The sequence below is a fragment of the Drosophila kikkawai genome, chromosome 2R (assembly GCF_030179895.1).
Source record: "Drosophila kikkawai strain 14028-0561.14 chromosome 2R, DkikHiC1v2, whole genome shotgun sequence".
NCBI lineage: Eukaryota > Metazoa > Arthropoda > Insecta > Diptera > Drosophilidae > Drosophila > Drosophila kikkawai.
This window is the reverse complement of record NC_091729.1, coordinates 10,622,002-10,846,167: the sequence shown is the minus strand read 5'-3', so window position 1 is coordinate 10,846,167 and position 224,166 is coordinate 10,622,002. Positions and strand designations below refer to the sequence as shown.

Here is a 224,166-nt window from a genome sequence, read left to right as displayed (position 1 = left end):
ATCAAACAATAATTGATTTTTTGTTATTGGGTTTACAGTTGTCATTCTAATAGAGAAGATCATAAGCATCTTCTCTACTTTTAATAGTTTAATGAAACTTACAAAAATAATATATACAACTAAATTAAGCATAAAGAACTAATTCATACAAATATCTTCCTTTCTTTAAGAAAAAAAAACCTCTTTTATTTGTATTTAATATTTTTAACATATTGGTGTCATTTTGTAAATAAAAAATCCTATCATAACCTTTTTAAACCAACCGCAATGCTTTGTATTTATTTTTATTCCAGTGCATCCACGATTTTCTCAGTGCACTCAAACGAAGGAGTGCGCAAAGCAAACTGCAAAAGTCCGTTGAGTGCATTATGTAAACGCTCTTTTAATAAAGGCGACTATCGCCGTCTCGCTCTCAAGTATTTGCATTGTGCATTTACTTGATAATGTCCAGTGACCCAGTGTAATTTAGATAAGCGGATAAGACCCGCCGTGTGTAAACTAATTAGGAATTACGTGTCGGCCATATGCGATTATGGTTTTTGCCTTGTTATTTCGCAGCCCCCTGGCCGTCAATCAATCAATCAATCAATGTAGATCAATTAAGTGCCATTAAAGTGGCATTAATCATGGAACATTTCTAGTTTTATTTGTTTGTTAATTACATTTTACTAACATAGGATGAAAATAAGGGTCAGAAGAGGGCCATGGCTTTTGTGGATAAATATTTTAGTACATGGTACATGCTCATTTTAAAGTGCATTTCGTTTACTCGGTCTCAGTTTGCAAAATACACTGAGAAGAAATTGTCATAGGATTCCCATTAAAAAAATTTATAATAATTTGGTGTAAAGTTATCCACTGATCGATAAATTTCTTAAAGCCTGCAAGTTAACGGTTATTTCTGAGTGCCCAAATCAAACTGTTTCTCTTGGACCTTGCCTCCCACCTCTGTCCTCTCCTCTTGTCTGGTCTGGCCTTTTGCATAAGCAAATACGCGCAATTCGCAAACACGTGACGCTTGCCTTTCGCCCACCGCCCCCTTTAGCGACTCTTTATCCCCCCAAAGTGATTGGGTGTGAGTGACGGGGAGAGTGAGTGACTGCGGAGAGTGAGTGAGTGACTGGGGGAAGAGCGAGTGGCTGAGAGACTGAGTGAATGATGGCGCTGGTGACCAGTTCATGGTTCAATGACAAGCAACTTTCAGTTTGCGTGTGGCTCGTCCTTCCCGCTCCGCTTCGCTCTTCTCGCTTTCGTTTTGTGTTCTATCGCCTCGTTTTGTTTTGTTTTGTTTTGTTTTGTTTCGTGTGTGTGTGCCAACTGAGTGAGCTGCCCCCGCTGCATCCCCCTGGCCAGCGGCTATTTGTCTGCGGTTTGGCACTCCCCAACTCAAACGTCCAAACCGCCTCCCAACACACAAACACACACACACACAGTCGTACACGCTCACGCTCACCTGACTGTCTTTTTTCGCCATTTTTCTGCTTTCTGTCGGGACAATCGTTTAATTATGTACAACATTCGGACGGGGGATTAGGTACTGGGTTTCGGATTGGGCCACAGGAACAATTACAGGATTTGCCACACAATTTGGTACGAGATTTGATTCGGATAAAACATAAAGTGTCATATCATATTTCTTTGTCTTTCCCCTTTTTAAAAAATAAATGGGGAGCACTTCAATTGGAATGAAATAACCATTTCATTTTGTTAAAATCTTTAAATTAATAATTGAGACAAAGCAACACGAATTATTACCAGGCTTTCAGATTGATTAATATATTTCTTATAAGCTTTTCCTCTTATTTTTGAAATGTATTTTAATTTGGGGACCCGTCCTCCTCTAATTTGAATTGAGGTTTATGATGACTTTGTTTAATTAGTACTTGTTATATATAAATGTTTGCAGCACCACAGACATTATTTGAAAATTGAAAAGATTGATTTTCAGACATTACCTCGTCCCAGGTTTTTGTCATGAAACCTTATTTACTAAAGAAATTTGTATACCCTTGCAGGGTATTATAATTTCAGTCAGAAGTTTGCAACGCAGTGAAGGAGACCTTTCCGACCCTATAAATTATATATATTCTTGATCAGCATCAACAGGGGAATCTTTCTAGATATGCCAGGAAGAAATCGATTTTTTGGCCATTTTTGCGAAATTTGATAAGGGGTTACATCATTAAAATTAGCAAAAATGGCCAAAAATTTTGATTTCTTGAAATTTTAAATTTGGTATGCAGTTTTTTTAAATTAATAAAAACTAACACAAAACTGCTTTCCGAATCGAGATTAATGCATTTTTGGCTTAGTTATGATATATTTTAATTGTTACCTGCAAGGGTATACAAACTTTGGCTGGCCAAAGTTAGCTTTCTTTCTTGTTAAAAATAAAATTTGGAAACTATATACAATAATTCGTGATTTTTTCTTACATTGAGCTAAGGAAAAACTTACAGGAATTTGGGTAGAAATTAACTTAAAAGAAGTTGAAAGAATAATACGAAAAGAATATTTAAATAAAATATTCATGAACTTAAAAACTTAAAAACTCTCACAGTTTCCTTTCCAAGAATATTTTACATTATTTATTAATCGATACAAATTTCACCTTTTCAATATTTTTAAGTGTCAAGCTTAGTTTAACTTTATGTGTAGTAAAAAATGAACCTATAAGGGTGGGGGACTTTTGCGATACTTTCATTATTATTGACCAACCCCTCAAATGACCAACATGAGTACCTACTTCAGATCGACTTTCTGCACTTGTCGAACAATGTCAGCAATTACACAACTCTCGACCACTCTTAAAGCTTCCATTCAATCTAATCTGAAGAGTATTTACAGCCAATATTGACCCACAAAAGGGTCGCATTAAGCCCTGTTCTCCTTGCCCTGGGCCAGGCATTACTAATTGCTGGGATAATGTGGGTTGAACACGCCAAGCTCGACGGAATAACACTGATTTGCAGCTAGGAAAACAAGAGGAGAGCTATTTCACCGGATGATTGCTAATCAACGGAAAAGATATTATTCGAATTGGATCATATAAACATAACACTACCGATTTACGGTATTTGCTTGGAGCTGCAATGTATCGTATAACGGGCATTTGCATAATGAGTTGGCCATTTTATGAGCCATATAACCTTTGCACTTGCCACGTGACGTAAAAGCCATAAAGGTCGATGGATTGGGAGTACGGGGAGTCGAGGCTTGCGGCCCGGAGAATGGGGAATGGGGGAAATGAAAAGCGGAGGCGAGTTTCCCTTGCAGGCAAAGTTAATTGAAAATGGCTGTGGAAAAGCAAACGAATTCCTCCAGGATACGCCCGGCACCTTTGGCATTTTATTTGCCAGGCATATTTGATTACGGGCTCCTTTTCATATCAGGTGTCAAAGGAAGCCATCTCCTTCAGCGCAGAACTTTTTAGCATTTCCATGTCAAAGCATTGAAGCGAGTTGCGTTGCGTTGAGTTGAGTTGAGAGAAGGAAAAGCCATTGAGACGCCTTTCCCCAGATGCAGACCTCTTGCATCAGTTTCCCCCCAGATGCATCTTCGAGAGCCTTACGCCACACGCCGCATGCTACATGCCAGATGCGGGTAAGGATCTGCAGGCTGCGCATCCTGGCAGCGGACACGTGAAACCATCATCAATCTGGGAGCACTGCCAACGACAGTTTTAACGACTTCTTGCGGATTACTTCAAACAAAATAACCACTTTGTAGTAGGAATTTTATGTCGGCCCCGTTGGTGTTGATGGCTTTGGCTTTCGCTTCGGCTACGGCTACGGCTCTAGCTTCAGCCTGCGGGCCCACATCCTACCGGATTCCGCTGCATTTGGCCAAAGTTTTGCTGCGTGCCACAAAGTTTACCCCTTCTCCGGTATCCGGAATACGGAATATGGGATACAAAGTCCTCCGCCACCGCTGCCGCAGTGCAAATTGCCGGACTCCCAAAAGAGCAACAGCCCCAGGGGGGCCGGGAGAATAAATATTTATTGATACTGCAGCCACGTGGCATAATTTGCCTACATAACCAGATGCAGTAATTCCAGCAGGACAACCGCTCTCACACCGACTTTGGGTCCTTTCCCCCATAGAGTGGTATAGTCCAATGGCTAGGGGAATATTTCAGGAGTATTTTGTGCTCTGCCAAAATAATCTTCAGCTCAATAATTCAATTTCTCAGTAAGAGCCAAGGCAGCACAAGCATTAATATTTATGGAAAAGAGCTGACAATTTATGTGCAACATGGTTTTGAGAACGTTTAGCTAAGAATTAAGTCCGAAAATTGAACTATTAAGAGAAACTACTCTAGTCTGCTTTAAATAATAATAAATTAATATGATATGCGAGTAAAAAAGAAGAGGAAAACATTTAATAATCTTTATTAAAAATGAAAACACCTTCAACTATAAATGCAGTTTTATCCCAACTTCTGATCTTTTAACTTCCTTTAAGCCTAAAAATTTATTAAAATTTGTTTAGCTAATACTTTATGTTTAAATACGTATTTGTTAGTACCCAAACAAGATATATTTAAAATAACTTTATTATTTCTTTTTATTATTTTTTTGACACAATAAATTCTACATCAGTGGCGCCAAAAAGTAAAATTTTGCGTGTAATTTTGGTAACAACAAAAATCGTTACATTTTGAAAACAAAAGGCTTTTTTTCTATCCAATTTGGAATGTTCGAATGAATAAATATAAAGTATATTTATTAATCACAGCACCTGCTTACAGAGCTTAATCGAAAATGCCCTCTTCCTGGGCCTTGTTGACCAGGGCCTTCAGTCCAGCGGTAACCTCGATGCCCACCTCGGTGATCTGATTGGAGGGCAGGAAGAAGCCAAAGGTGCCCTTGTCCCTCAGCTCCACGGTGCAGGTAAAGGGGATGTTCTTCACGCCGTAAGCCCAGTCCTTGGCAGCACCAGAAACGACATCTATGGGGGATATACATACATATTAGAAAGGTTTCCTTTTATCTTGTAAATGAGCTGCTCAGCGCTTATTTGGCAAAAGATCGACCCTCTCGTCAAAATTCCAATATAATACTTACAGTTAAGTAGACCGCTAGCTCCGTAGGTAAAGGTCGAACCATAGACCTCGGCAGCTGCATCCGAAAAAGCAGCGGCTATGCGTTGCATCTGCTCGTAGTTGGGCGGGAATTCGGTGTTCGAGTGTCCATAGGGCAGCAGAACATACTGTCCGTAGGCATGGAAGGCCATATACGACCGGATATACCCGTCGTCAAACGAGCTGACAAAGTCCTGCAGGGACAGGATCTCGACCTCCGTGTTGGGCTCCTCCCCGCCGAACCAGTGATCGCAGGGCTCATCGATATTCCAGCCAGCACCGCCCCAGTGGTAATCGAAGTTCCGGTTCATGTCGATCCCATAGCACGCTCCCGTGGTATTCATATGACCATTGGGACGACGGTTCTTACGCCACAGCCGCTCCACTTCATGGGTGTAGACAAACCCATCCGGATTCACCATCGGCACCACAATCCAGTCGTACTCCTCGCTCAGGCGCTGCATTTCCGGATCCTCGGAGTTGATCAGTTGGTTTAGCAGGAAGGTGACGGTGGCCGAGGAGATCCACTCCATGGCATGGATATTGCCCTCCAGAAGGATGGCCTTGTTGCCCGATCGCTTCGACAGGCGGACGCCCTTGATGTCGCGACCTTCGTGCGACTTACCAATCACCTTACACTCCAGGTAATCGTGGGCAGCGCACTCCTGGTCCACCCAATCGTAGATGGTGTCCAGGGTGTGGTATGTCTCCCACTCCATGTGTGAATCATCTCCGACAGAGGCTTCATCCAGCAGTCTGTGTCGAAATAGGAAGGGTTATAAATACTTGAAAACTAAAACTGGAACAAATTGAACTTACTTTTGCAGATCCTCAACAATAACTTTATAGACAATCTCTAGGAAATTGAGGGTCTTTTCTAGGGATCTCTGGAACAGAGGGCCTACTATGAGGTTGTAAGTACGTCCGGGGCCAGCGAGCTCGTTTAGGAAGTGCACCTTAAATGGATTTCATTGTCAAATCGTACGTTATATCCTCTCATATTCACTTACAGTGATGTGCTCGTGAATCTTCCTAAGCTCCTCCATCTGAAGATCGGTTTCTATGGTCACTTGGTATACCTTAAAGTTGTCATATCGCACGGCCATGCGTCCTGGAGCAGACTTTGCCGCCACCAGGCCCACAGTCAAAAGGCCAATCAAAAGGATAAGCAGTCTCATTTTGAATAGAGTTTCGAACGTAACAGCGTTCACTGTGAGGCGGCGAGTTTCGAGCAGACTTCTTATAAGCTCCAGGAGTGGCCACTTCAGGAGGCGCCCTACCTATTGCCGATAGAATAGATAGGAGAGAGCTCCGATCAGTCATCTGTCGTGTGTCATCTTCGATCTTATCATCGCAAAACTAACGACAAAGTAACCAAATGGACTGTCATTTCATGGTTAATTGGGAACCACGTTTTTGACACACGTTTTTTTCCCTAAATAAAAAATAGCCACTTGGAAATTACAATACATTTAGTCTTTTTTGGAAAAGTGTTTTGTGAAAAATATTTTACTTACTCTTTTTTCAATTTTTATATTTTTTTCTAAGTGCACTTGTTCCAATTAAAAAGTCAGTCCGGTCGAAATTTAGAAATGAAACAATTCTTCAACAAGTGGGTGTCTTATCTTTGATTTCTATTATTGAATGAAGGCGTCTGCGCGTGAAGAAGCACTTCCAGAACAGTTCATAAGAATGCATTCTAAATCTGAAGACGTCCTGAAGTGATTGTCTGTGGTGTCGAGTTTGTTTAGTCAAACATTCTGTTGCGAAATGAAAGCATTCAATTTATTAAGCAGGAAACCCGATTTATCAATAAAACAGTCATTGCACTTTGGAACATTTAGAAGAATCCAAAGTGCAGCCCAGACCCACTCTAGAAAGCACTCTTTTCTTACAAGGCGAAATAGCCTGTTTATATCCGTAACTTAATTTAAATATATACGGTTCCTTTAACTTTACTATAACTATCGTAACCATTATAAGTAAGAAAGTCCAGTTTCCCCACCAAAAAATATCTACTCCTCAAAAAAATTAAATTAAGTATATCACAAAAAATGTTTAACCATAAATTATAATTTATCTGATAATTATCAGATTTGTGTTCACGCATAAATGAATGCGGAAACCTGTAAAATTATGTTTTTAACCTATAAAACTACAATTTTTTTAATTATTACCAAAAAAAAAAGTATTTAAATGTATTTTTACAGCGCAAGAACCTTGCCAATGAAATAATATTATTTTTCCAAATTTTCTAATATTTTTTAAGTTCAGAAACCAGCAAAATTAAATAAAAACAAGAAAGGAAGCTAACTTCGGCACGCCGAAGTTTGTATTCCCTTGCAGATTGGTTTTGATATTTATATTATAAATTATAATGCCGAAAACAGACACTAAACAGAGTTTCATAACATTTTTTCTATATTTATTGTGTTTACAGTTTGACAGTTACAGTTTTACATTCCCAGCCTTACATTTTCTCTACATCTACGGATCGCTTCTATGGCAGCTATATGATATAGTTGTCCGATTTTCAAATTATTGTTACCAAAATTCTGAAATAATACCAAAAGCTCATGTCTCAAAGTAGATGAAAATACGTTGAAAAACAACGAAGTTATAATTATTTCTATTACTTTCCCTATCGTTCCTATAGCAGCTATAAGATATAGTCGTCCGATTTTTTTGAAATTTATACCAAAATTCTAGAATAATAAAATAAGCTTATATCCCGGAGTAGATGAAAATACGTTGAAAAACAACGAATCTATAATATTTTTTCTATTAATTTCCCGATCGTTCCTATGGCAGCTATATGATATAGTCGTCTGATTTTCATAAAATTTTTACCAAAATTCAGAAATAATATAAAATGGTCATATCTAAAAAATGGTGCAAAAATGTTGAAAAACAGCAAAGTTATAATTTTTTTTCTAAAAATATATCGAACATTTGTATGGCAGCTATATGATATAGTCGTCCGATCCGGCCCGTTCAGACATATAGCAGTGAGAGTATATAGAAGACTATATGCAAAGTTTCATTCAGATAGCTTTAAAACTGAGGGACTAGTTTGCGTAGAAACGGACAGACGGACGGACAGACGGACGGACAGACGGACAGACGGACAGACGGACATGGCTAGATCGACTCGGCTGTTGATGCTGATCAAGAATATATATACTTTATGGGGTCGGAAACGTCTCCTTCACTGCGTTGCAAACTTCTGACTGAAATTATAATACCCTGCAAGGGTATAATAAAATTCTCATTGCGAGACCACTTTAAGTTTCGCGCTTTAATGAATTATGAGATTAAATTAAAAAAAAGCTTCTCCTATAAAATTTAATTTTTCGACATACGATACATTCGCGGAAATTCGTCGATATATACTACAAAATTAAAAAAATTTAACACATAAGCTCTAAAATATAATTAATGCGCCAATGTCATAGCCGCATTAGAGTGTCATACGGCCATTAGTGGGGATGGAATTTCATTTGTCATTTGGTATTTTGACACACCACGCATACGGTCACACTGCTGCAAGATTTCCTCCAAATCCGCGAAAGTTCCCACAAGTTTGTTTTCGTTTTTTCATCAAGCTTACAGCAGCATTTTTGTCCGCCAGCTATTATTACTCAATTTCCAGTGCGGCACACGTGCACTACTCGCAGTGCGCTAATCAGAAAATCGCTGGCAGCTAGGCAGGTCCGCAACTATTATTCAGCACAAAATACAAAGGCTACACACAAAATTCGGAATTACATAAGAAACGTCGAATGGCTAAGCAGAAATAATATCAATCGGAGAGCGATTAGAAACACGTCTGTCTAGGAAATTTCGTCAGCATTCTGGAAGCAGCAAGAGCGCTAAATTAAACAAAAAACAACTCCGACTGGTCTCTCCACTGGCAGAAAACGAGTGAAAATATGTGCTGGGCAACAACAAAGCAAAGGCAGAAATGTTTCAACTGTAGCAGCAGCAGCGGCAAAAACGACGAAAGCAACAAAAACCAGAGGAGCAGCAGCAACAACAACAACTGTGCGCCTAGCAACAAGACAAATTCGGCGAGCGATTTCCTTTGATTTGCAATTAGCGAATCCACCAAAAAGCCAAAGAGTGTAAATAGCACGTAGTTTTAGTACAATTTCCAAGCATCGCATCGCATCGCAGCGCACAAGTGATAGCAGCAACAATAATACAGAAACGAGAGCACATCGCAAATCCGCACAATGAACGCCATGAAAACCAGCGCCTCCTCGGGCAGCCCCAAGAAGTTCAACGTCTTCGCCCACGTCAAATATGAGCATTTGGTGGCCGGAGTTTCCGGTGGAGTGGCCTCCACGCTGATTCTCCACCCTCTGGATTTGATCAAGATCCGATTCGCAGGTGAGTCATCATTGATTTTAATGGGGCTTTCCGCGCTGCACTGGGCAAAACATAGACTTATAAGTGGTATATACAATTTAGGATCAATCCTATTCAGTTTTTCATTGTGAAATTCGATTGTATTGTTGTATTTTGGTTTAATAGGGACTTAATTTTCTTGTGCGTTTAAAGAAGAATGTTTTAACTATTAGGAAAAGCTAAAATACTTTCAAATAACGAGGAATACTTCATTTTTGTTGGATTTTCTGCTGGATTAAAAATTATAGAACAAATCTGAATTAATGATCCTATTATATTAAGTACAAAATGATCTTAAACTAAACCTGCTATTCTTAGTTTGAGTTTGTTGTTTATAGATATTAATTGTATATAATCATTTCTGTTTAGTCTGTGAGTAAACCAGAACATTATCCCCTAAAAACCTATATTTAACTACACCTAGTAGTTAATCAAAAATCTTCAAAAATTCGTACAAAAAATCAGATTTAAAGTATTTCTTTTCCCATTTTAAACTCAAAAACTATCTCAATTTGTTTCTGTGCAGCAGAAAAGAAACACCCGGCACGTGTCGGAGTATCGGGGGGAAATCGTCGCCAGCCTGGCTGCAGATTATTGTGTTGCACTGGCACACACACTCGCATCTTGTATGCGCAATGCATTAAGGAAATTTTCCATGGAAAATTTGAGACGCTTGCGCGTGTATCCCAGCAGTGACGCGCTCGACAGTTTTTCGCGCATTGTATATGTAAACAAAACTTTAATGCGGCCAGGGGCACGTGAACTTAGTTGTATTCTTATTTGAGAAAATAATTTATGAGTTTGTTGACAATTGTCGCAAGCACAAGCACTCGAAATTGTCTCTAATCTAGAAATTCCTGCCGACTAATGGCAATTGTCGCTATTGTTTACTCGCTTTTACTTTTTATAGTCGCATTGGCCAAAGATCGATATTAACTATCATTTATGTTTATTGATGTTATGCAGACACTCGTCAGCTGACTGAGGCATTTTCTTTATGCGTCGTTTGCTAAAAACTATACTGAATCGGAAACTGAATCATATCTGTGTCCTCGATTGCGCTTCATGTGCGAAATTCGTGAACAATATTTCCGTATAGTCTGGTTCAAAATACCAAAACAACAATAATTATATCAACAACAACAACAACATCAGCAGCGGGAGCGGGTTTTTTGTTTATTAAATATTGTTGCTTCGGCTTTTTGCTTGAACGGAATCAGCTAAAAGCAAAGAGCCCAGTGCCGTAAAGTGAATATGTAAATTCACCAGAAAAAGTGATCAGTAAACAATAACAACCACACGCGTTGTTTATGCGAATAAAAATCACACCATGCGAAAATATTGTAAGCTGATAAGCGAACTCCCTCCGAGTTAGAGGAAAGGTTGGGAAACCCGGAGCTCGGGAAGCTGTTTACTTTTCAATTCTTGAATCTTCTGGGAAGATCATCTGGAGTAACAATTATTCCAAATTTCCTTGAAGAATAAGGCTATTTCCCTTGATAAATCTTCTTGAATCTCCTTCTTGGTGTGGGATTTGGCAACAGCTGTTTTCTATTGACTTGCGCAAGGCCTTTTTAGCGATGACGCATTTGTGGCCCAAGCACACGAAACCCGTTTATCTTGCTTTTGCTTTTTGCTTTTCGTGTGCTTTTTTTCTGCTCTTGCTCTTTTCCAATCACGTGACCACTTGACTTGACTGTACATTGCGTTGGCTTTGTTAACGGCAACTTTCAGCGGCAACTGTTGTCCGGTTTATGTGGCACAAGCTACAGCAAAAGCATCCAGCACAGTGGCGAAAAACAAGTTCCCACTGTTGCCAAGCGGGAAGTGTGCTGAATCACCACTCGGCGGCGAGCAAGCGACCTTATCGCGCCGACCAATATCGAGTGCATGTCGAAAAACTCATTACTCTGCGTCCAAAGCCAATGCGCTTCATCATAATCCCCCAGCCAAGTCCCTGTCCCGTTTGGATCAGGCAACAGGCAGAGCCTAGTTGGTGAATCCAGTCCCGTTTCAAGGTCACACCTGAGGGGGGCAGCTAAAAATAGCCCAGAAATGGAGGCAACCAAGACGACGACGAGCCCCTTTCTTGCCGGGGCTTGCGTCTGTTGTCAGGCCAGATCTTATGATTGCCATACATATATACGAATATATAGCCTAATATAAATAGCAGCCACAAGCAGCCGCTGCTAATGGACGCGTAAACATGTAGAGAACTCGCTTTCGACTCTACCCGCTTATCGCATCCGCTGGCAATTAACGCTATCTATCTGATGATTTTTTGGCGAAAACAACTTGGGCCACGGGCTGAAGTCAACAACTGATTTCGCCAACGTACAGTTGCCTAGTATATACCATTGTCACTCCCAGAAAATATATACCCAGAATGACGTTGACCCAAGCCCTTTAGTACCAGTATCCATAATCCATAATCTTGCGTGCTCGCTCCAAGGTTGCCCTGCTGTCTAGACGTGTGTTTATCATCATCATTAACGAACGCCTTTCGATTGTCTACTTGCAGTAAACGATGGCCGGACGGCTACGGTGCCGCAATACCGGGGCTTGGGCAGTGCCTTCACAACCATTTTCCGGCAGGAGGGTTTCCGTGGACTCTACAAGGGCGTCACCCCCAATATCTGGGGATCGGGTTCCTCCTGGGGCCTGTACTTTATGTTGTGAGTACTCTCTACTTGTTTCCCCAAGAATATCACAAACTAAAGTGTGTTTTATCGACCAGCTACAACACAATTAAGACGTTCATTCAGGGCGGCAATACTACCATGCCCCTGGGTCCCACCATGCACATGTTGGCTGCCGCCGAGTCCGGAGCACTCACTCTGATGCTGACCAATCCCATCTGGGTGGTAAAGACACGCCTCTGCCTGCAGTGCGATGCCGCCAGCAGTGCCGAATATAAGGGCATGGTCCATGCTCTGGCCGAGATCTACAAGGCAGAGGGTGTTCGTGGCCTGTACCGGGGCTTTGTGCCCGGCATGCTGGGTGTCTCCCATGGCGCCATTCAGTTCATGACCTACGAGGAGTTGAAGAACGCGTACAACGAGTACCGCAAGCTGCCCATTGACACGAAGCTGGTGAGTATGCGAGCGTCACACAGAGGGCGACCAGATATATATGATGCCCAGTCATGTGATGATCTGCGCGTGGCGTTGACACAACGGATATATGTACTGAATTTCTGCAGAACAGATGTGGTCAGAATTATAGCATAAATTATGAAATCAAGTTAAGTCTGAGAGAATTAATAGAAAAACAAATTCGGCCTGAGAATTATAAACAAACAATTCTGAGAAACTAGAAGCTCACTCTGCGCTCTTATATTGATGACCAGGTCTGTGTAGGAATCCGAATATATCCGGTGTGATGACGTCTCTGCGATTTGGCAGCCATTCAATAAATACGAAACGCCCCCACTAATATATGTATTCTCGTTCTCTCCATCCCACAGGCCACCACCGAGTACCTGGCGTTTGCGGCCATCTCCAAGCTGATCGCAGCGGCTGCCACCTATCCCTATCAGGTGGTAAGAGCCCGACTGCAGGACCATCACCATCGCTACAACGGCACCTGGGACTGCATCAAACAGACTTGGAGGTACGAGCGCATGCGCGGTTTCTATAAGGGTCTGGTGCCCTACCTGGTCCACGTTACGCCCAACATTTGCATGGTCATGCTGATCTGGGAGAAACTGACCAGCTAGATGGAGTATTACCCACGCACACAGATAGCAACTAGAGCCTAGAATCTAGAATCTGAACAAGAATTTAAGCTAAGCTAAGCGCCTAGAATACACGAATCTGTCTAGCCTCCTCCGATGATGTGCAGCTATAACTAAATCAGCAGAAAATGACAAGAACTTGTTCTGTATTATTGTTGTAATTAGCACCCTATAACTTAGTCCTAAGCGTAATTCCATAGTTAGTCTACTGTACATCCCTCGCCCATTATGAAACTTTGAAAGCAACCTTGTTGTGATGGCGCCTCTGCCCACGAAATGTAATTTCAGAGTCGCATTTCTCGCACACAAACACATTTTAGTTGATAGTTTAGTTAAATTATTTATTTTGTAATGGCTTGGCAGTGTTGAAGCACAAGTCTACTGTTTAGTTGATACACAAAATTTCGTTTTGGCAAAAAGATTCTTCATAATTTTGCAAATGGTTTATAATTTTAAGCATAAACCTTGACACTTATGTAAATAAGCATATGAACGCATTGTGAACATCCCCAACTAAGCCAAGCTGTGTGGAACAAATCCCAAACCAATCAAATCAAATCAAGAAAAATATGCGAAATTACTAAAATCTATATTTAAAGCCACGACGCTGGCCATATCTCCGAAAGGAAAAGAATGAAAGAAAGAAAGAAACTAAAGCAAACAAAACACTGACAGCGCGTCCAACCAGCGTCTTTTCATTTTGAATTTGGCCAAGGGCTAAGGGCAGCTTCAGTAAGTAGTCCGTGCTCCTTCCGCTCCTTTACTCTTTCACTCCTAATTGTGCAGAATCTCTTTGCTAATCTGAAACAACAACTGCCAACGCCCCTCCACGTACTGTAAGTAGTTTGTAGCCGCTGGTTCACATCCACTAACCCGCATCCCTGTGTTTCGTTCTCGTTGCAGATTCGAGGGCTTTGGCGGCTTCTACAAGGGGCTCAAGCCCAGCCTGACGCGAGTGGTGCCCGCCTGCATGGTCACGTTCCTGGTGTACGAGAATGTGTCGCATTTCCTGTTGGCAAAGAGGAAGGAGGCTGACAAAGGGAACGTTTGATTTCCTTCTTCCAGGATTCCTCTTAGTTCCATAAGATAAATATAAGAAATACCTCAGTGTGGCATCAGTAGTCATCGGAAGAGCAGTTGCTATCGTGTTGAACATGTGCAGCTGCTCTAAAAGTTATAAGCATAATTCGTTAGTTGTTGAACGATTTTCTGGATTTTTGAGGGCAGCTTCTTCTAGTATACAAACCGTTTTTCTGGGGTATTTTAGCCTGGAGTTGTTGACGATAAGCAAAGCCATATGTATGCTAAAATTGTAATGTGATTGATTTATGGCACGTAGCTATAATACTTTAGTTCGGAAAATATACCAAATTGTAAAGTGATCAATTGAGTTTTCTTTGGGGGCTAATTTATAAACTAATATTTTTTACAGTTATATAAATGTATACACCTGGCCCTCGCTTAACACGGGGGTTACGTTCCTAGAAAACCTCGTGTTAAGCGAAATCGTGTTAAGCGAAACATGGATTCAGTACAAAATAAGGGGTTACGTTCTAAAAATTCAAAATTGGCAACAAAAAATATTTTTTATTGTTCAAATTTGGTATGTTTTTATTAAAGTTTCATACAGTTGTTTAAAATTAACCAAAAGTTATTATGTATAAAAAAAGTTAAAAGTTGGTATTTAATTAAAAAAGTTGCTTCTTATAATTAATTAATACGTTAAACTTTATAGAAACTAAAAAATGTTAAAAAGTAAGGAGATCATATGTTTTATTCATATCATAATTCATAATTTAAATTCATAGTTCATAATTTTAATTCATATTTCATAATTTTAAATTATAATTCATAATTTTAATTCATAATTCATAATTTTAATTCATAATTTCAATTCATAATTTTAATTCATAGTTGATAACTAAAAATTCATAATTCATAATATGAAATGCATTTGGTGGCATTTATAGTTAAAGCCAGTTTGTTTTAACATGGTTTCTTTTTTGGTGGCTCCTTGTAAAAATCAGTAATTTTTTATTGTTTCGATATTTTGCAATCGTTTAAGAACGAGGTTTTTAGCGTGTTAAAAGGGGGATGGGAGCAAATTTGAAACCGTGTAAGACCGAGTTCGTGCTAAAAGAGTTCGTGTTAAGCGAGGGCCAAGTGTATTGTGTTTCTTGTTTTTACATATTTACACTATTGATGAATATCAATATATATATATACATATATATATATATATAGAAAAGTCTAATATACTATATCATATCAAAAATATCAAAGACTTTGATATGGCGAAATTTAAAATAATTAGTTTTGAATATCGATTTATAATCGATGTTCTCCAAGTTAATATATCGTTTACATACATATTTATCTACTTTCTTTAATTAAATAATTCAACCAACATATAATTTATTTTTTATATTACTTTAAAATCTAAAACTGTGTGTACCTCGAAGTAATATTACAATTTCTCAAAATGGTTGTCAACAAAATAAAGACCTCTCTAAGCTTTAAAAAGCAGCAACAGTGGGATTTTAATAGGAAACGAAGTTAATATATTTAGAAATTTGAATTAATGCCGCCCAAAATCGGAAACCGTTTAACGGCATTTCGCCCCCTAAGCTTTTCCAAAAGCTGTCTCGCTTTCAGTTTCATCCAGATGCCGAACAGTGTTGCCCATTTTGTTTTTTCCCACGACAGAACTGGCTATATTTTTTAAAGCTATAAAAAAATATATATAATTTCTGCAAATCGAAAATATATTTAAAGGCTCAATAGAATAAGATATATTCGTATTTAAATTATTTTCTCTATGAAAAATATTTTAGCTATTTCCTTTGAAAATCAGCGTTTTTCCATCTGAAAAGCTGACAGCACTGGCTTTCGGTTTCATTCGGCGCCTGCCAAGCTTAGCCGAAGTACTTGCCCGAATCAGTTTCTTATTGGAATTACTGCAGCTCGGACGTGGACGACGATACCAGTAATTAATTGTTGTTTTTGTGCACCGTCTCCGCTGTATTTGTTGTTGTTTGCGTATTTTTGCGTGTCCGCCAATCGAACGTGTGTGAATTTAATTTACGGGTCGTAGAATTAGCGCCCAAATTGCTGGAAATAACAACAAAACCACAACAAAAGACCGTTTAAGTCTTGAGCAAGAAGCCACACACAAGTAAGTGAAGTGGCGGCTGGCTCCATTTGCATTGGATTGGACATTGGAAAACCAGTTCCAAAACGATTCGAGTGCACAATTTGTCCAAAAAAGTGCAACGGTCGAGTTCAACAAACCGCTCCCGAGTGCAGCTACACCGCGATAGCGCCCGAAATAGCAGTGAAATTCGCCAATTAATAATTAAATACATAAATAAATTCCAATTCTCTGATAAGTTCAAGTGCAGAGCTTTGTTTACCGTTAGTCGGGAGTGCGAGAAGGAGAACGCTAGAGACCACATGTTGCCCAGCGGCAACTAAAGAGTGAGAGAGCGAGAGCGGGACACACAGAGTGAGAAGGAGTTGTAGGCAGCTTAGATAACGCGCGTGTGTGAATGACCTTGACTGGGGCGGAGTGTGATAAACCCGCGACGAGAGGTTAAAGAACAGATCGCCCACGCACTTCGCTGCATGGCAACCAGCGTCATCCGGAGCAGCGTTGTCTCGACCTCCGCCGGACGCCGCAACCTCTGCGACTGCTCTTTGGAACTAACTCCACCCAAAACCAAGTCAAAGTCCGCCGATCAACTAACGGAGCTGCTGATTGGTTGCGCTTGCCTGCGCTGCCAATATCTGGCCAAGGATCTTGACAAATCCAGTGAGGAGGATCACCTGCCCGTGGAGCACAAGCATCGCCCGCTAAGCACCGGCTCTCTGGGCGCCCTCAGCGCCAAGGAGTCGCCCATCTTTCAGCGCCGACAGCTTTGGTTTCCGGATCCTGTGCCGGTTACAGTACCACTCAGCTCCTCGCAGTTCTCGCTGCGCAGTGCCGCTCCGGCGTACACCGAAAGCCAGCCAGATTTGGACCTCGGCGCCGTTGAGGCGCTGCAACTGGAGGCGAAGATGCCTGCCGGGAATCGGGGCAACATGGATATTAACCGGAACAACGGCTACCTGCACAACGGAGTGAGTATCGCGATTATATGGAAGTGCTACTGGGTTTGGGCACAGAATTTTAAAATGGGGGTACACTTTAAAAAATCTATAATCAATTGTTTTTATACAAATTTTTAGTCAGGTTCTCAAGTTAAAATCTATTCAATTTTTGTTTAGTTGAGATTAAAATGTTTGTTATTTTAAAAAGGCGTCTCAAATGAATTTTAAATAATTTGTTGTTGGGTTTCCAAAATCTCAAAAAGGTCAAATGATTTCAGTAAAACTTTTTGAATCAAACGTTATTCCACAAATATTTCATGTAGTTTCCATAGATTTAAACTAAATGTTAATAAATTTTAATCAACGAAATGATATCAAATATTTTTTATGCCACAAAAATTTAGTCACATCGTAAATTGATTCTAGGAATATATTTTTTTTATTTTCCCTACAATATACTTTTTATATTTCAACGAAGAAAGCATTAAGTTCTCTAGATTTTGAGTCTAACATTATATATTTTTACTGTATTTAAATTTTTGTCAGCTTTGAAACGATGACTTATTAAACTGAATTCAATGCCATTTAATGCAATGAAGCTAATTTATCCATTATTTTTCGCAAGTGTGGGGGGGAATGCCCAATAATATGTTGGCCAAGTGTAGCAACGCTTTTCGCTTTTTTTCGCCTTGTCAGGCCGTTAACACAGCCAAGCACGCTGTACTCATTAGCCACAAAAGTCGCTCTCGGAGAACTTGGAGTTAACTCATGGCCCGCCAGCTGGGATTTCTGAGCGAAACAGATGCCCGGAATGTTGAATAGTTAGTTATTGTTTTCAGGGCTCTCGGTGCGCAGTTTAATACCTTTTCCCGCCCAGGCGCCCCTTTTATAGAATCAGAATCAGTCTGTAATCTCCAGCAAACTGAACCCCATTTTCCCTGGCATTAAACAGCCAATTAAATGGAAATGAAATTGAAATCGTTGCCACATTTGAGAGACTCAGCAGTAAACAAACCGATAAAATCAAAAACAATGCGAAGCCACGAAATTTCACTCTCTTCGTGGCTTTGACACAGACTTGGATACGGATACGGATAGATATAGTAAGCGGCTGGGCACGGGGGCGGGCGATATGTGGGTGTGTTCGTTGGGCTACTTAAGTGATTGCCGGTTGGCTAGATATAGATATCCGTCGTCGTTGGGAAACTATAATGGGAATTGAAGAAGGGCTGCTACCGTTTTGCTTTACGTCACGTTTTAAGGTCAATTACGGGTGGCATAAGCGAAAGTCCCCCGACTTTAATTAATGCCTGAAATTTAAATTGTTGTCGCTTTGCAATTACACATCGCACATGTCTGTATGTCTGATGAATCACGATGTATTATTGCATTTTTTGGCCACAATCTAATCAAAGTTGCCTTCTTTTTCTTCCTTCCCTTCACCCTTTTTTTTCGCTGGTGACTCTATCAAGTGATAAGATATGAGCTGGCACTCCACTCCGCTCCATGCTTCTGATAGTACGTCCAAAGCTGCGTGTGCAGAGTCCATTGAGGAATCGGGATCGCTGTCTCCGGAGCGGATAGCATAGCATCCTCCTCCTTATGCAATCCAATCGCAAAACGAAACCCACTCTGCGCATCGTTGGCTAAGGCAATGCACTCCGTATTATTGTTGATTTTACTTTTTTATTTCGCCAGTTGAGATTACATTTACATGACAATTGTCCGCGCTCCGAACTGATAAGCATATGTATAAAGCTTTATAACTGGAGGAGAGTCACATGGTAGCGTTGCTGCTGCCCTGAAATCACGCAAACCCCGAGGTGTGGACCTGGAAATTCCATTATCAAATATTTCTATATAGGGTTCATGTCAACAAAAAGGCAAGGGGAGGAAGTTGCACCATATTAACCTTTGTTTAAGTTAATTATTTAGGTTTTTAAACAAGGGAAAGAAGTTTTTACCATTAAAAATTACTATTTTGAGTTAATGTTTTGGCCTTATTTTATTTATTTTCATTATTATCTATATTTCTGATACATCTCAAAATTACAGATGTAAAAATCTATAATAAACTCAGCTTCTCCTTTAGTCCCTTGTATTACAACACATTTTCTTTATTTTTTTAAATATTAATATTAGTTTCTTAAACATAAACATTGCTTTTGAGATTTACATTCCTCGACATTGTAAATTAACTTTCTACATTTTGTAAAACAATTTTAATAGCATACTTTTTGGAGCCTACAAATAAAGAACGATTTACTTCGAACGATTTTCTCAGATTACACATTTGAAAAATAAATTGTTTGGCAATAAATACTGCTCCACAAACAAATTAAAAAACAAAAGTGTTGTGTTCCACATTGCTCAGTTCGACACTTGGCGTGAGGCATGCAATCGCTGTAGGTTCTAGCCATTCCATTCCAGGAACTCAGCCGCATGTTTAGACCTCTTTTACCCTGTGTGGAAATGAAACCATTTGATGGCTAGCACGTGAAGATGGAGCAGGCTCTTGTGATTTCCATTTCGTTCTCCGATTTACGGCACAGGCACAGGACTCCGGCGGGCATCTGGCATCCGTGTGGCTTTTGTTCGGAATGGGGTCGTCGGGGAGCTTGCTTTATTGCGTGTAAACATTTGCTGGCACAAAAGGAATTCCTACACGTTCGACATTTATGCGAAAGTGAATTTCTAATGCTTACGGTTTCTCAACCCACAGAAAATATGCAGTTTAAAAGAGGAGCAGGTTCTTCCTACTGGAGTTCTTGGGTTGGCGGAAAAGTGTTTGCTTTAATCTCCCATAAATTATGTAAGCTGTTGTCTGAGCTGATTCAAGTGTTGACTTGTCCTCGATTTATGGATGGCTGTGAGCTGTAAACAACACTCTTGATTATATATCACATTTAGCTGAAAAGTCTAGCCTTAAATATGGAGTGTAAACTATGTTTAAAGTTATAGCCTGCGTTAATTAGAACCAGGAACGGTGAGCAGGTTATCCGATCTCCTTTCTCAATGAAACCACAAAACGGTCGTCTATTTTGGGATATCTAGAATCTAGTTGAATCAACATGCGACAAACTTCCGTATATCTGGGCTTAGTGGGATATATCTTGCCAAGTGTGGACATAGTATGTGTCTTCGTTTTGGGTTATTACTCGGTGTAATCGTATACGGACGCTGTATGTAGAGCTCTCTTTCCCTGTCGCCGCTTTGCTCTCTGCCCTGCGGCTAACCACGTTTTGTAATAAGCGTAATTCTATATAGTCACGTCGCAGCAGTAAGTCGACAATCGGCCAAGACATCACCCATCTATCCAAGCCAACCCACCGATCCACCGAAGCAGCCAGCCAACCCAACAACCCAGGCCAACCCGACGCCAGATTGATGTGTCGCCCACTTAATGCCGAGCGACTCTTTTGGGACAAGTTGATGCGGCAAATCCTCAGCTTAAAGGAAGCCCGCCAAGTGCAATGGAGCGTGGGTCTAAGGCGTGTACTAAGTACTAAGTAGTGGCTGCTGCTAGGTCAGGTCCAGAAATGGACACTGCGCCCTGCTCCACTGACTGTGCCGGATGATTGATTGAGTGGCAGTCATCGGGCATCACGCATCACCTCATCATCACCCTGAGCCCAATGACAGAGCCCAGTGATTCGGGATCAGGGCTAGCCAGCCGGACAAGTGGCTGCCATTATTGCTGGCCGACCATACTGGACATACTGGTCAATCTTTGTCCGGAGATTGCTTGATAAGCGGCTGCCCGGCGTTCAATCGGCGCATTCAAAGGCCCGCCGGCTCTTCTCACGCTCATTTCGCAAGCGGGACCAGACCCGACCACCACCAGACAACCAGACCAGTGTTGGTAAGTGCACCTGGCCAGTTTTAGCTGATTTTTTCGTAACTGTAATGCTAAACCGTTCACCACAAACAAAAAGACGGGGCAGGGGCTAACGGGGCGGATTAAAATTTATAAAAGCCTACACGGCGGCATTGGAGATTTCAGTTCGCGTTCGTTTTGCCAGCGCTGCGGTCACCGGATAACTGCAGGATCCTTACCTCCGGACGCCAAGGATCGCGATCAGGATTCGGAATTTTGGAGCGGATGGGAACCCTTGAAGAGTCGCCAGAGACCCACCCCAGGTGAAAATATGCCCCACGTGGAGGAGCAGCAGGGAAAAGCCATAAAGCGACGGGAATCGGAAACACTGGAGAAGGAATTAAGTGACAAGGGTGCTGACCCCAAGGAGGAGGTGGAAGCCAGCGGCAAGATCAAGAGCCGTTCGAGATTCTCTGCGGCTTTACGAAGCCTCTCCAAGCCGAAAGGCAAGAGGGAAAAGGAGACCGATCGAAGCGTCGACAGGGCAGGGACCAGAAGCGCCGAGGAGGAAGAGCAGGAGCAGGAGCAGGAGGAGGCGGAGGAAACCCCCGGTGATCTGGCGGATGTGGCCAGCTCCATCTCCACGGACAGCGGTGCTTTAGCCAAGACCAAAAAGAAGAGCCTGACACGCCGCCTGCTCTTGGGTGGCCTCCGGAAGACTGGGAAGACCACCAAGGTGCGACCCCACAGCCTGGCCACCAGTGACGACCTCAGCGTGGAGCAGCTGGAGGTCTCATCCACACCATCGTTGGCAGCCACAGCCACCGCCACCTCCTCACCGGGCAGCAGCACTCTCCAGATCACCATCAGTGGCAAGAAAGTGGAGCCAGCACCAGAGGCGGCTAGGAAGAGCGGCAAGAGTCGACCCAGGAGCGACACGGATTACCTGACACCCACCGCGGGTGAAAAGAAAAAGAAAACCACTACCACAACAGTGACAACAAGAGACTCCAGCAGCACCCGCACCACCAAGCTAGTGGTGGCCAAGAAGAAGCAGTCACAGCCACAGCAGCAGCAAGAGAAGCAGCCGCAGGGGAAGCCCCATAGCCATAGCTCCGAGAGACAGTCGCCTGTTATCACCGAGAGCACGCGCGATACGCCGCCCAGAGAGCGAGCACCAGCGAAGCCCAGTCGCGTCCAGCCGGCAGTTCAGGTGGTTAAGTCTCAGTCTCAGTCTGCCAGTGGCACCGGAGCTGTTCGCAAGTCCCAATCCTCGAGCGGATCCAGCAAGAAGCTGGAATTATTGCAGCAGCAGCAGCAGCGCGGCCACCGCCACAACACCAGACCGCTGGCTGATCCAGTGAACGCGGAGCCCCAGTCTATAGGGGAAAACCTCCAGCTCCAAATCCCCAGCCCATCCATATCCACATCCCTGCCAGCTGCCGACGACGGTATATCCTCGGCGGAGAGTGCCCAAACACTTGGCAATCCCTCGTCCCCTGTAGTCCGTTTCGCCGTGGGCAGCGCCGTGCGCAGTCCCCTAAGTGCCTACGAAGCCGCATTGGCCGCCGCCGCCAATCAGCAGCCCAGCTCCAACGAGGAGCTCAGCGATTCCAGTCTCCGGCGGCTCAGCTTTGCCCAGCAACAGCTCATACTCGGCGACCACGACAGCATCGAGGGCAGGCGGGAGACGCTGCACTACCAGTCGGTGGCTAGTGAATACCAGGACTCTGGTTCCGAGGAGGACAGCGAGGAGCGTGGTGCGGAAGCCAGCGGTCCCGAGAGTGGCAAGCCCATGCCGGCCTTCGGTGACCTGACCATGGATCAGGAAATGGAACCGGTAAGGTGTCGTCGCTACCAGTTTAATAGTTTGCCAGCGAAGAAGCCCCACAAGTGTCGTGTCGTGTCGCGCATCGGTGTGCTCGGTTCCCTTGGCTTGGATGTGTGTCTATGTTGGCGAGAGTGTCATTCAACTGCGCGGGTGGTGCAAGGGGTAGCTCGTCGCTAACTAACCAACAAATCTCAGTCTGAATTGGCAAGCGGCTAGAGGAGCGAGCGACTGAAGCCCAGAGAGGTGTAAATAATAGCCAGCTTAAAGAGGTGTTCCTTAAGAGTCTGGCTATTCCAAAACTTCGCTTATGGCGCCTTAAAGTCGGCAGTAAATTGCACGATTGATTGTTGAATTGAGGGGTTGAGTTGATTGCAAAAAGACAGATTAAGAAGGATATTATTTCTTAAATAGAGACTTGGTAATTTACTTTAAATATCTTAGAAATAATTAATTTTTCGCCAAACAATATTTTTCTAAAAAAAACCTCTTATAACTATTCCAATCCATTCCTCTCTTCCAGGCCATTATGACGTCCACCAGCGAAAAGCGTGAACATCTTTACAAGATTCTAGTCATTGGCGAACTGGGCACCGGCAAGACATCCTTCATCAAGCGCTATGTACACCAGTTCTTCAGCCAGAACTATAGGGCTACCATCGGTGTGGACTTTGCCCTAAAGGTGCTCCAGTGGGACGCCAATACGATAGTTCGCCTGCAGCTTTGGGACATTGCCGGCCAGGAACGGTTTGGCAACATGACGCGGGTATACTACAAGGAGGCAGTGGGTGCCTTCATAGTGTTCGATGTGACGCGCAGCGGAACCTTTGACTGCGTGAGCAAGTGGAAGGAGGACCTCGACTCCAAGGTGCAGCTGCCGGATGGCAGTCCCATACCATGCATCCTGCTGGCCAATAAGGTGAGTTAAGAACCCAAATTCTGACGATTAAAAATAGCTACCGAGATGTGCTTATTCTTTTTGTATTTCACCCCAGTGCGATCAGGAGAAGCAGGGCATCATAACGCAGCCGGAGAAGATGGATGAGTATGTGAGGGAGAATGGATTTGCCGGCTGGTTTGAGACTTCCGCCAAGGAGAACATCAACATCGACGAGGCAGCCCGCGCTCTCGTGAATAAGGTGATAATCCGTGCTAATCCGTGGCCAAAGCCCAGCTAATCCTTTGCCTTTTGTCTCCACGTCAACTCCAGATACTCATCAACGATAAGCTGATAACTGCTGATCTGGCCGACGGCGACAAGTTCAATCTGAACAGCACGGGCGACGGGGCCGGATCGGATGCCAAGAACAAGTGTTCCTGCTGACCTGGGACCGAGGTGCGGCGATCTAATTACCCATTCCCAGTCTGAGCGCGTCCAAGAGCGATTTTCTGAGAGAGAAACGCCATGTGCCTATATTGTCGTCCCCTCCACGTTCATGTTGTTAGAAGATAGCGATAACTATGCTTAGGGTTTCAGCGTAACATTTGTCTAAGACTTAGCCTCATCGTTCGAGCCGCTCCAGGCATCTCATCCCAGCCCCTCGCATCTCAGCAACCCGGCCCATATATCACATCCGTCATATCTTTAACACCCCACCCAACCTCGTGCTGAGGGATAAAGACTCCTCGTCTCTACATTGTTGCATCGAGATCGGGGCCAGTGCGTGAATTTATATCGTCGTGGCACATGGCAGATACATAGCTTACCTACGCGTACACACTATTAATATTATCATTATTATCGCGGGGATTAGCCGGAGAGATAGTGGGAGGGCAGCATCCTCCGTATCCATAGCATTCTACATTTGTGTAAAATATGAATTCGTGCCGTGTTCTTGTTTTTGTTTGTTTTATTTGCCGCCTTTGCTGGCGAGATTGTTTTATCTTGGAATTATACACACACAACCAACACCACACACATGGAAACACACTCTGCCATCTTTATTTGCATTTAGATAAAAATACGTACGTTTTATGCAATACGAAATGAGAAATAAAGTTTTTAATGGTAGTTAAGTTAAGGTGCGAGTGTTTTATTGGGTGGTGGTCATCGAGGTTTGTACTTTAAATGAATAATATTTAAATACGTTATCTATTATTGAAATGATTGTTGTTCTATTTACAAATTATTATAATTTTACTTAAATCCCAGCACTTGTAATATCTAAGAAGAATACATGAATTGTTTGGTAATGAATATTAAAATCCTGTGAACCTGTGAAATAAATCTAAAGAGAGAATGAAACCATGAATAAAAAGGCAAAAGGCTGTCCTTATTTGATAAAATATTCGTTTTAAATATTTCATACTTAATTATTTCAAAAAGCTCTCCGATCCGATCATTTCCGTTACTATTTTGGTATTTAGTTTTTTTGGTATTTCCCATAACGGCACTTGCGGTATATGTTGTCATTGAGCTTAGTATATTTTATAAATTAATCGGTATATTTTGGTATTATTCTAAAATAAAGCTGTCATATTTAACGGCACCAGCGGCGGTCACACTGGTCGATTAGCTTTGTTGCTGATAAATTGTTTATTGCAAAAATCCGCAAACGGAAGATAGTACAAGATATAGCCAATTGTACAAGCATCCGAAATGTGTTAGACACTTCAGGTGAGCCACCGCAAAAGCTTGTGTCGCGTTTGTGCCAGCCGCCAGCCGGATTCGCGGCTCCAAGTAGACTCTGACTTTGGGGCCGCAGCAGCAGTAATTCCACAATCGTCGTCACGTTTACTCCCCCTTTTCGGGGCCTCTTTGTTGGTTCTCCGCGGCGGCGTTGGCACTTCGGCTGATAAGTGGCCGGGCCAGTCAACTTAATTAATCAGTGCCCCGGAGTCGGGGGGCAAGTCAATTGGAAATTAGGAACCGCCGCTGTTGGATGAATCAGCTGTGTGCCCAAATTTTCCAATTGTAGTGCACTGTCGAAGCCCTGATTGCCCCGTTCCCACACTCTCTCACCTCTCGTTTCCGTAGGCTGACTCTCTGCACGACTGGGAATCGCTAGAAACGATGGTGCCGCCAAAGGAAAACGTCGACCTGGAGTGCTTCCTGGTAACGAAGCACTCGTGGAAGGGCAAGTACAAGCGCATTCTCTCGATCGGCACGGCCGGCATCTCCACCTACAATCCGGACAGGTTTGACCTGACCAACCGATGGTCCTACTCGGACATTGTGGCGGCGGCGCCCTCCAAGGCGTCAAACGTAAGTCGGAAAAAGAGTCTTTAAGAGCTGTATAGTGATTATACTTCTATTTCAGATACCCAATGAGTTTGTGCTGACCATAAAGAAAGATAAGAAACTGGATACAATCAAATTGTCTTCGGAATACCGCAACGACATACTCACATCGATATTGAAATATTACAAGGAGTTTGCCGACAAGCCCAAAAATTCTCAGGTTGGACAACGCCCCTTAAATGTGGTCGAAGAAGAAACTATTAAACTCTATAAACGAAATCTTCACAGCGCTTCAATGCCTACAAGTACCACTGGTCCAGCGTCAGCTTGCCCACTGTGCTGGAGGTTACGCCCTGCTCGCTGGACCAGCTGGATCCCACCACCAACGATGTGCTGGCCAGCTACATGTACAAGGACATCGAGGGAATAATAGGTAGCTATAACACACTCTGCTCGCTTTCATCGACCACAACTGTGCCTCGTTCTATCGCCATGTACCACAGATTTGTTTTAATTCAATGTGTACGCTTTGTTTTTCCATTCCTGTCGCTTTGCCGCACTCATCTTTCTGGTATTTGTTTACGTTTGCGCACGTTTTAAGCAGGCATCTCGGACTATGAGGGCGGAATTGTGATGGCCTACGGCGGCTTCAGTCGCCTGCATCTCTTCAGGGCGCTGAACCACCACGAGATAGTGCAGAACATTGCACAGCGATCGGTGCAGTTTTTGGGCATTGAGACTAAAATACTCAAGAGTCAGATTACGCTGGAGCAGTTCGAGAGGCAGCGGTTTGGCAAGTTCAGGTAGGGAGTGGGTTTAAAGTGCTCAAAAATCTGATGATTCTACAAATAATCCCTTTTCATTTCCAGCGGTGACCAGTTTCAGACCTCCACGACCGAGTTTACAGTGCAAAAGATCACGTCCCGCCACCCGGAGCCTGTCAAGCGCATCCTCTGCCTCACCGAGGTCACGCTTCTGGAGCGCGATCCTCAAACGTACAGCGTCTGCACCCTGCGTCCGCTGGCCGATGTGTTCGCCCTGGTTCGTGACAAGGACAACCTGCAGCGCTTCAGCATCGAGTACAAAAACGGCATCGTGCGCAGTTACAGCACCAACGATCGTGACTCCCTGCTGGCCACTGTCCTAGACGCCGTGCGCTCCAGCGGCAATCAGGATGTGCACATACGCATTGGCAACACACCGCGTGGCAAGCGATATGTGCCGCTGAGCAGTTCCGTGGACGAGGAGACGGAGGCGAACCTGATGCGGCTGGTCATCAACAATTTCCAGAATCCCTCCAAGCGCTATGAGATCCTGGAGCGTTTTAATGCCAATGTGCCGCACAGTGGCCTCAACTACAGTGTAACGCAGGATGTAGGCTTGCCCCGAAGAGTGGTTTTCCAGTGATCCTAACAAGTTTTTTAAATTCCAGAGCTTATTCGCCGAAAACAAGGAGAAGCTCATCCTGAGCGCCCTGCAGGCGTTGGCGCAAAAGGAGCTGGACAGTCCAACGGCCCAGCTGAGCAACATGGAACTGGAGGCCATATTCCATGCACTGACCCGTCTCCTGGCCAGCAAAGTGGGCTACGCGGCCTTTACCAATCTCCCGGGGTGAGTAATCTCTGTTTAAGGTCCCTGAAAACCACAAATTTATTTGCGAATCCTTGCCAGATTTCGTGAGATCATCGGTACCAAGGTGGTGGCCGCTTTGAGGCGCAAGGACTTGGCTGTGACGTACTCTGCCATTGACATGATCAACTCCCTGATGCATTCGGTGAATGCTGACCACGACCTGAAGCAGGAGCAGTTGAATAAGTCGTCCATTCTGTCATCGAAATCGTTTCTGGAAACCTTGCTGAATATGTGGACAAACCATGTGGTAATCCGGGAATCAGTTTTTGCAGTGGAGTGGATTTTCACCACATACTTTTACTCTTGCAGAGCCATGGCAGCGGAGCTCTGGTACTGTCCGCCATGCTGGACTTCATGACCTTTGCCTTGTGCGTGCCTTACAGCGAAACCACCGACGGCAAGCAGTTCGATATTCTGCTGGAATTGGTCGCCGATCGCGGTCGCTATCTGTACAAGCTCTTCCAGCATCCGTCGCTGGCGATTGTCAAGGGCGCCGGACTGGTCTTGAGAGCCATCATCGAGGAGGGAGAGCTGCATGTGGCGCAACAGATGCAAGCACTGGCCTTGGATGAGGCTGCTCTGTGCCGCCACTTGTTGGTGGCCCTGTACACCCCGTCCAACGATCCCACCCAGACCACACATCGCCAGCTGTCGCGACACCTGATCGGACTGTGGCTCACGGACAGCGACGAGGCCATGGAGCTGTTCAAGCGCATCTTCGTGAGTTCTTTTTAGTTGAAATTCTGACCGAATTTCACCCATTAATGTACTCCGCAGCCCGCCGGTCTGCTGACCTTCCTGGAGTCGGAGGAGGACGTGCCGGAGTCTGATGTCGAGGAGGACAAGCTCAATTTCCGTGACAATCTCAAGTTTGCAATCCAACATTCCAACAAGACTCGCAAAAATGTGATAGAAAAGCATTTGCAAGGCATCAAGCACTGGGGCATGAACCTCATCGAGCAGCAGGACGGAGCGGCTCAGGCCTTGAAGAATCGCCCGGTGGTGCTGCGCAATCGGCGGCAGAAGAAAAAGACCTCGGATGCCGTGGTGAATCTGCCGTATTTCTTTTACAGCTTTGCCAAAGATCACAGTCTGCCAAATCTCATCTGGAATCATAAGGTAATTGGAGAGAAATCTCACCTGAACGCGTTTCAAAATTAACCTTTTTTTTCCAGACCCGCGAGGAGCTGCGCATGTGCCTGGAGAACGAGCTGCGGCAGTTCCTCAGCGATCGCGACCTGGCCGGCCAGATGATTGTGGCCTGGAACTATCAGGAGTTCGAGGTGGCCTACCAGTGTCTGGCCGATGAAATCAAGATTGGCGACTACTATATACGTCTGATACTGGAGAAGGATGACTGGCCACAGAATCTGGTGAAGGATCCGTGAGTTCTTAATTAATATTCCAAGAGGAATTTCTCTACGGATTCTATGGATTTTGCAGGATTGAACTATTCAATGCCTTGTACCGACGAGTTCTGTGCCGGCAACGTGTCAATGACGACCAGATGACCGTTTTCTCCCTGCAGGCCTTGGCCAAGGTGTACAGGCGTTACCACAAGGAGATTGGCAAGTTCAACGACATGTCGTATATCCTGCAGCTCAGCGATCGGGTGAGTTTGGACAGAGGCGTGATAAAATTAAATAGTTAATAATAAGAATTACTAAAAATTTGTTTTTATTCAATTTTTTTTTTTGTTCTCCAGTGCCTCTCTCCCTCCATGCGTGATGCCCTCATCAACCTCATTTCGTGCCTGGTGCTGGAGAAGTCCAACTGTCGGGCCCTCGTCGATCATGTCCAGTGCCTGGTGGACCTGATCACCTTGGCCCATTTGCACAAGGGTCGTGCTCAGCTCAATACCAAGACAAACGTGATCGAGGCGGGTCCGAATATGGCTGCGTACGAGGAGAAGGACTGGTACTACAACATCGAAAAGGATGGCCAGAAGCCGGAACGCCAGGGACCCATTACCTACTCGGAGCTCAAGGAACTCTGGCAGAAGGGACTGATCACGCCGAAGACCCGTTGCTGGGCCATTGGCATGGATGGCTGGCGGTCTTTGCAGCAAATTCCGCAGCTCAAATGGTGCCTTATCGCCAAGGGCACGCCTCTCTACGACGAGACGGAGCTGTCGTCCAAGATTCTGGACATTCTGATCAAGTGCACTAGCTTTTTTCCGAGTCGGACTCAAAACGGAGTGGCGGTCCTTATCCCGGGTCCGAAACTGTCGCGAAAGCTTTCCGAGTTCATCTGCTTGCCGCACGTAGTCCAAGTCTGCCTCACCCACGACCCGGGATTGCTAGAGCGCGTTGCCACGCTGCTCTACCAGATTATGGAGGATAACCCGGAGATGTCCAAGGTGTATCTCACCGGCGTCTTCTACTTCATGCTCATGTACACGGGCAGCAACATCCTGCCCATCACCAGGTTCCTCAAGATGACGCACATGAAGCAGGGCTTCCGCAGTGAAGAGACCTCGCAATCCGGCATCATGCACCGCAGTATCCTGGGCCAGCTGCTGCCCGAGGCCATGGTCTGCTTTCTGGAGAACTACAGCGCCGAGAAGTTTGCGGAGATCTTCCTCGGCGAGTTTGACACCCCGGAGGTGATCTGGAGCTCGGAAATGCGGCGCCTGCTGATCGAGAAGATCGCTGCGCACATTGCGGATTTCACTCCGCGACTCCGGGGACATACAATGGCCCGGTATCCGTACCTGGCCATTCCGGTGATCAGCTATCCGCAGCTTGAGAACGAGCTGTTCTGCCACATCTACTACCTGCGCCACTTGTGCGACACGCGCAAGTTCCCCAACTGGCCCATCTCGGATCCGGTGCAGCTGCTAAAGCACACTCTGGACGCCTGGCGCAAGGAGGTGGAGAAGAAGCCCCCGCAGATGACCATCCAGCAGGCGTACCAGGATCTGGGCATTGACCTCACCAAGACGCCCAAGCCGGACGAGTCCATGATCCGCAAGAGCTACTACAAGCTGGCCCAGATGTATCATCCCGACAAAAATCCCAATGGCCGCGAGATATTCGAGAAGGTGAACCAGGCCTACGAGTTCCTGTGCTCGCGCAACGTATGGAGCCCGGGCGGGCCGGATCCTAACAACATAGTGCTCATACTCCGCACCCAGAGCATTCTTTTCGAGCGCTATCCGGATGGTAAGTACTTCTCTGGTCAGATAATCCACATTACTCACCTTCCTTGCAGTCCTGCGGCCGTACAAGTACGCCGGCTACCCGCAGCTCATCAAGACCATTCGCCTGGAGACCCGCGACGACGAGCTCTTCTCCAAGGAGGCCCAACTGCTGACGGCTGCCTCCGAGCTGTGCTACCACACGGTGCACTGCTCGGCCCTGAATGCGGAGGAGCTGCGCCGCGAGGAGGGTATCGAGGCGCTTCTGGAGGCCTACACGCGCTGCGTATCCATTCTCGGGGTGGACTCCAAGCCGGACTCGCTGCACTATCAGGTCATATCGAACGTGACGCGCTGCTTCGAGGTGGCCTGCAACTTTGAGAAGTGCAAGCAGAAGATCATCCAGCTGCCGCAGCTGTTGTCGGACGTGTGCCGGGTGGTGTACTTCAAGCACACGCTCTCGGTGAGCCTTGTGACCAGCCTGGCGGCCAACAACTACGACCTGCAGTGCAATCTGTCGCGGAACGGCGTTCTCTGGTCGCTGCTGCTCTTCATCTTCGAGTACGACTACACGCTGGACGAGAGCGGGGTGGAGGTCAGCGACAAGTCCAATCAGCAGCAGCTGGCCAACAACCTGGCCAAGATGGCTGTTCTCGGTTGCATCTCCCTGGCGGGCTACGGCATGGAACTCCGCCAGAAACCCATCACGGGCAGCGAGGCCAACTCGCCGGCTGCAAAGCCGCCGCCACCCATCAAGCCCAAGCCTGCGATGCCTGCCGGCTCCAACTCAGCGTACACACAGAACGCCCACAATCCGCTGCAGAGCAAGCAGCTGGCCATCACCAGTGGCAAGGAGAAGGAGCCGGACACCTCGTCCGGCAGCAGCGACACCTCCAGTTCCACGCCCACCGACAGCGACCAGCAGCCGGCGCGAAGCAGTCCCAGCAGTGCCATTCAGCAGAAGTACATTGTGACGGGAGAGGCGAAGAATACGCTGATCAAGCAGGTGCTTGACCGCCTGCTCACCCGCTACATAGCCAACCAGTTGGCCACAGGTCGCGACAGCGATGTGCTCAAGCTGCTTACGGCAAACACGCGCAATCCCTACCTCATCTGGGACAATGGAACCCGAGCCCAGCTAAAGGACTTTCTCGAACAGCAGCGCACGGCCTCCGCCAAGGAGACGCATGAGGACATTGCCCAGGTCTATGAGCTGGTCTCCAGCTTTGAGTTCAATGCCCACAAGTAAGTCGAAGCTAGAGGAGCTACCCAAATTATTTCCCTTACATTTTTTTTGCTTACTCGACAGAGACGAGTTGCAGATTGGCGGGATCTTCATACGCATCTACAACGACATGCCCACCTATGCGATAGCTCAGCCCAAGCTCTTCATCATGGACCTGCTGGAGTACTTAAAGCACGCCTATCAGTTTTTGCAGTTCAAGAGGAATCCTGCTGCAGTTGCACCCAAAATGGGCAGCGACGGCATACTGACTCCCACTCTGGCTCCCAATCATCCTCAACTTCAGGCGGCGACGGGTAGCAAGCCTGGCACCACCTTTGACGAAGTGCTCAATGCGTACAATCGTTCCAAGAGCCGGAAGAAGCTAGAGACGGACGCCCAGGCGGAGCAGCACCTGGCCCTGCAGCAAAGTAAATACGACTTTGCCGGCGACGGGCAGCTGGAACTGCACATTACCATGGTGCTGAGGGCCCTGATCGCAGTGATAAAGGCGAATGCCGAGGTGGAGATCCAATGCATAGGCAACTTTGACATGATCTTCGGCTTCCTGGCCAACAACATATTCCCAGACGTAAGAGTGTGCCGCCCAAGCTAAGCTTTAACTTAATGAGACTTCTCTTTCTTAGAACTCCACCGTCAAGGCGGTGGCCTTGGAAGTGGTGGCCCTGGTCTCACGCAACAAGGAGTGCGTGTCGGAGGTGGCCGCCTGCGAGATTCTGGGCAACTATCTGGTGGCCCTCAAGGACCCCGAGCTGCGAGCCAGCCAGGTGAAGGTGCTGGAAACGCTGTCAGGTCTAATGAACGTGCAGGAGATGATCAAGGAGGCGCAGGCCAAGGGTGCAGCCATTTATCTGCTCGACATGTTCTGCAACTCGCGGAATCCGCAGATCCGCGAGATGTGTGCCGAGATTCTGGCCAAGATGACTGCGGACCGACTGAGCGGGCCCAAGGTGCGCATTACAGTATCGAAATTCCTGCCCGCCCTGTTCATCGATGCCATGGTGGAGTCGCCGGCCACATCCGTGCAGCTCTTCGAGTCGATCCACGAGCATCCGGAGCTAATATGGAACGACAATACACGGGCAACTGTATGTGATGCTGTGGCCGAGTCCTGTGAAAGGTAAGTTGGACAGTTTATGTTGGGTTTGCTCTGCAGCTCGTGCTCCTGCTCTCTTCACAGATTCTATCAGCTGCAAAAGGCGAATCCCCGCCATGTGTGGAAGGATCCGGAAATACTTAAGGATATTGTTTCAAACGAGATTGTCGTGGCCGGCGTCTACCTCCGTCTCTTTGTCAGCAATCCCGCCTGGACGCTGCGCAAGCCCAAGCAGTTCCTCTCCGATCTCCTGGACTTTGTCGTCGACCAGATAAGCAAGAGCTCCTCGGAGCAGGATGTCCTGGATCTGTCCACCACGGCGCTGGTGGAGCTGCTGCGTTCGCAGCCGAACCTATCGGACGATATTCCGGTGCTGGGGCACATACCGAAGCTGTTCAATCTGCTGTCGGTGCAGCCAAAGAACACGCTGTCAGTATTACATCAGCTATCGCTATCTGAGGTTGGTTCTGGCATTATTTAGATATAGAATCCGTGTAATGCCTTCGTTTATCTCCGTTCCAGTTCTGTGTGAGTGCCGTTTCGCAGACAGAGTGCGTGGCGCCGCTGAAGAAGTGCATGGAGCACAATCGGGACTGCATTGAGAAGGCCTGCGAGACACTGAGTCGCCTCTTCAAGCACCAACATGTGAGTTGTCCCTTCCACTTCGCTCAAAGCCCTTATAAGTCTGAAGTTCTTGTTGCCCTTTAATAGGATTCGCTGATTAGCCAATCCCTGGAGGTGGGTCTCATACCCTTTATGCTGGGACTGCTGGACAGCCGCCTGGAGTTCGTGGACAATGCTTCGGCGGTGAAGGCGCAAATCGTGGCGGCGCTCAAGGGCATGACGCACAACCTCAACTACGGCGAACGGGTCACGCAAATCCTGCTCAAGCATCCCGTGTGGGCCGAGTTCAAGGATCAGCGCCACGATCTATTTATTGCCGACACCAACATTCGTGGCTATCTGACGGGTAGGTGGAGTTATCTCAGCCATTGCTTCCAGTTTCCTTACCTCTATCCCCGTTCAAGGCGTCAATCCCACGGCCGGCTACCTCACAGCGGGTCCTGCGCAAAGCGTGGAAGTGCTCACCTCGCCGCCGCCCATCGATCGCGACGATCCTTCGGCCCGTCCGCCAACCCTCGACTAGCGAATTATTCCCTGCCGGACCAAAGCTAAAGCTGGGGCTGGCCTCTAAAGCCTTCGATTGCCACACGGACACGGACTTTGCACGGGTTTCACCCAATTATTGTATTAAACTTTTGCATATTTTTTACACTCGCAGCCAACTGTACGTAGCGTGGAAGTGGCAAACGGAGCCGGAACATATTATTACTGTATCAAAGTTTCATTTTTTATATTTATAAAAGCAAAAAAGAAATCTGTATAAATAATTAGCAAATAGTTTATACACCAACATAAACAACCTAACTAAAGCATGCATAAAGTGATTATACATATTATGGAATAAAGCCGATTCATTACAAATGAAAAGTGAGAGTGGTTTCTATTGTTTAGATTTAAACTAATATCAATAAAAACAAGAAAGGAGGCTAACTTCGGCACGCCGAGGGTGGAATACCCTTGCAGGTTTCAGGTGGATCATTAAAAATCGATTCAAACCTAATAAGAGATATTTAAAGATATATATTTATACATAGCATATAAGTATTTCGTTTTATAAAATATCAAAAATATTATTTTTAAATCGGATTATTAACAATATTTAAGATTTGAAATTTCTAATATAATTTAAAATTTGCATACTTACAGTTTTGCAGTTACAGTTTTACATTCAAAGCATTACTTTTTTCTTTACCTATCGTTCCTATGGTAACTTCATTATATGTATAGTCATCCGATTTTCATAAAATTAAAACCGAAATTCTGAAATAATACAAAATGGCCATATCTCAAAATTGATGAAAATGGGTTGAAAAACAACGAAGTTATTTTTTTTTATTTATTTCATGTTCGTTCCAATGCAGCAAAATGATATAGTCGTCCGATCCGGCCCGTTCCAACATTTATAGTAGAGTATTTGCAAAAGGATTACTTTGCGTAGAACCAGATTGACTCGACTGTTGATGCTGATCAAAAATATATACATATACTTCATAGGTTCGGAAACGACTCCTTCACTGAAATTAGAATACCCTGCAAGAGTATAAAAAAAGCTAACCTCGGAGTGCGAATACTCTTTTAATATTCCAGGGTATTTTTGTAAAGTTGTTTTCAGTATTTTTGGCTGTGGAAACGCGTTAGGGTATTTACAATACATAATTTCAGTCCAGCTGTTTTTGTGCAAAAGTAAACAAAACAAAATGTCGCTGGTTGCAGACTATAGTGATAGCGATTCCTCCGAATCCGACGCAGAGAGTAGCACTGAATCCTCCGCCAGCGAGGAGGCCAATCCGTATGCTCAATTCAAAGAGGATTAGATCCCGCCAGACATTCCATTTTTAATTTCTTTTAGGCCCCCGCCCGCGGACAAACCACCGCCAAAGCTGCCCAGTGCCAGCCTAGTTCTTGCTCCGGGAGCGGGCAAGGGCGATGTATTCAGCAATCCCTTCCTTGAGGCGGAGCTGCACAAGACCGCCTCCCTAGAGCGGCACGTGAAAATGGTCAGCAACGATACGCATCTGCAGCTGAAGAACGGACGCAAGATATGCTGGAACTTCCGGAGAGGACGCTGCCGCTTTGGCACCAGTTGCCAGTATGCCCACGACTCCGACTTGTCGGTGGATGAGGCGGGAGCTCCAAGTGCACCCGATACGCCAGTTGCTGCTGAGGCCGTCAAGGAATCAGTTGTGGCCGGGAATTCCACGAAGCGCAAAAGACCCGGCCTGGGCGATGCCTTGGAGCCTGGCAAGCGGGTGATGAAGTCCTACAAGCAACAAAACAATCCGAACAATCCCTTTGCCCGTCGTTAAACCACTCCAGCCTCTGTGATGCGAAGCAGGCAGGAGTCGCCAGCGGGGCCATAGGTGTTTGAGAGGACGTTCACCAAACGCAGGCCGTCGTCACAGCTGGAGGAGGTGGCTTCTCCCAGGCGGTCAGAGGTTTCCTCGCCATCCGAACCCGTAGGCAGCTCCAGGGACATTCTCAGCGTGCACACCGATGCCCAGTAGGCACCGAACATGGGCCCGTCTTTATGCCGCGCAGTCTTCTCATCACTGTTGCCGTCATCCTCGCCGTCATCCATACAATCATCTGTTAAGACAAACGTAGTAAATAGATTCAAAGCATACAATATGGTGTGTTTACCTTTATCCTCGCTAGGGAAAGACACGTTGCCGATGACAGAGGCCAAGCCACGAGCTGCTAGCCTACGAATTCTACAGGCCAGCTCCGTTAGCAAGGCTTGCCTGACCTTGAACATCTCATCGCCGCGATAGTGGACGTAGCAAGGCACCAGGGAATCAATTACAACCAACTTAGTTTTCAGGGCCCCATCAACCTGGGCGGTCAGTTGCTCATCGAGGGTCTTTAGCACATCAATTAAAACCGTATCGGTGGGAGCTTGGACCACGTGAATCGCCCGCATGACTCTCTCACAAGTGGCCGCATCCCAATTTCTTGCCAGCAGCAAGTCCTGTATTCTTTTGCAAGAGAAATCGCTTTTGGTATCGATGAAGAGTACTTGCTGGGAATGTTTCCACACAAAATTCAGTGCTAGGGTGTACATAAATAGGGTCTTGCCCGTTCCTGGGTGGCCGCACAGCTCCCAGATACGGCCGCTCTTGAATGGCTGATCCACGGAGTCCAGCAACTTGTCCAATCTGATCGGTTTTTAAAACTGTGCATCATTATCCTGAAAAGATAGCTCAAGGACTCACTCTTCCATGCCCGTGCCGTACTCCACTGCAGGAGGGCCCTCCGCCTGTGATTGCCTCAGCCAAAGATCCGCCAGCTCCTTCTTAATTTCCAGCACAGACTCCTTTGGGATGGCCAACAATTCGTGGAGCTTCTTCTCGGTAGTCTCGTGGAAATCGAACAGGGTTTCTATATTGTTTTTACTCAGCAAATTTAGCTGATATTCCGACAGTTGTTTTCCCGTAGGAGTCTGCGAAATCATATTTCTAAGATCCATTACGCCTGCGCTTCTTTCTCTTGTTTTCAGGTTAATTATAAATTCGATGTCGATTGGCATTTCGATCACGACTAGGGTAAATCTGATATATTATCGACATAATGCCGCGTAAAATTGAATTTTAATATTCGGAAATTAGCAAAGGAATATGTAGTATAAATAATAAAGATATTTTATAACTTATAACGATAATATATAATTCAAACATGCTTATTTACTTTAATGTTCATTGTGTAAATTATATGAATTAAATGGTGTAAGCTTAAGTTACAATTTAATATACTTTTTAAATCAGAAGATAAATGAAATAGGATCCATTTTAATTCACAAATTCAAAAAGTGTTTCTATTTTATCATACAGAAATCGATCGTTAATTAATTCTATTAACATGACGCCTCACAACATGCATATTAATGAGTGTATACATTTGTTAAATACAGTTTAAGTCTTAATTTAGATAGGGCACGTAGTGTCAATAAGAAAAGTCCCCCAAGAGCAAATGCCAAGCTCCCGACTGACTCACGTACGGGGATTACAACAAAAATACAGTGTACGCCCAATAAAGTCAATCTTAATTGATTACTAATCATAACAAACATTTGCATGACACTTTCGATGAACACTGTATGCGAAGAGGAAGTAAAAAATGTAAAAAAAATATATACAAAGAACGAAATTCATTCCGTTTTTTCTTCGCATTTGATAAGCTCATTGAAGGAGCGCTCACTTTATGTACATGGCATCCGAATGGAAATCCCAGCGAAGAGAGCAACTCCCACACATAAGTGTATGCGGTCTTTATCTTAAATCGTATCCGTGCTCGTCGGAGGCACTGAATCAATTTCAGACTCAGTCTAGTGCCAGAGATGAACGATGAACCGCATGCCCACGAAACGCTGGTGGCCAAGGCCCGGCGATCAGGATACAAGGATCCGGAAACGGGCAGTACCAGTAGCGAGGAGAGTCTGAGTGGAAGCGTTAGTTCCGTCGTGCCAGCAATTGCCAGTAACGAACGTCCGCCAGAGACTGTGCCAGCCATCCAGCCATCCCTGAGAATCTATCTGCTTGAACCCTTCATTTTAATTCTACTCTTCGCCTACAACTTCTCCTGTAAGTTAGATGCTGCTAGCCTCAGCTGATCTTTATTGTATGGGGATTCCGCTGGGATTTCAGCCACTGTTTTGAAGAATGAAGTCATCTACCAGAGTTGCACGTCCGGTCTTGGTTATCCGGATAATGTTTGCCGGCTTCTGGGCACCAAGAATGCCACAAACGAGACAAAGGTCGGGGATTATTTTTAAGTGAAAACATTGAATATTAATTTGTAAATTACAGCGAATCGAGGAGGAAGTGCAACCATATGCTGCTCGGGTCACTCTGGTCATGAGAATGGTGGAATGCTTTATTCCTGCATTCTGTGGTCTCTTTGCCGGCGCCTGGGCAGATCGCTACGGGCGCAAACCGCTGCTCATGTGCTCCTTTCTAGGTGGGTTTCAGGGTTTTACTTCTCATTCTAATTCTTATCTGTCAAGCAGGCTATGGCCTGCAGTATCTTATTTCAGCGATAATCGCCTACTGGGCCATTCAGACTCACGGTCTGGTCAGTCCCTGGTGGTATGTGCTCTCCATTTTGCCGATTTCCTGCTTGGGCAGCAGTGTCACCTACTCCGTGGCTGCCGTTTGCTTCATCGGCGATGTCTCCGAGGGCAAAGTGCGTTCTTATAGGTAAAATAGGTAATCTCTAACTCAATATAGGAATGGGATCTTAATTATGTTTCACCTCAGACTGATTGCCTACGAGCTGGCCATCTATGTAGGCTTGCTCCTTGGCAGCTTCGGCTCTGGTTATGTTTATGAGGCCACCGATGCCTATGTGGTTCTAAGCATATCGGCGGGCTCCATTCTGGCAGCTCTCTTTCTGTTATCGGCCCTGCTCCCGGAGAGTCTGCCGAAGGGGGACCGGTCTGCAACGACGCCAGCGAACGATAGGAACGTGCTCTCTCTCCTGAAGGATATGTGGAACAGCTGCAGCAAGCCCCGGGAGCATCATAATCGCTCGATTATGCTAACCATCATGGTGGTTCTGCTGTTAACCGCCTTTGTGGCAGGTGAGGTTTTAATCTGTTTAATAATAATCAGAAAATGTACTACTATTTCCCATGGTACATTCCTTTTTTCCAGATGGCAGCAACTCGGTGTTTTACCTGTTTATGAGAGCCAAGTTCCATTGGAGCGTCAAACAGTTTACAGAGTACGAGAGTGTCAGCATTTTGGTGCCAGCTGTGGCAGGATCTGGTGGAGTACTCTTCATTTGGTCCCTCCGAAAGGTGGTTTTTATTCTAAACTAAGCTGAAACTTCACTAAACTCCTAATTTCTTTGGGTTGACAGTGCACCAACTCGGCCGTACTGTGGCTCGCATTGGTCTCCCTGCTGAGCCACTCCTCCAGCAGCTTAATGAAGGCTTTCGCCATGGTGAGCTGGCAGATCTATGTGGCCATTGGTCTTGGTGTGTTTAAATCCCTAGTGAATCCCATGTGTCGCACCATGATCACAAATCTACTGCCGGCCGATGAGCGGGGTAAGTACATGGATTTAATTACCCTTTCGTTCCTTACTGGTTTCCATTTCCAGGTAAAATCTTCGCCCTACTTGGCGTCGTGCAAAATCTGTCGCCTTTGGTGTCGTCGAGCTTGTATTATGCGATCTACACGAGAACCCTGGATAGTGATCCAGGGATTTTCAATTTATTCAGCACCTTTCTCTACAGTCTGGGGATAATTCTTCTGGGGTAAGTACTCAAGATATTTCTTTGCAATACTTAGATTGATTTATTTTCTCAATTCGACAGATTCGTTTGGCTCGAGAAGACAAAGAATCGAGTGTACTATGTGCCGCTTTTTAGGTGATTATGGCTAAGAGTCACTCGGAGAGCTGTGCCAACTTTCGCATATCAATTATTCAGATGGCCTGGCGCCACCGGGAACTCCCTTGAACACCAATCATCTATACATCATTTTATACTTATTTACATACTCTCGTATCTGCCGCGATCTCTCTATGTATATCTCTCTCCGTTTGGGTTGAAAGTATTCTCTAATTACAGAAATCGAAATATTTTCTCATTAACAACAAGAAAGGAAGCTAACTTTGACAGTTACAGTTTTACATTCCCAGTTTTACATTTTCTCTACATCTACCGATCGGTTTATATGGCAGCTATATGATATAGTTGTCCCATTTTTATGAAATTTATACCATAATTCTAGAATAATAAAAAAAGCTTATATCTCAGAGTAGATAAGCATACGTTGAAAAACAACGAAACTATAATTTTTTTCCTATTTATTTCTCGACCGTTCCTATGGCAGCTATATCATATAGTCGTCCGATTTTCATAAAATTTTTACCAAAATTCTGAAATAATATAAAATGGCCATATCTAAAAAATGGTGCAAAAATGTTGAAAAACAGCAAAGTTATAATTTTTTTCTACAAATATATCTAACATTTGTATGGCAGCTATATGATATAGTCGTCCGATCCGGCCCGTTCCGACATATATAGCAGTGAGAGCATATAGAAGACTATATGCAAAGTTTCATTCAGATAGCTTTAAAACTGAGGGACTAGTTTGCGTAGAAACAGACAGACGGACAGACGGACAGACAGACAGACGGACAGACGGACAGACGGACATGGCTAGATCGACTCGGCTGTTGATGCTGATCAAGAATATATATACTTTATAGGGTCGGAAACGTCTCCTTCACTGCGTTGCAAACTTCTGACTGAAATTATGATACCCTGCAAGGGTATAAAAATATGGGTTATTATTGCAGCTGGGGCCAAGCGGCGTGTGCGCCCAGTCACTTGACAAATCTTACGGAATATCTACATATATAAACAGAAAACAAAAGGAGAAAGAAAATAATAATAAGAAGAATGTGCAAGCGTTTGTATAGCCCAATGATTGGTGCTAAACTCCAGATTTGAGCAAACGCTAATTCCACTTGCTAATTTTCAATTTTTTGAATTAGTCGCCAGGTTTTTTACACCCTTGGATCAAGATCGGTTGGTGAGGCCCAGAGGCAGGCGCCTCAATAAACAAAAAACCGAATGGAACTCAATTTACGCACAAATTTAATGCCCCAACAGAGCAGAACGAAATCCCTGGAATTCTACCTGGACTGCATTGGTATCGGACCATATCACATGAATTGTCATCCATCTGTCATCGAGCCAATTAAAAGCAATATAAAATAATAAGCACAGCCCGATTATCAGAAGTAAATCATACAAATGTGAAAACTATTTAATATTCGTGAGTTCCCGAAACTTGTTAGGCTGGTAAATCGTATGATGTAAGGCTTTTTATCAATATCTGAGATTTGTTTTACAGTAATTAAAATAGTATATAATAAAAACCCCAGAAGCTGGTAATTATTTTTAGGTAAGCTCTGCTGGTAACAAGTAAGATTGATGGATAACTTCCATTTCCAAAGGTGTGTAGCACTATTTTCAACTCATCACTGAAAATTTCTCTAGATATTTCGAGTTTCAATCTGAGGAACTACTAAACAGATCTGCCAAACTTCCCATGGGTCTGGCTCGTGCTACTCATTTGCACAATCCAAAAATAAGCAAAATCACAATGAATTGATCCAGAGAAAAAAAGAAAACAAATAAACAAACGAACGAACGATTCAGACTTCGGACCTACATAGTTTCTCATCGAAAATGCCGAGTTGGTAGTCCAAATCTAAGCCTAATTTAGCCGAATCTCATCCAATTTGGAGAGCCAGAATCCATAGAATTTGCTCGGGTAGTGCAATTCCAGGTGAATCAAGCGAAGCTAGAACTGTTTTTATGGGCCCTAGATGAACAACTGTCACCTCTGTGTGTTTGTGTGCCAGCTTCGGCTCCAGCTCCGAGAGCCGGCCTCCTATATAAACGCACGGATTTCACGGCAGCCGCTCATTTCGAGAACGAAACTCTAATTGCGAGTCGCCGTCGCCGGATTGGATTTGAATTCGTGTTTCCTGATATCGCGGCAATCAAAAGCTTGAATAATAATAATCGAATTACACATTAGTTAACCCATAAATCTGATCGGTAGTGCCGGGTCCCAGGGCTTTTAATCCCATCGCAGTTACGTGACTAGTGTTGCAATGCTGTGCTAAGAGACTAGACGCCACCGCAGAGACATTGAAGCGGGTTCAAGAATTTGGCCATAACCATCATCGGACACCCAAAAGTCGCATACTAAAGCCGAAACATGGTAGAGAAGGCCTCGAATGCGTTCACGCTGGAAAAGCTGCGCAATCTGCAATGGCAAAAGGTGTTTCATATGTTCTACATAGAACCGGTTGTCTTTATGCTGCTCTTTTCGCACACGCTGTCGGGTGAGTGACCCCTGCATCCACAGACCCCCGAATCTAGTGACTAGCTCAGTCCATCTGTGCAGGCACCATCCAGCGCAACCAGGTCATCTACCAGACGTGCACGGTCATCTTTCACTACAATGTCTCCGATTGCAAGCAGCTGGACGTGAAGAACGCCAGTGCCGAGATTAATGTGGGTTTGCCCTACAATAATTTGACTCTTGACCTTGATCACTACCCAACTCCTCTGTCCTCCTCGCTTTGCAGGCCATCGAGACTGAGCTGCAGCCGTATGTGGCCAACCTGTTCCTCACCCGCACCCTCTTGGAGAGCATAGTTCCGGCCTTCTGTGGCCTTTTCATCGGCTCCTGGTCGGATCACTACGGGCGCAAGCCTCTCCTGATTGTGTCCATGATAGGTGAGTGCTCCAACCCCTGCACAGCTGAGCTCATAGCTCATCTAACCTTGGGGGTTTTTCTTTAAACTTTCCGCTAATAATATATTATTAAAGCCCAAAGTGTTTAACTAAGCGTTCAACTCATTTGGAATTCTAAAAAAAGGGCATTATTGAAAAGCTCAAAATGTGTTCTTTATAATTAAAATAAACCATTTAGAGTTAGAGAAAAATATATATTATTTAAACTCAAACTTTATTGCAATCCCCATTAGGATTCTCGGCCTCCTTCCTAATGATGGCTGCCATTTGCGAGCTGTCCAGCTATTACATGATCAATCCCTGGTGGTATATCCTGGCGGCCGTGCCGCATTCCGTGCTGGGCGGTAACTGCGTCTTCTCGGTGGCCGCCTTTTGCTTTATCTCGGACATCACGGACTGCAAGTCGCGGCCATATCGCATGATCTTCATGGAGTCGCTCTTCTTCATCGGTTTGACCAGCGGCTCCTTGCTATCTAGCTTCGTGTACGCGGCAGTGGGATCAGCGGCGACCATCGGCCTCTCCGGCTGCATCGTTACCTTTGCCACGTTCTTCGTTATTTTCTTTGTGCCAGAGAGCCTGCACTATAGGCACGCTCAGGACGCTAAGAACGCCATTGCGGCTGGTGGAGAAAAGGATTGCAAGGAGAAGGACGTACCGATAACCGCCTGTGATCTCCAAGTGGACCGCCTGGGCATCGACTGTCCACCCAATTTTATGGATGAAGAAGCGCAGGAGAAGAAGGGTAGCCAGTTGGAGAAAGGACGCCCGGTCCCCTGCGAGTTGCCCACCCCGGCCACTCCAGCCATGAGCTTCGACGAGGACCTGCTAGCCAAGTACGTAGAAAAGTTGCCCCAGAAGGCAGAGGAGCGCAAGCGACAGCAGACGGAGGAGAGCGTGAAGAAGGCGGGCCTGTTCAGCGTGGTCCACATCAGAGACATGGTTAGCACCTGCTTCAAGCGACGCGAGCATCACGCGCGCGCCATCATCTGGCTCGTCACCCTGGCCATGTTCCTGTCCATCTTTGTCTTTGGTGAGTCTCTGTCTCTGTCATCTTACTCCATCCGGAGCTTATGTAATAACTCGTCTGCAGATGGCGTGATGACGGTAATGTATCTGTTCGTGCGCGAGAAGTTCCACTGGACGGTGAGGGACTACACGTTCTTTGAGACGGTTAGCCATCTAGTGCCCATGATTGGGGCTCTCATTGGATTCCTGATTCTGCGAAAGGTAAGCTTTTTGAGTCTTCAAGCTGCTCTCAATTTGCGCCCAACGAGGAACTCTAAAAGGACTTTATAATTAATGACAAACACTTTTTGTAGGTCTTCCGCCTGTCAGTGGTGACCTTGGCCCTGCTTGCCTTCTTCTCTGAGATATTGAACAATATGGCCAAGGGCTTTGCCACAATGCCCTGGCACATGTACCTCTCGGTGACCCTGGGCGTATTCCGATCCATTTCCGGGCCCATGTGCCGCACCATCGTTTCCAATATTGTGCCGCCATCGGATCTGGGTGAGTTATTGCCGTTTTCTACGTATACTTAATATTCGAGACGCAGCTGTTTTTGACGCAAAACAATTGGTAATAAAACACTCTCTTCCCTCCCAGGCAAGATTTTCTCCATCAAGAATGTGCTGCAGTCGTTCGCACCCTTCGGTAAGCTAATCTCCAGCTAGTTCCGTTTGATTGTTAATTATTTTATTGACTCCTTTAACGCTAATTGCAGTCGCCGCCCCCCTGTACACACTGATCTACAAGCGATCGCTCACCACGTACCCGGGTCTGTTCAACTTCGTCAGCTCGTTCCTGTACCTGCTCGCGTTCGTGTTCATCGGGTAAGCTGGATGCAGAGGAAAGCCCCTCTCCGGAGCCGCTAATTGAACTATCTCACACGTTTCCACACCCCATCTTCCCCAGGTGCGTCTTGCGAATCAAATACAAGCACAAACAGCACTACGCCAAGGTTCTGAAGTGAGACGGCGACGGCGGCACCGGCAGGGTCTGTGGCCAAATTAACATGTGATCATCCCAAACCAAGCAATAAACATTTACAAGTGAAGCGAATTTAAAGATGCCAATCCGGAAAACGAGCTTTTAATGTGCTCGCGTTTAGCATTGGTCATCAGTTGAACGAATGGATCGTCTTTGCCTTGTTTATTTATGTTAGTCTATAGTGTATCGAATGTGTTTTAAGTTATTGTAAGGAAAATCCTATTTAGTGTAGTGCCGCTTGGAGAAGAAAATAATAAAAAATAATACATAAAATTTAAGAAGAAATTAAGTTATTCTTATCGCAAAAGCATAGGCATAAGCACAAGCATCAGTGTACAAGTTTTTTTTTCCCAGAAGGAATACATCATACATCTTGGTGCCAGGGTAAATATTTTATTTTCGGCTTCGGTACATGATTAGCTGTATAAACTGATTGAAACCTCTTTATAGTTGCCCGAATTAGCGGTACACGTGCTTGAGGCGCCTCTGGGTTAAAGGACTTCCCCTTCAGAGCATACCTTCATCGATCGAGCTTCGCAAGCCCCATAGCAAGAGAGCAAAGATCCTCGAGAGCAGTGCAGTGCAGTGATAATTATTTTGGTGTTTTTTGGCGGCCACAAACACGCACATCCAGCTGTAAGTGACGGAATCGCGATCGAATAATTATTAGAGCATAAATTATTTCCTACGGAGAATCAATGTAGAGCCGATAAAAAAGTCATATTTTTTACATTTTTAAGGCCTCAAGCAAAATCAATCCCCGCGAGTAAACACGTGCCAAAACACCAAAAACAAATTAATACAGAAAATTAATTCCCGGCAAAGTCATATAAAACTGGTTTTATCACTGAGAGAAATTTTTGGTAGTATCAATAAATTATTTTTATTTAATTCGAAAGAATCAGTTTAATTAGATTTTGAATACCTTTAACAATGGTGTAAAAGGTAAGGTGTATTAATATTATTAAATTATTGTTAATATTAGTAAATAATTCTAGGAGCTTCATTTGTGTTATAAACTATATATTTTTATTTGTACACTGTATACTTAATTCTAAATTAAGCTACAGGATGGATATCAGCCATACCTGCTGTGGCTTCTTTTTATCTCCACAAAAGAGTCTTTTGAATAGCCCTACCAATCCCGACCGAATGTCCCGACCTTAGGGAAACTTATAAAGTGATCACTAGCCTTGGCTGTTGCAAGCTACCTTGGTAGGGTAGGGAAAAAGGAGGCTGACTTGTTGAATTGTTATAATCTTCATTCATTTATTTATTCATTCAATTCTAATTCTAATTCATTGAATTTTAAAAATTTCAATCCGTACTAATAAAGCTTTCCCTAATACTGCCAATACTTTATTTTCTTCTGTGTTACTATTATATTTATTGTTGCTTAAGTAACTTCTGTTTTGAACGCAGTCCAACAACTGTTTCCCAAATAGGAAAATTCTGATTTATTTTTTTTTTATTTTCTTTAATAATAGGTTGGTTTTTTTGTGACTTAAAAAACAAATCAAACTGAGCCAGGTATTCATTTCGCGATTTGCCTTATTGCATTAAAATATTAATTACCAGTATCGTATTAAGCACTCGTAACTCACAAAATTAAACGGAAGACTCTGGACCAAGGGTGCTATTTATTGCTTTTACGTGACAGTTGTTCAAAGTTAATGTGAGCGACCGTCTAGGCACTGACCTGGTTCAAGAATATGGTCTTGGATACACCAAAGCTAACAGAGCCTAGCATTGGAAAGTTCGGAAATAAATTGTACTTTTTCTAAAACCTGTCATTCTACTGTTTCAGTTCTGCCTGATGCTTATAGGTGATCCTTTCCCCGTCTTTCATATTGTCTAAATGATCTACTATGGAAATGATTGTCTGACAATGACACGTCAGGAAGAAAATCAGAGGGTAACATTAGAGAAAAGTAGGAAGGAAGAGCTGTAGGAGCAAGCTGACAAATGTCATCTACAAGAGACAAAATCAGGTGGGTAAATTGATTGTGAACTGTCAACGTGCAAAAACAATTTCCTCTTTTGGGTGCACGGCCTAGTTTGTCGAGGTCGAAGTTCGCACAAAAAATTATAGATCCGGGCCCTTCGTGTGTGAAAAGAAAGGCAATGATTCAGTTAGATATCAGTTTATTCGTACTCGCACAGTTGAACCCTGTGGAAGAGAAAGTGTGACTCCGCGTTGCTGGAGCGGCTAGTCGGTTTGCTGATACCCTGGGCTGCGGATGTGCGAGGTAATGTTCCCGGTTGCAATGACGTTGCGGCTTACTGATACCCTGCTGCGGGTATGTTCCGGGTGCTCCCTGTGGGCAGGCGTTGCGACTCCGCGATGTGTGCACGGGTTAGTCGGCTTGGTGATACCCTGTCGTGGGTGGGTCGACTGGCCGCGGGTTTGGTGGGCGGAGGTCAAGTACGGGTGACGTCTCACCAAGACAGCGATTGTCATGGCCTAAGCTCACACCGTTTTCCTAACGCTTTAGTGTTACCCTATACTTGTCAAGATCCGCTAACTGGACCTGAATCTTGTTCCTTCCTATGCTGGCTCTGACGAGTTCGGCTGGCACGAACCTTACAAATATATAAAATAAATATGTTGAAGAGTATAGTTGAAATCAATTTAATAATACAATTTTGTGTGAAATAATATACATATGTATTTATACATTAGACATTAGTCTTTGGTAATTTTTTCTTAAGAAATCCTACCCTAGGGCTAGCTTTTTACTAGGCTTAAGCTAATGGGGTTAACAAATATTTACAGTAATACTTTTATATGTGTATTGGAAAGTTTCTTCGTACGATGGCTTAAGAATGGCAAATTCACACTGTATATTTGATCTTTTCTCTGCCTTTCTTCGCTTTTGGAGATCAACTACCGATGGCCTGGTAAACGCTGCCACTACCCATTGATTTTTGTATGCCGAACAACGTGCTGCAAGGGGATTTTTGTATTATTTCAAGAAGCCTTAGGAGAACTCCATATATACTCACGCTGACATGATGTAGCATAAGAAATAGAGTCCTACGCTGATGAAGTTAAAGATGCCGGGATAAAACTGAACGGTGGCCTGGTACACAGCCGTGTAGAGTGGAGCGGCTCCCAGAGGTGAGATCGACTGCAGTGAGGTAGTCAGTGAGAATATTTTACCTATAAAGATAGAATAAACATGCATTCGTTTAATAATATGGAACTTTAGTCGAATAAAGATAAGAGGATAGAGGAGAGCCAGAAAGGTCATTCAACTCACCCAACTCGGAGCTGGGCGTCACAGTAGACAGGATGGCCTTGCACATTGGCGACATCACACCACGCATCATGCCAAGAATCAGGGCGAGGTACATCTCACTTCCATACACGGCCGTGGCCCTTACAGTGCTCTCGAGGACACAGCAGGCGAACGCCAGGAGCGTCATCATAATTGTGGACACTCCAAGCAGACGACGAAGTAGAACCATAGCCAAGGTACTGCCCACCAATTGAATGACGGCCCTAGCTGCATTGAACACACTGTAGTCCTGGACGGTGTAGTCGAACTGCTTTCGCATAAACATGTAGTTTACGGTGTTCTCGCCCTCTGAAGAATTGAAGGAATAACTAAGTTTTATGTGGTATAAAATCATTGAAGTACTGCTCACCCATGGCAAAGACGCACAGCGTCAGGGACATCATCACCATCCAAATTATGGCACGATCGTAGTTCTCGCGTTTCTTGATGCAGGTCCTCACCAGGACCTTAACCAAATCCAAACGGAAGAACTCTCTAATGCGGGATCCCCCTTGTAAGTTCTCAGACTTGAGACTCTCCTTCACAAAGAAGTAGACATAGATCAGCGCTAAGGAGATGATGGTCCCCACTAAGATGAATAGTGCCGACGCACCGGTTGCGGCATAGATATAACCACTAGCCACACCGCCGCCCATCATGCCCAGACCCAGAGCAGCTTCCATAGTCACCATTCTAAAAGAAGGTAAGTCATTAATATAACAAAGCATCGGAAAACGGAAAAATAACTCACCTCATTGGTCGCCTCTCCTCGGAGGCCACATCGCCCACATAGCAGTAGAGGATGGTGATAAGGGCGCAAGTGCCGCCACTGAACACAGATGGAACGGAGGACAGCAGGAACCACCAGGGACTAATGTTGGTGGCGGCCGTTATTTGGGTGAGAACTATCAGAATGATAGCACTAACCAGATATCCTGCAGTAAGTACATTAATAACAGATACTTGTAAAGAGTCAGGAGAGTTACACTCACCTGTAAATGTGGAAAGCAGGATGGGCCGACGTCCAAATTTATCCGACCAGGGTCCCAGGAAGAGACTCACTATGGCGGGCACTGTGCTCTCGAGGATAGAACTCACCATTGTGATGGTGGAGGCATATTCCTGAACTTGACCCTCGATCTTCTACAGAGAGATGACACCGATTAATGATTACTGATAACCAGGGAATTCTCTAAATCTCTGATAAGCCCGCAGAGTTGTCGTCACTTTGCCATGACTCACTCACTAGGCAGCAGGGATATTTTTCATAGCTTAACTTCTTATCTTTCTGCACATGCACTCGACATATCTATCACCAATTTGTATACTGTTGTCGATAACTCTTTTGTGATAAGTCAAGCCTATTAGTCATAAAGTTAAGGCATTTTCTTTTGTTTTGGTCAACTGATAAGGTACAAAAAACAGGTGGAACAAATGATATGGGTACATATGCGTAGTGGATAAGAGCTAAGAAAAACTATGTCTATTCAAAGTTATATCTAGCTCAAAGTGTATCTTAAGTCATACGAATAAAAATCTTTGTTAATTAACCGAGAAAATAGCTTAATAAATAGGTTATAGGTAAATGTTTAATTGATTTTTCAACACTTTATATTCATTATTCCCACGAAACACTCATGAAATCTCTCTAATTGCTAGCATTTTATGAATAAAATTACGTATACGCCCAGTGGGCTCAGGTTTCAACTTGCCTTTACTTCATCGGAGGCACGATTCGTACCGAGAAACGGCTCACACTCGGTGGCATTGTATTCCAAGACCGTGACGCAGGTTTGATATAGTATCTGGTTCTGATAGACCGCATCTGGCGGAAGCACAAAACAGATTTATTTATGACCTACCACTAATCGGGAGACGGAGACTCTCGTAAGTTTACACACACGCACCTGTTAGAAATCGACCGAAGAAAGCCAGAAAGACGGCGGGCTCCAGCAGCAGAGAACGGGGTCGTCTTAGCCATTTGATGAATGAGCGATTCGTAGGCGGGGTCACTACACCGGTTTCCAGCGGCTCATCGTCGCTGTCAATAATGGGCGCCTCATCATCCCTCGGCATATTTTCTTGCAGAAGTGAAGGTCACGGTCTAATCGCGAAACAATGCTCCTCGGTGATCGCAGCAATTATCGCTTAGACAAAGGAATTAGCAATTCACTCGGAGAAGGCAATATATCGAAGCGGGAGCAGAGAGCAGAGCAGAAACCGAACCACCGAACGCGCCGAACTCTGGCGTAGCACTAACGCTGGAAATCGACGATGTAAACAAACCGAGCGAGCGATCGCCAATTTGAGCGTTTTCTCCGCCCGCCCTATCTCCAAACGCACCCCAAAAGTGCTCCCACTCCTTGGCACACTATCTGCGCCCAAACATGTTGATAACAAGATAAGTTTTTGGCGTCGTTCCAGTTTATTGTCACACTACTGCAAACGGACGATGTATTTTTTCTAACTTTACAATGCTTGCACATGCAAAACACAGATAAAAATCATTGTACATTATACGATTAATACTTGCACAAAAAGAGAGGCGTTCATATACAAAAATAGGGGGAATTCAATCTATGAGATACATTCAGCTAACCCAGTCTTCCTTGTTAACTGCCAATAGCCTGATAGGTGCTGCTGCTGCCCATCGATTTTTGGATGCCGAAAATCACACTGCAATTAGAATTAAATGTAATTAATGATAGATGGGCTTACAGAGCCTTGAAGCGGAAACTTACGCAATTAAAACGTAGCAAACAAAGTAGAGGCCGGCGCTTATGAAATTGAAAGCTCCGGGATAAGACTCCACGGTGGCCTTGTAGACGGTTGTATAGAGAGGAGCTGCTCCCAGCGGGGACACCGATTCCATCGATGTGGTCAGAGCGAATATCTTGCCTAGAGATGTACAAACGACATGGGTTTTCGAGTTAATCGTGCGGATCCTACACGCTCCGCTAATTACTCACCAACTTCCGTGCTGGGCGCCACGTGGGAGAGAATTGCACGGCACATGGGACCCATGACACCGCGCATCATGCCTAGCGTCATGCCCAGGTACATCTCCTGCCAGTAGACGGCCGTTGCCCGCACCGTGCTCTCCAGGACGCAACAAGCGAGGGATAGCATTGCCATGGTGACGATGGACAGCTTGAAGACACGGCGCAGCACCACCATGCCAACTATGCTGCCCACAATTTGGATAACAATGCGGGACGCGTTGAACAGGCTGAAGTCCTTGATGGTCCAGTTGAACTGCTCCTGCATGAACATGTAATTCACAGTTCCCTCGCCCTCTGTAATCCAAAAAACAATTATACATTTTTGTGACGATTATGAAGCTAAGGCACTTACCCATATCAAAGATGGCTATGGTCAGGGCGACCATAGTTAGCCAAATGATGGCACGATCATAGTTGGGCCGCCTTTGGAAGCAGGTGCGAACCAGATCCTTGACCAAGTCGAAACGGAAGAACTCTCGCAACCGTGACTATGAAATACAAAGAGATAAATAATGGTTTCAATTTCTTATCCAGCAAGAAAACCTACTCCTGTGTGTATATCTGCAGGATTCAAGCTCTCAGGTACAAAGAAGAAGACAAACATCAAGGCCAACGTCATCAGGAAGCCCGCAATGGCAAAGAGAGTCAAGGCATTCGTGGCGGCATAGATATAACCACTAGCCACATTGCCCACCATCATGCCAGTGCAGAGAGAGGCCTCATTGAGAACCATTCTGAAATTAAAGCATAGATTTAAGGATACGCTTGGATCCTACGTTACTTTCCACTCACCTCAAAGCTCTTTTCCGCTCCTTGGCCACATCAGAAATGTAGCAATAGATTCCCGTGATTAGGGCACAAGTTCCGCCACTTAGAACCGAAGGCACTGAGGAAAGGAGGAACCACCAAGGACTAATATTTGTGGACATGGTTATCCTGGTAATAACGATCAGTATTATGGCGCCAGTAAGGTAACCTTTAAAGAACATATAGGAGAATATTAAAGGGCTTGATGAGGGTGGTCCTTTATCAACCAGTAAACGTCGTTAAGAGAATGGGACGCCTGCCAAACTTGTCGGACCAGGGACCCAGGAATAGACTCGCAAAGGCTGGGATTATGCTCTCCAACAAGGAGGTTGTCATCATGATGTTGGCCGAATAGGTTTGTACTACAATCTCGATTTTCTAAAAAATAAAAACGTTAAAAATCAACTATACAAGCGTAGATCACGTTTTGCATTACTCATAGCCAAATATGTATGTACCTAGGTAAGTTTTATATACCTATAATTAAAATTGTAAGGCCTTGCTGGAGTTCGATACTACCCCGAACGTTAGTCATAAAAGGTTTTTGTCCACTGCTGTTTTGCTAGGTCGCCTGATAAACCTAGGCAAAAGCTTATCTCTAAGCTTGAAACAATGGCACTACAAAAGTATTTCAATAATACATTGATCTGATTTGCTTTGTCTCGGCCGAAGTTACACTATGATTATGTGGGTCACTTCTAAAGTGAATAATGTGTAAAGTAATCTTTGTGTACCGCGTAAACATACATATATAATAGTTAAACCGGAGAAGTAGATAACTGGAACTCTGATCTTAAGTGACTTGCATTTAATATATAATTAAACAAATAATTGTGATTTGTCAATCAACCCATTCAGTTTCAAGTATGTTAAAAACAAATAAAAGTTTTATGAAGTTAACATTCAAAAATTAAACTAGAAAATAAAGCTACTACTACTATCTCCACCGCAAGTGTAGTCTGCCAAATCGAAACGCCCCGCAAAGCAACAAAAACATTTCGTACAAAGATAAAACTGTTCAAGCTCATTATCATACATACAAATATATGATACATGTCTATACTATATAGTACTTCTTTGACTGTATTTAGTCGGCTTTACTTACTTTATCCGCATCTGATCCGCGATCAATGCCCAGCAACGGCTCGCATTCCGTGGCATTAAATTTCATGATGGTGACGCAGGTCTGGTAGAGGATCTGATTCTGATAAACCGCCCCTGAAAACAGCCAAATTGAGTGATGATAAAGCCACTGATTCCAGCTTCACTCATTACCAATTAAATATCTAGCGAAGAATATGAGGAAAACTGCGGGCTCCAGGATGAACCAGCGATAGCTGTTGAGGTCATGCGGGGCAGGAGGCGGGGTAAGATACACATTGCTCACCGGCAGCGAGGTGGCATCCAGAATGCGTGGCGCTGCATCCTCACCAGCCTCCTCCTCCACCAGGGCTTCCGTATCGTTGCGAGGCATGATTCTCCGTCCGTCACCCGTTTGTTTCTTAGTCTGCTGACTTTATCTCGCGGAAATTGGCAGTCGGAATGACGACTACCGCAGATAATGGAATTAGCAATTCATTCGCCAGACTGCAGCGCAGTTTCCGCAGACTTCCAAGCGCGACGAAGTGGATTGAGATACTGCGAGGCTCCAGCTGCTGTTGCTGTTGACGCTTGCTGGCGATGTCCGCGATTTATCGTCGTTAACTACTCAGTTTTACTTTTTTCAATTCCGCACTATGTCCGAATGAACACATAGGGTGGATTTACGAGCGATAAAGTATATTGTTATTAAAAACAAAAACTTTCTAAAACAACAGCAACAGAAGCAACAGCTGACTGTGTTTACCACTGATTGGTGGGCGGTGCTGCCAACTCGGTAAGAACTAAAATACCAACGGCTTTTACTATTTTTTCAATTTTTATTACAATTTAAATTACAATAATTTTTAGTAGCGACGCCGATCGCGATCTCCCCGAGAATCTCTATCCCGCTGCTCGTGTCGGCCACCGCGGTCGCGTTCTCGCTCCCGTTCGCGGTCCCGTCGATCCCTCTCGCCGTACCTGTCACGCTCCCGCACCCTGTCACGATCCTGGCGCTCTCGCTCCCGATCCTGGCGTCCACTCGTTGTCTGCCGCCTTTCGTAGTCATCGTTCTGGTTGTCCCGATGGCGCACGCGATTCCGCTGGCGATCATACTCCTCGAGTTCGTCGTAGTAGTCCCTGGAGCGGGCGTTGTTGCCTTGGCCAGCTCTCCTGTCGCGGTCCCGACTACGCGACCTGGAGTTGGACCGAGCTCTCCTCGGACGCCGCACCGCCGACGATGAGTTTTCCTTCGGTCTATTCGAGTCCCGATCGTCTGGCGCCTTCTCCTCGTCGCTGGGCAGCTCATCGTCCAGATCCTCATCGAGCACAGACACCTTCGGCTCTATCTCGTTGTTCTCCTCCAGAATCGAGCGCTTCTGGATGCGCGGCAGTATGATGTCGCAGACGCGATCGTTGCGCAGCAGCTCGTCAATGTACTCGTCCATGTAGACGATCTCGAACTGGCCGGCACGATTCTGGCGGCGCAGCTTACGGTTGTCGATGTAGAGCGGTTCCAGATACTTGTAGCAGTCGAGAGCAGCTCCCGTTAGGCGGAGATAAAAGGCTCCCAGGGCCCTCACGTACTTGAACTCTTCGTTCTTGATGAACTCCACCACAATGTCCTTTTCCGGCTGGATTTGCAGCATCTTGAGGGTGAGGCAGAGGAACTGGGTGGGCTTGATGTTGCCGCCGTAGACGCCGCCGACGAATCGCAGCTCCATGGCCTTGTCCACCAGCAGCTCGGCCGTGAGGGCGAAACACTGTTCCTTCCAGTATTTGGAGTCGTAGATGCGGGAGCGGATGATCTTCTCAATGAGGTACTGCGGGTTGGTGCCGTGCACGTTTTTTGCCTCCTTCACCGTGCGATTGGCCATTTTGGATTAACTTTTGTTTATTTCTTGTGTGCACGTTAAAACTGCCGCTACATCCGTAAGGGATGCGCGATTTAGTAAATATCCTGGCACAAAAAAGCAAAATTCTGCCGGATAAATGCAATATTTATTTATTTTCGGCGTCCGGGAGTCAGAGTGACCAGCTCGTAGGCTGTCAAATACCGTTCGGCAAAAAAAATACTGAAGGCATACACAACAGCGATAATACGATAACCGCACAGCTATCGGTATCGGGTGACGCATACGAACAAAACAGCTCGCAGACGGGAGGAAACGCAATAGAAGAAAAAACTTATATTATTGGCTATATCCGTCTTATTAGAAAGTGAAAAAGCAGACCAGCCAGGATGAGTTTCTTTGGGAAGATGTTCGGCGGCAAAAAGGAGGTGGCGCCCACCACCGGCGAGGCGATACAGAAGCTGCGCGAGACAGAGAACATGCTGATCAAGAAGCAGGAGTTCCTCGAGGCCAAGATCGAGGACGAGCTGAACATAGCTCGCAAGAATGCGTCCAAAAACAAAAGAGGTATGTGCGTGGGGGTGTATGACTCCTGCAGAGTCCGCAGGAGCTCCAGGCCTGGATCGAGCTGCATGGTCCATGGAAAAAATGACTCATTGTTGCTTTGTTTTTGTTGCGGCTGGTGAGGCCTTCCCACTTAATCAGCCTTTGCCCGTCGTCGTCAGCATAATAGAAAACTCAATAAAACAATTGTATTTCTTTGCCCTTCTCACCCGCATACCATTTGATGCCTGGACGTGTCCACAAACGCTAAGAACGTAATATAAACATTCCTTTTAAAATCAAAACAAACATTCGCCTTGCCGTAGAGTAATTCGAATCCACGCATTGCAATTGGCCATCACCATACATAATAGCAAGCGCTTGTGCCGTTGTAAGCTCACTAATCCGCCAACTTGGCACTTTTCCAGTGGCCCTGCAAGCGCTCAAAAAGAAGAAGCGCCTGGAGAAGCAGCTTCAGCAGATCGATGGCACCCTGTCCACCATTGAGATGCAGCGCGAGGCCCTGGAGAGCGCCAACACGAACACTGCCGTCTTGACCAACATGAAGAGTGCCGCCGAAGCCCTCAAGCATGCCCACCAGAACATGTGAGTTCGCCAGCAGCCGGCGAGAGGTGATCCCGAAACTTAATCCAACTTGTTTGCTCATTCACAGGGATGTGGACAAGGTGCACGACATGATGGACGACATTGCCGAGCAGCAGGACGTGGCCCGCGAGATATCCGATGCCATTTCCAATCCAGTGGCCTTTGGGGCCGACCTCGACGACGAGGATCTCGAGCGGGAACTCGATGAGCTGGAGCAGGAGAACTTTGATAAGGAAATTATTGGCATTCCTGAGCCGACGCCCACATTGCCAGAAGCGCCCACAGAAGATTTGCCAGAAAAGGCCAAGGAGAAGAAGAAGGCGGCGCCCGCCACGACGACTGCAGCCGATGATGGTAAGTTATATTCAAAAAACCAGCTGCAGTCTTCTACAACAATATCCTTTCTGTTTCAGATGATCCGGACATGAAGCAGTTGCTGTCCTGGTCCAACTAAATCGAAGCGCTATCGAAATCTCCGCACTGTCCTGCAGATTCACCCCCTAAACCCCCAAACGTTTTTGTTTTAATTAAATAATCGATAATGTTAATTAAGCCAAAATTTTAGTTTGAAGCGAGAGAAGGAGAGATAAACAAGGCAACAATTCCTTTGGCAATCTATCAAACGGTACATCAACTAGGAATGTGATTTAACAAATAAACGAAAGGAGCATATAGTCAGTCCACGCTTAATCCGCAACCGTAGGCAAACCAGTTAAAATACAGTGGAATAATTTGATATTGTTTATTGAATCATTTGGCGAATTTTATTGATTTTGTTTCGCTCAACTTCGGTTTGGTTGGCAGTCAACTGATTGTAGATTCAATATTCCAACCAACCAAATTCATATTTAAAAAAAAAAACATCGCAATATGGTGTTGTGGCACTCATTATTCCGAAGTTTTAGCTTTGTAATGGAATGTTTCACATAAATAAAGTTAAGAAAAACACAGTATTTGCAATTAATTCTTACCTCTTAAGAGTTTCCACTCCAATTAACAAAGTCACACACTCCGACTTTAAATTGAATGCATTTTTGAGTAGTTTTATTACAAATAGATCGATTGTACATCAATATCATGTCAACTATGGCTTGATTAGTCTATGTACTACGGACTTTGCTATTTAGTGGTTAAGTTGGTCGCGAAGGCACTCAGGTCTGCTGCCTCAGACTCTTCACATATCGCACCGGAACCTCGGGCAGGTAAACGCAGACAAAGAACATCAACGGGCCGAACAAAATCATGCAGATCAGCCAGTAGACCAAGCCCAATATAGTGAGGGCGTCCATATAGGAGGGGATGGGATCGATCGGACGATACGTATGGGATAGAGGTAAATGAATGTCTTGTGTAAAATTGTAATTAAAAAACTAGTATCACTAAACACCGGACTCGGCCGCCCAGGGAAATGAAGGTGCAACAAGGTGCTGTTGCAGCTAGCGCTCCGATGTTCCTAATATATGGGTATATAGATATTCCTGCAGGTCACTTTAGATATAGTATATGGATCACGACGACGAAATGGCTATGCTGGCGGCGGCACACTGCTGCTCAGATCCACACTCGTCTGGTAATCTTCAAGCGCGCCACCTGTAACAAAGCGAAACCAGAGAAGTTATTGCATCAGTTGTGGTCAACGCGTCCGCGGATCTTACAGCGTGCTGGATGTCGGAGAGCCCAATGGTTACTGCCCCAGCTGCTCCGCTGAATCACGCACTTTATATGACCGGCCAAGGCCCACGCCCCAAGCCCAGGTGTGTGTTTTTTTCGGGGCTATCCCCGGCCACTCACATTCTAAATACGGGACTTTTTCAGCTGGTCGCAGCGGCTGTTAATTCGCAACTGAGCCCCCGCCGACTGGTTGTGCAGTTCCAGTCCAGATCCCCTCGCATATCCCACTATATCTCGATCTCGCTCAGAACTTTGAGCCACAAAGCTTAACTCAGCGCACTCAAAACTCGGGCGTTCAAGGTGAGCTCTCGAATCTATGACCGCACAAACTGGTTTGCTTCACCAGCCGCCTCTAGAGAACATTCAGTTACGGTCTCTTGGCACTTAATTAATCACTTGGATCGGTCTTAACCCCTGGTTGTAATCGACGACAATTGCAGCAGCCATTGAACGTTTATCGCAGGTCCGAAATTACAGCAGCTTACGGATCGATCTGGGTACTTATAGGGTCTTCATGTGCAGTGACTGATAAGGTAATCGAAAATATTTCGTACCAGCCAGTAAACACCGTAATAAAAACCAGAAACAAGTTCAGGAAATAAAAAAGACTTAAAAAACGCCTCGAGTTATATTCAAAGTATGATAAAGCAAGGGAATTGGAAAAAACACCGATAGGTATATCATTATATTTATGCTTTAATAAAGCTGTCTTGTGCGGACTGCTTGTTATTGAAGAAAGGTTCGTTGATCTATTAGTGTAGCTATCTTATCTGGTATTCACTTGTACTTAGAGAAAACCTATAATGTAGAAGGTAAACTTCCCAAGTGCGTATGGGAGTATTTATCATAGGGAATCCCTTTAAAAACTGAGAATAACAATTAGGTTCTATAAAGGGAATCCTCAAAATGGAATTTTGAGTAAAACTTTCCTAAAAAGATAACTCCTTTAAAACTCATCATAAATTAGAGAAACTCCCAGAAAGAGTATGGAAAATGCCCTTTTATAGAGTGTATTACAAACTCTAAAATGGAAAACTGCCACTGAGAAACCCAGGAAGAAGTAAAAAGAAACTAAAGATAATGAAAAGTATGCCTGTATCCCATCGGAAAATATAAGATACATACAAGGTATAGCAGGGAAACAAAATGGACTCTATCTTATCTTGTCTACCCTCAGTATACATACTCTTTCACCTCTCGAAGAAAAAACATTATTTCCAGAATAACTCAAAACTTACATGATGTAAAAGTAGTTATCACTGTCCTTGCGCTTCACATCGCACGGATTTCCGCTCTTGCTGGCCCCAGTGTTGGATCCGGAACCGGGTTCCGGGTCAGTGTGCTGCGAGCTGGTGCTCCAGCTGCGTCCCCAGCGGCTGCTGGGAACATTCCCAGCCACACTAGACTGACGGCTGCTGTTGGTCAGGTTTCCATCTTTGGTGGAGCTGGCGAAGAAAGACTTGACGCTATCCATGGTTGAAGCGACCCTCGGTGCGAATCTCGTTCCGATTGGCGACTGGTCAGTGCGTGTGTGTGTGTGTGTGTGTGCGTATGTGTCGAGCCTCCGAAGAAACGCCCGAAATTGATAAAGCTAAAAATACATATAATATACATATAAATTATTTATTTTGACTGAAATCTTGTTTTTTGGTGGGCCCGTTGTTGTTTCCAAGTGGGGGCTGGGTTTCTTTCTTTTTTCGGCTCTTGTCGTACGATCTAAATTGAATTAATTTAAGGTGCAGTTTGGAAAACAAGTCGAGTGCTTTGATAAAGCCTTTATACATTTGATATTATTATTATCGTATCTCTGCGCTCCAGGTGGGGTGGCCATCTTGGAGGTTTCTGTTTGCCTTAACCGATTGGGAGTGGGCTCTTTGTTCGCTCCAGGGGAGAGAGTGTGGAATTTTAGATAATGCATACATGTATGTACTTAGGCTGATCAAACAGTCTTCGATATAGTTATTTTAAGTAGGTGACAAGCGCGTCGTAGTTTCTAGCTGAAGCTAAATATATAGGTGTTGCCGCATACATATTATCAATTAGCAGTTCATTATAGTTCACTGGCTGAGCTGATAATCAAGTCACAAAATCGGAGGAACACGCGCCGCCCACGGGAGTCATGGGAACTATGTAAGCGTTGAGTTGTTTCGGTTTTTGCGTTTTCGGTTAGGTTTACTAAGTTAGTCGGGCGGAGGGAGGCCTTGGAGCACTCGGCAGTGATAAGGGAGTTTGAAAAAACAAGCCTAAGATAGCGACTTGACCTCGCCGAAAAGCAAACCAGCAAACACTGACCTGCCTCAAATGCTTGCCGCTCGGTGGAGACTTGTGACGCGACTCTGGGCTTCGCTTTCAATTAATTTGACACAATTTCCCCGGCTTCTTTCAGTGCACTCCCACAGAAACAGCAACAGCGACGATCACTTCACGACGAGCGGAGAGAACTGTGAACCGTTTTGCACAATGTCTGCGATCGCACTGAAAACGAAACAAGGCACGGCAACCACAACGGCATCGGCTCCGAGTGATTTTAGTTTTTAATCAATTTTAAATGCGAAGGCGTCGTGTGCTGCCATGGTGTGCGTGTCTACCACGCAGGCACCCATACAGGCAGCACTCGTACATGGGAAAAAATAAGAGTTTCTAGTTTAACTTTAAAGGTTTATTTAAACATTTTACAATCTTATTTATTAGGTTGCTTAACATTTACTAAACAGGTCATTTCGCTAATTTAATGTTAAGTTATCTGTAATTTAAAATGCTCCCCCGTTTTCTTCAAGTGTGCACGCACACAGGCGTATTCCCCACGAGTTTCCTTGGGTGTTGCCGTTGTCGTCGTCTGGAAACAGTCTGGTTCGCTGGTGTTACCTGGTTTTCCCAGGCGGTTTTTCTAGTTTGTTTTGATCGACCCTTCTTGTCTATGTATATTATTTTTGGCTGCATTTGTTTTGGCCATCAAATCATCAAATCCCCCTGCTCTACCTGTTTCATCAGTCAGCCTTGCCAGCAAACTTCCGCCCTTGCTCTCTGTTTGGCTTTACTTTGTCTCCTCCCCCTTGCGACGTTTTTCTCTGCCCCCAATCTTCGTTTTTTTTGTTGTGCTCTGATGCACGTTGATTGCTGTGGACTTTAGACTCTCGTTTTTCCTCAGTTGTAATGCCTGTTTTTACGCATTTACAAGGAAATAGGCGACTTGATGGATACTCTTTCTATTCAGCGTAGAAATATGAATAAGCCATACGAATATGAGAGCTTAGTCACTGGAAATATCTTATTAATCTGATAAAAACAGATAAATAATAAACAAAATGAATCACTGACCAAATTAAATCCACATATATGAGGTACTAAGTACATGCATAGATCTTTAAACTGATTTTCATTGATTTTTACATTTTTCAATTTGTAAATTTAAAGGGATATATATTTTAAAAAATATATAAAGCTAATATATTAGCTATTGATTATAATATTGCAAGTGCCAAATGCGCTATAATCAAATTTCGAAACGAGTGGCAGTTCTAAAAAGAGCTACCGTTCGACTCATGGGTTTCGATCTGGTTCTTTTGGTCGTTCGTCCACGTGAAATCTGGTAACGCTGGTCACTCGTTCACTGCTTAATTCGACGGGAAAACAGCTGGAATGACATCACTGCTTCCGAATTCTGCTTTCTCGATTAGAGTGACCGTTTTGCGACCAGTGCTGTCATTTCCGCTTTTTTTCGCCTCATATTCAGCTTTTTTTTAAATGTGATTGAGGGAAAAATTAAATAGAAAATAAAGCAGCTTTTTTTTATTTAATTTTAATACATTTTAAGTGCTGTTTTAATTGTGTTTAGTGTTTTTAATTTATATCGGTATTGTATTGATATTTACTTATACTTTTTCCTTAGCTATTTCCACCAGGAATTTGGCTTTTTTTTAGCTGTTTATTTTGGGTAATCCAGCTTTTTTGCTCCGAAAAAAGTGACATCACTGCCAGCGAATTGTATATATGTAAATTGTTTATAATTAGCAATTTTTCTACGGAACAAACGATTAAATAATGCAGTATTCTGCTTATTAAATGCCAAATTTTGCAACCAGACTGCGCGCCGCGAAAGTGTCCAGACGTAGGACTACAAAAAACGCGAATAAAACAAGTGCCAAGACAACAAGGCAACCGAAACGAAACAGCAGGAAGAACACAGAGAGAACGAACCCCCAAAAGCACCCCTAATCCCCTTTCCCAACCGTTGGGCCGTCACCTGCCAGCGAGCCAGCGAGAACGGTAATAACCGTACGTAAACATCATGGGCAACGCGGGCAGCTCCACCGTGCACATGCAGCGAGAGCGCCACAAGTCGACCGACCTCTCCACGCCAAGCTCTCCCGCACATTTCCGTGACTCGGTTGCAGTCGGCGGTGGAGGAGGAGCGAGTGCGGGCGTAGGCAGTGGCGGGGGCCACGGCGGTGGGAGCAGTGCTGGCGCAGCGGCTTTGAGCGGAGCCGGGGCGGGAGGCCAAGCTTTCTCGTTCGACAAAAAACATACGGCAGTCTTGAACGAGGGCTCGTCGCAAGAAGACGACGACCCGTACTACACGGGAGCGGGCACAGGAACGGGCGGCAGCACCAGGCGCACAGCTGATAGCGGCGGCGACTCAACAGCTGTTCTGCGCAGCGGAAGCGGAGAGCACTCCAGCATGGACAACGACGACGAACTGGCGGCAGCAGAGGCAGCAGGAATAGGGATTCCATCTCTGGACGACGAGGACCGCAAGACGGCACTGCCCACGGTGCTGCGATGGGATGGCGGCGGAAAGAACGTCACCATTTCGGGTACCTTTTCCAACTGGAAGCCCATCACGATGGTGCGGAGCCACGGCAACTTTGTGACCATCATCGATCTGCCGGAGGGCGACCATCAGTACAAGTTCTGCGTGGACGGCGAGTGGAAGCACGATCCCAAGCTGGTCAGTTGAGTGGAAAATCAATATGACCCATTTCCCTAAGCTATTTAGATTCAATTCGGGTGCCCCGAATGACGCAGTTAACGATTTTCGCTGGCGTTGTGTAATCGTCGTAAACAAAACCGAAGTCTGTCGGTAATCAGCAGTGGATTTCAATTGGTTTAGAGATGCTCGGCTGGCTACTTTCGGGGCAAAGGGTTATTGTTATCATTCCGAGCGCAAAAATTGAGATTAAAAAATAGGGTAAACAAAAGAAAATAACTTGAAAGATAAAGTAACTCAAGCCAGAAAACGCGAAAACACGTTGATAAGATCCACCCTTCCTTTTGTATCTAACTTGTCTGCTTTTATTCAGTCTCTATATAGCGAAAGATTAAGTAAATTAACGTTTTCAATTAAATTAAATTGCATTCCTTTTGTCCGAAATTTATGCAAAAAGCCAGTGCATAACACATTACTCCCAATTCCCCAGATGTTTTCAATGAGTTAAACCCAAGATTAAAAGTAATTTTAAACCCTTTGTCTGTTTTTTCACCACAAAAATAGATAAGCGAAGCAGCCAAACCCATTTGCAAACCGAATGCCCTTCTATAAACGAAACCGCCATTGAATTTCATGACTCGCCTCTCATATACATAAAGCCTCCAATTACGTATCGATTTCCCTACACGCAAAAATTAGACCTTTTGAATTATTCCTGACATCGCTTGCTCTGTGTACTATAATTACAGAAAATTGATTATCATTTGTACGTCATTGCAGAAAAGCGTGGAGAACGACGAGGGACAAAAGAATAACCTGGTATCCGTGCGGGCCTCCGACTTCGAGGTGTTCCAGGCCCTGGCCAAGGACAGCGAGAACGTGACCAACTACGCGGAGAAGGAGTACTCGCAGGAGGTGCCGCAGGTGAAGCCCTGGGAGAAGGTATCCGGACCACCGGTGCTGCCACCACACCTGCTCCAGGTCATCCTCAATAAGGACACGCCTCTCTCGGTGGGTTTTGTTGTTAACGCTTCGCCTTAAAATCAGCTCTAACTCTGATTTGTTTGTAGTGCGAACCCACATTGCTGCCTGAACCCAACCATGTGATGCTAAACCACCTGTACGCGCTGTCCATCAAGGACGGCGTCATGGTGCTGAGTGCCACGCATCGATATCGCAAGAAGTATGTGACCACGCTGCTGTACAAGCCGATTTAGGCTCTGCTCGCTGGCTGTTGGTATTTTAGGATGTAGGAACATGGTTTTATCGGGGGGTAAGCGTAGTCCCGAAGCCTTCAAATCGATTCGGGGTGTGAAAAAGACCCCCGTAAATCGACTCGCTTGTCAAATCTACTATTTGTAATGCAGTGGAAAGTGTGTTTTATTATTCTCTCTTTATTAAGCGTTGTATTTTTATTAGTTATAAATATACGGAACTTGTAAAAATATAAGATTATTGCATTGTGTCATATATATTACTATATGTATTTGAATTTACCACTACGAATCGTAAAGCTGTTTCGCTATTTCAACTTGATATGTCACTAAGTCACGTTCTAAAATAATTTAAGCGTCTAAGCCCTGTTGTTTCGCTGCCCTAGAGAGTACAACACTTTGGATTTTGATCAGCGTTTCATCATATCACATGTTTCGCGGAATTTTATCGGAATACATACGCAGATAACTATGAATTTTTGGTCTAGACTAAGAGGAAACCCTATTGGAACATTACCAGCAGCCGACTCCATTACATTAGCTTCACCTTGTGGTCCAGCGTGCCAGCGTCCAACTTCTTGTTCAGCAGCAAGGGCGACGATGACGAGGAGGAGGAGGATGCAGCGAGAGCCACCGTCTGTTTGGCCAAGAAGCGTTCGTGCATCTTGTTGGCCGTGTGCTGAAACTCGCCATCCTCGTCGAACAGAGCCTTGGTGAAGTACTCTGTGAAGAGGCGTCCCATGTACTGGTCCTTGGTGGAGGGCCACCATCCCTCCAGGAAACCAATGTGGCCGCCCCGTGCCGTAATCACAATGGCCACATGGGTGCACTGATTGGCCGCCTTGATGGGAATGGCGTCCAGCGGCTGGAACGGATCATCCGCAGCGCTCAGGCAGAGCAGCGGTACCGAGATGTGGTCCAGCTTGTTGTGCAGCGTGGCGTCCGAGTAGTAGTCGTTGACGTGGGCGTAGCCGAACTGCTTGGCAGTGAACAGCTCGTCAAACTCCTTGATGGTCTTGCAGCGCAGTATGCGCTGGATATCGATGTCCGAGTCCTGGTATATCTCACGGTATATGTCCAGGTGGTTGCTCAAGGTGCGGCACAGACTGCCGGCCAGATGGCGTCCCAGCAGGCTGTTGATCACCGGCTTCTCGATGCTGGCACTGCCTTTGTGCACGTCCCACGGCACCGAGATGATCTTTGCCGCCGACAGAATGCTCCTGGCCTCATCGCTTTTGCGGGCCAGGTAGTTTCCGAGGATCAAGCCGCCCATGGAGATGCCCGTGGCACCCAGTTTGCACTGTGCCGGCAGGGTGCGACGCACATGCTGGATCACCTCGCACAGGTCCTCGCAGTTGGCGGCACAGTAGAGGCGCGGTGTCTTCAGCTCGATGCCGCCGAGGCCGCGGTTATTGAACACCACCACCCGCATGCCCGCCTGCTGGGCGGCAAAGACCAGGCACTTGATGTACTCCGCCTGAGACTCTCCGGTTAGGCCCGGCAGAATGAGGATGCAGGGCGCGCGCTCATCGCAACCCTCCTCCATCCAGTCCAGCGCCACCTCTCCACCATCCTTCAAGGGGAGGATCTCGCGGCGGTAGTTGACGCGCGGCAGACTCTTGGAGCGCAGCAGGCTCGCAAGGACGGTCTGGGCACGACTCTCCACGCACCAGAATGTGGGCCAGTACTTGTTCTCCAGCGTCGGCACCTGGCGGATCAGATACTGCTTGAACGGCCCGTCCGAACAAGCGATAATCGGTCGCTGTAATGGAGAACGCAATTAAGGCATTAGTCACGCGCCAGCGGTGATGCAATCGCTCGCCTTTACACTCTCACCTTGACCACCTGGATTAGATAATAGACCACATAGGCCACCATAGCCATGCCCAGGACATGGAGTCGCGGCAGGTTAGACAGGTAGGCGTACATCGAGTAGAACATGGCGTCGTTCTCCGAGTGTAGAGATCGTACTGCTAATTTTGAGTGACTCTCCGCCCGGGTCCGGGGAATCGAGCTGAAAGAGCCAGCAAGACGGCGAAAAATGAAATGATTTACAGCGGCTTGTTTGCTAGCCTGTTATAGCTGGCACCATGAATGAAATCGCCGGCGGGCGGGGCTATTTCGGGTTAATAAGTGCGAGTACAAGGTGGCTATCTAATCGCGGCGGGCTAATGTATGCACATGGACTCTGATTGAACGAGTGGTCGTCGCAGACAGCGCCCAAATGGGTGCAGGCGTGATCGGTTACGGTTGGCGGGTACAGAACAGTTAGACGGGACGACGCTTAACGCTTAACTCACAGGAGATCTCGTCGGTGGGCTGGTTGCGGCAGCGTTGGGATTGGCTGCTTACATACGACGCCTCTTCCGGCGGAGAGGCAGCGGACATCGTGACCCAACACCGCCACCGGGCTGGGGAGAAGCTCGGACAAGCTGCGGTAGATGGCCGTCTTGTGGACGGGACCGCGGACAAGGGCACCGCACAGCATGGCGGGAATTCTAAACTAACGCGACGACTAGTCTAGTCTGTCACTAATCACTAGCGATTGAGACCGCGGAGGTGCGGCGGATGGTGGTGGTGGTGTGCGGGCTAAGTGTGCTACAATCAATGGGTTTCGTCCGGGGGCTCTGCCAATTCTGCTGCCTGGCATAACGTTCCACAAATTTAGTTGCTTACCTTGAAAAGAGGGTGAAAATAAAAGAGTAAATAATACAAATTTGGAAAAGTAAGACAGAGTTCGGAGACAAAGCCTGTGACCTGACCGGGCTACTGTGTGACACAAATCGAAACTGAGGCCGCTGGCCATACAGATGCTATCTATATAGGTTTCGAGTTGACCCCGGGTCGAGGATTCCTCCTCCTCCTCCTGCCCATCGGCGTCATCGCGTGTAGCAGAGAGCAGAAACAAAATCAATGGGAGTGCGAGTGGGTGGTGGTGGTGGCTATTGATTTGCTTCGGCGGGTAATGCAGGTAATTATCGTGCCAACTATGACGGAATCGAAGCTACTATATATGCTTGCGAGCCCCTCGCTTACTTTCTGTAATTCGTAGGCCAAGTACAGGAACTTTTTGGTTTCGAGCAATTTTGCTTTTCGTTACACGCACTTATGTAACCTTATAAAAAATATTATACATTTTTCTGGCGGTCACGGGAAAAACCTTGAACGAAACGTCTTTAATGCAAATAAACCTGAAGAAGCTGTTGGGGGAGCACACTACCAAAAAAATAAACACAAGAAACCGTGGGACGCCAAATCAAAATTATCGAGTGCAGCTGCAGAGTGACCAGGTATTTTTCCGGCCCAAAACGGCGACAGGTGCGCATATCCACCAAACGCATAATAACAGATTTTCTATTAAAAAGTACATTATTCCACACCTAATTTGGCGAAGCAGGTAATAAAAAATAAATGTGAAAGCTGGTAAAACCGGAAAACAGTGATTTTAAAAACTTAAAAATATGTTCAAGTCGCTCCTCGGTTCGAGTCCCTGCTATAACCTGCGACCATCTGTTCGCCGTCCAAGCTCTTTGCCAAATTTCAGACATCACAACGGGCATATTCCAACAGCTAGGTACGGTCACACTGCTGGCGAATTTGTTGTAAAATTGTTTTTGTTCTATTTGCTTGCATAAAACTGCGGGTGCCAAGTGAATTATCCATAATTGCGGCCAAAAAATGCCCGAAAATCAGTGATCAGTGGCCCCAATCCAAGTCCCGGGACAAGCAAGTGCGCAAACACCGCGGTCGGCGAAAATGAATCAGTGACGTCGCGAATCCGATACGACAAAGAAGAGAAAGAGGAGGAAAGTGGTGGCCCCGTATTGCGTATCATCCGTGTCCGTGTCTCCCCCATTCCAATTCTTCGTGCGTAATCAGTATTATCCGTGCGTCGGACAGCCCGAGCCCGGATTGAACACACAGAAGTCAAACGTACAAAAATATACTGACCGAAACATGTGCTAGGCCCCGAAATGGGATCGCGTATCAAGTAAGTATGCCGCCCAAGATTGCGGCTGCAGTGGGCGTTCCGCTCCGCTGACCGCCGACGCAGTGAAGTGCCCCCCTGCTCCCACGATTCGTCACAACATCCCCTCATTTCCATCTCGCAGAAATGACGTGAAGAAGCTCTTCGAGTTCTGGTGCGAGGTCACACCGACTCCTTGGCTAGAAAGGGGCAGCAGTCCGAGAAGTGGCGGCCCCGCCACACCCGCCGGCGTGATCGTGGAGAGCTTCCCCGAGGGATACCGTGACAAGGAGGTGCTAGCCGGCATTCCAGCCTTTGCCTTTCCCTGCGAGCTAGCGAGGTGAGTATCCCACTGCTCCATCCTGCTTGTTTCCGGTCACTGGCCATTAGTCAGAGGGGCGTCTTATAAAAATAATATGCAATAGTAGCAGACGCTGGCCGACTTTGCGCAAGACCTGCGATAGGGGACGGGCATAGACAGGCGAAGACGGCGGAAGGTTCCGCCGATGAGTCACCGCACACACTCGACCCGACCACTTCCACCCAGCCAGCCAGCCAGTCAGCCAGCCAAACCAAGCAGCAACAGAGATAGCTTGTCCATGAAACGAATAACCTGTTGTGCTGTTTCGGTGTTTGTTTACACAGCGCGAGTTCGCGTAATGAACTGCTCTTGCCCGCTCGGGGTATTATTCAATGGGCATTGTTTGACGCAATTCGCTTAGCATTTCCTGGAGTGCCGTGGAACTGTATCAATTGGCTTCTTGGCAGCTGCCGCCACCTGGTTAGTCATACGCATCCAGAACAAGAGTCATGGGCTTGTGGAGAGCCCATCCTCCTGTACTTATCTCTGCAGCTGTCGGTGTTACTCCGCTAACTCATCGCGCGATAAACCGATCGAAGGGGGGAAAACATGAGAGCAATTAATTGTTTAGTATTTCAGAATTCCAAAAGTTTGCTCGAGCGATTAATTTAGCCGGCGAAGACCCCATATATAATACGGCTTATCGGTATTTGCTTGGAAACTGCGCCGTGGAGTACCGTTTTTCATATTTAAGCGGAGATTCCCTTTGCAGCCATATAATAGAGGTCAAGATAATAGAACCGGGAGATAACCCTAAAAGTAAAGGAAGTTAAATTCGGGTTTTTTAATTATGAAGATACTTTTCTAGCCCTGCCCTGGTTGTATCGATTGTATTTATCTGTGCCAATCTAAATATCTAAACAAATATTTGTTAAAGCTCCCTGATAAAGGAAACCATTGATCTAAAGCTTAATATATAGATAAAGACCTATGCTTCGAGTGACCAGCGCCTACTGTCTTGACCGGCACTGCATGTGCGGAGCCCGCGATAAAGAAAGTCAAGTCCAAGTCAACGTCAACATCCCAGCTACGTCCAAGATAGCCAATATAGCCCCATTTCCTTGAGCACCCGCATGGAGTGACTGCCTGACTTTGCATATTAAATTGAGTAATGGACACGATCCGAAAGAAACACTTAGATCTAACGACTTTATGTAACCCAGGCCCGCGAAGAGAAAAAGATCGGGCGAAACCGAGGCTAAAGCCGAGCAATATGCTAAATCGGCGGACAAAGGGAAACGTGCCCGGGTAATGAGACTGCGCCGTCATTGTCGTTCGCGGATGATGTTGTTGCAAAATTGCGATTTATTTAAATTGTTAAATGCGATTTCAACACAATATAATTAATGCGGACATCGCTTCGCATAAAGGCCGAAAGTTGTACGGAAAAATGAAGAAAAACAAACGGAAAGAAAGTGAAAAAGACGACATATGTTATGGCTCATTAAAAAGAGGCACGATCATTATTTTGTTTTGAAATAAAATGCCATACTTACAGCTTTAAATTGATTTCGTTAACAAATAAAGTTGAATCACTGGAGATATCGGTTATCAATGGTATTCTACACCTTAACAATGACTGGGCCCATCTAAACCAAATATTTTGTAATCAAAATATCAAAACAAGTTGTTTACTATTGCCTGGGAAATATCGCTCAGAGGCAAAGGTAGGGTATTTCACACGGTACCACCTGAAAATGATCGCAGAAAGCCGAGCGGAAAGAATAACAAAATCCAAGTGATTTGTATGCGTTTATAATTAACTCTGAATTCATTATGTATTGCTTGTTTCGTCACTTTACGACTCGGAAGCTCATAAGTCGTGTATATATTTGGGTTAAGAGGTGAAAACTAAGGCGAATAAACTCAAGAGTATTACTCATTGGCGATGAAGCTTGGGGGAATTAGTTGGTTTGGTTTTAAAGTTACTTTGATGGTCTTAGAACTCTATATAATTTAGTTTTTTCATGCTTTATAGCTTCCATATATCTGTACAATGTACTTGCTCTTAAATATAGCTTTGTTTATCCGCTGCCAAAGCCAAAACCTCCACAATTCCATCATGCATAACATTGGGCAACATTTGTATGATGAGCAAGGCCATCTCCAATGCGCAGGCGGAGGCGTACTGCTACTTTCAACGAACTTCGAACAGCACAAAGTCGTCTTTGTTTCAATAACTTTATTTCCCCAATAAATACTTAATATAAATACTAATCTCTGGCGGTTACCATCAAACACAGCTCCTCGGTGCAGACATATTCCTTTGTCCACACCACCGGTGACTCGAAATGGCGCTTCGGCTTCTGCCGGCAAGATCCCAAAGCGAAGACGGCCATGGTGCTGATCACCTACCTGCCGTGGCACGACACCTTTCTCAAGCTGATGCCCATACTTGCCGAGCTGAAGCGGACGGATGCCAGCGGATTCAGAACCTTCCTCTCCGAGGCCTATAACCAGGGTATTCCCGATTCTGGCGGCAGCCTGAATGTCTTCTACAACAGCGGGCAGAGTGTGAGTAGAGATTCTTCTTTTATTTCTTTACAAGATAATATTAAATTGAAATACGTTACTCCCAACAGCACTTTGTATTCGAACGTCCGCTACAGTTCCAGTTGCCTAGTATTCCACAAAATGTAAGCTTCAAGAACCAGCAAGGGAAAGGAGAGAATTTTAAACACTTTTTTTTTTTACGCAGCACAACCTGGCCTTGTACTACAGCTTCGCGGAGCCCAAGGAGATGATTGCAGTATTTGCGGCCATGCTGGCGGAGCGTCGTATCATTTTTACCTCGCGAAACCTAGACCGGCTGTCGTCCTGCATCCAGGCGGCAAACGCATTCCTATACCCCATGGTCTGGCAGCACATATTTATACCGGTGCTGCCGCTGGAGTTTAAAGACTATCTGGGTGCCCCCATGCCATATCTGATTGGTGTACCAGAACCTGTGCTCGAAACTGTAAGTGACAACCATTTTTTATAGCTCTGTGGACTCTCAATGGACATTGCCCCCAATATAGGTGACCAACGATGAGCTCGGCGAAGTTGTGATTTTGGACTGTGATACGAAAATATTCAAGAGTCCCTTCAACGATGTCCACAATCTGCCGGCGGAGATTGTCTCGCAGCTGAAAAAGCATTTGAATCACACACAGGATCACATAGGCGACCGCATCTCAAAGATCTTCCTTAACGCTCTGGTCCAGCTGATCGGCGGATATAGGGACGCGGTTGAGTACCACGAGAATAGCAAAACCTTTAATAACGAAAAGTTCATCGAATCTCGACCGGCGCACCTGCGTCCGTTTCTTGCCAAAATGATGGAGCTGCAGATATTCGCTCAGTTCATCGACGATCGCCTTAAGATGCTCAACAGCGGACTCGGCTTCTCCGACGAGTTCGAGCTGGAGACAGTACGCTATGCGGAGAAGAAAAAGCGACGCAACAACATCATCAAGAACTTTAAGGACAAGGTGAGCCGAGGAGCTGATACGTCACTGCCGCGGGCCATCATCAGCGTTGACTGTTAGCCTAACCTCATGGTTCATAGCCCCAACATCACCCTCACTCCACTCGGTTGTCTGGTGGCTTGGAGAGGGCTCTACCGGGAGCAGGGAACAGCTTTCATTACTCTCTCTCTCCGCTGACCATCTAACCCCCCATACTCTTAAGTTACTCTTACCACCTGTGCCCACCTTATGATATTCTTTATCTGATTTGATTTGATCTATTCCACAGTACCACTACAGTTTGTCGCGGTTGTTTACCAAGAATTATATTTAGACTGCCAACCAAGCCAAATCTATCCACCAAAAACAAACAAAAAAGCCAATATAAAAACCGAGTAGAATGTAACTCTTCCCACACACCTTATTTGCCATGTTAGTTACAATGATTTCCTTTATTTTTATTGCAAACCCAAAACACTTAACGTCCTAACAGCAAAAACTGCACTTAATGATTCATGTTGGCAAAACTAAACAAATATTAAAACCGTCTAAATGTTTGTTTTTGACCCATTCCCAATTATTATATTTGATAATGTCTGGTATAGCTCAATGTTTTAGTTGTTCATTTGTTTTTTTTATCTCCTTTTTTGTTGTCATTTTTGTTTTTACACCAAACCGCTAATCAAGTTCTCTCAAGTCAAACCCTTTGACGACTTATAGCTTCGGTTAAGGATTTAAATTGATGTTTTCATACTACAATTTTGGGTGGTTTTCTTGACACTTTCTCTATCTTCAATTAACTGTATAAATAACCAAAGGATTGGTAAAAACCAGGGTTTGTGAATAACAGTTGACTATGACAGAAGTTTAAATGAGAACATTTAAAGAGGTTGACCCATTTGAAGGACCGTTTTTTGGAACTTTTTGCTTTTTAATTTTTCCTGAAGAGCTCCAATGACTTAGCAATTAAATTAATAAGTAAAGTATGAAGTAATTTTCAAATTTTTTTCAAGTTGAAAAGTGTGTCGTAGTAACTACACTGGAAAAAGGGACTGTCATAGTCAACAAGATTCTAACTAATTGGGTAAAATGCTGCCGACCTGTGTTATTTAAGTGATTAACTGTTATAAACTGTTATAAACTCTGGTAAAATGGTATTCTAATGCTACTCCTTCTTCCTTTTATATACTTAAAGTAAACACACAAACATTGCAGACTGATCAAACTTTCTATAAATGATCCGTATGCGTACATCATAAGACAAAATGGAATCGTTACATCGTGTAGTTTTCATTGGCTTTTTGACTAATCTATTAACAAACTAACATTTGCAAGTGTCAGTCATTGGCCTTAAGCCCTTCCGAAACGCACTCTTTGATCGCAGACTGTTGTCATTGCCATGTCAAGCCCCATTGCCCCAGTGATCCCCCAGTACTACTCCATTACCCATATCCATTCATTTTCCATATCAGCTTTGTCATCGTAGCCATTAAGCGTATTTAGCCATAGCTTAAATAACCCCCCGGTCGTTTTGTGCATCGCATTCTCACACGGTATCTCGCCCGTATCTTTGTGCGTCTCTCTTTCATATATATATGCCGCTTGGATCGCTCATCCCACACACACGCGCTGCTCCTCCTCTGTGCTTTCTGCTCTCGCCCGACGGTTGTGACCAAAAATCGTTTTCTGATCCAAAAACATGCGTCTAACCATTGCAGACTAATCCGGCTGTAAAGTCTGCCGTCAAATCGGTGAGTGGTCCGAATCCCCAAAACTGTGTTGTTTTCCCCCTGCGCTTCCTGTGGATTCTGTGTTAAGGAATGTCCTAATAATTTCAAATATTTTATATTCCCAACCCCTCCCACCAGGTGAAGGAGGGCTCGAAGGGGATGAAGACCGCCTACAAGGGCCTGAAAACCAAATTCCGTGAAAACGGCAACCAGTTCGGCGGCACGCACTTCCACTTTGGCCTGGGATCGCCGAATCACTCGGATCGCCCTGACGGCGCCAGCAGCGGATACGCACGCAACGGCAAAGCCATTGGAGCGGCACACCACTCGGCCCCGAGTTCACCAGTGACCAGCAAGCGGCTCGATGGGATCAGCTCGAGCATCACCAGCTCCGCCACCGGGGGCAGCAGCAGTGGCGGCTCCGGTGGCAGGGAGTCAAGGGAGTTCCAGCGACGCGGCCCCGTACCGCTGGCCATGTCTAGCTCGAGCAGCCACATTCAGCCGAACGGCCATGCGTACGGCTCGGGTGCTGGTGCTCATTATGGTCATCACCTCGCTGCATCTCCTGCTGTTAGCTCGGCGAGTTCGGTCGGCTCATCGTCGGAGATGAACCTGTCGCAGGAGCTGCAGAACCATCCGCTGTTCAAGACCCCGGCCGTGGACCGCAGTGTAAGTAGTCTGGTGCGTGCATACGAGCTCCGGCTGCAGCAGCTCGAGGAGCCGCAGCTCAGCCGTTCACCTGCTTGCCGCAAAGCTATCTCCACCCCTCATCTCGATGTGCTGTGAACTTATGTTGTTCTCTTCATGCTCTTCTTGTTTTTGTTTCCGTGTCTGTGTCGTGTCTGTGTCCCAACTACATGTGTGTCGCCATCGATCGAACGTCTGCCTCATGTCATGTCCACGAACACACCAATCCACACCCACACACACCCACCGAATCATACGAATTACATTTGCACCAACCATCCACCGATCCACCTTCATTCCCGACATCCACAACCACCGCCATCGGCCCGAGCAGCTTAAGCCAAACGCAGAGCACAAGCGAGGAGGAGCAGCGCCGGCCCGGCCGCCGCCTCCGCAGACCACGCAGCCCGCCTCCTACTACAACCATCCATATGCCGCGCATCCGCATGTGGAGACAAAGCCGCCGCGACACAGCTCAACTCCGACCAGGCCGCGCCAGCCACTGCCCAACGCCGACTCCAGCAGCTTTGACAGCCCGCCGGACGTGCAATCACCACCGATACCGCCCCGGAGGCAAGGCAGCTCGAATACCCTTGTGGCCGCCACGGCAGCTGCCGTCTGTGCGGAGATTAACAAGCTGGAGCGTAATTGCTGGCAAGATGAGCCCGCCAACGGGAGCAACAAGTCCATACGCAACTCCAACGCATCCTCGTCGTCAGTGACTTCGTCATCCTCCTCATCGGGCGCATCCTTCGTGACGGCTGCCTCAACATTTTCGCACCTGAACGTCTCCGATCCGCCTGTTCCGACGCCCCGGGCCAAGAGAGAGGTACACCAGCAGCGTCGTAATTTAACCAAGTCCATCCCGGTTGTGGTCCCCAACTCGAACGCGCACACTAACACACATCAAGGGCCCTCATGTAGTCTCCCCCTTAGAGCCCCATATGCATTGTCCGATCCGATCTAATGTCATTCAAGTAGCTGATGATTCCTTGATCCCTTGAACCAAGTAGACAGTTTTGAGTAACCATATCTAGCAAATAACTGTTGACCGATTCGTGCGGTGCGACTTTGAGCAAAGAATCCGAGATCTCTCATTGTGAAATATTCGATAAAAGAGCGCCTCACGAACAGCTTAAAGTAAAGCGCTAAACAGAAAACCCAAAATGAAAGGTAACCAAGTCTACTTCTCAGAAAGAGAACCGAGGATGTCTATTTTATTAGGTTGTTCTCGTGAGCAGAGCGTAAGGGATAAAACTATCAACAGTTATTGGCGAGCTATGCAATTACCTGATTCCTGCCCAGAATGCGTAACATTTATCCATAAGAAGGCTACATTTATTCCATGTTTTGCTATCATACTTTCTTGCTTATAGTGGGTTTCTCAGTTTCTTTTTTTTTCTTTTCGTTCCTTGAGTAGTATTCGTTGGAGCTTGAAAATCCTGTCTGAACCAAGGGGTATATACAGGAGTTAAACTTTTAAGATCTAAATAACACTTATGGCTTACCAAGAAATGTATATTTTAGCCACTAACATATATTAAACAAGGAAATTCTACTAACCTATTTCTAAAGAGGCCTCCAAAGTATTATTTTTTGTTCATTTCACTTCATTCTTTATTACCTTATCAACTTGCACCCATTAGCCGTAGCTAGCACCTGTATTTAGATGCTTGTTGTAAACGCTTGGAAGTTAGTATAAGTTCATGTACATTTGGCACAAGTCGCTTTAAGCATCACCGTAGAATCCAGCCACATCACGCCCGAAGCTTTCTAACCACCCAACAACCTCTGTGCCTCCCCCACCCTTAGCAGCAGCAGCTGGAGCAGACATCCAAACTAGAGGACAGCATGAACGATCTGATATCGCTGGACGATAGCAACAACACCAGCTTCGACCTGGAGGATTTCGACCCGTTGAACCAGAATGCCCGCCCGCTGCCACCGCTGAGCAAGGCGTTCAGCAAGAAGTCCAGCACATTGCCAGCCGGCGTCAACAGCTCTGTGGTGGCCGGTAGCATTAGCAATCCGCTGTACCCGTACTTTGCACCCAAGCACATGGCCACCGTGGCTGCGGTGACGGGCAGGTCTCCACCAGTTGTGCATCCGCCGCATATCCAGCGCAATACCATTGCAGTCAAGCCGGACGACGACTTTGAGCTGCTGCGCAAGTATGGGCTGGACCAGTTCAGCCTCAATGGCACCGCAGCGGAGAAGCAGCAGCAGACCCAGCAGCAGCAGCTGACCACCGGCAAGGGCATGAACAACTGGACAACATTCGATTAGAGGGGAGCATGAGAAGGAGCCCTAGCAGGAGCAGGGGGAAGGACACAACCAGCTGGAAATATGATACCAAAATATGTGTGATTGATAAATTGTGTTGTAAATAGCTAGGAGATAGGCAGCAGCAGATGCAGATAGATCGTACGAGACACCGTTGACAGTAAAATAACATATAGCCCCTTTTCCCTTTAAAACACTATATGTCTACCATTTAGTCAGTTAGTTTTATTCAGTGGCCCGTTCGTGAAAGGATCAAATAAAAGCGCTTGTATATAACGAATTTGCTGGAATCCGGAGCTCTCACTAACCTACTACATACATGTATTGTACACTGGACTTCCAAATCAAAAAAGACACTCGAGAAAACATACATATATATATATATAAAGTAGCAAGAATTTAAGCCAATTAGCCTAACAAATTATCAATAAAAAAATGCAGAAAACAAATTAGAGCTTAAAAAATGTCAGAAAGTATATTTGAATTAATGGTTCAAGCTGATATTCGAGTTCAAAAAGCTAGAAGGAGCCTTGATCCACCTGGATTTCCAGCTACTTGGCCCTGTTCTCGGCCATGCAGTTCTGGATACGGGTCTGCAGTGCCCTGGCACCCTGCAGATTGATCTCCTCGTTCTCCGGCAACAGTTTCTCTATGCGCTCCAGCCAGGCTTTGATCTGCGGGTACTTCTCCCGCTCCACCGGAATAAGCAAGTCCAGGGTAACGAGCGACGTGTGAATGGAGACATCGGCTACGCTCAGTTCGTTGCCCACCACAAAAGTACCGTTTTCGAGGAAGTGCTCTAGGTCGGCGTAGGCATTGTGGCAGAGGGTCAGCGATCGCTGATTGAACTCACCCTCGCCGCCGTAGATATTCCGCGCCACAATGTCCTTGATCACCTGGAAGAGCACGCCGCTCTCGTAATGCATGCGATGGTCGATGTGGGCTCTCTTCTTCAGATCCTGCGGATACAGCTGGTCGTTCTGGGCGTACTTGGCCACCAGGAAGCACACAATGGCATGACTGTCCACATAAACCTCGCCATCGGTGTCCACAAACACGGGAATCTGGTGCTGGGGATTAAGCTGTGGAAAAACAGGATTAGAACGCAGATGTGTGATAGAGGGTCCTTGCCACAAACCTTGATGAACTCCTCGCTCAAGTGCTCCTTCTTGGCAAAGTCAACGGGTCTGTTGTTGTAGACGTAAATAGAGATAAAGTGGCCGCCACGTTGGTTCAGTGCATCCCGTTGTTCTCACTTACTTGAGGTCCAGATCCAGGCCAATTAGCTTGGCGGTCAGGATGCAGGCTCTAGCCGGAGGGCTGAACAGGGCGTAGTACAACGTTGGCTTCGACGACGACATTCTCCGAAAGAATTCAAGAAACGAATGGCGATCAAGGTCAACCAGCAGCCAATGGCACGGGCGTAGCAAGGGGAGATTGCATAAATATACCTTCTACCGCAAAGAGGAAAACTCCCTATTAGTTAACTATTGAAATAGCTATTTGGTAACAGTGATACCAAGGTATTGAAATCAAATCCAAAAAATCGTTACTTTTCCGTTGCAGGAAGACCCCACAGAAATATTTTCTAGAGGCGCCCATGGCCAAGAAGTAAAAGTACGAGTGCACGGGGCTGCCAACTCGTGGCAATCTCTCCACCAACTGACAGTTGCTAATGAGCGGGAAATTCAAAAAAGGCTGTGACGGATGCAGCTTTGCAACTTTATTCGGTGCAGGTGCTTACGTCTATTTCAGTGCTTAATCGGGTTCTTCTAGCTTAACGAATACTACTTGAAAATGTAACAGGCTTAGGTTGCTACAAGATACTCAACGAATTGTGTTGCAAACTAAATTACAGTTCTAATTCTTTGGGATCGCCCACAGCGATAGCGACAGTGGAGGAGACTCTAACGAGAGCAGCGGCGACGGGGGGCGTCGGCGAAGGCCTGCTAGGGCGAATCAAGAAGATCAATTACGGAATCCTCTTTGCTCTTAGCCGCAACAAAACCGTCCTTTTCGTCTGGAAGTAAAGAAAAGGGTTCGGGTGGGCTCAATTAAAAACAGGATGCCAAAAATCAAAAGTAGTTAATAAACTTAACAGCTGAAGGAAGTGACCCCCCATGAAAACAACACATCAGACCCTTGGTTGAAAATTGTTTAATAATAATAATTATATTAATATAGTTAGAGTACACACATCTCCTTCCTCCTTGTACATTGATTTCATTTTTGTTCGTCCGATCGATCGAGGGCAATAGGTTTTGGCATTAAACAAAATCAGGAAAATAATCAAGTTCTCTACTTCAACGCGGTCTTAAAACATAATTTATAAATCCGTGGTACGGTTTGAGCTTAAATAACAGAGCTTCCCTTGCTTGATGTCCATTTATAAATACATACTTAGTCCGTCTTCCGTTTCCATTCGATTTTTATTCAATAAAAACTCGGGCTTTTACTGCCAATGCTCACGGAATTTTAATGGAATATTTTAACAAATTCAAACTACTCCATTCTGGGCGCCGCATTCCGTGTCCCGTTCCGTACGTAAATAATAACTTAATTAAATGAAATGACGGGGTGTGCGGTGAACTCCTCTCTCGCCTCGTGGTTAGGAATACGAATCACACCCAGTTTGCATTGGCAGGACTTAAGGCTAACATCCGATCTAGGTATGTACGCTTAATAATAATGTTAGTGCGTAGGGCGAGTTATTGTTGCGGGCGGCTTCACTTCTTGCAACTGCCCGCTGCGATTCCGAAAGAGAAATAAATTAATTGCATTTCCTATTGTTAATAGCTAATGAATGCTGCTGCTAATTGGTACAATTCCTAAAATTACTTCAGTTATTTTGTTTCTTTGTGGGTTTGTTGTGTGTGTGTGTGGTGTGTGGTTTATAGAGAAACCTCTGGGAATATCGCAACATAAATACTCGAGACGACTTAGAAGTGACAAACACAAGACGTAAACAATGTAGTAGTGGGTAAGGCAATTGAGAGGAAGCGACAGTAGCCATGATCTGGCCGATCGGCACCTGCCGCGGGAAACTGGGCACGACAATGGTCACTGGGAGGGACCTGGACCCACTCCTATAAAGCCTGTCTGTTCTGCCTGCGTCCTGCAACAACACACAAGAATTACGTAGCATCAGTAGGTTGTTTGCGATTGATCGCGATTGAGAGCGTGTGAGATGATGAAAATTAGTGTCTGCGAATGGAACGCCAATATGCCAGCGAAAAGCAATAAGCCCCTGAGGTGAGATCTGGTCATGGGTTACCGGGCGGGGAGAGGAGCGAGCGATAACAGAAGCAGGGTAAACCGAATCAAAGACTTAATGGCAATGCGAATGAAGCGCGGGGGGTGAGATGTGCGATGGATGCGTAGCAGGATGTGGGCAGTGGTCCTGCCTAGGGACCGGCATTCTGACTCTGGCCGGAGGAGGACGACGCGGAAGCCGTGGCAGCTGCAGCAGCCGCAACAGCAGCCAGGTCCAACAGTTGGAAATGCTTTTGATCCGCCACCGCAGCAGCCAAAGATTCCAGGAGGGAGGCATGAACGGCTGCTGCCGTTCCCGGCTGTTCGAGCTGTTGCTGCTGCAGCTGTTGCAGTTGCAGCTGCTGGTCTAAGACTTGCTGCATCTCTGACGGCGATTGATGTCGGGCCTGCTGCAGGTCTGGGGACTCTAGTGGGAGTTTCATCCGCGGCAGGGCAGCATTGGGTTAAACAGGACACACAAAAAGAGCAGGGGAAGAAGAGAAGAAGGGAGAAAGAGAAAAGACAAAGAAATGCACAAGTTACTTCAGTTATTTCAATAATAATCATTATTAAAACATCAACAGCAATCCAAAGGAAAAAAAAATATGCCTCGACTAATGACTACTTTGATTTATTAACATGTTCACATAAATAAGGGTACATGGCATAGTTTGGAATTGATAATCAGAAAAAAAACATCAGAGGGACACAAAATGTGACAAAAATTCAGGGTTTTTGGAATCAACCAAAAAGAGTCAGCTGCTGCTGCTCATCCCACCTTGGGGCTTGCTTTGGGTTTTCTGTAAAAATGTACGGTGATTAACGCTTGAGGTAGCCCTTTCCTGATCCATTGACGAGGAAAACCTACCGTGGTCGAAGCCATCTCTCCAAAGAACGCCTATCAACAGGTTTGTAAATCGATTGCTGTTTTGTTGGTGCCTTAAAAACATTCACATCTACAATGCAAGCAAAGAAAGCGGAGACAATAATAAAATCAAGGCCCTGGAAGCGAACTCTTTGTCTACTTAGTCTAGAAAAGTCTTGGCTGGAGAAATGCAGCAATAAAACTTACGAGAAGCATCTTGTACATCTTCCTCGAATATGTAGCTAACAATCTTAAAAGGGGGACTATTCGCACTAAATACCGAATTGGAAGCTAGCGTCTATGAATATTCGAAAACACAAAACGTGTGATGAGGAATCGGTAATCAAAAAGGATGTGTAGCAAGTACCCTTTACCTTACACTCCTTCCTAGTTCAGTGTCAGAGAATCTTATCTAATAGAACCTTGTTTCACTCAAATTTAAAATTAGTCAAAATTTGAATTGCAATTAAGTGTTTTGTAGCATCAAAACCCTTATAATCATACCTTGGAAAGGTGTTTGAAATGCATGAGTGGGGAGTGTGCTCGTGAGTCTGTGTGAATGCGTGGGATGTGTGTATGGTTCCTTAATCTACGTTAACCTAAGGTCTACAATCAGCACTTTGTAATAATATATATACATATATGGATGTATATATATATAAAGGATTCTTGGCTATACATTTTATGATTGGTTTACTTATTGCAAAAATGGATCCAACGTACCAGATTGCTGGGGCTGCTGTGCCGGCGTATAAGCACGTTGGCCGCCACCGCTGCCGTTCGACGTTGAACTGGCGACGGCTTGCTTTGCAGGTGGACGACGCTTGGCCAGAGGCATGTCGTCGTCGGAATCACTCAACGTCAGATCAACCTGTTGCATCGATAATCAAGGGTAATAAGTAAATGTAGGCAAGGGTACACTTGGGCATAGAACTCACAGTCTCACTGTTTGACGTGGACGTTGGCTGTTCGTCCGGTGCCGGGGACAAGTCGCTCTTTACTGGCTTGGCATCGTCTGTGATGAGTTCTGCAACGAAAGCACAATGTAATTAATGTCTAAATACATAAATTGCCGACATGAATGCTCTCACCTATATCGTCTGATATGACCTCAACTTTCTGTACAGGCTTTGAGGGAGTATCTAGGATCTGTGCCTCGCTACGCAAACCTGGTGTGCTCCATGATCCATCCTGGTGCAGCTGGATCTCTGTGTCATCGCTCTTGAGCAGTGTCGAATTGAGCACTTCCTGGAAATATCTGTAATGGAAAGGTGGTATCAGCACTGCTTAGTTACATGAGCGTGGTCCTTTGTCTTACCCATCTATGACCAGGTTGTCGTAAATGGCCGCCTTATCGCAGACGGGACAGTTCCAGGTGGGCTTGCGCTCATTCATTTGCAGGTATAAACTTGCGTCGAAGCACTGCAGATGCGAACAGGTGGAGGCGCGGCACGGCAACAGCATCTTCATCTTACCCAACGGGCAGTTGAGGGACACCTTAAGCATGGTTGTGGCAATCTCGCAATCTGCATCCTCCGTCAGCTTCTCCTTGACTGTAAGTATGACAGGATTATTAATTATTATACACAAATAGAAAAAAAGAAACCTACTCAAGGCCCGGGTGTAGTCCACCGGCTTGACACCCTTTGTTTTCATTCGCTGCAGGAGCTGTGCTGAGGTGAGCTTCTTCACCAGGTAGACGGCTAGACAGTAGCTGCGCGTGTAGTCTGGGCACCACTGCACCATGATGGTGTTGGTGACTGTCGGCGACAGCTTCACATTGGAGGTGACGTTGACGGGACGAGGCGGGCGCTTCGGCTCCACATTTGGTCGGTTTGTAGGAATGACATTCTGGGGAAACGGAAGATAAATGTTATTCTCGGGTAGTAGCATGTGGAGGTGGAGACTCACAGGCAGCTGGCACAGCTTATTGTTGACCTTCACATTCACATTCGGCGGAAAGCAGTCTTCCTGATCGCACGAGGTCTCAACCAAGCAGAAGCGCAGTTGCACTTGGATGGCGTGCTCCACTTTTGAACTGTTGCGAATGTCCCGATTCGAGGCTATCTCCGTAGCCTGTTGCGGCGTTAATGTAAAATAGAACGGTACCTCCTGTACACGTTGCGTGTTGCGGGGTACCAGCGTGGATGGCTTGATCAGGGTGCCGAGGACATCGTAGAAGGCGAGCTTTTTCAGCCGCACGTCCGGATGAATGGGCAGCGTGTTGTTAATGCTGTGGGTGGGTAGGAATGGTGCGCCGCCAACCACGGGTATTTGGCCGCCCGGTACCTGGCCGCCGGGCCCGCCGCCTACCAGCCCCATCTGATTCTGCTGCACGGCGGGCGGCAGCTGGATGTGTGAGTACATCCTGGTTGGATCTATGTACTGCAGGGTGGCGGATTGCTCTTGCACGGACTGGGCGTAGACTTCCTGGACCTTCGGGGCGAGCAGTTCCAAATTGGTGCGCAGAAATGCCAGAATTCGGCTCTGCAGATCGGTTTTTCGTCCAGCGAAGGAGATGTTTAGAAACGACAAGATTTTTTGCAGCTCTACAACACGTAGCATCTGCACCATTTGCTCACATTCCTGAAAAGGAAAAAAATGGCGTAGAAAACAAACGAAAATCAGTTAGTCGTCAGTGTCGGAATAGCGGGACTTCACACCAAGCGCCCACTCACACGAACACACGTACGAGCGCGCTTACTCAAATGTGTGCGAAAACATAGTGCAGGTACGCGTTTTCGCACATATTTACGCGTCGCGTGTGTATGTACATTGTACACTCTGCGAAAGGGCGTCCGGCGTTCTTAATGCCCATCCTGCAGTAGAGCTGGGAAACTATCGATGGTACTATCGAGGTATCGACTTTTTCCTTTTTTTGAGCCACCATCGATAGTTTTTTATCACTATCGATAGTACGGGACTATTTTTATATCTCTGCTTTGTTGCTGAAATTTAGTAAGAAAAATGCAAACAAATATATATATATATGTATATATATATTTTTTTTTTTATAATAAAAATGTATTCTAAATTAACTTAAATTGGAGTTGGTGGTGAAAAATATTAACTGAATCTCAAAAGAAAGGGTGCGTCTACGCCACGTCTTCAGAGTCTAAGCGTATGTTTAGCAATGGTAATACAATTTTATTTGTGCAAAGTTGCTTGGATAGAATATTTATGTTAATTACTTAGTCAAAACATATTGAATAGTATTATAATTCTATTTGAAATTGCTATAACTTTAATTTGCAAAAAGAATCGTAAAAAAACGATACTATCGATAGTATCGAATTTTCGTTTTCAAAACATCGAAAATATCGAATGGTGTCACTATCGATAGTTTCCCAGCTCTATCCTGCAGGAACGAGCTTCCACCTAGCAATCGCTGTGGTCCTTGACAGCCTGCGAAAAGTTTTGTCTTTGCAAATTACGCTTGTCAGGCACCACTGGACTGGCTCGAATCTGTCGCATGCCACCAAATCATTACCTAGCTGGGCAAACATGGCGTTTAAGGAAAGTGCCTTATTTCTGGATACCGATCCGCTTCTAAGGGCTAATTACAACGGCTAACAGGCAAAGTGAAGACGACCGACAAGTTTTGCGCGAGAAGGCAGCTTTTTTTCGACAGACCCGTAAAACAAACGGACGCACAAATGCCTTTTTTTTGTCCCAAATTTTGTTTTGTCCGCACGGTCTGAAGAAATATGGCGGACGGCAGTGTTGCATAGCGACCGCGGGCTTCTATTTTTCTCACGGTTGCCCTCGCCCCGCGGCCAGCAGGTCACACTGTTTTTCCTGCGGTCACTCTGCTTATCAATCAACCCATATTTAAGGAAAATTGTTTTTTATGCTAAACTGCTGAATTAAAGGGAGAGGGGAAAACGCACCTTGTATTTGCCCGCATCAAAGGTGTTCACTGCTGACGGCACCAACGCTGCTGATTGCTGTCCGGGCCCCGTAGAAGTAGCGGCATTTTCCGCCTGCGTGCGAGCCGTCTGCGAGCGGGTCTTTCGCATTACTGTTCTTTTCTATCCTTACGGCGTTGCGCAGTCAGCAAAGCATTTGCGGACTCGAGAGCACTTAAAAACAATAAACTTTTGCGTTTTTTGAACAGTTCGCGAGCACAACAAAAAACATTTAACGCGGCGTCTCCGCTAGTAATGACAGTGTACCCAGGGTAGTGCTGGAAAACACTGGCGTTGTCAAACAATCGATGACCAGAGCTGCCAAGCGATTCGCAGGACAACACCCTAACGCCTCCTTTCTCTACGATTTGTACGTTACATTTATCAGAGTCCTAATTCGCTAGGCATTTATTTAATTTTACAAATATGGGTCTAACTATGCGTGTGTGGTATAAAAGGTGGCCCTGCGCTTAGCGTTGGCCTAGAAGAAGTCCATCTCCGCGCAATTTACATCCAGAAAGTCATCGTCGTAGCTAATTAGCTCCTTTAGTTCCACGGCTCCTTGAGCCGCTGCCGCAGCCTTCGATGTGGATGGCAAATCCGAGTTGTCCACGAGGTTAATGTTGATCTCGTGTGTCTTATACTCCGGGCTGTCCTGCTCCTGCCCAGCTCCGACAGGCGAGGGCGGCGGATTCGACACTGTTGAAGGAGGTTAGCACTTAGTTACAGAACAATTTCCCGACTTTCAGTATCTTACCATTGCCGGGCTGGCTCTCGGCGCTCAGCTCGTCGCCCTGCATATAGTGTTCCTTCCGTTGGCTTAGCGTAGGCAACTCGGTGCTCTGCTTGCTCAGGCACTTCTTCAGCTCCTCCACTTTCCGGTCCCGCATCAGCGTTTCGATCTGCTTTCGCGACTTGTTCAGGCTTTGGCGGTCTTCGTTGAAAATTGACTTTTGCTGCTCCTGTGAGATACTGTTGTGGTGCTTTAGCAGGAATAGAAATACACCGCCCGGTGTACGTCTCCGCTTGCCATTCTGCGGATGAGAGAGTACCCCAAGTTAGAGAAAAGAGCATCTTAGGCCAGGCCAGGCCTACTTACTTTGATCATCATGCCGCCATCGGCTTCGATGCGCTGTGTCTCTTTATATAGTTCCAGGGGCAAATCCATGCCAAGCACTTCCACCACCCGAACTGGAATCAAAATCAATGAGATTAGAATATATTAAAACGTATTTAACTTGGTTGTAACTCACCCAGCAATTCATCCTTTTCCTCGTACAGTTTGCTAGCCATTTCAGTGGCCACATCTGAGGGATCACGTCCGGCCACATCCTTTAGATCCAGGATGTGCCTTGCCTCGCAAGAGTCCGAAGAGCCGCTGGCCGACGATGTGCCGCGCCGTGATCTATGGCCCAGGCGGCTTTTTACCGTCCCGCGCTGTGGGAACTCCTGCGTGGGGCGACTGGAGGGACGTCCCCGCTTGTGAGCCGGATGCGAAGACTCCGCACCGTCGTCCGATGAGTTAGAAAGCCGGCGCTTCAGAGTGTTCTCGCCGTTGAGTCGGAACCGGAGCGAGAAATCGTAGTTCTCCACATTCCGATCCCTGCCGCTCCTTGTGACGTCGCACCCACGCATATTCTCGCTAAGAGCCTCCTCCTGCAGCGCTGCCGTCCATACATTGTACTTTTTGAAGCGGGCACGATTGGGCTGCATCTCGGCGTCCGAGGGCGGCACTCGCCGCATTACCGTCCGCTGAATACGCTTTTTCCGCTTTTTGTGGCTGCCACCTCCGGAGGACTCTGTGCGTATCTTTTTGATACAGCCATCCTCGGAGGACTCGGCCGAGGAAGAGTCGCTGTTGGTCTGGGACTCGTCCTCAAGCGCAGTCTGGATCTGGTGGCAGGTGGTGAGGGGGCTGGTAACTTTTTCGGCACCTGCGGGACGCTGCAACGGCGTATAAACGCCATCATCGTCGCTGTCCGAGAGCTAAAACAAGCACCGACGGCTGATTACTATTGGTTCAATAAGTACCGATTGGTTACCTCGCCGTCCTCCAGGTCAACGTCATTAGAGTGCAGTTCCATCATTTTGTCGTCAGGCGAGAGAAAATTAAGTCTTCGTTGGTAGTTGCCGTGGGTGTGTTGGAAAACGCTCAAAGCGCAGCGCCAACAGCTGTTTGTGCATAACTGCGCGGTTAATGTTACCTTTCCTTCAATTCTCTTTGGGATTTTTAAAAGCGAAAATTGTTGGACATATAACAATTGTTTTTACTTTGTAAACAACTTTAGTTCCGTTTTCTTAAGTGAAAACCATTCCCCTTCATTTACTTCCGAATAATTTACTTTCACCGTGCACATTGTAATCTAAGCGTTTATTGGGTTTTTACCCGCATTCACCGTTGGTCACACACCACACGTGCACTTTATTTTTCTCGAACGTGGTTGGAATCGAAGTAAATTTTATTTCGAATTCACGGCTCACCATGGTGCGGCCCAACAACAACCAGCTGCCAGAGAACCTGCCGCAGCTGCAGAACTTGATAAAGCGGGATCCGGAGTCTTACAGCGATGAGTTTCACATCCAGTACCAGCATTTCCTCAGCCTGCTGGAGGTTTTCGCCCTTAATCCCAGCGAGGAAAACAAATCCCTGGACGACATCGTCATGTTCATTGCCCAGGTGGCCCAGTGCTATCCGATTGTGTGCGAGCAGTTTCCCAAGCGCCTGTCCGATTTGCTGAAGAACTACGCCACAGTGCTGGATCCGGCCATGAGGAATTGCTTTGTCAAGGCTCTGATCCTGTTGCGGAACAAAAACTTGGTGCCGGCACTGGACATACTGGAGCTCTTCTTTCAGCTGCTGCGCTGTCCGGATAAGAATCTGCGAACCTTCCTGCAGACGCACATCGTGACCGACATAAAGAACATGAACGCCAAGCACAAGGATATGAAGCTTAATTCGGTAAGACTTAATGCAAGACTCGTAACGTAGGATTAATTAATTCATTTTTTTGTGGCCCTCTAGAGCCTGCAAGCCTTTATGTACTCGATGCTGAAAGACGCCAATCCCAAGGCCGCTAAGATGTCCGCCGACATCATGATCGAGCTGTACAAAAAGAACATCTGGAATGATACCAAGACGGTGAACGTTATTGCCACCGTTGGCTGCTTCTCCAAGGTGACCAAGGTTCTGGTCACCTCCCTTAAGTTCTTCCTTGGCCACGACGAGGAGGACGAAGACTCTGACTCCGAGAGCGAGAATGAGATAGATCTGAAGGGAGCCCTGATGGCCAATCGGGTTAACAAAAAGACCAAGAAGCGTCAGAAGCAGCTCGCGCAGATCAAGAAGCAGGCTGTGAAGGCGCAAAAAAAGAAAAAGAATGCGCCGGCATTTAATTTCTCGGGCATTCACCTGGTCCACAATCCGCAAGGCATGGCCGAGGGCCTATTCAAGCAGCTGCAGGCCAGCAACGAGCGGTTCGAGGTCAAACTGATGCACCTGGACGTTATTTCACGCCTGATCGGCATCCACGATCTGTTTCTATTTGGTTTCTACCCGTACATAACTCGCTTTCTGCAGCCCCACCAGCGGCAGGTGACCCGCGTGCTCCAGTTTGCCGCTCAGGCATCCCACGAACTGGTGCCCGGTGACATCATTGAGCCCATTCTGAAGACAATCGCCAATAACTTCATTACTGAGCGCAACTCCAGCGATGTAATGGCCATTGGCCTGAATGCCACGCGTGAGATCTGCATGCGCTGTCCCCTGGCCATGGGCGAGGATCTGCTGCAGGATTTGGCCATGTACAAAACATACAAGGAGAAATCGGTTATGATGGCCGCCCGTTCGCTTATCACGCTCTATCGAGAACAGCTGCCCAAGTTGCTGCACAAGAAAGACCGCGGCAGGCAGACAGAGGCCCAGGCCGAACGTAAGGTTCGTGCCTACGGAGATCGCGAAGTTCATGACACAGTGCTGGGTGCCGAGGCTCTGCTCAAGGACTCCAAGACCATTGACATCGACAGTGACGAAGACACCGACTCCAACGACGGAGAGTGGGTCAATGTTACGCACAGCGATGGCGAGGGAGGCGGTGCGGATGAGGATGAGGATGACGAAGAGGAAGACGATGAAGATGATGACGATGAAGACGATAACGAGGACAACAGTGACGAGGAAGAGGAGGATGAAGGAAACTCAGACGAGGGCGTGGAGAGTGGAGAGGAGTCCGTTAAAGCGAAAAAGGAGAAGAAGGATGTGAAGATCCTCAATCAAAAGGAGGCTGCCCAAGAACTGGCCCTTACGCGCATCTTCACGGACGAGGACTTTAAGCGCATCAATGCGGCCAATCTGAAGAAGACCGTGACCAGTGCCCGCAAGCGACCACTAGAGCAGGATCGTGCCGAGTTTGTCAAGCTGAACAGCATCGAGATGATCTACAAAAAGCGAAAGCACGACAAAGAGTCGCGCCTGGAAACTGTGCAGGCAGGCCGGCAGGATCGCGAGCGCTTCGGCTGGAAGGACGGGCGTGTGAACGAGCACTGCTCCAAGACGAATCGCGAGAAGCGCAAGACCAAGAACTTTGGCATGCTGCGGCACAAGGCGCGCTCAAAGGTCAAGAAGAGCTTCAAGGACAAGCAGCAGGCCCTAAGGAAGCATCTCCTGCACCAAAAGAAGATGAAGTAAAACTCCCAGATGTCCCTTACATTCAGATATGTAAATGTGGTTCAAAAGAAAACTAATGTTAGAGCTATTTTATAATTTTTAAACAAATGATTGTAAAAAATATATTTTAGTTTTTAAGTTCTTAGTATCCTTTATTTCATTTCATACAGACTTTGTACGGTTGCCTATGCATTAAACTAATTAAACATGTATTCGTTTGGCCGGGAGTCGTCGAGGGGAGGGCTCTATCTGCGGCGCTTGTCGGACTTCTTCACCCGCTTGGGTCCCTTTACAAAGCACCAGTCCACCTGGATGGTCTGTCCCATTATTTCTGCCCCGTTCAACGCCTCCTTGGCGGCGAGCGCCTGCTTGTGGGTTTCGTACTCCACGAGAGCATAGCCCTTTGAGAAGCCCGTTCGCCGATCCAGGTTGAGGTGGATATTCTTGATCTCGCCGTAGTCGCAGAATTTCTCCTGGATCTCGTCCTCCTGCGCCTCCTCGTGTATGGAGGTCACGAACAGAATCCAGCCCTCCACAGAGCGCTGTGGTCCTGGCTCCAGCTCATCGTCGTCCTCGTTTCGCACCCGTTCGTAGCTGTGGATGGCTTCGCGCGTGTTGCTGTCGCTGCCAAAACCGCGTCCCTTGCGATGCTTCGCCTTCTCCTTTAGGCGTACTATGCCCTCTGTGTGCGGTGTAGGGTGCACGGAGCAGGGTTGCGGCGTGGGAGAGAAAAGAAAGCATGAGACCGGTTGAAAGGCAAAAGTCACTATGATGTCCACTTACGGTCGCCATCCTCGTCCACCTCGAACTCCTCGGCATTGTCTATGTCCAACACATCGGCCATTTTCTTGGTTTGGTAATACAAATTAGGTCTTGAATGTTTTTCTCTTTTCGTTCCGCGTCTGGTCGCAAAAACTCTACCAGGGATGAGATAAAACCAGTGTTGGCTAATACAAAAGAAAGTTAAGAAATTCTCTAAAAATGTAACAAGAGCACCATAGGAAATCTTGGATGTAAAAAAGAATTTAATGATGAAAGTTAGGATTTGTAAAGTTCAAAATTATATTGTTATTGTTTTAGAAGTGAATAAACTAAAACGTTCAATGTATGCGTTTTTACAAGTTTAATGATGCCGATATATTTTCACGTGACGTGACTTGATATCGCAACGGACGCCAACATATGTGCCATCTCTAACACACCGTTTTCCGGGCGTACTTGTTAAAATTTTGCCGCACGAGAAAGGGGGCGTGGTAGCTGTAGCTTGTGTATATGTGGCCGTCACAGAACGTTATCAATACGTAAATTGCCCCCAGCAGTCGATTGTCAATTGTCGCTTTAACAGCAGCTCGGTTCCGTGTTCAGTCTTTTCTCGTTTGCCGCCGGGTTGTGACATCACTGTCAAAAATCCAGCAGCTGCCTGCCCTGCCTTTCCCTTTTTCCTTAATTCTGTTCTGCTTTCATCTTTAGTCTAAATTCGAAAAAAACACTTTTTCTGCAGTGCGCGATCCTACGGTCAATAACACTTAGCCACCATGTGTACACCAGCAGGCCAGTTGATGCGTGAGATCAAGAACATGACGCTTTCGGGCGATAAGGAGCTGGATGACCAGATCCGCAAATGGGTCCGGTGGGACAAGTGTCCCAGCACCTCCTGCCAGATCATGGACGCCGTCCGTGCTAAGGACTGGGATACGTAAGCACGCTAATCCTAAGAAATCTGCATATATCTGCTCACTATATTCCCTGAACAGGCTGCGCAAGAGGCTGTGCAACCGGATCACGTTTGGAACGGCAGGCTTGCGAGCCACGATGCGGGCGGGCTTCGATTCGATGAACGAACTAGTGGTCATCCAGTGAGTGTGTCCATATGAGCGTCTTCCCGGGGCGTGTTTCCTAAACCATCCTCTTTCCAGGACGGCTCAAGGGTTGTGTGAGTACATAAAGGAGCAGTATCCGAATCGGGAGGACTGGACCGAACGGGGCGTTGTCTTCGGGTATGACGGTCGGTACAACAGCCACCGCTTCGCCGAGCTGTCGGCCATTGTGTTTCTGAACAATGACTTCAAGGTGTGGCTGTACAAGCGGTACGTACCCACACCCATGGTCCCGTACGCCATCGTGCGGTTGCAATGCCTGGCCGGCGTCATGGTGACCGCCTCCCATAACCCCAAGGAGGACAATGGTTACAAGGTGTACTGGAGCAACGGAGCCCAGATCATACCGCCGCACGACGAGGGCATTCAGGAGGCGATCATGAACAATCTGGAGCCCAGTGCCTCTTCAACAGACGACTCGGTGATGTGTGCGAACTCTATGCTCGAGGATCCATACGACATTGTCGTGCCGCCCTACTTCGACGCCCTGAAGAAGAGCTTGAACTGCACCATGTTTGAGTCCAACAACAAGTGTGGGCTCTCCTTCACATACACAGCCATGCACGGCGTGGGCTATGAATTCGTAAAGATGGCCTTCGCCAAGGTCAATCTGAAGCCGTTCAATTCGGTGTGCGAGCAACAGGAGCCCGACCCAGAGTTTCCGACTACGCCCACGCCAAATCCAGAGGAGGGCAAGACCTCTTTGGACTTGGCCATTAAGACGGCCAAGGCTAAATGCAGCCAAATCATTCTGGCCAACGATCCGGACGCCGATCGTCTGGCAGTGGCCGAGGTGGGCGACGATGGCAACTACAAGCTCTTCACTGGCAACGAAGTCGGCGCCCTACTCGGATGGTGGGCATTGGAGCTCTACAAGATCCGCAACCCTGGCGGGGACTTGAGCAACGTCGTGATGATAGGCAGTACGGTGAGCTCAAAGATTTTGAGGTCCATGGCGGAGGAGGAGGGCTTCCAGTATATCGAGACGCTGACGGGCTTCAAGTGGATGGGAAACAAGGCCATTGAGCAGCAGGCGGCGGGTAAGACGGTGCTGTTTGCCTTCGAGGAGGCCATCGGCTACATGTTCGGTACAGCTGTGCCGGACAAGGACGGAGTCAGTGCAGCCGCCCACTTGGCCACCATGGCGTGCTATCTGCGCTGTCAGCTGTGCATGACGCTTCAGGAGAAGTTGCGTGACATTTACGAGTCCTACGGCTTCAGCACGACCATCGCTTCCTATGTCATCTGCCGCTGCCCGCCGCTGATAGAGCAGATTTTCGAGCGCCTACGCACCTGGGATGAGGGCAAGGCAGATACCTATCCGACCAGCATCATGGATGGAGAGTACGAGATTGAGAACGTTTGCGACCTTACCACGGGCTACGACAGCAGCACCAGCGACAAGAAGGCCACGCTGCCCACCAGCTCCAGCTCCCAGATGATCACATTTACCTTCAAGAATGGCGCGGTGATCACTCTCCGCACCAGCGGCACCGAGCCTAAGATGAAGTACTACGCTGAGATGCGCGCCAAGCCGGAAGTGAAGAACTGGACCAAGCTGAGCAACACCCTCAACACAATGGTGGAGGCTGCTGTCGAGGAGTTTTACGAGCCGAAAAAGAATGGGCTTCAGCGCAAGAAGGACTAATCTGGACTGGATGTGGAATGGCGAAAAAGCTCTTTCAAAATTTGACGATTGCGTTCTGGCTAAAATTATTAGTTCTTTACCAACAGCACTGACACACACACAAGCCAAAAAACACAGCCAACAGCTGCGAGCGCACGCTGTTGAATGTTAGTTGTAGACCGATTAATTTCATGTGTTAATATTATATTCTACCAACCAATAATTATGAACGAAAATGTAAATAAAATCGGATGACACCATCTGCACCAACCCAGAATCGCTCGAGTTGCACAGTTACTTAAGTGGGGGTATGAAAAACACGCCACTTTTTTAAAATTTGGTGTGGCGATATGACTGAAGTTAACACAACAATTTTCGTGTTACGTTTTATTAAAAAAATATTAGGCGTTCTAGGAGATATTAGGATCATATTAGGAGTCCCATTCAAAAAGATTCTTAAGAAATTGGGCCTTCAAAATCTCTGTTCAACTACTCATAACTTCGTTAATTTTGCTGATTGATGTGAAACTTTGGCAAAGTATTCTTAAGATATTGGGCATTTAAATACCATACCCCCCTCCCTTAATTGGATGGCTCCTTATCTTGTGATGAGTTGGGAGACTGAACGACTAAGCACACTTGAATTAATTGCGCTTGTTAGGTGTTATCGTGGAAACTTGAGTGTCAGCGATATTGATGAATCTAAATCCACTCGGCTGGTGGACTGATTGATGAGCGATTAAATCAAATTCTCATTTATTGTTCTTGTGTGCAATATATACGTAGTATATGCATGGTAAATCAGCAGATGTGGGGCTATCGCTATCAGGAACTGGTTAATCAGGCGCTGATAAGGTCAGCTTCGGGCGTTGCCTTAACTAACGCCGAGTTTATGAATTAATTACGTGCGGACTGCCATCGTAGAACAAACACACTGACGACGTATAAAGCTGTTAAAAAAGTGGGCTCAATTTATTTGACGGCATAAGCATTAATTACAGTTACAACAGTTACAGTTTGAAAGGTAATACAATAAATATGGTTTGTTCTCTCCAATTGCTTCAAGTAATTGCTACAGTATTGTAATTGGTATAAGGTGTAAAAAGATTGTGCCTTGACGTAAAGCATTTTTAGCTAGAAACGAAAATAAACTCAAACCTCAAGCAAAAGTTCGCTAAGTAAGTAGTTTTGTAAATAGCTATAGATAGGCCTGTTCACTGGAACGCACATATAAGTTCGAATACGAATTCGGAGGTCCTTATCACTAGAATTTTGTTTCTAAAAATACACGAGCTTCTGTATATATATGTATTGCTATATACTATGGTTGCTATGCACAGGTGAGTACATCTACACCTGCTAGTGGCTGTTGGCAATTCGTGTCTGTGGTGTATAAAATGCATAGTATTCAGGCAGTCTTTGCTTAAAGTATGTATTTGTCATCAGTTGCATTCGAGTTGTAGTTTTCTGGCAGATGAGAGTTAGTTTTCGGGTTCATAAATCCGCTGTTTTGCGTCTGTAAAATCCTATCGAGTCGCGCCAAGAGTGGAAGATGCCACTGCTACCTCCACTGTTGGCGCAAGTCCCAGTCCTATCTAAAAATTCCATCTGGAATATATCTTTCTCTCCGCTGATGGGGCTTAAACGTGACGAATATTCACGGTTAAAAATTTGGAATTTTTCGAAACGATTAAGCTCAACTTTACCCTACGTATAATATATATTTCCTAAATTAAAAACTTGTATAAAAGAGCTGCATTGAAGAGTTTGATATCTGTGTGATCGTCATTCTTATAATTAATACTTTGGGAACTTTTAAGTCATGGTTGCTTATCAAGGGGACGTGTGATATGTGTTCGAGTCGAGGCCTAGGATGATACACTGGGCTTTTGAGCATTGATATACTGGCAATAAGTTCAAGTTTATAGCTGATAAGTACTGATAATCTTGTTTCGTGTGGAAACGAGCAAGGGGGCCTCTTAGGATTTTTTCATTTTACACAATATTTTCGATTTCTAGATGTATAAAACTATAGTTTCCTCAGCTTTTTTGATTACAAAATGTATTTTGATTGTGAAATTTGATTGATTTTGATGTATAAGAACCTTGAAAATCGAAAATAAAACCTAAATCAAACTGGAAAAATGTTTAAAAACAAATATTGATAAATGGGAGGATGGGATTGGAAATGTGGGAAGAGGAAAACACTGGGTCATCAGACAAACACATGCAGATAGGACGACTGCGTCTGGTTGCTGTGCGTGGGCGTTATTATCGGCGGACCATTGTGCTGGTGCTGCTGGTGGTGGTGTCATACGGAGGTCTCCGAGTTCAGCTTGAGCACAAACTTGTTGCTCTTGGGATCCACCACCTCTTCGGCCAGGTTGAAGTGCGGCAGCTTATGGACGGTGACCATAAGGGAGACATCGTTCTGGATCAGCTGGAACGTGCACTCGTTGCTAATAGGCCGAGAGACAATCTCGTCGCAGATCAGCGACCATGACTGCACCCAGCGGCGCTCCTTTTCGCTCTGCATCACTGGCGACTCGGTCAGATATGGTTCCAGGAAGGCACGCGGCGACAGATCGTGCTTCAGGCAGTGCGCCAAGTGCTTCAAGATGCTCTCAAAGGTGTGCCGTGGCTGCTGACGGGTCACCCTCAAGTACTTCTGCAGGGCCCTGGCCATTGAAGGAAACACGGCGGATGCAGCCTCCTGCGGATCGAGCGGCAGTGCCGGTGCTGGTTCGTTGTGGATGCGCTTGATGTGGGTGAAGGCCTCCTCGGCGGCGGTAATGAGGCGAGCTCGGCGCTTCTTCACGCGCCTCTCGTACTCGTGCTCCTCGTAGAATCGCTCGTTGTGCGACGAGTCCCGTCTACGGGCATTGGCCGCCAGCACGGCGCGGCTCTGACTCTGTTGCTGCGAGTTGCTCACTCCGTCCACCTCATAGTACTTAAAACTGTTCGATATCTTGTTGCGCTGCGACTTGGAGACGGAGATGGGTATGCGCTCCAGGTACGGGTTAAAGATGGGGAAGTCCACGTAGTAGTGCTGCAGCACCCACACGGCCGCCCGTTGAATGCTCAGCTGGCCCAGCATATACGAGCGCGACACTCCGTCCGGCGAGCGGATGACCTTCACGTAGTAGGAGGGCTGCTGATGGCGCAGCTCCAGCAATACCACGGCCACATAGTGGATGAACAGGAGCGTGTCCACAAAGTTGGTGGCATAGCCCACCAGCGACTTGTAGTCGACGCGATCACCGCCAGTCTCCACCACGATCTTGGCAACGTTCGTGACCTGCACGATGTAGAAGAGCCAGTAGGCGAAAGTGCAGATGGTGACAAGCATGAGCACTAAAGCGCGGTACAGGAAAATCCGCGGCATGCTGGCCGAGGTGCGTCGCATGAACACCGCCCACAGGCCGATGGCCAGTAGGAGCAATCGGGCTGCCAGCGACACTAGCTGGCCTTTGCACTGCTCGCTGCAAGCCAAAAGCTGGGTGCGCACCGTTTGCGTCAGTTCCGAATGATCGAAGGCCGATGGGAAGAAGCCCACGTGAGGCATTACCACCATGGCCACCGGCGAAAAGAAGGCTGCGCAGCCGAGAAGAAAGTAGAAGCTAGACTCTACGTAGCGGCGGCAGGCGAAACCAAAGCCCTTATCGTTCTCACGGTGCCACATATTGTTGATGTCCTCCATTGATATGCTCTGCTCGGAGGTGTTGCCCGTGACGGCGGTGGTATTCTCACCCCAGTTCTCGTCCTGCGGCAGGATTTGCACCTCAATGACCTCCTGGCCATCGCGGCTGTCATCTGGTAAATAGATATCTGGTAAGTTGACTGCATTACAGAATCAAAATCATAACACTAACCTGTCATGTTTACGCTGGTCTGATACGGCGCCATGTCGCCGCGCTGGAATCCCTTTCCGGATTTGGACGAGTGCGTGCTGCGGTGCGAGTGACGCGATCGGTCGCGTTCCCTATGGTAGCCGTTGTTTACGCTGCCTCCTCCTCCTCCACCACCACCACCACCACCACCACCGCCTCCTCCCCCTCCGCCGTTGTTGTTGTGATTCCGCGAGCGTCTGGAGCGTCCACTGTGTTCCGACTTGACGGATTCGTTTTCCATTGCAGTTGGCGAGCGTGCGTGGGTAAATCCCCGCTTAGGTTCCCCCTTCTCCCTACTCCCAATCTACCACAAGTCGCAACCTGGCCGTGCTGCTATTTTAGTGTCTAACTGTAATTACGGCCGTGGCAGCAGGTTTTCATATGCAGGTATGCAGGGCGGTGCACACGCATCGGGTGCTCCGCTGCTCTTACAGCGATTTGAGGCAGTATTTCTGGCCAACGGTTCGGCACATTGTCTCTTTCGATCGCTACCGCTGCTATTTATTTCGGATTTTCACTATTTCACACACATATTTTTCTTTTTGTTGGCTTTTCTTTCTCGTCGACTTGGCTTCACCCCCGATGCAGTGTGGCCGTGTCGAATACTTTGGTCACACTGGTAATCAAAGTTTCGCAACACTGCACAATTACGAACTTTAGGCGCTTTTCAGCACTACTTTCTTCTACTTTTTAAATTTTTTATTATTATTATTTTTTTTTTAACTTGTATTTTTGTGTATTTTTATTTCATTTTATTAAAACCTTATATATTTAATGGGCCGCAATGGAGAAGAGTAATTGTCTGGCTTTCCTGTCTGTGGGATTCAAGCGGATGGCGCGCTGCACCAACTTCAGGGAGCAGGTCTTGTCCACTGAACTAACCGCCTGGCTGGCATAGATGGTAGTCTCAGCCTCCTCACTGGCCGTTATGCTAGAAAACGACATGTAATTTAATCTTTGAAAACCGTACTTAACAGAAACCGATGTCTTACCTATTCTGCAGATTGGTGTGGCGCAGCTTAAGGGCCATTAAAGCCGTATTTGAGGTGGCAACTTGGTATAACTGATCTTCGACGAAATAGTCAAGTAAAAACTTGAGGAACAACTTGCGGAGACCCGAAGAATGGGGAAACATGCGGACACGGGTCTGCAGATAAGACAATGCCTTCCGGGCTCCTTCCTGAAAGAATCCTTTGGTTGAGAAACATAAAAGAAGCACCAGCGGGTGAGCTTACATTTATCAGGATATAGTGAGCGGTTAGGTAGGACACATCCGCGCAATACTCCTCTTTGAAAGCGTACGCACTCAGCTCCGTCATTATCGTCCGGCTCAACTCATTGTCCCGGTGAAGTATGCCCAAAGCGTAGGATGAATACAGCGCCTGGATCGGCACTCCCTTCAGCAGGACACTGAAGAAAACATAGATTAATAAAATACACAACTAAATGCACAGAAAGTATGGTACCCACCACTGGTAGAGCAGGGTCTTGGTGTCCGCCTCGCCCTGGAATGCGTAAATCATAGAGGCCATGGCCACCAGGATGGTGGCCGCCTTGTCATCATCTTGACCCACAACGTTGCCCAGCACTGTGTTGTAGATCGAGTAGGACTCCTGCAGCTGTCCGGAGCGGTAGTATGCCTGGGCCAGACCTATTATCGGCTTGAAAGTGGCATGGGCCACTGTGTTCAGGGCGTTCACCGCCTGATCCGGCTGGTCTAGTTTCAGATAAAGGTAACCCAGATTGGTATACAGCTTGTCCCGATCAGCTCCAGGCTCGCACAGTTTGCAGGCACGGGTAAAGGCCTCAACTGCTTGAACGTAAAGCTTTTGGCGGGCGCACAGAAATCCCTGGAACGTAAGTGATGCAATGCTGGCATCCGCCTCCTCGTTTTGCACGTACCAGTTGATGGCGTCCAGAGCGTAAACGTCCGCGTACATGTGTTCGATTGCATGCCGGATGTGCGGCTTGGTCCGAGAGTCCGGATCCGTGAGAACCTCGCACACCCAGTGAGCGAATCCCAGTGCCGCCTCCGGGTGGTATTCAAATTGCTGGCAATGCCGGAAAAGATCGAAAGCCTCTTCCCGGTCCCCAATTGTCTCTGCCACCATGGCCTGGCCTATCCAGGCATTGGCATATATGGGACTGGACTGCTGGGCCCTGGTAAAAGCTTCGTTGGCCATTCTCACTTGCCCCAACTTAACGTACAGTACCCCGAGATTGGTCCAGGCAGTGTAACATTTCCTTTCCAGCTCCACCGCCTGGATGAAACAGTGCTGGGCCTGCGGCAGATTCTCGTGCTCCGCATGCATGTTGATTACACCGAGTAGATTCCAATTCTGCCACCGATTGCCGCGCTCTTTGATGGCCATCTTGCACACCTTTTCCGCGGTCTCCAAATGGCTCTTGGCCTCCTCGGGAATGAAGATGGCACTGTGGTAACAGGCCAGCGCCAATTCGTACCACAAGTAGGTGTTCTGCTTTAGCTTCAAGGCGCACAGATAGAAGCGCTGGGCCAACAGCAGGAGGTCCTTGCGAGAAAGATAGGCAATGGATTCCTCACGCTTGGCCAGAGTGCCGGCCACATCCAGGTTGGCCAAGGATTGAGGTAGTTGGGCTGTCTGAACGAACACGCTAGCCATGAGACGCCACAGCCAGACCATGCCCTGTGCATCCGGCAGGAGGAAAGCGCTGAAAAATACATTTCTATACGGATTGACTGAGGATGAGATGCAAGACCAACCTTTGAAGATGTACCACTGCCAGCTGAAAATGCTGCTTGGCCCGGCCGTACAAGTTCTGAGTCTTTAGACTGTTGGCCATACCCATGTGGGCCTCCGCAGCGCCTCGCAGACCCGGCAGGTAGCTAGGATTGCCTTTCAGAAGCGTGTCGAAGTCTTCAATGGCCTCGGCATACATGCGAATGGTCTGTAAGTTGGAATACAAATTTAAATAAATAGTTCCGATTTGTATTTTGCTTCATCCGCACCGTTTTGATGGAGGCTATCTGAAGCAGGGCATAGCTGTTGTCCGGGGTAAGCTCGAGGATTTTCTGGAAGACCCGAATGGCCGAGTTGAAGGAACCACGCGCCGCGTAGGCATCGCCCAGCGACTCCCAGTAGACCATGCACCGAGAGTCGTGCTTGATGGCAATGCGAAAGCATTGGATTGCCTGCAATATAGGGATTATAATACTGGGCTTCTGAGATCATTAGCTAATGCCTTACATTATCCCACTTTTTTACTTGCAGGAAGTGCAGTCCCAATTTATACTGCAGGCGAATGGACTCGTCAGTGCTTAGGTGCCGTAGCGTATTCAGCAGTAACGTCTCGTTCAGCTCCTCCTCGCCCAGCTCCTGGTAGATAAAGCTCAGGGCATCCACCGCCTCCTCAGCTAGGCCGTTGAGGCTAATGCACTTCTCGTAGCACTTGCGAGCCCGAGCCAAGTCGCCTGTGGCCAGCGGATACAGCCTGCCCAGATAGTCGAAGCACTCGGCAAAGTGAGGACGCAGTCGAGTGGCCTTCAGTATACTGTTCAGGGCGTCCGTGTAGTTCTTCAGCTGCATGTGCAGCTTGCCACAGAGCAAAAGGGCGTCAAAGGACTCGTGGCTGCCAATTGCCTGAAGAGCTTCGGTGGGGGATCTACAGAAAAGAGCTGTAAGATGGCTATACGGTTACTGGTCCTTACTTACAAAAGAAATTCTGCCTTGGAGACTTCATCCAAGGGCAAATCCTTCAGTAGTTGCTTCTCACCAAGCTTAAAGTAGCAACTGCAAGGGAAATTGGTCAATAATTTCTGCTCAATCTGTAACCAGAAAAATCCTACAAAATTACCGTGCCAAAACTTTAACATTTCCTTCGGTCTTTTCGAGTGTTTGCAGGAGCCTAACCGCTTCGTTTAGTTTGGCAGAATCCATTTCATGGGATAAGCACTCGGCATAGTCTCCGTGCTCCTGGCCAAGTTCCTGCCAAAGCTGCGCGGCTAACTTATAGGCTCCCAGCTCCATGTGAATGCGCGCCAGCAAATCTAAGGTCTCCTTGTAGGTGGGATGACTTTGCTGGGCCCGCAGTACCAACTGTCTGGCGGAAACGAATTGCCCCTCAGCAAAGAGATCCAGGGCCCGGATGAGAAGAGCCAAATTGGAGTTTGGATTAAGTTCCAGCAACTGCTCGGCGTACACCTGGATGGGATGCTTCAGTTCCGGCTGCCACAGATCGCTGTTGGGTTTGTCGTGGTTTTCGCAGTACGTCTTGCATATCCACTCGTACCCGTATACGTCCTTGGGATGGGAGGCGGTCATGTTGCAGGCGTGGCGGACACAGGACGTGTAATCTTTCTCCTTGTACAGCCATTTCAGGTAGCGCTTGTACACGACGCTCTGCGCACTTGGTTCCGAAGTAATCAGCAGGGCTTCCATCGTTGCTTTGTACTTGGGATAGAAATAATGTAGGATTTTTCTTTTATAATATTAAAATAGTTGTGCCTTACTAGTGTCTTATCCTCTGGGCTGATTTCGAAATCATTTGCGAACCAAATGCGACCCAGATATTCCTGGATTTTAGCATAATTCTTGTCCTCTGCGTTCTGGGATCTCTTCTTCAGTACGGCAAAGCAAGCTGGGGCCACACTCGCATCGGATGCCAGGGTAAAAAGCTTCTCCAAAAAGTCGAGCGACTGTTCCCTACAATTTGAAGATAAAATACAGCTTTTGTATTTCGACTACTCCTTACGGTTGCAGATCCGCCAGCTGATCATAGATCTCCGGTAGCTCTCCGCTGGGCGCGCAATTGGCCAATCCCAGGAGCGCCGCAGTGGGCGGACCTTCCGTGTACTCGATGCATTTTCGTAGGTTCTTGGCCGCCTCAGCTTTGTCCAGATTTTGGAAGGCAGCGCCTAGCAACAGGTAGCCCATTGCATTTTTCGGGTCCTCTTTTAGTAGGCGCTGCAATGATCACTGTTGTAAGGCGAAAATATAAGATATCCTGCACCGGAGAAGTCACCTGACACTTGGGTATGGCTTCAGCATGCTTGCCCAGCTTGATAGTCTCCCGAATGTCCTTTAGCAGGGCCTTCAGCTCCTTTCCGGCACTCATTGCGTGTTATGTTTATGCGTTTAGTTTTTACAAATTGTTCGTTTTAGTGCTGCAAAATGTGTGCGGAAAATCAGTGTTGAAAGGGGCCGAAAACAGATGGAACTGGCCACAATAAATAAATTGTGAAATAAATGTGATTTAAAATGCCCATAAACTGCAAATCCCAGTGTGGCAATCGAGCTGCCTTAAAGGTGAGTCCTTGACTATATCCCAAACTAAACATCTCCTCGTAATTGCATATGTTGTCCATAGCGTCCCAAAACTGGCGATGCGCTGTGTAAAGAGTGTTTCTTCGCCGCCTTCGAGGCGGAGATTCATCACACGATCTCCTCCAGCAACTTATTTCGGCGAGGCGAGAAGGTTGCCGTGGCTGCTAGTGGAGGCAAGGATTCCACAGTCTTGGCGCATGTGTAGGTAACCAGATTACCGTATCCCTCACCCTTTTAATCGTCTTAATCCCTTTTGTTTCAGCTTGAAATTGCTAAATGAACGCCATGACTACGGCCTGGAGTTGGTGCTGCTTTCTATAGATGAAGGCATCACTGGATATCGGGACGACAGCCTGGAGACTGTCAAGCAGAACCGTGACGACTATCAGATGCCCCTAAAGATCATCTCCTACGAGGAGTTGTACGGCTGGACGATGGACCGGATTGTGGCGCAGATCGGGCGCTCAAACAACTGCACGTTTTGTGGGGTCTTTCGGCGACAGGCACTGGATCGCGGGGCCAAGCTGCTGGGTGTGGACAGCATAGCCACCGGCCATAATGCCGACGATATCGCCGAGACTGTGCTGATGAACGTGCTTCGTGGGGACACCGCTCGCCTAAGGCGTTGCACCGACATTCGGACCGGCGGCGGAGAGGACTCCATACCCCGGGTGAAGCCACTCAAGTACAGCTACGAAAAAGAGATCGTGATGTACGCACACTACAAGAAGTTGGTGTATTTCTCGACGGAGTGCGTCTTTGCCCCCAACGCTTATCGCGGCCATGCACGAGCCTTCCTCAAGGATCTGGAAAAGGTGCGGCCCGCTGTCATAATGGACATCATTTACTCTGGCGAGCAGCTGCGGTTTAAGGACACCGTCAAAAAGCCAGTGCGCGGCATATGCACTCGGTGCAGTTTCGTCTCCTCGCAGCAGCCGTGCAAGGCGTGCGTTCTCCTCGAAGGCTTGAACCGCGGCCTGCCCAAGCTGGGCATAGGCAAGAAGTCCAAGGGCGATCGAATGATCGCCAAGCAAGACCAGGAATTGGCACTTCGAGAGCGTGCAAATTTAGTAAAAAACGATTTTTAACATTTGAAAAGTAATTTTTATTTAAAGTGTTTTGGGAATTGAAGTAAAGCTGCGGCTTGAGACTTCCAGGTCATATCTGCAAAAAACAGAACAAAGAATAATAAGTAAACTAGCCAAGAATGATTGGTAAATTCATAAAAGATGGTAAGGCTCAGTGCCAAGTTTTTAACCAGGGCCCATAACCGGCCAAGCAAGACTCCCTATCTCCAAAAGAATATTGAAGAAGCTTGTCAGCGCTTGACTTTTATATGGTGTCTGTGAATGGTTTAAGTGATCATCATCGAGTCGTAATCAAAGGAAATCAAAGAAATTAGTACTAACCTTAGAATGTCCAATCGGATAAGGCACGATATTCGGTTTCCTCTATATTTCGAACCCCTGGAAAAAATAAGAGACCACAAATTAGCTAAATCAATGTAAAATATTTCTTAAACCTCTTGAAAGCATCAGTAAATTAAATATTTAAAAAGTTTGAATCACAACGGTTCATTAGAGATGTCAGAAAATTTATAAGCATCATTGGATTTCTATGTGTATTTTAAATTATACAGTAAATTACCTTTTCTTTTAATAAGTTCATCGAAACATGTCATTCCCAGTTAAATCCTCAAGAGATCTGCAAAATAAAAAATACTCGTCAGTTTTGACCATCACAAAAATAATACTATAATTATATTGGAAAACTTCAGTAAATAATTATAACTGTTTTGAATCACAACGGTTCATTAGAGATGTCAGAAAATAGAATAATAGATCATCATCGAATGACAAAGTAATGCTATATTATTTGGTTTTATAAGAATAATTACCTTATTTGATCAATTTATGGGATTTTTTTTAATCATCTCGCGAGTTTACTTGCTTGAACTGAAATGAAAAATAATCGATTATATGTATATTTATACAGTTATTTTTTGGAAAGACAATACTTTAGAGCATTGGCAGCACAGTCAGTGAAAACTTATATAGCATCAATAAATTTTTTTCAGTCGAAAGATGGTGAAAGTTTAATTCATCACAAGTGCTGCTGCCAGATGTCTTTTAGTCTAAACTAAAAATACATACCTTTTTTTTAATATTGTTCCAAGAAGCAATACAAGTTGACATCTCCAATGTTTTATCCCTAAAAGTATAAAAGTAAAAAAGATAAAAGGCACTTCTAAGAAATGTATATTGTCTTAAAATGACAACTTAAAATGGAAAAAAAAAAATCAGTGAAAACTTATATAACATCAATACATTTTTCAGTCGAAAGATGGTGAAAGTTTCATTCATCACTTTTAGGAAAATCTTATTTGTATACAAACCTTCAGAGAAGTACATTTTCCTGAGACACGTGTTCGGGAAAGACCCTCCATTTTGTTTCTGCAAAAAGAAATGTGTACATGAGTAACTCCATAAACAAGGGGAAACACGTATTTATAGGATTTTCAAATGTCGACTTTACGAAAAAATATGCACCGCAAATTCAGGTATTTCGAATTTGGGTTATGCTTGGGCAAAGTACTTTTGTCTGCGAACAAGTAAAAAAGCACTAGCTAAAGTTGAGTTTCTTTACACCAGCGACTCGTGTTCGCCCGTAGGAATTAATATTAATTAATATATTTAACTTACTATTTCACATATTGCCGGTACATAGACACAGCACACCGAGACGTCTGCATCACCTGAAACATAACCAAAAGCATCTTTTAGCACTGGTTTTACTTTTTAACAATTTGTCGAAGGTGCAGGGCATCCTGACAGAACCACGTGATAGCAAACGAGCCGCAATCGGTAAAGAAGATTGCCCTGCACACCACAACTTAATCTTGCAACATTGAGTTCTGCAAACAAGCCAATCGAACTCTATTCGCAGTTATAATCGCTGCAATCTCCGGCTATTCTTAAGTGATTCTATACAGTATATACTTACATTTTCAGTTCTGTCTAATTTTGGGAACGAACTCGCTCCACGTTTTTCGAAAAAGTGACAGAAGTGAAGTTGGCTGCAAAAGAGATGAGAAATGTAAAGAATATCGATGTATCGAACTATCTATTTTTCTTCCATACCGATATATCGAAACAAAAATACTTGGACCTGCACAAAAGAATACCGTTTATGGTTTTTTCAATTTTATATTTCGATATTTAAATATGAGCTTTTTGGTGTTCTTTGAAAATATGACATTTATTATTTTAAACAAAATTAATTTTTTTACTGGTTCAGTCCTTAGAATTCACAAAACCGAATTCCGGAATTTATAATTAATATTAATATTTTTAATATTTTAAAATATCAAAAACATTGGCAATTCAGCATTTTAGTTTATTTTTCTTGACGACTGAATGACTGAAAATATCGACAACTAAAATTTTTTTATGCGATATTATCAATCATTTAGGGGACTCCGAGGTTGAAAATATCGGCTAAGTATAGCGATACATCTCGATACTATTAGTAATTCAGACGTTAAGGGAATGTCCAGGCTGTATTTATTAATTTTTGTCAAAGTACTGTAAATCTTCAAAATAATTAATAATATAAATAAATATTTTAAGTTTGTTTTTATAGTTGCTAATTTACATCTGCTTGAATTATGCAGGAATTGTAATGTCTTTGAGGCCGCTTGATCCCGCTAAAAAAGCTAACGCCGCCCACGATGTATCGATAATATTCGCCGACCCAGCACTAATCAGCGCGACAATTCTAACTGTTCTTTTTTCATGTGGAGAGAGTTTTAATTCGGAGATTCTGGTTTAATTGATTAAAAAGGCATAAAACTTGGATACAACGATGACATCCTTTAACGCCGTCGGGGCAATTTTGCCACTGGGTGGGTTTGCAGGTTCTTATACAAGCAAAAGCCCGTCTAAATGTGTTTTCCGACCCTACAGATGAATACTGGAAAAACTGTGTTCATCCGAAACCGCTTATACCGCCGAGTTACCCTGGAGCGAGATTCCACACACATAGTAATCAGGCAGGCCCCACCCAAGAGGGTCAGACCAGGCAGGCAGAGCAACGGCAGGTTGGCCACCGCCAGCCTGGTAACGTGCGCTCCTACAAGGACGAAGATGGCGATAGCGACGATGACGAGGAGCGTGTTGGAACAAGCGCGTCATTGGAGAACTCACTGAACTGCAGCGCCGACAGCGATTTTAAATCGAACGTGAGTCAAATGAACTACGAGATGGATGACTTTAATAAGACCTACTGCGACGAGTCAACGTCGTGGCAGAGCGAGAGTTCCAACTCCGTCCAGGGCCGCCGTCCCAACGCCAACACTGCGCGCCCCAATGTTGGCCAAAAGAGCAACGTCAAGTCCCGACTCAATTTCAAAAACCGCTGGAACAAGCGAAATGGAAACCAGAAGCCCCGCAAGAACAATGGAAACACCATTCATCACCTGGGTGCTAACCAAAACCAGCAACAACAGCAGGCACGCTTCATGATGCAGGAACATATGCGCTATGCATATAACTCCTTCAGGGACAATACTGTGGATCAGCCACCCAACGTACTAATGAATCATACGAATAATTTGCAGACTATTCCACAGAATCCCCCGGATATGTTCTACTCAAGCACCGTCACCTCGATGATAGACTCGGTCGCCAATCTGGCCGTTAGCCGCGTCCCTAATCAATCGTACGTGAGCTTCGAAACTCCAGGGCCATCGTTGAACGCTGGCAATGGTGCTCAAGCTCAGCTTAACACTCAGCCAAATCCGGGCCACCAAGTGGAATTAAACAATTACACCGTCCAGCAGGTGGCGCGCCATGTGAGTTTGATGATGACGACAGTGAGCAATATCGACACTCAAGAAACTCCCGAGTATTTTAAGGTAAGATGACCCCATCTGTTTTTAGCTAATTCCTAATACTTATCCATTCCAGAGTAAGAAATCGGGAAATGCAGCCGGAGGGCAGTCCCATATATACGACCAACCGGAGGGCTTTAACTAGACAGCCAAATACTTCAAGTTTTAAGTTAGTTTAAGATACGCGTTTAAATTCTGTTTAGTTTTGGCGGTAAGCACCACTTGTGTGTGTGAATTGCGCGTCGACGCCGCGAGGCAAGAAGAAGAATGTGTCGAGGGCTGTGAATGGCACCGATTGAATTTAGTTGTCGACGGAGACGGAGGGAGCTTCTTATCCATACAATACATATTTCGGCTGATAAGACAGGCTGTGCCGCTTATCAGCAATGCACAACAAAAAGTACGCACGGACGGGCGAGATGTGAGAAGCGAAAGCGGACGAAAATAGAAACAAACGGCGATAATTTTACAGCGAAGGCGAATTTTCATACATAAGCGAGGTGCCGATGGAGGAACACCGAAGAGGAATATAGAGTAGTATTCAATCAGTTAATCTGCGAAGCAGTCGGAGCGTGGACGCGAAAAAATGCTGGACGGGAACGAACGACTAGCGGGATATAGTGAGCAGTGACCGTAACTCCGGATCGTTCTAAACGTTAACCTCAACTTATTAGACATATGTACGCATATGTATGTGCCTTGTCGAATGTAGGACAACGCCTAACTGAGGGCAATCTAATTTGTTAATTTTTAATTGGTTTAAAGGCCAAATATCGCAGCAGAGAATAATCTCATTTAGTTACCTGTAGAGCTTAGTAAATCCACCGACTCGGAATAATAATATATGAAATAAAAGATTAAGTTCCATAAATGTGCGTTGTTCGTCTGTGCCATTAGTGCCCAGTATGTTGAAGTCGAAGAAGTTGCTGCAGCAATTTGCCAAAGGTAAGGGATAAGGATCGTCGGAGGGAAGGCGCAATTTCAGCGATATGTACACTCATTACACACATCACCTGCCACCTATCTGTGTTTTCGTTGCCGCTTTTGTTATCAGCATTCGGCATGTGCGGGAATAAACATAATACTATATCACCATCTCGTAGGCTCGCCTTGACAGGCCTTAATCGTCGTCGCTGACGACCAAGCCGTAGATAATCAGTAAATACTTTATTCGCCAAATTCTTTGTCGTGATGAACTTTCTCAGGATACAGTGCTGGGACTGAATATGTTTTTGTCCATATATGATTGGACCTTGAACTGTGATGGTGCATATTGTTCCGGTTTTATTCCCTGAAAGTTCACAAATGAAAAGTTGTGATGATATTGCTATTTAAATATCAATTGAAGATGTAGAGGCTGTTTCTACCCTTCTTTTGAAATACTGTAATAGCTACTAACTATCTGTATATCCCAGATAAAATGGAATTTTCCATTAAAATGACAGAAGTCATCAGCCGTTCCGGGTGATTCCAATCGATTTTGATTGTTTTTTTGTTGGCGTAATAATAGTTATGGGCTCCAGAAGGTTTCTATCAAAGGGGTTGAGTAAATTGCCTGCCACCGGGGCATCACAAGGATCGGACTAACTAAATCCCTGCGTTTCTGCCTTTTCAGAGTATGCCAACTTTACGCCTACCAACTTTAAGCTGAAACGAGCCCTGGTGGTCACCAAGTTATCGCGCTATGAGTTCGAACAGCAGCGAAATCCACAGCTCTCGCGGGAGCAACTGGAGAAGAAGCTGCGGGACCGTGGTACCGACGTCGAGATGATTCTGTACCTTCACAATCTGCACAAGGACTTTGAGAAGCGGGTCGTGCAGAGCTTTCAGGACGTGGGTTGTGAGGTGAAGATGGCCAGCAGGTGCGTACACACCCATATTCATTGCGTACACCTCAACAGTGATGGGAAGGGTATAGGGTATGGTATCGTTAGGGTTATTTGAGATCAATTTCGGTTAATCCACGGAAATCGAGATGGCTATCACAGATACTTTGTCAGAAGTCAAGTGCAGCAGGCTTCATTTTTTGGCTCTTAGCAACAGAATTTATGATTTATATTTAAAAAATCTTCATTATAGAAATAATATAAGTATAATACATATTTATTTGCAAGACTGACTTGATCTTAAGGTCCTCCCATCACTGATCTTCCCATATTTTGTGTTGTATGCTAGTCCTAGCGCCCCGTCACATTCACATACTATACTTTATATGTATCTCCGATCTGTGACTACTATCCGCTACAATTGATCTTCACCACTCCTCACACTCTTGCGTATCTCCGCCGTTGTGTTGACTTTACTAAACGAGCAGACTTGAATTTAGAAGCTCGTTGAGCAAGGATGTCATGAGATGGGCGGACGTCATCGTGCCGGTGGGCGGCGATGGCACGTTCCTTCTATCCGCCGGCCGTGCTAGTCCGCTTTTCGCGCTAAGCCAGCAGAAGACACCGATTGTGGGCTTCAATTCGGATCCGCTGCACTCGGAGGGGCGGCTCATGCTCCCCAAACACTATTCGGACAATCCAGCCGATGCCGTGGCACGCATTAAAAGTGTAAGTTCCTGGTTCTTGAAGGTAATTAAAATATTTATAGAACATATTGGAATCCCCAACAGGGCGACTTCAAGTGGATGCATCGCTCGAGGGTTCGCACCACGTTTCTGGGAAACAACGGTGAGATCCCCGAATCAACAGACCTCTTTCGGCATATTGAGGTTAAAATGGAGCAGGTGACTACCAAGCCTGAACTGCTGGACCAGAACATGGCCCGCAAGTATAAGGCCAGAATGAAACGTGTTCTTCCCTACTTGGCTCTCAATGAGGTATTTCTTACGATATCCCAGAAGGAAGCAAAAGGTTTTTTAATTTCAACCGTGTTGTTCATAGGTCTTCATTGGGGAACACCTCTCAGCCCGAGTTTCCCACCTGCAACTGGTGCTGGACCACCAGGATGTGGTGAACAAGACAAAGTGTTCAGGGCTCTGTGTCAGCACCGGCACGGGCTCAACGTCCTGGCACACAAGCATCAATCGCATTACCAGCCGATGTGTGGAGGATCTTTTGAAATCACTGCCAAACAGTAGTTTGCCGGATTTGTCGACACTGCTGGCGAGCTCGGAGGAGATTGCCCAGCAGTATAACCGCAACCTGCTCTTCGCACCCGACGATCCGCGGCTCTGTTACTCGGTCCGGGAGCAAATTTGCGTGGGAGTTTGGCCCATGCCGAAGACCTTCAAGGAGCGCGACTTTGGCCAGAGTGTGTTCGTCAAGTCGCATTGCCTCGATGCCAGTGAGTTTCACAGAGAGAAAAGTCTTCCCTTACAAGAATTAATATATAATTTCACTTTTCCAGACCTGGTTATAGATGGCAGCATTATGTATCCCTTCAACGACGGCGCAAAGGCCCTGCTGGAGGTCCATCCCGAGGATGCCCTGCTGACCATCGCCCTAGACTAACGACCGATGTGTACAGTGATGCGTCCCAAGTGCCTTGTTTTCTAGCCCTAGCTAGCATGTCTGAATTTTTGAAATTATTTTAGTATGCATTTTGCAATTACTTAAGCGGCAGGTGTGACACTGCATTAAAAAGTTGATCGGTTTAACAGCAAATTTTATGCCGTGTCATAGGCGCATAATGCGGTGTAAGCTCAAAAGTTGTTTTGCTATAACATAAACGTATATTTAACAATCACTTTTTCATCTTTCCCTGAACTTTTGTTCTCTGTTTTGTCTTGACCTTTTGGGCACTGGGTTTGCCTTTGTTGAGCCGCTTCAGTGGCTTCTTTTCGGTCTCAGCTCTCGGCGTTTGACTTCGTCCTTTGCTCTTCTTCTCAAAGCGAGCACTGTCCACAGACTTGAATCGCTCATCCTGAAGTAGTGCCTTTCCCTCTTCGCTAGCTGCGGCCTCGGCCTGCTGCTGCTTCCGTTTCCGTCGTATTTCCTTTAGCTTATCCTTTTGCTTTTTACGATAGCTGCATTAATATACAGAAAGTTAAGGGGGTCCAATGAACATAGTTCTTTGAGGAGCTTACAGCGCTTCCATTTCATCCGGATCCTTGCCCTCCATTATCCAAGTCTTGCGCCTGTAGTTCTGAGCACGCTCATCGAAGTCATTGTTGTCCAACTGCATCTCTGACTCGCGGCGTGTCACATTCACTTGCATGAAAATTCGCTCCACCATGCGTTCTAAAAGGATAAGGCGCTCTAGCAAAAAACGTTGAGTCAACTTAAGTTTGAAAGCTCACGGTCAATAGGATGCTCGGTGAGCTTTGTGTTGATCTCCTCCTCGATGGCGCCCAGCAGCTCAAGGTCTCGCGGAAAGCGGAATATGGAAATGGACATGCCCTTGCGTCCGGCCCTTGCTGTGCGGCCCACGCGATGGATGTACTCCTTGGGTGTGCGTGGCAGCATGTGATTGATGACCAACTGGACACTGGGTATGTCCAGACCTCGGGCAGCCACATCTGTGGCTATCAGTGTGCGAATATGGTTCGATTTGAAGCGACTGAGGGCAGCCACACGCTCCTTTTGCCGCATAAAGCCGTGTAGGCACACATTGTCAATATCCATGCTCTTTAGTGTCATCGACAGGAGCTGGCAGTATCTGAAAGTATTTATGAAGTATTTACCACGGAATATCTTCTTTCCACTGATGGTCACCTACTTTTTTGTGTTGGTGAAGATCATCACATTGGCATTTTCGTTCTCCTCGCGGTATTTTCTCAGCGATTCAATCAGCACCATGTCCCGATCATAGTCGGCACACAGCAGATAGCGCTGATCCAGTGTGTCCACCGTGGCCACATCGGAGTCCTGCGACCACTCCATACACTGCACATAGAAAAGGTCTGTCAACGGAAGTCCAAAACATCCTTAAAAACTAACTTACATCTTTGGCGATGGGAAATATGCTGGACTCCTTCATAAAGTCCTTCATGGTGGCGGAGAAGAACAAGTTTTGCCTGGTCTTGGGCAGACACCGTTCGATGATGGCCAGGCTCTCATCGAAGTCACCATTTAGCATGCGATCGGCCTCATCAACCACCAAGTACTTAAGATTGTCGAAGGAGAAGGTGTCGCAGCCGGTGAGGTGGTCTGCCAGACGACCCGGCATGGCCACAACTATGTGCGGTCGCTGCATAAGCTTCTGGCTCTCGATCATCTGGTCGGTGCCACCGGAAACCACGCATACGCGCACTCCCATAGCCTGTCCGGCCACCAGGAACTGCTCGGATATCTGGTAGGCCAGCTCGTGTGTGGGCGTCAGCACCAATGCAAAGTGGCTCACGGGTTCTTCGCTTAGGCGCTCTAGAATGGGCAGTGCAAAGGCAAAGGTCTTTCCCGAACCGGTCTTGGCTGCTCCGATGCAATCCTGGCCCGACAAGATTGCCGGAATACAGTTTTGTTGGATGGCAGTGGCTCCTTTCAGGCCTAAAGTTGAGTAAAATATAATTAGACTTTTGCTAAAGAAGCTGGACCAGTGATGACTTGCATTACCTAGCTTGGTGAGCTGCTTTACTAGCCAAGGTCGCAGGCCCAGTGCCTGGAAGGGATTTACTTCCTTTCGCTGCATTTTTTAAAATACAACGAAATTCAACGAATGAAAACAACGTGCACGTGTTGGCAGCTGTTTACTTTTCACAGCTGTTTTTTCTTATCGAATATTGAAGAAATATCGATATCGTTCTGGAATATTGATATCGGTACCCGAGTTGGCAGCACTTAATCGAGCTGGCGCAATATTTTTATAAACACACAAAACTATAGATTCTGTAAAGTCCTTTAAAATGTCGGTAGATGCTCTAATTGTGTCCTTCAGCGAGCTGCAGGCTATAGACCAAGAAGATATCATCATGTTGGTGGACGTGCAAACCGCCATCAGGATCTGCAATGAATCTCTGACAAACGATTCTGCGAGTCTAGAGGATGTTTTGCTTTTATGGCTAAGTAAGTTGTTAAGATCATATGTGGATGAGGCGGTGTGCTGCGTCAATGCGATCAAGGAAATGTGGTCCTGGCTGGAAAGGGTTAGTATTGAATAATTACTTTCACTAAACTCGTTTAATTTACCTAATGTCTTCAGGTTACAGTTGATCCGAAATACAATGGTCTTGCCATTGTGACCGAGGCTCTTAACTTTGTCACAGTCTATAAGGATCATTTACTGAGGGGCGGCGAACGTTTAGTGCATAGCTCGGCCTTTTTCTTCTTAACCATGATCAAAAGTTTTCCTAGCGATCGGTGAGCTACATAAACCCTTAAATCCAAATCTTAGGTTAATATTTTATTCATCTGTAGAAGTACCTTAAAGATCTGCATCGATCTACATTTGGTTGTGCTCTCCCTTCTAAGAGATAACACAGCTGAAGCCAAAACTGTAAACACTCGTATTACTCCCGGTAAGTTCCTTTACTAAAGTGCAGTTTTCTAGCACTCGTTAACCTCTGACGTTTTTCAGTGATAAAAAAACTGACTGCCATTGCCGAATATTTTGGACAAAGGATTACCCATGTGCAGGTATCAATAAGGACCAGCGAGACAGTGACCTTTATGTGCGTGCATTACTTGGAGTTAATAAAACAGCAGCCAAGGAAGGAGTCGGAGCCGGAGCCTATGCCCGAGTGGCTAAAGGACACACTGGTGCACCTTTGTGACACAGTTTGCAGCCACTTGGAGACCGTTCACAACAAAGTTTGTTTTAGCAAAAGCTAATTACTCATTTCAGCTGATATAAAGTTGTGATTTTCAGGAAACCCTTGCTATCCCGTTGGAGAAGATAGAAGATTACTTAAAGGTTACACGAACTTACCTGCAAATGATACAAGAGATTTTCAGAGTTGGTGTCACGACGCATTTTTCTGAAGCCGTTGGTTCTTGCCTCCTGGAACTATTCAGTGAACCGTAAGCGGGTGCCACTAAATAATTATATACCTATCCCTAAATTCCCTTTTCAGAGCACACAGCCATGATTTGGGGAAAGATATTCCTGCACTCTTATCAACTTACGTAAAACCGTATACCATGCAACTTTTTGAGCTTGTTTATTTCTTGCCCGACTTTCAAGAGGTAAAGGAAACGCACATGTGTGTGTTATATTTCTATACAAATATATATATTCTTCAGGATTTTATCAATAATCTGGTTGCGGGTGAGGATTCCTTCAACCTTTGTCTGAGCTTTGTCACTGTGGTATGCACGGACAATACGGCAGTCTCGCCAAATACTTGCCAAACACTGCAAAGAATATTCGAGTACCTGTTTAGGGGTGAGATTTCTTTAAGACGCTCAATTATAAACTTCGGTAAACCGTTAACTAATCTTACAGATGCCTCTAATTTTGTGCATGCGGAGAATTACGATAGAGTAATTGAAGCTTTTGGTAGTCTCTTGTACTTGCTGGATAATGATATTCTTTTTAACTATTTCTGTGCTGGGCTATTTCAAAAGGATTTAGTCTCATCTCAAGCGTGCGCCGATGTCCTCATGCTGTGCTTCCGGTTAGTAATTGCGTTCTCACATCTGTTTATTTATGCCAACTAAACGTTCACTTGCAGCTTGAAAGAAGTAAACAACGGATGGGACAGCAAGGCCATAGAGCACGCTGCTCGTTTCTGGAATGAGTGCAGCAATTCCTATGCCTTGTTCTCCCACAATCCCAGCCAATGGCACGTGCAGAGATTTCTTAAATATTTTCACATTATGAGTCGTCAGAAACTGCCCAGCCTGAGCATCCGAAACTATCGATATTTGTCGGCGGTGACTGGCTCCAGGGATCCAATAGGACGCCACCTGCTGAAGCACCTGGAGGATATTTCATATGATGTTCCAACAGAAATAGCCAATTATTACGAAATCGTTAGTATCCGCTCCACTCTATCCGAACTCTTATTTAACCCTCGCTTTGCCCACAGATAGCAGTTCTGGAAATTCTGGCGCAACTAGGTCAGACCAACTGTGGCTCGTGGCTCAAGCGGACATCTGAAATGGCCAAGCAGCTGATGGCCATTGATAAGGGCTCAACCTTTATCAGTTCGTACTTCAGACTTGTGTTAGCTTCGGATCAAGCCACTCAGTTGCTGGTCTTGCGGGGCCTCGCTCCAGTCATTGGCTGCACCAACTGGCAGCGACAGAAGTTCCTCGCCGCTTGCCAGTCCAGCACAGATGCCCAACTAAGAGCATTCAGTGCACGTCACACCATCAGTGGCGATGTGCAGCCCCTGTTGGAAGCCTTGGTGGGAAAACGTGAAGACCTACCCTCCGCTGTAGATGCTACCTGCCAGGAACTTGGCAAATCAAGCTATTCCCGCCAGGTCGAACATAAGTGTCAACCGGAAGCCAGCCTAAAGCGTAAAAGAACGGAAGAAAATACGCCCAGAAAACTTCTGCAGGCCCTGTACGAAGGCTCCCTAGAATTAAAACAATGCAGCAGGGACAGCTTCGATGCCGCCGACAAAGAGCTACATAGAAAAATTATTGCCAATCTGAGCAGTATATTACCTTGAATTAAGCCTATATATACCCTTTGAAATCGTATGTAGATTCCAGAATTTTCATAAGTCCGTAGCCTCGTCAAAACGAACGAATTTGTATTTCTCCTCCGTCTCGGGAGAAAAGCATTCGGCGGAGTTCCTATTTGATAATTATCCACCTATCACATCGTATTCGAAACTCAAATATACCGAAACGCTTACCATAGAGGATGTACACAACAGTGGCCCCTGCAAAGTACGCAGTGAAAAGGATATGAAACAGCTCGTAAAGAGCAATATGAATCTTCGTTTTTGATGGTGATCTTCTATAGAGCCTTTTCCTTTTTTTACGTCTACAGCGTTCTAGATCTGTACGCACACTTACGCTCTTTGTGTGAGCGAGAGAGATCGAATTTCCTCATTAGTGTTAAGAATCTTATAATACAAAGCCTGTAAATAAACCAACCCCGTCATTTGATATTTAATAAATAATATGTTTATTATTTTCCTAAGTTGGCTCTGTTATCTCGCTTTTAAGCTGCCTGCCAGCAAAAGGGTGCCATTCCGCCGACCCAACTTCTCAAAGATCCTGGCGTAGGTGGCCTGCTCTTCATCTTCCTGCAGGAGGATGCCTGCAAAGCTGGCCGACACGAAGCAAACGATGCTGCCAACGACAAAGGCTCTGAAGGCCACTTGGGTGATGGTGGCACGACGATGGGGAGCCATGGCACTGAGGGATCCAATGAGGATGCCCAAGGAACTGGGATTGGCGAAGCCGCAGATGGCAAATGTGGCAATTCCGGCACTGCGAGCCTGTAATTTAAGATACATTTAAAATACATATCGCACACTCCCCCCAGTCTCTAGATAACTTACAGTGATTTGACCGTCCAGGATATACTGGCCCAGACGCTCGTAGGCCACAAACTCATTGATTATGGTCTTGGTGGCCACCACCTTGGCAATGATATTACAGTCGTCTTTGGGTACTCCCATCGCCCAGACGAGCGGTATGAAGAGCTTGGAGAATATCCATTCGAAGTCGATTTCCTCCAGACCCACCAGATACCCAAACCAGCTAACCACACCATTGAGGAAAGCGATGAAGGCCACAAAGGCCACTATGTTGGCAATGATTCCCAAGACAATGGGCACGGCATTGCTGGCTCCACTAGATGCGGCATCCAACAGGGACGAATCCTGCCTGCAAGAAGGAATTTTCAAAAAACAATGTAAGTATACTAATGACACTTGAGGCTCCGTATGGCACTTACGACTTCTCCAACTCTATAGACTTCGACGTGGTTTGACTCTCTTCCGTCTCCGGCATGTACAGCTTGGAGATGGCCAGCGTGGCGGGGGCTGCCATCACCGAGGAGGTGATCAAATGGGCGGCCGAGGCACCGAATGAGAGGTAAGCCGCCAGCACGGTACCCGATACCGTGGCAAAGCCAGACACCATAATGCTGTGGATCTCGCTCTTGGTCAGCTTGTTGATATACGGCCGGATGAGCAGCGGACTCTCGGACATGCCCAGGAATATGTTGGCCGCCGCCGTCACGCTCTCGCAGACGGTAGTGCCCAGGATCTGTTGCAGGATCCAGCCCAGCTTGATCACGACCCATTGCATCGCACCCATGTAGTACAATATGGAGATGAAGAAGCTGAAGAAGAAGATCACTGGCAAGATGGCGAAGGCGAACACCTCCTCGCCCACCAGATATTCGCCAAATACGAAGAGAGCTCCGTCGGTGGCGTATCCAAGGAATGTGGCCACTTTGTTCCCTAAACACTCGAAGATCTTGCGGCCCACCTCCCAGCGAATGCAGAAGATGCCGAGCAGGAACTGGCACGTAATCCCGGTAATCACGATGCGCCACTGGATGGCATTGCGTTTCGTAGAGAAGATGTAGCCACACAGGATAAAGAAGCAGGGCGCCACCAGGGATATCAGCTTTTGCGGCTCGTTGCGGGTCTCGAAGTAAACGAAAATGGCCAAAAGGGCCAGGAGTATGGCAATGCTGACCAGTGACATAACCCTGCAAAAGAAGAACGACAGGTAATTATAACAGCAAAATTTAATTAATTAAAACCTAGCCTACCTGGTCCGGCTAAAAGCGTGCCACTTCTTGCTCATGGGCTTCAGGAAATTCTGGTGTAGCTTAAGCCCCACCATGGGCTTGAATACGTAGTAGTAAAACAGGCCCAAGTAAATGAAGCCCAGCAGGAGTAAGAGCATTCCATATCCGGAGCAGAAATTAATGCCGCACAACGGATTTGTGGATCCTGACCATCCACATTCGTAATTTGCTTTGAAAGGGATCATTTAATATACATTCTAGTTTATAATATAAGAATTTACTTACTGATGTCATGATAGTGGTAGGTGGCATAAGAAAAGTAGCCCACAACAACCAGGTGAATGAGTACATAAATCGAGATCCTCAAAATACGCGCCACTTTCGGATTGTTTTCCAAATAACTCTTCTCTTCGACCGGATTTTTGGCATTATCCAAAGGCAGTTCCTTGAACTGATCAGAGTCCAGAATCTCTAGCTCTCTCTGAAGAAATTGATTTAATTTTAATGATAGTCATTTCATAGGGTTAAGGAAAACTTACGTGTTCCATTTCATAGCCATTGTTTAAGATCCCCTTGGAACCGTCGTCTGTCATCTAAAATACAAAATTACGTATCTTTAAAAACCCTTGTCAATGAAAATTGTTTTGTGAGTCTTTCTCCCCTTCACTTTAAGTCGAGTAAAAGTATATCTAATGCGAACTTGTCAGTTTATCGTTTCGAAAAACTTTAGTGTTTTATTAAATGTATATTAAGAGGTAATTTTAAACGGAACTTTAAATAAAGCGTGTTAGATTAACTAAAACCATTAAGATAGGTTTAGGCAGAGTTTGCCCAATGTCCGGTTAAGAGTTGATTGCACTTGAAATTAAATAAAGGCCTATTTAATGATAAGTATACAGTTTATCGTTTCGAAAAAGTTGTACTTCCCCAATTTGTAAATTACAATATCTTTTATTAAATGTAAAGTGAGAGTAAACCTTAAAGTAAATAATAAGAAGCTTGCCTTTGTTAGATTATTTGAAACCTTAATGGTACGTTTTCTTAGACCAAGTAACTACAGTAAATTTACGTTCCGAAAAACTTGGACTACCCGATGTATCTATAACAACACTTGCAACGCTTATAAATTAGAAGTTATAAGAAATGTTAGAAAAGAGTTAGCCTCAACCGGAACATTGAGAAAATCGACTTCTCATGGATTTACTCAGTTTTTAATAACCACATTTCCGCTTTTTCTCAGTGTTGGTCTACCAAAGGAACCGTAATCTTAGCCTAATCTGTATCAAATGATTTCAACCATCGAGTGGGCTGATATGACAAGTGTCTAACGGCCTAAGATAAGTCACTTTTTGGCCAACTAAATCAAGACCCGACAACTTGGACGACTTGTGCCCACTTGAAAACAGCGATAAACCCACGGTAAACCCCGTCTTGTAAACTCGTGGATCGGCACTTGGCTATTGCACTTGGCATTCGTACTCGGCAATGTCAATGACATTTCCGTTGATCAACACGTGGAAAGTTGACACTCACGGGTTTCCGGCAATTAAAACGAATGCTAAAGGGTGCTGGGAAAATTGGCTGTAAACAACGTAACGCCCTAAGTGGTATAAATAAGCCAGTTGAAGTGGTTTTGGTGATATATTTGGGCTGTAAATCCCATTCAGGCTAGTAAACTTCCCCGTTGGGAGGTCTTTTACGGGTAATCGAGTGTTGATAGCACTATCTGAATGGCATTTGGCCAGAACTCGTGAACGTTAATCGACTATAAATTAAAATCGCTTGGTTTTTGGAAAAACCAGGGTTATATATGTATGTACGCATATAATATCCCGCCATAAAAACACTATATTTAGTAGTCACCCAGACTCTTTTATTCACTTTGAAGTAGAGTAAAAAGTACGCTTCATTCACTTGTGCAAATATCACTATAAATCATTTTCTCGTATGTAGAGTCAGAGTTATACTGCCTTGATTTCGTGTTTTGCCTGTTAATTCACCTTTATTATAATTATTTGTTTTCGCTTCGAACTTAATGAGTGTTTTATTGGGTTTGTTGTGTGTGCCACAAAACGGGTTTTTTCAAAGCCGTCGTCACTCTCGCTGCGTAATCCGAATACTAAGTAGCTATTAGTGCATCTGCTTAGCGGTGTGTAAATCTGGCTAACTGCGGACGGCTGCCATCGTTTCTGATTGAGAGTCGCGGTAAGACTAAATTCGCCCAACTCCAACGGGCCGTTTTATAAAAAACGAACCCCAATACCCTGTTCATGATAAGGGGCATATCAGGAACGTACACTTGCTTACCTAATTTCAACTTTTTCATTCACTAACTTTACGTTTAAGAATTTTAATTGTTACCTTGTCTAGGCAGCACATAAATACATTTTATTTATAGGCATTTTTTTCATTGTTACGTTAGCTTTTGCAAAAGCATGAGTATACAGAGTAGAGTGTGTTTTTGCTCTGGAAAAATGTTTACGAGCTCTAATTTTTCTTGAGATTTTAGGGGAATGAAATGGAATGACATACTGCAGTTTTCGGATATATTTCCGAAAAGAAGAATTTTCTCAATTTTTTTGACTGAATATTTTTATATTTTAAGCTGAGTGATGGTTACTAATATTTCTTCAATGAGTACTTTCAAGTCACAACTTCATTTTGTTACAATAAAGAGCGAATTTTTATAGAAGTCGCTAATTGAAATGAACCACACAGGGAAATAATCATTAAACCAATATTAAAAATTAACAATTCAATTTAAAGCGAAAAAGATAGAAGCGTTACAATTGAGTTGTCTGTCCTTTCCAGCCAGGAAATGCTCTGCATGGCTCCTTTCTCTGCTTACTCTGGTATAGTAAACTTTTGCCTGGGCACCCCTACTCCAGAGCAATGCCTACCCTTACGTATATTAAACTCAAATTCAGAACCACAATATTAATTACTATTATTTATTTATTATATTTTTAATATGTATTTTTATAATTTAATGATCACACACAGGTGGATGTTTTCTTTCTCAGAAGATAAATGCAGCCGGTGGTTTGTACATTCTGTTTTATTTTTCGCTATGAAAGCAGTAAACAACAAACTTTCCTAGTGATAAAATTTAAAAATATTTTCGCATAATATTTTAAATTTTGATTGAAACGATGGAATTAAAATTCTTTTAAATTGTGTCTAAAATTTAATACATTTTTAGCAGATTTACAAAAATGATTACTAGTATTAACTAACCAAATTTTGTTCACAGTGTACCTCTGAAATTCGCCTGAATACAGCTGCAAAGGCAATTTGAATGACATGTAAGTGTTTTATCAGCCGGTTATTAAAACCCGCTCTCGGCATGCGTTCTATGTCGATATTTGTGCGAGATAACTTCCAGGGGGTGCCATATAACTCTTCGTAGATTGCCGGCGATAACGGTGACGTTTGAGCCAGAATCTGATTGCGATTAGGGGCCCTCACTCTCGCCCATCAGTAGAAGGGTCTAGGCTGCCGAAGGTGGCAGGTGATTACGGAGATGTCACCACTGATTGGCCAATAAATAAGCGAGTAGCTGAAAATCGCAGGAGCAAAGTTGAACCACGATATCTAATCGGTGTTCTTGGGAAACGAAACATATCTTATCGTCGATCCAAATTGGGGATTATACAAGCAAAAACTAGGTTCTTTTCATATTTTAATCATATTTTTATTCTGTATATGTTATTCATACTCGCAATCGATTTACAAATGCACTTAGTTAGGATTGTGTGTGTATGGTGAGGGTATGGTATGGAGTACTCGATGAAATTGTGCGCGTTCGATGATCTTAAAAACGAAAACATAAATCTTCGGGTTACTACAGAGGGGAATTTGAGATTTAGAGCTGCTCTTAGGAAGGCACGTTTAACCTAGTGACTTATGTATATAGCAAAACTTTAAGAAAAATGCTTTTAGCAACTTCGCCAAGAATCGAATAGCCTTGACTCGGCTGGCTCGTCCTTGGGCTGCCGCCGGCTTTCGAGTGGATTGTGCAGAAGTCTGGGATTGTAATGTTTCGATAAGGCATTGATTAATTTTGGTTTATTGCCTGGTGCCAGCACATGGCCCTGGCAATAATCTTAAGTATTATTTAAATTCGTATATAAATGTTTTCCGGGTTTTTCCACTTTTTTTTTTTTAATTAAAAAAAAAACAAAAAATAAAAATGTGTGTGCGAATTCAACCACATCTAAATCACAGGCTTCTAATATAAGAGAGAGATTTTAAAAATTATTACAAATTTCGATGAAAGTATTGCTTAATCTAAATCGTAAAATATATAATTTAAATAAGGTTATGCGGCGGAGGGAACCGCTGAACTAAAAACTAATTAAGTCGATTGGCCCTTAAGTTAAACAATATAAAACAAGAAATGGTTTTAAAAAGAGGGATGAGAATGAGAGATGGAAAGAGAGTTTTGGGGATCAAGGATCGTCTACTCTTGCTGGTGCGGAATAATGTGGTGCTTGTGGTGGTGACGCTGATGGTGATGATGCTGCTGCAGCTCGTGCGGATGATGGTGGTGACGATGATGGTGGCCTGTCCGACGCCGATGGTGATTGGAGATGGGCTCCATCTCCTGCTCGCTATTGCTCGCCGAGGACAGCAGATCGGCCTCGGCAGCAGCCTCCGCCTCGATGTCGTCCTCGACCTTGACCTCGTGATGGCTCCTATCCGTTTCGCTGGTCTCGTCCAGCAGCTGGTTGTCAATGGTTAGTGAGTTTGATGTGGTTGATTCGATGCCAGTGACCGCTGCTCTGCTCGATGGTAATTTGGGTGAGTTGCAGAGCCTCTTCAGGGAGTTGCTGCCGTTGAACTTAAGGTCTAGCCTAGGTTTTCTGTTGGGAAGTACAAAAAAATATTTAATATTCAATTAGAAACTTGAAAAACTTTAGAATTTATATAAGGGTTTAGGCTTTAAATTATAACTGCTTTGAGTCATGGAACAATATTTCAAATTTAACAGGTTCACTATTGACCGTTATCCGATAGAAAAATGCCGACTGATAAAACGATAACGATAGCACGAGCGACCAAAAGTGCCAGATCGTGATAAGAATTCTAAGCAGTGCAAAGAGAATTTCTTAATCTAACTGCTTGGTCACACTGCTTACAAACTGCTTACTTTACACTGGGAAAATTAAACGTAGACTTACCTTGGCACTGTCCGACCCGCCAAATAAGTGCTAAGCGATTCTGTTCCGTAAGTGTTCCAAGGGATAGCGGCTGCTGCAAGATACATATCAAAATTCACAATTAAAATCGAATTATACTTATTTCCGGGTTCATGCAACTGCAACGAGGAAATTGCGCAAATGAAAAACATGCTTATAAAATGGCAACAACAAAAATAGCAACATCAACGACATAAAGGCATTTAAAACGCACAAAACTAAGCAACAAACAATGCCGAGCAATACGCACAACGGTGCGTATGAGCGATATCGATTAGTAGTAAAAGCAACTCTTGAGCTGAATCCTCCGACTGCGCGCTGCCGTGTACCTTACCGATTTGAGGGCAATAACTCTGAATAAAACCTGAATGAGTCTCAATCAGATCTCTAGCTAGAGACTTTCGCTACTTCCGCTCCATATTTTCTAGGCGGCCGCCGCCTCATGAAATTCAAATGTAACAAACGCAAAAGGGTTTGATGTTTTTCGATTCTCTTAAACGTGCCCGACGCAAATTGAAAATTGAGCCACATGGCATTCGCTGACTGGGCGCCGCGATCGGACGACAAGGTATTTTTTGGATTACGTTTTATGAAATTCGATTTCCGTTTCGGTTTCGGTCTGGACTCGAGTTCGACTTCGACTTCGAGTCTGCCTCTAGAGCTGCCTCAGCTTAAATTACGCGCCGGCGGTGTCGGGTCCGTTCCGGTAAGTTCTGGCTGCAGTCCGGCCCCCCAAATAGCCCGACTAATGACCTTTCTTGCTATAATGTAAATAAATTCAAATCGCCGCGATCTGTGCCTGCGAAAGGGGCCTGTCGCCTGTCACCGAGATGAATGGATAGTTGTGTGTGTGTGGGGGAGGGATAGATAAAGAGAGAAAATGACTGGCGATGACTGGAGGAGACTCCGTTCTCCTTTCCGTTGGGGCAGTTAGTTGGACATGGCAAACAACACGCTTACCTGCCTGATCGCAAGTGGGCGGCGCGAAGTAGAGGCCCGGTCTTAGCGGATTCTCCTCGTCGTCGTGCACTTCGATCACCAGCATTCCGATAACGGCGTTCTGCTGCTGGCGGGGATGTGGCTGGCGCAGCTGATCCTGGCGATGCTCGTCCTGGCGGTTCTGCTGCTCCCAGTAGGCGAGAGCGCACTTGACGTCAATCTCCACCCAGCCGGTGGAGGTGCTGCTCATCATGACGGTGTTGCAGGTGCGCTTCTTACGCACTGCGGGGAAAAAATGAAGTTATATCGATATCCTAGTCCCCAGCGAAAGGCTTAACTTACATTTCTTTTTCTGCTGGTGGACAATGGAAACGGTAACCCGGATTTGGGGACCCACTGGTTCTGCGCACAGAGGCGTCGGGCTGGCTGGCTGTTCCGTGCTCACCGGCTGCACTAGACCCTGGCCGGAAAACTGTTCGCGGTTCTGGCCGGGATTGGTCTTATACAGGCGCAGCAGGGCACTGTTCAGGCGGTCATAGTCATTGGAGGGTGTGAAGACACTCTGGGCGAAGTAGAGGGTCAAGTTGCTGGCATTCTGCCACTCCGCCGGACTTGTGGTCTCGCCAGTACAGATGGGAAACCCGGCCTTCTCCTTGGGCAGGGCCTCGTTTGAGATTGCCTTGTGGACGCGCTTGATGATGTCGTTGAGCCTGAAAAGAAAAATTTAACAGAAAATTGGGTTATTTTTGTTTTAAAGGGAATATTTTTATTCCTTAGGAATTTGATATCCCTTAATGTTAATAGTCTATAAAGTGAAAACCGAATAAAAATTAATTCTAAGAATAAAAAATGTGAAAAATCCTGTTAAAAAAAATTACATTTCTTAGAGACTGTAAATTATAGAAAAATATATACCCTTAAAGTCTAAAGAATAATGGAAAAGTCAGCAAACTGGCATCATTTCGAGGCTCATCTGACAGCCATTTGTATGCCCCAAGCACTGGTACTTTGCAAATTTAGTTCAAGTGTTTATGTAAGGCTCACTTAATTGACATTTGAGCGCGGTCAGCGTTACAGACATCCACAATAGAAGAGCTCCGAAACGTGCCCGCTGCCATTTGGCGAGAATTTATACAATTTTATTCAATTTAGGCGGACACACATCTAGTCTGTGACTAGACGCGACCAAACTATGTCTGTAGTTCTTATCGCGGACTAGTAAAACCTATTGTTAGGGAACCACCTCCAACACCACCGCCCGAAATGAGCAAACTATTCCATGGAAGACAATCTGATCTGATGATTGCCTAATAATACCCTATGATTTGTGACGTAGCCAGGGTTCAGTGCTCCGCTTGGCCATAAAACTAATTTCCCGATTGGGTTCTGATTTATTTTCGAGTTCAAATCAGTTGATAGGCCACCTTTTAGGTTCATTGATAGATAATCTTACTACTTTGGACTCGCTATCTCAGATTGCGGGAGTTCTTGAAATAGTGCCAAATCTCTACGAGCTTTAAAGTTGTCAAAACAAACTATGCCAAGTGGCTGGAACATTAAAACCGCTGACCGTAGTTTGTCATGGCATCTAATCAAGGGCCCAGATTGGTTAGGAAAGTCTATCTTAAGACCAATCATCTGACTTAACTACTACTTAACTATTTACTACACTTGCGCTGATTAAATGCTTTCACATGATTCGCTCGTTGCGAGTGTTTCCTAAACTTGATTATGAGCTAAGCGGGCATAGTGGAGCAGCTGGCAGGCCCGTGTCACTTAAATACCCATTTTGCGATCGAGACGGATCTCTGTCTCTGTGAGTGTGGGACAGTGCACGGTGACAAAAAATGCGAGTTTCTTAAAGTGACATATAATCATTTCAAAATTTATAAATGGAACTGCTTCAAAGCAGTACTTTTAGGTGGAAAACAGGCATCTCTCATCATTATATCATTTAAAATAACATACTTTTGGGCGAAAATTAAAGAGCTTTGAAATCATTGAATATTATCTATCTGTAGTCATAGCATATTTTCGGAGATTTAAAGTCACTAGGTATTCCCTGGCATCCTGAAAATTTATCTTCTTTGCCCTTAGACTCTTTTTGCCAGTGCACTATCATCGGAGGAGCAGGGCAGACAACAATAGTTAGTTAGCTATGATCTAATCTGACCACACTCACTCGAAGCTCGCCAGAAAATTGGACAATTGTGTGCTGGATGTCTGGATCGGCAATTGAGACACGCTTGACGTTTCGCTTTCATTTCTTTCGTTTTTTTTCCCCCACGAGATGCACAAAAAGATCAAGAGAAATAACAGATTAATTGTTTTGCCTTTTTGGTGCGGCCTGCGGCGCAGTTTGTCTAGCCGAAAAAATACAAAAAAAAAAGAAACGAAACGAAATAATAATTATAAAACACGGTCGCTGTCTGTCTGCACTTTACCGAAACTGAACCAAGTCGAGGCGAATCGAGCTGAGTCGAAATAAGTTGCCTCTGGCTTATTATCGGTTCTTGTTTATGTTTATGTTTACGTTGCGATCGCACCGAATCGTATCGAGTCTGTCTGGCCAAAAGGCTAACAGGCTGTCTGGCCAACTGGCTAGCTGCCTGGCTGACTCGCTGGCCGTCTGGCTAGCTGGCCAAGAAATGCCAGAGTGCGGAGTCTGGCGTCTGGAGCTCGACTGTGTGGCATGAACTTGAAAACCCGTCGAGTGGTGGTGCCGTCTGTCTGGCCACCGTCTAGACATATTGTCAGTCCGTCCAACTCCGGCTCCCCTGTCCGCTCGTTGTTTGCTCGCTCCTCTGACTGCCTGTCTGGGTTTGCCTAGAGCTGTAGATGCTGTTGCACAGCGACAAAAACTGAAGGGCATGGGGCCTAAAAGTGAGAGAGATCCTTTTTTTTTTAAATTTATATATGTATTTAATTGTATGAACTATTTGAAACAAATTTTAAATGGTTAATACTATTTCATTCTACATTTTATATTTGTATTTTTAATCTGGTTAAAGGTTTTACATCTTATGAAAAATCAATGAATGTATCTTTGAGGCCAGCTTTCCCATATCAACCTTGTAGTTACCCTAATTTTCCTTAACTGATGTGCATATACCTATACGATTCTCCTATGAAAGTTAATTCTTTTCTTTCAGTGCTCTGTGGATGCTACTGCATATACTTGGCCTGCCGTAACATAGACACCTTTTAGCAGGGCAAGCCATGAGTCACGCATGCGCAGAGGCAGGGATCAACGATGATAAGTCTTCATGGGGGCGACAGGTGCCGGGGCTCTAGGGGATGGTGGAAATTCCACACTGGCCTCCATTCAGACGACATTGCCTGAATGCATCGCCTGTGTGTCTGCGTCTGCGGTCTGCCGTCTCAGTCGCAGACGTTGCCTTTGGCCGCAGCAACAATTGCAATAGTAGCAACACAGAGGCAGTAACAGCAGCAAGAGCGGCTAGACAGTGTCTCGCCGGCTGCACTTCATTATCATGCGAGGAACAACCAACAAGTAACAGCCAACAAGCAGCCAAGCTGCAGTCAGTCGAACTGCAGACGCCTACAACTGTTTGCACTGCAATATTACTCATACGTCATAGGTTGCTGCTGTCGCTGTTTTTTTTTTCTCCTCTTTTTGTTTTTTGTGTGCCGTCTGTGCGGAACTCTGCCAAAGCAATCAAATAAGATGAAACGATTTAGATACGAGTCGTGTATCAGCTGTTGGCCCCACGAATGCAAGCCCGTTTTGCCGTCTCGCATAGCAACGACCTACAAAAAGTTCATTACCGGAGACCAGGAGGCAGAGACGGTGACGGATAGCTAGACATGGCCCAGACTGCTCCCAGACACTCGCCAGACATCCGCGGGCACACAAAGATACAAAGATACAGATACAAATACAGAGGTCGCCACCGCCACTGTCGGAATCCAGTGCATTATGCAGCGGCGGCGTCGCCGTCGTCGTCGCGACAGTTGCACTATAGTATCTGATGGATACAGCAGACACACCATTGATGGATCTGGGTCTGTATGTGTCGCTGTGATCTATTCGGGCACTTTATGCTCCGATTAGGGACACTATAATAGCTTTGAGGCCTTTGAAGTTCATATCTAAGATCTAGTAATTGCAATGATTATTCTGATTTAATAACGATTAAACGGTTTTATTAGGTCTCTTTTGATTTGAGGTTTTCAAATATGACTTGGAAATATATGTGTATTAATATATTTACCATATTATCAATTCCTATTTTTATATTAGCCAGAAAGATCTAAGTATATTTAATAGATTTAATTCAGCGTTTTGTTATTGTGTTTTTTTTTACCTTTGAAAGAAGCTTCAACTCTTCAAGTTCTTAAAAAATAAGAAGGGTTCTTATTGAAATAATCTCAAAAATATGTAAAACTAAATGAAAATAAAATTATATTTAAAACCTTGTTCCATGAGCTTTACTTTAGTATTAATAGAATAGGTTGTATCCTACTTATCCTTAAATTAGTTTTAATATTATAAAGTAATCATGTTTATTGCCCATAAGTTAATGGCAGAAATATTTGTTTTTAATGGCTTAAAGGTCATAAAGAAATAATATTAAAGGAAACCCCACTGATAGCTATAAAATCATCGAAATTTCCTGATTTCTCAAAACAAAAGACGCAATTAGGAGGCACACTTTTCAGCTATAGATACTCTATATATTTATGGGCCCCACGTTCCAGTCTGCTAAGCGAGGCCATTACATTTACGACCCTTTTGTAAGAACATCATGCATTTAGCGAAGCATTCAGTCAATAAATAAACTTAAATGAAAATCGAGAGTGCACGAGTGCCGAAAACAAGTCGAGAAATTATTGATTTCTACGTTTTAATTGGATTAATTCGGCGAATAGATCTGCATTCGGCTGGATCGTGTTGAAAGTGAAGTGAAGCACAGCATGTACAATGTACTTTTATAAATAAATACACTCTCTCGCGTATACTTTTTCGGGGTGCTTGACCACAATTGCGAGTTGCACAAATGTTCTTAGCCTTGGGAGAAATTGGCCAGCGGTTTTTGGACAAATCTCGCACTTAAATATATTCATTTGCGAAATTTTTGAGAATTTTCCGACAGCGTGTGTTTACAAATTAAAGCAAAGTGCATTGTTTCAGAATGATTTCTTTTTTTGTATACAAATTGTAGTCAGCAACAATTTGTTTTACTTTGTTGTTGTTTTTTTTTTGCCGGTCAGGGGGCGTCTTTTTTAAGATTTCTATTTGTGGTGAACAGACATCTATTTCTGGGAAGACAGACGACAAAGACGACTTCTGCCGGTGATTGACAGTGATTGTTTTGGACACTTTCGAGGCACTTGAGATCTTACTTACCGCTCGGTGGCCCGCTGCAGGTGCTGTTGGTTGGTCACCGTGCTGGTGTCGTTTCTCATGTTTGGATTGCTCCGATTCTGGATGCTCAGGATCTGCTCCTCGGTCAGGTTGAAGCGGTTCAGGATGGTGCGATTGAAGGGATTCACCACCACCGACTGCACGCCCTCGGGAAAGAAGGAGGGATCGAAGGGCGAGGCCTGCGAGTCGCCGGACAGCGATGCTAGGACCACCACCAGGACCAGGATCCATCTCCCTGCGCACTTTTCACAACACTTGGCATTCGTCATCTTTATGTTTTTTGTCCTTGTATGTTTTTAAATTTAAATATTCTCACTGGCTAATATTAAGTTGTCTTTTATGATTTGCAACAATTAGATCGTGTATTTTGTGCACATTTTTCACTGGAACTGCATCTCTTTCACAAATCCAAAGAGAGTGTTTTTTTTTCAGCCAAAGAATTTCAATGGGTATGTTAATTTGAATATTTGGGTTTCTGTGGTCTTGCTGTGGTTCAGCTTCTCGATGTGTTCGCTCTAAGAACCAAGTATGAAGTGATTTGCGCCAGTCGGTTTTTTAGTCTTAAATAAGAAAAAATTTGGTTGTGCCTGGGCATATCTACTTTGTTATGGTCGTAAACGCTGCGTTGCTGCCAGCACTGCAAGAAAAGTTGAATGCTTTACTATCTCGCTGAAAGACTTATATTTCTGGAATAATAGTTTTTTGCTTATTTTAACTTTTTATTTTAATTTTAGCTTTAAGCTAGTTAAATGTTTTTAATTTCTAAAATGTATTATATGAAGTACATAATTTTAGTTAACATTTTTACTGGCAAATGTTTGAGTTGACTTAATTTTTATTTTTTTAATGAAAAATATTTTTTTTTTAAATTAATAGTTGTCTGTTTTGTATATACTTTATTTACATATATTTTAGGTTTTGGCAATCAATAATATTTTCTTAAACTCTTATTTTTAATAGAACTTAGGTTTAGGTTTTTTTTTGTATTTTTTATCATAAAAGAAAAAATATATTTTTTTGAAATTGGAATTGGTTTCCTTTCTATCAATGACTTTGATGATCAATAATAATAATTTATCATTTTAATACTGTTTTCTTTTTTTTTTTTTTAATATTCTTTAAAGCAAAATGAATGTGTTTTTATTTTTCTTGCATTTCCATATTATTTATTATTATTTTAATTATAATATAATAATTTAATTAGGAAATAGTCACTGAAATGTTCCAAACTTATCCCGTAAATCCTCAAAATACATCGATATTAATTTCTAGTTTAATACTTTTTGAAATAATAATACAATTTGTGTATTTTCTGTTTTTATTTCAATAATGTTTTTTGTATTTTCCGAATATTTACTTGCAATATATTGTTTGTAATTTATTAGTTCATTATTATACGTTAATTAATAATTTATTTATTAATTTTTTTCCTTTTAATAAATATTTTGAAAAACTTCCCGCTATCTTCCCTTCAAACTCATTCCAGATTCATTTCAGTGTAGCGCTGGCGTACTTCGGACTGGCCTTCGTGTGGCTTTCGGGTCGGCTCGGCTCCGTGGTCGCCGACCAATCAACGGCGCTTGAGGATCTGCCGGCGCGCAGCTGAAGTTGGCGTAGGTAGGCATGTTGAATGTGCGTGAGATACTGCATCTGTGTCGGTGGCTAGTGGCTAGTATGGGTGTATCTTTATCGAGGCAATCGGAGGAGGAATCGGTGGCCTTATCGGGGAGATGCATCTGGGCCCAAACAGCCAAGGGTCAGTCCTTGAATTACTAACCATTACTATCAGATACAAGCGTGCCCGTATCCCCCCAATCAATACTTTAAACACCACTCGAGTTTGGGCAAACAAGCAAACCGTCGAGCGTGTCAAGCTTTTTAACGATTTTGCACCCACTAAAATAGCAGGAATGTCCGCAAAACTGGTAGTAAGTAGTCATAGTTCTCGTCATTCTATTATTATTATGTGCGTGGGTGATTAGATTAACGTGGAGTGATTCTATTCCGTTGCAATTAGAGTGACTTAATCAAATTGTTTTGATACGCGTCGTGCTACGCGTGTTATCGGTGCTACTTTTGGGGGGGCACCAAAAAATTCTCAAAAAAAGGCCCTTGTGTGTGTGTGGTGTGCCTTTGCTTTTGACTTTCAGTTGTCTCCGCCGGGATTCGTGCGTGCGGATTAATAAAAGTGATGACAAGAAGATAGGCCTGAAAGTGCGTACGCAGTTTATCAATTGAAAGGAGAATGGGGCGGATATATCCTATTAGAGAAAAGATTTGAACTACGGTGCCTGGTACGGTTTTAACCCCAGAAAGCCCATCCTTGTGGGTCGATCTACGCCATTGGCATACCCAAACAGTTCTGGCGCTATCCCAGTATTTATTATTCATTCAATTCACATACGGAAATCCAAAGAGCCAGACTTCAAGGACGTTCTTGATTTATTTATTTATTTACTCTCTTGCCGCTGCACCATCAAAACATCTAAACATCATCATCAGAATCATCGCCAGTAGCATCTTTCCCATCATCCATGTTTCGTCTGGGACCCGAAAATTGAATTTCAAAATGATTGTATAATTCGCAGCACTTTATAAAGTCTGGATTTCTCACTTCCCACGTCTGTCCCGGATTCCTCTCCGTCTACCCAGTCGTCCGGCTGTCCAGCTATCCGGCTGTCCATTCATCTGATATGTCTACACACCGTTTAAGCTCTGAATAGAGACTACCAGACGGCGGCTGTTATGTAAAATTGCAATCGCATCAAATGCCCGGGACTCATAATCCCGCCCGTGCACAGGAGGCCAAAATGAAAACAACATATATATGCACATATATAATGTGTATATATATATATAGGACGCAATCAGCGCCTCTTGTCGAGAAGTTTATATAATAATGTTTGTTTATTTGAGCGCTCGCATAGAATTTGTCCCACTTTGTGGACAATGTGGACGTCAGCAACAACAGAAAGAGAGTCAAGAACAAAAATAAATAGTCAGACAGTGGATGCAGACAGGAGCACTGAGAGAAAATTGATTAGTTTTTGTCAGTGTAAAGTGTAATATATGATTTGTAGTGTGAAATAAGTGTACAGCAGTTGTTCTAAATAATTTAAAATTATAATGAAGAAATGTATTAAATATTTTAAAATTTAAAAAACGTTCATCTAGGTTGGTAAATATTGTTTTTTATTTATATTGAAAAATGATACTAAAATCTACAAATTTTCTAATAAAGTATATAAACATAAATAATTATAGATAAATAAATATTAAAATATAAAAATATATTAAAAGGTCAATATTTATAAAATCCCATTAAGATTCAGTTTTTCACAGTGTAAATATTTCTAGACAATTGGAATGCGAAATGAGTCAAGTCAAAATTAAGACAGCAGTCGGTCTCAGTTGTCTTTCTTTCCTTTTTATTTGATTTTTCATTAACTTTTCAAGGCTGTTTGCTCGCGTGGATCCGCCTCACCTCTTCGCCACGCCCACATCAGACCCATAATTGGCTAAATCCTAAATACAGAATCTAAATATGTGGTTTTGGTCTTTCTCCTTTGATCTTGAAAGACGTCGTATTTGTCGGCATATCTCCGGGGCTATTTTTGAAAGCAATTTTTTGACAAATCCGTACGTACTGGTATGCCTCACGCTCGTGCCAATTTGTGCGGCTTAATTTTAAACGGTAGCCGGCAATTGCCGCCAATGAGCAACAATTCCGTCCAACTGGGTGGCGGCACGTGAGGGACCCGCCAGAAAAGACCGGTAGCACCACCGGCACCGCAATATCACCAAGCCATAATCATAGCCATCGCCACCTGGCTAGAAAACATCTGGCTGTTTCCTTAGCAGATTGCCGGAGCCAAATGTTCGCAAATAGTTGTTGGCCATTAGCTATTAGGAGTGATTTCCTGGCTGGTTACAAGTGTTAACTACCATTCTATATTTAGCCATAGCATCAATCCGTATAATGGGCGGGCAGTAAAAGTGATAAGGCCAGGTTTTAGGGCTACCTGTGCTTATCGGCTTAGCCTGATTGAAACTGTCGAAATAGATTGATTTTTTGGTGAAAAATATAAAGAATAATAAATGCTCTTTAATAAAACACACATAAGAATACTTGTGTTGGAGGAAAGTCAACATTTTTCTTAAGTATCTTTTAACAAAAATAATAATTTTAATAAATAATTTGTCGTTTGTTAGCCATGTTAGCTTTTAATATTTGTAATAAAAATTTTTAATATATAAATATATTTTCTTTTGATTTCCTTAAGCTAAAAATGCTGTTAAAAAATTATTTAAAATTGTGTTAAGTTTTTGCTAAGTAAAAGAATCTGTTTTCTTGTACAATATTTTAGCTAAATTCAAACTTAAACGGGTATAAAAATAAAAACCAGCGACTTAAATAACTTGATAGGCAAACAAAAAGTAAAAGTACACAGACTAAACATCCCGATTCTGTGATAAATAAATTATAAATACCTTTCAAAACATTTAAGGGAAAACCCATTTTAATTGCTTCGATAGCTTATTGTTATTACTTTTTGTGAATTTATAGTGTGTGGAAATTATAGTATGAAACTCTTATCTAGTAAGTCTTTTTTAAGGCGCAAGGCACTAACATAAAGTTTATTGAGCAGTCATGGCACACAGAACTAATGAAACTATAGATATCGACAGTGGTGCGTGATTTGACCTTCAAAGTCTCTGAAAACCGATCGAATAACTCAAAATTTGGACAGTTTAATACAATGATTATATTGACGGTCATTAAATATGCAAGTACCCGGGGTAAATTATTTAACCATAAACACGTAGTTAACTTAATTAGCCCTCACACCCTAAAAGCTGGTCGATGCAAGATGGATCCTCGAGAGAAACTCCGCCTCACTTGCACAATCAACATAATGTATCGGCAACAGAATCGAAGAGTACACTGCAGGAAAAATGCTATTAAGTGGGAATGAGGCATTCAAGTTGAATATTAATTTAAAATTAATTTTTATTTTTATGGCTTCGCATATTAATTTAATTTAAATTTTGTAAATATTTATTTTGATTGATTTTTTATTTGTTAATTGATGGTTATTGTCAAATTTTTCGGCTCAGTCTAAGGTAGAGACAGAGGAAAATAACGCTGAGCAGACAGGGAAGAGACAGCCTGCGGTTAGGTCCGGTGGGCTGGTGTTGGTGCAAGTCTATTAAAAGTACACGACGTTCGTCAGCCAGCCAGCCAGCGAACCAGACGTGTCAAGTCAGCACCAGCCCAGTCACAGTTCCAGGCGGAGTAGCGCTCCCAGACCCATAAACAGACGCAACCCCAGACGGAACACATAGGTGCTGGTTAGTTAGCCAGTCCCGGGTTCTTCTTGCCATCCACACAGGCACCAAGGGTGTTACCTTGTCGGTGCTCGCAACTCAGCTAATGGCTCTTGGCTACTGGCTACGGGTGCCGGGTGCCGAATGCAGTTGTCGTGATTGTTGTCTCAGATTGCATGTGGAATGCAAAGACCAGAAGCCAATTTGTTATTGCGCTGTTGTCTGCCTTCTGCCGGCTACCGGTGCTACTGTTCACTTGCAGCCGCCTCTTCAGCTGCGGCTGCTCGCTGTTGTTTTGGGTATACCCTTTCTTTTGCTACGGGTATTACTCATACGACTGGTGAGACTAAACAAATTTGTTTTCAATTAATTATATATTATCTATATTCATTTATTTGGTAAGTAAAATGTATAGTTTTACTCTGAAGATTCTAGTACTGTACCGATTATTTTCATATTTTATAAGCGGATAATGTATGTAAAATTGAATGAATTACTGATCAGTATAGAGTATTTACCTATCGTAATACTCGCTTTAGCCCAAGGCCTGATTGTTATTAATTTTTTCGCATTTTCATTTTCGGTTTTTAAGACTTTCGCGTGCCGTCGTTTGGCTTCTGTTTGGCGTTTTGTTTTGGGCCCAGCCTCTTCCAGCCAGATCCAGATCCCAGCAGACGATGATGGAGCAGACCGAGACCGAGACCGAGGTGGAGATGAAGAAGGAGAAAAAAGGCGGAGACCACGACCGAGACCCCGAGAGCCAGACAGACCGTCGCAGAGGCTGTGAAAAAGATGATGCACTGGGCAAAAATACATTAAATAACAAAATATGATTCTCAGGAAGTTCATGAAGATCATAATGGGTTGTTGATAGTGTTTGTGAGATAACTAACATAAGACCCTATTGAATCTTTTAATTATTAAAAAAATATGTCAACAATCTAGAAATGAATGTCCTTAATGAAAGGAAATTGCTTTTATAGATGTTTCTCCGTGTGTACTGATGCTGGGCCATTTAAGCAGACGTGTGTGTAGCCGCATCTTGTTGATTGTCAAAATTGACAATGAATGCGTTCGCCTGCGGATGGGGAATGAGCATGGGGAAGCGGGAGCGGGAAACCGGGAAACGGGGATGCGGGGATGCGGACGGAACCGGAGTTGGGGGCTGACCCAGCCAGCCAGAGACAAGTGCATGTCTCGCGTCTGCAGTTTGTCTGGAGGCCATCGCAGGCACTCCATGATGTTGCCACTGCCACTGTCCCTAAGTGATGCAGATGCGCTGTCGTTGTTGCATCCAAATATGGACCATGGTCGGTTCTGGCTGGCATCGTAGAGAGCTGGAGCAGGTGAGGCCAGGCCAGGCCAACCCGAGAAGAGACGAGAAGAGCCCAGTCGAGCCGCGACGGTGAATAGTTGCTGCAGTTTCACACTTTTGCGCTGAGCTGCGGAAAGTTATTTAATTGATATGCACATGCAGTGCTCCTCCGCCGCGCTGCCTCGCGTCGCGTCGCCTTGTCTGGTAGCTGTAAACTGAGACTTCGACTGATTCTCTGTCGTCTGCGATTTTGCCAGTGCCTCCGTCGGTGCCGAGCCTCCGCCTGTGCCAATGCCTCTGCCTTTGCAAGCAATTATGAGCGTCTGGCCGTCTGGCATTTTACAATATTTTTAATTATCGCGCTTTTTTTCTAAGCACAGATAAGCATCGGCGCGGACTGGAGCTGCCACTTTTCGAATTTCAATTTTGAGGCCCCGAAGGCAGCCTCCGAATTGTCGCCGCTGTTAATTGCCTTTGGTCAGCAGGAGCACGAACAGCATCAGCAGCCATCTTGACCATGATGACTAACCTCTTGTCCTGGCTCCCGGCTGTCTCCCTGCTGTCTGTTTGTCTGGCCAGCGATGACCGTAAATTGATGTAGATTCAAGCACCATGGTCATGTCCATGTCCATGTCCAATCACCAAGGCAGCATTGGTAGTAAAAGTGAAATATGATTTCCAGCCGAGGCTGTCAGTAATCATTTGGTCCATAGATTGGGCACCTGTCATCGGAGCTAGGAAGCCTGCCCATTCAGAGTCAGCCAACGCCATAGGACAATGGGCTTCGCTACGAACAGTGATGCCAAGGAATCTAGTTAAGTTTGTTTTTTAATATTATATTTTTAAGACTCTAAAAGACAGTAATTAAATTGTCTTTGTACTAAGATGTTTATTAATTTATTAATTAATATTTTTTTTTGGTTTTATAAAATGTTAAGAAACTATACAAATTTACTATTCTATCTCAAAGGCTTTACAATTTTATTATTTTACAGATTGCATTCTTTTAGAAGATAAGATGTATAATTTAAGCTTTAAAAGTCCCAATATAATATTTTATAACGGCTAACTAGCCAACACACTTGACTGATTTCTTTGTTCAACGCCAAAGCACTGTCAATAGCAATCACATAAATGAAGATGCAACCTGACCATAAACGGCATAAATGCCACTCATACCCCAATGGATTCCCCAACGAGTACGTGCAGATCCTGGCTGATTCGAGAGCGTACTTTATATATATTTAGAACTCAACAGTATCGGCTTTGAGTTCAACTTATTTATAGGACAGGGACGGCGCGTGCCGGCACGCCAGGATGCCAGAACTTGGGCAGAACAGAGAATGGGGTCCACGTGGTCGAGAATGACATATAAATGAATGAATTGGCGTTTATGGTAATTCAGACCAACCAAGTTGGTGCTCCTAGTTTGCTAACTATGCTAATGAGAGCAACTTGTGGATGCCTTTGGCAGGACTATGACGAAAATGAGGAAGCATTCCGGTCTCTATAAGGTTGTGACACTTCAGTTGCTTCCCAGAAGCGAAAGCCTTAAAACGGATATTTTCCTTATTTTTAAACTAGACGAGTCAGTAACTGCAAGGATTTTATATAAAAATGCGACAGTAATTGAGGCAATCGATGGGTTTCTAGCTATTGAACTAGTCGGGTCAGTATCTGTAAGAATTATTTGTATAAATGTGACGGTAATTCAGTTGTTTCCCAGAAGCGAACGCCTTAAAACGGATTTTTCCAGTGACTGAAATAACTATTTAAGAAATGCCAAAGAAGTTGAGGCGATCGATGGGTTTCTGGCCAGGTAACTAGACGGGCCAGTTACTGTGGGAGATAATTAATAAAAAAGTGACAGGAATTCAGACAATTAAAGAGTTTCTGGCTAGTATTTTAGTTTTAAGAGTAACTTTTACAAGTTGGGAACTTTATACTGACAATATTAATAAACTTTCAATAAGAATAAACATGACGGGGAAAATATATAACAAAATATAAATTTGAAAAATGTATAATAAATATAATAAATAGCTTAGGGATTTGTGGATTCCATATTTAATTGAAATTGTGATCAATAATTCAAAATTCTTAACTCATTTTTGGTTGGTCCTACAAACTTCTATGAGATAATTGATAAGTTAAAGATAAGGAATCGCTAAAAATTTTAGATTTCCTTTAATGAAATATATTTACATTTTAATATTTAAATGCATTTTTTTATTTTATATTCAACCATCCACACATTAACCAATTATTTACTCGACAACTCCCGACTTTACCGTCTACGTCAGCCAAAAAGTATGCAACGAAAATCAATGTTTGCAAGGATAGTTACATATCAATATAATTTCTCATATTTCTCTGGCTAAATTGTCACAAGTTCGATTAAAACTTATACTTTCCACGTTTCCACAGTAGTTTTTTTCAACACAGAACCGATCCGGAGCAAGTGCATCAAAATGTGCGAAGTGCTGCTACCATGCACGTACCAGCCCAAGGAGTCTTTGGATGATGGCCATACCCCGCTGTTCACCACGTTGCTGCTGAGGTGCTGGCAGCGGGAGTACGACCAGAGACCCTATCGAGACTTTCGATTCAAGCGCTTGGAGTTCGAGGAGCGGATGCGCCGAAAGTTCCACTGCGTCCGGGATTTCCGGGTCATTGTGAACTACCTGTTAAGTCGCCGACTGCGCTCGGTGACCATTACGGGCGTGGTGGTCTCTAACTGGGACGCAAATCTGCTGAAGGACTTTGTCCGTTCTCTCATACCCCTGTCGTCCATTCACCTGAACCTGATGCGGCTGCCCAGCGAATTCTTTGCCATGCTGTGCCTCAATGCGAAAAAGATGGACGTAATGGAGTTATGTTTGGACGGTGAGAAGTTCTGGTAACTCCTTGCTGTACATCCTTAACTGTTCCCCTAGGCACTCCCCTCAGCGACGAAGATGTGCGTCTCCTGCGGGAGTTCCTGCTGGTCAGCAAAACGCTGCGTGGGCTCTCCGTAAACCATTGCAGCCTGACCCAATACAATTTCGCCCTGATCGCTGACGGGCTGCACAAGTCGGAAAGAGTGAGCTGCTTCTCGGCCAATCGGCTGCTGGGCGGCTATCTCAGTCTGGACACGGAGAAGATAATGTCGATGGTGGGCTCTGTCCTTATGCAAAATCGCCTGTGGAGCCTGCGCCTAGAGCTGTGCGAGCTGACCGCCCAGGATATGATACCCATTGCCGAGCATTTGGCGCGCCGGAAGTCGAAGCTGCAACAATTGCGGCTGGCCAACAACAAGATCGGTCCGGACGGAGTCCTCTTTCTGCTTCGCGGCAATATCGACGGTGGTGGGTACCTTGAGCTCCTGGACATCAGCAGCAACTCTATTGGTACCCATGGCGGTGAGTGGGTGGCCAAGTACCTCAGCTTGAGCCTAATGTTGAAGGACCTGTTCCTAACCAACAACGATATTGGCGCAGAGGCCATAAATCGCATTTTGACATCCCGACGGAAATGCTGCCATTTGGAGCGCTTAACCCTCTACGGCAACCACTTTGATGCTGACTCGGCGAGGATTGTGCGCCGCCTGCTGGACGCCAAAGTGATGCTGCAAACCGAGCTGGACATTACTTTTACTTACGATGAGGATCTGCAGGAGTACCGTGTGATACCCTGGCGTTAGTTTTGGTTGTTATTAATAAGTAAATAAATATTAATTTCATTGAACTAATTATTAAATTTATTTTTAAAGCATCAAACTTCCTAAAATAAAAGCTGGATTGACAGTCCTGTTGCAGCGGCTGGAGCTTTGCCACCACGTGCTCGCTCTCTTGCGCTCTCTCGGCGAAACGATGAATGAATGAGCGCAGGGCTGCCAGATGGTTCAGGCTCTGCGCGGTGGTGTGAGAGAAAGCTTGGCTTGAGAGAGAGCTTCCAGGGCCAAACAGCTGAGTCGACGGTCTGGCAACTTTCGCTTTCGTTTCCGGCTTCTTCTGCTTTGTTATTGTGTGAGCGCGCGCGAGTGTGAGAGTATGCGTGTGTGTGTGTGCATTATTGTTGGCGATTTCAAAGTCAAACAGCAACAACAACAAGCGCTTAAAGAGAGAAAACAGAAACTACGGAGAGCGCGACAGCAGCAGCAGCAGCGGCAGAACTTCAGCGTCTAACGGGACAGGACACGACGAGGAGCACAAGGCAGCGACGCCGACGTCGACGGGACAACGTGAACGGTATCCTTGTTGAGAGTTTCGCAATATATTTTTATTGCAGCAGTCTCATCGAAAGCGTCGAAGCAACTCGCAGCAAATCGCATCGAACACCCGATAAATCGGTTAGCCATGCAACACCAATAAAACCCCAACAAGGAAACCCATAAAAATGTCTAAAAAAATATGATTGTATCCTGCAAAATAAACTAGAGATTATAAAAACAAAGCCTAGTTGGCTGGCGCAGTTCTTGTTGTTGTTCAGAGTCAAAAGTGAGAGTGTGTCTGCTGCCAGTTCTTGTATAACTTTCGCACTTCCCTCCCCCATGAGAACTTTATAATTAACTAGACTTTAAAAGTGAGAAAAATATAAGAAGGCAAAGCCTGCGGCCAAACTGCTCAACTTTCGCTCAAAGTTGCTCTTTTATCTTATTTCAGTTTGCAAAATTTGCTTATCTGCTTGCAGGCGGCTGCTGCTTCCACGAATGTGCGTTCCATACCTACATTCAACGAAACCCACCTAAAACTGAACTGCAACAACCAAAAAACTAGACCTAAACTCAACTTAGTAAACGAACTAAACTAAAATTGAAGCCAGAAGCAGTTACAACTTTTATTATTACCAAAAGTTAGACCAAAACATATAGACAGACAAAATAAAGCACACGAAACGCCAAGGATAAGGACAGGACACCAGGCAAAATGAACGACAGTCGACGGAACACGGCCACGGAATTCAGTTATATACTGCAGCGCCAGGTGAGTTCTCGTATCCTTGTAATTATATGCACTTGGCTTGAGCAGTGCCAGTGTTTTTTTCGAGTCCTCGCCACCACCGAAATCCTCGCAAAGCACTTCCTTTGGCAGCACCTAATTGCATACTCTCACACACTTCCCGGCCGCAGGAACTCCGACTAATTGCACCCACACGGACCGAGCGATTGTTCAAATGCTAGGTGCATAATGCTCGACCACCGACCACCGGCCATATGGCAAAATTGTCGGGGCTTTGTCGGGGCTTCTGGGCACTCCTCCACTCTTCACTTCCATATGGCCACCTTTGAGTCTTCACCTAATTGTTTTTCCCTCGAAATTAGACCACAATAGAGCTAGAGCTCTCAAGCAAATTAGAATTCCTGCATTTTGACAATTTATAAATCAATATTTCATTTTGTTGGATGAAATTTTATGTGCATCATTAGTCAGGTGCCCAAATCATTAATCTGGAATGTCTACTAATCCTGTTTGTGTTTTTAAATCATTATTTGAAGTGTCCAAAAGTATGCAATGAAATATTCCAGAAAATCTTAACCTTAGATTCTGATTTCTTGAGTATACTTTTTAGGTATTTCTAACTACTTAAATTACAATTAAATAAAATTAAATATAGTATTGTTTAAAATAATCCAAATTTATAATTCAAGTTTAGAATGTCTAGCCCTCAACTTTAGTATTTATTTATTTAAATTTAATATGTATTCGCGAATTTAGATTTCCTTTCCAGTCACAAATGTTGACATTTTGGTTCATATATTTTCTGCAAATTTAAATTTCTTTTTTTTGTGGCAAAAATGACTGTCAAAAGTCAGCCAAGAAGCAATCAATTTTGGGCATTGTCAACGTTTTTTTTTTGGTTGTTGTTGGAATGAGAAAATTAAATTTTTGCCAGCTGAAAAGCCGCAATAGATTTAATGACACATTTTCATGGAGCGCACTTTGGGGCTCTGGCCCGATGAATTGTTAATAAACCAAATGCCCCGTCAATCAATCATGGCTTAATAAATGCCCTGCACCCCACAGACATTTGCATATGAATCTGGTCGAGGGAATTTTAACCGCCGAAGGATGCCCGCCGGGCGGCAGGATGCCCGGGTGCATGGGTTATGCTCTATAATCCCTTAAGCTCGTTATGAATCCCATTCCATTCCGCTCAACTGCTGGAATTGGCTTGCGTGCTCGTCCGTCTGTCTGTCTGCACACACGGAACACATACTCGAGCTCCAGCTCGTAACTCGTAACTCACAGTTCGCAACTCGTCCTGTGAAAAAGACTGTTAAATCAATTTGTTTTCAGCACCCCCTGGCACTGGCCCTGGCACAGCCCCCAGTGGGATTGGCAGGACTCCGCCCCTCAGCGCCAGACAATGACACATTAGAATCATCGAATCGTGTCTTGATTGAGCGATTATCCAAATCACAATTCACAACAGGCTATGATTAACGAGGATTTGCCAGGGGCTGGGAAATGCTAGCCGGGTGGTATTTATTGTCTCACCGGTGACCTTTGACGGGCGTGAAAATTTGTCCGAGATCCTTCAAGACTTAATTAAGCCCGCCCCTTGATAAGAAAATCAATAAGCGGCAAGCTCGACCTTTAATTACACAACCCCAAACGCAGGCACACAACATCTATACATAATATATTTACGCCCGCGAAGGATTTCCGGATTTATGAGTTCTGCTCCAGCTCTATATCTATGGCCACATCCACTTAATCGTCGCTTAGTATGCAGGTCATGCGGTGGTATTGCCTCGCCTCTCCTCGTCTGGCCTTGGCCAGCCTGCTCGCTGCTCCTAGCTCTCTCTATGCTCCTTGGGGGGAGGAGGGGGAGGAGCCTGTGCCAGCTGAGGCATCAAATAAGAATGCCAGCCGCAGCAGCAGCACTACCAGCACCCTCCTGTGCGGTGACAGAAATCAATGTCAGACGCAGCCTGATGCACTCGCAGCTGGGAAAACTCAAGCTCCGACAATTAAGTTCGCATTTGAATCCGAATTTCAAATCGTCAGACAGACAGTCAGCTCAAACGCTTAACTCAATCCCGATGCCAATTGACCCAATTAAATCAAACAATGTTCGATGTCCGGGGCGGGGCGGGGGGAGAAAGTCGTAAAGCGGAAAACCCAATTTAAATAAATTTGAAAGGCAATGGCCATTGATGGTCGTTAACAATGTCCGTTGGCAGTGACAGGAGCTCGGGGGACTAAGTGGTTGAGTTCAGTGTGTTGAGTGCTTGCGTTAGGACGGGCCGCACACATGGCGTATGAGCAACATGCACATCACGCATACGCCACCGCACCGCAGTTATGCAATAACTGTTGCACACTCGCCAGCTCAGCTGCTGTTCCGGCTCACAGGCAATCAAGGTGAATAGCGCCAAATCCCCTTCGAGACCTGGCGCCTGAAAAGGCGCTCTAAGTCCATCTCCTGGCTCGCAAGTGGGGTGTCTTAAATGGCTTCGATTTCCGCCCTGACGGATTCAGGCACCGCGGCTCGCACACCACACACCCATTGTTGGCCAAACAATAAAAGTAAACGCGTCCGTATCTCCGAAATTGACGAGCAAAACGATAAAAGAATGAGGAATTTGGCAAGCCGAAGGCTTAATACTCTTCTTGGGTGGATTATTATGAAGTAAAATTAATAAAGTATCAAGGAAAATGAAAGGTTGAAAGGGATACATTTGTGTAATGGGTTTTATATATGTTTCAGGTTTTCTTTTAAACACCTATTGTGCGCTTATCATCACACAATATCACAGTAAATTCGTAGTATTTTTTAGATAAATCCAATTGATAGTTATAACCCTCTGTTAGGGTATAATAACAGACTCTGAAAAACTCAGCGAACCGCTGAACTCTTGCGCGCATTTCCCCCAGCGATATATAAAAACACGTGTTCCATAAAGATATGTGCACACACACACACATGTACATATATACATATATATTCCACATATACAGATAGAATACATATATTATTTGGCATGCGAATAAATTGGAATTTATTTTTGTTGTTTTTGCGATATGATTCTTCTTCCATTTCGGTATGCAGTGCACAATACGTACATCCACATGCATGTATGTCTGTTGGCTTGATTTGATATGGATTTTATGTTTATGTTTTAAGCGAATCACTCAGTTGTGCGGAGTGAACTCGATTTAATGGTTAACAATCTGATTCTCTTGGTTCATCCATCAGGGCAGCGATGTCTCCGTTGCCGAGGCGTATGCATTCGATGACTTCAACAATTTAATGAAGGTACGAACTTTGACCCACTTTCCCGCTACCCACTTTCACTTGCCTGCACCACTTGCATTCCGAATCCGAGGACTGCGAATTGCGAAACGTAGTCGTATTCACACTCTAGTCCCCTTCACATTCATTAAATTCCGAGTAACGCCTACGTCGAAAGAGACAGAGAGCGAGCCTAGATAGAGATGGAACGAGAAAGTGGGCACGAGACGGAAACACAGGCTGTGGCATTCTGGCATTCTGTACGCGACCTTTGCGAGGTCTTTCTGTTGGTACGAGTGCAAATTGCTTTTGGTCTCTGGACATCAAAAGAATTTTCTTATTAAGAAATATTTCCCTGACTTTTCTACAGATTATTAAATATTGCATTAGGCAAAAAGCATGTACGGGTTCATAATAAAGATCTAACACAATGGGAAACGTATATTGCATTAGAATTTAATATTAAACTTAATTCAGAGACCAAGAATAGAGCCAGATTACAGCCCCTTTTGTCATTCTTTTTGAAGTAACATGATTGCAGTCTCAAAGGGAATTTTTGGGAGGAGAAAATATAGCACATTTCCTACACTTATATAAATGGAAGGAGAATCTCTTTTTAGATAAAAAATTTAAGCTTAAATTGCCAGGGAAAAACTCGCCTAAGAAAATTATCCATCTATTCTCCAAAAGTTTATTGCAGTTTTCATTAAAACAAATGCAATCAATACACAAACTTTAAACTTCCTAATCCCCAAAAAGTTGAGTTATGGAATTTACCTCGGCTCACAGGGAATTTGGCCATCCATCTGGCTTACAGCTTATTAAACGCAGGTGGGTAGCGGACGAAAAAGGAGTACATAAGAGCACTGCAAGCTGACTTGGCTTTAAGCCGAAGCTAATCCCGGCAACTAATACCAGAGAATGTCTGTCGGAAAAGGCCTGAAAGGATTTCCCAAACATATACACTCGAATAGGACCGAGGGCTAGGGCTTCGGTGGGCGGAAGTGGTGGCAGGGCGGTGAGTGTTGGCCTAGAACTTGAAGGGAACATTGTGTAATATTTGATGCATTACCATGCATAAGTAAGGAATTTCATTCGCATCCCTTTGTGTGCTAGATGTATGAGTGTGTGTATTAGTGTGTTTTTTTTTCTGGCCCTTTGTTGTTTTCTTAGGCCTCGCACCGAAAGTTTCGTTGTTGGCAAAGCCATTAGGCGGCCAAGGCTGAAATGGCCAAAAAATGCCAGCATTAACGAGGGGGTGCGAATAGAAGAAGCCGGCCCTGATTGTTTGCACAACTAATGGCCACAACCGAGAGGACGAGAGCCGGCTCAAAGGCAAATTGCCAATAGTTGAGACACTCGCCGCGCTGTTCCTCAATTAGGTTAGTTCCAGCGGAAAGTGGAACAGCTCTTGGCGGCATTGGCGCCGGAGACGGCGACGAAGCATACTCATTAATTGCAATGAAAGGGAACTGCAAAAATTAAATTAAACACGAAAATTTGCAGGGCACAGTGTCAGCACACAAAAACACTTGGAAAAATAAGCAAATGAATTTCTAAAATTTATTTAAAAATTAACTTTGCCAGCTGATTAAGGCAACTAATCAGATTTTTATATGTTTCAGAGTTTAAAAGGTTTTTTACTTTATAAATATCTAGAACTAATTACTTTTACATTTAATTTCAAGTAGAATTGAAATGTTTTCGTATTTTTATACGTGCCACAGGCTGGTAGAAGGTCAAACCCTTTTCCCTTGCTGTCTGAGCCCCCAAACTGAACCCAACCCCCTGGCAGGACCTGACCCTAGTACCATTTGGCTGCCTTGCATGTTTGTGTTTGCCTCTGCACCATATCCTCCTACTGGTAGGGGATAGGACATTCCCCCTGTTTGTCTTTCGCGGCAATAGGGGGGCTGAAGGCCCCGGCAACGCCTGAAACTGAAATGACAACAATGCCGACACGGCTGTGTCAATAGTTCAGCGGGGCACAAAATGCACGAATGCAAAAACTCTGCAATTTCAGCGACAACAGCCGGCAGAGGTTAGCATTTTGCCAGCATTTTGCCAGCATTTTGCCATTTTGGCATGCGCATAATTTTGCCTGTTTCCCCTGGTGGCCTGGTTAATTGTTTTTGCCAGCCTACCCTAGGACCCATTTTGCGACCGCATTGTGTTAACCAAAATACTTCCATTAAAGTGCAAATTGTTGCTCCCATTGTAGCTGCCTTCCTGCCAACTTTTCTCTAATTTCATTAGGGCCAGACAAATATGAGTCTGGCATTTGGCAAAAAGCAAATTGTTTGGACCCAAGTGCAGGTTACATTTATCCACAGGAATATTTCGAGTATCACATACTTATAATTGGAGTTTCAATAAAAGTTACACACACGGTAATTAATATTCTTCTCTTGGGTATTTCAAACTAAATATAATAAAGGCTGTTAGATTGTAGAAGAAATTTTTAAGCAAACTAATGTTTTCATTTAAAAACTCAAATTAAATAAAAGCTAATGAAAATAACACTAATTTAGACTTGGTCTCACACATGTAGCAAATTGTGTGGGTATTTTGAATATGAATTGTGTGTACTTTAACCTTTACAACTTTGTTGAAACTCCAAGTTCAGTTAGCCGGATATTTCAGGAACATTTTCTATGATATTTCAATCCCCTTCATATACCAGCTTACGAGTTGTGTGTTCCCTTGCTTTTGTAAGTCAGATATTTATGGGTATTTTAGGACACAGTAAAAAGAGGCTTGTAAATTTCCCTTCCTTCCATTCGTACAGAAAGGAACCCATATAAGCTTTTTTCTATATATTTATATATATTACGAAAAGGGTATTTTTAATACCATTATTGCGGTACACGGGTTCAGCTTTGTGTGGGAAATAGGAGTTGAAAGCAACGGGGTGGAGCCCCGAGACATGAGTGTTATTAATTAAAATCGTGCAGTGCATAAAATGCTTTGTTTGCCATTAGGAGGAGCTGGTGAATGTGGATGCGGAGGCCAAGGACCGCTTGCTGGAGACCCGTCCCTCCCAATGCAGATTGCCTTTCGTGTTTGGCGTTGTTTGCTGCTCGTATTTGTGTTTGAGTTTGTATTTGCCTTCGACAATGTTTGTCTTTTATTAGAAGCGTTCTGTTGGACAGGTGGACTTGTAGACTTCGGTATGGGAGATTTGGGCTCCTAGGTATTGGGTTTGGGGCTTGGGATTGGTCTGGGGTGGGGAGGCTTGTGTGTGAGCACGTGCGTGTATGGGTAAGCACCTGGGAAGCCCCTGAACAATTTTCATCTCTTGTTTTTCCCTCCACACGATTTTGGTACTTGCTTTTCCTTGTTTTTTTTTTCCGCTGCTTTTTCCGTTTCACACGCCTTTGGCTCAATTGAGTTTCGACTGGGATTCTTTTTCTTTCCATTTTTTTTTGTGCTGCTCTTTCATTTTCCTCTTTGTACATTAATTGGATTTGTAACATTTAATTGCCGACACGGGAATTTGGGCAAATTATTTATGAGCATTTGAGTTGGAAATTAAAGTGAACTTTAATGTGTGTCACTTGACAAGGAGCAGCACTCATCAATATATGAGATATCCGGTGCCTAAAATTTAACCTAAATGTATACACCAAAAGAATAATGGATACGAAGTATTAGTTTTATTAGAAAACAATACTTAAAATTACAATGCAACAAACCAAATTATTTATAGGGTTATAGAGTTATGACACTGTATTCAAAACCAGTGTGCCCTTGCTATAATTCAACAAAACCTTTAATTAAAGAAAGGCTTAAAGTATTATTTATTTATTTTATTTTTACATTTACAGTGTTACATTTTCCTTTACATTTACCTATTGTTCTTATGACAGCAATATGAAAGAAGGAATACTATCTATGACTATCTATGAATAGAAAGAAGACTACCTGCAAAGATTCATTGAATTCGTTTCGCAACTTAGAGACTAGTTTACGTTGAAACAGACATAAGGACATGACTAGATCAACTCGGCTGTTGAAGAATATACATATTTTTTCTTTCATTTCGTTGTAAACTTTAGACTAAAATTATTGTACCTTCCTTGCAAGGTATTAATTTATATTTTCAAATATTCAAGTATCCAAACCTTTTATTTTCCAAGTAACAATATTTAATATTCCCTTTGCGATTAAGGGATAAAATTGTAACGAATGTAAAATATCATCGAATTACCAACAAGCAAGCACTTAACCGTAGAATATCCAATTTATTTCGTGCTGTTTACACATGTAGACCCAAAATATCGCTCGATTGAACAGCGGAAGCAGAGTTATTCATTTATTGCAATTATTTATTCAGGCATTTATTTATGATTTCTGTTGCGCTCGGGTTGGCTCCACGATGAAACTTTAACTCGGGCGAAGGACAAGTGGACGCCGTGCACACACTTTAATGGCGGGGAAATGTTTAACACGATAAACTAATCAAAGCCGCTGGCTATAAATTATCCAGTTAAGAGTGTGGCATTTTCGCAGCCTTCAAGGGTTTTGCTCCCCGGCTGGAGATTAACGTTGCCCCATTTGCCTTCGACGGCGCAATTTGTATCTCGTTTTTTTGTGTCCTCCTCTTTCACGAGTGGGAAAAAGGACTAAGGACTGCGAAATGGCGAACTGGAGACAACGGACAGGACACTCTGTAATTTCATTGGGCCGCAGCTGCCGTAACCTTGTCCTGGCGGCGGCTCAGCCTTGGCACTGAAACTTTCACTTTGACTTTGGCAGGGTTTTCTTTCTGTCTGCCCCTTAATTAGCCATTTTCTTTGATACACTCAGCAGCCGGACGAAAAAAAAAACACCTCACTGAGACCTTTGGCGCCACTTAATTGAATTGAAAACTCAACTCAACTCGCGCGTAATTTGCCTTTGGAAATGTTCATTATGCCATCGCATGACCCGGACACCTCCAGAAACCATTTTATAGTAGTTCTGGATAATGTTGACTTTTTAAAGGGCGTTGGGGGGTTAAGCTGGGAGAGTAGAAAAGCAAACTTTTACAGTGTTTGTTTGCTGTTTCCAGTGCTCCACTGCTGCTGTTTGTTTGCGCCGAAGTTTAGTTGAGAGAAAACTTCTTTAATTGCCAACCAGCTGGCGAAAGTTTCTCTCCAATTTGGCCTTATCCCTTCGGTTTTTATTATTTTTACTCGTTTTTTTGTTTTTGTTTTCTGTTTGTGTATTTTTTTGTTGCAGAATATATATTATTTTTGATGTCTTTTAGTATTTCTAAATGGTTTTTCGTATTGAACACGAATCTAGACTCAAAAGCAGCCATCACGGTACATTTGTAAAGTGATTACAAAGTTAGCAAGTCTTAATTTGTATTATTATATGTATTTTTATTTATTTTTTCAAGGAAAACAACTTATATCAATATGAAAATCTGTACCAAAAATGATTTTTCTGTAAAATACAATCAGGAAAATTGTGTTTCACTTCTAGGAAACAAAATACTCTGTTTAATTTCAAGCCCATTCAATATTAACCAGTATTCATTCTCGGAAATATGATTTTTCTCAGTGCTTACACACACGCCCAGGGGAGAGGGGGAAAGGGAAGGGTTTTGGCACAACCGCAATTTACGATACGGAGACGATACGAGCTGCCTTTGTCTTTTACCTCTACCTGAATATTGCGTATACGCCACAATGGCTAGCTGGGGGTGCTTGGGATGGGATGGATGGAGATGGAGATGAGATAGGGATGGTGAGTGGCGGGGTCCCGTTGGTTTTTGCTTTTGATGTAAAGAGGCACTCGAGGCAATTTTGCGCTCTTATCCCAATCAACGTGCAGTAATGGAGAGCACAAGGGAGACCAGTTGCTAACCTTTCGTTGTTGCCTCGCCCTGTCCTAGAACAACCATCAGACACATCAGCAACAGGGCCAACAGCAGCAGCAGCAGCAGCATCCTTCGCAGCAGCAACAGCAACAGCAGCAGCATCATCCTTCGCAGCAGCAGCCACAGCAGGATGTCGGGCTGGGCGACACGTTGTCCTCGCTGCCACAGGCCTCGTTTAACTACATCAACTCCATTGTGGGCAGCGGCGTCATCGGCATACCCTACGCCCTCCATCGTGCCGGCTTCGGCCTCGGCCTGGCCCTGCTCATCCTGGTGGCCTACATCACCGACTACTCGCTCATCCTCATGGTAAGTGCCAGTAGAGTGCTGAATTCTGTAAAGAAAATTTGATTGACATGAAATGAGGGTTAATTTCAATTATTGTGAGATGAACATGAAAATTACATGTAAAAAAGCTTTTCTATTGATATAAAAAATAATTCGATTTGTTGGTTTGTAAAATATAATTTATACATTTTATACTTGAGCACTTTCAAGACCAAATATAATTTTAATTTGTTAAAATACAATGGCACCAAAGAAGGTAAAAACTATAGGAAAAATATTATTTAAAAAGAAAGGGAAAATTATTGCTTCAAAAACTTTTTCTCTGTGTAAGCTGAAACCCAAAATGAGGCACGAAAATTGCTCCGGCATCGATGCCTGCCACGAAAATTGGTTTAAAGTGGCAATTTTACCGCACACCCGGTACACGATGTCCAAAGTCGCCGGGAAAACGCATTTCCGTTTGATTTTGCGACTAGCATTATTTGCATAATTAAGAAGCGCACACATCGGCGATGGGGTGGCGTGTATCCTGCATTTAGCAGATTGCCTGGTTAGCTGTTTGGCTTTTCAAGCCCCATTTCATTTGCAGGTCAGATGCGGTCACATCTGCGGCCGGTTCAGCTATCCGGGCATCATGGAGGCCGCCTACGGAAAATACGGCTACTACCTGCTCTCGCTCCTGCAGTTCATGTACCCCTTTCTGGGTGAGTAAAGTTAAGCTATCGAAATTCGTTTGAATTTTTAAAATATTAAATTTAAGTTAAGGAATAACAAAAGATAAAGGGATTGAGGCTTTTATCTTGTTATGGGTTATTCCAAATAAGTCTTGTAATAATGTTAATGCCTTTGATCTTTATCTTTATTATTTTCTTAATTTTAAAGGGTCAAATATGACATTTTTAAGACGCACTTCGATTTGATGACACATTCTGTCTTTCCTTCACAGCCATGATATCCTACAACGTTGTCGTGGGCGATACACTGTCAAAAGTCCTGGTCCGCTTCTTTCCATCCTGGGGCGCTTCCATGGGCGCCGTCCGGCTGGGCGTGGTCTTCTTTGTGAACGTGGGCGTAGTGATGCCCCTGTGTCTCTACAAGAATGTGTCCCGGCTGGCCAGAGCCAGCTTCGTTAGCCTGGCCTGCGTGGTCTTCATCCTGTTTGCGGTCATCATCAAGCTCATGTCGGGCGATTACAAAGTGTGAGTATATGTACCTCTTATCCACCTAAAAAAGTAAAGAAAGATGAGAAAAGTGATGTACTTTTCTTTAAGTCTCATTTTTAAGTGGCTTGCTTACAAAGTATTTTTTACAAAGTTCCCAGATTGCCCTTAAAAAATGGAACGTAATCCTTACACGATTGACCCATTGAAGGTGTACAATTTTAATGAATTGCCATCGAGACCCACAAGTATCCACAAGTGAAAAGTGCTATCGATTTAGTCAATTAAGGCTTTAATTCAGCTAATCAATTTCATTTGAGATGGCTGCCCCCACATAGATAATTCATTAAGAGATTTCCGCGGATGAGGAAGCTTACCAAATGGGATTTAGAAAACTAGATAATGTGCATTCAGTGGAACGCGTTTTTAATTAATGGCCAGATCCGATTTCTCTATTCAATGGTTTCAATTCGCAGTTTATATTTATTCAATTAGCTATGCACATTTATTAGTTTTTGACAATTTTCATTTTTTTAAAACCACTTTTAAATGTTTTTTTGAAAATAGTTTATGGAAACTATGAAAACAGAACGATAATAATTGCTGTGCCACAGCGTCAAGACTATTTGCATTTTAATTGGAAATTGTGAGCAATAAAAACAAGTTAAGAAGCAATCTGAAAAGTTTCTTGTGTGGAATTTAGTAGAGCTTCGATTTTTGTTAACTTAACTATGAGTACTTGTCAGTGTTTTCTATTTTAAATTTCGAATTTAAAAAAAGATAAAGCTTTTGTTAGAAGAATAATCTAAAAAGTCGTTTAGCTTTAAAGGAAAATAAACAATTATTTAAGAACCTTTTAAATAGAATAATCCAGGATTTAATTTTTTTTAAGCTGCAAGCATATATCTAAATATTTTCTCCATAGTTCTAGTGACTTTAAAGAGGTTCTTTTCCGCTTTTAAAGGTATTTTTTTTAGAGTGAACATTAGACATTCCCACGCAACCTATTTCAAATTAGTGGAAAACTTTGTTGCCGCCAACAGCAATTTATAAAAATTACCGAAAAAAACATAAATATTGCTGGGCAAACGCGCAAAGATTTATTTGCATTTTAATTACAAATTGTGTACTTTTCGCCTCCCCACTAACCGCGAACAAAGTTGCAACCAGTTGGACCTGGGCTTGGGAATAGGGCTCCTGCTCCTGCTCCTGCGGTGGGGATGGTTTCTGGGCGGTGTTTTGGAGGTGGTTGCCGGGTTTTAGTGCTAAGTGGCGCTTTAGTGCTTTCAAATCTGTATCAACTGCCCAGGGCGGTGGTACCAACTCCTGGTCGCTCCTGCACTGGCTCCTGCTCCCACTCCTGGTGGTGCAAAAGCTGCTGGGGGAGCGCAGAGCTCATAAAATTTAGTGTGCCACTTGTTTGCCTTTTATGGCTTTTCATTAGGCGAGTCGAGTTGAGTTTTTGCCGAGTCCCCGCTGCAGTGGCAACTTAGTTGTATGCACATATATATAGTACATATGGGGAGGGGAGCAGCTGGAGGGGACAGCAAGGCAACACTTTCACTTGCAGTCTCAGGGTCACGGGGGATCTGGGATTGTTGCGACTGGATATCCAAGGGAACGCCGCTCGGGTTTCGTACCCTTGAATGCGCATTCCGACTTGGTATAAAATTTAAATAAATTTCCAATTTGCGGCTTTCCTTCTTCTTTCTTTACATCTTATCTGCGGCGGACCGCACCTTTTGTTTTTACTCATTTTTTATGAGAATAATTCACATCTCGCAGGTCCGTCCGTGGGCCGGCCACGAAATGTTAATTTGGTGTTAACTTTTGTGTAATGTTTTCCCTGAATAAAAAAGAAAATAACCTTCATACTTACTTTGCGCCCTCTTTTCGTTGTCTCCTTTTCCGTGTTGATTTATTTGCAGAACGGACACGGCGGAGTCATGGCGCTTTGCTAACTCGGATCTTATCCCGGCCACGGGCATCATGGTCTTTGGTGAGTTGCAAGTGGATTTTTCCAGTCATGATGGCTACACTAGGGCCTAACTTTGTACATTTAATTTAAGGGAATACACTTGGAATTCATAGATATTGTAGGAAATATATTTTAAATATTTTTTTAGACTTGTAATTGTAAAACAAATTATTTTTTTATTCTCCTTATTTATTAATTGAATTGGTTTTTAGTTTTTTAGTTTCTATATAGATAATAGTTACTGTACCTTTAATTATCTTTATTTTTCTTTATTTATTATTAACCCGAATATTAGTTTTATGAGTTATACAAACTCAAATTGATTGGTTTTACACATCAAGACATCCTCATGTATATTTTCCGAGTGCTTCTATATCGATATATCAATCTGTCTGTCTTTCTCTGGGACGCCTGTCCCGGGCAGCTTTCATGTGTCATCACAATACCTTCCTCGTTTATCAATCGATGCGCGAAGCGACCATGGAGCGCTGGGAGAAGGTCACCCACATCTCGATTGGATTCGCCTGGACGGTGGCGGCCCTATTCGGCATCGCCGGTTACTCCACCTTCCGCGCCTTATCCCAAGGTGAGGCGAGAGAGACGGATTGACACAAATTGCATTTAATTGCAGTGACAGGCAATTTGCGGGAATTTCCTGCCGCCTGTCTGTGTCTTCCTGTTGGGTTTTTGGCTCAACTGCCTTATTTGCTGATGGGATTTGTTTGTCGCAGGCGACCTGCTGGAGAACTACTGCTGGGATGACGACCTGATGAACTTCTCGCGTGTCCTCTTCTCGGTGTCCATCCTCCTGACCTTCCCCATCGAGTGTTTCGTTTCCCGGGAGGTAAGTTACGTCTCACTTAGGGGCTGGACCCTCCTCCCATAATCCCCCACAAACATTACCCCCCAGATTGTGCGCGCCCTCGTCCATCGATTCGTGCTGAAGGAGCCCATCAGCGAGTTTACCCAGGACAAGGACCCCAGCCTGGAGAAGGGCGCCGAGATCGATGAGTACTCGAAAGCCATTACCATGGCCATCGTGTTCAGCGCCTTCGTCATCTCGCCCATGACCGACTGCCTGGGCTCGGTGCTGGAGCTGAATGTGAGTTGGAATTGCTAAGCTTTGCCCTTAAGGAACTCGGTATTGACGCACTCAAAACTGCTTCATATTCCTCATTTAAGAGCAGTTTATAGAGAAAGTAATAACAATAACTAAAGTTTCAAGTTCTCAGTTTACTCTTGTGTATAAATTCAACATTTTCCCATTCGATTCTCTAAGAGCCACCTATAAAGTAGACAAATTGACTGCCTTTCACCGCATTGCCCCTTAATGTTAAGAGGGAATCGGAATCTGAATTTTTAAAATACTTCATCAAATACATCTGAGACTAATTCACATGGCCCAAGCGAGAGACCCTTTGGGCTGGGACTGGGACTGGAACTGGGCAAGTTTATTATCATCACCAAGTCGTTTGGCCCCTGCATTCTGGTCACGGGTATTGCCCACATTGGGTCTCAGTCTGGGTCCCTACTCCCTCTTGTATCTCGGTTTTCTCTCGGTATATTTGCCATGCAAATTTATGCCCTGCTTCACCCATTTCAGGGTCTCCTGGCTGCCATCCCTCTGGCGTACATCCTGCCCGGCCTGGCCTACATCCAAATGGAGCCGCACGCCCTGCTGAGTCGCGAGAAGCTGCCCGCTTTGGGTCTGGTCGTCTTTGGTGCCCTGGTGACCATTCTGGGGGCGGCAGTGCTGCTACCCGGACTAATGGGCGGCGATTGCCGGGCGGATATCGTGATGGGCTACTGCCGGCAGGAGTTCCAAAATGCCACAGCCACCGCCAACTAAGGAATTGAAATCCGGAAGGGAACAACGGCCAAAGGAACGGAAGTAAAACCCAAGAAAGTCCTTGGGTAGAGGGTCTAGTTGTTTTTATTGTTTTTACTTTGGGTTATGTTTTTTTTCGACATTTTTGATTTCTGCACCGCATCGCATCGAAGGAAACGTGTGTACCTGAGTCCCAGACGTTCAAAGTATCTGCGTAAGTAAGTAGTAGGTGGTACTGGGAGCTAGTACTAGGTACTAGAGCCCGTGTACTCGAGTGCAAGCAAGGTGATACGGGCGAACCTCAGTACAAAGGCCGGGCATCGGATCGGAGTTAGATCATACATACACATATATATATGCACCGGATATAGATGTTTATTTTCTCCGTACAGAGTTGCAGTAGTGAAAGTTCCTCAATAAATGTGTACTTTTTGATGCCATTCATCGCATATAAAAACCTAAAAGCGAGTAAACTTGAAGGGAAGAAAACCAAACTAGAACTAGATGTTATCCGTAGCTTTAGCGTAGTCTGGAAACTATTTGGGCACCAATATACACATGCAAACCTTAAACAAAGGCCCCGACCCCCTCCACTTGGGAGGCAAATCAAAAATCGAACAAGTATTATACCGACAACAAAAACTATTTGTAACTATGTATGTATGTAATATGTATATCTATGCCATGACGTCGTTACCGGATCAGATTTCAAAGTTTTATATAAGTATATATGTATACAAGAGTAGATAATTGCTTAGCCCCCTACCCCCCAGAGAAGGTGTCGACGCTTAAAACCAAAAACAAAACTAACAGAAAATCAAAACAAAAGTCGAGCGAAACATCAAATACTCTCCCCACTTAAGAACACATCGATTTGGAACAACAGTTTTGAGTTGTTTAAACGGCACTGAATTCTTTTATGGATTTTGTATATTATACACAAAGATATATTTTTGTAAAACCCTTGATTTATATATATACTGCACTATATTATGTAAATACATGTGTATGCATTTTTGGATGTGATTAAAGTTTATACATTTTACACACGAAACCCTATCTCTCTCTGTAACTTCTTACTAGGGATGTCTATCGAGAGTAAAATATTGAAAATATCGCAGTTTGGTATATCGAAATTGGAAATATCGAAAGTTATCGCACATTTAAATGATCGAAATTACTGAAGCTCAATACAAATTTGGAAGAATTGCAAACAAGATCAAAACTGGGTCCGATATATCATACAGAAAATCGGTATATCGACAACATAAGCTGGAACATTGAAAATCAAATATTATATATCAAATATCGATGCATTTTCGATATATCGATATTTCCATCTGCCATCCCTTTTTCTTACTGCCTCATCTGGACGAGAATCGATCGGTTCGGATCGAGGGAACCAGATCTGCTGCTGAAGACCCCATTAACTCTCTATACTCTATATATACCCTATACTCTAAGAGCTTAAACACAACATATCATGGCCACGTCACACGGGACACGGGACATAAACCAAGGGCTTTTCTAAGATACTTTTTACAAGATCTAACCAACTGAACAACTATCGCTTTTACACAAAGACCGGAAGGAACAATTTCTACAGACCCTTGTATATATACACTCTATATAGAAAGCTCTGCTTATCGCGCCGATATTTCCTCATGTTCTCACTCGCCAAAATATCTCTCGTTGTATCTCTATTTCTCTAGCGCTATAATGATAATTATATATCGAAGATAACGAGTTAGGGAAACTGTTGAACGATTATAGCCGAATTGGAATTATTATTATTACTATATTGTGCATGTAGTGGCATATATAAATATATATACATATAACTAATTGTTTAGAAAAGGGATCTTAGCGCGAAGTTTTGATTTTTCACACACAAACCAGACGAGATAACCGAAACAAAAATTTCATTCCCAAATAGTACATGTGTATAGATAAGCCTATGCAATATACCAAAGAAAACAGTACTTGAAATAATAAAGAATGTATTTTAGAAGTATGCAAAAAGCAAACATTGCGGTTTTCCTGTTAAAAAAAAAACACAAAATTTCTCTTTGAACCTTATCAATGGTGGTTAGGGCTACTTTTCCCATGTGGTTTTACTGGTTGATGTTGATAAACCGGGGATCTTGGGGTATATAAAGCCCAGTCCGGCCCTTGGATAGTCACAGTTGTGAAGTCTCAGAGCTTCAAGTGACAGTTCAAGAGTTTTCCTTTGAGAGATCCTGAGACAGAAGACCCACCTATCACCATGGCCGACAAGAAGAACCTCCTGCTGCTGTTCGATCATCCCACCGAGCCTGTGTTCATGGACAAGGGCAAGCGGGTGACCGTCTTCGATGTGCCCGACTCCTTCCTCACGGATCGCTACAAGCCGATCAGCAACGAGGTTCAGAGCCGTGTCGGCGACAAGGTGGAGCAGCGCATTCCAGTGCGTGAGATCTCAATTCCGGATCTGAGGATCCCCATGTCCCTGGGCCGCGACGAAAAGTTCTCGCTGTTTCTGCCGAAGCACCGCAGAATCGCCGGCCGCCTGATCGACATCTTCATGAACATGCGCTCTGTGGATGACCTGCAGAGCGTGGCTGTCTATGCCCGGGATCGCCTCAATCCGATTCTTTTCAACTACGCGCTGTCGGTGGCCCTGCTCCATCGGCCTGATACTCAGGGACTGGACCTGCCTTCCTTCATGCAGTCCTTCCCCGATCGCTTCATTGACTCGCAGGTGATGCGCCAGCTGCGTGAGGAGTCCTTCGTGGTGAACCCTGGCTCCCGAATCCCGATCACCATTCCGCGGGACTACACCGCCTCCGACTTGGATCAGGAGCACCGACTGTGGTACTTCCGTGAGGATCTGGGCATCAACCTTCATCATTGGCATTGGCATCTGGTCTATCCCTTCGAGGCCTCTGACCGCAGCATTGTGGACAAGGATCGTCGCGGCGAGCTTTTCTACTACATGCACCAGCAGGTGATCGCCCGCTACAATGCGGAGCGGTTCAGCAACAACCTTGCCCGGGTGCAGCCCTTCAACAATCTGCGAGAGCCCATTGCCGAGGGCTATTTCCCCAAGATGGACTCCCTAGTGGCCAGTCGTGCCTGGCCACCGCGCTTCGAGAACACCAAGCTGAGCGATCTCAATCGCGAGGCGGACCAACTGAACGTGGAGATTGGTGATCTGGAGCGCTGGCGCGATCGCATCTACGAGGCTATCCACCAGGGCTTCGTTATGGATGTGGGTTTAGGGTAGGAGTTACTCCTGGAAGGTGTTTTAATTTTATATTTCATTACAGGAGCGCGGCAATCGAATCCCCCTGGATGAGACCAAGGGCATCGACCACTTGGGCAATATGATTGAGGCTTCTATTCTGTCGCCGAATCGCACGCTGGTAAGGGATTCTAATAAATTTCTAAAAATTCAATTTCAAGCCTAATCTCTTCTTCAGTACGGTGATCTGCACAACAACGGCCACACCTTCATCTCGTACGCCCACGATCCCAGCAACAAGCATTTGGAATCCTTCGCAGTGATGGGTGACGTCTCCACCGCCATGCGTGATCCAGTCTTCTACAAGTGGCACTCTTACATCGATCGCATCTTCCAGGAACACAAGTCCCGTCTGCCGGCTTACACCGAGCCCCAGCTCAACTACTCGGGCATCTCTATCACTGGCATTGAGGTGGCCACCAATGGCGGCCAGGCCAACACTCTTAGCACCTTCTGGCAGGAATCCGATGTGGATCTATCCCGTGGCTTCGATTTCCTGCCGCGTGGCAATGTCTTTGCCCGTTTCGGTCACCTGCAGCATCTGCCCTTCACCTACACTATTAATGTGAACAATGCCAGCGGCGCCCAGCGCTTCGGCTATGTGCGCATCTTCATGGCGCCCAAGAATGACGAACGTGGTCAGCCCATGCTGCTCCGTGAGCAGCGTCTCATGATGATTGAGCTGGACAAGTTTGTGGCTGCCCTGAACCCCGGACCCAACACCATTCGTCGCCGTTCCACAGAGTCTAGTGTAACCATTCCCTTCGAGCGAACTTTCCGCAACCTGGACGCCAATCGCCCGGCTGCTGGCTCTGCGGGTGAGCTGGAGTTCAACTTCTGCGGCTGCGGCTGGCCCAACCACATGCTGGTGCCCAAGGGTCTACCCGAGGGTCTGCGCTGTGACCTGTTCATCATGGTTTCCAACTACGAGAACGATAGGGTAGGTATTGCACATGAGTTCATAGAAAGCTAAATGACTTTTCTTCTCCTCCTCCAGATTGACCAGCAGCTGCAGGGTCAATGCAGCGATGCCGCCTCCTACTGCGGTGTCCGCGATCGCCTCTATCCCGATCGCCAGGCCATGGGCTTCCCCTTCGACCGCCTGCCCCGCACCGGGGCCGATCGTCTGGTGAACTTCCTCACGCCCAACATGAGCATTGTGGATGTGACCATTCGCCACGAGAACCGCACTGTCCAGCGACAGAGCTAGATGCACCCACGAGATCCACCTGACTACGAATGCACTCCCACCCTGACCCCAATCGACGACGACCTTCTTTTAGATATACGACAATATAACTCTTAGCAATATATTGCATCTTTATTGAGCCGCTTAATAAACAAGACATCATGGCATTCCACGCAAATACTTTTGTGCTCAATTATGGCGGGTCGTTCGGCCTCCGGGCGAGAATCTCCCCTAGAGATTACACACTAGGCTTATCATCCCAGGCGCCTCTGTCCGGTGGAAGCTTTAAATGCCAGCTCCCTGGGCAAAGCCCAGTTCAGTACGCGAAGATCCGGTGTCGAGAGCGAAAGTAAATCCGAATCCAAATCAAAATCCAAATCCGATTCCTAAGAAGATGAGCCTGCTGCTGCCGCTGCTGCTGATAGCAGGCATTGGCGTAAGCATTTTAGAGTTTATATTATAGAGATTATTTAATAACAAAAAGAGATTATTTTATAATAATAGAGATTATTTAGTAACAATATTTGATGTCAGTTTGAGATATTATACAAAAAATGTATTTTAAAAGTTTCTTAAAGTCATCATCATCTTATTGCGTATTTTGTTTGCGTCTTTCGTTTTCTAATAATACAAATCTTAATTTGCTTTTAAATAAAGTTTTAAGTAGATTATTTCATATGCAATCTTTTCCTTTATACATTTGTCTAAAAATGAACCTTGTTTCAACCCAAATATCATCTTAAATGTTTATTAATACCTCCTTATCTCAGTGCACCTCTGCGGCTGCCAATCTTGACCTGGAGGCCAAGACGTTTGTGAATCAGTCGAGCGATCGCTACTACAGATTCTACAATGAGATTGCCGCCGAAACATATTCGGCAAACAACGAAGATGACTTCGATGCTCTCTTCTCCAAGCTGAACAATGTGAAGCGTATTGCCGAGGAGCTGGTGAGCATTTCCCGGCAGGCTGGAGGATTCAATCTGGACAGGATACGGGATCCGGAGACCAAGCATGCCATGCAGGAGCTCCGAAGTGTAGGGGATTTGTTTGTCTTGGGCGACGACTACTTTTCGTCAGTGCAGATGAACCTGGCTGCCCTGCAGACTCTGGCCACGGACAAGGACATCGAGCCGTATTTAGATGGGGCCAATATGCCCGACCAGGACGACAGTCCGCTGGCCTACTATCCCGACATCCAGAAGATCGTACAGAGCAGCCGGGATGCTGACGAGCTGAAGTACTACTGGGAGGCGTGGCGTGAGAAGAACCAGTTGTGGGCCTCGGTCAACTTCTATACAATCGTCCAGTCCTACCAGCGGGCAGCTAAGATCCTGGACGTGCCAGTGCACCGGCTGTGGTATCGATCCGATAGCACGGAGATACTCCAGCAAATGGAGCAGGCAATGACGGAGCTGCGACCCGCCTACCAGGAGCTCCACGCTTTTGTTCGTCGCGAGCTGCACCAGAAGTACGGTGGCGATGTGGTGGATCCAAACGGACCCATTCCGGATCACTTATTCCAACAGGTGCTGGAGCAGGCCTGGGCGGGTGGTAGCATCCTGGAGCAGTACTATCCGAGGGCCCAGCTGCCGGAGTTTGATCTCTTCGTGAATCATTTGAGTGCCAAAGCGATGGTCAACGAATCGGAGAGCTTCTACACTTCGCTGGGCTTCGAGCCACTCTCCGGAGACTTTCACCGGAATCAGCTGAAGGAGCCGAACGAGGACAGGCCCAACGATGACTGCAGGCCCTCGATTTTTGATCTCACCCCGCACGTTTATCTCATGTACTGCGAGAAGGTGAGCTTCCGGAAGCTGATGCAGTACCACAGCCACATGGCCCGCGTCTACTATGCCCAGCAGAAGCGCCGCCTGCCCTCCTACTACTTCAAGGCCTACAACCTGGAGTTCGCTGTGGGCGAGGCCGTCGTCCTGTCCGCCTCCGCTCCGTCTCACCTCACGGGTCGGCTCTCGGCCAAAGGGGTGCTCAGCGACCAGGCTCTGATGAATCGCCTCTTCCGAATGGTAACCATGTTAACTTGATCTTGGTAAAATTTTGCTAATTGGCTTCTCTTGGCAGGCAATCCATACGATTCTCAGCATCCCTCAGTACTATGTGCACACAAAGGTGATGCATGATCTGCTGAGCGACACGGTGGACATGGACACCGTGAACAGGCACTATTGGAGGTTGTTGGAGCAGCATGCGGGCATTGAGCCACCGTCTGACCGTGCAGAAGGCGCCATTGATTTCCCCTACAAGTTCTACGTAAACATTGACCAGAGCTTCCAGACGCAGTGAGTAAAGTTACGAAAAGTAGTGAAATTAAACTTTAATTTAATTCATTTTAGGAAATTTATATCCGAAATTCTGGGCTATCAGTTCTATAGGCAGTTTTGCAGGAAGAGTCTCAGTCGCGGTCCGCTGCACAACTGTGATTTCTATGGCAGCTTTGCCGTTGGCAATGACCTAAAGTGAGTTTGTCTCTATTTTATTATTATTTAGTTTAATAACAAAGCTTGGGTAATCAGATCCATGATGTCCTTGGGCTCCAAGAAGCCCTGGAAAGAGGTCGTTGGCAAGATACTGCCCAATAACACGGGCCTCAGCAGCCTGGCTCTGCTGGAGTACTATCAGCCCGTGTTGGATTGGCTTAAGAAGTACAATAAGGATGCCAATTCGAAAATTGGTTGGACAAACACCAAAAAGAGTGAGTTTGTAATTTTATTTATTTAATTTATTTACAAGAAATTTTAAGAATTTGCAGCTGTAGTTTGTTTATAAAGAAAATAACTAAGTATTTGTGTGAAATTGTAACAAATTTAAATATTCATAGTTTTTATGGAATTTTTATTTTTACAATTACTTAATATGTTTCTTTTTTTTTTTTTTTGCAGAGATTGTTTGAGAATTTCTTTGAATGCAGTAAGCCAGCATTCAGGACAGCTATACCAGAAATTGTTCATAAATATTGACTAATAAAACTATGTATTCAAGAAAATCTGTTCAATTATCAAAAAGTTTCTTTAATTTTCAACATTTTTAAATGTTAACGGTTACAATAAAAGTGTTTTACAGCACTGATACAAACTGGTTCCTTATTTCGAACCAGTTCTATATATTCTTATTAGCTACTAAGCTTTTGGTTCAACAAAAAGCTTTCGTTAGAGGGAGAAGACAGGAAGTCACTATTGGGCGCGCAAAAGACCTTAATTTAAATCTGTATGCAAAAGAAACAAATTTTGAGAAAACAAAGCATTAAACAATAAAAAAAAGATTGTAATTTTCTTGCTCTATAATTGGTTCTGGGAATTTTGCAACTTTGTCTGTCAGCCAACTGGAAAATATTTGTTTCGGCTGTGGGCAGCAGTGACTTTTTGTCTTATCGCTTTGGTTTTCCTCTTCGCTTGACCACAAATGACCGCGTTGCAAGACTCTCAAAGTTGGCAACAACAACAACAACAGCAGCAGTTGGAAGTGTCGCAATACGAAACTGTCCTCCGGTTTGAGGTCCATCGAAGCGCACCGCCTTCACCGCTTGATTGCATCCACAGGCCGGTGGCCACATCCACATCCACATCCGACTCGGATCCGCTCGCCAGTCCAAGATGCCAATCCAGTTGTAGTTGTGTCCATGTCACAGGTGGCACGCTTCAGTTGCTCGATGGCTCTCGGCGAAAGGTCAGCGTTTCTGGCCATGCTCATGTCCATGCTGTGTGGTCATTAGCCAAGACAAAGCCCACCGTCGATTTGTGGAGCAATTGTGGCTGCAAGGTCGGCAACGCCACGCCTCCTCTTTCCACTCCCATTCCCACTCCCACTTCTGGTCAGCGGGCGTTGCTCATTTAGCCGGACGAGTGCATTTCCCCCATTTGGGATTTCCTTTTTCGCTTTCCAGTGGGGGCGTGTGCAGGCTGCCAGACTCTCGGCTGCAAGCTGCAAGTCTGCGTGCTGCTAATTGCGCCAAATTGTGGTGGCCGAGCACTCGCTGCGGAATGAATGGCCGTGAAATTGAATCATTTCCAGCTGAAGCTGAAGCTGCAGCTGAAGTTGAAGCCTAGGCTGCAGCAGAAGCAAAAGCCACCAACTCCATACCCATTCGTCTCGAGTCCAACTTTGACATGGCACGCCGCCTGTCCAGAGTTCGCGCTGAGCAGAGCCCAGCTGAGTGAAAGGCACCCACGCTTTCAGCCAGGCATTTCTTTGGCTTTTATGCAAGCAGCTACGAGAAGACTACAAGAACGGACAGTCGACACCTGCAATGCCCTAAGAAATTAAAGAAAAATTTGTATGTAAGCTTAGATATCATTTACTGTAAATTTACATTACTTACTTACATTTAAACAACAAATATTTATCTTATTTTTTTTAAAGAGCAGCATAGTTTATTGACTAATTAAACACACAAAGTAATCTTTATCAAAATTTATATATAAATCCAATTCCCCATGAAATAAATCTCTCCTAAAAAGGGGTCTCAGACTAAAGATAAAAGTTTACCTAATATGAGGACATCAATTTAATAAATCTATTTATGCAAATAGAAAAAATTCCCTTTTATAAATACAGAAATTGCAAAATGAAAGCATCTTCCCACCACAATTTCACAAGTCTCTTGCCAAAATTAGCACCACCCTTTGTGCAAGAGTACGAAGACTTAAGTGTTCAAATTATGCATAGATATACAGGCGGCATATATAGTAAACTACATTTATACATACATCTATACTATATATGCAGATATGGGCATGGCAGATGGAGAAAATAAACGGAAACCGCAAAGGGAAAACAAGTTAAATGAAATTTGCATGTCGATGTCAGACAATTTGGTGAACTTTTTTAAATTGCCCATCCGCAGATGCATTCGCCATTAACATTAACCCAAAAAGTGAAGCCCAAATACGAGCACTACGAGTGTTATATGCGAATTTTGTTTATTTTTTTTTTTGGTTTTCGCCCTGTTTACATATTCATCAGGCACGTTTAAGGCAAAAATATTTTAACGTTTAGCGAACAGCAAACGAACGAGTAAATACAAACGAAATTCAGCTTAAGTCCAGCACAATAAGGCGGAATCAGAGAGGTGAATAGAGGTTTAGCATATCGCGGGGTCTGGGAATAGCAGGGCAGGAATAATCTCAAGTTCAGAGATACAAAGGGGCAACACAATAGAGCGTTTATGGTGAGCTTACGAGGAGGATCTGTTGCAGAGGAACTGGTGAAATCAGCGGGGGTCAAGGAAGTGGTATAATTATTGGGGTTTTGGAATACTAATTGGGTTAAGGGCTCAATCAGAGAGCTTAGAGAGTTGATATTATCATAAGAGGTAAGTAATTATAAAGAAGCCCTTCTGTGAATCAATTAGTTCCAGAAAGAAATATTGCAAGGAGGAATCAGAGAACCAGAAATATATGCAGATAAATCTCGGATTATTTGGATTTTAAATTAAACTTGGCTTTGCTAACCTATTAATTAAACTGACTTTCAACAATTAGGTGAAAGTCTCTTGGATATTAAATAATTTTTCTTAATGTTGAATTTGTATATGAGCATTTTGGCAAAGCATTTTACAAAAACTTAAGGGAATTCCCTTGATAACAACATAGTGACGAGGCTTATCATGAGTGATAGGAAGAAGATTACTGTATAAACTAGCATTTTTTATTCATAAACAGGAAAATATATTTAACCAGGAGGTGAGTTAAGTATAAAATTAAATTAGCTAAAAAAATAAATTTATTATTTAAAGGGAAAAAGGTTAATGCATATAATAAAAACATGTATTTAGGGGAATATGATATATACATACATACTAATAAAACACATAATTTTTTTTAGGAAAAATTAAAAGTAATTAAATTTCGTCACTAAATTCTATATTAACATTTTTAGCGACCCAATATGCTATCGTCACTGCTTTCTTACCACCTCAAAAGGTGTTTTTGTTTGATTATGATTATTTGACGAAACCTCATGCTGACTCTTATGCCAGCTGCCGCAGCGTGGCGCCCCAAAAAACACTCAAGATAAGTAAGAGAAGAGGGAAAACCGAAAAGCATAAAAAACAGCAGAAGCAATCAGCCATAACCAACCATTGCGAGCATCAGTCCATCCATCCAGCCAGCCAGACATCCATCCGCGAGCTGACCCCGAGCAATTAAGAAATTATGTATATTATGACGCGCGCTGTGATGATGTCGAATAAAAAGCAATAAAATGTTACAGCAACAAATGCGAATGGCTGTCGGTGGTGGTGAGCATTATGCATACGCACCGATGGACGGCGGACGCCCTGCTGGCGGCTTAACCTTTCTTCGGAGCGACTGCCATGATAATACCATGATAATTATCATTTGCTGCATCTCTTTTTGTGGACTCCGGATCATTATCCGCATCGCACGCCGAATATTGTTCAGAATGCACGAGTATTTATCATGGAAATGAGGGGTAGCTGGCGCTCAGTTCGCAGTGGCTTCCTGGCGTGGCGAATGACGCGAAAAACAAAAGACTCAAGGCACGAACCCCGAACAGATACGGGGTCGCATCTTACATAAGCGCGTGCTCGCCTTAAATTAAACTCCACAATCGCAATCACGCAGGGGGTCAGACGGCGAGAGAGAAGCAGAGAAAGAGCTGGGGAGAGGTGACTCCCTGCCTCCGGATGGCCCGCTGTGTAGGTGGAGAAATTATGTTGACATCATCGCCAAAAAATGGCCAAAAACTTCACCAAGAAGCGAGCAACGCCGTTGAAGCCCACTGGTGGCGATCAGGCAGCGGGCGCCTCTTGAAAAAAAAAATTTTACTTTCATTTTCGTTGCGGCGATCGCTGGCTTCTTTTACTTTTTAATGAATATTTTGTATTTGTATTTTATGTTTTTTTTTTTTTGGCCAAAGCCAACACGAAACCCCATCTCCGCATGTATTTTTGGCTTGTGCCACTTGAGCGGGCTGATTGCACTTTGAGTTTTCCGGAGACAGATGGGTTCCGTTTGGCCTCCGGTGGGATTAATTTTCCAATCTACTTGCCGTTAAGTGGAGGCATTAGCTCTGCCTAACAGAAAACCAACTGGCTAACCGATCAATCGATCGATCTGCCAATCGATCAGCCGTTGAAGTGAGCGGCTGCTGCAATAAGGAAATCTGTCTGTTTATGAAAATCTCTTCGAATGAAATCGGCCATCAGCAAGACGTTGTCAGCAATGAAAGTCAATTCAGCAGCAGCACTGTTGCCCGTTTTCAAATTGTGTTTTAATAGGCCAAAAGTCAATTTCCTGGCCGAATGCCAGAAACGGTTGTTTGCTCCACGATTGCGACACTAAGCGGGCCAATTTTATTGCCAATTTCGGCTGTTGAGCCTTATGAAATGTCTTGCACTGTCAGCGGCACGGGGCAATTTTCTAGGTCGCTCATAGGTACATAAGGGTTTAAACTGGAATAAAATAGTGGTATGTGAAATTTAAAATGTTTTTAAACTGAATTTTATTAATAAAAGTATATATTTTATATAAATTTATATAATGTTATGAATTTGTAACTAATTATATTTTTGTAAATTAAATAATGAATGTCAATTACTCTTTTTTTCAGCGACTTATTGTTATAAAAAATCTTAAATAATAAAAAATAAAATTTCCATAAACTCATTTAAATTTCAACATTTTTTATCTAATTTTTTGGTATATTTTTCTCTGTGTATAGCTTGCTTACGAAATGCATGCGTAATTTGCCCGTCAAATCTCTCCCACGCACTAATGTGCAAATTAAACGCATTTCCACATGGCTTTGCATATATCATTGTGCATATATGAATACATACATATATGTTTCTCAAATCGGGGGCCTTCTCTTCCAGGCAATTACATTTACTCAACATAATTTCTTGCACTTAACTTTTATGGTGCTTTTTAGCCTGCTCAGCGAGCGCAGCGTCGTCTCTCCGTCATATTTCTTGTCATATTTCAAAGGGAAAACGTCAGGAAAAAAGCAACACCCTCCGCTGGGTTACGCATGCTCCCGCCACAAAGCTGAAGATTCCAGCTTGTTGTATAAGCCTATGCAAGACTGTCTTCCCGCACATGACTTGAAAATGTGTCGCTGGGCAGGCCGAGGAAAATGAAGAAGAGAGGAGACAATTGTGTAATTAGCAAAAGGAAAAAAGAAAAACAGTAAGACACACAAAAAGATCTAAACGGGCATTCATAACGTCATATATTTTCCCGATGGCATTCGGTAATCTTCCAATCGAGGAGGAGGCATCTCCTCTCTTTACCTGGAGCTTCGTCGGCTTCCTCTTCACCTTTTCGACAGCCGCAACTGAAATTGATTTATGGGATTTGTGGGGCTTTAAATTTGTCTGCTCTTCGGGAAGGGTATATTATGCAACTTGGGGGAAGTAAAAAAGTGTAACAATAGGTCATTGTATTTAAACACAAACCTATAATTTCAATTCTTTCTTTGGAGGCTTTAGATAAGTTTTGTCTATACATTTAAATGGGTTTATTGTCTTAATAAGTTTTTATTTTTAATGGAAATTGTTTAGAAATATTTGTGAAAGGGAAAAGCGTAAAGGAAGATTTATTTAGATGTTTTTTTTTTTCTTTTTGAGTCAAACTTAATTTGTTTAACCTTATTTTGTATTTTTATACCCTTGCAGGGTATTATAATTTCAGTCAGAAGTTTGCAACGCAGTGAAGGAGACCTTTCCGACCCTATAAAGTATATATATTCTTGATCAGCATCAACAGCCGAGTCGATCTAGCCATGTCCGTCTGTCCGTCTGTCCGTCTGTCCGTCTGTCCATCTGTCCGTCTGTCTGTTTCTACGCAAACTAGTCCCTCAGTTTTAAAGCTATCTGAATGAAACTTTGCATATAGTCTTCTATATGCTCTCACTGCTATATATGTCGGAACGGGCCGGATCGGACGACTATATCATATAGCTGCCATACAAATGTTCGATATATTTTTAGAAAAAAAATTATAACTTTGCTGTTTTTCAACATTTTTGCACCATTCTTTAGATATGGCCACTTTATATTATTTAAGAATTTTGGTAAAAATTTTATGAAAATCGGACGACTATATCTTATAGCTGCCATAGGAACGATCGGGAAATTAATCGAAAAAAAATTATAACTTCGTTGTTTTTCAACGTATTTTCATCTACTTTAAGTTATAAGCTTTTTTTATTATTCTAGAATTTTGGTATAAATTTTATAAAAATCGGACAACTAAATCATATAGCTGCCATAGAAGCGATCGGCAAATGTATAAAATATGTAAAGCTGGGAATGTAAAACTGTAACTGTCAAACTGTAAACATAATAAGTATAGGTAAAATGTAATGAAACTCTGTTTTGTGAGTGTTTTCAGCATTTAAATCTATAATATAAACATCGAAACCAATCTGCAAGGGTATAAAAACTTCGGCGTGCCGAAGTTAGCTTCCTTTCTTGTTTTCTTTATCAAAAAACATATTTGTATATTTTTCTTTATCTGTTAACTAATTCTAACCAAGTTTTGGCAAATTTCAGAGTATTCCCGTTTCGTTTAATTGTTTGCTGTTAATTATTAGTGCTCTTGGTGGTTTTTTACACAGCTGCTCACTAATTGCCGCGAATTTTGCGATCAAGTTTGGCTCGTGGCACAGACCCTACAACCTATACAACCATGTTATATATGTAGCATGACTGACAGCTCACAGGAATGGAAAGTTTTTAATATCCTAGCCACGCGTCGCATTTATCCCCCTGCCATATTAGCTGCATTTACTGCGGCTCAGCTTCGGCCGTTCTGTTCTGGCATTTGATTATTTATCGCAAATGAACTGAAATCTGCTAATTGGCTAACTAAATATTGGCAATTTGTCAAGCTTTGCTAATCGAATTAGGAGGTGTTATTGATAATCGTTAGCAACGATCGTGTGCTGGTGCTAAGTTCGCATAAACAAAAGAAACAGTTTAGATCAGTCGGATCCCGGCGGTTCTTGGACCTGGCTATGGGAATTGGGGGTGCTAAAATGGATCACGAGTTGGGGAAAAACCGCAAAACGGGACCGGTGATGGTGAAATAGTAAGAAAATAACGGTGGAAGTTACATGTTGGTTAAAAAAAAAGGGTTTATGACTAAAAGAATATCTTTAAACTGATGATTTGTCTAGGTTTTGTGAATACTAGGACTGTGCAGGCAGAGGCAGGATAGAGATATTTATTATATTTATTTCTAATAAAAACTAAGTAAAGAAGGATAATTATTAGACAACTTTTTAGTATATTTTGTTATCTGTACAAAATATTAAAGAAGGATCAGGCATTCCCCTTTTTATATATAGGAACATATCCCATTGATGGCTCAGGAAGAGGAGGCATCTGTGGGCTCTGGTGACGCAGTCGGGGGCTCGCTGGGCTGCGGCTGCGTCCATTATATCACCTCTGGGTGAAAGTGATGATGGCATGGCCATCAGGCGAGGCCTCCGCGCCTGCCTGCTGCCGATACTCGTTTGCGAATATTTTCCTGTATGTGGCACACAGGGTGTGCTCTCGGCACACACACCGCACATACCCGCGGAAACGCCCCGCAACACCCTGTCTTGCTGCTGGGGGGGCAAATATATGCTAATGCCGCGCGCAGCAAATATTTTTTTTCAATTATCGATTTTCGCCGCCTGCCTTTTGCAGCGCTGCCGCTTGAGCTGGAGCTGCTGAGCTGGAGGTGTGTGGAAAACCGAAACGCTTCAACTTCCTCATTGCAGTTGCCTGCCTTTTTGCGATGCTTCAGTTGCCGCTGCCGATTTCTGCCCGGCACTGTGTTAGAGACATGGAGAGAAATCGCTTCGGCGCATTCCAAATGCCAAACTTCAAACTCCAAGCCGAACTGCCTGTCATCGATTAATGAATATTCATAATTGCGGACAGGCCAGCTGCCCCTTTGGAAATTGTGCCATGCGAAATTAAGAGCAATTGCTACTCGACTTTGCGGTTGCCAGTTTGCCAGCAGCAGTGTATGCAAATATTTGCCCTGGCCACAGAAAACGAAAAAAGCACAAAGTGGCAAAGCAACAACACAAAAATAAAAAAAAGCAAAGCGGCAAACACTTTCCAACTGTCGCAAGCATCCGCCAGCAGCTGGCGTTGGAGTTGATTCGCTCGAGCTGGAGCAGCACCCGCACCAATCTCAATCCCAGTCCCAAGCCCCAAGCCCCAACTCCCAGCTCCAGCTTCAACCCAATCCCAATCCCAATGCCATTGCCGATGCCCATGCCCCGCAGCCGCAATACACAGAAAGTATAGTTTGAATTTTAAATAAATTACTTTATTGTTTAAGAAATATAAATATTTATATATTTACTAGCTTCCTCAAATTAAATTACCAACCAATATTAAGAGTTTTGTATAAGGTCTTAAAGGATCGATCATCTCTTTTGTTAAGATCATCGATCCTTTCCGATACTAAATCAGCTTCTTAATTACTTCTAATCAGATTTTAATGTAATTTATAAGTTCTTAAAATATAATATTATAAATAAATTAAAATCAAACCATTAAAGCTTTGTTTTCTTTCCTGTGTAGTTGCTACATGGCATCAACTGCAGATACAGATGAAGAAATGCTGCCGTTGCCGCTGCTGCTGCCGCTGCTGTTGCTGCTCCTTTCACTTTCGATTCGTGTGCGAATAGAGAGCAAAACGGACTTTTAGCTTCGCTAAATAGCAACAGCAAGGGGCAGCAATCAAAAGTTCGCGTAAGTAGAAGAAATCCGCCAAAAAAGCCGATGCCGGATGAATCATCTATCTGAAAGCGGCAGCGACAGCGGATGCTGTGATCTCGTGGTTTGCCCAAAGGCCACTCTCCATTGTCGACGACATGGGCGACACAAAAGTCGACACCATACCATCGTCCGTAGCAGATGTGACTGCTGGTAAAACCCGAACTCGTATCCGTACCACCCTGTTTTAAGATCAAGGCTTCCCAGCCAGCCTTGACGTTGAATTGTTAAGTATTAGGTATTCGCTGTACCGGGCTTGAACGCTCGAGTGGCCAAAAACAGATAACAGACGAGCTATTCAGGCCGTAAGTAAGTTGTCAGACTTTAGCTATTGAACTCGCCTGCCGGTGGTAATTGTGGGCAGCGGCAGAAGGTCTGTCAACACTGGAAGTGGGATTACCTAAAAACACTAAATAAGTTATCAGATAGAGCTGTTTGAAATCGGAGAAGTTCAAGTGTTTTGAACTTTTTTTGTGGCACAGAAATCTTTGTTAAAATATGAAGTTTGTAATGCCAAGGAAATTTGTATTAAATAATACATTTTTCATGATTAATATTCATAAGTTTAAAGTGATTAATCCAAAGTTTTCATTAGGTTAAAAAATTGTGTTTATAATAAAAAGATTTTAGAAACGTATTTTAAATAAAATTAGAAACAATCAGTTTTTATAAATTTTATAAAATTTTAAATTTGCAGAGAAACGATCTGTTATGTATGAATATTTAAATAAATATTTATATTCTATGAATTAAATGTATATTCCTTATCTTTATTTAAATAAACTAAAACACTATTTTCTCTCTGCATAACAAAAGTATTAGAGGTTTTTATAAACAAATTGAACCAAATTCCTTTACGCTTTTTCTTCTACAAATCCAGGTACTTTAATTACTAATGTAATGTAACATTTTCATGGTTCTCTGAAATCCCATTTGCTTCTATTTCTGACCATGGACTTGAGGGCACACCCTTGTGTTACGGTTGGGACTTAATTTGGCTTACCTGGCAGCCACCAGGTTGGCCACCAAGCGGTGTCAGCTGGACAAGGCGCACACGCTGATGGACGAGTCTGTATGTACATTTCAATCAAATCAACTGCAATTAGCTGTCACAGCCGAGTCACTGCGGAGTCACAGGCTGTCACAGTCTGTCAAAAGGCATTAAATGTTGCGCGAGGCGCTCTCGTGAATTGTGGGTTCTGTTTTTCTTGGCGGCGGCGGCATTGGGGAAAATATGAACTGAAAATGTTTAATTGGCGGCTGTCATGTTTTGTTTTCGGCCGGCAAAGCGATATAAAACGATGGTGCTTACTATTGACCATGGCGGCCAATGATGCCTTACGAGTTTATATCATAATTGCGGCCAACAAAGGGCGTGGAGGCTGATGGGTGGCTTACGCTGAAAGAAAAATGTATTCAATTATTGTATAAATACTCTAGGAAGTGGAAATAATAAATGTTAATAATTTCCATTTGAATGTTCACTCTTCGTTACCTGATGTAGTCTAATTTGTGATTAGCATATGGAAACCGAAATGAGTTTTCCTTAATCCCCTTTAAAACGATTAGCGATTAGCTTTTATGGTATTTCAGGCTGTAATTATACAATTAGTTTCCATTAGGATTAAACATATGACTAAATATTATTAATATAGCATTTTTTCGGTGTACGTTCGTCTGCCAAGGCATTAGGCAATAATTTGTATTATTTGTACAATGCGGTGGCTGTTACTGTTACAGTACTGCAGCCCCCCCCTCACGACGGCCTACCTCCCCCCCGTCTCGTATTATTTACGCTTGTCTGTGCAGTTATTGTTGTTGCCTAATCGACGGGGCAGACAGCTGATTTTGCCAGTTCCTCTTTGGAGCGCTGCTTCGTAGGCAGCCGCAGCGGAGGAAAAAGCTCGCACCAGCTTTGGCGGCTGCGCAGAGCACAGCGTTCAGACTTCTTCCACAGTTCGCCCGAAGAGGTTGTGTTTGCTCGCTAAGCTCAACTTCGGCTCCGGCTTCTCGGCTACGACTTCGGTTCGCGCTCGTTACTGTGCAGTTAGGCGGCTCGTGATCGCGAACAGTGTGAGTGTGCGCACAAGGATTAAGATAACGGTAAAGCGGCCAGGACCTTGGGGCTAAACGTAGCGCCAATTACAGCAAGCGGCAAGCTGCAGAGTGCAACTGCTGGCTTAAGAAAACCAAACCCCCTTTCCCGCCGCTGGAGCCGCCCACCGATCTGCTCCTGACAGTGAAAGTGATTTGATTTTGCAATTGGAGTCGAGTCTCTGGGACTTTGAACAATATTTCTGCTTGTACGCCGCTCCGATCCGATCCAAACCGATCCAATCCGATCCAGCCAGCAGCTAAAAAAAAAGCAAGGCATTTCATGTTTTTGTTATTACTCTCTCGCAATAAGAAAAACGAAACAAAACACGGCGAAACAATAAAGAAAAGTGCAATGAAAACAGCCACATAAATTGCAAGCAATTTGTAATCGGGATCCTAATACCGTTTCTTTCTCCCCCTCCAGTATTTGTGATCAACGAAAAAAAACACACTCCAAACAAACAAATAAACAAAGCAAATTGGATTAATTCTCAGCGGATTTCCACAACACACCCAGACACAGCTCCAGAGAGGTGAGACATTAAGTTTTTCTAATTAAGCGCTATCGACATTTATCGATGCGTTGCTAGCAGCCGCAGCAGCAGCAGCAGCGGCGATTAAATCATTTGAACATTGCAACATTCGCACATCGCACCGTTCACGAACCGCAAAAAAAGAAACTCCATAGTTAGTTATGGTGCAAAAGTAAAGCGCCATTATCTAATAAATCTCGCCATATGTATGTTATATGCATGATATTATATACGTATGGGTATTTGCTCTGCAAATGCATAAAACGCAAACCTCATGGCGTGGTCTCTTGCAAAATGTGGAAAGTATTCGCCGTTAAATGCTTGCAAAATGCCTGGACACATAATCCAACGCAGGCGATATGTCGGGCCTGATCCCGTTAGCAGTCAAGACTTGGAGTGGTTTCTACAAATTATCATTGCACCTGCAAGAGAAGTCAATCCTGTATTTGGATTTAAGCTGACAAGAATAACGGCGGAGGTGGTTATATTAATGGCAGCCAAAACTGTGCGTATCTTAAGTGGAGCATACAGGTGGCTTTACCTAAAAGGAAATTGCAAGTTCTTTTAGTTTTTCGGTAGATTTTTGGCTGCAAGTATCAGCATTTGTAATTTCTTAAGAAAAAGAAAACTTTAAGTGAATAATTTTTGGTTTAAATCTATCAAAGTAAATTTTAAAAAAGCGTAATTGAGTTTAAAAATGCAAAATGTGTAAAATTAAAATAAGAAAACAGTGATAATGTCAAGGAAACGTGGGTAAAAAGTCAAGAATACTTAACTTTATACATTTCTTTAAATAGGGTTTTTCTTCACATATTTTGAGTTGTAACAAAGAGTTAGAACATTAGTAACAACTCGAAATTAGAGCTTGCTCAAAGGTTCAGAAATGGCAATATTTCTTGCATTATTTAACACTTTCGTTGAACTTCAAAAGTCATTCAATTGTGACCCAATAATTTGTCAGCCCAAATGAAACCATGCTAAACTTGGGGCTGCGATTATTCAATGTATTTCCACATTAACGACTTGATAATTATTACATAACCAACACAGACTTGGAATAATAAATAGGTTGGCTTAAAAAAAGAGCTAAAAACAAAAGAAGAAACCATGTCAAGTCGCCAATAAAGCAAATAAAAGGAAACGAAATGCAAAAAGGAAAGAAACAACGAACCGGAAAACATAAATACTGAGACACTCGCACACACCAAAGTGCGTAAAAGAAGGGCAAACGAAATGGGAAATGAGTCAAAAGCCAAAGGAGAGGGGAGCCGCATCGCCTCGGCGTCTTAGCCTCAATTTGGTTAACTGCAGCTTGGGCCACAAATTATTTGGCAACGTTTTTATGGCTCCGTCGAAGTCTTGTGTGTTGACTTCACAATATACATATATATATACATGATATACTCCTATATATGGTGTATGACATGAACTTCATTATCAGCAACGCCGAACGCCGACGCCGATGCCGTCTCTTTATTTTTTTTTTTTTTTTCTTTTTTGGTAACATCTCTTTACTTTTTTTTTTCTTTCGTTTTCCTGAAGTGGTTTTATTTTATTTTGCTTTTTCAATTTAGGGCTGGCTTATTGCATAAGCGGAGAAACTCGTATTGCTCGGCGGCTGCTCTCTGGAGCATGTTATATATAGATGCCAAATATATATAGTATATATTTATGTACGGCACGCATTTTTGTTGTGACTGAGAACTTTCTTTCCAGCAGCAACAACAGCAGCTCGACGCAAATTACTTAATTTTTGGTAGCGCCTCAAGTCTGGTTCAGCACCGGGGGGATTTTGGGTTTATTGGGGCTGAGACCCTTTTTCATCGTGTAATAAAATTCGAAATATACGAGCCAGTGGTGGCTGAAAAACAAGTTCCGCCAAATTGTGACCATGGCAATGGATTTCTTGGCTCCATTTGCCTTGCTTTTATTTTCTTTTTGTTAATGGTTTATGTAAATATTTTCTTTCTCTTGCCTTCTTTGTGCATTGTGCCTCCGTCTTATGTAAGCCAATCGAAGCACTCGAAAATTGTTGCTGGCTTTATGCAAATGATTTCTCAATTTTTTCGTTGCTTTTTTGTTTTCATCGTTTTCCCCTCTTTTCGTTTCGTTTCGAGTCCAATTGATTATGCATTCGGGTTGTTTGTTTATCAGCTTGTTGTTGTTAATTGGGCGCTGTGGGCGGAGCGGGGGAGTTAACTGCGGCTACCGGCTATGGGTCAGCTAATTATTGGTATAACATTTGGCTGAGCTTCACCTCTTTAGCGGTCCAAGTTCGGCGCCAGAGTCTTTTGTCTTAGTCGAGTTCGTTGCCTGAGTCTTTTGTTTATCGACCTTTTCTGGGGAGGGTATTTCCCCAATTTCTCTTTGGCAGCCCATCACGACGAGTCATTAGCATGAGGTTCCCGAAAAGTTTATTGAGCTTCTCTGATATATTTCAGTCTTTAAGCTCACACTAGCTACTTTTTAATATTACTCATACGCCATGTGGTCTTTTGGAAGGTAATTGCCCTAGCATACACCGGACTGAGCGTGATCTGTCTGAAATTTTCTGCTGTGCAACCGCCGAGTTTGTTGCCTGAGTCTTTTGTTTATCTACGTAAACTCTTACAGCACGCCACGAGTCATTAGCGAGGGGATCGCCGTGAGTTTATTGCGCTTATCTAATCTAGAGTCAGAAAAAGCTAACACTATCTATTGATTAATATGCTCCTGCCAGAGCGTGAGTGGCGCTAATTGCATAATCATCACCGCCATATACGATTTGCATGCAATCCTCTCTATATATATCAATTTTATGGCTACTGTTGTTGCCAAGTTGGTCTACACGGCTACTTCTTAGCACTCGTCGACTTAACACATTCGTAACAATTGCGCAGCAGCCTCGCGTATTGAATACTAATTAACACACAGTTTGGGTGTGTGTGTGTGTGGAGCAGAGACGTCACAGGTGCCATCTCTCGGCCAGCGATTGATTATGTGGCCGGGCGTGTTGAAACGCTCTTGGCTGCGGTTTACAACGGCACTTACCTTACCCAACACCGCTGCCCGGCGGCTCTAATATGTTTGGCGTTTTTGTTTTCGGGCCGGGCAAAATGTGCCAATGGCATGACACCAATTTCCACTTAATTTGGCTATGGACAGGCCGCAAGACGAGCGCAGCTGTTTGACCCACTTGGGGGATGGGTGGCAGTACTGCTGGTGGTGGTGGGAAAGTCAAATGGCTTTAACCTTTCGGCTTGTGCAAACAATCCGTAATTGCAAATGGTAGCAATTCAAAATAATTGAGCAAATCTATTTTAATTCCAACTCTGGCAAGAAGACAGCCACCAAACCACCATCGAAACTGGGAGTGGGAGTCGCATTCGGAGTCGGACAAGGCGAGGAGGGGCCATCAATTTTGTGGCTGCTTGTGGTGATTGTCTTTTGATTGCCTGCCTAAATAAATGGGAAAATGCCACGGTTAACCAGGGAAAAGTTGGAAAATTAACAAGAGATGTTTACGATCATTTTGAGGCGAAAATAAAAGGAATTTTGATGATATTTAATAACGAAAAAATCCATTTTTGATTCATATTTACAATTTATTAAGCAATTATAAATACGATTTCTTTTTTTGTAACATAAAGATGCCCTAAGAAGATAAACAAATATTTTCAAAGAGCGTAAAAAAAGCCTTTGAACTTGGCCTTTTGTTATTTTCGGTTTACAGATCCATTGATATGCGTTTTAATTTCTTTTTATTTTGTGAAACATCAAAGGAAGACACATTTGTTAACAATTGTTTCACGAGCATTGTTAGCAGGGTTTTTACATTTCCCATCCGCCTGATGAAAGAGATTTTCTGCTGTCTCCGGCTTCTCTTTTGGTTTACTTAATTTATTAACCAAGCGACCGGTTGCCTCCTCCATAATTTAAGCATTTTCCCCCCCAAATTCAACAAAATGCATAAAAATTTCCTTGAGCCGGAGGAGGAGCAGCAGCAGCAGCAGCTTGTGTCGCATTTATTTAATGCGCAACTCATCAAGCCGCAACGAAAATGACAACTTGTGGCTAAGCTTTTGTGTGTGTGCTGTTGAGCCATTGTTGGCGGTGTCTTCAGCTTCAGCTCCAGCTGATGATGCTGCTCTGGCTGGGGCTGCTGCATCTGTGGCTATTGCCATTGTCATTTGGCGCATTTGGCAGTGCCAAGACAATGCCAGAGAGAATTCATTTGCCTGAATTATGCGTGGCCAGAGATGGGGGAAAAGTTTTCCACATTTGTGACGCATAATCGAGTCCCCAAAAAGCAGCATCGCATCTGCATACGCAATGGCCATATAGCCATGGCAATTGCCAACTGCAAATGCAACCAGTTACCAGCGATGATGCTGCGCAGCTGCTTCGGCGCATTTAAAATGCATTTATCTCAATTACGAGCTGAAAAGCAACAAAATCGCTTGTTTGCAGCGAAATGGAAACGAAACGAAACGGAATGAACGACGCATTGTTTGCCTCAGAAAAAAACTTTCACTGCCAGCGCAAAACTAAAACAAAAGCAATCAAGTTGCGGGCGGGAACGGATGAAAGGGTTTTGTTCCTCCATTCCGCCCAAAAATAAAGCCAAGAGAAGAGAAGTGAAAAATATATAAAAAACAAGAGAGAAGATAAATACAAATCCCAAGCAGAGTATTGTTAATTAAAACAAATAAACTGAAAGCAGACGGAGCAACAAAACGATTGTAAATTATGCATGGTGTGGAGAGCGAAAGAAAGAGAAATGGCCGAAAGCCAGTTTCCGGCGTCCTTCACTCAAGGCCGTTTCGAAATGGAAGCGGCACGCAGACGCATTGTTGCAGCTGCCCAATGATGGCTGATGGTGATGATGATAAAGCATGATGATGCTGCTGCTGATAATGATGACAATGATGACAATGATGATGATGATGATGATGATGGGGCAGCTGTCAGCAGAGTGCAAGCTTACGTAACCCGATCCGAGTCCGATCCCGGATTAGCCCGGCCGAACTCCGCCTGCCTGACTGCAACTGGCGAAAATGTAAATTGAGTCTTGGCCAGTGCCAGTTGCATCACGGTGCGTGGAAAGGAAAAAAACAACAAAAATTATTTTTCGCCAGCTGGCAAAACCAGTTGGGTCGCCAAAAAAAAAAAAAAATCACAATATTTCATAATCGAAAACCATCTATACATAAAGTGTTTGCAAAATGTGTTAACTATTATGCAAAGCTGTCGAAGCGCCGAGTCACGTTTCTCGGGGGCAGTTTCCACAGCCTCCACTGGAGAGCTTCTCTCCAGCTTCCTAGTTTCCCGGATTGCATTGCCAAACAAAATCAAGTTCAAAATGTCAAGTTTGAACCAAGAGTTAAAGGAAGCGATCGACGGAGCGGCGCACAAGCTGCAAAAAAATCGCCAAGCAGCTGCTCCGCTGGTGCATGAACTCGAAATGAAAGTGAAAAGACGACGGTGCCGGCTGCAATGCTGCCGAGCAGAGCGAACAAAAACCCGAAGAAAAAAGCTAAAAAAAAGCAAACTCTTACTTTCCAGGCAATTGTTTTTGCTGCTCGGCTGACCAGGCATTCAGCAGATACTTTGGCAATGGGAGTTCTGAGCCAGGTCGACTGCAGATAGCACTTTTTCGGGGGAAAAATTAGGTTTAATTTGGCATTTTGTATTTTTTAGCCTTCTGGAATTCCTTGAAAATTGTTTATATAGTCTCATCAAAGTTGTTGGCAATTTGCATGGACTTTTTTTTAGCCATTCGTGTTAATATTTAACATTTTGCAACGCTTACTTTCCTAATTAATCAATTAAGCGTTGATGTGCTAATTAAAAGCTTTTTTAAGGCAATAACTTTATAGTGGATTGAGCAAGGGGAACGACTGGCCACTTGAAGCTTTAAATTTAAATAAATTTCCACATTTTGAAAGGATTATATGTGTGTTACCTCATATAATAAACACTATTGCTTCATAGCCGTTCACTTTCAGTGTACTTTTATGGTTCTGTTTGATTTTTATTAAGGAAAATAGAGTTGTCTTTGGCTGGAAGGTAATCGTAATCACCACTTTCCATCTCAAGATACATAAGTTAATTGCTTAATAAATTACCTAAAATAAAATAAAAGTATTTCATAAACCAGCACAGGTTTGTCAGCACCAAGAAAAGTAACAATGAACATATATTTATTGAGATTTCAGGTGGTTCCTAGCTTTTATTTAATAATTATAATAGGGACAGCTTTTAAACCAAATATTCCCTCTTAATAACAAAAAACCTTCTCAAGAAGCCCATATACCTCAAGGGTCAAGTTAGGGTACTGAACAACACCTCGTATTTGCTTTTGCATTTTCAACACACTCATTCATTTCCTTCTATCGTTAAACGAAAAATGTAAAAACAAGGCAAACAAAAATAACAAAATCCGCAGAAAAACGTAAAAAGGGAAATTAAATAAAAACAGCGGCATGATGACGGTTTTTCCAGTTTTCCCAGATGCTTTTATCGCGGCGACAGGTTTCCCAAAAAATACAACAAAAAGAAAAAAGCTTGTGACCGAGGAAACGCGTGTTGCAGTTGCAAGTTTGCGACGAGTTTTTCGCTTAAATTGATGATTTTAAATTAATTTGCGGCGGTATTAATGGGAATTTAATGCGCAAAGCGGAGATTACTGCTGTCCATTTGGGCAATGCATTTATGAGCTTCACTCCCACACAACCCGACACTCGAAATAGCCGAAAACAAGATTTTCCACACACACAGGAAAATAATGTATCTGTTTATATCTGTTGCAGGCAATTAAGGAAGTAATTCGTGGCCAGAGTCGCGATGCAGTGCAACATGCGAGCACATGAAACCGCTTGAAACGTGGAACGTGGTTCGTGGCTGTTAAAGCGTCAACAGCAATTGCCATAATTGCCATTGGAGCAGCGCACACAGTCCAATAACCGCTGAACCAGCAGCAGCAAACACACCCGTCCGTCACCCAAGCTCCAATCCAATCCCATCCCGGCGCCGCACCCGGACCAATCCAATCCGAACCGATCCAATCCGATCCGAACGAAACCCGCCACACGAGCCATCGGCGGCAGGCACTGCAAATCAAGCTCAATTGCGCCGGAAAATCCCCAAACACTGCCGATCCAAAGACCAGTACCCGTACCCAGACCCAGGCCAAGACCAAGACCGAGACCAGGCCAAAAACCAGCAGTGGCGAGAGATCAATGAACGCGGCACGCAGCTGACAGCATTCGGTATCCACTTTTCAGTACCCAAGCTCAGCGGAGCGTAGGAAAAGCGAAGCAGCTCAGCGGCTCAGCGGCTTGGGCGGCCAGCGTTCAAGTTCAGGCGGCGCCAAGCAGGAAGTGGAGCGGCTGCACCTTAATTGGAGCCACAGCCAGAGCCAGTGTCATTACCACCGACCAAACGCCACTCACTCACGCGCCGCTCATCCTGCTCGATGTAAGATGTTAGTGGCCAGCACACGCAACACCTGGAGATGGAGCCAACAACTCACGTGGGCCATTAATCTGCTCGCCTACTGTTCCGCAGCCAGTGCCTCCTCCAGCGCCACACCCACCACATTAACGACGGCTGCTCTGCTGACGGGTCACCAGCTGCTGCCCTGGCAAACGGCGGCGGCCACCTCCACCTCGCCCTACACGACGCCCGCCACTGCCCGGAATCTGTATGCTCCCTACCAGAGCTTCAGCCAGCAGGACGATATCAGCTTCAAGGACGTGCGCCAGCGCAGCGATGGCACAGTGTTCCAATCCTTTGGTTCCTACCGCACCGCCCGGCAAATGAACGGAGGAGCCCAGCGTCGCTCTGACTCCTCAGCCGCCGTGGAGATCATACCAGCACCCTCCGTGGAACTGCCGCAGAGTGAGCTGATCACTGTGCCCAAGCAGCTGGTGCCCACGCTCCCGGAGAATGTGACGCGTCAGGGGAGGAGGCGCAACTACATGTACATTCCGCTGCAGACGGGAGGAGATGCCTCAGGAAGCTCGGATGCACTCCTGCAACTACGTCCAAGTAGAAATGCCACTTTGTCGGCTCTGGGACCACCCGCTGATGGCGTGGCAGCGGTGGCCCATGAGTTTGCCGCCGAACTGGCGACCCAGGGCAGTCCAGAGCAGCAGCCCCTTGAACTGGAACTCGATCCGGAGCGTAACGAACGCACGGAACGTAGTGATCTTCTGGCCTCGGCTAGCTCCACGGATAAGCTGGAGTACGCAGAGCCCCAGGAGAACACCAGTCGCCGGGTGGGCTTTCAGTTTCCCAGCTACAGCCTGAAGCCGGCCAGTCCCTTCCACCCGCAGGCCTATCGCGAGGATAATCCCATCTTCGGAGAGGCCGGAAGTAGCGGCGGCTATGAGCCACAGCCTTACAGCGAAGATGCTGGTCCACCTCCCACACAGTACGAGCAGCATGAGACGCGACACACTCGCCAGCTGTACTTTGACACGGACACTGCCTCCTCCTCCAGCTTCGAGTTCCCCGGTTTAGTGAGCAACTCCAAGCCCCATGGCCTCAAGATCTATCGTGATGACGTGACCAAGTTTGGTGATATCAATGGACCGATCACAGCCCTGCCCCAGCAGAGGCCGCAGCGCGGTTTCTACTTTGGCGACACGGAATTTCGGACGGGACCGCCTTCTCCAATACGCCAGTTTGGACCACAGAAGAACTTCCAGGAGTACGTGGCCCCCGGCGAGTACCAGGGATCGCGGAAGAGTCGCTATTATCCGTACAAGTCCTCGCGCAGTCCACGGGTGGTCTTTCCCGCCAACGACAATGTGGGCACCACCGGACCCAGTGGACCAGCAGGCGCCAGCGGACCCTCCGGCAATGGAGTCTACTTCAGTGACAATATAGCTTTCAGGTGTGTGTTTTCATTTTAATTTTAAATTATGAAAATATATTTATTAATTTATATTGAAATTTCCACAAACAGGGACCAGAACTTTGGCATCAATGAACTTTCCGCCGTGCAGGATGTGCGCAATGACTACAGCCTGCAGGATTTGGACAGCGCCTCGGAGGCCACCAGCAGTCCACAGTCGGCGAGCACGTTCAAGGAGAAAGGTAAGTGCCTCCGATCCTACGATCTATCCGCACCCGATCCCTGGTCCCCGCATTTGATAGGGCTTAGGAAGGGGCTTCAGCCAGCCGCTGGGACACTGCTTGCACTAGGCCACGTAACCCCCAGAAACCAGAACGCAGATAATCCTCGATAGCCACAACGCCACAACGCCACAACCCAAAAACACACACACACAGAACCCCCAGATTGCAACTCGTTTCAACTCCCCCACCATTCCGACAGTCGACATCACAACGGACACGGAGTGCCAGCATCGCGGCGGCACCTGCGAGTTCTTTCTGGGCTGCTGGCTCTCCGGCGGCCTCATTCAGGGCACCTGCGACGGACTCCTGCGGGGCTGTTGCCACCGGACGGCCAAGTCGGCCAATCTGGGCAGCTCGGACTTCGTCGGCAATGCCGTAGATCTGACCGATCTGCCGCAAAAGAACTTTGGACCGGTCAACAACGAACCCAGTGAGTGTGGCAGCCTCAGCTCGAATGCAAGCCAAATACCAAAACAAATTCCAAAAACCAAAAAAACAAACAACTCCAAGCACGTGCACACTAAACTAAAAAAAAAAATATATATATGGAAATATTTTTAAGTAAAAATAAAAACAACAAACAGTTCAACGAAATAGTTGAGAAATAATTTGCATGCCACCCCTCTAACCAATTTACGTATAGTTTGTAGTTCGTTTTGTTTTCGACTTCTTTTATTGTTTTATAGTTGTTGTTATGTTATGTAGTTATGCACTCGTAATTCGCATTTGTTATTGTTACACTCTTGGGTAGTTTTCAGTGCCTAATTAAGACAGCTATTTGGATATATAGACTGGGACGGAGAGATGTGTATGGATGCCTATAACGCACGCTACTAAACCACCCGCGAAGGAGGCGAGACTGGAAAGAAAGGCTGCAAGAAATAAAAGGAGAAACATATATATTTGTACATATATATATATATATAGGTTTAATTGCCCGGCATGAGCATGTTAATTACCACAGCACGCTAATGATAATTAAGCCATATATTACACATAGCTTAACGGCATTACGGTCCATGTCCAACACGATGGACTGGACCCGCCAGAGACCCCAACACCAACTCCGACTCTGACTCCGACCCCAAAATCCCATCCCAATCCCACCCAGACTAGACCCGAGACGAAAACCGAGACCGACAGCCAGACCAGAGACTAGAAAGCTGAGTTCAACCCGGCGGCGGCTGCTTGTTTGCCTAATCGCTTGCTTTGTGTGGTCACCCCGTTGTTAATGCTTCACTAATCCAATCCAAAACCCAGAAATTCCTTCCTCCCCCCCCAGAAGCCAAGTGGCCAGTGCCCAATGGAATTTATCCTAAACTAAAGCCCTTATCTTGCTGTTCTTACAGGCTGCGGCATCTCGCTGGCCAAACAGACTGCCCAGCGGCGCATTGTGGGCGGCGATGATGCCGGCTTTGGCTCTTTCCCCTGGCAGGCCTACATCCGCATTGGCTCTTCCAGGTGAGTGCCACCTTGTGGAGTTAGCTGTGGCTCTCTGGACTCACTCTTTTGCCTTTCCAGGTGCGGTGGTTCGTTGATCTCGCGGCGCCATGTGGTCACCGCCGGTCACTGTGTGGCCCGGGCCACTCCCCGCCAGGTGCACGTCACCCTGGGCGACTATGTGATCAACTCGGCCGTGGAACCGCTGCCCGCCTACACCTTTGGCGTCCGGCGAATCGATGTGCATCCCTACTTCAAGTTTACGCCGCAGGCGGATCGCTTTGACATCTCAGTGCTGACGCTGGAACGTACCGTGCACTTTATGCCACACATAGGTGGGTTTTCCTTTGGGAAACATAATAATGCCTTAATAATAATCCTTCATATATATGTATAGCTCCCATCTGCCTGCCGGAGAAGAACGAGGACTTTCTAGGCAAGTTCGGCTGGGCCGCCGGCTGGGGAGCTTTGAATCCGGGCTCTCGGCTGCGTCCCAAGACACTGCAGGCCGTGGATGTGCCGGTGATTGAGAACAGGATATGCGAGCGCTGGCACCGGCAGAACGGCATCAATGTGGTCATCTACCAGGAGATGCTGTGCGCAGGTTATCGCAATGGTGGCAAGGACTCGTGTCAGGGAGATTCGGGAGGACCGCTGATGCACGACAAGAATGGGCGCTGGTACTTGATAGGTGAGAGTTACTAATGAGGGAGCCTTTTATCCTTTATATCTTATAATATCTCCTATTTCGCTCTCCTCCAGGTGTGGTTTCTGCCGGCTACTCATGCGCCTCTCGAGGCCAGCCCGGCATCTACCACAGCGTGAGCAAGACCGTCGACTGGGTGTCCTACGTCGTTGGACTGACGATGAACATTTAGGCAAGGAACCGGACAGGAACGTAACGGAACGGAATGGCTTATTTATTCTCATCCATCAGCATTCGCACCTGCCTGCTAAGTGGGCCACAGATTGTTTTGTACATAACTCACTTCATTCTGCTTCTGATTCGGAACTCAGCGCCGACTTAATTTATGGTTTCACCCGACCAGAGACATCTCTATATATATATATATATAAATAATAATGTAATTGAACAAATTAGCGCAGTACAATTTAGCGTTTAGGACTGGCTGTGTGCGTCTGCAAGACGTGCACGTGTGCGATATTATTGCAAAAGGAAAAACTGAAAAACCCTAAACTAAAAGCCTTAAATTAAATTTAACTGATAATTACGGTCTAATTTACTTAGTCATATGCGCTGTTATGTAATTTTAAAAACTATTTATGAACTACATATTTCGTGTGTAAATAAATTATATGAAAAATGTTGAAATGAACACGTCGAAGAACGTTTATTAACCAAACAAACGTCTTGAAAAATTTAAGAAGCCATTCTTTGTTGTAGCTCGTATGGTACGTCTTCTCTGTCGGGGATTTAGTTACTGTTTTAGTGGCAGACGCGGCAGATAGAGCTGCTGATAGGGAACCCCGGACGAGGGCCACGCACTTTCGGCATCCTGGTAGAAGACACTCCTACCCTCGCACAAAGCCCTGTCCTTCAGCTGCTGCTCCATTACACGGAATAGGGTGAAAACCTCGTGGTAAATCTTGTAGTAAATTACTGTTTGAAGGAGGCTATAAAAATAGTTGAAATTAATATATATTCTTGTGGCTCACCCAAAACGAGTGTAAACACCAATAGACACATTAAAAAGGTAGAAAGGTCAATAAACAAGCCTGCGGTCGCATAGAAAATACACAAATATAGAGCAAAGCCAAAACTAACGCCATGACAGATCAACCAGGGATACATTAGGCAACTTGAGTCCTTGGAAAAATGATTATAGAGGATATTAGTTGGTTTTAGAAGATCCTTAAAGAATCCCCTTCCCTTACCCGGGCGACACCAATGAGCATCAGCAGACTGACGCCCATATTGATCAACGACAGCCAGTACGCCAAGGAGCCAAAGATATCCAACACTATGTGCGACAAGGATGTAAATCTAGTCCTAGTTCTACTGTCCAACTTACACTTGATCGTTAGTTGCTGCTCCGACACCGGGACCTGATTGAAAGGCCATTGTGCGAACAGCAGCTCGATGTCCGGCTGCAGGTGCATGGTTAGTGCAGAGCTGAAGAGGACAACGCTCGAGAAGATCACACCCAGCCAGCCCATGATAATGACATTGTACTTGAGATTCTGGCATTGTATGTACGAGATGCCAGAGGTCATTGCCAAGGCGACCGGGCGCGGACGTGGTGCATCGCGGGGTCCCATCACCGTTCGTTGGGAGTCAACTTAACGTACGACTTGCCGGGCTCTGCCGGTGGTTAGGTTCCGAGTTTTTTCGGGTGTTTGCTGTCTGTGTTGTGTTCTCGGTTGGAAACAACAATGTAATGAGGGAAGAGAGTCTAGTAACTGGGTGACACTTGGGGACAGAGATCAGAGATTGCTTGGATCTCGTGAAATTCTACTGCCAATGAGATATTACAAAGCAAAACTTGTTCCAGAAGAGAGTCTTAATGTAAGCATGTTAATATCCGTCGGATTAGTCTTGCCAATCAATAGAATATCTCTTATCGCAAAGTGTCACTAATTAGTTCTCACTTTTACCCACCAAGACCTGAATGAGTGGAATTTAGTAACCCTGCTTAATATGCTAATCCCACCTCGAAGTCCGCCCAGCCGGCGACAAATTAGAAAGTTACATAAATAAATGTGTGGCCCCCATTTCGAAAAGTGTTGGTTCTCCTTTGTGCGGACGGATGGCTGTTATGGCCTAACCCAAAAAGAGAGAAGAACTGTTCCCATTCCGCGGCCAGATGCCACCGGTTGTTGCAATTATGTCGCATAAAATAATTATAACAGACTGGGTGAAGAACATTTCCTGCGCCGCTGGCGGCGTCATCAGCATTTCGTAATAATTAGTGAAGATGAGGAAGATCATCATCAGAGTCGCAGCAGCAGCAGAAGAAGCAGCTGCTGGAGAGCGAACCCAAAACCCGAACCCAAACAAGAACCAAGATCAACCTGTTGCTGCGTGATGTTAGTTTGTGCTTGGCCAGCGGCGCGTGCGGTTGTCTCCAACTTTTACCATCTACCAGCTTGCATCTTCTCCAGCAGAAGAACTTCTCGGTCTCGGTTCTCCATTGTTCTCGCTTCTCCATTGAAAATGTGTGAAACACGGGAAAACTGACTCAAAACTGTGCCATTTCTCTGGCAGTTCCCGCTGGCACAGTTCCCATTATGATTGTTATATAAAAATCCATTAGCCGATCCATTTGCCAGCGACCCCCAGAACTCGTTCGCCTATCAAGGACACAGATCTCTTTCACTGGCGGCCGTTCTGGTGGTGGTGGTGGTGAGTCATCTCGACCAGACAGGCCCATAAACTGCGGCGGCTTCTAGTAAAAGTGGAGCAGAGCAATAATAGGAAATGTAAGAAGAAAAGAGCCGGGCCAGCTTAAAAAGTGAATAAGAAACTGTCATGCTTTCATTGGCAACAAAAGCGCCAGCGATATTTAGCCCATTTCGATGGGCGTTTTGAAGTGATCCTCCGTGCAAATTGTGACCCCGAAAAAGAGCAAGTTACTTCAAGATGCAGTTGGTTTTTTGGTTGTTTATAATCCTCCTGATCTTCTGCCATCTCAGCCAAAGTCAAGCAAGTGAGTAGTATTTATATAATATAATTAACTATTAACCAATCTTGAGACTCTCCTTAGACATCCTAAACACTCTGCTGGGCGTGCCGGCGGAGTGCGTCCACCAGAGCGGCGTCTGGCCCTGCAAACTGAGCTTTTCCTGCTGGCTACAAGGCGGCAAGCATGCCAAGGGCTGTGGCAGCAACAAGTGGCTCTTCAGCTGCTGCGTGGCCGAGCCCCATCACCAGCACCTGCTGCACCACCAGAGCCAGCAGCAATCATCCTCACCGCTGGCAAATCTCGTCGACTACGGCAAGCTGAAGCTGAATCTCAACCTGAACGGTCTGCCCAAACGCATCATGCTGCGCCGGCGCGACGATAACGAGTTGCTGAATCTCAAGGTAAGTGGAGCCTAATTGAGCCATTCCACAGGTTCTAGGTTCTAATTTAATTGGAAAATTGCCTAGGACTAGAAGGTGCCACCAGGGAATTTAGATTCTCAGCTCGGTCCAACTGGTTCTTCCTTTTCTATACCCAAAAAACTAAGAAAAAACTCTATCAATTCCAGCCCGAGTGCGGTGTGCCAAGAACGGCTCAGAATACCCTGCAGAAGCGCATCATTGGCGGTCGCCCGGCCCAGTTTGCCGAGTATCCGTGGCAGGCCCACATCCGGATCGCCGAGTACCAGTGCGGCGGAGTGCTAATCTCGGCCAATATGGTAGCCACCGCCGCTCACTGCATCCAGCAGGCACAATTAACGGACATTACTGTCTACCTGGGCGAACTGGACACCCAGGATCTGGGCCACATTCACGAGCCGCTGCCCGTGGAGAAGCATAGTGTGCTGCAGAAGATCATTCATCCGCGCTTCAACTTCCGCATGACACAGCCGGACCGTTATGACCTGGCCCTGCTGAAGTTGGCCCAGCCGACGGCCTTCACGGAGCACATCCTGCCCATCTGCCTGCCGCAGTATCCCATCCGGTTGATCGGACGCAAGGGACTGATTGCTGGTTGGGGTAAGACAGAGGCCCATATGGGCCATGCGGGCACCAATATGCTGCAAGTGGCCAGTGTCCCCATCATAAGTGAGTTTTCGTGATTAAGTTTGCGCCTAGAATTCACTACTCTAGATTACAGCCACCCTGGACTGCATTCGCTGGCACGAGAGCAAGCAGATCAATGTGGAGATCAAGGCGGAGATGTTCTGTGCCGGCCACTCCGATGGCCACATGGATGCCTGCCTGGGTGAGTATAAAATATACTTCTTTGATGTTGACTAAGAACGTTATTAGAGTTTGGGAGATTTAGGAAACTACCCTACATGCAGTTTATATATATTTACTTTAATAACCTATTTTCGTATCCTATTAACTATCTGGTTTTTAGCTGAAGAAATTTAAAATCATAGAGAAATTTTAAGTTTTTCTTACAAAAGTCAAAGTTTACTTAATTAACCTTAAGCTGTTGCCAACAAAAAAAAGTTAACCCAACAAGGCATACTTTTAGGCTTAAGACTTACAAAGTTGGCTGTTATTTTAATGTGCAACTGGTTAAACGCATATTATCTTATCTTTTATTGTTCCGTAACCATTAATAATTATTAACTTACTAAACTCTATCCCTACCAGGCGATTCCGGTGGACCACTGGTGGTCAAGGAGCGTGGACGCTTTGTGCTGGTGGGCATAACCAGTGCCGGCTTTGGCTGCGGAGTAGATCATCAGCCAGGTAAGATAACTAATAAGTTTTCCATTCCCCCAGAACCTAAGTCAGTATTTCTTGACAGGCATCTACCACAACGTTCAGAAGACTGTGAGGTGGATACAGGACGTGGTGGCGCGCAATGAGTCGTAGCTGATATGTTCCCCCGGACTCCCAACCATCTCGAAATGCAACCCATCTCATTAGTTTACGGCTCGTAGCATTATTAGGCAATGGAAATGTGCAATCCGCCACAAAATACACAATATTTATTAGATTTAATAAACATAACAATTACAATTAGCTAATTGTGCAGTGGGCTTGGGCTTTTGGGGGGAGCGACCTTGAAACGCCACCCGCTGCCGCAAAAAAAGTGAAAAGCAAGCGGCCCAAAGACAATCGGGCGCCTTGTTTTAGCTGGGTTATGTCACTGCCGCTGGCCTATTTGGTGGAGTGCCACAAATGGCACAATCCCTAACTGCTGGCGGTAATTTGTACATTAGGCACATTATACCCGGCCGAAACCTGGTTGCCCAATTGGTTGCGCAGTGCAATTTCTGTCGGGGATTGCTATTGCTGCACTTCAGCAACAAAGTACTTTATATATTACAAAGTATAGGCCTCTGTCCGGTGGCATTGAAATCGGAAATGTGTGTCATTGATAACCATGGTTGTGGCCAATAATTATTGACTAGCAATTGGCTGGTTAAGTGGAAAACTTCTCTTCTCGTTCGCGCAAATGCCACGCTTGGGATGAAACCCGATGGCGTTTTCCTGCTGCAATTTGTACGGCAATTGTTGGTTTTGCTAAAACACCAATTTGTGTGAGGGAAAACGCGACTTCCTCTTTGTTTCGCTGTTTATGTTTGTTAAGGGAGAGAGGCAAAGAAATTGCAGATTAGTCATGGTGGCAATTACGCGGTTTATGCGTGAAAAAGTCGTGGAGATAAAACTGTTTTTTTTTCAGGTAGATTTATCGGTTGGGAAATAAATATATAAAAAGAAAATGAGATAGAAAAGGAAACAGAGATATAAAATTTTAACTTCTTTAGGGTTTATAACTATTTTAATAAATTGATACGACCATCGTTTTTCAGTTCATATTATTTTCGATATAATTAGAGATTATTACTCAACAAAACTCATGTAACATTTAAAAGTACTTAAAATCTTGTGATTTCTGTTCTACAGCCTAAACCTGTATGTATAGCCAAGGATTTAGAACAGATTTTAATAACTTATTTGAAACAACTTGTATTGCATTTAATTTATGTACAAAAATATTCCCTTAAATACCATTTTTTAAATCAAATAATGTCAAGCTTTTTTTTCTAAAATATTTAAAAATTTTAGGGAGCAACGATGGACAAAAGCAGAGACTAAAATCTGCTTAATTTAAGTATCTTATTTTATTTTTAAATGAAAATTGAGGCGACTCTTTTGATTTCTAAAATACATGAATTCGGGAAATAATAGCTTTAGTCAGCACAAAATTACGTTTTACTAAAGAAATCTGGAATCTGTGATAGGTTTTAGGAGGCTGCTAAGGTGAAATAAATCTCACAAATTAAGGATTTTAAATATTAATTTTATAAATTAATGGGTTTTTTATTCATTTCTTAAACTCTTAAATTCATGAAATTCATAGCATAAACTGTGTAAACTTGGCCCGCAGCAGCAGCCGCGGCAGCAGCGGCAGCAGCAACATGCAATTGCCTGTTGAGCGACAAAACTCGTTGCCTTGGCCACTCTTCTTCTTTTCACTTTCGTTTTCAGTGCCCGCGTCTCTTTCGCTCTCTCTGCCTGCCCCTCCCCCTCCCCCCACCTTTCCTCCTCCTCTGTGGCCGTCTCTGTCTGCGCTCTTTGGTGACTATTACTCAATAGTCGCGCACTCCGCTCCGGGCTCACCAACCAAGTCGCCGTGTGTTGATGGCATTTTGATTTTGAATTTGTCAGCCGACCGCCAACTGTTTATTAAGTGTTTCGACGCGGCGGCAAACTGTTCGCGAACAGCGGCTGCATTTGGCAGCAGACTATAAGGAAAACAAAAAACGGGAAAAGAAGAGACCGAAACCGAGACCAAAGTGTAAAATATTAAAGATACTCTGAGAAATATTGCCAAAGAAAAAGACACAGGCGACAGAGAGTGGAGAAAATTGTGAATTTAATATATTTTAACTGGGTCGGCCTGCTATGCAAACGAGGTGCGATTATTCAATCAAAAACTCGCGCCGCTACGTGAATTAAGTGAAGCACAGTTGCAGAAATCACAGTGACAGCAGCCGCCGAGTGTAAACACAACAACAGCAGCAGCAGCAGCAGCAACGACGACGAAAGTATTGCAAAATGCGAAATCCAGCACTGGCAGCAGCGCGGCAACTGCTCATGTTGCTTGCAACAGTTGCCACCGTTGCCACCGCTGCCCATAGCAATTACAATTCGGTTTACAACGAGGTGATCACGCCTGAGCTGAAGCAGGCCATTGATAAGGAGCTGCCCAAGGAGGCCAAGTTCTTCGATGAGCTGGACTGTGAGTAATCAGCCTCCCCTACCCGTCCATACCCTCCCTACCCTGCGACTGCAGTCGAGTCAAATCGAGTTCGTTGCCTAAGTCTTTCGTTTCGCCTTGCACAATTTGCATATTAGTTAACACGCCATGCTTAACCTTGATCTTCGCTGGCTGCCGCCCATCGATTGGGTGTCAAGTTCGTACACTCAATTTCCCAAAGTGGAAAAAAAGACAACCTGGAAGAGTTTCTCCTTCCCTTTCGCAAGCGAAAGTTTGGGTGTTCTTGGGGCGCCCTTCATTCGTCTTGCGCTTAATTGGGACTTTCCAAGAGAAAGAGACACGAAAACCAATTAGCCGCGGCTAAAAGGTGATTACACATCAACATACAGATTTATCTCATCTCAGGGCCGGGTCATAAAGAAAGCCCCGTATTTCTGCCGAATGTTTCTGTAAATGACCAGCGAGCTGTTGGCCAGCCAGTCGGCCCGCCGAAATATATATGATAAATCCGAGCAACAATCGCCGTCGAATGAAGGCGGATTGGCGGGCCGAATCACTGGCTGCACAAGTTCAATGGCAGCGGATATATGTAATACGAGTATGAGAAAAGCAAAAGTGTTTCCAGATACAGATACACACAGACAGACAGGAAAATCAACTGCAATTAACTTCAATTGCACACTCGCAACCAGCATTGGAAAGTGTTAACCGCAACAGCGTCGCCGTGAGTCGGCCATTTTCCCCAAAAGATTATAGATTATTTGGCCTGGCCTTTTATGTAAGCAAAAACCTTGGCCAAAAAAAAAAAAATCAAACGACAAACAAAATAAAAAAACAAAGTCCAATTGAAGTCGAGCAAATCGATGGCCCGCAGCAACATGTAGCTAGCCGCAAACGTCTTGGCAACATTGCTTGGTAACAAGTCTTGGTAACATTTTTCATTGGTAACACGTCTTGGCAACAACGCCTCTCTTTTGGAGTTGCTCCGCTAGTGAAATGACTAAATGCGGCGGCCCGATCTTTCGCGTCGGCTCGGCTCCCAGCTGCCAGCTCTCGGCTCGTTGGCTTTGCGGCCGCAAGAGCTTGGCTTAGTTCTGAGCCGATTTTCCCGACGCGCGGTCGCTTTTTTATTTACTCGCTCCCTCGACAGCTCGTCAGCTCCGGCAGCTCGGGTGTGTGTGCGCATGCGTAAAGAAAGATAATTCAGAAGCAGCGCAAAAGTGAAGATTTTCTTTTTTCGGAGCCAGAGCTGCGCATGCGTGAACCGTAGGCCAATGAAAATAAAAGTGAAATCCTTGTGAATCAGTGGCAGGACTGCATCTCGGCCAGATCCACTTGCAGTGACGGCGGCCAAACAACAAGCTGTCATAAGTCCGAAAGCGAAAGTGCAACTACCCCGTGGAAAGTGAAAGTCCGCTTGAAAGTCCTCTCTGCAGTTGGCTGGCCATGTCGCTGCCAAGGCACTCCAAGGACACCTGGCTGCGGCTGGTGTGGTTTGGATTATTGGTTACGATAGAAGTTCATGGCCTGGGCTATCCCAGTGCCCAGCAGGAGCACGACATGCTCATCCTGGACGCCCTGTCGCGACGCAGTGGCACTGGATACTATGGCGAGAACAGCGTGATGGAGATGCTTTCCCGAAGTACTACTTAGTTCCTTCGACCAATTTGACTCGACTCAGACCCCAACCCCTTTTGAGATTCCCATTTTCCTCCCCCTCTGTTTTTCCCCAAGCTCCAGACTAATCTCTGTCTTTGCAGTGATACCGCAATCGTGCCGCTTTCGTGGCCACAAGTTCGAGTGCGGCCTGTCCATCTCATGTGTCTTGGGCGGCGGCAAGCCGCTGGATCTCTGCTCCGGCGGCATGATCTGGTCGTGTTGCGTGGACAAAGATCTCGATGCGGAGGAGAGTCCGCATGCAGCTCCGGTCAACAACACGAGTGAGTATCGCTTCAACCCCTCCCCTGAACCCGAAAAAACCAGGCGAATAGTTTATTCTGAAAGACATTTCGCCGTCTCCTGCTTTTCCCGCTCAATACCCTCCGAGTCGCAAATTGCTGCGCTTCGAGTTATGCAACTTGGATTCGTATAATAGAGCAATAAATTAGCTTGCATTTCGAAAATGACAACAAATTGCTCTATGCACACAAGCACACAGACATGGGCTTGGGCAAAGTACAGAGAAAGACAACTAAAGATTGTGGAAAGAAGGAGTTATCCCGAAGGGAAAATTAGTTTTATATCTAAGTTTTTTCAAGGATTTTGGAATTTTTTGAGATAATAAGTAAAGCAATTAAATACTTCAAAAACTACTTAACTCCTTCTAAGAAAGTTTAGAATTTGTAAAACTTAAATATAGAAAGGAAAATAACGTGGGGAAGCCGTAGTTTGCATACCCTTGGAGTTGCTATTGTGTGAGAAGGCAGAATTTTAAATTATGTTTATTTAAAGTATTTTTATTGTAAAGTAAGTTTCAGTATAAGTTCAGCCATAGAAATGACTGGTACCTAATACCTACAAGGGTATAAATACATATATATAAATACCTTTTCAAGGAGCAAAGATAAATCTTTATAAATTAATGTATTGCTGATTGTTTTCATTTGACAATGTTTGGAAATGATAATGCTATGTTTAATTTGAATATATTTAGATGCAGCTTCTTTTTTAGGTAATTAAATAAACCAACAAAGATTTAAAGTAAATTAGGTATTTTCTTTGAAACATTATCCATATATTCGTTTCAAAAAATTTATTTGAAAATATAAACATATGCTTAAGAAGTTATTCAAATATAATATGAATGACAATGATAGAGTAATAATGATCAGAAATGCTGTGAAAAATAGAAATTCCACACATTTGCAAAAATATTTTAGAATAAAACTTTACTGTACAATCTATAATAAGCTTCAGGATGAAAATCGGTCATACGCATGTATTTCGGTTGGGTTTTAATTAATAATCCTTTATAATCAATATAGTTTTCCTTGGTAAATTCTACCAAAACTTGTACGTTCACATTCCTTGCGGTTTCAGCAGTCTTAGCTTGTTTTTTGAATCAATTGGCTGGCCATCAAGTGCATTGTCTATAACGTAATCGTGATCAATTACCAATTTTGGCAATATTTGCAGCAAGAATATATACCTAGGAGAAGAGGCATAAGCCACTTACTATATATTATGCCACACACGCATCAGTTTGGCCAACTGAGTTTATTTAGTTGCCGAGTTTGTTATATTTTTTGTGTTTTTCTGTTTTGGGTTTTCCCTCTTCAGCTGTTCCGCAGCTATTTTGTTGTGCTCTGTTTAATTTTCTAGATTTCTGCCTTCTTTTCGAGGGGCCATGTTACAAGTAGCAAAGGCATAAAAGCAACCTGAACAATAACAATGCATTACAACATGTTATGAATAATTCTTAGTGGAAAATTTTTCGTTTTCCATCCCGCCTGTCTCTCTCTCTCTCTCCCCCCCCCCCCCCCCCCCAAACTTGAACGCACATCAATCTCTGACTCTGGCAACCTTTTCTTTTACCGCAATTCAACTTAATTTTGAGAGTTTTTTCCCCCCGATTTGGGCTAACCATTTCCTTGAAGCCCATTAAGAAGCGGGTTCTGTGGGCTTTCTTTGCCCGCTTGCCAGTTACCAGCTGGTAGTCGTGTGTAAAGTTTTCCCAAGACGCCTGGCGACAATGATAAAGCCAAAAAATAAAAAAAAATAAAACCCAAGACAAACCCGAAATAAGCAAAACTCACTTGCGGAAATAAACGAAGGTGAACGTTTTCGCATTTAAAAGTGAAATTTTCGGTTTTCTTTCTTTGTTTCAATCCGTTTGAGCCCTATGGTGGTGGTGTGCTTTTATTATTTTGTTTGCTTTCAAATGTGGGAAAAATCACAGAGCCAGAGAGTTACGGCATAGTCGCAGCCCCCGAAAGTGTTAATCAAGTCATGACGCCGTTCTGTGTCTCCCCCGAAATGGCTTTTGGATTGGTTTGAATTACGTGCGAATCGGTCGGCCGGCCAAAGTGTCTCCGGCTTGTGTCTTAATGCCCCAACTGGCCGCTGTCCATCTTCTGCTGACATAACTGGAGTCGTGTCTGGGGGTCTTTTTCTTTTTATTTGTTATGACTACCAGTTGGTTTAGTTAGGGGAAAGTCTGACAGCGGCTCGGAAAGTGACCTCTGAGCTGTCAACAGACTATTTCACAATAGGATGATAGCCACAAAAGGAAGCATGAGGCAAAATTAAAAAAGGATAAAAGAATCAAGAAAATATTGAATACATTTTAAGGAAATCCGATTACACAGGTACACAGCCAAAAATTTCCACGAACCATTTCAAGTTTTCCATGATATTTGGGTTCTCCTGAGTAAAAGTCCCATACAAAAATATTTTCCATCACCTACAGGTTCCGCGGTATACCTAAGAATACAAAAAACCTATGTATGCCGACATTTTGAATTACGTGGCCTATATAATTGGACTTACCTTTATTATTTTTGGTGGGACCTACTCTCAATACATCACGGCACTACTAAAAAATAGTCCCAATCGTGGACCATTGCCCATGTCTTTGGAATTCGACGCCAAAGTTGAAACTCCCAAAATTTTCAACATTTCTGTGATGAAAAAACAATTCTGAGAATTAAATCTTATATGGAACTAATTTTAAATATTTATTGAATCTATTGTTCATTGTATTCTTTAATTTCGGTTTAAAGCGTTTTCATGAGGACATTTTATTGGATTTATTAAACGAATAAAACAGCTTTTTTGGTTTTATTATCTACTACTATTTTCTGTCAAAATTCAAATAAGTCAAGGCAACCTATAAAATAGTAGTAGATATGTTTCTTTTTATATATAATATAAATTTAGTTTTATATTAAATAAAAAGGTCTTCCGAACATAACATTTTTAAGACAGCTTAATAGCCAGCGATAATCCTTACATATTTAAGTTTAGTCAAAAAGAAAAAATGTATATTATATATAAAAAGAAAACATATCTACTACTATTTTATAGGTTGCCTTGACTTATTTAAAATTTGACAGCAAATAGGAGTAGATAATAAAACCAAAAAAGCTGTTTTATTCGTTTAATAAATCCAATAAAATGTCCTCATGAAAACGCTTTAAACCGAAATTAAAGAATACAATGAACAATAGATTCAATAAATATTTAAAATTAGTTCCATATAAGATTTAATTCTCAGAATTGTTTTTTCATCACAGAAATGTTGAAAATTTTGGGAGTTTCAACTTTGGCGTCGAATTCCAAAGACATGGGCAATGGTTCACGATTGGGACTATTTTTTAGTAGTGCCGTGATGTATTGAGAGTAGGTCCTACCAAAAATAATAAAGGTAAGTCCAATTATATAGGCCACGTAATTCAAAATGTCGGCATACATAGGTTTTTTGTATTCTTAGGTATACCGCGGAACCTGTAGGTGATGGAAAATAATTTTGTATGGGACTTTTACTCAGGAGAACCCAAATATCATGGAAAACTTGAAATGGTTCGTGGAAATTTCACAAAGTTTAATTTTGTGTTCCTGTGTTATTTAAGGAACAAAGATATTACTAAACCGAATAGCTTTTCTCTCAAGTTACATTTAAGTTAGGAAATTACTTACCCCAAAAAGGAGATACTTGTCCTTGCTGGTCAGTGGCTGGCATTATCCTGAATCCCGATTCTCACACACAGGTGATATAATACACTTGCATGACATTTATCCCGACCTGTCGATGAATGCAAACAAGCCGCAGCACCACCTGCACCACCACAGTGGCAACGGCCTGTCAGCGGCCTCATCCACCACATCAACCGCTTCCTCCTCAGCACGGCCGGCTTATCCCAGCTACGGTCACTACAGCACCAAACGACCGACATTGTACAGTGGCTCCAATCCTTACAAGCCAGGATCCTCCAGTCGACCCTCGTCAGCAACAGCTTCCAACCTTAATAGCTGGGAGCACGAATCAGGCGGCCATCCCATCAACGGGATCACCAATCACCTGGATAGCTTCTTCGATGCAGATGCCCCGCCGCCGTTGGATTCAGCCGGAGTGGGATCGGGGCCACCGCCCCATGAGCCGCTACCCAATGCCCAGGCCTTCGCGGTGGGCAATGTCCTGGACCTGAATGCCGGCGAGGCGGCTGATGAGTACCAGAGTGGCTACCACGATGCCAGCTATCGTCCAGTGCCGGGTACAAAGCAATCTCACACTCTCTCTATCCTCTCTGTGGCACCACTGCAACTGTCTTTTCTCTTAGCTGCACCTCTCTCACTTACACTGTCACAAATCACTTGGATTTTTCTTGGATTCTCTAGCTCTTTCTGTATCTAATTTTAGGGATATATGTTGGGTTCCCATTTTAATGACTTTCCTTCTTCAAATTTTTCTCATTCCCAGGCTGCGGCGAGGTCTACACTCGATCCAATCGCATCGTGGGCGGGCACTCCACTGGTTTTGGGTCGCATCCCTGGCAGGTGGCTCTAATCAAGTCGGGTTTCCTCACCCGAAAGCTCAGCTGCGGCGGTGCCTTGATCTCTAATAGATGGGTTGTCACAGCTGCCCATTGTGTGGCCACGTAAGTATCCTTTGTAATACAAAAATTTCTAAATTAAATAAGAACTTTTCATGCCCTGCCAGCACCACCAATTCCAATATGAAGATTCGCCTGGGCGAATGGGATGTCCGGGCGCAGGAGGAGCGACTTAACCACGAAGAGTACGGCATCGAGCGCAAGGAGGTGCATCCCCACTACAATCCCGCTGACTTTAAGAACGATGTGGCTTTGATACGTCTGGACAGGAATGTGGTCTACAAGCAGCACATTATTCCCGTGTGTCTGCCGCCGCCAGCTACCAAGCTTACTGGCAAGATGGCCACCGTGGCTGGCTGGGGACGAACACGCCATGGCCAGAGCACTGTACCCTCAGTGCTGCAGGAGGTGGACGTGGAGGTGATCTCCAACGATCGCTGCCAGCGCTGGTTTCGTGCGGCGGGTCGGCGAGAGGCCATTCATGATGTGAGTGTTCCAGGAAGATTATTTTGTATCCAAGATATTGACACCTTATCCCCTTTTAGGTGTTCCTGTGCGCCGGCTACAAGGAGGGTGGTCGCGACTCGTGTCAAGGCGACAGCGGCGGGCCGCTAACGCTGACCATGGACGGCCGTAAGACGCTAATTGGTCTCGTGTCCTGGGGCATCGGTTGCGGGCGGGAGCACTTGCCCGGCGTCTACACGAACATCCAGCGCTTTGTGCCCTGGATCAACAAGGTGATGGCCAACGACAAGGCGTAGTCCACTCCATCATCATCATCACCGACCCACAAAACCGGAAGACTGCAGTCACCGCTCGAGGAGTTCTGCAGTCGTGTGCGTCCGCTGCGGAGTTGGAGATGAAGCTCCCAGCCAGGCCATGTGATTCCTCTACGACTCGGGGTTGCTAGTGTGTAATTTATTGTATTTATTTTAACTTTATTCCACTCCAGGGGATCTCCCAAGTCCCCGAAACCAGCTCACTTTGGTCGATCCTTTCGGTCCTCTCGTTCGTTTCTCATTGCATTCCAAGCATTCGGTTTAAGTTTTCGATATTTATTACACTGCTCGACGAAAAGATTCCTACATTTGAGATCACCTAACATCTACTACATACATTCTTATTTATAATTTTTAATAAAAAGTAATGAAAAATTAAAGCAATGGGTTTTTGATTTATTGATTAATTTTTTTAGAAAACTAGACTTTTGGGACGTCATTTAATTTCAAAACTCCAGATATTTGAGTAATACATTTATAAAAGGATCTTCGATTATGAGAATTCTATTTCACAAATTAAATAGTAATTTAAGGAACCTTAACTAGTTTAAGTCCATAAAAAATATCTTGACAATTTAAACACAATTTTGACAACAGATTTACTATTAAATGCTTTAACTCGTGAACAATAAAAAAAAAATTTATTTTATTGTTAAAATATCCGAGAATCGTATATTTTCGCTAATATTTTTACATCGCATATTTTTACACAAAGTGGTTTGTATCTTGACTAGTTAAAAAAAAACATTGCATACTTTTTCGAGCCTGATGGAATGACAAGCCTTTCAAATAAACCTTTCGAAACGCATTGAAATCTGTGTTTATCTAGTAAAACAAACAACAAATAAAAAGCAAACAAAGGCAGACAGCAGCCGCAAATGCACAATAGACACACACTATAAACACAGATATCTGAGGGCGCTGAGATAAATGAGTTCTCTCTTTGAGGAAAGCAGAGAGACATGTAGCGTGCAACAGGTGCCACATGCCGCGCCTGAACTGAATTTCTAATGAGCCAACTTCCGCTGGAATCCAAAACAACATCAGCAGGGATCCGATTTAATCGTTAAGAATTGAGAAAAGAGATATCATCGCAGGAGATAAGCTTATCAGAGCTCTCACGCTCTCTCCTGTCCATCTCTCTCTGGAGATTTATTCCGCTCTTGGGATCCACACACATGGCATCCACTGATTCTTCTGCGAGCCGAGTGTTGACCAAAAAGAATCTGGGAAGAATCGCTGGCAAGCATCGCTGCCGAGACTTCCAGTCTTCAGTTGCCGTGGAGCAGCGTCAGTGTCAAGGTCTCCCCCGAGTTCAAGAAACGGCCGAAGACACGCGTCATCGCCAGCCAGTCAGTGGTTAATAGTTAATTGTGCGTTTTGTCCATTAAACACTGGTCTTTTCATCGGACTCTCCGGCTTCTCCCCTGTGTGTTTTCTGTGTGTTTTATAATTGGGCTCTCCGTTCTCGCAACCAAATGGTTTTCCATAAAGCTTAATGATCTGTTGATGAGCGGTGTTTTGTGGTCGAATATACATAGCTTGGAAAAATGCGTAAAGCCTAAGGCAAGAAGTGCAGTTCGAAGAGGAAATATATACAAAAACGAAGGAGCATTTATGTGAAAATATTAAAAGTGATCTGAGAATCTGGGTAATTTCTACTCTTTAAATATTTTTTTGTTAAACTAAAAACAAAGAACCTGACTTGGTAAAAGAGGTCACCTTTTAAATATGTCCAAAAAAGGAAAATTAAGTGAAATTTTGAAATTAAAAAGACAAAAAAAAAAATATATATATTTAAAAAAAATTTACAAATTAAGAAAGTTTATAGAGAAATATTAATCATTCAAATTAATGAAATAATGAAAGAAAGAATATAGTGTTTTTTTTTTTAAAACCTTTAATAACATTTAAGAATAAATAATGTTCCCTTAAAAACAGTTTGTAAACTTACCAAAAAGAACACACCATTCAAAATCTTTTCAAGGAATCACTTGAGAGATGGCTCCATGCAATTCTTATCAGCGAACAGGTTTGGCTGTAAGCTGAAGAGCTTCCCAGGCAGAAGCAGGCGATAATAAAGATTGACTTTCTTAACCTGAAGACGTGCATAAATTAAAACACAAACAAACTGCGGCACACTCACACACCTGAGCACACACCGCACACAAACACACACTCAGAAGCCCAGGTGACAAAGAATGGCAAAGCAAAAACAAACTCATTTGCACCACAAAAATATTAAAAGAAAAAGCCACCGAGTGTCCATCTCTGTGTGTGTGTGTGTGTTTCTTCGGTTGTTTCTCTGTTGTCTTCTGCTTCTTGCTATTTTAATGTGAAAGCGCTGTTAACCCCAAACCGAATTCCCCCTACCTCCTGCCCAACCCCACACCACCCCGCCAAACACCTTTTGCCGCCAATCAGCTGTGCCGCCCCAAAAAGAGAGAGGCACAGCGCGAGAGAGAGGCAACAGAGAGAGTGTGTTAGTGTGTGTGCCAGAGGGAGTGTGAAGTTCATTTGAATAAGAAATAGCGCCTAGCTTTTGGCCGTTCTCGCTGCTGGCCTTAATGTAAACCGTTATGCGCGTAGCCGCTGCTGCCGCCGTCGACTGCACGCATGCGCACATGTTGACAGGCTCCGGGATAGAAGCGCACAGGTGGGAGCGAGAGGGGGAAAAGCTGAACGGTACACTGGGGGAAATATTTGTACTGGAACTTTTATTTAAATAACTAAAGAAAACTTAAGAAATAAATAAAGTTAAAACAATAAATTCAAGAAATAAATATTATAAATTTAATATTGAAAAACTTCTTATTAAAACTTCTCAAGAAAACACCCCTGCCCATCTAGAATTTTATAAGGGAAGCTCTTTTTTTCTCAGTGGAACAATTTCGCTTTGTGGTTCTTCAGCTCTGCCGGCGTCGCCAAATCTCAGCCAACGCCGACAGCGACTGCAGCAGAGGCAGAGACAGCCGGCAGCGGCTGAGGCAGAGCCAGGTGTGTGGATCTTTTGTGCGAGCGCTACTCCGCAGACGTGCGCAACTTGTCGCGCTCTTAACTTGGTCTTCTGCTGCTGCCACTGCCTGCCGCTTCTTCTCCTTCGTCTTCTGGCCAAGACAGGCGCGCGTGTGTGTGAGTGTGCTGGCGCAAGCGTGTGTTCGTCCGTGCGTGTGTGTCGTCGGTGAAATAATATAATTGGCCTGACCCAAAGTCCCTCCGCGGCAAGTTCAAGTGCGTCCAAAAGAAAAAGAAGGAGACACAAAAAAGAAAACCGAGGCGAGGAAGAGAATCTCGGGAAAGACCGGAGATTTTCCCAGTGCCAGCAATTATCCGGCTAACAGTGCTTTGTGTGATTTTTTTCTACTTCGTCGTCGCCGTCGTCTTCGGCAGCCTGGCCTAAAACAAAAGGTAGCAAGCGAAACGAGTGTCAAAAAACCAAAAAACCAAAGAGCCAAAAGTGAAGAAACTCATAAAACAAAGCTTAGAACAGGCCCAGAAGTTGAGCAAGAGGAATCATAACAATCATAGTTGAGAGAAATGAGCCAAAGTAGTGAGTGAACCAAAGCCCAAGACTCGAGGCCAATATCCGAAAAAAGGGGAACAAATCTAAAAAACAATGCTAATAAAAAAGTGCGTGTGCTAGTGCACTTTCTACCGCGTACAAGTCAATTAAGCGCCAACTCACAATGCCCACAGCAACAAAAGCAGCCAGAGATACGAATGCCGAGATACAGATACCAAGTCACAGATACAGATACAGATGCGCAGCCGATAGATGCGCATAACTGCAACTAACTGCATCGGCAGGCAGCATCGCCAGCAAAACAAGAGCAACAAGTTCAAGCGCCGCAAACACGGCCAAAGCTCAAAAACAAGTCCAAAGCAAAAGTCGCTGCTGCTGCGGCTCCTGCTGTAAATTTTATTGAAATTCCTGTAAAATACAAGCCAGCCAGCCAAAGCCACGAGAGCTGGCAACGGCAGCCTCTCAGTACAAGTGTTTCAATTGCGACTGCCGCTTCTGCTTGTGCTTCTGCGGCTGCAGAACTTTGCCTTCGCCAGCTTCCACAACCTCCGCAGCAGCCACAGCCACAGCCATCACCTCCTCCTTATCCTCAGCCTCTCCTGCTCTCCTTCTGGCGGCTGCACCTTGGCAAACGATTTTTGCTTTTCGGTTTAAAGAACTGGTCTGATAGTGGTTATGCCAATGCCCAGGCGAGGGTATACGGGGTTAGATGGAATACTAAGCAGGCGCTGGAGAAGAGTGTTGCTGGATTTTTTACAAAATTCAAAAAAATATAATATCTAAATAATAAATAAGTGTTAGGTTTGATAACAGCCGAAAACCTTAATATCCCTTAAAGAACTAATTCTTAAACTCCAGAAATGAAATCAGAAAAAGGACTCGTCCCTTAAATCGGAGACAAATCAGAGTCTTAAATTATTTCTAACACAATAATCTCCTAAGTAGAAGAAGGTTGAATAGGAAGAAGATATCCAATGTTGTTGTTTATTTATTCACTTGTAAATTACTCCTTGAGAATCTTCCCTAAATAACTGAGTATCAGCCGGTCGATTTAGTCACTGCCACACACGAGGTTCTTCCTTATTGTTAAAGGCCTGCCAGTCCGCCTGTCTTTGGTCTAAAACGCACTCGACAGTGGCGGCGAGTGGAGGAGGAGGAGGTGGGGTCTTGGAATGGGGGGCGCAGCCCGTTTGGCTTGCGGCCACAGATGATCTGGCAGTAGGATGCCTCTTGCGTTATTTGCATTTCACGTTCACATTCACAATCACGTTCACGTTTACGTTCTGGGGCCCGCTCTGGTTTATACAGGTTTGCCGGGGCAGAGATCTCCTGGCAGGAAGATGATAATGATGGGATGATAGGCTGGGAGTCGGGCTGATTCTGCGTGGAGTGGCATGAAATGGCTGGCAGTAATTATTGTAATTTGCATTCGGCATTTGCAATTGAGAAATTGCCGTTGATGGTTGCAATGAACCTGCTGCATTGGTGGCAGCTGCCGAAACAATTAGCCGGCCCCCATCGAGTTTGTGCCCTGAGTCTTTCGTTTCGAACCAATCAAATTGGACCAGGGAACTGGTAGCCACCGAACCAGTGGCCCGTGGCGGCAGCCCGCATCCCAGTAGACGACACGTTACGGAAAAAATAATATAACGACAAAAAAAAAAAACGAGAGAAAAAAATACAAACAAAATTTCTCCAAGCTCCGCTTTTGGTAAGCAGAAATGAAAGCAGCGCCAAGCGAGACGCACTTCTTATTTGATTACACTAGAAACGCGCTTAGTCCGATGTGTATGTGGTTTCTTTTGACGAACTACAGCCGCTCCACGGCAAATGGCATAATTCTTTTGTTCAGCATTTGAAATTACAAGCTGCTCTTGTTGCTGTTGCTGCTGGCATTTCACTTTTCTTTTAGGTAAATACTAAAAGAAGCCACAAAGAAATTCGTTGGCTTTCGCTTTTTACCCAGGGCCGGGCAAGGCAAAGGCAAGAGCACACACATACTGGCGGAATACCGACAAAATGTATTTTTAATAACAAACAAAACAAATTGTAATTTCACTTTTAACGAGCCAACGGAATTGTCACTTGTATCGAGTCGCGAGTGGCCGCGAGCCGCGATCTGCGAGTGGAAATTACTTAATTGCCCATAAGCCAGCTGGAGGGACTGTCCCGGCGGGATGCTCGCTGGCAATCATGCAAATCATCCGCTGGCTGTGACCCAGATCAGGCCCCATCTCACTTCTTCCCAGGCGTGTATTCGCATTCGCATTCAGATTCTGGTTATCGCTCAGAAATTCATGTTAATTTGCACACACAGAGAGCGGCAACGCCAACACAATTATACAGATACGCATATACCGATATGGCCTGAACGTGACCCAAATACACAAATAGCTGGCCAACATTTTTGAGGCTGCGAAAAGCCAAACAATCGTGAAACTGGACTTGAGATCGTGCTTGGCCGTGCTATTAGCCGGTATCAGTTTAGTTCTAGCGCCTAATTGAGGTAATCTGAATGCATATGTATGTTTTATGGCTTCCGTTCTCGATTCTGTGCGATGCGGATTTAGCATTCGGGCCTAATTAAAGCTGCTGTCGAAGTTTCCCTACTCCATCTCCTCCTGCTCTGTATCTCTCTTTACCTCTCTCTGTCTGTGTCTTGGCCAAGTTCAACGACCGTATTACGCAACACACAATGAGAGTTACTCGCGGCTAATTTGTTCATTTCTCAACGCTGCAGAATCGTGACTGAAAGAAAGACCAAGCCAAACCAAACAGAACAGAACGCTCGATCAATGGGTGTCTGCGTCTGTGTGTGTTGTCACCGCAAGATGCCTGCGGCATATGGCATACCCCATAGTTATGGCCATGTGTGAGATACGGAGTCGCATTGTCATCGGATCCCGGAGCAGGTCCAGTTAGCTCTAGCCAACTCATCATCGTTTGTGGTTCGCTTTCTTTGATTGCTCCGGTTTATGTCATCATTTCTGTACATCTCCCAACGAACTTTCTTTCCCGATCGAACTCCGGCTCAATTAGGCGACTGTTGAACCCCCCCTGATGAGAACTAGCCATGGGAATGGGAATCGGATTTGGATTGGACTTGGACTTGGGTCGGGGATGGGCTGAAGACCGGTGTTAAATGCATTTCCGAACAGTTATATAAACGCTGGCTAACCAGATTATACAATCAGTTAAATGGTTCCCGTTCGGGTCGCTTTCTATGAGCACATACTACTTTTGCTTTCCATTTGGGGCATTTTAGGCATGACTAAACAAACACACCGCTCGGGCATATTACACATACGCCCTGGGTGCCTTGGCCGCCGCAAATTTAGCTCCGATCGGTTTCTGTTTCTGTGTTCCTGTCTCTGTCGCACTGCGTTGTTTTGTTTCATTGGGTTCCTCATTTTTGCATATGCAAGTCACCGGAGACAGACTTTCACCTACTTGAGTCAGCGGCTTCGGCGTATTGCCTCTACGCACTTGCTGCTTCCTCTGCCGCGCCCGCTTCTACATTTTCCAGAGGCGGAGACAGAAAATATTAATGGAGGGGGCTTTAAATATTATACTTAAGAAGTTTTTGAAAGTAATTTGGGTAATATCACAGGGAAGAGTAATTTAAACTGTTGGTAATAGAGCTAAGTTATTTTAATATAACCTTGTTGGTTATTTTAAAATTACTTAGAAGTTTGTAAAGCAGTAAAAAAGTCATTTATGGCCCTATAAATCATATATATTTCATGATCAAATTGCAAACTGCAAGGGTATAAAATCTTGAAATCAAGTAGTTAACTACCTTTCTTGCATATTATTATTTTAACTCTAGATATGCTCACTTTCAAATCAAAGTGAGGAAATAAATTGCTTTATTTATAATACTTTAAAATCATCTCCAAAGAGTTTAACCCCTCTGAATCTGCCACTGACTTCGGCAGTTGCTCTTTTGGCCGTACCCATTGGTTGGGTGTAGAAATCCCATATGTTTAGTGATCAATTTGAATAAGGTCGTAAAAACGTTTCACATTTCACATGACTCACCCAACGAAGAAAACTAATAAGCTTGTGGTTTACTTTTTGCAGATGGGTGCACAACACACGGATACAGATACCTATACGTACACAGCAGCATCCTCCGAACCGAGAGCCAAGAGCAGAGCAGCCACATCAACATCCCCATCCAGGATGCCACGTCCCAGCCTCGTCCTCAGCCTCCTCACAGTGGCCAGCCTCTTGCTGCTCACGATAGACGCCACTCCCGTCTTTGTGGATAATCCCAGCTTAGCACAGTGTAAGTGGTCACCCTTTCTGATTGAATCATCGTCCCCATCAAGCCATGGGTGTCAAACAATTACCGCTCTCACTTACCTGGAATTACCCAGATGCAGATTCAGATACAGAGATACGGATGCGGCTTGGTTTCCCAAGAACTCCAGCACTTTCTCTCACGTAGACAATCAAAAGTTTCTTTTCGGGAAGGGGAGCATCCACAGTGATTACAATGGAACGAAAACGCTTCGTCTGCCAGTAAAGTAAAAGAGATCCATCAGTCAGAAGCCAAAAATCTTGAGAAAACATAATAAGCACGTTCCAAAATAAGTTTTAAAAGGGAAGACAGGGGCACAATCCCGCGAGAAATGAATGAAATAATAAAAAACAACTGAATGAAGTAATAATTCAAAGATATGAATCATAGAGACTTCTTCTTTTTTTAATTCAAGATGAAATTCCTCAGAATTTGTTTAATTTTAATGAATTAATTTGATGTTTCATTCAAAATGAAAGCGAAATTTATTACAAAATTGAAGATTTGATTAATTGGGAAAGAAAACAACGCAGTAGGGGCACTAAAATCATTTAAATCTAACAGATTAACAGATTATTAGTTAAATATAATATAAATATAAATATAAATAATTCTAAAAAAAATGTATTTATAATTAACAAAAATCTAACTTTTTTTTGCTTTTAACTTGATGTTAAGAAATTATAGTTAACTATCAGCTTCCTTCTCCACATCAAGCCACTTGTGCTGGTAGCACCAATAAACTTTATTGCCAAAAAGAACGACTTAAAGACGGCAATAGAAAACAAAAGACTTAAGCTACGAACTTGACGCGACCGAAACCAAATTGAGAACAGCGAACCAAAGGCATGGCCAAAGCCAGAGCTAGAGCCAGAGCATTTCTAATGAAAGTAATCAAAATTAATGACAATAGAGACAGGCGTTGCCGGGAACGAAGATTAATTGGGTCACCGCCATTAAGAGTCAAATTTATACGCTATTAGCACTTCCTCCCCAGCGGCCGGCCCCACACAGCTGCCAATTTGTCTGCCGAAAGACAACAAAGCGCAGCCTTTGAGCTGCTCAGAGCGGTCGGCCAGAGATGAAAATAAAACTACAAAACTTTCATATATATATAGTATATAAACCGAGCAGCGCCGGCAAACGTCAGCGAGCAAAAGCAATTGAGGTCAGCCATCAAAGAATGTTGCCATAAAATAAGCAACCGCCGCCGCCAGTCAGGCCAGTCCAACTTGGACACCAGATCGGACAGGGAATCGGAATCGTACTTGGGCTGCGACTTGGACGCGGACTCTTGGCAAGAAAGTGTGTGTGTGCTGCCGGCGAGCATTTCATGTTTATGACTGGACCGCAGCGGCAACAAAGAAAATATAAATAATATGGATACACACACAGGCGGGGCGGGCGGCTGCAGAAAGCGGAAAGTAAATTTGATGGCAAGTGAAAGGGAAATAAAGCCAACCAGCCCGGAGATCGAACCGAGGCATTCTTCGGTTCTTTGACCCACTTAAGCCGCCACTCACTCACCCGCAATTGGGCCACGAAAATGCTGTGCCGCATTCGCATGCCAAAAACGAAAAACGACAACGAAAAAACGAATTTCCCGCATTGCAATGCGGGTCCGTACCTCTCTTCGAGACATCGATTCCATTCTGGCTGCCTGGCTGGCTTGGCCTGGCTCGGCTATTTGGTAGGCGAAGCGAGTGGCTAGCGAAACATATGCTAAGCTGTTGACCCAAAAAGCCACAAAACGAAATGCAAACAGAAACAGAACCACCGCTGCCGGCTCTGCCACGATCCATGGAACGTGACCGTGTCTCTCGGTACTGAATCCCCCTTTCGATGGATTTCATTTCGTTTCGTTTCGATTGATTCTTCTTCGTCCAAGTTCGTGCCTTGAGTCATCTGTTTTTTTGGTTTGTTTCGGGAACTAAAATGCGCTGGCCAGCGAGCTCATGACAGAGTTTCGTGTTAATTGCATAAGAAATGCGCGACACTTTACGGCCAAAGTTCAATAAACGCAAAACGCCAAAAAGGCTGTGGGCAATATTTATTTCAATACCCTGCAAGAGTGAGGGAATATTGGTTACTATTTCAATGGAATTAAATTCAAGTTGAGCTAAAAAAGAAAGAATATAATAATAACATTACAAAGTGAATGCATTTCTTAATATATTTAATGTATGAATTTCAGAATATCTGTGATATTTTTTTCTTTTTGGTTCTGAATAACCAACATAGACTGCAAAATAACTGTGTTTCCTTCTTGGGCAGGCCTTTACTATCATTGTTAATGGTATAGCATAATAGTTTAAAACAAAAACCTCAAACAGATAAATCAACTTTTGACACAGCAACTTTATTTCTTACTTTTTTGTCTAACATTTATATTGTGAGGCTAGATGATGAATATTTAATTTGTCTTTCAAATGACTTATAAATGAATGCTTGTTCTATTATTTAAGAGATTCTCGACTTAAACTGTTGACTATTTCCATTTATAAGGCCCATTTCCAAAAAGAAAGAAATCTCAGATTTTCGCACCTTCGATAAGGCTTTCCAAAAAGGTATTTAAGCCAGCCAAACGATGCCCTGCTTTGTTTTCTCTCCATTTAGCAGAGCAGCAGAGCAGCAGGCATGCAAAGTGCGTTATTTATATGCAAGTATTTTAAGCGCTTAGCCCGAAATGCTTGCCTCCGTCGGCTTGTTAACTAAATTTATGGCCAAAAGGGGGTATCAGGACCGCCAACAGGGCTGGCTTTGTCCCTGGCCGGAAACAAAAGCAATATATAAACACAAATGCTATGTCCACATGAAGCTCTTGGCCCCGTGCTGGGGCCTGTGCAATTATATAAGTTCAAAGCTCGAGCTTGGATAATTCTCGGCTCGATTACACAATGTCGACAGCGACAACGATGGTGATGATGATGACGATGCTGGCGGTTCTTGGGGCAGCGCGCAGTGCGGTGGCCGCAGAAAAGCAGAAATCATAAATAAATAACAATAATGCGGATGGGCTACTGTGTTGCCTCATCGGGCGGTCTTATATGCGATGATGATGACGCCCTTCAGCGATCTTGCGGCTTTTATGGGTTCTCCTCGTGTTTGGGCCGCGGCTTTGGGTTCATGTTCATGTGTTCGTCTTCGTCTTCGCTTGTTGCCACTTCATTTTCACTTGTGTTAACTGTTTGCCTAACGGTAAAGGCCTGGCTCAAATTGGCGTACAAATTCGAAGGCGTTAATCGGCCCGGCAAACGGAAATGGTGTGGACCAGTCGATTCGAATCGGTGGATCCAGAATAGGAATAGGAATCATATGTGCTCCCTGGCCCTCCCCTGTCATCGTCTTCATCATAATCATCATTAGGGGGGCTATTATACTGATTATGATGGTTGTATTTCTGGACAGAAGCTAAACAATAATAGTTTTCAGTTCGGTATAAACTTTTTTAATTATTAGGTATATCTTTTTTTTATGCTGCTTGAAATATATTATATATGACTTAAACTAATATTTCTTTTTATATTTTCTTGCAGTCCAATCTGGTCGAAATATCCGCCATCTGCCCTGCATTGTCCGAAAGTCCGGACGCTCGGGAGTCTGTATGTTCGCCATTGACTGCATCAAGCAGAATGGCACCCACCTGGGCACCTGCATCGATCGCTTCTACTTTGGCTCTTGCTGTGCCCTGAAGGTAAGTCACAAATCCTCTCAATCTCCTCCAGATTACTCTAATGTGTATCTTATTCCTACCCCCAGGAGGAAGCCTCGCTCTTTGCACCGGAGATCAATGACAATAGCATCGACCAGAATACCATCTCCCACTTTGCCCATGAATCCACCACTCTCCCCACCAGTGCTCTCTTCAAGCTCACCACCGAGAGCAGCCTGTCCACTACCCACCACCAGAGCCCTCAGTCATCCACCAACGAGCTGCTCAAGAACGTTACCCAGTCGTATCTGAGCACCTCCAAGCCCGCTACTGGGGCCAGTACTCTCTCCACCACCCGCCGCCCATCGCTGGCACACACAACCCACAAGAACTCACACTTCGTGGTCCGGACCACTTTCAAGCCCAGCGGAGCACCTGCTTCTCCTTCGTCTACTGCTTCTTCTGCTCCCTCGACAACAACGTCGTCGCTGCCAACAGTTAAGCCGCCGCGCAGACGCACCACCACAGCCAAGCCCGTGCTAACTACGGTTCCGGTGGTGCAGGAGCAGCGCATTGAAACCACCTCGGTGCCCACCAAGTTTGTGACCTTCCAAATTGTGGAGACCACGACTCCGCCAGTGACGGAACCTACTCGTCAACAGCAGGAGACGACCACGACGGCAGCACCAACCAGGCGGCACACCAGGTATTTATAAATTTATTTCCTGTCAAAAACAAGAAATACTTAAGTAATTTTCTTCATAAATAATTAAAAGTATATATATTTAAATCCAATTAATTAAACATTTCATTCATTACTTTACTTCTAGACCCACTGCGAGCAGTTCAGCGGCTAGCAGGACGACCAGCAAACCCACAGCAGTCCCTACCAGCCCCCCAACAACGACGACGACATCAACAACCCCAGTACCCACAACTCCAACACCAACCAGAGCCGCTGTGACCACCCAACGCCCCACACCGCCGCTGCGCACCACTACGCCCAAGCCCCACAAGACGCATTCCAGCCGGAGACCTGCGCCGTCCAAGAAGCCCGTTGGATCAACATCCACAACAATTAGTGGATCGCAGTCCACGAGGAAACCTATTGACAGCCTGGCGAGCAGCACCACAATCACTTTGAGTAACAACACAGCTACTACTGTGCCGGCACGGAGACCAGTGATCCACACGAGCAGCAGTAGCATCAGTAGTTCCACCAGCTCGACAACAAGCAGCACATCATTTAAGGACGAACTCAACAATAACCGGACAACCATTAAGGTGCCGGAACGCACCACTCAGGCGCCACGTCCAAAGCCCAAGCCCACTGGGGAAATTGTAAAGGTGCCGGCTCTTCTGGCGGAACCTACAAGCCAACCCACAACAGCGGCAGATACCAGCAGCAGCATTAGCAGTAGTAGCAGTAATCCTCCCAAGACCTCGCCCAGTAGCACCACCCCTCTTCTGGTGACCAAGAAGAAGCCGAGCACCACCACAGCTGGAACAACAACCACTACCAGCACTACGAAACCCACTCGCCGAGCTACAACCAAAGCTCCGACAACAACTACCCCCAAACCCACTACAACAACCCCCTCAACAACAACAACAACCAGTAAACCGAGCACTACAACTACAGTGAAGCCCCTACTAACCACAGAGGCTCCTTTAAGCGTTCCCGAAACGCCAGCCACCAAGAAACCCGGCCTAATTACCTGGACAGACGTCGAGGCTGAGCCGCCAACAAATGCCAGCATTTCCAATGACTGGCAGCCCGCACCGCCGCCCAACTGGATGCCACTGGCCACCCCAGTCCCGGAAGCGAGCAATAAAACAGGAGCTACAACAGGTAAGTTTACACTCCGCCAAAAAGGGAACTTGAATCTAGATAGGAAACTAAAGCCCAGAGATGATAGGAAATTCTTCCTCAACTGCCTTCAGAGTAAAATTATAATTCATTGCAAGGGTATAATTCGAAAATAACTTTATAACTATTGCTAGGCAATGACATTATCCTGGAATCCTTAACCGGCCCTTCCAAAAGCCACTTAGGGGCTAATAAATACTCATACATATACATAGTTCTTCCTTAAAAACTATACTTACACTCCTATTTACAGCCCCTCCCAGTGCCACCGACAAAGTGGTCATCTCGGTGGCCACCAGTGTCAGTGAGGTGGAGACGCACGGCACGGCCAAGCCGCACAAGACCACGAAGCCGCCAAGAGTCACAAGTACACCAAAACCACCATCAACAACAACAACAACAACAAAAGCTACGACAACTGCAACGCCAACCACAGTGAAAACCACCGAGGCTCCGTCGAGCAGCGTGGAATTGGCCTCATCTACATCATCCTCCGTTGAGCTGAGCAACGAGGTGGCATCCAGCAGCAGCGGCATAAGCAGTACTATCAGCAGCAGCACCACCAGCAGTCCCGAAACCACATCTGCCGGTGAAACCACCGATTATAGCGGCGAAGAACCGAACACCACGACCATTGAGGCCACTGGCAGCACCACCGTGGCACCCGCCAATGCTCTGGAGGGCGTCGATTACAAGGAAGGTGAGTGATCGAGAGGAGCAGCGGGGAAAACTTGTTTCCTGCGGGAAGAAATCTATTAATACACTCGCAGCTCACTCAGCCTCACTTTGGCCATAAGACAAAGCCAACGTGTGCGTGGCCATTAAATTCAATTTGAAGGCTAAACGCTGGCCTTGAGCCAGCATCGGGCTGAAGACCAAGAAGCGGAGACATCTTCCGAGATGCAGTCCCGGGGCCAGCTCATAAATGGTTACACGGGGAAAAACTGGAGTGTGATTGCTTTTAAATTGATTTTAGTTGGCCTTAAAAGGGGGTTATTTCCTGCTTCCATTAGTTTATTTTACAAAGGAAGTGAATTTTAAGTTTCAACTTAATTTCCCTAATTATTTTTCCCTGTGTAAGAACACTCCTAAGCTGAATCTTCTGCTAGACACAGTCCGCAACAATTTTTACAGCAATCATTTACAATAATGACTGCATCGTGTATGGGATCGCCTCGGTCATTGTGCCGCTTGGGTCACGTTGCTGCTTGCTGGCCGTCGTCTGCAGAGTCCAGCCAGCCGGCCAGCGAAGAAGAAAAGGAGCCAATGCAATGGCCCGATCCCCTCCCGACCTCGAGTCCTCCTGCTGTCCCGTCAGCAGCCCGTTGACCGATTTGCGGCTGGCAAAAGCAATCTTGATGCACGAATCGAAACGAGTCGCGACGCGGCTCAGCCGAGCCTGGTTCGGTTCGGGCCAAGTTGCGAACGAGTTGGGCTGGCCATAAAGTAGGCCGTTGACTGCCTGCCTTGCGGATGGCCAAAGTCAAGGACTGGGCCGTGGCCAAAGCACATTACATTTCGGGCTGCGGCCAAGATGACTGAGTGCCGTGGCGGAGTGATTAAAATGTTTAAGGCCCTGGCGGCCCATTACTTTAATTGTGACCCCCGACGCAGGCCTATTAACCAAGCTCTCGCTTTTTATCCTGTCCAGTCTGCGGCCGTCGCATGTTCCCCGAGCCCAGGATCGTTGGTGGAGCCAACGCCGCCTTCGGTCGCTGGCCCTGGCAGATCTCCCTGCGCCAGTGGCGCACCTCCACCTACCTGCACAAGTGCGGAGCGGCCCTGCTGAACGAGAACTGGGCGATCACGGCGGCCCATTGTGTGGACAAGTGAGTAATCGATGCCTCTTAATGTTTACCATCCCCCTTACGAATGTGTCACTTCCTCCAGCGTGCCGCCCTCCGATCTGCTGCTGCGCCTGGGCGAGTACGACCTGGCCGAGGAGGAGGAGCCCTATGGCTATCAGGAGCGCCGCGTCCAGATCGTAGCCTCGCATCCCCAGTTTGACCCGCGCACCTTTGAATACGATCTGGCTTTGCTCAGGTGAGGAACCTCATCCTACTTCGATCCTTGATCTAACACTAAGTCGCTCTCATTCCAAACAGATTCTACGAGCCCGTCGTCTTCCAACCCAACATCATACCTGTGTGCGTGCCGGACAACGACGAGAACTTCATTGGACAGACGGCCTTTGTCACGGGCTGGGGCCGCTTGTACGAGGACGGACCGCTGCCCAGCGTGCTCCAGGAGGTGGCCGTGCCGGTGATCAACAACACCATCTGTGAGTCCATGTACCGCTCGGCGGGCTACATCGAGCACATCCCGCACATCTTCATCTGCGCCGGCTGGAAGAAGGGCGGCTACGACTCCTGCGAGGGTGAGTTGTTGACAGATTATATGTAATTTCTGGGATTACTGAGCATGATCCTCTTTCACAGGTGACTCCGGTGGCCCCATGGTGCTGCAGAGGGAGTCCGATAAGCGCTTCCACCTGGGCGGCGTCATCTCGTGGGGCATTGGGTGCGCGGAGGCCAACCAGCCAGGCGTGTATACGCGCATCTCCGAGTTCCGGGACTGGATCAACCAGATACTGCAGTTCTAGACTGGATCGGGGGCAGAGAGACCTCCTTAGCGAATGCCCAGCACCACCACCACCAACACTTTCCGCGGAATCCAACTGAGACTCGGACTCGTGCTTCGGTTATGGAGAGATCAAGAGATCGGCGCATCGGCCATAACCCGAGCAACGATTCCAGTTGCTCCACCTCACCTGTCACCTGTCACCCGTCACCTCCCAACACTGCCCAGTGAACCACAAGCTGATAGCACTTCCATCGTCATAATCGTAATCTTAACCGTACTATAGCCTAACCCTACCACTAGTTAGTGAATGTGATTAACCAGCACACTAAGCGAACTAAGCGAAGCAGTCACAGCTCATGTAACGTATTAATCGATCGATTGGACCTAATTTATTCCCATTTGCTGTACATAATTTTCTAAATTATTGCATAACATTTACACTCTAGCTTTAGTCCTACTTTACACAATATTAATTTAAAGGGGACCCCCCGCGAGCGGGGGTCCTTTGGTAGGGCATTATCACGTAAGTCGCTTCTCCTCGAATCCCGAATCAGGCGGCAGAAGCTATTGTAATTTTATCTTATAACGTACTGTAATTATTTATTTATAGCAGCTCATGCACACGACAAAATTAATTCAATTAAAATGTTTAAAACAATCAAAAGTCAGAGTTTGTGTTTTTCAGAACTAGGGGGAATATATAGAGTTTATTTTTTGACTATGAACATAATTATACCTACTTACTGAATATATTTACTTAAGGGGGGACATCTGAGTAACTTTTTTTAAAAATCGAAAATTTTTTTTTTGCTTAAAAATACTTTAGGGTCCTAAAAATAACATATCAAAAGATAGAGTCCGGCAAAAGTTTCTAAGTGTCAAAATTTTCCATTCTACGGCGATGCCTCACATGTAATCATATACGATTTTAAAACTTTAAACGCGATTATCTCAAAACCACTTTTTTTAAGTTGGCCGGAAACCTAACTCGAACAAATCTTAACCGATCGATCTGAAATTTTGACAGTATATTCAAAATACCTATGGCTATCGACACACGTAGGATTTTTTTTTTTTTTGCTTACTTTTTTTTTATCAACAATTTTGTGACGTTTTTTTCTCATGAAAATTAAAAATTTTATTTAATCACTTACCATTTTGCTAAAAATCAAAATATCGAAAAAAATCCCACGTGTGTCGATAGCGGTTGAGATATAGAATCTAACAAAATTTGATTTTTTGTTCTAGATCAAAAATTAAGGACGTTAGGTTTCCGGCCATGGACCCCTTTCAAAAAAATAGGGCCTACGAAGACATGCTGCACAGCCGCCATTTTGTTTTCGATTTATTAAAAAAAAATGTATTTTGTACTTCACATATAACATTATCAAACCTACTTAAAAATTTTTCGATTGCTTTTTCATTTGGCCAAAAAAAAATTCTTGAAAATCGGCTTTTTTTTGACCAGTTACTCAGATGTCCCCCCTTAAAGGAAGTAAAGTTTAATAATTATGTAGGCTCTATAACCGCAAAATATAGCGACATCTAGATGTGGGTTAGTAAAGTATCTCACAACACTCATCCATACCCGCCGCACGATTCTAGGTCGAGTCTGGTCGCTACACGCGCTGCTTGCCATTTAGCCTAGTGGTTAAGACATTGGACTGCCAGTCAGAGGTGCGTGGGTTCGAATACGGTTACTTTTATTTTCTTTCTTTCTTATATTTTCATTTACATTTTTGTTATTCGGTTATTAAGTATTGTTTCGAGTTATAGATTTCGTTTTATTTTTATATTTAAAGTAAACTTTGCGCTTTGTTCTAGTTCTTTTTATACCCTTGCAGGGTATTATAATTTCAGTCAGAAGTTTGCAACGCAGTGAAGGAGACTTTTCCCATTCTATAAAGTATATATATTCTTGATCGCATTCAACAGCCGAGTCGATCTAGCCATGTCCGTCTGTCCGTCTGTCTGTTTCTACGCAAACTAGTCCCTCAGTTTTAAAGCTATCTGAATGAAACTTTGCATATAGTCTTTTATATGCTCTCACTGCTATATATGTCGGAATGGGTCGGATCGGACGACTATATCATATAGCTGCCATTCAAATGTTCGATAAATTTTTAGATAAAAAATTATAACTTGGCTGTTTTTCAAAAATTTTGCATCATTTTTAGGATATGGCCATTTTATTATATTCCAGAATTTTGGTATAAATTTCATGAAATTCGGACGACTATATCTTATAGCTGCCATAGGAACGATCGGAAAATGAATAGGAAAAAAATGATAACTTCGTTGTTTTTCAACATATTCCTATTAACTTTTAGAAATGAGGTTCTTTTAATATTTCAGATTTTTGGTAAAAATTTTATGAAAATCAGACAACTATATCATATAGCTGCCATAGAAGCGATCGGTAAATGTATAAAATATGTAAAGCTGGGAATGTAAAACTGAAACTGTCAAACTGTAAACATAAACTTTAAACAGAATTTTCAAAATCAATTATTTTCATTATTAATTAATTTAAATTAAGTATGCAGATTTAATAACTGTAGAAAATCTTTTTTCCGATTTAAAATTAATGCTCTTTTGGCCGAGTTATGATATTTTTAATTAAAAAAAAAATCAAGAAGTTTTTTAATATAAAAAATCAGATTTTATAATACAAAATAATATTTTTCTAAGTCAAGGAATCATTTCCGACCCTATAAAGCATATATATTCTTGATCAGCTTTAACATGCGTATCTTTCTAGACATGTCCGGACGAAACCGATTTTTTGGCCATTTTTGCGAAATTTGATAAGGGGTTAGATCATTAAAATTAGCAAAAATGGCCAAAAATTTTGATTTCTTAAAATTTTTAATTTGGTATGCAGTTTTTTTTAATTAATGAAAACTAACACAAAACTACTTTCCGAATCGAAATTAATGCATTTTTGGCTTAGTTATGATATATTTTAATTGTTACCTGCAAGGGTATACAAACTTTGGCTGGCCAAAGTTAGCCTTCTTTCTTGTTTTAAGACTTATTTAACTAAAATAATACTTAACAAGAAAGGAAGCTAACTTCGGCACACCGAAGTTTGTATACCCTTGCAGATTGGTTTTGATGTTTATATTATAAATTTAAATGCTGAAAACACTCACAAAACAGAGTTTCATTACATTTTACTTATACTTATTATGTTTACAGTTTGACAGTTACAGTTTTACATTCCCAGCTTTACATTTTCTCCACATTTACAGATCGTTTATATGACAGCTATATGATATAGTTGTCCGATTTTCATAATAATTGTACAAAAATTCTGAAGTAATAAAAAAAGCTTATATCTAAAAGTAGATAAGAATATGTTGAAAAACAACGAAGTTATAATTTTTTTCCTATTCTTTTTCCGATCGTTCCTATGGCAGCTATAAGATATAGTCGTCCGATTTTCATAAAATTTTTACCAAAATTCTGTAATAATATAAAATGGCTATATCTCAAAAATGATGCAAAAATATTGAAAAACAACCAAGTTATAATTTTTTTTCTCAAAATTTATCGAACATTTGTATGACAGCTATATGATATAGTCGTCCGATCCGGCCCGTTCCGACATATATAGCAGTGAGAGTATATAGAAGACTCTTTGCAAAGTTTCATTCAGATAGCTTTAAAACTGAGGGACTAGTTTGCGTAGGAACGGACAGACGGACGGACAGACGGACGGACAGACGGACAGACGGACAGACGGACATGGCTAGATCGACTCGGCTGTTGATGCTGATCAAGAATATATATACTTTATAGGGTCGGAAACGTCTCCTTCACTGCGTTGCAAACTTCTGACTGAAATTATAATACCCTGCAAGGGTATAAAAATGCCATTCACTTCGCTGACCATACATACATATTGCTGTTGCAGCGCACCTTGGCCCATATTGCCTACTTTCTGGCGACATCGGAAGACGGATCTGTTAAGCAGGTCGTCTTTACCAAGATCGTAAGTACATACACATAGTGGAAGACGAGGGGCCGTCCTTGTGGACCTCCGCCACCTTTCGAGAAGGATGGACACGACAATGGGACATACAGACTTGCTCCACAGGAACGCGGTATTCCGCTGCCACGACAAGGAAGAGAAGTTGGCCCAAATCCGCTCCATGGCCAGCATCATCCCGGCCAGCGCAAAACGAAGGACACTCGCCGAAATCGACCGCACGGCTGCTGGAGTGCCACAAACTCGTCAGGAGAATTATTTGTTATTATTGTCCCGGCTAGAAAGCCAAAACCTAGACAAAGACCTGTCGAGGTAAGTGTGTACACACCAAATATGGCAAAATAAAATACTAAAGCGATTTTTTAGGCTTGCGTTTTAAATTCACTTCTTTGCTTCGCGCGGCGTCGCATTTCTTACCATATTCAAAATGAACATCGCAAAGAAAATGCAGTATACACTCGCAGAAATGCTTGAGGACCTGCCGGGAAATGCCTTGACGCCCCAAGAGCTGGAGGACGCGGCGATAGTGGCCGAGAAGGCCTATCGGCAGCTCCTGAACATTCCTGAATTCGATTCGGAACTGCCAAGAGGAGGCTCGGCAGCTGGTCTTGTTTAAGGGCAAGATATTCAACACGTTGCAATCAAAAATGGGAGAAATCGCGACCCGAATATTGCCAAATAAGAACGCGGATATGATTGAGAGGGAGGTCCACCAGGAGATCGACATCGAATCCACTTTGGGAAACATAGACGCCTCTGTAATAAAGATGTTCGTTCTGGACCTGGACCTGGACCTCGACCTTATGCCATCGAATATCTCGGCGAGGCTGGACGATGAGGTCAAGGACCCGGACCAGGATGAGTCCCTGCTGCTATCGTTTTTGCCGCTCCCGGCGACGACATCGCCACCGGTAAGACATTTTACATGACACATCTATTATCTATATATTTTTATTCTCTCCATATATTTAGGGTAAGGTGGGGTAAAGCCGACCTAGTAAATGGTTTTGGCTATAAAATGCTTATTTTACATCGGATAAAGTCGTTATATATACCAAATTAAAGGTTAGACTTTTGCGCAACGTTCTATAGCATAGCATTTTATTCATACCTTTGAAAAGTTTTGAGATACAAGCGTTTTACGAAAAAGTTCATTTTTGCTATGTTCAAAAATGATGGGGTAAACCCGACCGCCTATGTTTTTGGTTGATTTAGTACAGATATAACCTAAATATAGGTTTTGCAATGATAAATCAATCAATGTTATGTTATATAATGGTAATAAAAGATAAAAGAATTAAAAAAATTAAAATAGCAAAATAATTAATCAGTATCATCTGATTCGCTGCTCAAATAGCTTGCTGGCGTTTTTTGGTTCGAGTTGAACGTCTGGTTGGCTGCGATGTTGATGGGTTTGGTGTGATTGTGTTTTTTTTTGGATTTTTTGCGTCAGGATTTACCCCACTATTTAGAGGTCGGATTTGCCCCACCACGTAATTTTTCATAAAAACGCAATTAAAAAAGAAATTATGAAAAAAAATGAACCAAACTTATATGCACTTTGTAGGACTTTATTCAAAGAATCTAAATCCACTTACCTTTTCATGCGATAACTTTGACAAAAAGAAATATCCTGCAGTTAATTATGCACAAAAATGAAATTCAAAATTGTGAAAACAAACTTGTTGTCGTTTGACCATCTCAATGTTGACTAATAAAATGCTGTCATACCACCATTTACATTGTTTTCGATGCTCTACACGACAACACTAATATTATTTTGCGTAGTGCTTCCGATTTTCGAAAACAGAGGGAGGTCGGGTTTACCCACACTGTCGGCTTTACCCCACCTTACCCTATTCTTTTTTCCTCCATAAATTTATACAAAAAATACCAAAAGAAAAAGGACAATAATGAAGAATATACAAAGAACACTTTAATTAGACGTAAATCGTCAAATAATTTGTATCTCGATGAAAGATACATTTTATTAATTTTAAACTTCCTTTTCATATAAAAAAACAAACTTCGCGAAGCTCCTCGATTTTACTCGTATAGCACGAATTCCCCATGCATGAGACAACGCCGAACTTGGCAAGCAATATTCAACCATTATTTGGCAGGTGCCATTGGGAGCTCACAAACTGAAAACTTTCTTTACCGGGAGGCCGGGCACACGACTTAAATAAATAGAAAAATTTCCAACGTTTGTTTTGCTCATATAAAGTTATAAAATATGCGGAACATGTAGTCAGCGATTAACACGTATAGCCGGATGAAACTGAACTCGGTTGAATTTAATGCAAGAAAAATAAAATAAGACTCTGGTTGTTTCCTCCTCGGTATAAGGTTGTCACAAGTCATTGGAGAACCAAAGTTTAATATCTTTTATTTATGAATAACAAAATAACCATAGGGAAAATATAATATGTTATAACCCCATCGTTTTTAATACATTTTCATCTACTCTGAGATACGTAGATTTTTTATGATTAGGTATAAAATTTTGAAATAAAGTCTGGACGACAAAATCACAAGGATGCTAAAGGGAATTCTGGTTTTATTTTATAAAAGTAGCACCATTATATAGTATAGTTGAATAGGAAAATGCAAAGCTTTAAATGTAAATAATTGTTTTTAGCGATCTTAAAATATTTGGCGCGCAGTTTTACAGTTACAGTTTTACATTTACAGCTTTAGATTTTTCTTTACATGTACCGATTGTTCCAATTGATATAGTCGTCCAATTTAAAAAAATTAAAGCCGTAAATTTAAAGTTATAATTATAGATACATAACAGAGGAACTAGCTATATCGACTCAGCTGTTGATGCTGATTAAGAATATACTTCATAGGGTCGAAATGACTCCTTCATTGCGTTACAAACTTCTGACTATAACTATAATACACTTCAAGGGTATACAAATGTAATGTAACGAGTACAGATTTCGCATTTATATTCATAATTTTTCAGAAAGGACATATGTATGTCTATTAGTTATTATTTAAATATATTTTCTTTTTAATATAAAGTATAAATAAACTGTAATATTTTCAAGCCTCTTGCGAATGCCCTGCAATTGCCGACCTGGCTGGTCGTGGAACTTTCGCTCTCGGTTAATGTTAATGGCTCATACACAGAGTTGCCGGTCATTTGCATATGACAGCGCCGAGTGCTCCTCCATTCCCTGGGCATTGTTTATGGCGTGTGGGAGCCCCCAGAGTGCGTTGCAAGTGCATGTCGTGGCCAAAGCTCAAGACAAGATCTGGATAACTGGAGATCTTCGGTGGCGGTGACGGTGACGGTGGCGTCGGGCCTATCATAATTTGTACGGATATCACGTACTTGGACGGGGGTCATGCGTCCGGATTATCAACGGCAGCGATCACGACTGGCAGCGGATCGCGCCGGTCCTTAGCGGCTCTTCGCTCTTCGACTTGGGTTTCCACGTGAACTTTCACATGCGATTCGTGCCACTAATGGGCGTCAGATTAGGGGATTATTTGTCGGTCGGGCGGAGATCCTCCGATGGCGATTGGCTAACCGAATCGAAATAAACCTAGCCTAGCGAAAGTTAAAACCTGATACTTGGCCCCGGACGTCGATTAAATCTAAGTTTGGTCAGGCAGTGTGATCCATGTGAACGAATTCGTCAACTAATGGCCGATTTATGACATTCGATGGCTGAATTTATGGAGTATGCTTTATGTAACGGAGTGAAATTGCTTGCATAACGGATGGGTGCCAAAATTTGATTGTTGTCATCGAGTAAGTCGGGTAAGTAGTGATTTCTGCCAGTGTTCAGATCTAATTCAGAGCATTCCCAGGGAAAACGAAAGCTATGAAGTAACTGAAAAGGGGCTTGCATTTAATTTCTAAAGAAATGTTGCACAATTAAAACGCCTGAAGAGCCCCATCAAAAGCCGCACACACGACCGCAACGAGTGAGGGGGCGAGGCCGCTAGATGTCAGCCGGAGATCAGCATGGGGTTTCCACCGCAAGAGAGATGACCACCGGCCACTGCCAACTGCCAACTACTCAGCTACCCGAACCGAATGCACAATGACCACTACTCTTAGACTTTCCCAACCCGGACAATGGAAATTTCTTATTTTTCTGGGCAAAAAAGAAAAAGATTTATAGGAACAGACGTCGCAGCGTGCCACTTGAGAAGCAAACAAAAAACGAAAGTCCAAGTGCTGCTGCCACAATAATATATATAAGATCTTTTTCTTTACACAATTTATAGGCCCATCTGGGGGAAACAATTGAAAAGTACTTGTGCCTGGACAATATTTTCCCTTTCTTCAGGCGGCGAGGCTGCTGGGAAACGCCACCGTTCGTTCTCAGAAGACACGTCTTCCCTCTCACCTCTCGCCGATATCGCTTAATGAAATCGCACACTAAGACCGACATGATCATTAATTTGATGGCGATGGCCCTGCCAGCCCCATTTGAAACGTAACCCGTAGGAAATTACTCCTCATCCGGTAATTATTGGTCTTGGGCCTGCTTCAAATCTTGATAGATCGATCGGATGCTTTTCGGATGCAACCAGCGTCTTCACACAGCCACCGGGCTCCGACAGATCTTCATTTGGTGGGATCTCTGTGCTCGTTCTCAGCTGGTGGTGTCCGGGTAAGGGCGTCAAAATAGTGATCA

At 44.5% G+C, this 224,166-nt stretch overlaps 42 protein-coding genes, 4 long non-coding RNA genes and 4 other non-coding genes across 79 annotated transcripts; 27 read left to right on the top strand and 23 right to left on the bottom strand.

Annotated features, from left to right (window-relative positions):
• Window positions 1-4,689: 4,689 nt before the first annotated feature.
• Window positions 4,690-6,305, bottom strand: LOC108077979 (zinc carboxypeptidase). The gene is made up of 4 exons (XM_017171522.3): window positions 6,094-6,305; window positions 5,903-6,039; window positions 5,067-5,839; window positions 4,690-4,950 (listed from the first exon to the last, which is right to left on the bottom strand). The coding sequence occupies exons 1-4, from the start codon at window positions 6,259-6,261 to the stop codon at window positions 4,754-4,756; spliced, it is 1,275 nt and encodes a 424-aa protein (XP_017027011.1). The 5' UTR covers window positions 6,262-6,305; the 3' UTR covers window positions 4,690-4,753.
• A 2,358-nt stretch (window positions 6,306-8,663) lies between these two features.
• LOC121502904 (uncharacterized) lies at window positions 8,664-9,181 on the top strand. Its single transcript, XM_041777013.2, has one exon. It carries the CDS (start codon window positions 9,016-9,018, stop codon window positions 9,169-9,171), a length of 156 nt encoding a protein of 51 aa, XP_041632947.1. The 5' UTR covers window positions 8,664-9,015; the 3' UTR covers window positions 9,172-9,181.
• Window positions 9,182-9,306: 125 nt separating this feature from the next.
• LOC108078376 (solute carrier family 25 member 32) lies at window positions 9,307-14,611 on the top strand. Its single transcript, XM_017172209.3, has 5 exons — window positions 9,307-9,475; window positions 12,015-12,168; window positions 12,231-12,585; window positions 12,960-13,105; window positions 14,133-14,611. The coding sequence occupies exons 1-5, from the start codon at window positions 9,319-9,321 to the stop codon at window positions 14,278-14,280; spliced, it is 960 nt and encodes a 319-aa protein (XP_017027698.1). The 5' UTR covers window positions 9,307-9,318; the 3' UTR covers window positions 14,281-14,611.
• Window positions 14,612-16,187: 1,576 nt separating this feature from the next.
• Rab32 (RAS oncogene family member Rab32) lies at window positions 16,188-24,984 on the top strand. 2 transcript variants are annotated; one of them, XM_017172172.3, is made up of 4 exons: window positions 16,188-17,348; window positions 23,487-23,882; window positions 23,959-24,102; window positions 24,174-24,984. In XM_017172172.3, the coding sequence occupies exons 1-4, from the start codon at window positions 16,854-16,856 to the stop codon at window positions 24,285-24,287; spliced, it is 1,149 nt and encodes a 382-aa protein (XP_017027661.1). In that variant the 5' UTR covers window positions 16,188-16,853; the 3' UTR covers window positions 24,288-24,984. The 2 variants fall into 2 exon arrangements, with proteins under 2 accessions (XP_017027661.1, XP_017027660.1); XM_017172171.3 differs by lacking the exon at window positions 16,188-17,348 and adding an exon at window positions 21,329-22,975.
• Window positions 24,985-25,455: 471 nt separating this feature from the next.
• Window positions 25,456-34,745, top strand: Rme-8 (receptor mediated endocytosis 8). Of its 3 annotated transcripts, none has more exons than XM_017171949.2 (20): window positions 25,456-25,580; window positions 25,941-26,168; window positions 26,224-26,364; window positions 26,433-26,577; window positions 26,749-26,947; window positions 27,014-27,518; window positions 27,577-27,755; window positions 27,816-28,023; window positions 28,086-28,496; window positions 28,554-28,895; window positions 28,952-29,160; window positions 29,220-29,388; window positions 29,482-30,940; window positions 30,990-32,160; window positions 32,225-32,729; window positions 32,785-33,278; window positions 33,339-33,714; window positions 33,777-33,899; window positions 33,966-34,224; window positions 34,283-34,745. In XM_017171949.2, exons 2-20 carry the CDS (start codon window positions 25,977-25,979, stop codon window positions 34,399-34,401), a joined length of 7,206 nt encoding a protein of 2,401 aa, XP_017027438.1. In that variant the 5' UTR covers window positions 25,456-25,580; window positions 25,941-25,976; the 3' UTR covers window positions 34,402-34,745. The 3 variants fall into 3 exon arrangements, with proteins under 3 accessions (XP_017027438.1, XP_017027437.1, XP_070139818.1); XM_017171948.2 differs by having other exon boundaries at window positions 26,746-26,947; XM_070283717.1 differs by lacking the exon at window positions 25,456-25,580 and adding an exon at window positions 25,858-25,877 and having other exon boundaries at window positions 26,746-26,947.
• An 800-nt stretch (window positions 34,746-35,545) lies between these two features.
• Window positions 35,546-36,504, top strand: LOC108077970 (uncharacterized). Its single transcript, XM_017171512.3, has 2 exons — window positions 35,546-35,667; window positions 35,728-36,504. The coding sequence occupies exons 1-2, from the start codon at window positions 35,576-35,578 to the stop codon at window positions 36,182-36,184; spliced, it is 549 nt and encodes a 182-aa protein (XP_017027001.1). The 5' UTR covers window positions 35,546-35,575; the 3' UTR covers window positions 36,185-36,504.
• Rad51D (Rad51 recombinase D) lies at window positions 36,181-37,411 on the bottom strand. Its single transcript, XM_017171511.3, has 3 exons — window positions 37,091-37,411; window positions 36,519-37,033; window positions 36,181-36,464 (listed from the first exon to the last, which is right to left on the bottom strand). The coding sequence occupies exons 1-3, from the start codon at window positions 37,402-37,404 to the stop codon at window positions 36,181-36,183; spliced, it is 1,113 nt and encodes a 370-aa protein (XP_017027000.2). The 5' UTR covers window positions 37,405-37,411.
• Window positions 37,412-38,208: 797 nt separating this feature from the next.
• On the top strand, window positions 38,209-41,716 carry LOC108078019 (probable peptidoglycan muropeptide transporter SLC46). 2 transcript variants are annotated; one of them, XM_070284691.1, is made up of 10 exons: window positions 38,209-38,455; window positions 38,519-38,628; window positions 38,681-38,831; window positions 38,881-39,070; window positions 39,131-39,453; window positions 39,527-39,672; window positions 39,735-39,924; window positions 39,978-40,134; window positions 40,195-40,248; window positions 41,384-41,716. In XM_070284691.1, the coding sequence occupies exons 1-10, from the start codon at window positions 38,212-38,214 to the stop codon at window positions 41,448-41,450; spliced, it is 1,632 nt and encodes a 543-aa protein (XP_070140792.1). In that variant the 5' UTR covers window positions 38,209-38,211; the 3' UTR covers window positions 41,451-41,716. The 2 variants fall into 2 exon arrangements, with proteins under 2 accessions (XP_070140792.1, XP_017027068.1); XM_017171579.3 differs by lacking the exon at window positions 41,384-41,716 and having other exon boundaries at window positions 40,195-40,762.
• Window positions 41,717-42,316: 600 nt separating this feature from the next.
• Window positions 42,317-45,431, top strand: LOC108077982 (probable peptidoglycan muropeptide transporter SLC46). Its single transcript, XM_017171525.3, has 9 exons — window positions 42,317-42,748; window positions 42,811-42,920; window positions 42,995-43,145; window positions 43,397-44,194; window positions 44,255-44,391; window positions 44,484-44,673; window positions 44,770-44,817; window positions 44,888-44,996; window positions 45,079-45,431. Exons 1-9 carry the CDS (start codon window positions 42,622-42,624, stop codon window positions 45,134-45,136), a joined length of 1,728 nt encoding a protein of 575 aa, XP_017027014.1. The 5' UTR covers window positions 42,317-42,621; the 3' UTR covers window positions 45,137-45,431.
• Window positions 45,432-45,906: 475 nt separating this feature from the next.
• On the top strand, window positions 45,907-47,660 carry LOC138928136 (uncharacterized). Its single transcript, XR_011444607.1, has 3 exons — window positions 45,907-46,098; window positions 46,961-47,144; window positions 47,211-47,660. It is a non-coding gene; the product is annotated as an uncharacterized lncRNA (long non-coding RNA).
• Window positions 47,661-47,769: 109 nt separating this feature from the next.
• LOC108077961 (probable peptidoglycan muropeptide transporter SLC46) lies at window positions 47,770-50,676 on the bottom strand. The gene is made up of 8 exons (XM_017171501.3): window positions 50,342-50,676; window positions 50,147-50,259; window positions 49,427-49,577; window positions 49,186-49,369; window positions 48,805-49,127; window positions 48,417-48,743; window positions 48,160-48,316; window positions 47,770-48,100 (listed from the first exon to the last, which is right to left on the bottom strand). Exons 1-8 carry the CDS (start codon window positions 50,508-50,510, stop codon window positions 48,037-48,039), a joined length of 1,488 nt encoding a protein of 495 aa, XP_017026990.1. The 5' UTR covers window positions 50,511-50,676; the 3' UTR covers window positions 47,770-48,036.
• On the top strand, window positions 48,155-50,153 carry LOC138928137 (uncharacterized). Its single transcript, XR_011444608.1, has 4 exons — window positions 48,155-48,274; window positions 48,366-49,137; window positions 49,210-49,374; window positions 49,446-50,153. It is a non-coding gene; the product is annotated as an uncharacterized lncRNA (long non-coding RNA).
• A 160-nt stretch (window positions 50,677-50,836) lies between the features above and the next one.
• LOC108078079 (probable peptidoglycan muropeptide transporter SLC46) lies at window positions 50,837-54,068 on the bottom strand. The gene is made up of 9 exons (XM_017171666.3): window positions 53,519-54,068; window positions 53,349-53,461; window positions 52,471-52,621; window positions 52,229-52,412; window positions 51,984-52,170; window positions 51,789-51,924; window positions 51,404-51,730; window positions 51,176-51,332; window positions 50,837-51,110 (listed from the first exon to the last, which is right to left on the bottom strand). The coding sequence occupies exons 1-9, from the start codon at window positions 53,715-53,717 to the stop codon at window positions 51,047-51,049; spliced, it is 1,518 nt and encodes a 505-aa protein (XP_017027155.1). The 5' UTR covers window positions 53,718-54,068; the 3' UTR covers window positions 50,837-51,046.
• A 74-nt stretch (window positions 54,069-54,142) lies between these two features.
• Window positions 54,143-55,377, bottom strand: Prp38 (pre-mRNA processing factor 38). Its single transcript, XM_017171669.3, has one exon. The coding sequence runs from the start codon at window positions 55,198-55,200 to the stop codon at window positions 54,190-54,192; it is 1,011 nt and encodes a 336-aa protein (XP_017027158.1). The 5' UTR covers window positions 55,201-55,377; the 3' UTR covers window positions 54,143-54,189.
• Window positions 55,378-55,415: 38 nt separating this feature from the next.
• On the top strand, window positions 55,416-57,278 carry shrb (charged multivesicular body protein shrub). Its single transcript, XM_017171670.3, has 4 exons — window positions 55,416-55,743; window positions 56,148-56,325; window positions 56,393-56,679; window positions 56,739-57,278. Exons 1-4 carry the CDS (start codon window positions 55,566-55,568, stop codon window positions 56,777-56,779), a joined length of 684 nt encoding a protein of 227 aa, XP_017027159.1. The 5' UTR covers window positions 55,416-55,565; the 3' UTR covers window positions 56,780-57,278.
• A 63-nt stretch (window positions 57,279-57,341) lies between these two features.
• Window positions 57,342-57,614, bottom strand: LOC108078085 (uncharacterized). Its single transcript, XM_017171673.2, has one exon. The coding sequence runs from the start codon at window positions 57,612-57,614 to the stop codon at window positions 57,477-57,479; it is 138 nt and encodes a 45-aa protein (XP_017027162.1). The 3' UTR covers window positions 57,342-57,476.
• Window positions 57,615-57,774: 160 nt separating this feature from the next.
• On the bottom strand, window positions 57,775-60,488 carry LOC108078084 (uncharacterized). 2 transcript variants are annotated; one of them, XM_070283701.1, is made up of 3 exons: window positions 60,293-60,488; window positions 59,235-59,587; window positions 57,775-57,915 (listed from the first exon to the last, which is right to left on the bottom strand). In XM_070283701.1, exons 2-3 carry the CDS (start codon window positions 59,468-59,470, stop codon window positions 57,903-57,905), a joined length of 249 nt encoding a protein of 82 aa, XP_070139802.1. In that variant the 5' UTR covers window positions 59,471-59,587; window positions 60,293-60,488; the 3' UTR covers window positions 57,775-57,902. The 2 variants fall into 2 exon arrangements, with proteins under 2 accessions (XP_070139802.1, XP_017027161.1); XM_017171672.2 differs by having other exon boundaries at window positions 60,289-60,486.
• Window positions 60,489-61,981: 1,493 nt separating this feature from the next.
• On the top strand, window positions 61,982-64,400 carry alc (5'-AMP-activated protein kinase subunit beta-1). Its single transcript, XM_017171668.3, has 3 exons — window positions 61,982-62,944; window positions 63,704-63,934; window positions 63,994-64,400. The coding sequence occupies exons 1-3, from the start codon at window positions 62,285-62,287 to the stop codon at window positions 64,138-64,140; spliced, it is 1,038 nt and encodes a 345-aa protein (XP_017027157.1). The 5' UTR covers window positions 61,982-62,284; the 3' UTR covers window positions 64,141-64,400.
• Hydr1 (phospholipase Hydr1) lies at window positions 64,298-67,316 on the bottom strand. Of its 2 annotated transcripts, XM_017171663.3 has the most exons (4): window positions 67,174-67,316; window positions 66,438-66,813; window positions 65,974-66,151; window positions 64,298-65,899 (listed from the first exon to the last, which is right to left on the bottom strand). In XM_017171663.3, the coding sequence occupies exons 2-4, from the start codon at window positions 66,623-66,625 to the stop codon at window positions 64,670-64,672; spliced, it is 1,596 nt and encodes a 531-aa protein (XP_017027152.1). In that variant the 5' UTR covers window positions 66,626-66,813; window positions 67,174-67,316; the 3' UTR covers window positions 64,298-64,669. The 2 variants fall into 2 exon arrangements, with proteins under 2 accessions (XP_017027152.1, XP_017027154.1); XM_017171665.3 differs by lacking the exons at window positions 66,438-66,813; window positions 67,174-67,316 and adding an exon at window positions 66,814-66,973.
• A 245-nt stretch (window positions 67,317-67,561) lies between these two features.
• On the top strand, window positions 67,562-76,828 carry LOC108078076 (DENN domain-containing protein 1A). 9 transcript variants are annotated; one of them, XM_017171648.3, is made up of 10 exons: window positions 67,562-68,128; window positions 68,250-68,444; window positions 70,709-70,979; window positions 71,048-71,101; window positions 71,164-71,424; window positions 71,486-71,938; window positions 73,633-73,665; window positions 73,783-74,313; window positions 74,666-75,160; window positions 76,144-76,828. In XM_017171648.3, the coding sequence occupies exons 1-10, from the start codon at window positions 68,112-68,114 to the stop codon at window positions 76,615-76,617; spliced, it is 2,784 nt and encodes a 927-aa protein (XP_017027137.1). In that variant the 5' UTR covers window positions 67,562-68,111; the 3' UTR covers window positions 76,618-76,828. The 9 variants fall into 9 exon arrangements, with proteins under 9 accessions (XP_017027137.1, XP_017027138.1, XP_017027139.1 ...); XM_017171649.3 differs by having other exon boundaries at window positions 67,573-68,128; window positions 76,147-76,828; XM_017171650.3 differs by lacking the exon at window positions 73,633-73,665 and having other exon boundaries at window positions 67,578-68,128.
• Window positions 76,818-78,147, bottom strand: GstE13 (Glutathione S transferase E13). The gene is made up of 3 exons (XM_017171671.3): window positions 77,875-78,147; window positions 77,753-77,801; window positions 76,818-77,696 (listed from the first exon to the last, which is right to left on the bottom strand). The coding sequence occupies exons 1-3, from the start codon at window positions 77,973-77,975 to the stop codon at window positions 77,166-77,168; spliced, it is 681 nt and encodes a 226-aa protein (XP_017027160.1). The 5' UTR covers window positions 77,976-78,147; the 3' UTR covers window positions 76,818-77,165.
• A 168-nt stretch (window positions 78,148-78,315) lies between these two features.
• On the bottom strand, window positions 78,316-84,918 carry Su(var)2-10 (E3 SUMO-protein ligase Su(var)2-10). 6 transcript variants are annotated; one of them, XM_017171656.3, is made up of 9 exons: window positions 84,622-84,917; window positions 82,643-83,317; window positions 82,342-82,582; window positions 82,050-82,284; window positions 81,823-81,989; window positions 81,670-81,758; window positions 81,455-81,602; window positions 80,735-80,822; window positions 80,477-80,666 (listed from the first exon to the last, which is right to left on the bottom strand). In XM_017171656.3, exons 1-9 carry the CDS (start codon window positions 84,748-84,750, stop codon window positions 80,636-80,638), a joined length of 1,803 nt encoding a protein of 600 aa, XP_017027145.1. In that variant the 5' UTR covers window positions 84,751-84,917; the 3' UTR covers window positions 80,477-80,635. The 6 variants fall into 6 exon arrangements, with proteins under 6 accessions (XP_017027148.1, XP_017027149.1, XP_017027150.1 ...); XM_017171659.2 differs by lacking the exons at window positions 80,477-80,666; window positions 80,735-80,822 and adding an exon at window positions 78,316-78,634; XM_017171660.2 differs by lacking the exons at window positions 80,477-80,666; window positions 80,735-80,822 and adding an exon at window positions 79,065-79,729 and having other exon boundaries at window positions 84,622-84,916.
• A 96-nt stretch (window positions 84,919-85,014) lies between these two features.
• Window positions 85,015-86,838, bottom strand: Phax (phosphorylated adaptor for RNA export). The gene is made up of 5 exons (XM_017171891.3): window positions 86,682-86,838; window positions 85,893-86,625; window positions 85,739-85,830; window positions 85,397-85,673; window positions 85,015-85,338 (listed from the first exon to the last, which is right to left on the bottom strand). The coding sequence occupies exons 1-5, from the start codon at window positions 86,724-86,726 to the stop codon at window positions 85,121-85,123; spliced, it is 1,365 nt and encodes a 454-aa protein (XP_017027380.1). The 5' UTR covers window positions 86,727-86,838; the 3' UTR covers window positions 85,015-85,120.
• A 198-nt stretch (window positions 86,839-87,036) lies between these two features.
• On the top strand, window positions 87,037-89,447 carry Mys45A (SDA1 domain containing protein Mys45A). Its single transcript, XM_017171888.3, has 2 exons — window positions 87,037-87,598; window positions 87,662-89,447. The coding sequence occupies exons 1-2, from the start codon at window positions 87,122-87,124 to the stop codon at window positions 89,321-89,323; spliced, it is 2,139 nt and encodes a 712-aa protein (XP_017027377.2). The 5' UTR covers window positions 87,037-87,121; the 3' UTR covers window positions 89,324-89,447.
• On the bottom strand, window positions 89,428-90,219 carry tsu (40S ribosomal protein S12 homolog tsunagi). Its single transcript, XM_017171892.3, has 2 exons — window positions 90,086-90,219; window positions 89,428-89,984 (listed from the first exon to the last, which is right to left on the bottom strand). The coding sequence occupies exons 1-2, from the start codon at window positions 90,144-90,146 to the stop codon at window positions 89,548-89,550; spliced, it is 498 nt and encodes a 165-aa protein (XP_017027381.1). The 5' UTR covers window positions 90,147-90,219; the 3' UTR covers window positions 89,428-89,547.
• A 325-nt stretch (window positions 90,220-90,544) lies between these two features.
• Pgm2a (phosphoglucomutase 2) lies at window positions 90,545-93,083 on the top strand. Its single transcript, XM_017171889.2, has 3 exons — window positions 90,545-90,998; window positions 91,057-91,158; window positions 91,219-93,083. Exons 1-3 carry the CDS (start codon window positions 90,838-90,840, stop codon window positions 92,825-92,827), a joined length of 1,872 nt encoding a protein of 623 aa, XP_017027378.1. The 5' UTR covers window positions 90,545-90,837; the 3' UTR covers window positions 92,828-93,083.
• Window positions 93,084-93,749: 666 nt separating this feature from the next.
• Window positions 93,750-97,296, bottom strand: Vang (Strabismus domain-containing protein Vang). The gene is made up of 2 exons (XM_017171748.2): window positions 96,679-97,296; window positions 93,750-96,619 (listed from the first exon to the last, which is right to left on the bottom strand). Exons 1-2 carry the CDS (start codon window positions 96,935-96,937, stop codon window positions 95,118-95,120), a joined length of 1,761 nt encoding a protein of 586 aa, XP_017027237.1. The 5' UTR covers window positions 96,938-97,296; the 3' UTR covers window positions 93,750-95,117.
• Window positions 96,504-97,835, top strand: LOC138928106 (uncharacterized). The gene is made up of 3 exons (XR_011444570.1): window positions 96,504-96,637; window positions 97,487-97,641; window positions 97,700-97,835. It is a non-coding gene; the product is annotated as an uncharacterized lncRNA (long non-coding RNA).
• Window positions 97,468-101,837, bottom strand: LOC108078124 (superkiller complex protein 3). The gene is made up of 12 exons (XM_017171747.3): window positions 101,698-101,837; window positions 101,428-101,639; window positions 101,186-101,378; window positions 100,531-101,126; window positions 100,389-100,466; window positions 99,924-100,338; window positions 99,686-99,868; window positions 99,440-99,624; window positions 98,167-99,387; window positions 97,932-98,106; window positions 97,689-97,876; window positions 97,468-97,627 (listed from the first exon to the last, which is right to left on the bottom strand). Exons 1-12 carry the CDS (start codon window positions 101,788-101,790, stop codon window positions 97,468-97,470), a joined length of 3,699 nt encoding a protein of 1,232 aa, XP_017027236.1. The 5' UTR covers window positions 101,791-101,837.
• A 10-nt stretch (window positions 101,838-101,847) lies between these two features.
• Window positions 101,848-103,089, top strand: Ctu1 (Cytosolic thiouridylase subunit 1). Its single transcript, XM_017171756.3, has 3 exons — window positions 101,848-101,981; window positions 102,043-102,200; window positions 102,262-103,089. Exons 1-3 carry the CDS (start codon window positions 101,934-101,936, stop codon window positions 103,085-103,087), a joined length of 1,032 nt encoding a protein of 343 aa, XP_017027245.1. The 5' UTR covers window positions 101,848-101,933; the 3' UTR covers window positions 103,088-103,089.
• Window positions 103,081-105,081, bottom strand: LOC108078131 (uncharacterized). Its single transcript, XR_005991128.2, has 8 exons — window positions 105,003-105,081; window positions 104,702-104,754; window positions 104,395-104,452; window positions 104,153-104,210; window positions 103,897-103,954; window positions 103,647-103,703; window positions 103,409-103,465; window positions 103,081-103,163 (listed from the first exon to the last, which is right to left on the bottom strand). It is a non-coding gene; the product is annotated as an uncharacterized lncRNA (long non-coding RNA).
• On the bottom strand, window positions 103,530-103,613 carry LOC121503042 (small nucleolar RNA Me28S-Gm3255). The gene has a single exon (XR_005991227.1). It is a non-coding gene; the product is annotated as a small nucleolar RNA Me28S-Gm3255 (small nucleolar RNA).
• On the bottom strand, window positions 103,769-103,854 carry LOC121503043 (small nucleolar RNA Me28S-Gm3255). Its single transcript, XR_005991228.1, has one exon. It is a non-coding gene; the product is annotated as a small nucleolar RNA Me28S-Gm3255 (small nucleolar RNA).
• On the bottom strand, window positions 104,033-104,111 carry LOC121503053 (small nucleolar RNA Me28S-Am982). Its single transcript, XR_005991238.1, has one exon. It is a non-coding gene; the product is annotated as a small nucleolar RNA Me28S-Am982 (small nucleolar RNA).
• On the bottom strand, window positions 104,291-104,370 carry LOC121503052 (small nucleolar RNA Me28S-Am982). The gene has a single exon (XR_005991237.1). It is a non-coding gene; the product is annotated as a small nucleolar RNA Me28S-Am982 (small nucleolar RNA).
• A 634-nt stretch (window positions 105,082-105,715) lies between the features above and the next one.
• Boot (Bootlegger) lies at window positions 105,716-107,105 on the top strand. Its single transcript, XM_017171755.3, has 3 exons — window positions 105,716-105,903; window positions 105,965-106,914; window positions 106,967-107,105. The coding sequence occupies exons 1-3, from the start codon at window positions 105,864-105,866 to the stop codon at window positions 107,033-107,035; spliced, it is 1,059 nt and encodes a 352-aa protein (XP_017027244.1). The 5' UTR covers window positions 105,716-105,863; the 3' UTR covers window positions 107,036-107,105.
• A 590-nt stretch (window positions 107,106-107,695) lies between these two features.
• On the top strand, window positions 107,696-110,583 carry Nadk2 (NAD kinase 2, mitochondrial). Of its 4 annotated transcripts, none has more exons than XM_017171753.3 (6): window positions 107,696-107,835; window positions 108,506-108,752; window positions 109,217-109,445; window positions 109,508-109,714; window positions 109,779-110,181; window positions 110,245-110,583. In XM_017171753.3, exons 1-6 carry the CDS (start codon window positions 107,796-107,798, stop codon window positions 110,346-110,348), a joined length of 1,230 nt encoding a protein of 409 aa, XP_017027242.1. In that variant the 5' UTR covers window positions 107,696-107,795; the 3' UTR covers window positions 110,349-110,583. The 4 variants fall into 4 exon arrangements, with proteins under 4 accessions (XP_017027242.1, XP_017027240.1, XP_070140532.1 ...); XM_017171751.3 differs by having other exon boundaries at window positions 109,205-109,445; XM_070284431.1 differs by lacking the exon at window positions 107,696-107,835 and adding an exon at window positions 108,346-108,431 and having other exon boundaries at window positions 109,205-109,445.
• Window positions 109,998-112,526, bottom strand: Dbp45A (putative ATP-dependent RNA helicase Dbp45A). The gene is made up of 6 exons (XM_017171750.2): window positions 112,389-112,526; window positions 111,781-112,322; window positions 111,556-111,722; window positions 111,137-111,495; window positions 110,924-111,077; window positions 109,998-110,863 (listed from the first exon to the last, which is right to left on the bottom strand). The coding sequence occupies exons 1-6, from the start codon at window positions 112,462-112,464 to the stop codon at window positions 110,581-110,583; spliced, it is 1,581 nt and encodes a 526-aa protein (XP_017027239.1). The 5' UTR covers window positions 112,465-112,526; the 3' UTR covers window positions 109,998-110,580.
• Window positions 112,527-112,618: 92 nt separating this feature from the next.
• On the top strand, window positions 112,619-115,840 carry LOC108078400 (uncharacterized). Its single transcript, XM_017172256.2, has 10 exons — window positions 112,619-112,918; window positions 112,975-113,132; window positions 113,190-113,290; window positions 113,350-113,582; window positions 113,641-113,792; window positions 113,846-113,957; window positions 114,015-114,156; window positions 114,217-114,388; window positions 114,446-114,746; window positions 114,803-115,840. Exons 1-10 carry the CDS (start codon window positions 112,679-112,681, stop codon window positions 115,391-115,393), a joined length of 2,202 nt encoding a protein of 733 aa, XP_017027745.1. The 5' UTR covers window positions 112,619-112,678; the 3' UTR covers window positions 115,394-115,840.
• Window positions 115,834-119,640, bottom strand: LOC108078401 (Concentrative nucleoside transporter 2). Its single transcript, XM_017172258.2, has 7 exons — window positions 119,442-119,640; window positions 117,981-118,034; window positions 117,727-117,922; window positions 117,463-117,670; window positions 116,635-117,399; window positions 116,237-116,564; window positions 115,834-116,173 (listed from the first exon to the last, which is right to left on the bottom strand). The coding sequence occupies exons 2-7, from the start codon at window positions 118,032-118,034 to the stop codon at window positions 115,883-115,885; spliced, it is 1,842 nt and encodes a 613-aa protein (XP_017027747.1). The 5' UTR covers window positions 119,442-119,640; the 3' UTR covers window positions 115,834-115,882.
• Window positions 119,641-121,131: 1,491 nt separating this feature from the next.
• Window positions 121,132-129,491, bottom strand: ana (anachronism). 2 transcript variants are annotated; one of them, XM_017171489.3, is made up of 5 exons: window positions 128,953-129,491; window positions 123,924-124,291; window positions 123,603-123,863; window positions 122,625-122,697; window positions 121,132-122,306 (listed from the first exon to the last, which is right to left on the bottom strand). In XM_017171489.3, exons 1-5 carry the CDS (start codon window positions 129,237-129,239, stop codon window positions 121,904-121,906), a joined length of 1,392 nt encoding a protein of 463 aa, XP_017026978.1. In that variant the 5' UTR covers window positions 129,240-129,491; the 3' UTR covers window positions 121,132-121,903. The 2 variants fall into 2 exon arrangements, with proteins under 2 accessions (XP_017026978.1, XP_070140639.1); XM_070284538.1 differs by having other exon boundaries at window positions 122,158-122,306; window positions 123,607-123,863.
• An 8,483-nt stretch (window positions 129,492-137,974) lies between these two features.
• Window positions 137,975-139,339, top strand: LOC108078026 (ribonuclease inhibitor). The gene is made up of 2 exons (XM_017171586.3): window positions 137,975-138,499; window positions 138,550-139,339. The coding sequence occupies exons 1-2, from the start codon at window positions 138,085-138,087 to the stop codon at window positions 139,293-139,295; spliced, it is 1,161 nt and encodes a 386-aa protein (XP_017027075.1). The 5' UTR covers window positions 137,975-138,084; the 3' UTR covers window positions 139,296-139,339.
• Window positions 139,340-139,373: 34 nt separating this feature from the next.
• On the top strand, window positions 139,374-156,919 carry LOC108077938 (putative sodium-coupled neutral amino acid transporter 11). 2 transcript variants are annotated; one of them, XM_017171476.3, is made up of 11 exons: window positions 139,374-139,943; window positions 140,285-140,577; window positions 143,798-143,857; window positions 149,718-150,011; window positions 150,580-150,694; window positions 150,937-151,189; window positions 153,079-153,149; window positions 153,553-153,714; window positions 153,860-153,972; window positions 154,039-154,230; window positions 154,732-156,919. In XM_017171476.3, the coding sequence occupies exons 2-11, from the start codon at window positions 140,521-140,523 to the stop codon at window positions 154,975-154,977; spliced, it is 1,563 nt and encodes a 520-aa protein (XP_017026965.1). In that variant the 5' UTR covers window positions 139,374-139,943; window positions 140,285-140,520; the 3' UTR covers window positions 154,978-156,919. The 2 variants fall into 2 exon arrangements, with proteins under 2 accessions (XP_017026965.1, XP_041632892.1); XM_041776958.2 differs by lacking the exon at window positions 143,798-143,857.
• Window positions 156,920-157,144: 225 nt separating this feature from the next.
• Window positions 157,145-159,606, top strand: PPO2 (Prophenoloxidase 2). The gene is made up of 4 exons (XM_017172124.2): window positions 157,145-158,206; window positions 158,265-158,360; window positions 158,418-159,179; window positions 159,237-159,606. Exons 1-4 carry the CDS (start codon window positions 157,223-157,225, stop codon window positions 159,447-159,449), a joined length of 2,055 nt encoding a protein of 684 aa, XP_017027613.1. The 5' UTR covers window positions 157,145-157,222; the 3' UTR covers window positions 159,450-159,606.
• A 148-nt stretch (window positions 159,607-159,754) lies between these two features.
• Ance-4 lies at window positions 159,755-162,441 on the top strand. The gene is made up of 6 exons (XM_017171508.1): window positions 159,755-159,864; window positions 160,199-161,455; window positions 161,511-161,728; window positions 161,783-161,905; window positions 161,963-162,141; window positions 162,329-162,441. The coding sequence occupies exons 1-6, from the start codon at window positions 159,823-159,825 to the stop codon at window positions 162,337-162,339; spliced, it is 1,830 nt and encodes a 609-aa protein (XP_017026997.1). The 5' UTR covers window positions 159,755-159,822; the 3' UTR covers window positions 162,340-162,441.
• Window positions 162,442-173,158: 10,717 nt separating this feature from the next.
• On the top strand, window positions 173,159-185,725 carry LOC108078427 (uncharacterized). 4 transcript variants are annotated; one of them, XM_070284195.1, is made up of 9 exons: window positions 173,159-173,265; window positions 173,714-173,822; window positions 180,614-182,703; window positions 182,776-182,906; window positions 183,148-183,378; window positions 184,298-184,409; window positions 184,470-184,723; window positions 184,786-185,079; window positions 185,151-185,725. In XM_070284195.1, exons 3-9 carry the CDS (start codon window positions 181,286-181,288, stop codon window positions 185,264-185,266), a joined length of 2,556 nt encoding a protein of 851 aa, XP_070140296.1. In that variant the 5' UTR covers window positions 173,159-173,265; window positions 173,714-173,822; window positions 180,614-181,285; the 3' UTR covers window positions 185,267-185,725. The 4 variants fall into 4 exon arrangements, with proteins under 4 accessions (XP_070140296.1, XP_070140297.1, XP_017027781.1 ...); XM_070284196.1 differs by having other exon boundaries at window positions 173,159-173,295; XM_017172292.2 differs by lacking the exon at window positions 183,148-183,378.
• Window positions 185,716-186,791, bottom strand: LOC108078428 (uncharacterized). The gene is made up of 4 exons (XM_017172295.3): window positions 186,422-186,791; window positions 186,285-186,370; window positions 186,066-186,216; window positions 185,716-186,009 (listed from the first exon to the last, which is right to left on the bottom strand). Exons 1-4 carry the CDS (start codon window positions 186,666-186,668, stop codon window positions 185,828-185,830), a joined length of 666 nt encoding a protein of 221 aa, XP_017027784.1. The 5' UTR covers window positions 186,669-186,791; the 3' UTR covers window positions 185,716-185,827.
• Window positions 186,792-187,989: 1,198 nt separating this feature from the next.
• LOC108078031 (serine protease 33) lies at window positions 187,990-189,950 on the top strand. The gene is made up of 6 exons (XM_017171591.3): window positions 187,990-188,056; window positions 188,114-188,433; window positions 188,601-189,120; window positions 189,173-189,280; window positions 189,664-189,762; window positions 189,821-189,950. The coding sequence occupies exons 1-6, from the start codon at window positions 187,990-187,992 to the stop codon at window positions 189,886-189,888; spliced, it is 1,182 nt and encodes a 393-aa protein (XP_017027080.1). The 3' UTR covers window positions 189,889-189,950.
• Window positions 189,951-193,359: 3,409 nt separating this feature from the next.
• Window positions 193,360-199,859, top strand: LOC108077944 (serine protease 1). 3 transcript variants are annotated; one of them, XM_070284089.1, is made up of 6 exons: window positions 193,360-193,886; window positions 194,005-194,184; window positions 198,088-198,456; window positions 198,663-198,840; window positions 198,903-199,281; window positions 199,341-199,859. In XM_070284089.1, exons 1-6 carry the CDS (start codon window positions 193,691-193,693, stop codon window positions 199,554-199,556), a joined length of 1,518 nt encoding a protein of 505 aa, XP_070140190.1. In that variant the 5' UTR covers window positions 193,360-193,690; the 3' UTR covers window positions 199,557-199,859. The 3 variants fall into 3 exon arrangements, with proteins under 3 accessions (XP_070140190.1, XP_017026971.1, XP_017026972.1); XM_017171482.2 differs by having other exon boundaries at window positions 197,953-198,456; XM_017171483.2 differs by lacking the exon at window positions 198,088-198,456.
• Window positions 199,860-201,110: 1,251 nt separating this feature from the next.
• On the top strand, window positions 201,111-215,899 carry Np (serine protease notopleural). Its single transcript, XM_017172094.2, has 10 exons — window positions 201,111-201,225; window positions 207,181-207,388; window positions 210,940-211,097; window positions 211,163-211,761; window positions 211,886-212,907; window positions 213,179-213,625; window positions 214,577-214,754; window positions 214,816-214,968; window positions 215,031-215,302; window positions 215,364-215,899. Exons 2-10 carry the CDS (start codon window positions 207,181-207,183, stop codon window positions 215,525-215,527), a joined length of 3,201 nt encoding a protein of 1,066 aa, XP_017027583.1. The 5' UTR covers window positions 201,111-201,225; the 3' UTR covers window positions 215,528-215,899.
• Window positions 215,900-224,166: the final 8,267 nt, after the last annotated feature.

Excerpts from the sequence above, each read along its gene's own strand:
- LOC108077979 (XM_017171522.3), bottom strand. The coding sequence starts at position 6,261 with ATGAGACTGCTTATCCTTTTGATTGGCCTTTTGACTGTGGGCCTGGTG. Across the intron at positions 6,040-6,093 it reads AGATTCACGAGCACATCACT|GTGCACTTCCTAAACGAGCT; the intron begins GTAAGTGAATAT and ends AATCCATTTAAG. Across the intron at positions 4,951-5,066 it reads AGCTAGCGGTCTACTTAACT|ATGTCGTTTCTGGTGCTGCC; the intron begins GTAAGTATTATA and ends TATCCCCCATAG.
- LOC121502904 (XM_041777013.2), top strand. The coding sequence starts at position 9,016 with ATGTGCTGGGCAACAACAAAGCAAAGGCAGAAATGTTTCAACTGTAGC.
- LOC108078376 (XM_017172209.3), top strand. The coding sequence starts at position 9,319 with ATGAACGCCATGAAAACCAGCGCCTCCTCGGGCAGCCCCAAGAAGTTC. Across the intron at positions 12,586-12,959 it reads TGCCCATTGACACGAAGCTG|GCCACCACCGAGTACCTGGC; the intron begins GTGAGTATGCGA and ends TCCATCCCACAG. Across the intron at positions 13,106-14,132 it reads TGCATCAAACAGACTTGGAG|ATTCGAGGGCTTTGGCGGCT; the intron begins GTACGAGCGCAT and ends TTCTCGTTGCAG.
- Rab32 (XM_017172171.3), top strand. The coding sequence starts at position 21,467 with ATGCCCCACGTGGAGGAGCAGCAGGGAAAAGCCATAAAGCGACGGGAA. Across the intron at positions 23,883-23,958 it reads GCATCCTGCTGGCCAATAAG|TGCGATCAGGAGAAGCAGGG; the intron begins GTGAGTTAAGAA and ends ATTTCACCCCAG. Across the intron at positions 24,103-24,173 it reads CCCGCGCTCTCGTGAATAAG|ATACTCATCAACGATAAGCT; the intron begins GTGATAATCCGT and ends CGTCAACTCCAG.
- Rme-8 (XM_017171948.2), top strand. The coding sequence starts at position 25,977 with ATGGTGCCGCCAAAGGAAAACGTCGACCTGGAGTGCTTCCTGGTAACG. Across the intron at positions 28,497-28,553 it reads AGCTGTTCAAGCGCATCTTC|CCCGCCGGTCTGCTGACCTT; the intron begins GTGAGTTCTTTT and ends TGTACTCCGCAG. Across the intron at positions 29,389-29,481 it reads TCCTGCAGCTCAGCGATCGG|TGCCTCTCTCCCTCCATGCG; the intron begins GTGAGTTTGGAC and ends TTTGTTCTCCAG.
- LOC108077970 (XM_017171512.3), top strand. The coding sequence starts at position 35,576 with ATGTCGCTGGTTGCAGACTATAGTGATAGCGATTCCTCCGAATCCGAC. Across the intron at positions 35,668-35,727 it reads GCCAGCGAGGAGGCCAATCC|GCCCCCGCCCGCGGACAAAC; the intron begins GTATGCTCAATT and ends AATTTCTTTTAG.
- Rad51D (XM_017171511.3), bottom strand. The coding sequence starts at position 37,404 with ATGCCAATCGACATCGAATTTATAATTAACCTGAAAACAAGAGAAAGA. Across the intron at positions 37,034-37,090 it reads TACGGCACGGGCATGGAAGA|ATTGGACAAGTTGCTGGACT; the intron begins GTGAGTCCTTGA and ends AAAACCGATCAG. Across the intron at positions 36,465-36,518 it reads TTTCCCTAGCGAGGATAAAG|ATGATTGTATGGATGACGGC; the intron begins GTAAACACACCA and ends TTGTCTTAACAG.
- LOC108078019 (XM_070284691.1), top strand. The coding sequence starts at position 38,212 with ATGAACGATGAACCGCATGCCCACGAAACGCTGGTGGCCAAGGCCCGG. Across the intron at positions 38,832-38,880 it reads GCTCATGTGCTCCTTTCTAG|GCTATGGCCTGCAGTATCTT; the intron begins GTGGGTTTCAGG and ends TCTGTCAAGCAG. Across the intron at positions 39,673-39,734 it reads TCATTTGGTCCCTCCGAAAG|TGCACCAACTCGGCCGTACT; the intron begins GTGGTTTTTATT and ends TTGGGTTGACAG.
- LOC108077982 (XM_017171525.3), top strand. The coding sequence starts at position 42,622 with ATGGTAGAGAAGGCCTCGAATGCGTTCACGCTGGAAAAGCTGCGCAAT. Across the intron at positions 44,392-44,483 it reads GATTCCTGATTCTGCGAAAG|GTCTTCCGCCTGTCAGTGGT; the intron begins GTAAGCTTTTTG and ends CACTTTTTGTAG. Across the intron at positions 44,997-45,078 it reads CTCGCGTTCGTGTTCATCGG|GTGCGTCTTGCGAATCAAAT; the intron begins GTAAGCTGGATG and ends CATCTTCCCCAG.
- LOC108077961 (XM_017171501.3), bottom strand. The coding sequence starts at position 50,510 with ATGCCGAGGGATGATGAGGCGCCCATTATTGACAGCGACGATGAGCCG. Across the intron at positions 49,578-50,146 it reads GTGCCTCCGATGAAGTAAAG|AAGATCGAGGGTCAAGTTCA; the intron begins GCAAGTTGAAAC and ends ATCTCTCTGTAG. Across the intron at positions 48,317-48,416 it reads GACGCCCAGCTCCGAGTTGG|GTAAAATATTCTCACTGACT; the intron begins GTGAGTTGAATG and ends CTATCTTTATAG.
- LOC108078079 (XM_017171666.3), bottom strand. The coding sequence starts at position 53,717 with ATGCCTCGCAACGATACGGAAGCCCTGGTGGAGGAGGAGGCTGGTGAG. Across the intron at positions 51,333-51,403 it reads GGCGCCCAGCACGGAAGTTG|GCAAGATATTCGCTCTGACC; the intron begins GTGAGTAATTAG and ends GTACATCTCTAG. Across the intron at positions 51,111-51,175 it reads GTTTGCTACGTTTTAATTGC|TGTGATTTTCGGCATCCAAA; the intron begins GTAAGTTTCCGC and ends TTCTAATTGCAG.
- Prp38 (XM_017171669.3), bottom strand. The coding sequence starts at position 55,200 with ATGGCCAATCGCACGGTGAAGGAGGCAAAAAACGTGCACGGCACCAAC.
- shrb (XM_017171670.3), top strand. The coding sequence starts at position 55,566 with ATGAGTTTCTTTGGGAAGATGTTCGGCGGCAAAAAGGAGGTGGCGCCC. Across the intron at positions 56,326-56,392 it reads AAGCATGCCCACCAGAACAT|GGATGTGGACAAGGTGCACG; the intron begins GTGAGTTCGCCA and ends GCTCATTCACAG. Across the intron at positions 56,680-56,738 it reads GACGACTGCAGCCGATGATG|ATGATCCGGACATGAAGCAG; the intron begins GTAAGTTATATT and ends TTTCTGTTTCAG.
- LOC108078085 (XM_017171673.2), bottom strand. The coding sequence starts at position 57,614 with ATGGACGCCCTCACTATATTGGGCTTGGTCTACTGGCTGATCTGCATG.
- LOC108078084 (XM_070283701.1), bottom strand. The coding sequence starts at position 59,470 with ATGGATAGCGTCAAGTCTTTCTTCGCCAGCTCCACCAAAGATGGAAAC.
- alc (XM_017171668.3), top strand. The coding sequence starts at position 62,285 with ATGGGCAACGCGGGCAGCTCCACCGTGCACATGCAGCGAGAGCGCCAC. Across the intron at positions 62,945-63,703 it reads GGAAGCACGATCCCAAGCTG|AAAAGCGTGGAGAACGACGA; the intron begins GTCAGTTGAGTG and ends ACGTCATTGCAG. Across the intron at positions 63,935-63,993 it reads ATAAGGACACGCCTCTCTCG|TGCGAACCCACATTGCTGCC; the intron begins GTGGGTTTTGTT and ends ATTTGTTTGTAG.
- Hydr1 (XM_017171663.3), bottom strand. The coding sequence starts at position 66,625 with ATGCTGTGCGGTGCCCTTGTCCGCGGTCCCGTCCACAAGACGGCCATC. Across the intron at positions 66,152-66,437 it reads GCCCACCGACGAGATCTCCT|CTCGATTCCCCGGACCCGGG; the intron begins GTGAGTTAAGCG and ends TGGCTCTTTCAG. Across the intron at positions 65,900-65,973 it reads ATCTAATCCAGGTGGTCAAG|CGACCGATTATCGCTTGTTC; the intron begins GTGAGAGTGTAA and ends TCTCCATTACAG.
- LOC108078076 (XM_017171648.3), top strand. Across the intron at positions 71,939-73,632 it reads TCAAGAACTTTAAGGACAAG|ACTAATCCGGCTGTAAAGTC; the intron begins GTGAGCCGAGGA and ends TAACCATTGCAG. Across the intron at positions 75,161-76,143 it reads CGCCCCGGGCCAAGAGAGAG|CAGCAGCAGCTGGAGCAGAC; the intron begins GTACACCAGCAG and ends CCCCACCCTTAG.
- GstE13 (XM_017171671.3), bottom strand. The coding sequence starts at position 77,975 with ATGTCGTCGTCGAAGCCAACGTTGTACTACGCCCTGTTCAGCCCTCCG. Across the intron at positions 77,802-77,874 it reads GGCCTGGATCTGGACCTCAA|ACCCGTTGACTTTGCCAAGA; the intron begins GTAAGTGAGAAC and ends CTACAACAACAG. Across the intron at positions 77,697-77,752 it reads TGAGCGAGGAGTTCATCAAG|CTTAATCCCCAGCACCAGAT; the intron begins GTTTGTGGCAAG and ends GTTTTTCCACAG.
- Phax (XM_017171891.3), bottom strand. The coding sequence starts at position 86,726 with ATGATGGAACTGCACTCTAATGACGTTGACCTGGAGGACGGCGAG. Across the intron at positions 85,674-85,738 it reads ATGGCGGCATGATGATCAAA|AATGGCAAGCGGAGACGTAC; the intron begins GTAAGTAGGCCT and ends TCTCATCCGCAG. Across the intron at positions 85,339-85,396 it reads CGAGAGCCAGCCCGGCAATG|TGTCGAATCCGCCGCCCTCG; the intron begins GTAAGATACTGA and ends CTCCTTCAACAG.
- Mys45A (XM_017171888.3), top strand. The coding sequence starts at position 87,122 with ATGGTGCGGCCCAACAACAACCAGCTGCCAGAGAACCTGCCGCAGCTG. Across the intron at positions 87,599-87,661 it reads AGGATATGAAGCTTAATTCG|AGCCTGCAAGCCTTTATGTA; the intron begins GTAAGACTTAAT and ends GTGGCCCTCTAG.
- tsu (XM_017171892.3), bottom strand. The coding sequence starts at position 90,146 with ATGGCCGATGTGTTGGACATAGACAATGCCGAGGAGTTCGAGGTGGAC. Across the intron at positions 89,985-90,085 it reads GGTGGACGAGGATGGCGACC|AGGGCATAGTACGCCTAAAG; the intron begins GTAAGTGGACAT and ends CACCGCACACAG.
- Pgm2a (XM_017171889.2), top strand. The coding sequence starts at position 90,838 with ATGTGTACACCAGCAGGCCAGTTGATGCGTGAGATCAAGAACATGACG. Across the intron at positions 90,999-91,056 it reads CGTGCTAAGGACTGGGATAC|GCTGCGCAAGAGGCTGTGCA; the intron begins GTAAGCACGCTA and ends TTCCCTGAACAG. Across the intron at positions 91,159-91,218 it reads AACGAACTAGTGGTCATCCA|GACGGCTCAAGGGTTGTGTG; the intron begins GTGAGTGTGTCC and ends TCCTCTTTCCAG.
- Vang (XM_017171748.2), bottom strand. The coding sequence starts at position 96,937 with ATGGAAAACGAATCCGTCAAGTCGGAACACAGTGGACGCTCCAGACGC. Across the intron at positions 96,620-96,678 it reads GACCAGCGTAAACATGACAG|ATGACAGCCGCGATGGCCAG; the intron begins GTTAGTGTTATG and ends TCTATTTACCAG.
- LOC108078124 (XM_017171747.3), bottom strand. The coding sequence starts at position 101,790 with ATGAGTGCCGGAAAGGAGCTGAAGGCCCTGCTAAAGGACATTCGGGAG. Across the intron at positions 100,467-100,530 it reads AATGTTAAAGTTTTGGCACG|TTGCTACTTTAAGCTTGGTG; the intron begins GTAATTTTGTAG and ends TTTCCCTTGCAG. Across the intron at positions 99,869-99,923 it reads AAGTAAAAAAGTGGGATAAT|GCAATCCAATGCTTTCGCAT; the intron begins GTAAGGCATTAG and ends CCTATATTGCAG.
- Ctu1 (XM_017171756.3), top strand. The coding sequence starts at position 101,934 with ATGCCCATAAACTGCAAATCCCAGTGTGGCAATCGAGCTGCCTTAAAG. Across the intron at positions 101,982-102,042 it reads GCAATCGAGCTGCCTTAAAG|CGTCCCAAAACTGGCGATGC; the intron begins GTGAGTCCTTGA and ends TGTTGTCCATAG. Across the intron at positions 102,201-102,261 it reads TCCACAGTCTTGGCGCATGT|CTTGAAATTGCTAAATGAAC; the intron begins GTAGGTAACCAG and ends CTTTTGTTTCAG.
- Boot (XM_017171755.3), top strand. The coding sequence starts at position 105,864 with ATGACATCCTTTAACGCCGTCGGGGCAATTTTGCCACTGG. Across the intron at positions 105,904-105,964 it reads CGGGGCAATTTTGCCACTGG|ATGAATACTGGAAAAACTGT; the intron begins GTGGGTTTGCAG and ends CCGACCCTACAG. Across the intron at positions 106,915-106,966 it reads AAACTCCCGAGTATTTTAAG|AGTAAGAAATCGGGAAATGC; the intron begins GTAAGATGACCC and ends TATCCATTCCAG.
- Nadk2 (XM_017171751.3), top strand. The coding sequence starts at position 107,796 with ATGTTGAAGTCGAAGAAGTTGCTGCAGCAATTTGCCAAAG. Across the intron at positions 107,836-108,505 it reads GCTGCAGCAATTTGCCAAAG|AGTATGCCAACTTTACGCCT; the intron begins GTAAGGGATAAG and ends CTGCCTTTTCAG. Across the intron at positions 110,182-110,244 it reads GTCGCATTGCCTCGATGCCA|ACCTGGTTATAGATGGCAGC; the intron begins GTGAGTTTCACA and ends TCACTTTTCCAG.
- Dbp45A (XM_017171750.2), bottom strand. The coding sequence starts at position 112,464 with ATGCAGCGAAAGGAAGTAAATCCCTTCCAGGCACTGGGCCTGCGACCT. Across the intron at positions 112,323-112,388 it reads AAAGCAGCTCACCAAGCTAG|GCCTGAAAGGAGCCACTGCC; the intron begins GTAATGCAAGTC and ends ACTCAACTTTAG. Across the intron at positions 111,078-111,136 it reads CACCGAGCATCCTATTGACC|AACGCATGGTGGAGCGAATT; the intron begins GTGAGCTTTCAA and ends TTATCCTTTTAG.
- LOC108078400 (XM_017172256.2), top strand. The coding sequence starts at position 112,679 with ATGTCGGTAGATGCTCTAATTGTGTCCTTCAGCGAGCTGCAGGCTATA. Across the intron at positions 113,793-113,845 it reads CTGGAACTATTCAGTGAACC|AGCACACAGCCATGATTTGG; the intron begins GTAAGCGGGTGC and ends TTCCCTTTTCAG. Across the intron at positions 113,958-114,014 it reads TCTTGCCCGACTTTCAAGAG|GATTTTATCAATAATCTGGT; the intron begins GTAAAGGAAACG and ends TATATTCTTCAG.
- LOC108078401 (XM_017172258.2), bottom strand. The coding sequence starts at position 118,034 with ATGACAGACGACGGTTCCAAGGGGATCTTAAACAATGGCTATGAAATG. Across the intron at positions 117,400-117,462 it reads CACGCTTTTAGCCGGACCAG|GGTTATGTCACTGGTCAGCA; the intron begins GTAGGCTAGGTT and ends CTTCTTTTGCAG. Across the intron at positions 116,174-116,236 it reads TCCTGGACGGTCAAATCACT|GCTCGCAGTGCCGGAATTGC; the intron begins GTAAGTTATCTA and ends CTTAAATTACAG.
- ana (XM_017171489.3), bottom strand. The coding sequence starts at position 129,239 with ATGACGAATGCCAAGTGTTGTGAAAAGTGCGCAGGGAGATGGATCCTG. Across the intron at positions 124,292-128,952 it reads CTGCAGCGGGCCACCGAGCG|GCTCAACGACATCATCAAGC; the intron begins GTAAGTAAGATC and ends TTTTCTTTTCAG. Across the intron at positions 123,864-123,923 it reads CCACCAGCAGAAAAAGAAAT|TGCGTAAGAAGCGCACCTGC; the intron begins GTAAGTTAAGCC and ends TTTTCCCCGCAG.
- LOC108078026 (XM_017171586.3), top strand. The coding sequence starts at position 138,085 with ATGTGCGAAGTGCTGCTACCATGCACGTACCAGCCCAAGGAGTCTTTG. Across the intron at positions 138,500-138,549 it reads AATGGAGTTATGTTTGGACG|GCACTCCCCTCAGCGACGAA; the intron begins GTGAGAAGTTCT and ends CTGTTCCCCTAG.
- LOC108077938 (XM_017171476.3), top strand. The coding sequence starts at position 140,521 with ATGAACGACAGTCGACGGAACACGGCCACGGAATTCAGTTATATACTG. Across the intron at positions 150,012-150,579 it reads ACTACTCGCTCATCCTCATG|GTCAGATGCGGTCACATCTG; the intron begins GTAAGTGCCAGT and ends TTTCATTTGCAG. Across the intron at positions 153,150-153,552 it reads CACGGGCATCATGGTCTTTG|CTTTCATGTGTCATCACAAT; the intron begins GTGAGTTGCAAG and ends TGTCCCGGGCAG.
- PPO2 (XM_017172124.2), top strand. The coding sequence starts at position 157,223 with ATGGCCGACAAGAAGAACCTCCTGCTGCTGTTCGATCATCCCACCGAG. Across the intron at positions 158,361-158,417 it reads TGTCGCCGAATCGCACGCTG|TACGGTGATCTGCACAACAA; the intron begins GTAAGGGATTCT and ends TCTCTTCTTCAG. Across the intron at positions 159,180-159,236 it reads CCAACTACGAGAACGATAGG|ATTGACCAGCAGCTGCAGGG; the intron begins GTAGGTATTGCA and ends CTCCTCCTCCAG.
- Ance-4 (XM_017171508.1), top strand. The coding sequence starts at position 159,823 with ATGAGCCTGCTGCTGCCGCTGCTGCTGATAGCAGGCATTGGC. Across the intron at positions 159,865-160,198 it reads TGCTGATAGCAGGCATTGGC|TGCACCTCTGCGGCTGCCAA; the intron begins GTAAGCATTTTA and ends TCCTTATCTCAG. Across the intron at positions 161,456-161,510 it reads TGAATCGCCTCTTCCGAATG|GCAATCCATACGATTCTCAG; the intron begins GTAACCATGTTA and ends TTCTCTTGGCAG.
- LOC108078427 (XM_070284195.1), top strand. The coding sequence starts at position 181,286 with ATGTTAGTGGCCAGCACACGCAACACCTGGAGATGGAGCCAACAACTC. Across the intron at positions 182,907-183,147 it reads GAGCACGTTCAAGGAGAAAG|TCGACATCACAACGGACACG; the intron begins GTAAGTGCCTCC and ends CCATTCCGACAG. Across the intron at positions 184,410-184,469 it reads ATCCGCATTGGCTCTTCCAG|GTGCGGTGGTTCGTTGATCT; the intron begins GTGAGTGCCACC and ends TTGCCTTTCCAG.
- LOC108078428 (XM_017172295.3), bottom strand. The coding sequence starts at position 186,668 with ATGGGACCCCGCGATGCACCACGTCCGCGCCCGGTCGCCTTGGCAATG. Across the intron at positions 186,371-186,421 it reads GCAGCAACTAACGATCAAGT|TGTTGGATATCTTTGGCTCC; the intron begins GTAAGTTGGACA and ends TGTCGCACATAG. Across the intron at positions 186,217-186,284 it reads TGCTCATTGGTGTCGCCCGG|GACTCAAGTTGCCTAATGTA; the intron begins GTAAGGGAAGGG and ends CATTTTTCCAAG.
- LOC108078031 (XM_017171591.3), top strand. The coding sequence starts at position 187,990 with ATGCAGTTGGTTTTTTGGTTGTTTATAATCCTCCTGATCTTCTGCCAT. Across the intron at positions 188,057-188,113 it reads TCTCAGCCAAAGTCAAGCAA|ACATCCTAAACACTCTGCTG; the intron begins GTGAGTAGTATT and ends GACTCTCCTTAG. Across the intron at positions 189,121-189,172 it reads GGCCAGTGTCCCCATCATAA|CCACCCTGGACTGCATTCGC; the intron begins GTGAGTTTTCGT and ends TCTAGATTACAG.
- LOC108077944 (XM_017171482.2), top strand. The coding sequence starts at position 193,691 with ATGTCGCTGCCAAGGCACTCCAAGGACACCTGGCTGCGGCTGGTGTGG. Across the intron at positions 198,457-198,662 it reads CAGCTATCGTCCAGTGCCGG|GCTGCGGCGAGGTCTACACT; the intron begins GTACAAAGCAAT and ends TCTCATTCCCAG. Across the intron at positions 199,282-199,340 it reads GGCGAGAGGCCATTCATGAT|GTGTTCCTGTGCGCCGGCTA; the intron begins GTGAGTGTTCCA and ends ATCCCCTTTTAG.
- Np (XM_017172094.2), top strand. The coding sequence starts at position 207,181 with ATGGGTGCACAACACACGGATACAGATACCTATACGTACACAGCAGCA. Across the intron at positions 211,098-211,162 it reads GCTCTTGCTGTGCCCTGAAG|GAGGAAGCCTCGCTCTTTGC; the intron begins GTAAGTCACAAA and ends TCCTACCCCCAG. Across the intron at positions 215,303-215,363 it reads CGGCTACGACTCCTGCGAGG|GTGACTCCGGTGGCCCCATG; the intron begins GTGAGTTGTTGA and ends CCTCTTTCACAG.